Source organism: Podarcis liolepis (assembly GCF_965112155.1).
Source record: "Podarcis liolepis genome assembly, chromosome: 7".
Lineage (NCBI taxonomy): Eukaryota > Metazoa > Chordata > Lepidosauria > Squamata > Lacertidae > Podarcis > Podarcis liolepis.
In genome coordinates, this window is record NC_139561.1 from 72,284,915 (window position 1) to 72,516,681 (window position 231,767).

The 231,767-nt window shown below is 44.9% G+C and overlaps 3 protein-coding genes and 3 long non-coding RNA genes across 10 annotated transcripts; 4 read left to right on the forward strand and 2 right to left on the reverse strand.

Annotated features, from left to right (window-relative positions):
* Positions 1-42,639: 42,639 nt before the first annotated feature.
* On the forward strand, positions 42,640-191,251 carry LOC310710934. The gene is made up of 3 exons (XR_014528314.1): positions 42,640-42,699; positions 188,618-189,929; positions 190,275-191,251. It is a non-coding gene; the product is annotated as an uncharacterized lncRNA (long non-coding RNA).
* On the forward strand, positions 155,963-161,671 carry CITED4 (Cbp/p300 interacting transactivator with Glu/Asp rich carboxy-terminal domain 4). The gene is made up of 2 exons (XM_083512273.1): positions 155,963-156,335; positions 159,568-161,671. The coding sequence occupies exon 2, from the start codon at positions 159,581-159,583 to the stop codon at positions 160,259-160,261; it is 681 nt and encodes a 226-aa protein (XP_083368399.1). The 5' UTR covers positions 155,963-156,335; positions 159,568-159,580; the 3' UTR covers positions 160,262-161,671.
* LOC310710933 lies at positions 180,557-198,351 on the reverse strand. Of its 2 annotated transcripts, none has more exons than XR_014528312.1 (3): positions 198,262-198,351; positions 181,934-182,020; positions 180,557-180,752 (listed from the first exon to the last, which is right to left on the reverse strand). It is a non-coding gene; the product is annotated as an uncharacterized lncRNA (long non-coding RNA). The 2 variants fall into 2 exon arrangements; XR_014528313.1 differs by lacking the exon at positions 198,262-198,351 and adding an exon at positions 197,366-197,890.
* On the reverse strand, positions 193,744-196,520 carry LOC310711731. Its single transcript, XR_014528621.1, has 2 exons — positions 195,923-196,520; positions 193,744-194,083 (listed from the first exon to the last, which is right to left on the reverse strand). It is a non-coding gene; the product is annotated as an uncharacterized lncRNA (long non-coding RNA).
* A 71-nt stretch (positions 198,352-198,422) lies between the features above and the next one.
* Positions 198,423-213,954, forward strand: STX12 (syntaxin 12). The gene is made up of 9 exons (XM_083512270.1): positions 198,423-198,787; positions 203,019-203,088; positions 203,799-203,898; positions 205,663-205,800; positions 206,948-206,991; positions 208,006-208,111; positions 209,623-209,695; positions 210,846-210,928; positions 212,479-213,954. Exons 1-9 carry the CDS (start codon positions 198,679-198,681, stop codon positions 212,569-212,571), a joined length of 816 nt encoding a protein of 271 aa, XP_083368396.1. The 5' UTR covers positions 198,423-198,678; the 3' UTR covers positions 212,572-213,954.
* A 903-nt stretch (positions 213,955-214,857) lies between these two features.
* Positions 214,858-227,456, forward strand: PPP1R8 (protein phosphatase 1 regulatory subunit 8). 4 transcript variants are annotated; one of them, XR_014528310.1, is made up of 8 exons: positions 214,858-214,996; positions 219,241-219,301; positions 220,546-220,699; positions 222,635-222,855; positions 223,339-223,483; positions 223,683-223,747; positions 224,951-225,585; positions 225,631-227,456. XR_014528310.1 is itself a non-coding variant. In XM_083512268.1 (7 exons), exons 1-7 carry the CDS (start codon positions 214,908-214,910, stop codon positions 225,302-225,304), a joined length of 1,089 nt encoding a protein of 362 aa, XP_083368394.1. In that variant the 5' UTR covers positions 214,858-214,907; the 3' UTR covers positions 225,305-227,456. The 4 variants fall into 4 exon arrangements, 2 of the variants coding, with proteins under 2 accessions (XP_083368394.1, XP_083368395.1); XR_014528311.1 differs by having other exon boundaries at positions 214,879-217,087; XM_083512268.1 differs by having other exon boundaries at positions 224,951-227,456.
* The last annotated feature ends 4,311 nt before the right edge of the window (positions 227,457-231,767 follow it).

A 231,767-nucleotide genomic window follows, 5' to 3' on the forward strand; every position in this document is an offset into this window, starting at 1 on the left:
CGGCGGCGAGGATCCGGCGGGGGTGGGGGGAGCGGGGGCCGTCGCGCGCAACCGAACTCACTTGGCGCGCTGCCGGCTTGTCCTCCTTCAACCCGGGTCGGGCCAGGCCTGCTCACGTCCCCGGATCCCCTAGCAGCAGCCACACGCTCTCCAAAAGCGCAACGCTGCGCGCAACCGCTCGGCCAGCTGGTGCTCTGCGACTCCGCCCTTTCCCCTCCCAGCGCCGGAGAGTTCGCGCGACCGCAGCTGTTCCCTTTCGCAGCGCGCGGGAAACAATTCCAGGCCGATTGCCTTGTGCCGAAAAGCACCGCCTCTCCTTCCAGCTCAGGCCCGGGCCGCCGGCTCCCCGAATGACGTCACGGGGGCGGGGCTTTAATGGTGGTGTGCCGCGAGATTTTTTTCCAGTAAACAGGTGTGCCGTTGCCCAAAAACGTTTGGGAAACACTGATCTAGATCAAGGGAAGTAATAGTGCCACTGTATTCTGCTCTGGTCAGACCTCACCTGGAGTACTGTGTCCAGTTCTGGGCACCACAATTCAAGAAGGACACTGACAAACTGGAACGTGTCCAGAGGAGGGCAACCAAAATGGTCAAAGGCCTGGAAACGATGCCTTATGAGGAACGGCTAAGGGAGCTGGGCATGTTTAGCCTGGAGAAGAGGAGGTTAAGGGGTGATATGATAGCCATGTTCAAATATATAAAAGGATGTCACATAGAGGAGGGAGAAAGGTTGTTTTCTGCTGCTCCAGAGAAGCGGACACAGAGCAATGGATCCAAACTACAAGAAAGAAGATTCCACCTAAACATTAGGAAGAACTTCCTGACAGTAAGAGCTGTTCGACAGTGGAATTTGCTGCCAAGGAGTGTGGTGGAGTCTCCTCCTTTGGAGGTCTTTAAGCAGAGGCTTGACAACCATATGTCAGGAGTGCTCTGATGGTGTTTCCTGCTTGGCAGGGGGTTGGACTCGATGGCCCTTGTGGTCTATTCTAACTCTATGATTCTATGATTCTACATAAAGCTGGTGCTTGGCAAGGGCCAAAGACATGCAATTGGAACATAACATTGGAGAGGACATTATCAGGGCATCAATCCATGCATAGTGTGAATGGAGATGAAGCAGAGGAAGCACCAATTGCCTCTAGAATGATAGTGACGGAATACCTTCCTTCTGGAGGCACAGTCTGTGTGCGTGCTGCTTCTTAGCTTTTTTGACCCTTGAGTCCATAGGCACCAAGTTCCAACCAACATGGGGGGTGGGCATCACACGCACATGACATCACATACAAGAGGCACACATTTGACATCACGCACATCGCAACACGCATCACAAGGCCCTGTGAGGCCCGCCACCACCACAGCAAGGCCTGATGAGGCCCACCGCCGTGAGGCCCAGCCCCTCAAGACTGGAGGGACTCAGCCCCATCCCAAGAGACGTCGGGGGGGGGGCTGAAGCCCTATAGAATTAGCACCTATGCTTGAGTCTGTTTTTGTTATTTTATGCTGACATTACTTGTATTTTACTGATATTGCAACTACATTCTACCGTTTGAAATGATGTGATTTGCTAACTTGTATTTATTAATTCCTTTGTATTTGTTGCAGTTATATCTCAGCTTTTCCTCCATGCATCTCAAGGTTTAGCTGAGATTCCTGCATTGCAGGGGGTTGGACTAGATGACCCTTGGTTACATTTCAACTTTACGATTCTATGATTGTATGTACATGGCAACTTGTCCTGAATCTTGCCCTGAATCTCAGGCAGGACAGAATAGTGGGTCAACACCCAGAAGGTTTCCAGGGACATGTGCCAGTAACACGTCAGGTCCAGTCTGCCACAAGGTGAATATGAACGCCCCAAGAATTCATTAGCAATAAACATTTGCACATGCTGTGCTATTGTGTTCGCTTTGTGGCTCAAAAAACAGTGTTGCCGCCTGGATACGGTATGCTGGGACATTGGATTGGCAGGTAGAGGGGTACCTGGAGCTTCATTAGCAGAGTTTACAGAGAATGGCTTTTTAATAATAATAAAAAGAATCTGACGACTCAGCTGCAGGCTGTAAGATCTCACCTGCAGCAGCCCTGAGGCAAAGCAGTTCCTTGTAAGTCACTGACAGGGATTACCTTGCAGTAGCAACAGGACAAAATAGAGTAATTGGCTCCCTTCTGCCTTTAATCAGGAGCCTATGGCTAGTGGATATCTCTACACCACTGATGGGCCCAGTAAGAGGACTGATGGGGTTATAAACTAGAAAGGAAGGAAGGAACCTATTGCATGCATCCACAAAGTTCTCCACCCAAGCATGAGAGCAAAAGGGTAATTTAAGGGGCACAAGACACACTGTGTGACACTCACAACTCTGTCTTTCCACACCTCAGTGTCATTGTCTGCCCCCAGCAGCCACCGCCTGAGGCAGCCACCTCACAATGCCTAACAATAGCGCTGGTCCTGCATGAATTTGTGACTGTTTACCTTTTTCTCGCTGTAGCTTAGACTTTATTGAGTTTTGTGGATATGATTAGGAACATAGGGCAGGGGTGGGCAGAAAGTTAATGAGTGTCGTCTGGTAGATCTCTGGATTTTTCAGGTATATCATCAAGAATTTGTGATTGCTAATTACTTAACAGTTTCAACGATAAAATGATTTCCCCCCTCCCAACACACACATACACACACAATGTTGAAAAGATGTGGTGGTGATAGTCAACTCAATGTGGGTTTTAGTGTGGGAAGGCTGTGAAATCAGTTTGGTTCTGGTACACAAAATAAATTCCTGGGCTTAGAAATTTTTTATTCTAATACAGCTCATTCCCAATTGTAGGTTTTTATTCCCGTAAGACGCTCTGTGAACCCACATGGGGTTGAAAAGTGGGGTAGAAATATCACAAATAAAGCATACAAATAATCTAGGGCTTGCTGATCAGAAGGTCGGCGGTTCGAATCCCCCTGACGGGGTGAGCTCCCGTTGCTCAGTCCCTGCTCCTGCCAACCTAGCAGTTCAAAAGCACGTCAAAGTGCAAGTAGATGAATAGGTACCGCTCCGGCAGGAAGGTAAACGGCATTTCCATGCGCTGCTCTGGTTCACCAGAAGCGGCTGAGTCATGCTGGCCACATGATCCGGAAGCTGTACGCTGGCTCCCTTGGCCTATAGAGCGAGATGAGCGCTGCAACCCCAGAGTCGTCCACGACTGGACCTAATGGTCAGGGGTCCCTTTACTTTTAATTTAAAACAACAGGGCCAATTCAAAGCAAAAAGCCTCGGGAAGAGCAGATTACCCTGCAATTCTCCATTGGTAGACCAGAAGAACGCTGGGTGGCTGATGAGAAAATCAAATAAGCTACACTTCTTCCCTGCCCACTCAATGGATTTAAGAAGACCAAGACCTTTTTTAAAATCTCTGTCGAGAAGAGCTAAATCAGGGCAAAGCATCTGCTTGGCAAAAGTTCACCTCTCAGCAGAGTGAGCTGTCCTTTCAAGCCAATGATTCTTGGCTCGACTCACTTAATACCTGCTTCATGCACCAGTCACCTTTTGAAAGAATTTAACTCAGAATTTATTCAGTCCAGACACTGAGGTCCAGCTCCGAGGGCCTTCTGACAGTTCCCTCACTGCGAGAAGCGAAATTACAGGGAACCAGGCAGAGGGCCTGTTCGGCAGTGGTGCCCGCCCTGTGGAATGCCTTCCCATCAGATGTCAAGGAGATAAAGAACTACACAACTTTTAGAAGACAACTGAAGGCAGCCCTGTATTGGGAAGTTTTTAATGTTTGGCATTTTATTAAGTTTTTATGTGTGTTGGAAGCGGCTCAGAGTGGCTGCGGCAACCCAGTGTTGTTGTTGTTGTTGTTGTTGCTGTTGTTGTTGTTGTTGTTGTTGTTGCTGCTGCTGCTGTTGTTGTTGTTGTTGTTGTTGTTGTTGTTGTTACAGGCATCTCCTGCTCACTGGGGCTGGCCCTCCCCATTTAGACGGTGAAGAATGACAAAGCACCCTGTCTTCTACCTTTTGTTATCATTCTTTGAAACAGCAAAGGCCCAGGCAGGTTACCGCAACTAACTGTGAGGTGAGGGCGGACTAGATGGGATTAAAGGACCGTATCCGATTCCATAGTGGTGCGGGAGGATCTGAGAACCAAACTGCAAAAGATACTGTTGTGGTGTTTATATAATTGGCCTTGCTTATCGATGCTTTTCTGGGCGAGGACTTGCTAGGTGTTAATAATTAACCAGGATCTCGGGATGGCTAAAATAGCTGCGCCGCACGGTAGGAACACCACCTCAGTATTCAGCTTGTGCCTTTCTCGCTATTCACCTCGGTTACTGTGGCAACAGTACATCTGCTTCCACAATATCCTCCATTAATCATTTACATGCAAGGAGGAAAGGAACTTGGAGGAACCAGCCATTCCGCACCAAGTTATTTTTACTTACCCACCCCACCCCCCAACGAGCAGCATGAATGCACATCTTCCTTTGGAAAGCTCCCTTTGCAAGACAGCGGTCACAGACTCTCCCATCTGAGGCAGACCCAAGGTGCTCCAGTCCTGGCCTCATGGTTCCAAAGTCAGCCTGGGAATCCAGGGTTGGGGCATAGAATATGTGCATTGGGAACCACTGGATTTGTGTGGCGCTGTTGCCCCTAGTGGCAGGTCATCAGAGTTACAAGTCAGAGTGACCCCTGATGAGGGACAGGGGAGAAATTACATTCAATTTGCATTTGAAAGGTAAAGGTACCCAATTCGCATTTGCCATGCCTTCAAAATTCACGCTTCTCTGAATTTTGTAATGTGGTTCTCCAGCAGGTGCAAAAATGCATACAATATGTTAAAGTCTGCATATGAATGCATACGTTTGTGAAAATAACATACAATAACGCATTATATTGCGGGAAATTGCTTTGCCAAAATCTGTATATTAGACAATGCTGCATAAAAAAAACACGTAGGAGGAATTAAAGCAAAATGCTGATTTTGGGTTTTTTAAAAAAGATATTTATTGAAAGTTTTTAAGATATAACAAAAAAAATAAAAATAAACATACAAAATACAAAACAGTTAAAAACACACATTAATTTTCAATAACATAACTTCCGTACACTTATTTCCTCGGACCTCCTCATACCTCCCTTCTTTGTATTCCAATTCAGTTTGTTAATTCAGCAAATCCTTACCATTAAACTTTTACCCATTTGTAAAACCTTTTTTTTTTCATATCTCTTAAAGCATTACAGCTGGAAACCGCTTAGTTTCTATCCAACATCCTTCTAACATTCATTAATTTTACAATGTTTCTGTAAATAATCTTTAAATTTCTTCCAGTCTTCCTTCACCGACTCTTCTCCCTGGTCTCGGATTCTGCCAGTCATTTCTGCCAATCAAAAAATGCTGGTTTTTAATGAGGAAATTTTAATTAGAAATCACAAACTGATGTAGAAATGCGGGAAACTGAACTTAGGACTGGAAAAATGAGAAACTCAGAGAAACCAAAATTGACAGACTCGCTCATCCCTACCCCTGGGCAATAAAGTGTTCATATAATCATAGGAACATAGGAAGCTGTCTTATACGGAGTCAGACCAGTGGCCAATGTAGTATTGTCTACACTCTCCAGTATTTTAGGCAGGGACATTCTCAGCCCACCCAGGAGATTCTGGGGCTCAAACTTGGGACCTTCTGCATGCAAAGCAGGTGTTCTCCCACTGAGCTATAGCTCTTCCCCAAGACCAAAGGGCAAACGAGAAGGCACTCATCCTGATTTGTTTGCACAAAGTTTGCAATAAAAAATTACTGCTGCCAGAATCACTGCTGAGATAAGAAACTCTGCATGCTATATGTACCACAGTGTGCACTATCTTTTCAGATACCTGTTTGAAAAGTAGGTGAACCCATCCTTTAGTATGATGCCCTCCAAGCCACAACTTATCTAAAGCCCTGCCCTCCAAACACACGTGTGCTTGGATAGAGCTGTGGTGGCTTTTAAACAATAATAAACGGCAGCTTCAAGTTGCGTGATCAGCCCCTGTGCCTTCTCGCTCTGCAAACCTTCCAGCCAGTGGCTTTCAAGGATTCCCATTTATGGCAAAATTATAAAATAATTAAATGTAGTTTCCCTTCCCTGCAGCGTCATTCAACCTTTATATCAAACAGAGTCTGATGAAATACATCTGTGTTCTCCTGGTTGACTTTTTCTTTTTCTTTTTTACATGAAATACTCCTTTTGAAAGCATTCCCATCTCTCTTTAATTTTTTTTAATGATGATGCACAAAGGCTAACAAGAAAGCTTTTGTATGAAAATATAATGCATAATGAATGTGAACTCATATCTTCGTGAAAGATTGTCAACTTAGATATGGTTTTCCATATGACCTGTTTCTCCACTAACCCCCCCTCCCCCACCCTTGATTATTGTATTTTCCTGGCTCCGGTTTCATAAACAGTGCCACCTCTTTCTTTCTTTCGGTTGCTTAAAATGAGATTTGCTTAATCTGTGACATTTCCTTTACAGACTTTATTCGCAAGCACCAGACAATCTTGCTTTTGTCAGTTTCAGATTAACCAAGCGATTGTTTTAATTACTGGAAGCATCGGCACTTCAGGAAAAAGACCTGATTCAAATTGTTCTTGTTTTACTTGAGAGAGACACAAGAGAGGGGCGAAATAAAACAAAAACACTATCGGGACACAATCAGAAAGTTGGTGCAATCAGAGATTAATTTGCATCTTTTCACGTTCCATTGTTCTGTTGCTGGTGAACTTTGACATCCCATTCCGCTACCACCCTCCTTCCCTGAAAAGGTACAGTTTTTGCCCAATGCATGCCTTCCACATACAATATGATAGCCAAAAGGTTAAGGAGGTTCCCTCCATACTATGGCCCTTCAGTGCCACTCAGACACTGCTATGCTACAGTCAGCTGAAGGCAACATTCCAACAAGGAAGAGTCATAGCTCAGCGGTAGCACATCTGCCTTGCATGCACAAGATTCCAGGTTCAATCCCCAGCATCTCCAGGTAGGGCTAGGAAAGAACCCGACCTGTAATCCTGCAGAGACAATACTGAGCTAGATGGACCAATAAAGCAGCTTCATAACGGCTATGGGACTTTTCTTATGTTTATATCCTGAACAGTGCGAACCATGAGCCAGAAAGCCCCAGTTAATTCCCAGGTAAGCAATGAATCAGCTCTCCCACAGGGCGTTGGGATGTTCCCATGAGATCTCGTGGCGCTGTCCAAGTTCCTGCATGATTTCGTGATCACTAAGAAAGGTGGAGAGCTTAAAAGCTCTTTCCATGCCAGGAAAACCCTGGCAGTTCCCTCACTGCAGGAAGTGAGGTTACAGGGAAGCAGACAGAGGGCCTTCTCGGTAGTGGCACCCGCCCTGTGCAATGCCCTCCCATCAGATGTCAAGGAAATACAGTGGTACCTCAGGTTACATTCGCTTCAGGTTACATATGCTTCAGGTTAAAGACTCCGCTATCCCAGAAATAGTGCTTCAAGTTAAGAACTTTGCTTCAGGATGAGAACAGAAATCATGCTCCGGTGGCACGGCAGCAGCAGGAGGCCCCATTAGCTAAAGTGGTGCTTCAGGTTAAGAACAGTTTCAGGTTAAGAACAGACCTCCGGAACGAATTAAGTACTTAACCCGAGGTACCACTGTAAACAACTATCTGACTTTTAGAAGATATCTGAAGGCAGCCCTGTTTAGGGAAGTTTTTAATGTTTGGTGTTTTATTGTTTTGTTTTGTTTTTTAAAAAAAATATGTTGGAAGCCACCCAGAGTGGCTGCGGAGGCCTGACCAGATGGGTGGAGTATAAGTAATAAAAAATTATTATTATTATTATCATCATCATCATCATCATCATTATTAAGGTTTTAAGCTCTCCGCCTTCTGTGCTTTTAATTTGTGTGATTTCAACTGGCCAGTCTTCAATTGCATGAAGTTCAAATCGCACATGTTAAGCATGCCTAAGTTGTGATCATACTGCGGCTAATTTCATTAGATGCACTTAAGCTTATTTATTTTGTGGAGTGTAAGCGCTACCAACTCTGGGTCATTTTCTACATTGACTTAAGCCACCCAGTGTTCTCTAAGCCTCAGGGTTGTAGCCACCTACATTCTACTCAGAGTAAACCCAGATGCAGTAAGGCTCACTGGCTATTCAAGTGAAGACATTGATCCAACAATGGCATGCCCATACAATTCTGTTATAAGGAAATGGGGCAGGCACAACTTAGTGTGGCAAGCGGTTCTGTCCCTTCGCAAGCAATCTGGCACTCCTCCTGGAGGGTGGAAGCTGCCCCATCTGTCCACAGCTCCATTGTGAAAGACCTACACTGGCTCCCAGTATGTTTCCGAGCACAATTCAAAGTGTTGGTGCTGACCTTTAAAGCCCTAAATGGCCTTGGCCCAGTATACCTGAAGGAGCGTCTCCACCTCCATCGTTCTGCCCGGACACTGAGGTCCAGCGCTGAGGGCCTTCTGGCGGTTCCCTTGCTGCGAGAAGCCAAGTTACAGGGAACCAGGCAGAGGGCCTTCTCGGTAGTGGTGGAACACCCTCCCACCAAAAATAACTACCAAACTTTTAGAAGACATCTAAAGGCAGCCCTGTTTAGGGAAGCTTTTAATGTTTAATAGGTTATTGTATTTTAGTGTTTTGTTGGAAGCCGCCCAGAGTGGCTGGGGAAACCCAGCCAGGTGGGCGGGGTATAAATAATAAATTATTATTATTATTATTATTATTATGGGACCCAGGTGATGGGGCAGGTGTCACTGCCTCTTGAGACGAGGACAGGACACCCCTCTCTGGAGATGTAGAGCTGCATTGTCTGACAACTCTGAAGATGGAGTAGGTTGTGTGATGGGCACAATGGAAGAAGAAGAAGAGTAGAAAAGTTTGGATTTGATATCCCACTTTATCACTACCCTAAGGAGTCTCAAAGCGGTTAGCATTCTCCTTTCCCTTCCTCCCTCACAACAAACACTCAGTGAGGTGAGTGGAACTGAACGACTTCAAAGAAGTGTGACTGGCCCAAGGTCACCCAGCAGCTGCATGTGGAGGAGCGGAGATGCGAACCCAGTTCACCAGATTACGAGTCTACCGCTCTTAACCACTACACCACACTGGCTCTCCAGTTTGACTGTTAAAACACATGCTGTCCCCAAGAAATCCTGGAAACTAGTTTGTTAAGGGTGCAGGGAATTGTAGTTTTGTAAACTACAGAATTTCCAGGATTCTTTCGGGGAAGGCACATGGTTTGAAGGTGTGGTGTGCATGCAACCATCATCACCACCTGCAAAAAGCAGCAAAGCTGAGGCTGAGAGACTTCAGAGAAGTGTGACTAGCCCAAGGTCACCCAGCAGCTGCATGTGGAAGAGCGGGGAAGCGAACCCGGTTCACCAGATTACGAGACTACTGCTTTTAACCACTACACCACACTTGCTCTCTTCCACACTGGAAGCATCAGAGATGGCCTCTGACAACTATGGAGAGGAAGGTGGGGCTCTCAGCTCTCGCCATGGTGACCAGAGAGGTGTGAGAGCAGGTGGATAGAAACCTCCTGACACACACACACACACTTGGACTGTCCCCAGGACCCACAGCATTAAGCGCCCCTGAATAATGTAGTGACCTCCCAAGACCCTCACATGCACAATACAGCCAAGTTCACACCAAATTCCTGCTTGGCATTCCAACATCAGCGAAGGCTGCCACCCCCCACCTCAGGAACCCTCATGGCAAGGATATCTTGAGAGGCATCCGAACCTATAGAGCACAAACAGACAGACAGAGAGACAGATGGACGGGCGGATGGACGAACAAACCACTTCCCAAAATATATACGTAGAAGATAATTTTCAAAAGATTGAAATGCATCGCCGGGGGCTCTCTCAGTTCATTCTTTTCTCCCTACAATGCAAGTCAGTTGAGAGAGAGGCGCTTGGTGTCATGGCTTCCAGCAGCTGCTGCTTAGTAAACGCAGAACAAGAGAAAACTCTGGCTGCAAAGAAGGGAACATCTCCCAGGGGTCATGATCTGGCTGCAGCTTTTTCAAACACAAGGACAGTTGCTCTGTTGGAGGCTTTCACTTTGTATCATTTGCAGCCCTTATCTGTTCTCTCATTGTTACCAGGCAGGAATTCAGCTGAATGCAAAAGCCACCGCTTGCACGGGCTGTGAAAGGGTCTTCCCAGGAAGAAAAGATTGCCCTTTCCTCAGCCTCTCTTTATTGAATAGCTCACAGCCTGGAGTCTGGGGCTGCTCAGGAATTTTAAAAAACCCAAAAGTTAGTGATTAAAATCAGTGTAGTTTTGATAGGTTTGGTCCACCATCTTGATTCAATATTATTATTATTATTATTATTATTATTATTATTATTATTATTCTTACATCCCACCTTTTCCCCAGACTGGAACCCCCAAATGGTGCATCCAATTCAATTGTATCCAAACATAGATGAAAACCTGCTCCTCAATCTCAGGAATTACTGTGAAAAATTTGTTTCCGAATGTCTAGCAAACAGACGAACAACTTTCCAAAATATTTAATAGATCTTCACAGCTCCCCCAGACAAATCTGACTCCTGTTGTTAAGATTTTCTAAACCAGACATCACACACACACACACACACACACACACACAGGATTTTGTGAATTTCTATGCTTAAATCAGTTGGCAATGTAAATGTGAAACCTACGTTCTCTACAATGTGTACACGCTCGTTCAGAATCGCTCTCCTCCTGTTCTCAGTTGCCCTTCACGCTTTTCCCTGAAGTGTTTGCGTTTTACAATTGAGAAACCAAAATCCAACGGAGGGAGAGCACATATGGAGGGAGGGAAGCTTAACAGCGAGAGAAAATTATATGGAGAGATCGGGCTATGAAAGGAAGCCAAACACAGGAGGAAGGAATGCAACGTGGTGTCAATTCCACGTTAACAATGTTGATGCATGGCACAAGTCATGTGAGAGAAACGCCTGTGTGTTTTTGAGCATCATGCACAAAAATGGTCTAAGAAGCAGGTGTACTGCAAGTTCAAAAGCTAACCTTTTTGTGGGAGATGGGTTTTCCAAGGAACCCAAAACATTCCTCCATTTCCCCATGGTCACTTTTTAAGCACATATTTACCCTCCCTGGTTTCTGTTTCACTGCCATCTACACCTCCTGCAAACGTCTTGCTGAGGGTGTGATTAGGGATCCTGCTGCAAATGTGGCGATGTCACTGTGCCACATCATTGCTTGAATTATCAGAAGGCCACAGAAGGTCCACACGCCCCCTCCCCCATGCTTTTCTTCCTAGTTATTATTTTGAGAAGGCTATGGTGGCCATAATTTAGCTAGAACTTTTAGAAGAATCAGGGGTGGGGATTGTACATTTTGATCTGAAGCTTCCCTTCCTTCCCACATACACACCATGATTTGAGCATTGACATGATCTTTTTTAAAAAAATAAATAAATTTTATTAGTATTTTCCACACAACAACAACACGGAAGATATCAAAAAATAACAATACACAACACACAAAAATCAGCATTCGAAAACTAAAGAAAGCAACAACAACAACAACAAAATCCATATCTTACAAGTTAATATTATAAACACTAAAACAACAAGACCTTGACTTCCACCAATCCCACAGCACCTCCTTTATCTCTCATTGTGTCTTCCTGTTTTCCTGTTTTCTTTATCATCTCTATCCTAACATCTAGATATAAATCCTTCTTTCATATCCTTTCACTTCACAAGGTCATTCCAGACTCAGCCAGATTTCTGCCCTCGAACCTTGACTTTTGAGGTATTCATTTAGGCACTCCCATTCTTTTCTTACTTCACTTTTTGGTTTTTGTCTTATTATGTCTGTTTATTTAGCTAATTCTAAGTATTCTGAGATCATTGACATGATCATATGACATGATCATGCTCTGGTTCATCAGAAGCGGCTTGGTCATGCTGGCCACATGACCCGGAAGCTGACTGTGGACAAATGCCAGCTCCCTCGGCCTATAGAGCGAGATGAGCGCCACAACCCCAGAGCCATCCGCAACTGGACCTAACGGTCAGGGTTACCTTTACCTTTATGATCATATTACATAGCCTGTTCAGAGCTATGGCAGGAAATATTGCTCTCGCTCAGGATGGGCAAACCTTTTCACATATGCTTACAGATCCTCAGTCCCCATGGAAGAAGAAGAAGAAGAAGAAGAAGAAGAAGAAGAAGAAGAAGGGGAGGAGGAGGAGGAGGAGGAGGAGGAGGAGTTTGGATTTGATATCCCGCCTTTCACTCCCCTTCAGGAGTCTCAAAGCGGCTAACATTTCTTTTCCCTTCCTCCCCCACAACAAACACTCTGTGAGGAGAGTGAGGCTGAGAGACTTCAGAGAAGTGTGACTAGCCCAAGGTCACCCAGCAGCTGCATGTGGAGGAGCGGGGAAGCGAACCCGGTTCACCAGATTACGAGTCCACTGCTCTTAACCACTACACCACACTAGAAAGGGGAAGGGTTAAAGAACACTTATCCATCTCATGATTTGAGCTTCTATATACTGTGTGTATGTCCTCTAGATGATTAGCTGTTTTGTTTTCTCTCCTATGAACAGAATTAGAGTGGGGTTAACTCTTCATTGGCTGAAATGGAGCACCTCAGCCTGAAGCGAGACCTGCTGAGATCCCTGTTTGCAGTCCATAGAGAAAATGAATGGAACATGATTTCTATTCACACACATACCAGCTCTCTCTTGTCTGCATTGTTTTAGCAAGAACAAGACACGCAATTAATTGGGCTTTGTCCTCGCCACATACTTCAAAAGCAAATTAAAGTGGTGGTGCAGCACTCATTCAAATAGTGCTAAAGCTGGGATTTGCCTTGGTCCCTAGGAAAAGCTGCTCTCTCCCTTCTATTTTTGATCTGCAAAGAACTTTGCACGAGCGGCATTTCCAGATGCTGTACATAGGAAGCCTTTTGTGGCCACAGCTTTGCCTATGCAGCCATCCTTGTAGGTTTTAGCACACTGCAATTAAAAACGGGGAGGGGGGAGAGGGGGGAAATAGCTTGAATGAAAGGAAGTTGATGGCATGCAAATATATGCAACAAATTGCTTCCACACAGATAAATGAACTCTCATTCTGGAATGCTCAATCCAGCATCCCTATTCTGTGTTAAAGCTGCTAATGGGATGAGGGCCATCGTAGCTATCTGAAAGCACATCTTTGCAGCTTAAATTGTCACCAGCACCTCCAGTTACACAAACATGATCTGTATAAGTGCTGGTTTCAACCTATAAAGCCTTAAACGCCTCAGGACCGCAATACAGCCTCTCTCCATATGAACTTGACTCCCCATATGAACTTGACTCCATTGACTACTGCAACGCGCTCTACATGGGGCTACCTTTGAAGGTGACCCGGAAACGGCAATTAATCCAGAATGCAGCAGCTAGATTGGTGACTGGGAACGGCCACCAAGAGCATATAACACCGGTCACAAGAGATCTACATTGGCTCCCAGTACGTTTCCGAGCACAATTCAAAGTGTTGGTGCTGACCTTTAAAGCCCTAAACGGCCTCGGCCCAGTATACCTGAAGGAGTGTCTCCACTCCCTTAGTTCAGCCCGGACACTGAGGTCCAGCTCCGAGGGCCTTCTGATGGTTCCTTCCCTGCAAGAAGTGAAGTTACAGGGAACCAGGCAGAGGGCTGTCTCAGCGGTGGCGCCCTCCCTGTGGAACGCCCTCCTATCCGATGTTAAGGAAATAAACAACTATCTGACTTTTAGAAGACATCTGAAGGCAGTCCTGTTTAGGGAAGTTTTTAATATTTGATGAATTATTGTATTTTAATGTTTTGCTAGAAGCTGCCCAGAGTGGCTGGGGTATAAATTATTATTATTATTATTATTATTATTATTATTATTATTATTATTATTATTATTATTACCTACCCGAACCCTGAAATCACCCTCTGAGGCTCTTCTTCATTGTCTCCTCCACAAGAGGTCTGGAGGGTGGCAACACGAGAAGGGGCCTTTTCTGCAGTGGCTCCCCGTCTGTGGAATGCTCTCCCCAGGGAAGTTCGCCTGGCACCTTCCTTATACACCTTTAGGCACCAGGCAAAAAGGTTCCTCTTTAACCAGGCCTTTGGCTGACTGGCATCCAATGCCCTTTTAAAATGTGTTGGGGAGGGCAGGTTTATTGAATTGTTTTGTTTTTCTTTTTATTGTGCATTTAGTGTTATTTACTGTGATTTTATGTTGTGACCACCCCAAGACCTGTGGGTATAGGGCAGTATACAAATTTAATAAATGAAATAATAACAGTAATAATATAACTCTTGCCAGAAAAGGGGGAGTGACTTGTCATTTGAAGAGGAAGATGGCTTACTTAAAAAGTAGACTCAATATGGTGTATTTCTTCCAACAGCCATTAGTGAAGAAGACCTAGTGTGTGATAAGGGATCGTTCCACCTCATTTCTAGGCACTCTTCAGAGAAAGAAGCAAATATCTGGCAAATACAGGAAGGTTAGGAATAAAAATCCAGAAGCTGTCTCATAATAGATAGTAATGTAAGGTTCTGGTCAAAGAGCAATGCAACTGTTAGGTTGTGGGCGAACATATCAGACAACACAGCAATTCTTCCAAAGCAGCTCTTTATTTGTAAGCTGGAACAGAACTGAACTGAGGAGCTCAGACAGCCTGCTTATTTAGAGCTCCAGAACAATGTAACTGTTGCCATTTTCTAAAACTATCCAATCACTGAACGTCACTTTCGATCCTTCATTTGCATACAAACTATCCAATCACTGAACGTCACTTTCGATCCTTCATTTGCATAACTATCTACAGTATCCCAGTGCTGGCCCAGAGTGAGAACTTCAGTACATAACAGCAACATTGCACAATTATTTCTCTAAAGAAAAGTGAATGTATATGAAAGCAAGTATTTAAATAAAGTTCCCTGCCTCTTTTTACAAATGGGTAAAAAGGGGCCCTGGTTTTAGAGGCAAGTTTTTACAAAGGTGCTATAAGCATGTGCCCCACTGGACTAAATGGGACTTGCTTTTAAGAAAATGTGCATAGGTCCAGGGAACTGTTTTGCACCAGCTGGAGCCTCCAGACAAGGCCAAAGGGCAGCTCCACATAGAGTGCATTGCATTAATCAAGTATTGTGGTTATCAATGCATGAATTACCATGGTCAGACTGTCCCTGGACTCAGCTACATTAGTCAAAAAACAGTTTTTCGAATGCACAACAGATGGCGCTGGAGAGCAAAAAAAATCTGTGTGATTTTCCATAGTGTTTTCCTTCCTTTTGTTATAACGATTTGAGTTCTGACTTATTTGTAGCGTTTGTTTTCCTGTGTGTAGATCCACCCCCTGTCTAAACACAGCCGCAGTTAGCACACCAGCCTTAGCCGGTTAAACAGCACTCATAGCCACAGCAACAAAGATGGATCCAGGAGCACCCCCAAATTTCAGAGAGAGAGAGAATGCAACCCCATCCATAACAGAAATTTTTGATGCCAGGTGAAAATCCCTTTTTCTTTCCCCAGGCTTTTGAACCATGAAGTTTTCAATTTTAAGATCTGCTGAATAGTTTTCGTGGCACCCTCAGTTACTGTGTTCTTTTCCTCTCTGTGGCTGCTGACATTATTTAACGCTGGGATTTTATTGTTTTTGATTCTGCAGTCATCTTGGCTGCACTGAGAACCCTCTTCTTGGGTGACACACAGAAAGGCTGTTAATAAATTATAATGCGTAAATGTGAGTCTAGTTGGCTCCTGTGAGAAACAGGATACTGGACTGGCTCCAGCATCCTGTTTGTTCTGACCCAGCAAGGTGGTTCTTATATTCTTAAGTCACATGTAATTTGACCTCAGCAGACACACCCGTGACTTACGGAACCAGCCACCACTGGCCAAAAAAACCTCTCCCACTTGCTATAATAAGAGATCCCTGCAAAATAAAACTGTAAAAAGGGGGAAAATATTTGTAATCTCTATGACTTGTGGAGGACCAAGACACTATAGGATCAATAGGAGTATAGCATCTAGGGAAGTAATAGTGCCACTGTATTCTGCTCTGGTCAGACCTCACCTGGAGTACTGTGTCCAGTTCTGGGCACCACAGTTCAAGAAGGACACTGACAAACTGGAACGTGTCCAGAGGAGGGCAACCAAAATGGTCAAAGGCCTGGAAACGATGCCTTATGAGGAACGGCTAAGGGAGCTGGGCATGTTTAGCCTGGAGAAGAGGAGGTTAAGGGGTGATATGATAGCCATGTTCAAATATATAAAAGGATGTCATATAGAGGAGGGAGAAAGGTTGTTTTCTGCTGCTCCAGAGAAGCGGACACGGAGCAATGGATCCAAACTACAAGAAAGAAGATTCCACCTAAACATTAGGAAGAACTTCCTGACAGTAAGAGCTGTTCGACAGTGGAATTTGCTGCCAAGGAGTGTGGTGGAGTCTCCTACTTTGGAGGTCTTTAAGCAGAGGCTTGACAACCATATGTCAGGAGTGCTCTGATGGTGTTTCCTGCTTGGCAGGGGGTTGGACTCGATGGCCCTTGTGGTCTATTCCAACTCTATGATTCTATGACTATTATGACTGCAGGACTTAATGTAAACAGTTGCAGCCATTTAACCATACATGTGGTGGAAACAGGTTTCAAGTTACAAGAAAGGGGTTTCCGACGAAACATTCAGAAAAACAGTGAGAGCTGTTTGACAGTGAAACAGTCTCCCTCAGGAGATTGTGACCTCTCCTTCCTTGGAGATTTTAAAGCAGAAGTTGGATGGCTATTGGTCATGGATGCTTTAGCTGAGATTCCTGTAGTGCAGGAATGATTCTGAAACATACTCGGTGTCGAGTGTGGATTTCATGCTCTTTATTCAGCTCATAGTAGTGAGGAGGAATGGAAGTCCCCTCGAAATGTCTGCTTTATATACAGTATTTACACAATGGGCCCCACATGATTGGCTAATTCTGGGGTTCTCCTGTAGGCCAATCAGGTTGCGGATTCACTTCCACCTGGAGTTGGATTGGGTGGCTCCTGCGGACCAATCAGACTGCTGCATTCTGGATCCTATTGTTCTAGGACCAATCAGACTGCTGCAATTTGGATTCTATTCAACTCGGTACATAACAGATTCTATGATTTTATAATTCTATGTCTTGTGTGGAAGCATCATAGCTCAGTAGTAGAGCATCTGCCTGGCACATAACCGCCAAATCACATGAGTTACAAAAATGAAATAGCTCATTTATTATTGTGAACCGCCCCAGGATCTTCAGATGAAGGGTTATAAACAAATTTAATGAATAATAATAATGCAGGAAGTTCCTAGTTCAACCCCCGCATCTCCTGGTAGGGCTGGGAATTCCCTTGCCTGAAACTTTGGAGAGTTGCAGCCAGTCAGAGTAGAAAATGCTGAGCTAGAGAGATGGACACACTTTCTGTACGCCGGCTCCCTCGGCCAATAAAGCGAGATGAGTGCCGCAACCCCAGAGTCGGTCACGACTGGACCTAATGGTCAGGGGTCCCTTTACCTTTACCTTTAAGGAGTCTCAAAGCGGCTAACAATCTCCTTTCCCTTCCTCCCCCACAAGAAACACTCTGTGAGGTGAGTGGGGCTGAGAGACTTCAGAGAAGTGTGACTGGCCCAAGGTCACCCAGCAGCTGCATGTGGAGGAGCGGGGAAGTGAACCCGGTTCACCAGATTACGAGTCCACCGCTCTTAACCACTACACCACACTGGCTCTCCAGTGTGACTGTTAAAGCACGTGGCTGTCACCAAGGAATTCTGGAAACTAGTTTGTTAAGGGTGCAGGGAATTGTAAACTGCAGAATTGCCAGGATTCTTTCGGGGAAGCCACGTGGTTTGAATGTGTGGTGTGCATGCAACCATCATCACCACTGCAAAAAAAAGCAGCAAAGTTGAGTATTTATTGCATCCCAAAGCCAGGAAAGAATACACTGCCCCAACGATGCCACATCACACACACACTTACTCTGCAGTGATGCCCAAAGTCACAGGTACCATTGTCCATTTGTGCACCTTGTCCCTTCCAGAAAAGGCAGACTCTGGATTTTCGAGGTCCAACAGGCTTTTCTCGTTGTGGCAAAGCGAACCTTTCAGAACAACTAATTTCAAAATAGTGGCGTGATTGGGTGGATGATGTGTCTGTAAGCTCATACACACTTTCGCTTCACACATATTTCGATCGTATTTTGTTCTGATTAATTCCCCCAGGTCCGAGAGCTTTTCTCAGTGTTCCGCAGCTGTGCCTTGTGAAAATCAGATCTTATCAGATGTGTGGAAGATCCAAAGAGAGATTTTGCTGAACTGAGGTTCAGTTCAGCAGGTAAGATTGGAATTTCACAAGGCACAGCAGCGGAGCAACAAGGAAGTATCTTGGACCAGAGGGAATTAATCCATACACAATATGATTAAAATATGTGTCAAGCAGAAGTATGGATGAGCCTACAGACACATTGTTCACCCAATTACTCCAGTATTTTGAAATCAGTCGTTAAAATCAATGTAGTTTTGAAAAGTTCGGTTTACCATCTTGATTCAAAGTGGTGTCTAATTGTGTCCAAACAGACAAAAACCTGTTCTTTGATCTCAAGAAGAATCATGCAAAATTTGGTTACAATATTTGGTTACAATTTGGTGTCCAAATTCATAGGGAAGAAAATATACAGCAGATTATACAATTCATTTTAATAATTTTATGTCAATATCAAAGTCCCTTATGAAATTGTTAACCCTGCAATATTGCAAGATGAATAACATTAATCTCCCCATCACTGCTTATTTCCCAATCATCAACAAAGAAGACTACAAATTTGGGGTTCTTACTGCTTCATTTGTTAAGACTTGTGCTAAGCATCAAGCCTTATTTATCCACATGTAATAACCTTGGCATTTCCCAGTTCTTTGCGATGATCAGACTTTGCTGTTCGTAGGTTAGAGAGATCATTGGCTGATTTATCATTATCGTTTTACACACAAGAATGAAATGCTTCCAACCACATTGTTTTAGGGTCAAAAGTTAAATCGCACCTACTTATTCTCTGAATATCTCTTCTGACCTGTTTCGAGGACACTTAAATATTTGGCCACAACCACTGTGATAGGTCTAAAAATTGCTGGTTGTAAGCCACATTTCCAACACATGCCATTATGCATGTTATAGGTTTTTTCTTTTAAAATGTTTAAGCTGTCAGATACCATGACGCTTGTAGGGTTTGCAGGTGTCGATGGACTCAACATCACAGAGTGTAAGAGGGGTGCCGATGACCGACAAAACAATCCGTCTAGGATTGCCCCGTTCTGACATACAGTGGTACCTCAGGTTACATACGCTTCAGGTTACAGACTCCGCTAACCCAGAAATAGTGCTTTAGGTTAAGAACTTTGCTTCAGGATGACAGTAAGAGCTGTTCGACAGTGGAATTTGCTGCCAAGGAGTGCGGTGGAGTCTCCTTCTTTGGAGGTCTTTAAGCAGAGGCTTGACAACCATATGTCAGGAGTGCTCTGATGGTGTTTCCTGCTTGGCAGGGGGTTGGACTAGATGGCCCTTGTGGTCTATTCCAACTCTATGATTCTATGATTCTAGGATGAGAACAGAAATCGTGCTCCGGCGGCATGGCAGCAGCAGGAGGCCCCATTAGCTAAAGTGGTGCTTCAGGTTAAGAACAGTTTCAGGTTAAGTACGGACCTCCAGAATGAATTAAGTACTTAACCCGAGGTACCACTGTATTACGAAAACAAGCGGTTTCCAGTGTATTGGCCTTTCCCTGGCATTCACGAAGTGCATGAGTTTGTGTGTTTGCTTCTGCCTCATTAGTGATGTCAGTGCAGGCAACCAAAGGAGTTTCGTTTCCCATTCATTAGCCTTACTTAGTAAACTGGTATATAATTTCTGCTGTCAGGATGAGCAGTCATGCCTGCTCTTGCTCTCCTTCCAGGGAAGGGTGAGACGACTGAGAGAGGCAAGGCAGCAGAAGACTCCCTGCCAACACTCAGCTGGTGAAGGTGGGGTGGAGGGAGGTATTTATTTATTCTTGCCCATCTTCGGCAAAAGCTGAACAGCAGGCTCCCGGGCGTAATGCGATTTAGCTGACAGGGATAAGTTATGTCTCCTCCCCTCCAGGAAAAGGGAAGCAGAGGTGGAGCCCAACACAGCTAAACATGTTTGTGCACACACAGGATTTGGCAATACAAGAATCTATGCAAACTTTGTGGGGGAATGGCTATGTTGTGTCTCCACTGTTGGAGGAAGCAAGCATTTGAATAGCCATTGCAAGGAATCACAGCTGTAGCGCACAGGTCTGGAGCTTCCCACAGGTATCTTGGTTGGCCACCGTGAGAACAGGACGCTGGACTCGATAGGCCACTGGTCTGATCTGGCAGGACTCGTTTTCGGTTCCTGTGAAGAGGATTTGACCTAGACAGGGCCAGTCCTGGACATTTTGCTGCCTGAAGCAAAGGGCAAGATGGCACCTCCTCCGTTTCCACCTGTGCAGAATATTCCTAGACTGGCAGTCAGGGATCAGGAGAAATTTGAGTCGGTTTTGCATTTAAAGGCGAACCGATCTGATTTGCACTTTCCAGAACAATACACAAACAGAAAGACAGGCACGCTTTGACATTTGCCCTTGTCCAAATGTTCTGCAGCCAAGCGACGTGCACGAAAATGCATATACTGGGGTGATGTGTGCATGTTAGTGGAAATAGTATGCATTAGGGAAAACAACTTTGCATAAATGCATAGATTGGGCAATAATTGCATACGCAAATAATAATAATAATAATTTATTATTTATGTGATACAAGGAGGAATTTGCCCTAAAATGCTGGTGAATTTTCATGAGGACATGAAAGAAAAATAATAATTCTGAAACTGATGTGGTAACGTGGAAGAGTGAACTTAAAACTGGAGAAAGGAAATACTAAAAGAAACTGAAATGGACAGGTGTGCCTATTCCTACAGCACAGCTAAATCTTAGGGCTTATCCATGCTCTTTAGCACTCAGTCAAAGGAAATGGCAATTCGGGAGAAAATGGCAATTTGAGTTTTCTCCAGATTGATGTTTGCTCCGATTTAGCACTAAGGATCAGGACAAGTGGAAAACCACTGAGACTCATGCTTCCGAGTCACAGGGCCAGTGGAAGTGTAGACGAGCCCTTGCTCACAAAATGGTGGTCTAGGTGGGCCATTGGCTTGATCCAGCAGAGCTCTTTATATGTCCTGATGGAATATGCAATGCACTTGACTCAGGAAGCCAAGGCATTTGGCCTTCAGGGCACCTGGAGCTCAGGAGCTTCACCTGCATAACAAAAGACAGAGAGGATTCTAAACCCCTCCAATGACCTTGTTAGTAGCTGGCAGGCAGCCAATCCCTGCTGAGATAGGGCCAGTGTTGTGATTCGCTAATTGGAGCATTAAGCCGACCTATCACAGGAGGTGTGTGTGTTTTGCCTGGGCCGGCTTTAGGTGTATATATACTGGGCCATGCGCCCCTGTTTGTCATGCTTGTTCTTCTTGTTCCTGATGTTCCAATAAATCCCTTTTGAACTGAATCTCGGTCTTTGGGTCATGCCTGAACCCACCTGAACACTTCAGTGGGAATCAGGCCCTTTCATTCTCCGAGGCTTAATCTCCAAGAGTGCTGATTCTTGCTGGAAACATTTCTCATTAGCTGCTCATTCAGGGAGCCTGGCTATTTCTGCCAGCTCAGCAGAACACATCGCACATTTTTGGCTCGGCAGCAAAAAGGCAGCCAGCTTTATTCCCTCGTATGTATCATCATGCCCTTTAGTTTCGCAATGACTAGGGGGGCTTGGTTTTACCAGGGGAGGAGGGGGTTAAGAATTTTTGTTGCTTCCTGGAAGGGAGTGTGTGGAGGGGGTCTTAATTCCTGCAAATTCTCCGCAAGCGGAATAAAATGTGGCAGTAAAAGAACCTGTGGAAATGAATTTTATTCGATGAGAAGTTGGACCTGCAAAAACATAATACAGTGGTACCTCGGGTTACAGACGCTTCAGGTTACAGACTCCGCTAATCCAGAAATAGTACCTTGGGTTAAGAACTTTGCTTCAGGATGAGAACAGAAATCGTGCTCCGGCGGCACGGCAGCAGCAGGAGGCCCCATTAGCTAAAGTGGTGCTTCAGGTTAAGAACAGTTTCAGGTTAAGAACGGACCTCCGGAATGAATTAAGTACTTAACCCGAGGTACCACTGTAATGTTGCAGCATTAGAGTGCTTTTGGTCTGGTTTTCAGTTACTCCAATTTCATTCCAGGAGAAGGTTCAAATTCGTACTCTGCCATGAAGCTCACGCGGTGACCTTGGGCTAGTCACCATCTCCCAGTCTACCCTACTTCACAGGTTTGTTGTGAAGAGGAAGTCTGTCAATTTAGTCAAAATAAAAAAATTCCTTCCAGTAGCACCTTAAAGACCAACTAAGTTAGTTCTTGGTATGAGCTTTCGTGTGCATGCACACTTCTTCAGATACACTGAAACAGAAGTTGCCAGATCCTTCTATATAGTGAGAAGGTGGGGAGGGGTATTACTCAGAAGGGTGGTGGGAATGGGAGATTGGCAGATAGCTGAGATGAGCCTGTTGACGACTCTTAACGACTGCAATAGGTCTTACAGGAAAAGGCAAGGGGTGAGAAGGTGAAAAATGGCTTAGTTATGTATAATGAGATAAGAATCCAATGTCTTTGTTCAGACCAGGTCTCTCCATGGTTTTGAGTTTGGTAATGAGTTGCAATTCAGCAGCTTCTCTTTCCAGTCTATTTCTGAAATTCCTTTGTAGTAAAACAGCTACTTTGAGATCTTATATAGAATGTCCTAGGAGATTGAAGTGTTCTCCTACTGGTTTCTCTGTTTTGTGATTCTTGATGTCAGATTTATGTCCGTTTATTCTTTGGCGTAAGGTTTGGCCTGTTTGTCCAATATAGAGAGCTGAAGGACACTGTTGGCATTGGATGGCATACACAATGTTAGACGATGAGCAATTAAATAGTCCCGAGATGGTATGTGTGATGTTGTTGGGGCCAGTAATGGTGTTGTCCGGGTGTATGTGGCAGCAAAGTTGGCATCTGGGTTTATTGCAGGCTCTGGTGCCAGTGTCCGTGTTAAGTCTGGTTGCAGTATTATTGTGGGTTAGGAGTTGTTTAAGATTGGGTGGCTGTCTGTAGGCAATGAAAGGTCTTCCTCCCTGAGCTTGAGAAAGAGAACTGTCATTGTCCAGGAGAGGTTGTAGATCTCTGTCAATTTAGGTTTCTCTCAGTTTCTCATTTTTCCGGCCTACCGTTCTCCACATTTCCACATCAGTTTCTGATTATAAAAAAACAAAATCCCCATGAAAATTAACCACCATTTTAGTCACAAAATTTTTCATATGGAATTGTTCCAAATATGCACTACTTTGCAAACCAATTTCTCCAAAATCATTTTAAATGTTATTTTTCATCACTGCTATAAGCATTTTTATGCACACTTGACTCTAATTAATGTGCATTTTTGTCCAAGAAGTGCCCTGGAGAATTCATAGACGAGCGAATTTCAAAGAGTGGTTACATTGCAATTTGCGTATTGCTTTGGGAAAGTGTGGGTGAAGTAGGTTCACCTTTAAAGTGAACTGAATCAAATTTCTCTTCCCCCCCCCCCCCATCCCCAGTTGTGAAGATAAAATGTGGGAAGGGGAGGAAGCATGTTTGCCACCTTGACGTCCTGGGAGACAAGGTGGGATGTAAATGAAAATAAATTAATGTATCTTAATTCATTCATACAAGCAGAAGGGGACGACAGGGGACAAGATGGTTGGACAGTGTTCTCGAAGCTACCAGCATGAGTTTGACCAAACTGCGGGAGGCAGTGGAAGACAGGAGTGCCTGGTGTGCTCTGGTCCATGGGGTCACGAAGAGTCGGACACGACTAAACGACTAAACAACAACAACAATTCATCCAGACACATTCTCTATATTGGTGCAATTTTGAGTCATGGACCTGTGCCTCTGCTCGGTCTTCACTGGAATCTTTTGGGGGCTTTTCCTCCTGTAGAAAGAAATCTGTAAATTTCTTTTAAAAAAGAAAAGAAAAGAAAGAAATCTGCAAATTTCCCCTACTGTACTGACACTTGACACTTGCCCATGGATGGTGCTGTTTGGGCTACATAAACAAAAACACTCAGAGAACGGAGTGTGCTATTAGTATTTTTTATTTAATCTAATAAAGCAATCAAAAGCTATATATATTTGAACCAACATGTACTTTGTGGAGCAAACGTCTTGTCCTAATGGAACAACAATGCACTGATTGAATAATAACATGTGATCATGATCAATATGGTAAGGCAGGTTAAATTGGCAGGTGAAAATCTCTGCCCTGGACAGATTAGGGGAGCAAAGGTAAGGGCAATACCAGATGGCTCAAACTATATGCCCCCTTCAAAGAGCCTCAGCCTCATTAATATGCCTAAGGAATCCTAAATGCATTCACAAGGACGAGTAAAAATACAAGCATGCTTCCCCAAATTATGAAACCTACATGATAGTGGAACTTGGACTACACACCTGGAATACTATGTCCAGTTCTGGGCACCACAATTTAAGAAGGATGTTGACAAGCTGAAACGTGTGCAGAGGAGGGTGACCAAGATGATCAAAGGTCTGGAAATCAAGCCTTAGGAGGAGCAGGTTAGGGAGTTGGGTATGTTGAGCCTGGATAAGAAGAGATATGATAGCCATCTTCAAATATCTAAAGGGCTGTCCCATGGAAGATGGAGCAAGTTTATTTTCTCCTGCTCTGTAGGACCAGAACCAATGGCTTCAAGTTACAAGAAAGGAGACTCTGACTAAAACATCAGGAAGAACTTCTGATGGTAAGAGCTGTCTGACAGTGGAAAAGTCTCCCACGGGAAGTGGTGGACTCTCCTTCATTGGTGGAGGTGTTTAAGCAGAAGTTGGATGGCTATTGGCCATGGATGAGATTCCTGCACTGCAGGGGGTTGGACTAGATGACCCTTGGGGTCCCTTACAACTCTGCAATTCTATGATTCTATTATTATCTGCTGGAGGGAGCTGGAGGGGGGGTCAGGTGAGCAGATGGGACAGTGGGGCTGCACCAGCTGCAGTTCTGTGAGTCACCACACGAGGCAGCTGCACACCTATCACCACATCTCCTGTAGTAGATAGGTAGCCGTCTTGGTCTGCCATAGTCAAAATAAAAAAATTTTCTTCCAGTAGCACCTTAAAGACCAACTAAGTTAGTTCTTGGTATGAGCTTTCGTGTGCATGCACACTTCTTCAGATACACATCTTCTGAAGAAGTGTGCATGCACACGAAAGCTCATACCAAGAACTAACTTAGTTGGTCTTTAAGGTGCTACTGGAAGAAAAATTTTTTATTTTGACCACATCTCCTGACAGTGAAGTGAGGCTGTGTGGTCCACATGGTGCCGAGATCATGCTATGATCTGGTATCCAGTGGGCGGAGTTGCGCATATTTGGCTTCTACTAGACCATGAAAGGAACTGGAGCTCAAGGAGGATGGGTTCCATTTTCCTGCAGGTCGGGCTTGGCCTGGAAATGAGTATCCCGAACAGTTCAATAATAATTCTTTTAATCAAAGAATTGTGTTATTGTTCACAACAACAGCTTCAGTTTCAGGCCTTGCCCATACGGCTGAATTTAAACTGAAACCACAAATTAATGTCAGCATGTGTTTTAACAATTGCACACCACTTGGACTATGTGTAATTAGATCCTCTTAGTACAGTTTTCAGTGGAAATGGATTGCTATGAACAAAACAAATGCTTGATTTATGACTGGTTTTTCCATCAACAGAAGGAGGGCCTGCAGAAACTGCTGGCAGACCAGCTTCCCTTTAGAGGCTGGGCAGCAAACACCTTCCTGTTAAGAACTAGTCAGAGGCAGATGGCACTGTGCAGGCATAGCTAACATGGTGCCTTCTAGATGGTGTTGGACTACATTTCCCATAATCCCCAAGCATGGGCCATGCTGGCTGGGGCTGATGGGAGCCCAACAGCATCTTGAGGGCACTGTGCTGGCTATCCCTGCCCTAGCTTGATCTACAGTACTATTTTAGGCAGTTTGACTCAGACGGAAGTCCGAGTTCAATGGGGCTTTCACCACCACCCTCCTGACAGAAATGTCACCACCACTTATCAGGGCTATAAGCATTTAGGATTTGTTTATAAGCCTTACTTCTTGAGGCTTCAAGTTAGATTTCAGGCCTAAATAGTACCATATTTAAGAAGGATATTGACAAGATGCAGCATGTGCAGAGGAAGGCAACCAAGGTGATAAAGGGGCTGGAAACTATGAGGAACAGTTGAGGGGATTGAGTATGTTTAGCTTGGAGAAGACTCTGAGGTGATCAGGTGGCCATCGTCATATATTTGAAGGACTGTCACATGGAAGATGGAGCAAGCTTGTTTTCTCCTGCTCCAGATGGTAGGACCTGATCCAATGAATTCAAATTACCAGAAAGTAAAATCCAACTAAATATTAGGAGGACGTTTCTGAGCTATTTGACAGTGGAACAGATGCCCCTTCATTGGGGATCTCCTTCATCAGAGGTTTGTAAACAGAGGTTGGGGGTGTCCATCTGTCGGGGATTCTTTAGGTGTGATTCCTGCATTGAAGGAGTTTGAACAAGATGACTGTTAGTGTCCCTTCCATCTCTATAATTCTGTTCCCTTACTTTTAGGGAAGAAGAGAAGAAGAAGAGTTTGATTTTGATATCCCGCTTTATCACTACCCGAAGGAGTCTCAAAGCGGCTAAAATTCTCCTTTCCCTTCCTCCCCCACAACAAACACTGTGTGAGGTGAGTGGGGCTGAGAGACTTCAAAGAAGTGTGACTGGCCCAAGGTCACCCAGCAGCTGCATGTGGAGGAGCGGAGGCGCGAACCCGGTTCCCCAGATTACGAGACTACCGCTCTTAACCACTACACCACACTGGCTCTCCAGTGTTTTCCCTTTTCAGCTGACAGGAACCACCATCCCAGCAATGTATATAATGCTTTATTTCAGCAACATGCTCCAGGTTGCTGTCCGGGGGGGAGAAAGGCATCAATTATGATCTTTTTCCTAAGCCACCCAACCCCTGTGTCACAATGAAAGAACAAAGTGTCCCAGCATATCAGAGCAGAAGGAAACAGACTCTCACCATGTTCCCAGGTGTATTTGGGAGGTTGGCATCGCTTTCCGGTGCCTTGGACAATTGCCCACCTTTTTTCAGCAGAACGCTAGCTAAACCGTTCATTGTGATCATGAAAGCAGCCTTGAAAAGAGGGAAAGACAGACACCCCTGTCTGGGGCAGTAACTCCAGCATCTATTTAGTTCATGCTCTTCTGCATTAGAGCCATTACAGGTCTGATGAGCCGGTTTTCACGACACAGTGTTATTTGTTATGATATGTGTCAGGATGCCATGCACCTCTCTGCCACCCTTCAGAAAGTTGTGGGTGTTCAGCAAATCCAGAGATCTGATATCTAGGAAAGACTTATGGATGTTGTTGTTTAGTCGTTTAGTCGTGTCCGACTCTTCGTGACCCCATGGACCACAGCACGCCAGGCACTCCTGTCTTCCACTGCCTCCTGCAGTTTGGTCAAACTCATGCTGGTAGCTTCAAGAACACTGTCCAACCATCTCGTCCTCTGTTGTCCCCTTCTCCTTGTGCCCTCCATCTTTCCCAACATCAGGGTCTTTTCCAGGGAGTCTTCTCTTCTCATGAGGTGGCCAAAGTATTGGAGTCTCAGCTTCAGGATCTGTCCTTCCAGTGAGCATTCAGGGCTGATTTCCTTAAGAATGGATACGTTTGATCTTGCAGTCCATGGGACTCTCAAGAGCCTCCTCCAGCACCATAACTCAAAAGCATCAATTCTTCGCCGATCAGCTTTCTTTATGCTCCAGCTTTCACTTCCATACATCACTACTGGGAAAACCATAGCTTTTACTATACGGACTTATGAATAGTTATCCAAAATGAACAAGCAGGGATGAGGAATCTGTGGCTTTCCAGATCCTGATTCCCACCAGCCGACCACTTTTTGCACCCTAGTGGAAGGACTGAGAGAACTGCAAGGCAATGTCTCTGCACCAAGGTCATGGGTTTGAGTCCCTCGTTGGGCAAAAGACTCCTGCATTTTGGGGGGTTGGACCAGATGACTCTTGAGGTCCCTTCCAACTCTACAATTATATGATTCTTTGATTCTGGGGGTGGACAATTTCCATTTCTTTCCATTTCTCATGTTTCCAGCCTTCAGTTCTCCATAGTTCCACAGCTGTGTGCTTTTTATTTTTATTATTGTTTTAAAAAATCTCATGAAAATCCTTCAGCATTTGATTGTCTTTGTATGCATTTTTACCAAAAATACATTTTGCAAAGCAGTCTTCCTAAATTGCACGTTTGTATGTTATTTTCACTGATATATGCATTTTATGCAAGCTTTATCCCTGTTTGTGTGTTTTAGCTACTTGGCCGGAGAATGGCGTTTCAAAATTCAGAGAACAGAAATTTCAAAGGATTGCTGTGTTCCAGTTCTTGTTTTGCAAAGTGCAAGTTAGAAAGATTTACCTTTATATGTGATCTAAAACAAAAAACCTTCCCCATCTCTGCTCCATATTCCAAACTAGCAAGGTGACCCAGAAAGAGACCATGGTCAATGGTTTCCCACGAACAGTGTTCCAAGTGACAGGTGCCCAAATTAAACATTTTCTGAGTGGTATATCTCTAGATAGGGCTGGGAAATGCCCTGTATGAAGTCCTGGAGACCTGCAATTAGCATCTACTAGGCTAGATGTGACAGGGACACAGGTGGCGCTGTGGGTTAAACCACAGAGCCTAGGTCTTGCCAATCAGAAGGTTGGCAGTTCGAATCCCCACGACAGGGTGAGCTCCCGTTGCTCAGTCCCAGCTCCTGCCAACCTAGCAGTTTGAAAGCATGTCAAAGTGCAAGTAGATAAATAGGTACCGCTCCGGCAGGAAGATAAACGGCATTTCCATGCACTGCTCTGGTTCATCAGAAGCGGCTTAGTCATGCTGGCCACATGACCCAGAAGCTGTACGCTGGCTCCCTTGGCTAATAAAGTGAGATGAGTGCCGCAACCCCAGAGTCGGCCCAGACTGGACCTAATGGTCAGGGGGTCCCTTTACCTTTAGGCTAGATGCACCAATGGTTTGACTCGAAAGAAGTCATCTTCAAAAGGCGTATGTGTGAATACACCTTTTTAAAAAGGACAGCAGAAGCAGAAGTCCACAGTGCAGCCCTGACTTTTTTGCAATTGCTTCAAGAAGGGGTTTAATGTTGCAAACAGGTCATTCAGTATCACAAATACCTCTTTGTCAACGGTGTTTTTGTTTTTTAAAAAACTACAGTGGTGCCCCGCAAGACAAATGCCTCGCAAGACAGAAAACTCGCTAGACGAAAGGGTTTTCCATTTTGGAGGTGCTTCGCAAAACGAATTTCCTATGGGCTTGCTTCGCAAGACAAAAATGTCTTGCGAGTTCCTGCAGGTTTTTTTTTCCTTCCCCCCCTTTTTCTAAGCCGCTAAGCCGCTTATCAGCTGATCCGATAAGCTGATAAGCCGCTAAAAGCCGCTAATAGCCGCTAATAGCGCTAATCCGCTAATCCGTCAATGGGCTTGCTTCGCAAGACGAAAAAACCACTAGACGAAGAGAATCACAGAACGGATTCTTTTCGTCTTGCGAGGCACCACTGTAATCAGATTTTCTGCAGAAAAGACAGATCCAAATTAAATTGGGGGGGGGACGACTTGCTGGCATTTGGACGCTGCACAGAACTTGCATGCATGAGGAGCACCTATCCCTTTGAGTGCATAACCTCTATCCCTTTGAAACACATAAGCTATACCTTCACAGGGCGCAGATCCCATAACTATGTGTGTTCAAATGCAGGCATCGTTCAGGAGTTCTGGTGCATGCGCAGAGATCAGGAGCGGGCCCAGTGGTTCAATCCTGTTCCCCCTCTCCCCCCCCCCCCGGCCACTCTCTGTACATTCATTGTACACTCCCTGTTGTCCTTTCGAAATCTTCCTGGGCAGGATGCAAAATAAGAGAGGGAGGGAGGATAATGCTGGCATTAAATGAAAAGGGCAAAGTCAAAGTGCACGTTCTTAATAAAAGCTGACAGCAGAATGGCCTCCCCCTTCCCCAGCTGCTTGGGAAGCTGCAACAGCACCCCAGGCTCCCTGGGATTCACAGAATTCTGCCTGCCTGCTGCGCGGAATGCTGCTCTGTTTGTTCTTAGGTAACACGAAAGGGACATCGGTGTTAAGCACTGCCCCCAAGCCAAACACAACCTTTCCCAAGTGAAAGCGAGAGAACAGGAGGGCAGGGATTTATTGAGCCGCTGCTCTTGAGAGAGCAGGTTCTCGCTATTTGCAGATTGGGCATGCTTGTGCTGACACAGATTTCTCCATGCAGTCACGGCGCCATTCCCTAGGGATGGGCGAATCTATCTGTTTGCATTTCTCTCCTTTTCTCCTTTTCTTTTCAGTCTTAAATCTGGTTCTCTGCATTTCCACATCAGCTTGCAATTTTGTTTGTTTGTTTGTTTGTAGTCCTCACATAAATTCATCAGCCTTGAGTGTGAATTTTTCCCTAATATCAATATGTTTGCATGCAATTTCCCCTAACATACACCTTTTTGCAAAACATTGTCCTGTAATGCAATGCCATTTTCACTAGCATATGCATTTTTATGCCACTAGTATATGCATTTTTGCAAACATTACTAGACGGAAGAACTGTATTGCAAAATTCAGAGAAAGGCACATTTCAAAAGATGGCTATGTTCTGGTCCGCGTAATGATTTGGAAAGTGTGAGCTGGGTAGACCTGCTTTTAAATGAGAAAAGAATTGAGTTTTTCCTCCATCTCTACCATTTCCTAATCTGATGTCATCCAGAAGTTTTGGATTACAGATTACCTGTAGGAGGGATCTGATTGCATGCAGGGAAATTATGTTGGCACAATTAAAGTGGATTAAAGTGCTCTGGGACTCTGGTGCAACAGATTTTTAAAAGGGCTTTTTGCAGTTAGGAAAGTGATGGGGAAACTGCACTCAAATGTGTGGATAATTACAGATTGATTGGAAGATGTGTAACCTACATGCAAGCAAATTGGAACAAATGCCAAACAAAGGCTGGACATTGTATAACCTCACTGCCAGCTCTGTGCAAGCAAATCAGGATGACTGCTCCATAAACAGGTTGTCTGCAGGAGTAGTGCAACTCTCATCAACCACAACCAGCATGTCCAATGGTCAGAGCGTTGCAGTCAGAAACATCTGGAAAACATTAGGTGGGGGAAAGGTGTGTTGTGTTCAATGATCTTGGGAGACCAATGCTTCCATACAATCATGTTGTGCAGGTTCAACAACCTGCAAAACCAGACTTTTCCCAGAAAGGGAAGTAACAGGAAAATGTGCTGTAAAGTGTGGGATAACAACTGCTTGATGGGAAAACAAATCAGAATCCATGCTCAACAAATCGCCGACATCACCCTGCAAACTTTGTGCAAATTGATCAGGATGGGTGCTCAATTGACAGGTCACCTGGAAGCGACCTCTGATTCATATCCCAGCAAGATGTGTCTTATGTGTAAATGAGTGGCAGAAAATACATGCCAGGTCATTCTAAGCAAGATGCCGTGCCCAGACCCAGAGAGAAGGAGGGGAGAGGAGTCATATCATGCTGAGACTTGTGAACAAAACAAAAATCTTTCTAACTTTTAGCTCCTGGGTTCTCTTTCCTATAACTATTTATCTTATGTAGAATTCAGCTACTCTCCAACAACATCCCCTGCTTGCTCTCACTGTGGTGGTTTAGTTTTGTTTTTAAAGGCTGCTGCTTGTTTGGTTTCAGGCTGTTGTTTGATCAGTTCTGAAGGTGCTTCCTCCAGACAGGTGTTTACTGCAGGAACTATGCTCCTTATGCATGCACAGTTTTTTTGTAGCATCTGCTAGGGATGGGCTCACCTGTCAATTCTGGTTTCTCAGTCTTCCACTCTAAAGTTCAGTTCTCTGTGTTTCATGCATCAGCATGCAATTTTTTCCAAAAAAAAGAAGTCCACCTGAAAACTCATTTTTTGCAAGCATTTTCCTCTATCACAGTGCATTTTAAATGTTATCACTAATAAGTGCATTTCTATGCACACTTTTCTCTAATGTAAGCCTTTGTATATGTTATGTGTTTGCAGTACTGCATTATGAAATTCAGGAAAGGCTTGCTATGTTTCAGTTTGCATATTGTTTCATAATCCAATGCCAACACCCCCCTTTCAATCAAGATTTGTCATTTCGGGGGGAAATTCGATACCTTTTGAAAGCTGTTGCCAACTACCTGTTTGAGCTACATGAATGACCCATTTGCAACATTCAGCCCCCTTCTGGAAGAATTTGCAAAACATGAGGGGTGCAGTTTGGTGTGATTCTGTTGCCCTTTTTAAAATCCCTGTACCCCAACTGCTCCCATAAGTACCCCACTATGATGCCAAAAGTTTGTTTATGGCTCCCTGGTCACCATGCCCATGAGATGTTTTTAAATCATGGTATTTATTTCTAAGATTGCCTCTTTTGATACAAATCATCATATGCAAAGTTTAGGCAAATCTGCATCCTCTTTTGCCCCATTTTTGGCAATGCACAAGGGCGAACCCTATCACCATTTTAGGATTAGCATGGCAAGCCAGTCCTGTCAGGGAACCTGACTCAAGCAGAAAGTCAGCAAAGTGAATCGTGCCCACATTTCTTTGGTAGGAATTAACATTTTCTCCGAATTGAAACCCCTTTCCTTTACCCACTCACCCGCAAAAAAAAATCCATTTCAGCAGCAATGACTCTCTCTCTCTCTCTCTCTCTCTCTCTCTCTCTCTTCCTCTCCCCCATGGGCTTTCTTTAGTCCCTACAACGAAAGCTGTAGCTAGCATGTGGCAGTTTGGTGAAGCTCCAGGATGTTGTTTCAGCCGACCGACTGCACCGCCATTTCCTGTTTAGATGCACTAATTCTATTTGCACAGTTGCGAGGAAGCTGTTTCGGTGTGGCTCGTTACTGTCAACTGTGCGAGGAAGATCTGAAGAGAGGCAGCTCGGCTTCCGCATCTGAATTCTATACAATGGAAAAACAGCAGTTAAAACCTCTTCTCTTTGGCAAGCCACAGGTGTATCCATGGCATGGGGGTGGTCCACGTCAAACACAGCAACCCCAGCAGTGTGTGTTCTGGTTTGCAAACTTTCTTTGGAACCAGAATGTCCAACAGGGCTTCCGCAGCTTCTGATTGGCTGCAGGAGCTTCCTGCAGCCAATCAGAAGCTGCACCTTGGTTTCCGAACATTTTGGAAGTAGAACCGACTTCCGGAACGGATTCCATTCGACTCCTTGGACAAACCATTACCCTTACACCTTTAGATGATGCCCCACTGATCTTCTGAGGACACGTAAGGGAACGAATCTAGTGTAAAGAGTTTTTGTGGGTTTTAATATTCTGTGGCCATTTCGTGTTAGTGGCACAAAAAGGATAGGTTACCACCACGACAGCTAAGTAAAATTTGGAAGGTAGGCGAGAAGCATTATCTTACACGTTTTGTCCAATCAAGATAGGGTAGGCTTTTAAAAGAGGCAAATGGCTTCATTAATTTAATTTGTGAAAAACAATTACAATGTAAATATTGAGGAGTGCAATTTTCCCCCATGTGATTTATCAAAATAGTTAACACTTGTTAACATTGATAATGAGAGACTTGTCATACCTTTTTTTTTAAAAAAAAGGTCATATACTATTACTAGGAGCTGTTACCCCTGCTCACATCACTTGTCAACCCTGCCTACCTGCCAAATCCCCACTTCACCCCCTTGCCAACCCCCTTCCATTTACACCCCATCCCCTTCAAACTCCCTGCCAACAGTTCCTTCAACCTCCCCATCTGAACCTACCCACACCTTTTCCAAATTCCACCTCATGCCCCAAACTCCCCTCTCCCTCCCTTACAGTTTGTCCCAATCCCAGGATCCCAGTTGCTGCCTCCATCCTCAGGGGAGAGAGAAGGGGGATATTGGGATAGGGGCAAACTGTGAAGGAGGGTGGAGTTGGGGCGAGCTGTGGGAGACGGAGATGGGCCACTTCTGCTCATGGGGGAGAGGGGAAAGAAGAGGAGGTTGCTCTCCAGCAGCTGTCCTGCTTTCCTGCCATTTTCTTCCACCTTGGTCTCTGATGCTGCTGAGGCCAAAATGGCAACATCAGTGTCAAGTGCACAGTGGCAGTAGTGTAAGACAATTGCTTGCCTGTCCTGACTGCTCCTCTGTGGCTCATCTGGGTCACCTGCCATCCAAGTTGCTCTCTCTCCTGCCCGCCTGCCTGCAAAGCCCTGCCTTCTGTTCTATCTTCATGCTGCAGTTGGCTTGGCCACCTATTGGCAGCCAGGAGAACTGCAGCATGATGACTTACAAAAAATATTATATAGTAAGATATGTATGTGTATTCATATATTTGTGTATATGTCTACATTTAAATTATTGAATTCTTTAAAGGAAGAAAAACTCTGACTGACTGACTGCCGTCTTCAGAGTCTGCAGAACAGTGGAGGACTAAAGTTTAGTTGATAACTACTGGTGTTTTTTAGTAAGTCAGTCAAGGGTTTCACTGCTATTAACAATAGTAATTCTTTTTTATTAAAAAAATATTCATGCTAAGTGCACCATCATTAAACTTCACTGTGTTCTTCAGGTGTTAAATATAAGCAATTTTTCTGGAAGGCTTACAGGACACACCAATCAGGAAACAAGACAAAAACTTTCTTGTCTCTTTCCAAGAAAAACAGAACAGGAAACGACTGACCTAGAACTAGGTCCACTGCCACCTGGTGACGAAACTGTATAGTGACACTGTCCACCCAACTGGTTGCCTTTTCCCAGGTCTTTGGGCATCTTTGCTGACTAGTGTGAGGGTTTGTGTTGGAATCCCTGCTGTGCAGTGGTGGAGGTGGAGATTTGTACTTGTATACGCAGACTATCCCAGTATATAGGCCACCAGGTGAAGTAAGGGATTGGCTCAGGCCCCAAACCACCATTTTGAACTTGGCTTTGGTTGATGGATGGCAGAGTTGTAGTAAAGTCATCATAATACATCCCACAAGACGGGAGTTTGCCCATGCTTGCTTTATAAAAAACATCTTGGATCAGTCATCCTCAGAAGGCAAACTTCAGCAGTGTGTGGTAATAGTGAGAGGGGATGTGCTGGCAGTGGCTGCTGGTCTGAGCATTGAGATGTTACAAGCATCTCCAAATTTTTGAGACTGTTAGAGGATACGTTAGAATAAAAGCTTGGGTTGCCAAATTCTTTTTGTCCCTGCTCCTGGGCTTTTAGCAACTGCAGTCAGAGAAGTTTGGCAGATCCACGCCTTGCTCCTTACTTCATCTCCATGCCAAGAGAAGCTTCTAACTTGCTAACCTATCTGCGTGTCAGACTGCAGTTAAAAGGAAGGGAGCTGGGCCAGTGAGAACCATTGGCAACCCAAAGGAGGACTCAAATGCTGGGTGCCAGGCAGGCCTTGCAATCTGCTGTGTTAGGTGCTAGCTGGGCCTCAGTCCCATCCTGCTTATTAATCTGCATGTGCTTCCTTTGTGTTTAGCCTGTCTCCGTAGCTAAAAATAACACAACCAGCAGTCATAAACAGCAGCTGGTTATGAATGAAAGAGAATTATAGAGGAGATGGAAATTAGTAGAGGGTGGGGAGGAGGTTCCAACAAGAGTGGGAGAGATGCTAGCAGAGAGAAACTAGTAGCAATGTTGCAACACACTCTTCCCTATTTCTTTATTTTATTTTTCACATTCAGATCTTTCAAGACAAATCAGGAAGTATTATTGAACCTGAAAACCTTCACTTTTAAGGTTGCTAGCTTTTATATGGCCGGGCTCTACAACTGCATGGCAGGTAGAAATTCAACATGTAAAGCCTGGAGAGGTAGTGAAGTAGAAAACTTTAATCTAGGCATTCTTTCTACTAATATTATTGGTTATTATTACATTCCTTTATGCCTGTCATTAGCTGTAATCAACAGAGAGGACCTACCAGAAAAGAGGGACGAGAGCAACTTCACCAGGATGAACAAAACTGGTGGAGGGGGCGTTAAAAATGAAAAACAGATTTTTGATTTTACATTAGATTTTAAAAAGAAATCGTATTTATCATTTCTCACTCTAACAAGTTATTTGGATGGTTGAAAAGGGAACTGGTTAAAAAAAAATAAGGCTGCAAAGTTTAACTGATGAATCAGATTAATCAACTTAAAACCTCTTGATCAATCAACTTCAAGCATTTGATGGATTAAGAAGGTGCTTCTGATAAATCAGGCAGGAGATGTCTAAAAGAAAAATGTTCCATTAAAAAAAGCGCACTTGCAAAAACCGAGTTGGCAGGCATTAAGAAGAACATTTCATCTAAAATAATGTTTGCTGTGAAGCACCTAACATCAAAAACCAAAGTACATTTTCCCTTCAGAATTAACATTCATTTGCAAAATTATTCATGATGAATTGATTAAAACTCATACAACTAATCAGCAAAGATTTCTTTAACCAGGTGATGGTCCTTGATTTAAAATGCCATTTATTTAAACAACCATATGAAAGTCAACACTCCTAATCCCTTAAAAACTAAATCCATCATTCTCTGCCAAATACAGTAAGTTGTTTTGTTTTTGTTTTTTAAAAAAGAAGTGGTTCCTTTGTCTTGCTGATGGTCACATTCCCTTGCAGGTCATCCCATGGAGGGATGCATGCCATCAATAGCCAGCAGCAAAAGTGGATGGGGCTAAAATCAAAACCAGGTGGAGATTAAGGTATTGTAGTGTTGCAGAGCTTTCCCCTGCTGAGTGCACCATGCGGTAGTTGCGTCTGCTGCCCCTGTGCTTTTCTCTCATACAAACATGACATGGCACGGAAGACAAAGCGATCCTCAGAGGAGTGGTCAGAATATCAGGAGTGGGACAGCATCAAATTAACACAGGAAGCTGCCTTAGACCGAATCGCACCATTGGTCCAACTTGCTCAATATTGTCCACTCTGACTGACAGTGGCTTTCATCAGGGTTCTCTCCCAGACCTAACCAAGCCAAGGACTGAACCTGTGGCCATTAAGTTACATTTAGAACGAACTAGAAGCACTAAAAGGTGCAACTTGAGGTCAGGCATTAGAAATACAGTAGAACCTCTACTTACAACCTCCTCTACTTGGTCACAAACGCGGCAAACCCAGAAGTAAATACCAGGTTTGCCGCTATTCGCGCATGCACAGAAGCAGCTGCCACCATCTGCACATGCGCACAACAGCGTTTCTACCAGCAAACCGTTTCGCCTAAAGGACGGACCACCGGAACAGATTATGGTGGCAAGTAGAGGTTCCACTGACCATTAGGTCCAGTTGTGGATGCCTCTGGAGTTGCGCGCTCATCTCGCTTTCAGGCCGAGGGAGCCGGTGTTTGTCCGCAGACAGCTTCCAGGTCATGTGGCCAGCATGACTAAGCCGCTTCTGGCGAACCAGAGCAGCGCACAGAAATGCCATTTACTCTCCCACTGGAGCAGTACCTATTTATCTACTTGCACTTGACGTGCTTTCGAACTGCTAGGTGGGCAGGAGCAGGGACCGAGCAACGGGAGCTCACACCATCACGGGGATTCGAACTGCCAGCCTTCCGATTGGCAAGCCCTAGGCTCTGTGGTTTAGACCACAGTGCCTCCCGCGTCCCTTAGGTTCCACTGTATGTCTGTATAAATCTGGGGTCCCCAATGTGATGTCTGTAATGCCCTTAGACACCCGCAAAGGTCCTTCGCCCATCTGAATACTTATTTTTATTTCTTAAAATAATTGAGAGGGTTGGGGAAGCCCAGCCAAATTATTATTATTATTATTATTATTATTATTATTATTATTATTATTATTATTATTATTCAGGGTTTTGTTTTGTTTTTTGCTACCTGCTCTTTTTTGTGGGGGTTGCCTGCTTTTTTGTCTGTGTTTTGTTAGTGGGGATATAGATGTTTTGCCTGTTGTTTCTCTGTGGTAGAATTCTGAGCGTTGCCACGGTGGGAGATTCTGTGAAATGGGTGTTTGGTGGTGTCCCTGACTATTTCTTGGTTGCTTAGATTTCCTAATGGGTCCCAGAGCAAAAAAAAGGTTGGGAACCCCTAATAAAGGTCATTTAATTGGAACCTGGAATGAAAATTTTGCAGTGTGTTTTCACTTCCCAAAAGGCCTGAAAGGAGCCAGCCATGCCCTCCTCCAGCAAGCCATTCCGCTCACATATACACACCATGTTTTGTTTTGTTTTTCCCAGACACTCACGGCAACTGCGCAAACTCGGTCTACATAAGGTAGGGTTTTTGTGTGAGCAGCGACGAGAGTAAGGCAAAAGAGCAGAGAGGCGCCTCATCTGGTTGCTGGTAAGCAGATGGAGAGTGGTGAAGGGGGGCCACTCAGAGAAGGCCCTGCAAAATCTGGCAAAAACTACTTACCTCCCCTTCCAAAAAAAAAAAGATATGTGTGTGGAATTAGGCGGGTGAAAGAGGCCAGCTATGAGAATTTCCTGCCCTAAAAAGAAAAGCAACAATGAGTGACGTTGGGAGCGACCTTTTCTTCTGAAGGCTATGTGATAGCGTCTTGGGAATGGTGCTGCGAGTCTAGTTCTGCTTTCTCCGTGCAACGGAAAATGTGAGAGAGAATGTCTGCAAAGCAGAAGTGCGATGGGGCTTTCTGTTCATTCCTAGAATTCAGTTTTAGCACGAACAGAGGAAGAGGTGGCTGTTGCCACAGAGACACAGACACCAAGCAGTTGACGGTCCCCAGGTAAATTGCAGTGGGGGGAGGCCCTAAGCCAGACCTTCCTTCCCCATTGTGGGACCCGAGCAAACACCACAAGCAGAGTATGGTGCCGAAGCTTTATGTGAATCCACCAAGCCTTTCATATGACTGAATATGGAAAGATCTGAAGCAGGTCTGACCCTACCTCAGGTGGCAGATGGGGCAGGTGATGATGAACAGAGCTGTGTGTGCCGCACCATCTGCTTTGTGCCTCCCTAAGCTAGCCTTCAGGTGCAATTGAGGATCCACCCATCCAGTTGGCTTTTGCAGAAAGAGCAGGAGCAGCCGGAAGGAAGGGCAAGGCTACACATCTGGCCTTCTGTCTGTGACACCACTGCTGCTTCCCAGCCTGGAATCAGGGTCAAAGCAGTGAAGAAGTAGCCATTCTATGGGCTTACTAGCAGAAGCCCAGATTGACTCTGCTGGTGACCCACACTATGCCGACTGACCTCCTGCCTTGACTCTCCCTCCCAGTAAGCAGCAACAATGCGACAGCCAGGAGGTCAGGTGCATATTGCCGTCCCTCCCCTCCAGATAATCCTGGAATGGAGGAGAAGAAGAAGAGGAAGAAGAGTTTGGATTTGATATCCTGCTTTATCACTGCCCTAAGGAGTCTCAAAGCGGCTAACATTCTCCTTTCCCTTCCTCGCCCACAACAAACACTCTGTGAGGTGAGTGAGGCTGAGAGACTTCAGAGAAGTGTGACTGGCCCAAGGTCACCCAGCAGCTGCATGTGGAGGAGCGGAGACGCGAACCCGGTTCCCCAGATTACGAGACTACCGCTCTTAACCACTACACCACACTGGCACATTGGAGGGAGAAGCCACCTCATCCTTCACTTTCTGATTCAGGGCGGAAACAATCCCTAATTTTCATGATAAGAAAAACATAATCAGTTACGTATCTTTTGCAGACCAAAAGCAGCAACAGCAAACACTTTTTTGCCAGAATTCTCCAACCATTCTCCCGAGTCACATGACAGGCCCTCTGGCTTCTTGGCATTAGCATTTCGGAAGAAGGTTGAGATCCTGTGCCCCTAATTCCCCTAGTAATGCTTTGGCTGAGTCAAAACTCTCACCTCTGTTTAAACTATTGGAGGAGGATGTGGAAAAGCTCTGTGTGCTTACTGCGTTCTTACTATGCTAAGAATAGCAGGAACATAGGCTGGGCTGAGAATAGAAGCTTGAACAGCTATGGCAGTGCTCTGAAGCATGAAAACTAGACTGTACTGCACATGTGGCCTTGAAACCTCTCGCACTGGTCGGCTGAGCCACAGAATGTTCATGAACATTCCAAGTTCTCAGCGAACACACATGTCAGAATGTCTGCAGTCTGGATTCTCTGATACAAGGAAAGTTGTTCTGTTTGGCTGGGGTTAAAACTTCATACAGGCCCAAACTTTCGAATTTAGAGTGAACCTGCAATGTGACAGCACCTTAAGGCTCATCAAACATAGCAGGACTAAAACATGCCTAGGACTGCATTCGAAATGCCACAAATTGTTTTTTTCCCCAACACATTCTTAGATCGGGCATGTCAGCGCTCTAGAAAATCAGTGCATTTACTACTTATCCTCAGCCTAGTTACAGCCCCAAGTTCATCCTCAAATGCATAATCTGGTGCTCCAGAAAGGTACTTGTGTGCCATTTCGCCCTAACAAACTGTCTCCATTAACAACATGCAGCTAAGCAGGTACAGCAGTGTGAACATTGTTGTTGTTGTTGTTGTTGTTGTTGTTGTTGTTTAGTCGTGTCCAGCTCTTTGTGACCCCCTGGACCAGAGCATGCCAGGCACTCCTGTCTTCCACTGCCTCCCGCAGTTTGGTCAAACTCATGCTGGTAGCTTCGAGAACACCGTCCAACCATCTCGTCCTCTGTCATCCCCTTCTCCTTGTGCCCTCCATCTTTCCCAACATCAGGGTCTTTTCCAGGGAGTCTTCTCTTCTCATGAAGTGGCCAAAGTATTGGTGTCTCAGCTTCAGGATCTGTCCTTCCACTGAGCACTCAGGGCTGATTTCCTTCAGAATGGATAGGTTTGTACCTCGTGGTATAATGGGCTGAGCTCCAACTCTACCCTTGAACTTTCCCTTCTCATATTCTTTCAGTTTCTGTTCATTGTACTTTCCAGCAATAAACCAGTGTACTTATTGCCCTTCAATAAAAATAAGTTTGTTCTATATGAGTAACGTGGCCCTGGACAACAGCACGTACAACTCATTGGTACCTTGCTTTTGGCCTGCACATTTACAGTGGTGCCCCGCAAGATGAATGCCTCGCAAGACGGAAAACCCACTAGACGAAAGGGTTTTCCGTTTTTGAGCTGCTTCGCAAGACGATTTTCCCTACTGGCTTGCTTTGCAAGACGAAAACGTCTTGCAAGTGTTCCGATTTTTTCCCGCTTCTCCCCCCTTTTTCTAAGCCGCTAAGCCGCTAATAGCCTTTTAGCCGCTAATCCGCTAAGCCTTTAATAGCCGCTAAACCGCTAATAGCGCTAAGCCGCTAATAGGGTTGCTTCGCAAGACGAAAAAACCGCTAGACGAAGAGGCTCGCGGAACGGATTAATTTCGTCTTGCGAGGCGCCACTGTATTTATACTATAAGCCATGGGCAAGGAACCTGTAGCCCACCAGATGCTGAGGGACTCCCAACTCCCATCATCTCTGACCATTGGCCATTACAGCTGAGACTGTCGTGTCTGTCAATATCTAGAGCACCACAGTTCCCCAGCCCTACAAACAGCAGTTGGAGCTTGTCAATCTGGGAAGTAGCCCATCTAGGAGAAGGAAAACTCTGATCCTAAACCTCTGCTGCCTTGTGTGACATGGCGGGAAAAGAAAAGGCTAAGGAGGACAGCCTACACAAATCCAGAGTGGAGTCCTGAAGATGGTTGGATGGCATCTTGCATGCCTGCTTCTGGCAAATCTTGCAGTCCAGCTGGTGTCAAACATCTTGCTCTGCTTTCCTTTGGGCCACATCTGAGTCTGAGAGGGGGTCTTGTCATGTGGGCAGCCCAGGGCCTCCACAGGCACTGCCCAGGCTTGTGTCCCAGGGAGGTCACTTCAGTGCTGCTAACACAGCGGTTTGACTTCACCCACGGAGGCACACTCCATTGTATCTCAAGGAAGACGGATGCCAACAACTAATAGCAAACTCATTCTGAGTTCAATTTTGAGTGCCAATCCTTACATAAACAAAGTGTCCTGTAGCATTTCAGAATTCAGCGTGTGGGTATTTATACATACAGTCATACCTCGGGATAAATACGCTACAGGTTGAGCGTGTTCGGGTTGTGCTCCGCAGCGACCCGGAAGTAATGGAGCGCGTTACTTCCGGGTTTCGGCGCTCGCGCATCCGCAGGCAGTCAAATTGACATCACACGCATGTGTGGAAGCGGCGAAACGCGACCCACACACGTGCAGACGCGCTGTCGCGTCTTACGTTATGTTCAGGATGTGAACGGGGCTCTGGAACAGATCCCATTCGCATCCCGAGGTACCACTGTATATAAAGTTGTTAGACTTCATAGTGGCAATGAAAAAAACTTGCTAACACAATTTCTCTTATGACTTGCCCAGATATGTTTGTATTTGGTGGAGTGGGTGGGAAGTATATTCCTTTCTAGAGTTCGATGATTTCTATGGTGGGCTGATTGCCCCCTCCTTTTCTGAGGGGAAGAAGAAGACAAGGAGGAGGAGTTTGGACTTGATATCCCACCTTTCACTCCCTTTAAGAAGTCTCAAAGCGGCTAACATTCTCCTTTCCCTTCCTCCCCCACAACAAACACTCTGTGAGGTGAGTGGGGCTGAGAGACTTCAGAGAAGTATGACTAGCCCAAGGTCACCCAGCAGCTGCATGTGGAGGAGCGGGGAAGCGAACCCGGTTCACCAGATTACGAGTCCACCGCTCTTAACCACTACACCACGCTGGCTCTCGCAGATAGCACAAATGTATCTGTGAAAAACAGGTACAGTTGCTGGGCAGTGCTCTCATACTGTTCTTTACAGAGGTATAGATTTTTCGCCACAGAAGCAGCATACAAAATGCATGTGCCGCTATCATCTTTGGCTTCTCCCAGCAGTCCCTTCTCCTATTCTCTGCCTCCTGCTTAAACAGCAGCTCGCAAAAGTGAAACACCGGCTCCTCCCACTGGGAAGCCTTCCTTGATTTAACGCATAAATTACCCTGTACCGAAACATTTGAGTAATGACAGGCAGCACTTCAACACAAAAGGTGCAATTTTGTTATATTTACTGCATTTTTAATGAACCGAGCTTTTTTCTTCTTTTGTGTGCTTTCCCAAGCAGCTTTGAACATCTCTGTTCACAGAGGGGAATGTGGGCGATAAATTTTGTTGAAAATAAAACAAGTCAAACCTGCAAAGGAAAGCGTTGCTCGGGGTTCCAATCAGCCATGACCTTCTCTGGGATATTCTGTTGTCCTGCTCAAGGTTCCGTCCAGCTTTACCCTTTTCCAGGATATTCCATTCCATTCCCCCCACCCTCAACAGTCATTCAGCATGCTCAGTCCTCACTGGGCTGGTGACCAAGGCAGAACAGAGTGGCAATATTACTTTCCTTGATCTGGACACTAATGTAAGGAAAATCAGATCCTGTCATGTGTCGCAATAAATCTATGTTATGTTTTGTTTTAAAATTTTCATTTTATGGTTTACTATTGTTTTTACTTTGGGTTACATATTGGGAGAGGCACCATAATAATAACCATCATGAACCTTCTGCTCATTTCTTTCACATAGAGAAGCTTCCAGAACCCTCATGAATTAATTAGAATAGGAAATATCTCTACACATCAGATCAATGCTTTCTGTACTAAGAAATGCAAACTGACAACCTCTTGTTCGCCTTTTCTCTAAATCCAAAAGTCCCCAGCACTGAAATATTTCTTCACAGGTGACTTGCCCCCATCCCCTTGATCATTTTGGTTGTTGTTTGCCCCGGCCGACTCAAGACCTTTGGCAGCCTGAGGCAAAAGACAAAATGAACCTCTCTCCCCTTGTGTGTACAAAAGCCAACCAGACTTTCAGCTGAATCTCACTTTGACACTGACAATGAGCAACGTCTTCCACTGCCCTTGAGGGCTAACTTGGGGAGTGCTAAGTTAGGCAGTTTGTGTGACTGAGGCGGGGTAATGTGTTGGTTTTGGTTTCGCTCAGTGAGCAGATCAGTGTACGGTACTTCCTTCCCAGGGATATCCAATGGCCAGCCTGGGTGGACCACGTAGTCCCATTTCATGAAAAACTGCAGTTCAGTGGTTCACCACACAGGGCAGCCACACACCGCTCGTGTGTGTTTTGCACAGGATGCTGCTGACTCAGACCATTGATCCATCTAGCTCAGCACTGTCAACACTGACAGGCAGCTGCTCTCTGGATTTTCAGAAAGGAGATATTCCCAGCCCTACCTGGAGATGCCAGGGATTAAACCTTTTGCATGCAAAGCAGATTCTCTGATACAGAGTCACAACCCCAAGTGCTGGGGTATCTCATCCTCAAAGGTTTGGTAAAGGTAAAGGTACCCCTGACCATTAGGTCCAGTCGCGGACAACTCTGGGGTTGCGGCGCTCATCTCGCTCTATAGGCCGAGGGAGCTGGCGTTTGTCCGCAGACAGCTTCCGTGTCATGTGGCCAGCATGACTAAACTGCTTCTGGTGAACCAGAGCAGCGCACGGAAACGCCGTTTACCTTCCCGCCAGAGCGGTACCTATTTATCTACTTGCACTGGTGTGCTTTCGAACTGGTGGTTGGCAGGAGCTGGGACCGAACAAAAGGAGCTCACCCCATCGCGGGGATTCGAACTGCTGACCTTCCGATCGGCAAGCCCTAGGCTCTGTGGTTTGGAGAGGTACACAAATTCTTATTTCGAAAGGACACATGTAACATTCAGAAGTCCCATTAGGGTCACTGATGCATTTTGAGTCACTTGTGATTTAAGGATGGCCTCATATATCATTTTTGGTGGGCCTCTATTTTCTACCCATCGCTACTGACCTCTTAGGACTAAAAACTGAAAGTGGAGGCAGTAAGACAGGAGCCTTCGAGTGCTGAAACACATCCCCTCCACACATTAAAGTCCTCCGCCCACCAGCGTCCCAATGGGGATTTCTCCCGAACAGCAGCTGAGGAAAAGGAGTGCTGATGTAATAATCACGTCAGCTAATGATGGTTGTGGGGAGTGGGAGGGGGGTTGGTTCAAACTCTGCAGTCACTAGGCTAACTTTGCATTACATTTTCTTGAAAACGGTATCAGTTCTTGTTTACCTCCGGAGAATGCAACTGAATGCAATTATGAAGCCGATACTGAAATCAGAGAGCCGGGAGAAATCCCCATTGGAGGAACAGCAAATTGTAATAAGCATTCCAATTAGACAAGGAAATATGCCCTAGCATAGCCAAAGCTGCCTCTTTCCTCTTGTCAGCTCTCGAATTTCCTCATCGCACCGAAGGATCAGTCCAAAGCCCATGAGTCATTCATCGTGACATCCTGAAAACAAGCAAGCTTCTTCCATTCGAAAATTCTGAGGAAAAGTTCTCTTTTTGAAGAAAAGGAGGGTGCGGATTTCCCAGCTGACAGACGTGAAAAAACAAACCGTTCCGTCAAAACAGCATGGGTGTGTGTGAGAAAAAACAATTGGTGGTTAACTGCAAGAGAATTTCACGATGAACTGGCTGCAAAATTTCTTCCCTGTGCTTGGAAATCCACTAATTCAATCTACTACACGACAGTGCCACAAAAATACTTTTGTGGAAAGTTTCAAGGGTTTAAGGAGGAGTGCTATATATTTACTTCAGGGGTGGGGTCGGGGGGTGGGGAGTGTCTTATTTAAGAAAATTAAAGAAAACAACACCTATATTTTAAAACCAATGCCAGTGTTCAAAATAAATGAATAGAGGCAGATTTCTTTTCAGCCAAAATACTGGATTTGTTTAAAATAGGGCTGCATCATCTTCAAAGAAGTGTGATTGTTGGTTTGCTCTCACACACGAGTCAACAGCTAATACTAGTTGAAATGCTTCAGAGAATTCATCCAGAATGAGCATTCATTCTGATTTGGAGGTTAGATGACATATCAAAGCATGTGTTGTCCCACAGCTTCCAGTGCAATTTCTCGCCACTTTCCTTACTGCAAAAAAATCAATATTTTGTGGGGTGAAGCAGGTTTGTTCCACAAGACTGCCCAATCGGCTATAATGGCACAACCTGGATTTGCCTGTCTGTGGTTGAATCCCACCTGAAGATAGTCTGGAAACGGCAAACACCTCTTCTGAGATCATTTCTGTTGCGAAACACAGATGCGTCATCTAAAAACAAAGAATAGCTTTTTGTTTTTTTCAGAATTCTTTCTGCTCACACACAAGTTTATGCTAACGTCATTGATTCATTAACAAATGCACACATGGTAAACTGATTTATGTCACATTGACACCATACATGAGGGAATGTGCCTATTGGACTGAAAAATGCCCTCTATTCCTGCGCTACAACTATGTAGCCATCAGTGTTTTCCCCAGGAACTGAAATGAGTGGGGATGGTGGTTCAAATTGGGAGGTGGGGGAACGAAAACTATTTCAAAATCCTGGAGATTTCCTTAGGAGTACTTCAGGCTATTGCTATTCGCAGGTAGGATACAATCACATACAGGTAAATTCAGGGTGTGCAATTAATTATAGTGTATTGGGAGCTCTTGCACAAGAATCCCACTTCTGCAAAAAAAAAACAGCTTTTTGCAATAAGTGGCATGAAAGTGCACTGGTAAGTATGGGATAACACTTGCATGATGCAACATCATCTAACCTCCCTGCAGACAAACCAGAGCGAATGCTAGTTCAATAGCCAACATCATCTGGTCTCCCCGCAAATAAATCAGGATGAATGCTCAGTAAACAGGTCACCTGAGAGCACCCTAGGATTTAAGTTCCCATTAAAGTTAGCTACTTGTACAACCTTCTCATGTTTACTTGCATGCAAGGGCAAATCTACTATGAAACTAAGGAAGCTTAAGCTGCAGGGCTCCTAATCCCGGAGAGGCCCTATAAGTCATGTGTATATACAGCAATTCCCTAATTCTCATCCTTCACTCATAACTTGAAAACTATAAGGCATAGGATTTTTTTTATTCAGATCAGTGACTTTGACATGTGAGATAACTCAGTACAGTGGTACCTCGGGTTGCATACGCTTCAGGTTACATACACTTCAGGTTACGCACTCCGCTAACCTAGAAATAGTGCTTCAGGTTAAGAACTTTGCTTCAGGATGAGAACAGAAATCGGGCTCCGGCGGCGCGGTGGCAGCAGGAGGCCCCATTAGCTAAAGTGATGCTTCAGGTTAAGAACAGTTTCAGGTTAAGTACGGACCTCCGGAAGGAATTAAGTACTTAACCGGAGGTACCACTGTACAGCAAATTTAATCAAAATCTGAGATGTGGTAGTTGATTTTTTTTTTAAAAAAAGTGGTGACTTGTTGTGGAACAACCCTATTGAAGACCTCATTGCTGGTTGTGAAGGGGCCTCCATCACAGTTCAAGCTTCGGGGGCCCCAAAAGCTAGGTCTGCCACTGCTTGCACAACTCTGTGAGAGAACTTCTGCAATCTGATGTGGTTGTTTTATTTGTTTGTTTAAAATATTTGAACTCGTCAGTCACCCCAACAAACCCAGCAGGTACCCCATTGAAGAGGGTTTAGAGGGAGGAAGCTGCCATAGCTGGTTTGCCACTCCTCTGGTGATGTGCTTGCAGACAGCTGTCACCACCGGAAATGGCACCAATGGCATCTTCCTTGTGGGTGTCCAGCACGTCAACATGCGAGGTTAGTCACACAAGCATTCCAGTCACCGGAGAAAGCCAACACCTAGAAGCATCCTTTAGAAGATTTCTTTCGACAGCAGCCACCAAATCCCTTGCCATGCTTACATAATCCTGGTTGAGAAAAGAAGAAATGTGACGGTTGTGGAGCACGGTGTATTATGCAATGGATACAACCCTCCCTTGCTTTCAGAAAAATATCTGCTGCACGTGGAACTTGTTGGTTAGGTTCTGATGACAAATCAAGGTGGCCAGACTGATACAACTGCCTAGTACAGTGGTACCTCAGGTTACATATGCTTCAGATTACATATGCTTCAGGTTAAAGACCTGACCCAGAAATATTACCTCGGGTTAAGAACTTTGCTTCAGGATGAAAACAGAAATCGTGCTCCGGCGGCACGGCAGCAGCAGGAGGTCCCATTAGCTAAAGTGGTGCTTCAGGTTAAGAACAGTTTCAGGTTAAGAACGGAACTCCGGAACGAATTAAGTACTTAACCCAAGGTACCACTGTATAAGGGAAAGTCCCAAATTAGTCTTTCTTCCTCCCAGGTACAAAGTACTGGTGGCAACTTCAGGGTCCCTGTCCTTCCCTCTTAGGGTTAGAGCTAGATTATAATGGTGCAACTGGAGCAACTGCACTAGGAACCCTACTAGCAGGGGCCTAGACTAGTGAGTTTTAATTTTATAGGGAGAGTGGAGGAAGGAGATAGGGGTCTCTAGCCATCCTGTGCAGAAAGTTATGAAGCAAAATGTGCAGGCAACCTTCTAAGTGTGACACAGGCCATCCTTGCTGCTCATGTCTTTCAGTGGTTTTAGCTAATGAGTGAAGTCAGAGCTGTGATTGATGAGTAAGGTGCTTAGGCTCCAGACATTAGGAATCCCTGGGATCATAAACAGCTTCTGTTTTCTCCTTCCCCTTGAATGCCTTCCTGCTTCTCACTGATTTTCTAGCCCTTGGAATTTCTATAGTTTCCTCTTCCTATCTTTCTAGCATCTTTCCTGTTGTGGGCTTATCAGAGATCGGGTACTCCCTACAAGCTATTTTCTGCCACTACACAACAAGGACAAAGAGATGTTACAGATTCCACCCACTCCACCCAAAATGGCAAGTGAAAAATCTGAAAACTTGTAGAGGCAGCTTAGGCATGTCTCCCTTGTTGCAGGAGCTGAAGTTCAGGCAGTCATTAAGATTTCATATATATATGAAATATATATATATATATATATATATATATATGGCCACACGGGAAAGAAAAACTAGATAGCTTCCTCACACATCTCAACAGCCTACACCCCAAAATACAATTCACTATGGAAATAGAAGCCAACAACCAGCTTCCCTTCCTTGACGTCCTAATCTACAAAAAACCTGATGGCTCCCTAGGACACACTATCTACCGGAAAAAAACACACACCAACCGCTACTTACATGCTCAATCACACCACCACCCTGCACAAATAAACTCCGTAGCCAAGACCCTCATCTCCAGAACCAAACGCCTGGCTGACAAAGACCACTTGACAACTGAGTTACAGAATCTCTCAAATGTGTTAATCGCCAATGGATACCAGCAAAACAGGGTTAAGAAGCTAATCCAAAAAGAAACACCCCCCAAAAACCAAGACACGGAAGAAAACAATGGCATGGCCCTCCTTCCTTATATCAAGGGCACTACAGATAAAATTAGCAAAATCCTCCATAAACACAATATCAAAACAGCCTTTTGCACCAACCAAAAAATAGCCAATATCCTCAGAAACCCCAAAGATAAAATCCAGTTGGAAAACCAAGGGGTCTATGAAATACCCTGCAAAGTCTGCCCAGCCACGTACATTGGACAAACAAACAGACGAATAAATGCACGTATCGCAGAACACAAGAATGCCGTCAAAAAAGAAGAAAAATCTTCCTCTCTTTTCCAACACATGAAAGAAACAGGACACGAAATTAATTTTGCAGATTCCAAATTGCTCTTTAACATGGAACATCACCACAAGAGAATAATCATGGAAGCCATCGAGATAGAGAAACACCCTCACAACATGAACAAGCGTGACGACACGTCCCGCCTGCCAGACATCTGGAAATTAGCCCTCCCCACAAAAACCGACACCAGATCCAGAGGCACACAGAACGCCACCACCAATCAACCACACCAGACCCAAACCCAGACCCTCTCCACAGATAAATTACAGACACCATCCAGTAACCAAACCATAGTGGCACCTCCGGATGCTGCACCCCCCTGCAATCCCTACACAGATCTGGCTGGCACAGGGCACAAAACCACAGCTCGCCCCTATACACGAAGCCAAGCCAAAGCACAACTAAGTGCAGTACAGCCATCTTCCCAGAAAAACTCTTCACAAATTCAAGAGGTCAAGACACGAAGGCTTTAGCAACTAATCCACACCTAATGACCCACCTAAGTGGTACTCAGAATATCACTCAAGAAATCACTCAAGATATCCCTCAAGTAATTAAGGAACAAAAGAAGAAAAGAACACTAGCCTGGGAACTTCCCCTCTGCCCAGAACTTTTGAGGCAATACACCACACCCCTCTACAGTATTTATAGGAACTCAAACACTGAGATCCCGCTCTGTTCCAGTAACAAGAAGCCGAAAGCACCAGCCTGAAGATGACGAGTGAGACCTCGTCGAAACGTCGCCTAGACACCCCAACTTTTACACGGGAAGACACCCGAGGACACCAAAACCTGCATATATATATATATATATATATATATATATATAACTTTTTCAACATTTTCAACACAACACTACAAACAAAAAAGAAAAGAGAAAAAACAATACAAATACAATACAAAAACGCTACATGGACTAACAAAACAAAGCAAAAACAAACAAAAACAATTTAAAAACACCTCAAACATTTTCAATATCTTAAATTTCATTCACTTATTTCCAGCGACCTCCTCACCCCCCTTTTTGTATTCCACTTCTATTAATTGTTTCAGCAATTCCTTTCCATCTTACTCTGTTTTCTATCCTATAATTATCTTAACACATTCTTGCCTTATTTTTCCTTTAATTTTCTATTAATCTATTTATACTTAATTCCTTATGACATTTCTACTAAAGCCATATAACTTCATTCCAACATTTTTCTAACATTCCTTAATTTTACAATATTTCTATAAATAGTCTTTAAACTTTTTCCAATCTTCTTCCACCGACTCTTCTCCCTGGTCTCGGATCTTGCCAGTCATTTCCGCCAATTCCATATAGTCCATCAACTTTGTCTGCCATTGTCCAACACTTCAGTGCTTTCAAGAAGCAGCCATTCTCTCAACCAGCAAAAAGCAGATGGTTCACAACGAAATTTAAGGGTCTGGCAGGGCAGGTCCACCTCCTTCTTTGGCATCCATCAATATCTTAAGTTTTACTCGAGGCTTCCTGCCCTGCCAAACAACTCTAGAAACATCCCTCTGCCACCTCCTGAAACAATCCATCCCATCCAAAGCTTGCAATGTTTGAAACAAAAGCAACATCCCCAGCAACACAGCAGCCTTCATCCCCACAACAGTAACAACTTCTGATTTGTCCATATTTCCAAATCCCCCTTCTCTTCAATCCAACATCCTTCACAGTTATCCTTAAACAGATTCACATTTTTGGCAGTCATACTAACCCCCAAATACCTCTCTTTCTCAACCGATGTTAGTCCTGTTGCCTCCTGAAACTCTGTCAAGCCATTAAGATTTCACTGTATAACTGACAGTACAAAAGTATACACGTCTACTCAGACAAAAGGGTCTGCAATGAAGGGGGCTTGCTCCCAGATAAGTGGGTACAGGAATGCAAAGTCAAATAATAAATTTAACACAATTAAATCATGTTAGCTATCAGAGTAGTTTGTTCTTGTTTATCAAGGTTGGGGGGAAAGGGGGGGAGTTTGTGCTTTGCTGAGAGTTATGAAACCCCACAGACTCCACAGTATTTTTGTAAATATATCAGTCTTTAATATACCAAAATATTTATTTTCTGGTCCTTTCTGGAGGAGAAGGGGAGCAATTCTAAGAACTGCACCAGAGTCCTTAACCATCTTGATTTGACTTCGCTTATGCTTTGTTATATCTAGGCTGGAATAGGACCAGGCGGCCACTCAAACAGAGAACTGTCCCCTGCAAAACAGGACACCTTGTCACGCTGAGACAGATGGCTCCTGGGTCACAAGGTTTCTGTTATGTTTTTCTGTTCGTAGATCTGTTTTGAGTGCATGCCAGTACAGTCTTAAGTTCCTTTGCACTACCTAGAAATGTTTCTGTGAAAATCCCAGCTGTGTGAGTCAATTTGCGTCTCTCTCTCTCTTTCTGGTACATCTTAAACTGCAAAACAACACTCAAACCAGGAAGAGAGCTATTTATATCTCCCCTGGTGCGATATAGTCCATCAGAAACCCAGATACCGGTTTCCTGGAAATTTTGCCCCATGAAACAAGAAGCCAATAGCAGTCTTATCAACATCATTGACACAAACAACCTCAAAGATCAAGGCCCTGCCAGGCCTGCAAATCGACTCCTGCAGCTAAACTTGACCCGGGATGTAGCTGGAAGGCACATGAAACAGTGGAGCTCAGTGGCAGAGCAGCAGTTTTACATACGGCCACCATATGCCCGGACTTCCCCAATTATTGCTGGGATTTCAAAGGCAGAATTGATGTCCAGGGGAAATTTCCAAAAGGTGACACTTTGTCCTGGATCTTAGGCAAGTCAATTGGAAAATTGTGGGGGGGGGGGTTGGAGTTTCAGCGTGTCCGGGTTTTTGCCTTTGGAAATATGGCAACCCTAGTTTTACATGCATAAGGTCCCAGGTGAAATCCACAGCATCTCCGTTTCTTTCAACCATTAAAAACCATCAGAGCTGCAACAGCAATGCAAAACACCTACCCAAATATTTGTTTTGAACATGAAGGGAGGTATCCAAAATATCCCTTAGAGTTTCCTCACCAGAGGAGTACAGGTGTTGCAGATGGTGTCTGTAATGGGTATGAGTTACTCGTGCATAAACTGATGCCTTTCTCGGCTAATTTGCCTTGTTAAAACTTTCTGACTGCACAGCCCCTTCTCATGGTGGCTGCCTCAGTCACTGGCAGAATCCGTCAGTGGGCGTTTCTTGAACTTCTTCCAACATAAAAGTTGTTTGACACCCAGTCTCCTCCTCCTCTCACTGTGCGGGAGTCTTCTGCGCAGGGAAGGCATGGGTAGCGGTGGACCTGGGCTCTCCTCAATGATGTCCAGTGAAGAGTCCTGGAGCCCTCTCTCCACTTCCCCCCGTCTGCCTCCCTTTATTCCCGGTGTTGCGCTGATTGGCTTCCCCCTCTACTGAGCTGTTTCTCCCCCTGCTGCTGGGTCCTTCGCCAGCATAATCTGGGAGCCGCCCCTTCGCCTCTCGCTCCGATGTCAGTTCCCTGACAGTGTCATTTATAGCTTATCCTTCTTCATTCCTTGGGAGGTTTTTAAGCAGAGGTTGGATGGCTATCTGCCATGGATGCTTTAGCTGAGATTGCAGGTTCCAGCTCTATGATTCCATGATCCCTATAAAAAGCACCTGTGAGGTTTGTGTGACGTGGAAAAGGCCTGGTTCCAAACTCTACAAGGAGTCTTGCAGCACTTGATGCAAACCCTCCAACTGTCCCTATTTTCCACAGGCATCCCTAATTCAGAGAAGCTGTCCCGGTTTCTGCTTTGATCCCAGAATGTCCCATTTTTCCTTGTTCTTGTTTAGTCGTTTAGTCGTGTCCGACTCTTCATGACCCCATGGACCAGACCACGCCAGGCTCTCCTGTCTTCCACTGCCTCCTGCAGTTTGGTCAAACTCATGTTGGTAGCTTCGAGAACACCGTCCAACCATCTCATCCTCTGTCGTCCCTTCTCCTTGTGCCCTCCATCCTTCCCAACATCAGGGTCTTTTCCAGGGAGTCTTCTCTTCTCATGAGGTGGCCAAAGTATTGGAGCCTCAGCTTCAGGATCTGTCCTTCCATTTTTCCTTAGGATGTCCCTGTTTTCATTGAAGAAATGCTGGAGGCTATGGATCCAATGCCCAAGCCGTCCAAAGGCAATTCCGTACAGGGGAGGTGTGGTGTTTTTTTAATGTTTAATGTTTTGTTATGTTTTTACATATGATGGAAGCTGCTCAGAGTGCTGGCGCAACCCAATAAGATGTGTGGGGTATAAAGAGTAAAATTATCATTATGGAATGGGACGTCCCTATTTTCATTGGGGAAATGTCGGAGGGTATGTTGAATGACGTGGGCTCTCGTACATGAAAGCTTGTGCTGTATTGAATTCGTTAAGTCTTTTAAGGTGCCACCTTGCTAGTTCTGCTGCAAAATAGACCAATTCAGTGACCCCTCTGGAAGTGTGTGGTATCAGATACACTGAAGTGCCCAGCCTTGCAAACAAAGGAAGCCAAGTTTCCTAGCCTGCAGCTATTTTCTGCTCCTACTAAGAACCCTATTATCTATCAGATTAGCAGCATTCTTGCCCCCAGAAATCAGGCATTCTTGGAGGGCCTACTGACTCTTAGCATAGGCAACTGAATACTTAAAAAGAGAGGGAGGAGTAGATTAGTCACTTTGTGACCAAACAACAACAACAAAAAAGCCTTCTTGACTTTCCTGGGTGAGAAGGGTTAATTGGTCTCTAGTTGCAGCCATCTAGCCAGGCTGCAGTGGGGTAGCCTGTTCTCAGTAGTGTTGAAATTAAAACAGGGCTGTATTTCATGAGCATAAGTTCTTTCGCTTTCAAAGACAAAATGTGGTTGTGTGCAGATATCCAAAGATGCAACTCTATGCATTTACTATTACTATTATTATTATTATTATTATTATTATTATGATTGGTTGGTTGGTTGGTTGGTTGATTGATTTTGATTAATAGCATCTCTATGCCACCCAATGGCAGTGTCCTCTGGGTGGCTTCCAAAATGGCAAAGCATTAAAATTAAATAAAAATTGGAGTGCAAGAAAAACCAGCAAACAAATTCAAGCATTAGAATTCAGCGTTTAAAAAAAAAATGTTGACGTAAATGACACATTCTACTCATGTAAAAACACACTGATTCCCGGACCGTCTGTGGGCCGGATTGAGAAGGTGATTGGGCCGCATCCGGCCCACGGGCCTTAGGTTGCCTACCCCTGGTCTATGCAATTCCCCAGTGCAGCTCATTTAGAAACTGAACATGTGCAGAGTAAGAAAGAAAGAAAAGCCAGCCCTCCTTCCCTCAGCCAGGAGCCTTGTATTGACACAAAAGAACAAGAGAAGGAAGAGCCATTGATGCGCACACACACACACCCCGTCAACTCTACCTCTCTCCATAACAGGCCCTTCTAGGAATGTCTGGAGTTCCCCCCACAAAAAAAGGAAATCATCAAAGAGCGGCAAGCAGCCATCTGCTCAAAGGGCAGCCATCCTCCTCCTTCCTCCCCTCCCAGACAAAGGAATGAAGGACAAAAAGAAGCACAGACTGCCTGCCAGGGACTGCGCCAGACAAAGGGAGCACTTTGCAGCTATTGTTTCTCAACCTCCCTCCTCTCCCGCCTCCTCCAAGTCATCCAGGGCAGGGCAGAGAACCCCAGATGCAGGCAGAGATGTTGCTTAGCCTTTGCGCGAGGCGGAGTGAGGCATCTACCCCTCAGCAGGCAAATCCCAGGGTAGCGAGTGGCTGATATGTATTTCAGAGTTCCTTAGGATACCTCCACCTGGCTTTACAGCCCTACTCAGCAAGTGAGCAGACTTTGCCCCACCCACTTTTCCTTCTGGCCCCGCCTACCACTTGCATGTGGCCCCCAGAAGGAAGGAATTTGGCCCTCAGTCTGAAAAGGGGGTAGAGAGAAAGCTTCTGCTATCCCTGACCATTAGCCACAGGTTCCCCACTTGCGCTCCAGTGACTACAACGCAATGCTGTGCTCTAGTTGTTGCACCGCAATATAAGGAGCCTCACAATCAAATCTCCTTCAAGTCCGAACAGGGACAGAAAGGACATGGTATTCATGTGGTGCCAGAATCATGGTTTCCAGAAATTCTTCTTGCTCTTCCTTGGTGCTAATCCTCAGCCGCTGCCCACTAGGCCACAGCTCCCAGAGATGGCCAAATGACACATTAGGTCATGGGTAGGCAACCTAAGGCCTGGGGGCCAGATAGGGCCCTATCGCCTTCTCAATCCGGCCCACGGACGGTCCGGGAATCAGCATGTTTTTACATGAGTAGAATGTGTGCTTTTATTTAAAATGCACCTCTGAGTTATTTGTGGGGCATAGGAATTCCTTCTTCGTTTTTCAAAATATAGTCCGGCCCACCACAAGGTCTGAGGGACAGTGAACCGGCCCCCTGCTGAAAAAGTTTTCTGACCCCTGCATTAGGTTATTCAGACAATGCTGGCCCTACTGTTAGGCACAGGGAAGAAATCACCTCAGTCAGCTGGTCTGGAGTGTCATGAAAGGACAGCAGCAAATTGTTAGTGATTTAATTTATTGTTGTTGTTTTAGTGCCAGGGACAGGGAGAGGTGCTGCCCACAATTGCACTGAGTGTCTCCAGATCACTGAACAATTGTGGGGACTATCTGCTTCTCCCCCACCCGCCCCCTTGTTTTCAGATACATGGTTGGGAGAAAGCTTGAGGAATGGGGGTATCCATCACACTCACCAGAGGGCAGCAGGACACTTGTCATACTGAGCATGGCGAGTCATATTAACTCCATTGGCGCTATATATTTAAAGCAGTATTATACCATTTTCAACAACCATGGCCTCCCCCATAGGCGCCGACTCCATGGGGCCTGAGGGGGCCCGAGCCCCCTCAAAAATTCGTTTGGGGGGCTCTGCCCCCCCCCATAATTTAAGAAAATTATTAGGCGCCTTGCCAAAAACCGCGCAGGGGACTCCGGCGCGCGCCTCCCAAAGTGACCGGGAGCTCCTGAGAAGGGGCAGGCAGGTCGGTCACTCAGAGGAAGACCCCCAGCGGCGGGACTTTAGAAAGGAATGGAGCCGCGGGGCCGAGGAACGGCGTATTCGTCGCCGGCGAGGGACCGGGGTGAGGGGAGAATGGAGGGGACGCGAGGTCCCGCCGCCGGAGCGGGGCTTTTTTTCTGGGTTCGGCTAAGGTGACGTTGGTAGGAGGGGGTGGCCGCCTCCCGGCGCGAAGCCTGGGGAGGGCAGGCCGGTTCTTGCATGCAAAAGCACCACTGCCATCCTGCCGCCAGTATGGACCCCGGTATGGGCCCCCCCAATATTTTTTATAAGTCGGCGCCCCTGGCCTCCCCCCCAGAGAATCCTGGGAAGTGTAGTTTGTCAAGGGTGCTGTGAGAAGATACTTTCTCCCCTCGTGGAGCTGCAGTTCCCAGAGTTTCCTAAGAAGAAGACCTGATTGCTAAACCACTCAAGGAATTGTAACTCTGGGGAGGCAAAAGGGGTCTCTTAATAACTCTCAGCCCGCTTAACAAACTACATCTCCCAGGATTCTTTGGGGGAAGCCATGACTGTTTAAAGTGGTATGATACTGGTTTAAATGTATAGTGCAGACGGAGCCCTGTGTGGGGGGTGTCCCCTTTGCTTTTGTTTCTTATGCATAACACTAATTCTGTTGGCGGACATTTATCTTTTTAAAAAAATAATCTACTGTGGCACTTTCTTCTTCTCTACGTCTGTTGTCAAAACAAGCATTCTGCGAGGCACCTGTTTGACCCAGAATTAAGGAAACAAAATAAAACAAAACTGAATATACCTACAAACAATTTTTAAAAACAGCTTTAAAATATTTGCACTGTTAAACCAGTTCCACGATAAGGAGATATATTTAGGTAACTGTAATCAGTTAAGTGTTGTTATCAGTAGCTACATGTTTCTGTGCAGGCAAACCGTCCTGGATCATGACCTCAAGCCCAGCTGGCTTCGCTTTCTGACTAGGGCAGCTTGTTTGCTCACTTTCCAAACAGAATCAGCTTTGTTGTTCCTGTTTGCTGCGCCTCTAAATAAGTTACGGTCTCCCACTCTTACTAATCCTTTTTTGCTACTTTCCCTGCTCCACTAAGAACAAAAGGACTACACACACACACACACACACACACACACACACACCTTTCTTACTTTTAATCATGCAGATGCAAAGAAATGGGGAAAAGAACCAGCTTCCTTTCTCAGTGCCAACCTAGCTCCTCCTAAAAGCAAACGCCAAGTATTTGGGTGCCAACAATACCAAGCTACAGTACTGAAAACCATACCCCTGAAATTTGCAGATGTACCCCCCCCAAAAAAATAAAAATGAATCTAATGTGGCAAAAAAGCCCAGTCCGATGAGGACTGAGAATTCCCAGTAGCCCTAGTCAGAGAGAAAGAGACAATAGAAAAACAGGGTGGGGTTGAATGAAAACGAAAGTATTTGTGACATTTTTAGCAAAGTCCCTTAAATCCACAAAGTCCAGAGAGAAAAGTCTTGACAACACTCTACTAAACAAAACTGAAGGGAAACGGTATAGTCCGAGGAGGAATGGACAGCAACATTTTGTCTTTCTTGTCAATCCTTGTTCTCATCATATTACAACCAAACATACAGGAGAAAAACTCCCTCAGAACTACGCAGCTTATCAAGGCATCTGCTACCTCAGCAAACAGCAGGTCACTCTGCCTGGTTGCTAAGCAGCACCTCCACCCACCCCCCTTTTGTCTATCTGATGTTAATGAAATTAACCCTTCAGTTGCAAACTGAATGATCCCTGCTGTTGCACTTCCCACACATTGTTGTACCTGCACAGATAGATAAGAGATAGATTAAAAATCCACTTTTTCAGACGTTCCCAGTGCATCTCACGTCAGTCAAAAAATGAAACGTAGGCCCTCAGGCCCTATGACTTACTATGTCAAAAGACAAGAGACAAAATAGGAGGGGAGGGGAGAGTAGAAGGGGAAGGTCTAGTCTGACAATGCTGATCTTCTCTTGTTGCTGGTCTTGCTTGGACAAAGGAGCTGAAACTGACTGAGTAGCCCTTGTTGCTCTGGTCAGTGTGTCCTATTTTAGACAATTGGACAATTGTCAGCTTTGGGCTCATTCTCCCCCTGAAAGAGCAGATTTGTAGTCTGGAGGTCCACCTGGATCCATCTTTGTCAGTAGAGGTCCTGGTGACCTCAGCGGCTAGCTCCTACCAGCTTCAGCTGGTAACACAGCTACAGCCATTTCTGGACCAGGATAGGCTGACCACTGTCATCCATGCATTAGTAACCCCCAAGCTGGATGGCTGCAATGCACTCTATGTGGGGCTGCCCTTGAGGTTGGTCCAGAAGCTGCAGCTGATGCAAAATGTGACGGCTCAACGGCTCATTGGGGCAGGATAGCGCCAATATGTTGTCCCACTGCTGAAAGAATGGCACTGGCTTCCAAGTAGCTCCCAGGCTAAATTCAAGGTGCTGGTTGTGGCGTGGAAACTCTTAAACAGCTTGGGACCAGAATATCTTTTTAAAAATTGTCTTACCTCTTATATACCCAGTTGATGACAGATGAGAGCCTCATGCAGACACTATCAGCTGAACTGCCCTGAGATCTTTTGATGAAGCACAATATATAAAACTAAATAATAATAGTAATAGTTACTATAATAATAATTCCATTCTGCACAATAGTGGACTTGGGCCTCTAGTGTTGTGGTACTACTCTTTGGAATTCCCTCCTCTTGAATATTATTATTAATAATTTTATAATTTATACTCCACTCTCTCTGTTGCCTTTTTGGCACTTACTGAAGACCTTCCTCTTTCAGCAACCCAAGAGATCTTACCCAGTCTGCATCCGTACTGGAATTGTTTTAAAAGTATTTTTAAAATTGTTTTGTCCTTTTTTTTTTGTTTGTTTGCTGGGCTCCTTTTGGGAGGAAGGGTGGGATATGAATTTAATTAATTAATAATTGACTCCACCTACAAGCTGCCATTTTGTTTCACTGACAAAATTTTGCATCTTGCTCCAGTTGGTGGACCTTGGAATGCATGTAACAAAAAGGAAGGAGGTGATTCTTCTGTAAGCTCTGCAACCTATCACCTCCAGCTGTAAAGTAAAGGTAAAGGGACCCTTGACCATTAGGTCCAGTCATGACTGACTCTGGGGTTGCGGCACTCATCTCGCTTTATTGGCCGAGGGAGCCGGCGTACAGCTTCCGGGTCATGTGGCCAGCATGACTAAGCCGCTTCTGACGAACCAGAGCAGCACACGGAAACGCCGTTTACCTTCCCGCCACCTATTTATCTACTTGCACTTTGACGTGCTTTCGAACTGCTAGGTGGGCAGGAGCTGGGACCAAGCAGCGGGAGCTCACCCTGTCGCGGGGATTCGAACCGCCAACCTTCTGATCGGCAAGCCCTAGGCTCTGTGGTTTAACCCACAGCGCCACCGCGTCCCTGTACAGGCAGGCTAATAGCTCTGGGGAAAATAAACCTGCCAGTACTGTTTATAAGAGAAGTGGGCAGAAAGCCCGCAAACGGAAGCCACGCCGGATTTTGCCAAGCAAAACTCAGAAGTCACAAACGTATCAGAGCTTGCAAATGTACCCTCCTGTCCCTTTTTCTGCCTGCTTTCTACAAACACTGAAGTGATTGAGTTTTATTGGCACTGGCGTTGATGGAAAGTGAATTTCAAAGCGGCATGAATGAGTAGCCATGGAAACAGAATTTTAAGCGCACACGCGCAGGTATTTGTAACAGAAGCGCTCACCTGCCCATCCAATCATCCAACGGCGACAACGGGCATGTCACAGCTAGCCAATCACGGCCCGGGAACCCAACTTGAATGACAAGCAGCCCATAAACACATAGTATAGTAAACAGCACTCTATACAAGTGGAGGAAAGAACAGCCCCCTCAAAAAAAAAAAAAACCACGTTAATGTGAAATTGGCATCTGTTGTTGAAGGCTCTCAAACAGCAAAAGAAACATGTCAGATTCATTGTGAATGATTACATTATTCATTGGGAATTATTCACTCGGTTCTAAGGTAGAATTTTAAACCAGGGATTTCAGATTATTCTCATTGCCCAAACACATATTTCTTTTTGGGGGGTGGGGAGGGAAGGCAGGAAAAGGGATGGGGAGGTCTACCAAGAAGAGGGGAGATTGTGCCTCTTTAATCCTCTGCATCATATCTACACCAGCAAAATGCCAGTTCTTAGGACAGTCGGAATGTGTGTGTTGGACAAAAGATTTTTTTGTGTGCAGGCACCCAATGGGGAACCTGTTGATTATTATTACTTACATTTTTGGACAAGGTGGTGACTTCCACCTTGCCCAAAAGGGGAAATGCATCACACAAAAATGAGGGCAAATGAGGACACGGATTGGCCGAAAATCCGCAAACCTTGGAAATAATGACTAAAATCTAAACAAAAATGCAGTGCATCACACCTGAATGGGGAAGATGGTGCAATGGGGAATGGGGAAGATGTGCTAAATTCAAGGCCCCCTTCTTCTCCCTTCCTATGATGATCATTAAACCAGATAGCCCTTCAAATAAAGGACCAGCCTCTGCAGTGTAGGGCACATGGCCAATTTGCCCACTTCTCCAAGCAATGAGATGTTCCAAGAGCTCTAGGCTTATCCCAGGGGGGTTTTTTTGCCCTTTGACAGCCCTCTTCATATAGTGGACTGGCTTCTGTAATATAGGACATATTAACATCTTATTATTATTAGCATTATCCTTAGCATAATTGGAAGGCAGTCAACTGCTTAACCCTGGCTGACTGGGATCAGGAATTGTGGCAAGGAGCAATTGCAAGGGGAATTGACATCCAAGATTCGCCCAGTCAAGGGAGTGGCAGGCAATTGAGATTCCCACACTATATGGCATGACTTCATAACCTGCACAAATGAAAAGGAGGACTAACGACACCTTTCTGACCCCTCTCTTCGGCTGTGGAAGAAAGGCTAAATTATGAATAGCTGTGGTCATCAATCTTGAAGAGTAGCTGCCTATCTGTGCACCGCAGACCTGAATGGTACAGAGGTGATGCTCAGCATAGGAAGAGAAACAAATAATGAATACAGAAACTATTGCTAGGCATTACCTTGTAAACCTCTAAGCACTGACTGGTACATCTCTGTTGTTGTATCAGTGCTGGCTTTTTGGTAGCATCCATTACTTAATAATGAAAATGATTAATAACAGCAGCAACATACAACAATTTGTACAGCGCAAAAGCTATTACAGCAGCAACAGCTACAGGTTATCACTAGGGATGGAATAGAAATTGGATCCAGACTTCATTTGCAGCTGAATAAATCAAATTTGCAATTTCCAGAACCGAAGCACTGTGCAAACCATTCACAGCTATCCTTCAGAATACACACTTATCCCAATTTTGCTGGGCAGTACAGCAACCAATGTATATATTAGGGGGGAAATGAGCATAAAAATTAATAAATTAATGGAAGTAAGACATACAAAGTGATAGGATGACACTAGAAAGTGGGGGATAACACTTCCTTGATGCAACATTGTCTAATCTCCCTGCAAACAAATCAGGATGAATTCTCAATAAACGGGTAATCTGGAAGTGACCCAGAAGCTGCTGAGTGGATGAGGAAACTCAGGGCTCCTTCACGTACTTTTTTATGATTCCTTATCTTTGAATCAGACTTGGACAGTACTCAAATAGGACTCTCCTCTGACAGCTCTTTGAAACAGAGGGCTGTTCTCTGTAAAGTAGGGTACGTGGCCTTGCTACTGCATTTAGGATTGTGGCCTCTGTTTTGAAAGGCTAACGTGGCAATTCTGCTAGACAAAATTTCATCATGAGGCACGTCAGCGAGGTGACTGATGGGTTCAGTGTGTGGGGGTTTTTTTACTGGGTTGGGGGGACAAGGAATAGAGAGAGAAATTAATCATGTTGATGATGAATAGGAAACACCAGGCTAAAAACAAAGCTTCGGTTTGAGCAACGCGGAGTTGTGCAATTGTTTTGGGGTTGAATTCCTTATCTAGCTGCATGCATCACCCTTCTGCGCAAGCACGCACGGCCGCCCACCACTCAGCAAGGTTGTGCAAACTTCTGAGCTGCTCTTTCCAAAGCTTTCACAACTGAAGGCAAAGGCCCCGCATGCATGTTGCACATCTTAATCAGGCGATCAGGGAATTAACCAGAGAATCCTATGGATCCTTATTGGTTACACGCCCCTAGTCTCTTTGCTTCCATTAGGCTGGTGCAGAGGGTACCTTCTGCTCCTGCATTTTTTTATTTGATGAGCCAGCATCAAATTATTATTATTATTATTAAAATCAAATACACTGTCCTTCATTCAAAGATCTCAGGGCAGTTCACAACAGAAAAATACAAAATGAGAATATAAAATGCATAATGAAATAAGTTTAATCCCCAGTTTCTCCAGGTAGGACTGGGAGAAAGCCATCTGAAACCCTGGCAAGCCACTGCCAATCACTGTATACAGTACTGAGCAAGACAGAACAGTAGTCTGAGTTCACGACAGGCAGCTGCCTAAGTTCGCAAGTGTTAAATTGTGGGTGAACATATCAGATGACACAGCAATTCTTCAAACAGCTCTTGTTTATTCAGAGGCCAGAACAGAACTGAACTGAAGGGCTCAGTCAGCCTGCTTATATAGAGCTTCAGTACAACGTTACTGTAGCAACTTTCTAAAACTATCCAATCACTGAACGTCACTTTCGATCCTTCATTTGCATAACTATCTACAGTATCCCCCTGCTGGCCCAGGATGAGAACTTCAGTACATAACAGCAAGCCCCAGTGAAGTGAATGGGACCTGCATTAATGGGCATTACTGTGCCATTAATAAATCCCAGGCTAGAATTCCTATGAGTGTGGGTTTGGAAGGAACAACCTAGGAATCTCAGTGGTTTCAAGAAGGATCAGTATTTGGGGGTGGGCTGTGAAGGCTTCCTCCCCTCATGTGCATTCCAGGGCCAAAAGTTCAGCTTTTGTTTAAAAAAGAAGAGAAAAAAGAATCTTTGGCAACCATGGAGAAATAAGGGCAAGTATGCAGGAAGCCTTCTACCCAATTGCTCATCAAGAAATGATTTAATCGTACAATTGCAATAGGCTCAATATATACACACACAATTTGGCCTGGCAAGATGTAAAGGATCTCTCCTTGTGTATCACTAGAGGCAGTCAAGAGAATATTTTAGGGAAGAACACCAGCTGAAGGGAGCCATAGCTTCATTCATCTGGGTTGATTTACTTTCACATGGCATGGAGAAAGTATATCCTTTAAATTATATAGTGCAATTATATAGGTTTCGTCACTAGGTGGCATTGACCTTAATTGCATCTGGGTGGAGTCTAGCATTTCCTGTGTCTGTTGTGTTCTTGTAGAAGAAGGTAAATAAAGTTCTTGTCTTATTTCCTGAGTGGTCTAAGCCTTTTAGGACACATAAAACACTTTTGGAAGATGAGATTATTCGTGGAGCTGATAACTTTTGTCCAAACACATTCTATGTGAATGGGCATCAGTCAGAACAGACTACAAATCAAATTTACCTATGCGAGTCAGTGTGGTGTAATGGTTAAATGTTGGACTATGACCTGGGAGACCAGGGTTCGAATCCCCACGCAGCCATGAAGCTCACTAGGTGACCTTTGGCCAGTCATTATCTCTCAGCCTAACCTATATCATGGGACTGTTGTGAGGATAAAATAGGGAGGGGAGAATCATATACACCACTGTGAGCTCCTTGGAGGGGAAAGTGGAATATGAATGTAATAAATCAACAAATTATGGGTTTGTCATGCACCGCATTCAAGCATGCACACCACTTATCTCCTTCAAGTAACATGTAAGACCTTTTTTTTAGAGGGGGAGGGTGCATGAGGGCTAATTGGCCTGGAACCCAAGCTCAAGAGGAACCTCAGATTTAGACACTTGTTCATTTTTTGACATAAGTTTCACACCTTGTTTTCATATGCATCGGATCAAAGTGCGACACACTCTCTCAGCTTAAAGCTGTAAATCTAAGCAAACAAGAGATGTGATTTGGTAAAATACATACCTTCACCCTCGATAATTAGTGAATTTGCACAGAAAAAGGCTAGAAAATCATTTGTTAAATGCAAAAATATTCAAATTATATATTCCTCTTTCTTTTTCGGTGCTTTATTTTGTTTTTGTGGGTTTGTTTCTTATGTGTTTTAAGTGTAACTCTTTTTCTTTTCGGTGCCTTATTTTATTTTGGGGCATTGTTGTTGCTCTTACTATTACTACTGTTATTCCTGAGGTCAGAAGCATCCCAGACCCTGAGATTTCAGAGCCCTGGCATTGTCACACTGGCAGACCCTGGAGATTGAGGTTAATTGGTAGAGGGTAGTGGAAAATATAGCATACAGTCTATGCTATATTTTGCAGCCAGCTCTTGCTGAGCTGAAACTTGCAAGCTACATGCACGGATGATGATGATGATGATGATGATGATGATGATGGACAATTGACACTCTCACCCACCTGGAGATTCAAGCCCTCTGCCTGCCGACTGTAGAGGACCAGGCAAACCTGGAAACTTCAGGTCAAACCTGGAGATCTGGCATCCCAGATTATTATGGGTAGGGTCCTCAAAAGCTCTGAGAAGGACATGCAAATGCAAAAGAAGCTGCTTTATACTGAATCTGGCCATTAGTCCATCTAGCTCATGTTTATCTACACTGGCTAACAGTGTCTGTCAACACAGGGAGCTTTCCCTGCAAGGATCCTTGGAGATCCCAGGGACTGAATTTAGGACCTTCCGCATGCAAATGTGTGCTCTCCCCACTCTGGCTACATTGAATGTAAATGAGTTCCCAGGAACAAAACAGCAGGAAATGCCTCAGGCTGGCAGCGAAGGGAACTAGCGAAGCTGCACAAAGAGGAACTACGAGTCCAGCTTTTCTAACCTAGCCCATGTTTGCTCCAGATTCCTACCGGTTTCAGTGGGACGGACTTCCAAGTAAACAGTGTGCAGGATGAAGCAGATAGTGTGTAGCGTCCCGAACTCGTGATGTGGCAACGTGACCCACAGCCAACTCTAGGGAAGCAAAGACTGGAGCTGTTTATATCGGAAGTGCCAGGCGATCTTGGGCAGAGGCCTGCGCATTTCTCGTTGTTGTTGTTGCTCCTTCTGCTGCTGTTATTTAAAGCATTGATACCGCACCTTTCCTCGGCTGAGGCAACTGTCAACACTAAAGGAAGGCTATTTTAACCATAATAAAATAACAGTGAAACTATACGAAAACTGAAGACATTTTTTTGAAAACAACAACAAATACAGACCAGCATTAAAAATAATTTAACCCGACAGCTTCCAGAAGGTTAGAACAATTTAAAGACAGAGCAAGCAGCTTGTGAGGTGGTCATATGCCTTACTTTGCAGGGCTTTCTCAGTCATTGCCCATCTATTATTATTATTATTATTATTATTATTATTATTATTATTATGATGCCGCCTCATTCCCAGCCCCTGGACAGCAGACTTTGCAGAGCCAAATATTGGCATCCACAGGGCGTGGGGGACAAAGGGACATTTTCCCTCACCCATGAGCCATAACATAGACATGGGCAGGAAAGGAAGAAATTGAGCAAGCATACTCTACTTACAGGGACGCGGGTGGCGCTGTGGTTTAAACCACAGAGCCTAGGACTTGCTGATCAGAAGGCTGGCGGTTCGAATCCCCGCAACGGGGTGAACTCCCGTTGCTCTGTCCCTGCTCCTGCCAACCTAGCAGTTCAAAAGCACGTCAAAGTGCAAGTAGATAAATAGGTACCACTCCAGCGGGAAGGTAAACTGCATTTCCGTGTGCTGCTCTGGTTCGCCAGAAGCGGCTTAGTCATGCTGGCCACATGACCCGGACGCTGTACCCCGGCTCCCTCGGCCAATAAAGCGAGATGAGCGCCGCAACCCCAGAGTCAGCCACGACTGGACCTAATGGTCAGGGTTCCCCTTTACCTTTATGGGACCCAGTAAGTTACCACTTTGGCCCTTTTATCAGCTCATGTGGGACCAACATGGATAGCTGGCCCTGATGAATACTTGAGGTTCCCGACCCCTATGGTTGTAATTCATGGGCAGTATTTTATTTTATCCTGAATCTTATTTTTAAGCTGTATTTTAATCAATTGTTTGATTGTGTATTTGATATTTGATATTAGCTGCCCTGAGCCTGGTCTTGGCCGGGGAGGGGAGGGTATAAATAAAAATTTACTTAGCTACTTACATTGTCCTCAAAACAATCCTGTGAGGTAGGTTAGGCAGAGGAGGAGGAGGAGGAGGAGGAGGAGGAGGAGGAGGAGGAGGAGGAGGAGGAGAAGAAGAAGAAGAAGAAGAAGAAGAAGAAGAAGAAGAAGAAGAAGGAGGAGGAGGAGGAGGAGAAGTAGTCCAAAGACACCCAGTTAGTTTCAAGGTTGAATGCGGATGCAAACAGTGGCTCCTCATTCCTTGGCCACCAAAGTGCTTTCATTCCTTCTATTCCTGATGTTCAAGTGTGAGTGTCAGTGCTTGTGTAGCCAAAAGGGCAACAACCGTACACAGGAAGAAGGTATCAGCATGTTCTGGGAAACCCCAACACTTGCAGAAGTACAAAAAAAAAATATTTAGGGGAAAACCCCTAAGAGAGTTTGGAAGGAGATTTTATAACAGTGAAGCTGATTTGTTCTAGAATCAAATAAAATTATATTAATATTTGAACTCAAGGGGGAGGGCCCCCAAAACATCCCAGTGAACTTGCTCAGCAGTCATGACATGCTGCGTGACTCTTGGAGTGGAGTAGACAGAAAAACAGGGTGAGGGGATGGAAATGAGTGGTAAGGAGAACGTCTGGGTAAAGATTGGTAGGTTTTTAAATTCCTCCTGAAAGCCAATAAAGAGGGGGACATGCACACTTCACCCGGGAGGGTATTCCACAAATGGGGGGCTCCTACCAAGAAATCCCTCCCATGGGTCAGTGCCAGCCCGACAAACCCTCATGGCAGCTCAAGCAACAGCGTCTACTGATTGCCAGTTCTGGAATTGTTGATAAATGGTTGGCCTTGCCTCTGAACCCTGTTGGGTTGCAGAAGGCCCAGCTGAGGTCCACTCAGAGTAAACAGATTGAAATCAATGGAACCAAGTTAGTCCTTTCAATGGATCTACTCTATGTTTGACTAAATGTGGGAGACAACTCCCCTGGGTGTCGCTCATTGTCAAAAGTCGTGCCTCCCCATCCACCACCACTACATGTAAGTGGAGTAAAGGTAAAGGGACCCCTGACCGTTAGGTCCAGTTGTGAACAACTCTGGGGTTGCGGCGCTCATCTTGCTTTACTGGCTGAGGGAGCCGGCGTACAGCTTCCGGGTCATGTGGCCAGCATGACTAAGCCGCTTCTGGCGAAACCAGGGCAATGCACAGAAACGCCGTTTACCTTCCCGCCGGAGCGGTACCTATTTATCTACTTGCACTTGGACGTGCTTTCAAACTGCTAGGTTGGCAGGAGCAGGGACCGAGCAACGGGAGCTCACCCCGTTGTGGGGATTCGAACCGCCAACCTTCTGATCGGCAAGTCCTAGGCTCTGTAGTTTAGACCACAGCGCCACCCGCGTCCCTGTAAGTAGAGTATGCTTGCTCAATTTCTTCCTTTCCTGCCCATGTCTACTCCACCTGTGATTTGAATTGCCCATTTCAGATGGTGACCTCCTCAAGGACATAACTCTCCAAGTCATTCCTGCATTGCAGGGCTGGACTAGATGACCCTGGGTGTCCCTACAATTCTAGGGTTCTGTGGGTGCTCTGTGCATGGATGGTGCTGCACAAACCACCATCCTCTTGGGAGCAAACCCTGGAATTCACAGATTAGGACATCAAATCTCTGTGCCAAGAGCAAGTCCAGGCATCAGGGCCGCCGGCTGGCTGTCGTTTTTTTGTTTCTGAATGCGGAGAAGCCAGGAAGTCAGAGCCCGCTGCTGTCAGAGCAGGCACCTGCTACTCTGTCCCTGATTAATGAGTGCAAAGGAAGGCCCTCCTTACCCCCTGCCCAGCCGGCCCTCTCTCACACATGCACACACACACACACCATGCGCAGGGCACATTATCGGTTTTAAGCACATTTTTATGCAAACGACACTGGCATTCTTTTCAAGAGGCACAAAGCAAGCCCAGACTAAGAGCCTGAATAGGGACAACACATGGATCCTGCCTCAGCTGCTCAGGCAGACAGACAGAAGTGTGGCTCCAAACAAAGAGATATGGTAATTGTGAACCGAAGAGATTTGGGAGAGGCAGAAAGCAGGGCTGAAGGAAGGGGCTGGCTGTTGTTGTTTTTCAACAACAGAGGCAAATCAGATTCCCTGTCCTCAAAGGCTGCCCATGATATCCAGGCCCCCCGAGAGGCTGAGCATCAGAGTCAATAGAAGAGCCATATGAAATAATCCCTTACAAAGGAGCTGGAGTAATTAGGCTATAATGAAAGGTTGTAATGTTTGGGGATTTTTAAGTTTAGGGGAGGAGGATGAGAGTTGGAGACACGACAGAAGTGTCTAAAGCTATACCTTCACATCTCTGAAGGGCTCTCGTGCGAAAGATGGAGGCTTCCTGATTACTGCCTCTTTCTCTCTTGGAATTGGATTCCCCTGTTGGATTGCTGCCTGCCACACAGCTGTTTGAAAAACACAGCTGTGGTGCACAGCCTCCTGGGACGTGCTTTCAAGGGCCATCCCAAAGGATCTAAGCCATGAGCATGGACAAGAAGAACAGCATTATTTGTTTAACTTCTACCATTATTGTTCTTTTTTAAGCAGCCAGAAAGAGCAAAGTCCGGAGTCAGTATGTTTTTGTGGCTCTGCTCAGATTCCAATACACCTTTGCTCTGAAATCAGCCCATGAAGGGGCGTTTCCTACAGTATGTGCCAATGGATGGAGCTTCTAAATCTGCTTCCTGCATTAGGGTCAGTTCAGCTGCATAGTGGTTAGGTTGGGATAAGCAGTTCCAGAAGGGCAGCCCTCCTATCTGGAGCACCCTCTGGTTTTTATTTGTATTGTATTGTATTGTATTGTATTGTATTGTATTGTATTGTATTGTATTGTATTGTATTATTGTTTAACAACTCTGTGTAGTGGTCCTATAAATATTCCCATTGTACATATATGAAATTGCCAGGAACAGCTAGTGCAGAAGGTCCTGGCTTTCTGGCAGGGGTAATCACTGCTGCTTACTAGGAGGGGTGAGGTGTCAGGGAAGTTGATGTCGTGTGCAAAGTAGACTGAAAGTGGCTCAATAGTGATTTCCTTGCCCCTTGGAACTGCTAGAACCCTGCATCAGGTCATTCTTACTCATGACTTTCCTAGAATTCCCAGCCCCCTTAATGAACTACAGCTCCCATGAGCCTCTGGGGGAAGTCATGTGCTTTAAATGTATGGTGCATATGCAGCCTAAGAATGCACAAGCTGAGATTCCTGTGTTGCAGGGGGTTGGACTAGATGACCCTCGGGAACCCTTCCACCTCTACAATTCTGTGATTCTATAATTCTGTGGTGACCATAGCTTTGACTCTGGCAGCCATCTGCGGCAAGATGAAGTGAGATATAGGCAGGGTAGGAGCTCACATCTGAACTCAGAATGAGCCCCTATGGAAGAACATCTGGCGAGAGTTTATGCGTCTGAAAATGTTGATAACTCAGATTAAAGGAATCAAGTGCCACTCAGACTAGCCCCAAATCAAGACTGGGTTGTAGTAGCCACAGTAAAAGCAGGGTGTGGGTGGGTGGGTGGGTGGGTGTAGATAGTGTGTTTCACTCTCATCAGTATTCTGGTAAGCCGCACACACCATGAACAAACCTAGAGTCAGCAGATTTAGAATCAATATTGACAGTGCTATTTTCCTACTCATGTTGAAATACTGCCCCCCAATGAGGCCAAACTTAGGTTCACAAAATGTTTAGAGGTATGCGTACCCCTGCATCCCCCCAGAAAAAAGCACTGAATATTGGATTAATTGTTCAGAAGAGAGTAGCTGCTGGATAGATTGTTGAAGGAGCTAAGAGCTGGGATAGCCGAGTTGAAATTCTTGCTCGACTGTCAACCTGATGAAAGTTGCAGAATCATAGAGTTGGGGCTGGGAAGAACCCGGCAGGTCATCTTCTTCGCCAGAGCATAATTAACTTAACGGGATTTCCTGCTGCAAAATGCAGCAATGGCCACTGGCTTTAGACGGCTTTAAAATACAAATTCATGGGAGGATAAGGCTGTCCATGATGAGTACGCACAATGCCCAAACAGATGTTCCATGTTCAGTGACAGAAAGCCTCTGAATATCAGTTGCTGAGGTTGTATTATTATTATTATTATTATTATTAATCTTGCCTTTTTCCCAGACGAGGACTCAAGGTGGCTTACAAATAAAATACAAAAAAACCCAGATAAAACAGAAAAAGCTATAAACAGAGAAATGATCATAATTTAAAAGTAATTAAATGCTGATAGATCAATTTTAAAAAGAGTAGGGGAGGGAGGGAAACAGACCCAGAAACAGACATTATCGTACGGATACACTTAATGGCTAAACCATCGTTTTTCATACCTGTGCAGCAATAGCTATAATTTCTATCGAAATGACATATCACTCATTTACCGTTTATAACTAAGCTGTCAAACAGCACTAGTGGCGGGCGAGTTGACTCTTCCGTTTAGTAAGTGCTAAATTGTGCAACTTCCCCTGTTTCGCTGTACACAAACAGTTTTCATATATGCTAAGTAAGAAATCATAAGGTGTTTTCATTTAAAGGCATTTCCTAGGCAAATAGACTTATTCCAAGATACACGTTTTGGTTAGATTGTTGGATTGCTTTAGTTGCATCCTTGCCTACGTACCGGGATATATGCAAATATAAAAGTTTGTTATTTCTGTTTTCATTGGCCTTTCTGTTAAAATGATATGCATTTCCCCACCCCCAGAATATTATGGTGTCTCTGAGACGTGGTTTATGGCCTCTTAGGGCTCACCTTCTACTTTTCAGAGTATCCCGGATGTGAGGAAAATCAAGATTTGGGTGGGGGAAGACAGTGATTTGGAGAACATCATATGGACAACAGAGAATTAATGGAGATGCAGGAGATCTGTATTAAATGACAATATGGGTGAGCCCTTAATCCGGCCAGAGTTGTGGAGGGTTTTTGGCCAGCCAAAAAGGTTAGCAGTATCTGAAACAGATGGTTAACCACCATGGAAACAGCACACTGGATTTCTGTCCTGACTTGGCAGGGTGCTTCTTATGTACCCCTTATCCCCATATTACAGTTAGATGGACTGAGGCTGAAAGCTTGCAGTTTGCCAAAGGTCACCTACTCAGTTAAATTGGCAGAGGCAAGATTCAGTGACTTCCTGGATTGCGGTTCACTCAGGTACTTAGCTATATTAGTTCTCTGTACAGAACTTGGTTCTCTTCTTCCCTGAAAGAAAAGGAACGAAACAGAAAAGAAATCTGACTTCCAGCCAGGCAGTAAAATGCCATCTGTCTCCCTGCTGGGGGTCCCATGTCTCACAGACAGACCTCTCTTTAACATTAGAGATGGAGCAAGCACATGGCAAGCAGACAGTTCAGCAATTGAATTCTGTCTGCTCCTCTGCAGCCCTTTCAAGGGAAACATGGGGGGGGGGAGAGAAAATGGGGGGGGAGTTCTTCTTCCAAAACATTTTTCCCAGACCAGAGGATTTTTTTAAAAATTAGTTTTTGGTTGAAACATGTCACAATCAGAAAAAAAGTTAGCAAAACAGTTAAGAGGGTCCAGAAAACAAACAGGCAAAGATCACTTTGTACACAAAGATATATCTTCAGTATATCTTCTGTGTCAACTTTTAAGCACTCGCTGAAAGCTGTTCTGTTTTGGCAATTACGAATGCATCTTTCCACTGACATCTGCTTTCTTTTTTCTTTTGTGACATATGAATATTTTTTTTATAAATAAATAATAAAATAATAATAACAATAGCAAAGAAAACAAGGCATAAAAGGACCACCACTGACTCACGGCAACTTCTTGATAACCACAGATGCTATATTTTACAGCTAGCAGTAACGACACAAAAAACAATTGGAAAAATTGTACATTGGAATATAGACATGCTAATGTTTGAAGTTATTCAATACATGCCTATGAAAAGAAAGGATTAAAAATAGGATTTTTTAAAATAAAAAAATGTTTGGGATAGAGATGCAGTTCATATCTGAAGCGTCCCCCTCTGCTACCCACCCCCCTCCCTCTTGCGCAGAGTTACACCCCCAGGGCTCTAGCAGACGGGAGATGCTAAACTGCTGAGGCCAACAATACTGGACTTTGTACAGGAGGCTGATTGTGCAATAATGTGACTTTTCATTAGCGGGGAATCCCCGCCAACCCACCTGTTTCCTCCTTAGCTTTTATTTCTCTATTTACGTATTTGCTTGCAGAATCTCTCCAGGCCGCCCGACGACATGGTTAGTCTCTTGAGTGGCTCACAGCTTCAAGAAATAAAAATATGATACCGTTTTGTTTAAAACAAACAAACAAAACCAAATTGCACGACAAAAATAAATGTCAGCATGGGAGGCGGTAGAGCGAAAATCACCGGTGAGAAAAAATAAAGCCAATTTTACCACATTACTAAAAGTACACAGGCTATTTTCTTGTTTTGCTGCTATTTAGTAACTGAGTTCTGAGTTGGATAATTTTGTTGTGGGTTTTACATTGTATTTTACTGCACTTTTTGTATACTACCATGAGAACTGCGACTGAAATATTACTGCTATATTATCGTCATCTGTGTCTCAAAACACTAAGGCCACAGAATTGTTAAAGGCCCGGAAGCTGGCATTACAATCAGCGAGTCTGTCTGGGAAGGGCCTCTCATAGCCATGGTGCCACTTCCAACTGATCTCCACCCATCTCATTTTGATTGGCAGGGGTGCCCAGAGCAGGGCCTCTGAAGAGGGTCTCCGGGTACGTATATGTGAAAGAAGGTGATCTTTCCAGTATCCTGACACCAAATTATTACTGGCATTAAGGCTCAAAGCCAGCACTTTGGACTGAAAAGCCATCCTAGAAATCAAAGGGGAAATCGGCCAACAAGGTTCCCATTGTCTCCTTCTTTTATTCCCACTCTTTAAAAGGCTTCTTGAAAGGGATGTCTTTGTTGGTTAGCCGTCTGTCTCTCAAGAGACATTGGAGTGAGCTTCTGGAGGGCAAAGTCAAACTGCTGGAGAATCACAGCGCCCGCTGTGGCTGCAGAGACCAGTAACTCATAACTGCTGCCTTGTGCATTGCTTTTCCTGCGTTAATAGCAACAAAGTGACCGCTATGGGGTGCAAGCCTAGGCAGTGCGTCTGGAGGTCCCGGGCTGCCAAGATGACAAGACCCGCCCCTAGGCCTCACTGATGTGGTCCAAAGGAAAGCAGAGCAATACACCAGCTTGGCTGTAGGAGTTGTTGGAAGGAGGTATACAAGACACCACCCAACCATCTTGAGGACTTCACTCAAGATTTGTGCAGCCTTTTCTTTTCCAAGGCAGGAGATGGAAAGGGGTATCTCAGAGGCCGTTTTCACAACTAGTGCTTAAATATGGGGGGGGGGCATTTCACAGGCCTATATATTGAATGTAAACCTCCTGCCTTTGGGCTCGTATCCTATTTTATGCAGGACAGTCCTCTATCTGAAGGGCTGCCCAGTCAAGTCAGGCTGAAGAACCCTAAGAAGGGAGAGTCCTCTTGTCACAGTCTTCCTCACTGTGGTGAGATGCCCTGGGGTTGGAGAATAATTCTCTCCAAATGCGTACCTATCCGTATAAATAAGCATATGCAAAATTTTTGCAAATCAATGTCCTCTTTTTGGGGAGAGATGTGTATGTGGGAGCCCAGACCAGCACGAAAGGGTCCCAGTGTATAAACAACTGATTTAGGCATAAACAACTATAAGCATCAGTTTCATAAACACACTTCCCTGATGCTGTGAAGACACCAGAAGATCTCTTTTGCCTTGTTCCACATTTTGCTTCCTATTGCCTTGTTTCTTTTCCCAGGGAGCAGTGGGCTTTGTGAACTTTATTCTGTTTACAGAACGTAGCAGGCTTTCCCGTCCTATGAGAACTTGGTCGGTAATAACTTGGTTTAGCCTCACTTCACTTCCAGACTGCCACTACGCTGGGGTGTGATGCAATCGCATACCGGCAAATTCAGGTTGCGCAATTATAGTTGACCGGAAGATCTGGGGCAACAAACTTGCTTCTTCCCAAAAGATTGGACTGGGGAAATGCCCTGGAAAGTACTGGATGAAACTTGCTTTGACATCGTCTAACCTCCCCAGCTTACACCAAAGACTAGAATTGGAGAGACCTGGGTTCAAATCTCTACTGGGTGACCTTGCATCAGTCACCACCTCTCAGAACAAGAAATCTCACAGGGTTGGTGTATATTTCCTGAGTAACCTTTTCAAATCAGCTGCATTAAGTGAAGAGATGGGGGTCTCCTTTTCAGAAAATAGACACGAACCTCTGTCAATGTGCTGCAATTTGTAAGAATTGCATTATGTGGAGAAACATGGAGAAATGGCTTGAAATCGGGTCCAGTTACTGAACAAAATGTATAATCACGCTAAGTGGTTTCATATCATGAAATGGAAAATATGCGCACATAATGGGAAATTTAGCCTAAAGAATAGGACATACATCTCCCCCTCATACACAATAATCTAAGAAGAGTCTTGCTGGATAGAACAATACCTAGTCCCCCAACCCATCTCCCACTGCCATATTGCATTGTATTGTATTGTATTGTATTGTATTGTATTGTATTGTATTGTATTGTATTGTATTGTATTGTATTGCATTGCATTGTAATTCTATGCTGCTTTTCATCCACATAAATCACAAAGCGGTTTACATACAATAAATAACAAGAACATAACAGAACATCACAAATATAGCATCATATGGAATAATTAACAAATAAACAGTAAAAAAAAAAATTACGATCTATACAACACTTAACAAAACAACTAAGAAAAATCTAAACTGCACAATAACAACAAAAGTCATATAAGATTCACAAAGTAGGTATGGTTACTTGAGATGCATTTGAAAACCCTTCCATTGATTAGAGATGGAGAATCCTTTTTTATCAGTAGGAATTATAATGCTGCTTAGTGGTTCAAATCCCAGAGGGTGGATGCACTGTATTATCCACATATCTTCACCCCTGCACATGCCCCAGTTGAGGGAAGAAGGAAGTGGTGAATGTGATAATGGTATACGATCACCCACAACACTGTTGGACAGGTATGGATACACACATACAAACACACTGCTGGGACTACCTACAACTGTTTTCATCCATTTTCAAGTGGACACACTGCAGCGTAACGCAAAAATCAATTTGCAATGAGCTTTTGTTTTCAGGATGAAACCCATTTCCCAGTAAGTGTTTTTCAGGGGCAAAAAAGAGGCAACATATTGTGTGCAGAACATGTAGAAAAAAACAAGTGTGTGGTTGCCATTTATTCTGGAACAGAGGTGTAGCATGGAGGGCTGCCAGGGCAAGTGCCCGGGTGCATGGTGGGGGGGGGCAGTGCTGCTCACGCCACACTGCGAGCCCTGCACCACTTTGCAAGGCTAGGATGATCCCAGCCCTTGCAGAGTGGCTTGGGGCTGGTGTCACTCCATCAATGGCAAGGGCTGAGCTGGCATGGGGGGGGGGAGGCTCCATTCATCCTCTGCGTCCTGTCCCCCGGAGCTTGCACACACCCCGGGCACTGGCAAACCATGCTACGCCACTGTTCTGGAATACAATGCTGCAAGTACGCAGCCTGAGTCCTATAGCACAGAGCAAAGATCTTGCAGTGGGCCCGACTGTTGGACAAAATCTGTGGTACCCAGGAGACAGGGTGCCCAAGAAAAAAATGTAGGTTTCTCTCTTACCCCTCTGGTGTCCCTGAGTACATCCGTTTCCTTTCTCTTGTATAAAAGTCAGTGAACAGCTGCCATTCAGCCCATGGGGAAAATTGAAGCACAACACTTTGGGGAGGGGCATAGGGTTGGATTTAGCAAGAGGACACCTGCCTATACTTAACTCCCCCCCCCCCTTGAAATCAAAAGGATTTAAAAGTGCCAGATTGCCTCCCACCCCCTCCCTGCTTTAATCAGTCTGATCATGTTATATTAAAAAGTTGGCTTTGCAACCTTTTGCTCAATATCTCCCTTTCTCCAGAGGCTTTTCTTCTTCTTCCAGAAATATGATTAGCTTATAGCAGGTAAGGCAAAACTGTAATTAACAAAGAAGGCATTGGGACCTTGCTTGAAGGGATGGGATGACTAAGTACACCTGCAAAATTCAGCCACTACAGTTTGCAGGAGGAATAGCCTGTTGTCTGGCATAGGGCCTTGAACCTGAGTCTTGCCAAGGCACCACATAATCCCTGGCACTGCCCTCTGGATGGCCTCCCTGCTGAACTCAATGTGCCATTGTTGATTATAACTACAGCTAGGCCTGCTAATAATCTCAGGACTGTGCTGCTGAGTAGTGAGTTAATATCGCCAGGGGTCACTTACACGCCAGCATCAGGCCATTTTGCTTAAAATACCGACAAGACGCACCCGTTTATTATATCTGGCATCAAAGCTCAAGTCTTGCAGTACGAAACCATCAAAAGGAGAGTTGGGATAAAAAGATCGGGAAAGAAACAACATACCACCCAGGGGCGCCAACTATATTGGGCGCTGGGTGCCTGAGCACCCACAAAATCTTTGTGGTGGGTGCTTAGCACCCACACCGCAGGAGCCCCGAATGCAACTTCCGGTGCCTCACAAAGCACTGGAAGTCATGTCTGAGGCCTCACAATAATTATTATTATTATTATTATTATTATTATTATTATTATTATTAATATCCCGCCCTCCCCAGCCGAAGCCGGGCTCAGGGCGGCTAACAACAATAAAACAGTACAAAAGTACAGCATAAACAACACTCTAAAATCATTCATTATAATTAACAATGCCTTGGAGATGCTGTCTGAGGCCTTTCGAGATCTCGGAACCTGACTTCTGTTGGCACCTGAAGTCAGGTTCCAAGGCTGGAGGGGCACGTGTGACGTCATGATGACATGTTGCAATGTGATGTCATGACGTCACGTGCATTGGGCACCCATAAACTGGAGCCCAAGTGGTTTGTTTGGTTTTTTATGAAGGCCTCAGCTAACATTTTATAGCATCTTTATTCATACTATCTTCTTGAATTCTGTAGAGAGCTGAGTCATGCCTTTCCAGAAGATGGGGTAGGTGTTAACACAATGACATCTGAACCTCCATCCTATTTGCTGGCACAGAAACCATATCTATCTGGAGGAGCAGATTGGGTGGTGTCTACCCACAGAATAAGGCCAAGGAAAATGGAGAGAGACCAAGTATCATTAGACTTTGACATGCCATGGACCAGCTGAATGAAGCTCACATATACTCAAACATCTGCATGAGCCAAATCAGGACGCTTGTTTGTTTTTGTGTTTGTTTGTTTATTTGTTTGTTTTGACCCACACTCTCTTGGTGGCCAGCTAACTCGCCCCACAGTTCTGGACCAAAAAATGGGGCATTCTGGGATCTTTTCAGAAGCCAGGTGGCTTCTGTAATTCTGGAATGTCCCACTTAAATCAACAACTTAGGTTTATATGCAACACATTTCACCATGGTGGGAAAGATTGTGAACAGGTTTCCTGGGTGGTTGCTCAATCTGCTGTTCAAGTACCAGCTGCAGTATATTGGCAGCTTCAAGGCCCCTGCTGTTCTTCCTTTCCTAGGGTTCTTTATCTTTAAAGCAGACCCTTGGACTGGACAGCTCTTCGGCTGGGGGAGTGCCCTAAAGTCAGGCACCTGGCCTGTGCAATAGTAGTCAGCTTCCAATACGTTTCACCAGGGTAATGATTAGCCCGTGCAAAACTTGTTGTTCAAGGACTCGTCGTCAAAACAACCTTCCCTGCATTGCTTACACAGGTGCGGTTTGCACCTCAAGGACCTTTCTGGAAACCAACCTACTGTTTGTGTGATCTCATGGTCCGGGCCAGCCTAAGACATTTTGCTGCCTGAGGCGATGAGGCAAATGGCACCTCCCCTCACCCACACTCTAGTCAACGCTGGGATCCTTTGGGGGAGAGTCATGTGCTTTAAATATGTGTTGTATGTGCTTTAAATGTATGTTGCGGATCTGCCTTGTGTCACTCTGCCTAATGTTAGGGCCGGCTCTGCACCTTATGAGTGTAGATTTGCCACTAGTAGCATTCGTTTCTCTTGCTACGTCAATGGTGAGCTAGCCTTGCTGTGTTCCAGTTCATTCTTTCAGACAAAATCTGTGCATGTTTTTGAAATAGAGGTGGGTAGCCTTCAAAGCACTGTCCTAAAATAATAAAAGGTCTACAAAATTGAACATCTTGTTGGTATTCACCACTTGACAGCCTAATTTGGCTCGCAGGCAGGAGGTTTCCCCACCCCTGCTCTAGACCAAGAAGCTGGATTCCACATGTAACACAATTCACGGTGTGTTGTGTTGTGTTGTGTTTTATTGTGGAGGGGAAAGGACAAACCTCTCACAGCGCCTTCACACTGCAGGCAGTTTGAAATGAGATTTAACCCTGTTGCATAATCTGCAGGGAAGGAAATGCCCAGCTGAGTTTTAACACCTTATGGAAGAGCTTTGTAATGCATTCACCCAGGATGACACAAGCATGTTTTGTGTGTTTTGCACTGAGCTGCTCAAATGCTTTTCAGATTAAAGGCTTTGTTGCAGCCAGGTTGGTCCCAGCAGGCAAGAAGCACTGAGTAAGTGAAAAGGGGAGCCTCTTTTTCCCCCCATTTTCCTTTTTATAGAATCATAGAATCATAGAGTTGGAAGAGATCAGAAGAGCCATCGAGTCCAACCCCCTGCCATGCAGGAAACACCATCAGAGCACTCCTGACATATGGTTGTCAAGCCTCTGCTTAAAGACCTCCAAAGTAGGAGACTCCACCACACTCCTGGGCAGCAAATTCCAATGTCGAACAGCTCTTACTGTCAGGAAGTTCTTCCTAATGTTTAGGTGGAATCTTCTTTCTTGTAGTTTGGATCCATTGCTCCGTGTCCGCTTCTCTGGAGCAGCAGAAAACAACCTTTCTCCCTCCTCTATGTGACATCCTTTTATATATTTGAACATGGCTATCATATCACGCCTTAACCTCTTCTTCTCCAGGCTAAACATGCCCAGCTCCCTTAACCGTTCCTCATAAGGCATTGTTTCCAGGCCTTTGACCATTTTGGTTGCCCTCCTCTGGACACGTTCCAGTTTGTCAGTGTCCTTCTTGAACTGTGGTGCCCAGAACTGGACACAGTACTCCAGGTGAGGTCTGACCAGAGCAGAATACAGTGGCACTATTATACTCTTGCACGAAATTAAAAGACACCTGCTTCTTGGGAGAAAAGCAATGACAAACCTAGACAGCATCTTAAAAAGCAGAAACATCACCTTGCCGACAAAGGTCCATATAGTTCAAGCTATGGTTTTCCCAGTAGTGATGTATGGAAGTGAGAGCTGGACCATAAAGAAGGCTGATCGCCGAAGAATTGATGCTTTTGAATTACGGTGCTGGAGGAGACTCTTGAGAGTCCCATGGACTGCAAGAAGATCACACCTATCCATTCTTAAGGAAATCAGGACTGAGTGCTCACTGGAAGGACGGATCGTGAATCTGAGGCTCCAGTACTTTGGCCACCTCATGAGAAGAGAAGACTCCCTGGAAAAGATCTTGATGTTGGGGAAAATTGAGGGCACAAGGAGAAGGGGACAACAGAGGACAAGATGGTTGGACAGTGTTCTCAAAGCTATAAACATGAGTTTGACCAAGCTGCGGGAGGCAGTGGAAGACAGGAGTGCCTGGTGTGCTCTGGTCCATGGGGTCACGAAGAGTCGGAAACGACTAAACGACTAAACAGCAACAAAATGCATGCAGTGTGTGTCGGCTGTCAAGTCGCACAGAGTTCTTCAAACTAGATAAAACCCTAAGAGGGAGGAAGTAGAGTTCCCTAAGTTTAAAAGCTTTGCATATACTGCAGTTTGAATACCATTTGGCCAAAATGAAAGAAACACTGGTTCACTTGTTCTAAACCTAGGGGTGGGGGGAAATCACATGTGATAACAGCAGAACTGTGTTCAGATCTTCTGTCATGTTTTGGGTATTAAAATAGGAACAGGAGGCTCTGACACTGATGGGTGCAGTGATGCCAAGAGATGATAAACTTAACCTTTCCCGTGCCTTTCCAGGTCAAAACCACCCCATGAAAACTATTGGTCTCACGGTTGGAAAAACTACCAACACATGTCCCCACCCCCACCCCTGAAATTGATAATAGCAGCTTCAAATGATTGTTTAAATCCAGAAAACCCACCCGTCTCCTGGTCCAGTCAAAATTCACAGGCAGTTTGAAGTTAAAAAGCGAAAACTATAGTGAGAGCTGTATGTGTATCTTCCAATCATCTGAGCAAGATGGAGGTGCACCATTCGTAAGACGGCTTCCTTTACTTCCTTCGTTCATCCAACTTCATCATCACATTTTCCCAAAAAATATTTGTCTTCTGTTTTAAATCTTTATTACCAGTGAGTGCCAAATGCCTTCATTTCCCAAACTGGTATGTCTGGGGTTTATTTTTACCCTCCATGTCACCAGCAGTCTAATCTCACCTTCTTAGGATAACAACTCACGGGTCTGGGAACTGAGAAAATACTGCTTTTTTTAACTTCTCAAGAGCAGCACTCCTGACAACATACAGAGCATTCCAGTTCAACTGGAAGTCAGAATATTATGGGATGGCACCAACTTCTGCTGATTCAAAGCGATCTTAAACCAAACTAACCTATGAAAAGACCATATCACAGCATCTAGTCTCTACTCTTTGTTGTGTTTGTTTGTTTGTTTGTTTGTTTGTTTGTTTGTTTGTTTGTTTGTTACTAGTATTCATCTACCTCTCTTCATATCACCAGGCAGGTTTACATAAATAATGAAATCATTAAATATTATTATTATTATTATTATTATTATTATTAGAATGATAGAGCTAAAAGCCACAACGTTGTAAAAGCAGCATAAAACCGCATCTTAAAAGCTCATGAAAATTAAAGGCCTTTGCTGAAAGGACAATAAAGTAGGCACCAATGGACTATATTTGGGGTAGGGAGAGTGTTATAAAATTTATATATAATATGTAAGAATTAATTAATTAATGGGGTGTCACAATGAAGAAAGCCTCGCCGTGATTCCAATCTGGTCACAGACAGACACAGCTACTATTTAAAGTTTTGAGAATCACTCGATGCCAAACACATTTAACATAACATGGATTTAGCTTGATCTCTGCGCCTTCCACGAAGGTTGCAAACAGCTTCTATTTTTTCAGCCACTTGGTCATTTTGATTTTGCATGACGATTTCACCTATGGCAGCCGTGTACACATCACAGAAGAAGAAGAAGAAGAAGAAGAAGAAGAAGAAGAAGAAGAAGAAGAAGAAGAAGAAGAAGAAGGAGGAGGAGGAGGAGGAGGAGGAGGAGGAGGAGGAGGAGGAGGAGGAGGGGAGGAGGGGGAGGAGGAGGAGGAGGAGGAAGAAGAATAAATGTATCAGTAAAGAGGACACAGATTTGCATCAAATTCACATATGGTGATTTGCAGGTATAAATGCACATTGAGAAATAATTACTGTACAATAAAAAAGAAATATGACCTATCTAACTACGGCAGGGGAGACTGTAAACAAGTGACCTGTTGTGTCTGCTCTGCCTCCTGTCCAGGTGTAGCTCACTGTTGATGGGCAACTCCACAGCCACCATCCTCCTGCCCTCCCTAATTATCGCACTTTAGCTTTAAAAAGAAATTTGGACCAGACAGCCCTTCAGAACCAGGACTCTTTCAAACAGGGCACTGTCTCCTGACAGCTCTACAAATGACCTACACATGACCACCCTAGTTTTACTATTTTGACTTGTTACCTGCCTCTCGGGACAGGCCACAATATTTAGAAAAAACAAGCAAATATTTAAAACCATTTTAAAACAAATTACAGTCTCAAGAACAGGGTGGATCCTAAAATATGTACGCCCCCCCCGTGTCAAAAGCCAGGATCAAAAGATGTGTCTTCAACATATGATGGTGCCAGATGCTCCTCTACAGAGAGGGAATTCTACGACTTAGGGGCTGCCACAAAGAAGGCCCTCTCCTGGGCTGCCCTGAGTTTCTGAGGGCAGTGGAACTACCAATAAAGACCTTTCTGCTGATCTCAACACTGGAGAGGGGGCTATATTGAAGGAGGCAGTGGTGATGACGAGAAGGCTCTACAATTCATTAAATGGGCTGCAACTGTTCTTTCCAGGACAATCCTATCACTGCTCTGGCAAGCTGCAAGGAGGGGAATGATAAGGTCTTTTTGGCGAAGATTAGCTTGATCCTTGGGAAATAAATCTGAAAGGATTGAATGGCTCCATTAATAAGGTCAATTGCCCCACCCCCCAAACGTTATGCACTGCGGTAAACATGTTGTCAAATCCTGATCACTTAATGAGCTATTGTTACGCTGCTCAGCATGCGCTATGGTGGAGGCAGAGTATATTTTAAGTCGCCAAGGGTAGCCAAAAACCCTGGGGCTAATCTTCCATAGCAGTAGTTTGCAAACTTCCTTTTTTCGCAGACCCCTTTCGGCGTTCTTTGCAGATCATTTAATAAACTTAATTTTTGTTCTGCAAATCAAAGCACATACATATCTCATATTTTAATATGCTTCCCACCCAGCGTAATCAAGACACCCTGTATTGTGAAAATCACAGCCTTTGGACCAGCTGCTGAGACGGGGATCTTTGACTGGTACTTTTAAAAGGGGGAAATAGCAGCCTGCACCAAACTGCATTAGGCCCCATACCAGAGCTTGGTTGTTTTGTTGATAAAAAGCAGCCCTGGTCAAAACAGCCTTGATATCCATCTTTTGAAGGGGGGGGGGGGGGACTCAGATGGAGGTCCAAAAGCCAATATGCTCAACTGTTCTGCAACCTTTCCACAGACTACTTGCATACAGCTGGAGCATCACAACATCACAAATGACAATCACAAGAATAGGGTGGGTCTTAAAAATATATGTCTCGAGTGTCAAAGGTCCGGGTAAAAAGGTGTGTCTTCCGCATATGTAGAAAACTGAACAAGGAGGGTGCTAGACACACAGACCACCTGCCCAGACTTTATGGACCACCAGAGGCCACAGACTGAGAAAGTTTGCTGTAGGATGGACAGCTCTGTCAAAATGTGTACCAAAGGAAGCTGAATTCTATGTCCCATATAAATAATGCCAATCAAATACCGTATTTTTCCATCTATAAGATGCACCCATGTATAAAGTAAAGGTAAAGGGACCCCTGACCATTAGGTCCAGTCATGGCCGACTCTGGGGTTGCGGCGCACATCTCGCTTTATTGGCCGAGGGAGCCGGCGTACAGCTTCCGGGTCATGTGGCCAGAATGACTAAGCTGCTTCTGGCAAACCAGAGCAATGCACAGAAACGCCATTTCCCTTCCTGCCGCAGCAGTACCTATTTATCTACTTGTGCTTTGACATGCTTTCGAACTGCTAGGTTGGCAGGAGCAGGGACTGAGCAACAGGTCTCACCCCCGTCGCGGGGATTCGAACCGCCGACCTTCTGATTGGCAAGTCCTAGGCTCTGTGGTTTAACCCACCGTGCCACCCGCATCCCCGCACCCATGTATTAGATAACCTCTATTTTTTGAGCCCAAAATTAAGAAATAAATATTTTAAACCTTCCGTGTACGACCCCCAATTTTAAACATAAAAAATGGGGGGAAACATAGTCTTATACATGGAAAAATACGGTATTTCTTCATACCTGCCCTTATTTTCTATAATTTATTCATTTTTGCTGCTTTTTGCAGGGCACAGAGTTATGCAAGCCACAAAACCCAGCCCACTAAACATTGCCCGTATCTTCTCAGAACTAGAAACAGAGGATTGCTCTCTGACTGACATTCCAATAAAGGATATCCGTCTGTAGATCAGGGCACATGAGTCGCATCTGTGCCATACATTAAAAGCACTCTGATTCCACTTTAAACAGTCATAGCTTCCCCCAAAGAATTCTGGGAGCTGTCATCAGTGGCGTAGCGTGGGGGGTGCAGGGGGGGCCGGCCGCACCGGGCGCAACATCTGGGGGTTAGGGTTAGGGGGCGCAAAGCCACGGGTTAGGGGGAGCAAATCCACGGGTTAGGGGGCGCAAATTACTTGCCTTGCCCCGGGTGCTGACAACCCACGCTACGCCACTGGCTGTCATTAGTTAAGGGTGCTGAGAGTTGTTAAGAGAACTCTTATTCCCCTTACGGAGCTGCAGTTTCCATAGTTCCCTGGGACTGACTGAAAATCGTAGCTTGGTGTGGGGAATAGAGCCCTCCTGACAACTCTCAGCACCCATAACAAAGCAGTTCCCTGGCTTGTTGGGAGGGAAGCTGTGACTGTTAACGTGGAACGAGAGTGCTTTAAAAGTAGGGTGTGGATGTGGCCGTGGTCACCTGACCAGCATGTGACAAGCCAGCTGTGCTGCGTCTGGGGGTTCCTCCTACCCTTTCTGGTGCTTGAACCTCTGGCTGCTACTCCAAAGTCCTGCCCTGACAGCCCCAACTGGCTTCCCTCTTGTTTTTCTTGCCTACATCGATGCCCGTCTGTAACTGGTAATTGTATCTTACAGGTCAAATAAGGATGATGGCAGTTCAGTAACAGAAGTCTCCTCCCTTTCCCAAGCACCAGGAACTGTGCAACGTGAACTGTTTTCATGCTCTTTCAAATGCCAATTGTGCTCAAATTGCGCAATGCATCCATGTCTCATGCTATCGAGATGTGCTCCATCAGGATGCATTCTTTGCTATCTCGCCTTGTAAACTTATTCCCTCCCTTCCCCTGTACTTCAAGTCAGCATGTTTATATTATAATCTGCCAACTCTTGGGTATGCTTTCTGTACCAGAGGCTGTTGCCTACAAAATTTCTAGTAATGGACCCTAATTTGATGGTTTCCCCTTATTTTTATTTTTTAAAAAAACCTCTCCCTGCAGCTAAAGAAATTGGCCTGGCAGGGAGAAAATTTCTAGCCCAGATCTCTTCCTTCTCTGCTGCATTTCCCTCTTGCACAGAAGGAGGGATTGATTATTAAAGTAAAAGGTAAAGGGACGCCTGACCATTAGGTCCAGTCGTGGCCGACTCTGCGGTTGCGGCGCTCATCTCACTTTATTGGCCAAGGGAGCCGGCGTACAGCTTCCGGGTCATGTGGCCAGCATGACTAAGCAGCTTCTGGCGAACCAGAGCAGCACACAGAAACACCGTTTACCTTCCTGCCGGAGCGGTACCTCTTTATCTACTTGCACTTTGACATGCTAGGTTGGCAGGAGCAGGGACCAAGCAACGGGAGCTCACCCCGTCGCAGGGATTCGAACCGCCGACCTTCTGATAGGCAAGCCCTAGGCTCTGTGGTTTAACCCACAGTGCCACCCACGTCCCGGGCTTGATTGTTAAACCGCTCTGCAAATTGTAGCTCTGGGAGGGGAAGGGGGGCTTCAGCACCCTGAACAAACTACCACACCCAGGATTCTTTGGGGGGCATTTGACTATGGAAAGGGGCATCATAATGCTTTAAATGTGTGGTGTGAACATAGCCTCCTGGCTGGCCAGTGTAAGCTGAGTCAGGACTCAGCCTCCTCTCAGGGTTTTCAATGACTGACAAGGTCTGCTCCACAGAGAATATGTTTCTTCGCAGCCTATTGCTCAGTCACCACTAGCAGAAAATGCAAATGGTGGAGGTGCTGCTCAGTGACCTCTCTCTGGTGCCATGGCACCAAGACCTTTAAGGAAAGAGATGTAGCTCAGCCATTGAGACTCCAGGTTCAATATCCAGCATCTGCAGCTAAGGGCTAGATGAGAAACCTATAAGAAATCTCGGAGAGCCACTGCCAGTTCAGTGTGTACTAGACAATACGTGAGCTAGACAATGTCAGCGGGTGCAATGCACTGTCCTATAGTTTTATCACCACCCCTCTACACTTGATGTTCAGGTTCTGAGTGCTGTTGCTTATGTAGCCAAAACAGCATCACCGCAAGAGAAGCAGGTATCTGCAAGCTGGGGGGAAACCTGAAGTTTGTAAAAGCATTGGGGCAGGGTGGAAATGTGGGGTGGGCTCCTTCAAATAGCCCAGAGAGGAGTGAACATGCTCAGAACGCAAGGAATGGCAGACCATCCAAGTATCCCTATTTTTTCTGATTTACAGAAGCCGTCCCTGTTTCTGATTTGATCCCGGAATATCCTGCTTTTCCTTAGGTAAAGGTAAAGGGACCCCTGACCATTAGGTCCAGTCGTGACCGACTCTGGGGTTGTGGCGCTCATCTCGCTTTATTGCCCGAGGGAGCCGGCGAACAGCTTCTGGGTCATGTGGCCAGCATGACTAAGCCGCTTCTGGCGAACCAGAGCAGCGCACAGAAAGGCCGTTTACCTTCCCGCTGGAGCTGTACCTATTTATCTACTTGCACTTTGACGTGCTTTCGAACTGCTAGGTTGGCAGGAGCAGGGACTGCGCAACGGGAGCTCACCCCATCGCGGGGATTCGAACCGCCGACCTTCTGATCAGCAAGCCCTAGGTTCTGTGGTTTAACCCACAGCGCCACCTGTGTCCCTCCTGCTTTTCCTTAGGATGCCCCTATTTTCATTGGAGAAATGTTGGAGGGCATGGAGTTATCCGATCCCCCCCCCCCCAGTTGTGTGAAGGCAATCCTGTATAGGGAAGTTTCTTTTTTAAAAAAATTAATGTTTTATTATGTTTTTATATATGTTGGAAGCTGCCCAGATGTGTAGGGTATAAATAGTAAAATGATCGTTATGGAAAGGAACGTGCCTATTTTCATCGGAGAAATGTTGGAGGGGATGGAATGCTGAATGCTGGGCTTTTTTGTTGTTGGGGGGCAATAGAGCAGAATGGCTGGAATCCTGAACAGGGGTCACTCCATACTGCAACATTTTGTTATAACCTTGTTTCCTAGATTTCTTCGGCAGCAGTGTGCAAAACCTTCACCGTTCCCTTGCAACGGGAGCGGCTCAGATCATCAGGGGCATCATCTCGCTCGGCCATGTGCTGTAAGCTGCACCCCAGACAAAGAGATCTTGTTCCGTCTCCTTTCTCCCTTTTCTTTCTCCCTCTTTCCTTTCTTTTGCCTTCATCTGAATGACAAAGGCTTCCAATTACAGCCCTCCCGGGGAATCAAACGGCAAGGCCTGCCGCTCACTTAGGCGGCTGGCAGATTAAGACAGATAAAAAGAGGGGTGAGGAGAGAGAGAGAGGGAAAGGGAAAGGGTTGGGGGCACCAGGGGGAGATTTGTGCAAGAGTCCCCTTGGCTCTGCGCTGGGGTAAATTCATGCCCAGGACCAGCCCAGGCTAGTGATGTGGACCTGGCAACATAAAGAACCACCAGCAACATTTAGAAATGAAATCCAGGCGAAAATCCTCAGCTGTCTCCCCTGGGTGTCTTCACAGCCGCCACCCCTGCCCAATTCACCCCCATTGCCGCTGCCACCTCCATTGTATCACTGAAGGGTCATAAATAATTCAGCCTTGCTCAAATATTTATGGAAATCAATTTCGTCCCCGGTCTTTCATTCCTCCTCTCTGAAACAACACCATGTCTCTCCCCCCCCCCCTCACCCGCCCTCCTTCTGCATCTTGAGCCCATCAGAGACACCTAACACCCTTCTCTGCCAACCCGCCTTGGAACAGAACAGACGAGTGCTTGTCTCACTTGGCCTGCAAGCTTAGCCCAGCATCCTCAGAGATAACAGGGCCTTCGCAATAACAGGGCCTCTTGTCTCCTGGCAGACGTTTGTTCGGACATCTGCGGGCGCCAGTTATCCCAAGAGATCACCCTCTTCCCACAGATAAGAGATATCGATACAGATATCACTGGGGACGCATGCCCCCTCACCGCAACACACCTTTCGGCTGTTTTGTGACTCGCCCCACGTTTTGTGTGTTTTTCTCCCTAGTTTATACTGCACTTTGCCTTCCCCTGTGCGAAGCTTAAAAGTGGACAGCTACATTTAGCTTGACCCAAAAGTGTTGTTCTTGTTTTTCTCACAGCCTAAAGTTCTCAGAGTAAAGACATTGAAAGTAATGGTTAGCCCATTAATTTCAATGGATGAGTTTGGCTGATGTTGTCGGATGCCACCCCTGATCAATAAAACAAGCAGAGCATAAATCACAACAAAAGTCCTCAAGATGCCTAAGTCATCATTATTATTATTATTATTATTATTATTATTATTATTATTATTATTATTATTATTTGGCACCCATCTGACTGGGTTGCCCCAGCCACTCTTGGGAGTTCCCAATAAAAGATTTAAAATGCAATAAAACACCAAACATTATAAACTTCCCTATATGTGACTACATATTTTATTGCTATTGCAATTCATGTAACATCTGTTATTTCCTCGCTTGTGCACATGTCCCATTGACTTGGTCTGTGGTTTTAGATACATGCATGGACTTAGGACAGAAAAGCTCTCCCCCCCCCCCTTCCTCCCTGTGGAGAGTGTAACATGCACAACCGCCCTTTCATCCAATGGGAAATAAATCTTTCCCTCTATCAAGACTTCACTGTTTACAGTGTAGCCTTGCTCATGTTGACACAGATGTTAAGCCCTGCTGATGCTAAGAGGACTTGCTTCTTAATGAGTTGTGTGTAAGACTGCAGCTCTTTACCATCACATGATATTAACAGGGATCACATAGGAGGATCACATGCTGTGGAACACACACACACACACACACACCCGCCTTAATGAAACATCCTTTGTTGTCAAATATCATCCTGGGTGTTGCATTGCTAGTTTGTACAGGCTGTTGCACTCCCTCAACAGAACTAAATTGGCTTCAGTTCAACAACCTTAATTCAACTGGACTCTGAGTCCGAGGCTGTATATACACCATATATTCTCCCAAGCAATCCTTGGAACCAGGACCGGCCCACCCATGAGGCATGGTGAGATGGCTGCCTCAGGCAGCAGGATCCACAGGTGCAACAGATCTGGCCTCCAAGTTGTCAGGAAAGGTGCTAGCAGAAATTGTGACACACTCCTTGGGAGTCTGGCTCTGCCACCTCCTTGGCAGCTCCCCCTATAGCGAATGGGGGGTGCTGCTGGTCTCCTTCCACCATTGTTCCCCACGTAGATCTTTATCCCCACCCTACTGCGTTCCTGATGTAGATCTTCACTCACTCCTTCTTCCCTGGTGGAAGGGAGGGGGTGACATTTTGTTTGCCTCAAGCACCAAAATGTCTTGGGATAGCCCTGGGAACTGTAGATTGTAACAAGTACGGTACTAGGAACTGTAACTGTGTGAAGTATAAATTACAGTTCCCAGTATTCTTTGGGGGAACCCGTGTGTTTAAATGTATAGTGTGTACACAATCTGATTTTACTAGAACCTTGTTTCATGCATGTCATTTTTTTCTTAATTTGAAAAGGGGAAAGGCAATTGCTTTGCCTGCAGAAGGTTCCAGGTCCCGCCAGTCAGTATTTGTATTTGGATTATTAATTAAATTTCTATACCACCCTTCAGCTGAGGATCACCAGGCAGTTTGTTTTCATATTGTAAAACAAATGTAAAATATGTATGTGATATAAAAAAAATTATATTACATACCATAGTAACAAACAAAAACAATTCCCCCTACCCCCAGTTTAAAAGGCCATCGATTGTTTAATTAGCCAAAGGCCTGGGAGAAAAAAAATGTTTTTGCCAGGTGCCTGAAGATATGTAACGAAGGTGCCAGGCAAGCCTCCCCAGGGAGCGCATTCCACAAATGGGGAGCCACTGCAGAAAAGGCCCTGTTCTCATGTTGCTGCCCTCTAGACCTCTTGTGGAGGAGACACACTAAGAAGCGCTCAGATATTGATTGCAGGGTCCAGGTCAGTTCATTAGGGGAAAGGTGGTCCTTGGGGTATTGCTGTCCTGGGCCGTTTTAAGACTTTATAGATTAAAACCAGCACTTTGAATTGGGCCTGGAAACTCATTAGTAGCCAGTGCAGTTGGGCCAGGATTGGTGTTATGTGCTCACACTCTTTGGCCCCAGTGAGCAACGGTCTTCACAAGCAGTCGTGTTGCAGTAATGGACAAGAAGGGCACCACCAGGAGTGGAGCCTGCAGCTTAATTTGACAATACGTTGACAATCCTGAGGTAAATGGACCAATGGTCTCACTCAGTTTAAGACCACCTCCTATGTTCCTGCCTTCTAGAAGGGTCGTTTTGGGCACTGAGGGGACGATCTGCTCACCCTCCGCACCCATGCTCAATTATGATATAAAATCTCACCCCAACTGATTGGTCTTCATCTTCTTTACCCAGCTTGCCTTTCTTGACTCTTCATAAATGATTCAGCTTCACTAAATACGCATAGGGGTCTCATTAACAACTAAGTTTGCTTATTTAAAACAACAGCATAATCAGACCTATGCTGTGTCTTTGTACTGAGAACCATGAAATATTCATGTGCTGGGAATCTGCATACACACTTATTGATTCTTTAAAGAACGTGTGTTTCACAGCTTGGGGAATGCATCTGGGTGTGTGCGTATGTTTTAGGCCTTCAAGATGTTGCTTGTAAGCCTGGATTTTGTTTTTAGACATCCAAGATTTCGCTCAGTAATCCCTGTAGGAAGGAAAGTCTGAATGCATTGTACAGAGATGTGGGCATGTATGAGTATGGAAAGAGAATATTGAGTAAAATAGAGCCCGCAGTTTCCACTGGCCCTGATTTGTAACACAAACCAAAAAAGGTGTATTGCAGTGTCTTAAAGACCAATGGATCTGCAGAAGAATTCTGTGCAGTTCTAGCTAAAAAGGGGGGGGTAGAAGAAGAGTAGTTTGGACTTGATATCTCGCCTTTCACTCCCCTTAAGGAGTCTCAAAGCAAAGGACCCCTGGATAGTTAAGTCCAGTCAAAGGCAGCTATGGGGTTGTGGCGCTCATCTCGCTTTCAGGCCAAGGAAGCCAGCGTTTGTCCACAGACAGCTTTCCGGGTTGTGTGGCCAGCAGGACTAAACCGCTTCTGGAGCAACGGAACACCATGACGGAAGCCAGAGCACACAGAAATGCCATTTACCTTCCCACCATGGTGGTACCTATTTATCTACTTGCACTGGTATGCCTTCAAACTGCTAGGTTAACAGAAGCTAGAACAAAGCAACGGGAGCTCACCCCGTTGCACAGATTCGAACTGCCAACCTTCTGACTGGCAAGCCCAAGAGGCTCAGTGGTTCTATAATGTGGGGTGTAGTGGTTGGTTAGAATGTCAGACTAGGACCTGGGAGACCCGGGTTCAAAATACCACTCAGCCATGAAACTCATTGGGTCACCTTGGGCCAGTCACCAACTCTCAGCCTACAGAAAAGATACAAATTTAATAATAATTAGGTCCCGGGCCTAATTTCATGTGATTGGCAAAGAGGGGGAACCAGACGGAAGGCGTGGCTGAAAAGGAGAGAGAGAGAGAGAAGAAAAAGGGGTGGCAGAAAGAGTGAAGAGGGGTTGGCCCCACCCACCTTCGGTTCTGTCTCCACCCACTTTAATAGTGGGTGCCACTGTATTCTGCTCTGTAATAGTGCCACTGTATTCTGCTCTGGTCAGACCTCACCTGGAGTACTGTGTCCAGTTCTGGGCACCACAATTCAAGAAGGACACTGACAAACTGGAATGTGTCCAGAGGAGGGCAACCAAAATGGTCAAAGGCCTGGAAACGATGCCTTATGAGGAATGGCTAAGGGAGCTGGGCATGTTTAGCCTGGAGAAGAGGAGGTTAAGGGGTGATATGATAGCCATGTTCAAATATATAAAAGGATGTCACATAGAGGAGGGAGAAAGGTTGTTTTCTGCTGCTCCAGAGAAGCGGACACGGAGCAATGGATCCAAACTACAAGAAAGAAGATTCCACCTAAACATTAGGAAGAACTTCCTGACAGTAAGAGCTGTTCGACAGTGGAATTTGCTGCCAAGGAGTGTGGTGGAGTCTCCTACTTTGGAGGTCTTTAAGCAGAGGCTTGACAATCATATCTCAGGAGTGCTCTGATGGTGTTTCCTGCTTGGCAGGGGGTTGGACTCGATGGCCCTTGTGGTCTCTTCCAACTCTATGATTCTATGATTCTATGATTCACTTTTGACTTTGGCCCTGCCCACCGCCAATATGTGGGATCCCAAAAGATTAGCTTCAATGGAATACCTCCCTCAACTGAAAAACAGTTTTCCCACCCCTGAAGTGTTTGTAGTGTACATAGTACATTCAGCTGTGTGCCTTCTTGCCTGAGAATGAAGAGAAATGAAGCAGGGAAGCTATTATTCTAAAGGTTTTCCATAACCTCCTGTGTTCTAAGTGCCTGGCAGCTACTCTAAAGCAATGCCTATTTCAGCTCAAGGAGGCAGCCACAAAGCACTTCACTCCTTTCCCCCCATCCTGGTGCTGCCAGCGAGGCGCTCTGTGCTTCTGGATAAATGAATACATTCATTTCGGCGCCTTTCTTGCAAGCCCTTTGGGAGGCCTTGGAAAGGATAGGCAAATATTGTTTTAAACTTTGCATAAGTAGAAGTGGATTTCCTAGCCGGGCAAACATCAAATGACCCAGCTTCATGTTAATATATATTGGTTGGGACTTGCTGGAGTGTTTCCTTTCCTAGCTTTTAAGAGGGCTCGCTTGTCATGCTTTCATCTAGTCCTTTTTGCTCCATCGCTAAAGAGACGACATAGAGTAAAATTAGTTGCGCTTCAAGGTAAGGAGACCGCTTATACATTGTCAAAAAGGAGGAGAGCGATCTGCATAAAAGTTGTATACAGTATGCCAATCTGTATGCATAGATATAAATTTAGAAATAATTACTGTGATTTAAATAGAAATCCAATGCATCTCACTATACTAGGGGAAATTGTGACCCATATACCTGCGTAATCTGCTGTCCATGTGCTCACCACTGACAGGCACATTCAAGGCCCCCACTTTGCCTTCTTGGGGTTTTTAAAGTTTCAGCTGGCCTTAAATAAACGACGCCTTCAAAAAGACACACAGCCTCCCTGCTGTAATATGCTATGAATGGTTGTTCTTAACCATGAGAGTCTTCATTATTATCAAGAGTCCTGTCCTCAACAGTTCATTGGCTCCCTCTGTGTATAGGCAGCATGTGGCTTCATTGGCCAAATACGTGATTGGCTTGGCTTGGTGGTCTTTTCAGGGATGCTGTGGACATGTATGCCACTTTTATATTTTCTTTTTGGGATTTTCCTTCTCCCCTTTCCAGGTTAATCACACATTGGATGCAACCGCCATTCCATCTGCTTATCTCCCCCACCCATGCCCAACCGATGTAATTATATTATTTTTTTATTTATTAACATTCATATTTATTATTATCAGTAAAAACTATTTAAAACAGTTATTTAAAAAAATCAAAAAAATAACACCATTGCTAAGCTAAAAATATATTTAAACATTCTACATATCTGGAGAGGCTTGTCTAAACAGAAACGTTTTTAGCTGGCTCCAAAAAGTACACAGTGAAGACACCAGTCTGAAGGGAATTCCAAAATGTGGGTGCTGCCAGGGCCGGATTTAGGTTTGAAGAGGCTCTAAGCTACTGAAGGTAATGGGGCCCCTTATATGTACAGCTGTCCTTTGTCAACAAATTGTCACTGTTTTTTGTGCTATATGGTAATTTATGGACCTAATAGGTATCTAAAGCCATTTGCCAGTGTTGCTGTATGTAGGTTTTATTTTATTTGTGTGTTTTGTATCTTATATTTTGGAAATGTACATCCAAAATGTACATCCAGTTTTCTTTTGTTTTTCCAAAAAAAATTGGGTCCCCAAGAGAGTGGGGCCCTAAGTTGTAGCTTGTTTAGCTTATATGTAAATCCGGCACTGGGTGCTGCCACATTTGATTTCTTACAAATGTGGCGTATTGGATTCAGTGCAGAGGAGCCTAGGCCAACCTAATACACACCAGACAATTTGGACTCCAGGTGGCCATCCAATTGTCATCTGAGGCTCTTGTCCGTGTGCCCCTTCCATGGAAGTTCTAGAAAGTTGCAACGCAAGAACAGAGTTTTCCAACGGTGGCTCTCCTCTCATGGAATGCTTTCTCCAGGGAAGCAAACTAGGCACCATCTTTATATATTTTAAAATGTGCAGCAAAACCTTCCCTTTCCCCTTGGGCTTTTGGCCCTCAATTTGGAGGGTTTCAGGTATTTGTAGCCTCTTTTAATGTGGCATGATCTGTAAAAAGCTGCTTTTTAACTGTATTGCTGTTGTTGTTGTTCAGTCGTTTAGTCGAGTCCGACTCTTCGTGACCCCATGGACCAGAGCACGCCAGGCACTTCTGTCTTCCACTGCCTCCCACAGTTTGGTCAAACTCATGTTGGTAGCTTCAAGAACACTGTCCAACCATCTCGTCCTCTGTCGTCCCCTTCTCCTTGTGCCCTCCATCTTTCCCAACATCAGGGTCTATTCCAGGGTGTCTTCTCTTCTCATGAGGTGGCCAAAGTATTGCAGCCTCAGCTTCAGGATCGGTCCTTCCAGTGAGCACTCAGGGCTGATTTCCTTAAGAATGGATAGGTTTGATCTTCTTGCAGTCCATGGGACTCTCAAGAGTCCCCTCCAGCACCATAATTCAAAAGCATCAATTCTTTGGCGATCCAGCTCTCACTTCCATACACCTTCCACTACTGCTCTCACTGCCATACACTTTCCACTACTGGGAAAACCATAGCTTTTACTATACGGACCCTTGTTGGCAAGGTGATGTCTCTACTTTTAACTGCATAACTGTTTTTAAATTGCGATTGGTTGCTTTATACTTGGTTTTAGTGTTTCACTGTTTTTGTAAGTGGCTTTTGGTCACTTTCGTGAAGAAAGAAACATACCGGTAATTATGATAATAATGTTGGCAGTGGCTGATGGGAGTTGTAGTCCGAAACACTTGGAGGGCACGAGGTTGGGAAAAGCTAGCGTGTAAGATTTTCTGCTCATCTTATTTTTATCTTCTCCCATCCTAAAGGCCAAAAACAAAGACCAGTACAATGCAAACAAACAAACAAAAAACCCCACACCAAATAAATCCTAACGACAATATTAGAAGAACATTGAATACAGGAAAGAGTGAAAGAGCTGGAACAATAGATCACCCAATCTACTGAGGACAAGGCAAGAAGCTTTAATCTAATTTTAGTTTCATAATAACGGGAGGCTGATTCAGGCAGGGCTAGTCAAAGACATTTTGGTGCCTGAGAATGAATAAGATGAATTGGAGCGGTGAAAGGGGAAGCTGCTGCTTCCTGGAGGTGATTCACTGCTTTGGAGAAGTTCATCTGTCCATAGATCGTGCTGCTTCCAGTCATATCACAGCTTCCAGGATGAACTGCAATTAGCTCTCAGCTGTGAGTCAAATCAGCCTCCACGAAACGTCATCAAAGGGAGCAGACAGTTCAATGAAGCTTATGGACTTATTACATTTCTCTCCTGCCTTTCCTCTGAGGACCTCAAGGTTCTCCCCTTCGTTTTATCCTCACCACAACCCTGTGAGGTAGATCAGAGACAGTGACTGGCCCAAGGTCACTCTCTGAGTTTCAAAGCCAAGTGGAGATTTGAACACTGGCCTCCCAAATCCTACTCCCACATTCTAACTGCTATAGCACACCAGCTGGAACCTCTGGCTTATCATGATTTTGGGATGAACCTGGTCTGGGGTTCACCAGGATTTCTGAGGTGTGGCCAAACTTGACATCACTGACTTCCTTTTTTTTTTTTTTTTTTTTTTAAAGGGCAAGACCACTTTTGGGTGGGCAGCAATGCAGTCAATCTTATGTGGATACCATTATCTGTGACCCAATCAACAACTGGGTGAAACCACACAGTCCTGCTACTGGGAAGAGAACAGGGGTCTCCAAGCCAATGTCGGCACCCTTAACAAACAACATTCCTCAGGATTCTTTGGGAGAAGCCATGACTTTTTAAAGTGGCATGATATTTCTATAAATATATGGTGCAGACGGGGCATTAATAAAATAGGCAGCAGAGAACATTCCGCAGTCTGCAGGATGGGTCCAGACCCTCCAAGTGCCCCTAATTTCCAGAGACAGCCCTGGATTTACAGAAGCCGTCCTGGAGTCTGATTTAATCCTGTAATGTCCTGCTTTTCCTTGGGACGTCCCTATTTTCACCAGAGAAATGTTGGGAGGGCATGGAGTGATGCAAGCCCTGAGCCAAGGAGATAAGTAACTATACATCTTTTGGAAGACATCTGAAGGCACCCCTGTATAGGGAAGTTTTCAGTGTTTTATTATATTTTCATATATGTTGGAAGCCACCCACAGTGGCTGGGGCAACCCAGTCAGATGTACAGGGTATAATTATTATTATTATTATTGTTGTTGTTGTTGTTGAATAGGAAGTCCCTATTTTTGGAGGGTATGGGGGTCTCTCTTCTATACATTATTTACGTAAGAGAAAACCTGCCACTAAACACACAGAATAATTGACCAAGCCCTACGCTGATCTTGTTCAGATGACTCAGTACAACAGTGGGACAGGAATTGACAAACAGACTCTTTTGAGTCGTCCATACTTACACACACCAGTTTGCTTTTGTCCAGGCTGGTTATGTGTTGCTGATTTCCACAGGCTACAATAAACCACCTTTGAATCTGGCTATCTGCTCTGCTGAACGAACCCTCTGTTTGCACAGCAGAGAGGAAAGCTATTCAGTGTCAACAAAACTTTGAATGCAATTCCCCACCCCCACCCCACCCTACCTTCCTAGCTCATACAGTCATACCTCAGGTTGCGAACACTGTGGGTTGCACGTTTTTGGGTTATGGGCCACGCCAAACCTGGAAGTACTGGAACAGGTTATTTTTGGTGCTCGCACATGCGCAGAAGTACAAAATGATGTCGCACGCATGCACAGAAGCACCAAATCGCGTCACGCGCGTGCACAGACATGGCACTGCGGGTTGCAAACGTGCCTCCCGCACGGATCATGTTTGCAACCCGAGGTATGACTGTACTTTAAAAAAAGAAAATCTCACAGAGAAAAGTGTTGCAGAATTCATTTTGCAGCTGACAAATGTTGTAAACAAAATCTGCCCTTTTCCCCTTATCCAAGAGCCCGTATAGAGTCCTTACGTGGGCTCCCTATTGGTAGGAGAAAATAACAGAGGCCAACCAGAGAATATTGAGACACAAAGCAGCTAGTAAGCCTGATCTTTATTAAAGCAGTTGCAACAGGGTGCTCCCCTCACACGCAGGAGGATGGAGGAGGACCCAGAACAAAGGTGGGCCTGCCCTTATATAGATATTTTAAATTCCCTGCCCTGGAGCTCAAGACCACCCCTCCATACATACATCACAGAAGGGGTGTAACCCAAGACCACCCCCCACAAACATCATACTTACTTCACAGAAAAGTTGGTCTACAACAGAAATTTGAATGTTGTTGTTTTTCCTGTCTGCCAGGTTTTCTGATAATGCCTTATCTGGTTGCCTTTCCTGGTAGTCTGCCCATTCATTTGAAATGGTGATTACTAAATGCCAGTAACAAGGAAGGTTTTTTTCACCTCCTCCCTCCTTGCAGAGAAATATTTGGTCAGCTTGGGAGTCAAAATGGTTTCAGGACTGTCTTCCTGTGCTGCTTCAGACAAGTGGATTATATATTTATGTACATGTTTGCTTGGTACATTTATGAACATTTATTATATACCCAAGACCTTAAAATTCTTATTACACAAACACCCAACCTAGAGCTCCACTTCTGCTCCAGCAATGCTCTCGTGCTTTAAGACAGGCAAAGGTTCACAACTGTGGCATTCCCACCTGTGCTGTTCTTAACTGTACACTCTGCCCACCAAAACCACCCTCAAATTTTGTTAATAGGGATGTCCGCTTCCATAATGATAAGTTTACTATTTATACTCCACACTTCTTACTGGGTTGCCCCAGCCACTCTGGGCTGCTTCCAACATATATAAATACATAATAAAACATTAAACATTTTTTTTAAAAAAACCCTTCCCTATAAAGTGGTACCTCCGGTTACGAACTTAATCCGTTCCAGAGGTCCATTTGTAAGCCAAAACTGCTAGTAACACGAGGTTCCACTGTACAGGATTGCCTTCAGACAGCTCGGTGGTCAGATAACTCCCTACCATCCAACATCTCTCCAATGAAAATAGGGACATCCTAAGGAAAAGTGGGACATTCCGGGATCAAATCAGAAACCGGGATGGCTTCTCTAAATCAGGGACGTCCCTGGAGCATAGGGACACTTGGAGGGTCTGGTAGAGGCAGGGCCGGCCTGTGCATGAGGCAGACTGAGACAGCTGTTTCCAGTGGTGAAATCCAAGGGATGCTCCTGCGGTTGGCCTACAGAGAAGCAGCAGTGGCAGGTTCAGGCGATATCTTGTGAGAGCCCCGAAATTACACAGAGGCCTTGCATGACCTTCCCAAGACGTCAGTAACCATGTATAGGACAGCACCTTCCCATTTCGCCTCAGGCAGTGAAATAGGACAGGCCACCCCTGTCTACACTGCTAGAGCCCAAAGTACCAGAGAGTTCTTCTTAAGAATCCCTTCCGCTGATCCACACCGAGGCAACTGGCCTGACAGGCTGCCATTGGGTGACGATACAGAGTCTGAAAGAAGTTTCCTTTGAATGAAATCAGAAGTGGATACTTTCTGGAATAGCCATCTGTCAGGGGTTCAGGAGCAGAGGCAAGGGCAAGGGAGGAAACAGAGAGCGAGGGGGAGGAGGCAGAAGAAAAGATGAGTGATGACGACGACCCGAGATCTCCGAGTCTTTCCAGTGAATCAGAAGATTCACAGAAAGGAGCACCAGTGGCCAGGGCAAGGGGGGAGCCTAGGGGGACACCCCAGGAAGATAGAGCCAGAGGGGACTCAGAGGGGAGCAGTTGGAAATCGGGACCAGCGTCACCGCCAGAGAGCAGGGAAGAGGAAGGGCGCCAGGGATCAAGCGCTGGCAGCTCACAACAGGGGGGAGGGCACGAGTCAGGAGTGGCCACACCTCCATCGGGGAGCGAAGAAACGGTCAGACGGAAAGTGGAAGGTTGGGCGCGCGCGCCAAGTTCAAATGCACAGGAAAGTGACGCAGTAGGCAGCCCGGAAAGGGAGCCAGGTCCTAAAGCCCGGCGCAAGGAGACAGGAGGGTCCGGGGGGTCGGCGTCAGAAGAATCCCGGAAGGAAGAGACCCCGGGGGGCAGAGGGACCCAGAGGAGAACAGTCAGGCGGAAAAGGTGGAGCAGGGCTAGGATATTAAGTTGGTGTACAAGGGGCGGAGACTCAGACGGAGCTTCGCCGATCTAACCATAAGACGTAGAGTTGCACGCAGCAGCTTGAGAATGGAAACTGTAATTCAATAAAGACTTTTACTTAATGATCACTGGCTAGCGTGATCCTCTGTGAGCTAGGATCGGGGAGCAGCTCTGACACCATCAAACTCATCCCACTCGTAACGAAAACACGTGTGGTCAAACCACTTTCTGACACTCACGTTTATCATGAGAGAGAACGTGTGCAATCGCTGAACGTGGGCCTTCCCTTCCCGTTTTTCTTCAAGGTGATTTGTGGAGAGACAGGATTGGGAAGAATATTTCTCACAGGATGGGCGCGTTTGACTGTAATTGCAGGGTCCGTATGACTTTCTGTCAGGGATCCAAACCGCCGCCTTTGCTCAACGCCATCCCAGTAATGATGCCTGCCTGTCTCCCTGAGGCCTGAAATATTTGTGGCATGACAGAGCCGAATTCAACCTTTGGACCTAAACAAGAAGGTGAGGATCGGCAGCTTTCTTGGGAAAGCTGTTCAGACAGGCCCTTTTACACCATGGTCTTCTTCAAATACCCAGAGGTGTTGTTAGGTAATGTTTGACTCTCTAGATTTAAGGATAGGAACGAGGAGTGATGGGCAAGGCACAGGGTTAGACAATGAAGTGTATTACTTCACCTGAAGAGGTGCTAAGCCAGCCCTGTTTTATTAGGGGGGGCTTCCTGCTCATTCTGCTGAGTGGGCCCCCCAGGTGCCTCTGGTCACTCTGTTGTCCTAGGCATGGAGAATCTTCAATGGTCACCCCTCCACTATTTTAATCTTTGATTACCTTTTTAAATGTTGCAATCGTAATCCATTTCACAACTTGGATACATGATTGGCATGTACAGTTTGTTTATGTCAGAGAAGATGATACATTTGAGGACATGGATCCGATAGCAATCACACACACAGGCAGGTTTTTGTGGAATGGGCACTATTTATATCATTGTCTAGAGATGGATAAACCAGTTTATTTCCACAATAATTAAACCCACAATCCTGTTCCATTTCTGCATGAATCATTTTTTTTATGCATATCTTATCTCAAATTACATATTGAAACGAGTGTTCTTTTCCTTTGATGCATTCAAACCACCAGGAACTGTGCCACAACTTTGAGAGAAGTGATGCTCCTCCAGGCAGTGATACAGGGAATGTGAAAACTAGGAGATAAGCAAGTCCTTCTCCACACTGTAAAATGCAGGAGTGGGTGGCTCTAAACCACTGAGCCTCTTGGGCTTGCCAATCGGAAGGTTGGCGGTTCAAATCCACCTGACGGAGTGAGCTCCCATTACTCGGTCCCTGCTCCTGCCAACCTAGCAGTTTGAAAGCATACCAATGCAAGTAGATAAATAGGTACTGCTGTGGCGGGAAGGTTAATAATAATAATAATAATAATAATAATAATAATAATAATAATTTATACCCCGCCCATCTGGCTGGGCTTCCCCAGCCACTCCGGGCGGCTTCCAAAAAAATATTAAAATACTGTAATACATCAGACATTAAAAGCTTCCCTAAATGGTGTTTCTGTGCGCTTTGGCATTCATCACAATGTCCTGTTGAGCCAGAAGCGGTTTAGTCATGCTGGCTACATGACCCAGAAAGCTGTCTGTGGACAAACGCCACCTTCCTCAGCCTGAAGCGAGATGAGCACCACAACCCCATAGTCACCTTTGACTGGACTTAACCATCCAGGAGTCCTTTACATTTAAATGACATTTATACCCTTTAAGTGTCATGATTTCCTGGGGAATGCAGTTTACCTCTCACAGAGCTACAGTTCCTAGCATCCTTAGCAAGCCACAGTTCCCAAGATATTTTGGTGGGAAGCCACGTCTGTTCAAGTGGAACTAGGTTGTTTTAAATCTATGGTGCGCATGTAACCTAAATTTCAATCCTCACCCTGGCTCCAAATGTGTGGAGTGGGACATTTCACATCGGAATTTGCAAAGACCCCATTCCTGAGGTATCCCTAAAAAAATTCCCACGAATTGGTGGGAAACCCCCACCAATAGAAACAGAATGTTGGCTGGGCACCTCAGGTCAGTGTGCATCTCACGCCATGCCCCACAAAAGCTAAATGTGACCTTCATTTTCAGAGGCAGAACTTCATTCTAGGCCAGTTGTTGGGGAACAGGAGCAAGTGCAGTCTGTTGCCTTTGTGCCCCACCTATGGGCTTCCCAGAGGCATCTGATTAGCTGCTGTGGGAAAGAAGATCTTGGATTACATGGATCTTTGATCTGATCCAGCTGAGCTCTTCTTACTTTCTTATGCCTCAGCCACCACTTTTCTCACAGAAAGCCTCAGTGTAGTGAACTGAATTCACACTCAATTTTTAATCATATCAGGGACAGTTCTTACTTTCCAATATAGCACTTTTAGGTACCTGAAACAGTACTACTGTGTGTGTTTTATTTGCGACTAATTCAACCTCTTCCATCCCAGTTAGCCATGCATCTGCTGTTGATGGGATGCTCAGAAGGCCAATTAGTAATGTACCCCAATTATTTGCTCAAATCTCTCCCTACATTATATGTGCAAAGATTGTAAATTTATACTTCTTTGCTTTGGTCACATTGGCGGATGTTAGGTACTAACCTTGGATCCTAGAACAATAAGCAAGTAGGATCCTAGAATGCAACAACTGATTGGCTTGCGGGAGAAGACCAATCAGGCTCCAGGAAGAAGTTAATCAGCCTATTAGGCTGGTAGGATTGTAGAATGCAACAACTGATTGGCCTGTAAGAAAAGACCAATCAGGCTCCAGGAGGGAAGCAGAATCAGCCAATCAGATGGGACTCATTGTGTAAATAATGTATATAAAAGCCTGAGGTTTGGGGGGGAATTCAATCACTATTTTACAAGCTGCAATAAAGAGCACAAACTCACTACAGGACTCTGAGTATATTTCAGCAGAGTTTCTCTGTTGTTTGGACAGGCTTCACCTGTTCAGTAGCTACTTTAAAATGCAAAGAAATTGTGGGAGGTTCAATCACAGATCTCCCACATTCCATATGTTTGTGGTCTGACATGCTAAGGCAGGCACCCCCAAACTTGGCCCTCCAGATGTTTTGGGACTACAACTCCCACCATCCCTAGCTAACAAGACCAGTGGTCAGGGATGATGGGAGTTGTAGTCCCAAAACATCTGGAGGGCCGAGTTTGGGGATGCCTGTGCTAAGGACTCTAGCAAGATCTCACTCGGACTGTTAGGTTATAATCTGGAAACTGATAGGTTTCTGGAAAGGTATGAGTCTACAATTGACACCAAGCTTCCCTTACCTGGTGCCCTCCTAATGTTGTCAGACTACAACTCCCAGCAGCCCTAACCATTAGGCAAGCTGGGCGGGGCTGATGGGATTTCAACATAAAACATCTGGAGGACACCACTTGAGGGAAGGCTGATTTGGGGTCCCTCCAGACTGCCGTTTTATTGCATGTGTGCTCTGCCTGTCCTGACACAATGCTAGTACAGTGGTACCTCAGGTTACATACGCTTCAGGTTACAGACTCCGCTAACCCAGAAATCGTGCTTCAGGTTAAGAACTTTGCTTCAGGATGAGAACAGAAATTGGGCTCCGGTGGCACAGCAGCAGCAGGAGGCCCCATTAGCTAAAGTGGTGCTTCAGGTTAAGAACAGTTTCAGGTTAAGTACGGACCTCCGGAACGAATTAAGTACTTAACCTGAGGTACCACTGTACATTAGTGGCAGTTTATTCTGCTTTAGTTTGCTCTGTGACGCTCCCCCAATGCTACCGCATAATTGCTGTCTGGAGGGGATAGAGAACAATGAAAGCAGGACAAAAATAAACCAGAATGTTTGCGGTATTAAAAGTTACAGGATTTCAGCAAGGAGTTACAGGTTACGCACTGATTGAAAGTAGTGTGACCAGCCCAAAACCTTTGCAGCACCAACAGTATTGAAAGCAGGACCGTGCAGGACCACCCCAATAGCATCATGAGCATAAATCATCATGAATGCACAAAGAAAAGGATGTCAGGGGGAAAAACAAGTGGGCTGCAGTACATTAGACAACAGGTAGGCAACTTCTATGATCAATTGCCCCTCCGTGGCTGCTTCATCTTCAGCTGCAACACAGAATTTAAAATGTAGAACAAATCTTTCTACTGCAACCTGGCATCTGAGCGCCATGGGCCATGTATTGTATGTAGTTCAACAACATTTGGTTACCCACACCTGGTCTAAAGGCACCTTGTTAAAGCTCACCTGGAATGGATCTGGTCAGGGATGGAATGAATAGCTATGTGGAAATCACACATATGCTGCCTTGGGTTCCACAATGGAAGAAAAGGTTGGATATATAAATGCAACAATTGCTTGAAGAAGCTATGCTTGTGAAACAAGCCTTAATTCTGAAACCTTAATCTGATGTTCCTAGTGATGGAAGAGACCTGTCTGAATGTTTCATCTGCTTTTTTGGGCTTTTTTATCCTACCCTTCCTCCAAGGAGCTCATGGCAGGACATATGCTCTTCTCCCTTTTATGTTCACAACAACCCTGTGAGGGCCAAGAGATGGTGACTGATCCATGGCCTCCCAGTAAGCTTCACGGCTGAGCCAGGGATCTTAACCCTGGAGTGTTTATTATAGCCATGTTAGGCCTTGCAAAATGAGAGCTGGTGGTGGAGCAAAGGTACAGTATGTCAGGGTCAAAAGTATGACTTAAATAGTGTAAAGAAGAAGAGGCGATGGTGTCACCTTCACTGGCTTGCGTTGCTTAATCTCTAACTTGTTTCTAGCGTGAGATAAGAGCATTTTCCTGGTAGGGCAGAGGCTTTTTGAAGGAAAGGAGGGGAATTTGGACAGGAAACCCAGTCAATGGAATCCTGATTCATTCTTGCAACTTGCCAATAGTTCACCTGAAGAACGTGCCAGAGGTCACCGTCCCTTTATCAGCCCTTCAACAAAAAAACAGGCTACAGTCATACCTCATGTTACGTCCGCTTCATGTTACGTTCTTTCAGGTTACGTCCCACGGCGACCCAGAAGTACTGGAAAGGGTTACTTCCGGGTTTCACTGCTTGCACATGCACAGAAGCGCAAAATGATGTCATGCGCAGAAGCGGCAAATTGCAACCTGCGCGTGCACAGGCACGCCGCTGCTGGTTGCACTCTTTTCATGTTACAAACGGGCCTCCGGAATGGATCCTGTTCGCAACCAGAGGTACCACTGTATTTTGTTGTCCTCGCTAACAACTAGGCACGACAAACCAGGGTAGGACCTGTACCACTGGATCCTAGTTACAAGAAAGGAGATTTTGACTAAACCTCAGGAAGAACTTTCTGACAGCGAGAGCTGTTCAAGAGTCGAATAGTCTCTCTTGGGCGGTTGTGGACTCTCCTTCATTGGAAGTTTTTAAGCAGAGGTTGGATGGCCATCAGTCATGGATGCTTTAGCCGAGATTCCTGCATTGCAAGGGCTTGGACCAGATGTCCCTTCCAACTCTACAATTCTATAGTTCCACGTATCAAAGCAGCGTACAGCCATTTCAAACAATTAGATTTCATCGACAGAGTAAGACAAGAATAAATAACCAAAAGTTCAGTCTGCTAGGTCAGCTCCATCTCTGGAGAAAATACCCGGCAGCATAAAATATGTCACTAACAGAGAGCTATGGTGGTCAAGCTCTCTAACTACCACTAGTAAAATGTTGGGAGACGGTTGCAGTGTTCACTGGCGTAAGCATTCACTGTGCTTCAGAGAAGCCAACATAGGTAGAAGTAGAATTATGTTTGCCTTCACATACAAAAACAACAGCAGGGTTTGCATTGCTTTAATAACAAATAATAGGTTAATTGTAGCATATGCTTTCCTTGACTGCAGCCCAGTTCACTAGATAGATGCATGAAGTTTTAATCCTTAATTGGCAGGATATATTATAGGGGTTTGGGGGTTAGGATGTAATCTAGTGGCAATGAAATGCAAGTACAGTGGTACAGTCAATAACAGCTCTGTGTATGTTAAGATAATCCAACTATTCACAACAGCAGTGATTGATTATTGATGTATTTATTTATTTTAATTCTGCATTGAGGCTTCAATCCTATATACACTCACCTGAGAAGCCCCACCGAACACAATGGGACTTAGTTCTGTGTAGACATGTTTAGGGTTGTGCTGCAAAACCATTTGTAAACCACCCTTCCTCCACAAAGGTACCAGGGCGGTGAACAAAAACTGAAACGAAAACAATCAAAGCACAATACAATTAGCAATAAAAACAACAACATTATCATAGTGAAGAACAAAAGGAGACAGGTCAAACCAGCAGAACAGTCTAAATACTAATCAACTTTAAAATGCCATTGTGGATAAATGGCTTTTGACCTGGCAGGCAGCCATAACACAGTCATCTCAGTTTTACTATAGTCATTAACACTTGTTTTGGAACAGGAGACTGTTGTTGTCATTTGAGCCCAACCTAGCTGAACCAAACTTCTTAATTTGTTTTCATATACAAATTTCTGGATGTATGCATGTCTCAGGGAGATGCATGGAGAGTGGCAAAGCGCCCGAGTGCATGCTTGTCCTGGCTCCCACTAGACCAGGCATGTCCAACAGGTAGATTGCAATCTACTGGTAGATCGCGGGATGTTCCTGGTAGATCCTGGTAGATCTCTGGCCCCTCAGCGTTCCCCTTACAATAAATGAATTAATGAATGAATTAATGAATGAATTAATGAATGAATTAATGAATGAATTAATGAATGAATGAATGAATGAATCCACTGCCAGTCTTTTTATGACAGTGGGTAGATCACTGCCAGTTTTTTTATACTGTGAGTAGATCACAGTCTATTGGGAGTTGGATGTCCCTGCACTAGACAAAGAACTTGGGTTGCAGTTTCTTCCCAAATATTTAATGCTCAGATCAGTATGGCTACGCAAGCAAAGACGTTGATATAACAACAACAACAACAACCCTACAAACCCATTATAAAAAAGGGAAAGGAGCTGGCACAGCTTAAGATGGCAAGTGGTTCTCATCTTGAGCCTGGGAAACCAACCTAGCACTTCTCTGAGAAGGCTGGACCAGCCTTGTTTGTTCATGCCTGCATTGGCATCTGCATGACCTGGGCGATGGCGGAAGGCAGGGTAACAACACACACCCTGGAGGGGCAGGACTGGACATGGTTTCTGACCCCTCTAGAGGTGGCAGCCCACTGGATCGCTCCCCAGAGTCATCTACGTGGTGCTACCTTTGAAGGTGACTTGGAAACTACCGCCTTGGCCCAATATACCTGAAGGAGCGTCTCCATCCCTATCGTTCAGCCCAGACACTGAGGTCCAGCTCCGAGGGCCTTCTGGCTGTTCCATCACTGCGAAAAGTGAGGTTACAGGGAACCAGGCAGAGGGCCTTCTCGGTAGTGGCACCTGCCCTGTGGAACGCCCTCCCACCAGATGTCAAGGAAATAAACAACTATCTGACATTTAGAAGACATCTGAAGGCAGCCCTGTTTTTGTTGGAAGCCATCCAGAGTGGTTAGGGAAACCCAACTAGCTGGACAGGGTAGTAGTAGTAGTAGTAGTAGTAGTAGTAGTAGTAGTAATAATAATAATAATAATAATAATAATAATAATAATAATTTATTATACTAATCCAGAATGCGGCAGCTAGACTGGTGACTGGGAGTGGCCGCCAAGACCATATAACACCGATCCTGAAAGACCCAGTATTGACTCCCAGTATGTTTCTGAGCACAATTCAAAGTGTTGCTGACCTTTAAAGCCCTGAACGGCCTCAGCTCAGTATACCTGAAGGAGCATCTCCACCCTCATCGTTCAGCTCAGACACTGAGGTCCTTCTGAGGGCCTTCTGGCATTGAGGGCCTTCTGGCAGTTACTTCACTGCGAGAAGCGAAGTTACAGAGAACCAGGCAGAGGGCCTTCTCGGTAGTGGCACCCGCCCTGTGGAACACCCTCCCATCAGAAGTCAAGGAAATATACAACTGTCTGACTTTTAGAAGACATCTGAAGGCAGCCCAGTTTAGGGAAGTTTTTAATGTTTGCTGTTTTACCATGTTTTTAATATTCTGTTGGGAGCCGCCCAGAGTGGTTGGGGAAACTCAGCCAGATGGGCAGGGTATAAACAATAAAGTAGTAGTAGTAGTAGTAGTTGTTGTTGTTGTTATCTGTCAGGCACTCCTCTGTCCTACCCTGGCCAGCTTCTCATGCCTCAGGACCCATGACAGCACTTTGCAGAAATTCGCAGATTCAAACCACACATCTCTAGTTAAATTATTTCTGGCAGCACCATAGGGATGGAGCCATGCCTAAAACTTTGGAGAGTACCTGGCTGTCAGAGCAGACAATAGTAACCCAGGTGGAGAAATTGTCTGTGTCCCTATTGTTGAATGGTTACTTTAAATGTAAAGGTTCATCATTGTTCCACTCCATGTGTATGTCTTTAAGGGGCCAGAGCAAGGGCCAGAGCAAGATAACGAGACCCAGCTTTACAGCTGTGAAACATAGCAGGTGCTGCTGAGTTGTATTTGATTAAGGTGTGTCAGCATCTGCGTGTAGTATATAAGGAGCAGCATCTAGCTCTCCCATTACCCTGGGGGATGGGTTGGTGGTTGGGTCATGTTTGTTTGTTAATATATTTAGTGTAAATGGAGTTTTTGTTTTTCTTATTAAAACCTTCTTTAAGTACTTTTTGAGTCCTTTCTTTTTAATGCATGATCTCCCCAGCAAGCTCTCTGCAGCGTCACTATACTGCAAAAAGCCAACATCTTTGGTTATGGGCCCAGCTGCTGAGTGGATGACTGCATATTTTTGGACTCTGAGAAAGGTTTGAAAACTCCTTCTCCTGTTAGCGTAGTTTTTGTGGGTCTGGAAGAGTTCCAGAATGGTTGACCGGGTTCCTGAAGCTGAGAAGGCTCTGGTCTTCCCACAGCTGACAGATGAGAACTATAGTTTATGGTCTTTTTGGGTGGAGGCGCTTTTGACCTCTAGAGAAGTATGGACCTATGTAACTGATGACCCCCCTTACCCTGTAACTAATGCTTGGTCAAAAGGAGATGCAAAAGCCAGGGCGATAATTAATTTGGCAGTCAGCGACCAGCAAGTAGTCTATATAAGAAATAAGAAAACTGCCAAAGAAATGTGGGACAGTCTTGCAGCAGTGCACGTTAGAAAAGAGTCAGCGTCTGCATTGACGTTTTTCAAGCAGTTGTACCAGACGAAGTTGCAGCCTGGTGGTGATTTGGCAGCACACTTGAGACGTCTGGAGGCAATACGCGGCGAATTAATTCGAAGGGACATGGAGATACCTGATATTCAGTATATTTTTATCATCCTTTGTTCCCTTAATGAGGACTTTGATGGTATAGCTAGCCAGATATCTGCCGTTCCACCAGCACAATTAACTGTGGAAGGGGTAACGGCAAGATTAATGGGCGAGTTGGACAGAAGGGAGGCTTGTGCCATAACCACTCCTGTTTCCAGAAGTAATGAGGAACGCCATAGGGAAACCTGTGGTGATACAACTGCATTTAAAGCTGCAAAGCGTTGTTGGTTCTGCAATAAGCAAGGACATTTTGCAAGGGATTGCAGATCCAAAGGAAAGCAAAGTACTCCCAAGTCTGTTTCTGTTCGTCAATCACGGTCGTCAGCCCAGCAGCCGACATCGTACCGTAAAGACAGAAACGAGCCGCGAGCTTTTCACGCTCGGACTAAAGATCGTAAAAGACCTAAAGGTGCCAAGTGGAAGTCTTTTGTTATCGACTCAGGTGCATCCCAACACGTCTGCAACGATCAAAGCTTGTTTATTTCTTTCGAAGAGGAAATTGGTAATGTACATTTAGCCAATTCACAAGTCCTGCAGTCGCTTGGCAGGGGTACCGTTAAACTTGACTCTTTAAACATTACAATAGCGAACTGCATTTACTGCCCGTCAGTGGACAATTTATTGTCAGTAAGGTGCTTTGCCCGTCAAGGCATAACTGTGCGTTTCTTAAAGTCTATGTGTGAGTTTTTCGAGGGGAACAAACGTCTATTGTATGCCCGAGAATCTGATGGTTTATATAGACTGTATTTTCGCACCTACTCCCAATCGCCTATAAATTGCAGAGTAGCAAAGTCAAGCCAGGGGTTGAGGAATGTAAGACCACATTCTGGGTGTATCCACGTGGCGCACAGAATTCTGGGACACCTGAATTTTGCTGATGTAATTAAGACAAAGAATATTGTCAATGGCCTCAACTTAAAACCATGCAAATTCTTTATGCAGTGTCTATCCTGTTGCAAGAATAAGATTAAGGTTGCACGCAAGGGTAGGTGCTCAGATAGGAAAGTAACTGAGCCATTTGAGCGTGTACATTGTGATTTAGTTGGGCCACTCCCACCATCATTAGGAGGTTCTAAGTACTGGCTTACTCTCATAGACCAGTATAGTAGATATTGTTGGACTTATGCAATAGCTGAGAAGTCCCAAGCATTTGAGAAGTACAAGGTTTTTTGCAACTGGGTAAAAACGCACTTTAACAAACCAATTAAGAACCTGTTTTCTGACCGGGGCGGGGAATTTGTTTCTGAGGATTTTGAGAAATTCCTGGAAGCGCAGGGGACTACTCATGAGTTATCTTGCCCCCGAAGTCCCTGGCAAAATGGGCTTGTTGAAGTTGTGCAGCGTGACCTGCAGGCAGGGGTTAAAACTTATCTGCACGATGCAAATCTGCCCAAAGACTTTTGGGCTGAAGCGCTCCATGCTTTTTGTTATGTTAGAAATCGCAGTTATCATTCTGGTTTAGATGTCACCCCCTATGAGAAGTTGTTTAAAAAACGCCCTAATCTGAAATACCTACGTATTTGGGGTTCAGATGTAATTATGCATTATCCTGCTAAGCAGAAATTGGGTGAACGTAGTGTTCAGGGAAAATTAATGGGCTACCAGCAGGGGGCGTACAGAATTTACATACCAGCAACTGGCAAATTTCATATTACCAGAAGCATGATACAAACTGTAAATTGGAATGGGGTTGCTGTTTTCCAAGATACTGATGGTATAAATGATACTGAGGAAGAAGAGGGAGAAGCAGCAGCAGCAGGAAATGCTGCTTCTGAATTAATGGGAAAAGACAAAAAGCCTGTTGAATCTGATAATTTGTTTGAGGATTTAAAGTCACAGGCACCTGAGGGGAGGTTAGATTCTCTTGAGTTTTCTGACCGTGAGCTTAGCCTACAGGCACCTCTTCAGTCTGACAGTGATGATTTACAACCTAAAACTAGTAGTTCATTGAGTCCCATTAAGTCTGAGGAGTCTGACTCTCCTTCCGGACTGAGACGTTCAGATAGAAAGAGGCAGAAACCACAACGATTTGCAGATGAACATTTCAATACTGTGTATGCCAATAAGGTGGTTTTTGAGCCAAAAAGCTACACTGATGTTCAGAATTTACCTAAGCACCAAGCTGTAAATTGGTATAAAGCTATGAACTCTGAGATAGCTTCTTTAAAAGAGCATAACACTTGGTCTCTTGTACCACAAACCCCAGATATGAGACTTATTGATTCAAAATGGGTTTATAGAGTTAAAATGAATGACAAAAATGAAGTTGTAAGGTACAAGGCAAGACTAGTTGCTAGAGGTTTTCAACAAATTCCAGGAGATTATGATTTGTGCTATTCACCAAGTGTAAAATATGAAACAGTTAAGCTTTTGTTAAAAGATGCATCACAATGTGGAAAAGCCCACTATGCAATGTTTCTCTGCTCTTAAGAGAGTGGTAATGTACCTTAAACATACCAAACATTATAGGTTGCAGTTTACAAGAAGCACTTCCAAAGGTTACACATGAAAAACATGTACAAAGTATGTTTTATGTTTTTGTTCCACAATGATGAACCGCAGGGGAAATGTTGAATGGTTACTTTAAATGTAAAGGTTCATCATTGTTCCACTCCATGTGTATGTCTTTAAGGGGCCAGAGCAAGGGCCAGAGCAAGATAACGAGACCCAGCTTTACAGCTGTGAAACATAGCAGGTGCTGCTGAGTTGTATTTGATTAAGGTGTGTCAGCATCTGCGTGTAGTATATAAGGAGCAGCATCTAGCTCTCCCATTACCCTGGGGGATGGGTTGGTGGTTGGGTCATGTTTGTTTGTTAATATATTTAGTGTAAATGGAGTTTTTGTTTTTCTTATTAAAACCTTCTTTAAGTACTTTTTGAGTCCTTTCTTTTTAATGCATGATCTCCCCAGCAAGCTCTCTGCAGCGTCACTATACTGCAAAAAGCCAACACCTATGTCCAACTCAAGCAGCAGGATTGCTGATTTACTTTCTACAGATCTGTATCGCAAGGCACAGGAGATGCCACCAGTGGTCTGACTCAGAACGAAGGCAGCTTTATAACAAATTGCTGTGTGTGTACACATCCCAATGGCAGCTTCCTGTGATCTCAGCTGGGCACTGCATCACACAACCAAGTGCTCATTACAAGAAAGCGACCTTTTGCCTTGATATACCAGCGAACACGCCACAGGAAAGTCAGTGTGGAGTTTGCAGACTTTAGCATGGACTAGCAAGCTTTGGGATCAGAATCTCTGGCACGTATCCACAAAAATGTTAGAGCTATCAGGGCGTGCCTAGAATAGTGAAGTTATTGGGGAATACATTGTTTTGAAATCTCAATGCAGAAGACAAGGCAGCCTTTCAAACACTTAACATTCTCAGCTATGTTGGGGCCCTGGGTGATTGCATTTCCTAGTGATTTGCAAAATAACAGAGGGCTGTGTCTGCCGAAGGCAACAGGAATGCGCTCGGATGCTCAGCTAAGATCTCCAGCTGTGTGTTTTTCGAAGCACATTCCTTCCACCAAGATCACCTTCCCATTACAGCCTCCCAATGTGGCACCCTCTTCAGATGATGGCACCCTCTGTGAAAAGCAGTACATCACACCATCTTTTTCTTAGCCAGTGTCCATAAATCTATTTGCCTATTTAACCATCCATCCAGTCACCATTGGCATAGGATACATGACAGAGTTCCATGGGTAAGACAGATAGGTCCCTGCCACAAGGATCATACAAATCTTAAGATCATCACATTTTAGAGATGGGGCCTTGGCGGTCTTCTAATCTGACTCCCAGTAAAATGCAGGGAGCTTCCAACTACAGCAAGGCTGGGGAACCTCTGGATGTTGTTGGACTACAATTCCCATCAGCTGCAGGCCGAACGATGAATGGCATGGGATGATGTAGTTCAGCAGCATCTGGAGGGCCAAAGATTCCTCAGCCCTGTCCTAACGTTTAGCCAAAAACTGCTTCCCTGCAGTTGATTTCTTATTGACTAGTTTCTTACATTTATACACCACCTTTTCCTCTAAGGCGCTCCAGGCGATGTGAATGGCTCTTCCTGCTCCGCATTATCCTCAGCTTAGGCTGAGAGGCAATCAGCTGCCCAAGATCACCCTGTGAGCCTCTTCAGGGCTGCTATATGTCCGGAATTTCCTGAAAATGTCCTTGATTTGTCAGTCGAATTTGGGCGTATGTTTTCTGACCATATTTTCACTTTATGAAATTTTCTGGCCACATTTTCACTTTATGAAATATGGCGACCCTAGCTTCTTGGCCAACTGGGCATTTGAAGGTCTCCCAAGTCCTAATCTCACACCTTAACCACTACACCACACTAGCTTTCAGTTTCCACCCGCAACAAAAAGGGAATGGGAGTGGGAGGGAGTAAAAGAAGGAGGGAGAGGTGGCGAGGGAGAACGGATGTGGGGGAAATATATGTCAGGGATGGCCAACAGGTAGATCGCGATCTACTGGTAGATCGTGGGGTGCCTGTGGTAGATTGTGGTAGGTTGCGGGACCTCTTCCACCACCCCCAGAAAACAACTTTGAGCTCCCAAAAAAAGTTCAACAACTTTGACTTCTCCGAAAAAGCTCAACAAATTTGACTTTCCTCCCAAAGCTCAACAACTTTGATTTCCCAAAATAAAAGCTCAGCAACTTTAACTTTCTTTAAAAAGCCCAACAACTTTGGTCAATCTAGTGGGTAGATCACTGCCAGTTTTTTTATAGCGGGAGTAGATCGCAATCTCTTGGAAGTTGCACTAGCCTGATACATGTCTTTAAAGCTTGATCACATTTGGAAAAGTGGGTTATAAGAATGTTTCAGTAAATAATAAAGTTGACGTTGAAGGTTTTGAATTCCACCCTTATTGGCTTTTAATGCTTTGTGTTCTGTTACAGGTTAAAACCAGCCTTCCCTAACCCAGCACCCTCTAGATGTTCTGAACCATTGTCCCTGGTCATTGGGCATGCCGGCTAAGACTGATGGGTGTTGTAGTCCAAAGTATCTGGGCAGCACCAGCTTGAAGAAGTCTGGTTTAAATAGATTTTTTGTGCTTTCTTTTTCTTTCCTGTTTTGTAAACTACCTTGGAGTTCCTTGTTAGGGCAGGAGGGAGGTAGGAAATTGGTTCTTACAAAGGGCAATGGACACAAGCAGTGTTATGGCGCAGTCCTACACGTGCATGTAGCGAAACTACTCTTGCCTAGCTCTCCTCCCCAGAATGTCTTCTGTCCTGTTAGTCCAGTATAAAGCCTGGGATGGGCTGGCCTGCAATTAAACTGGAATACTTCTAGCAAGGATGGAGGAATGTGTCTACTCAAAGCTTGCATCTACCCAAGTGATGTGGAAATGAGAAGGCAGAATGGATTGTGCCAATTCAGATTGCAGATGGAGGATTGTTTTCTTGTATTTTAAATGCTTGCCTGTGGGAAAACTCACTGCAAGGAGAAAAAATGCACAAGGTGAAAGCTGGGACTGTTTGTTCTGATGTGCTTGCTTAGTGTGCTTTTTTACCTGTAGGGTTTTTTTGTTTTTGTTGTTTTTTAATGGGAGTATATTGAAAAAATATGGGAGCATCCACACCATAGATTTAAAGCACTCTTCAACAACTAACAGTATGACTTCTCACAAAGAATCCTGGGAACCTTAGTTTGTCATGTGTGCTGACCTCACAGACCTCACTTCCCAGCACCCTTTGCAAAGTATATTTCCATGTATACTGTTTCCAAGTAGTGTAACAATGCAGTAGTGTACATTGTGGTGTAGCTGCGACCTGTATCACCCACCTGCAGTCTGAAGTGACACAGTCCACATGTGTAGGCTAGGACAAAGATACCTCAAAGAAGGGATTATGCAAGATCTGGTGTTCTGCACCTGGTTAGAACAGGTGTGGAGACCCTTTGGCCCTTGAGAAATTGCTGGACTACAACTCCCATCAGCCCCAGCTAGCATGGCCAATAGCCAGGGGTGAGGGGATTTGTAGTTCGTTCAGCAAATGTCTGGCAGTCCAAAGGTTTCCCTTACCTGGGTTGGAGTGCCAGACAGTTCAAATCCTCATTCAGCCTTGATGGTCTCTTTGGACAACTTTGGGCCCGTCTGCCAAACCTCAGGATTGTTTGAGGTTAAAATCTGGGGAGGGGGGGAGGGAAAACCATACACCCCACCTTGAGATTTTTTGGAGGAAAGGCAGAATTATTATTATTATTATTATTATTATTATTATTATTATTATTATTATTTATACCCACTCTGGGCAGCTTCCAACAGAATATTAAAATACAATAACCTATTAAACATTAAAAGCTTCCCTAAACAGGGCTGCCTTCAGATGTCTTCTAAAAGTCAGGTAGTTGTTTTTCTCTTTGACATCTGGTGGGAGGGCGTTCCACAGGGCGGGTGCCACTACAGAGAAGGCCCTCTGCCCGGTTCCCTGTAACTTGGCTTCTCGCAGTGAGGGAACTGCCAGAAGACCCTTGGCACTGGACCTCAGTGTCCAAGCAGAACGATGGGGGTGGAGACGCTCCTTCAGGTATACTGGGCTGAGGCCGTTTAGGGCTTTAAAGGTCAGCACCAACACTTTGAATTGTGTTCGGAAACATACTGGGAGCCAGTGTAGGTCTTTCAAGACCGGTGTTATATGGTCTCGGCAGCCACTCCCAGTCACCAGTCTAGCTGCCGCATTCTGGATTAGTTGTAGCTTCCGGGTCACCTTCAAAGGTAGCCCCACGTAGAGCGCATTGCAGTAGTCCAAGCGAGAGATAAGTAGAGCATGCACCACTCTGGCGAGATAGTCCGCAGGCAGATAGGGTCTCAGCCTGCATCCCAGATGGAGCTGGTAAACAGCTGCCCTGGACAGAGAATTGACCTGCACCTCCATGGACATCTGTGAGCCCAGAATGACTCCCAGGCTGCGCACCTTGTCCTTCAGGGGCACAGTTACCCCATTCAGGACCAGGGAGTCCTCCACACCCGCCCACCTCCTGTCCCCCCAAAACAGTACTTCAGTCTTGTCAGGATTCAATCTCAATCTGTTGGCCGCCATCCATCCTCCAACCACCTTTAAACATTCATATTTATTTCATTTGCAAGTTGACTGTGACAGAGCCACTTCTTAAAACTTCTTAAAACACAAGATTTATGAGCCCGAGCATAAAGCCGGCAGCGTCATGCCTGGTGCTTTAGTTCATGCAGACTGGCATGCGGATTCTTTCCACTTCCATGCCACTTCCTGGCTGACTGGTTGACTTTATTTATGACTTGAAGAAGTACCGCAGCTCATCGTTAAAGCTATGGCATTCGATCCCACAGGAGGCAGTGATGGCCACCAACTTGGGTGGCCTTAGAAGGGGATGAGGCAAATTCATGGAAGTCAAGGCCATCAATGGCCAGGCGGCTAAGGTAGTCACAGGAGCAGGGACACGGAAAGCTCCCTTTGGCCCATCTGTCTCAATATTGTCTACGCTGACCAGCAGTGGTTCTGCTGTGGTGCCTTTCAAAGCAGCAGCAAGAACATTGATGTGTCCCAAGCTGTGAATATTCCTTATGCCTGCAAGTATAGCAATGGACTGCTCTACGAAGGAATCAGAATGAGCTGGCAAAGCCCTGAAGTGGTAGAATGGACTGTGCCACTTCCGACTGCAGGTTTGGAATAATAATAATAATAATAATAATAATAATAATAATAATAATACAGTGGTACCTCTAGATACGAATGGGATCCGTTCCGGAGCCCCGTTCGCATCTAGAGGTAAATGTAACTAGCGACGGCACATCTGCGCACGCACGCATCACTTTTCGCCGCTTCTGCGCATGCGCATGACGTCATTTTGAGCATCTGCGCATGCGCAAGCGGCGAAACACGGAAGTAACACGCTCCATTACTTCCAGGTTGCCGAGGAGCGTAACTCGAATGCGCTCAACTCGAAGCATATTTAACCCAAGGTATGACTGTAATAATAATAATAATAATAATTTATTTATACTCCGCCCATCTGGCTGGGTTTCCCCAGCCACTCTTTTAGAAATGTTTCCCTTAAAAATATATATATTTTTAATCCTTGCAGGTCGAAAATCAGCACAACAGGCATAAGGCTGCTGTTTTTTTTCCTTCCTGATGTGCTAGCTTAAAAAAAAAAAATCCAGGGAATTTTTTTCAATTAAAGAAAAAGATGGGACATTAAAAAACATTATCACCCAAGTCCAAAAGAGTATAGTTCATTCTACCACCTCAAGATCTTGCCAGCTCCCTCTGATGCAGATGTACAAAAAGAAATGAGAATGGATGGGATTCATAAAGGCCGTTTGCATTGCAAACCTAATGTCTCCATCAACCCCATTTTCACACTGACTTTCCTTTGCATGATCTTTCATATCTGCCTTGCACAGCTGGCAGCAGGAAAATCATTGCTCAGATCGATACAGCTGGGTGAGAGCGCTGGTAAGCCAAGTTCGACTTAACCATTTCCACCTCTTCCTTCTACTGTAAAAACTCATGCATATATTTTTTTGAAGGGTGGGGAAGTTTACAACTACTTTTGTTATGTTGTAGTTATGTATCTTTCTCATATTGCAAGCCACCTTGAGCATGCTTTGAAGCGTAGAAAGGTGGCATGCAAGTAAAATTATGCATGTGCAGAGAGTTCTGCCTCCACTATTGGAGACAGAATGGCATCTAGTATACTGGCAACTAGGAATCACAAGTTCTTACCAAGGGAAGTGGTGGGAACAAAGCACAACTCTTTGGGCTTCAGCCAAGTTGTTACTCACGCTGCACTGTTTCAACATGTGTATATGGGGGTTTTTTAATAAAAAGATAATTTAGCAGGGAATTTGTTGAGTCAGCAGCTGCTCCTCCCTGTACATGACTTTGCTGTGTGCTTCCCTTCCTCCCAACTGATACGGGAGGATTTAGAGCTGTCAGGACTTGACATAGCAAAGGGTTGGTCTACAGCTTTTTTTTGGATCATTCTCATTGATAGAAACAGTGCTAGACCTGCTTTTGCTGGGGAGTGGAGGAAATGTTTCTCAAACCAGGGCTCTCATCAACAGAGGCCCTGGCCCCTCCAGAGGTATTCCAACCACCTATTATTGTCACTCAAAAGAAACTGAACCATTTCTGCTAGGGTGTACCTACAGTGGTACCTTAGGTTAAGTACTTAATTCGTTCCGGAGGTCCGTTCTTAACCTGAAACTGTTCTTAACCTGAAGCACCACTTTAGCTAATGGGGCCTCCCGCTGCCGCCACACCACCGGAGCACAATTTCTGTTCTCATCCTGAAGCAAAGTTCTTAACCTGAAGCACTATTTCTCGATTAGCAGAGTCTGTAACCTGAAGCGTATGTAACCTGAAGCGTATGTAACCCGAGGTACCACTGTACTTGCTTGTGTGAACAAAGGTTTCAGAAAGCAATCTCTTGGGTCTCTATAATGGGCGGGCTAATAGATAATGAGTGATGACTTCTACCTGAGCTTGACCACAAATACAAAGTCTCTTGTTGCAGCCGTCCGAGACTGCAGTAGGCATCGCTTGGAAACACAGCTCAGTAAAGGCATTTCTTAAGGCAGCTGGTGAGAGTTTGGTCAGATAACAAGCTCTAAAATGCTCTGTTCTCAAAAGTGGGTACCAAGGGGGGAATTTGTTGTTTCTAATCAGTTGCAAGTCCCTTCTGAATTCTATCCAGAAGAGTCCATCCCTTAGTTGACATTTATTCAAGGTCAAAGCAGAGCTTGGTTCTGGAAAATAATAATAGTCTACAATATCTTGACAAGCTGCTTTCCAGAGTTGGGTATCATCCAATTCCATAAAGCACAGAGCAGGAAAAGGCTCAGTAGGCATAGTAGCATTTTTAAAAAAAAACCCAATTGAGCGCAGTCCGCTCTTGCCTTAATTGTTGGCCACCTGGATTAGGTGCAATAGAACTGGAGCCAAAATAAAAACATTTTTTAATAGTTCTTCCAATTACTAAATTGAGCAGGTGGCAGTCTGCAGTGCCGATCTTCCTTTCTGCTGTGCTTAGGGAAGGAGGAAATCCCAGAGCCAGAGGAGCTTGGGGGGAAAGACTTCACCAAAGGATGAGGAAAGGAGAGGAAATGTCCCATTTGACCAGGGGTGGGAGAGTCTTTGCAGGCCAAGAACCAGCTGCTGGAAGTCTATGACCATGAGGCGCATTTACACAGGCACTTTCTTGATTCTGTGACCTAAGTCCCTTGCTTTTAAGTGCTGTATTGTTTTAACGGTACTTTTTTATTTGTATTTTAATTGGGGGTGTTTGTTTATGTTAAAACATGTATCTACTACTTAATATTTTAAAAATCTCTCAATGGTATACAGTCTCCAAGTGGTGATTTTAACTGTTTATATTTTAATGATGAGTGTAACTTGGTTTTTATACTTTGTAAACTTATAGAACACAGACCCTCCAAGTGTTTCTATTTTCCAGGGACAGTCCTGGACTTACAGAAGCCATCTTACTTTCCGATTTGATCTCAGAATGTCCCTCTTTTCCTTAGGACGTCTCAATTTTCTTCAGAGAAATGTTGGAGGGTATGGTAGGGTGTCCCTATTTTCATGGGGGAAGTGTTGGAGGATATGGAGTTATCCAAACCCACCCACCCCGAGCCATCTGAAGGCAGCCCTATGTAGGGAAGCTTTTTGGATGTTTAATATTTTGTTGCGTTTTTATATATGTTTGAAGCTGCCCAGAGTGGCAACCAGTCAGATGGGTGAGGTACGAGAACAGCATTGGAGGGCATGAGAACACCATTTTGGCATTAAGAGATAGCAGCAAGAGCAACAACAATATTAATTTTAATATTAATATTAATAATGATGATGAAGAAATTCATCAAAGAAAATGCAAATGGATCTTGGCCAGGTTAAGCTCCTGAAAATGCAGGAAAGAAAATCACCCTTTGTACTTGCAGATGACTATTCAAAAGCTATGAAGTTGGTGGTGGTGATGGTTATATTTCCACGAATAACAAAGGTGCATATAATGTCTTTGTTTTCAATTAATGGGACGCGGGTGGCGCTGTCAGTTAAACCACAGAGCCTAGGGCTTGCCGATCAGAAGGTCGGCGGTTCGAATCCCTGCGACAGGGTGAGCTCCCGTTGCTTGGTCCCTGCTCCTGCCAACCTAGCAATTCGAAAGCACGTCAAAGTGCAAATAGATAAATAGCTATCGCTCTGGCAGGAAGGTAAACGGCGTTTCCGTGCGCTGCTCTGGTTAGCCAGAAGCAGCTTAGTCATGCTGGCCACATGACCCAGAAGCTGTACGCCGGCTCCCTCGGCCAGTAAAGCGAGATGAGCACCGCAACCCCAGAGTCGTCCGCGACTGGACCTAACCGTCAGGGGTCCCTTTACCTTAACCTTTCAATTGACAGAGTCTGTTCTACATGTCAGTTACATTCAGCATGAGACATCGTTGTCATAGGCATCATAGCTATGTAGCTGGTTGATCTATTCTGAGCACATCGTTATACCATTAAAAAGAATTAGGAACCTGAGCTTGAAGTATCCCACTGGCTGCCTCCACAACTAGCCTTTTCCTCTGTTATTGACACCATTTGTTCTCACGCACCCCCAGCTGTTTCACTGAAGTGTTTTCCCAGTTGTCCGTCCCCCTCCCCACTTGCCCCCTCCTTTCCCTCTCTTTCATGTGGAGGTTTTCACTGATGCCTTTGGCTTCCAGCAAAAACCCGCAGCCCAAGCCCTGCATGCATAGACTAGCAAAGAGCAATTGTGTCACCCGGTAAAGAGTGATCTGCGATGTAGTTGGTGACGTGCTCAGCAATGCCGTGATGCCCTGCCTGTCTGAATTACCTGCCTGTACACTGCCATGACCTGTTCTGCAAGGTGTCCTCTTATGCTGTTGCTTACTCAACCCCTCAAAAAAAAATGCTATATGCACTACTAATACACCAATCCCTAGCAGAAAGTAGATAATTTAAATTTCCTTTTTTGGTGCACTTAAGTCATGGATAGGCAACCTAAGGCCCGGGGGCCAGATCCGGCCCAATCGCCTTCTAAATCTGGCCCGTGGATGGTCCCGGAATCAGTGTTTTTATATGAGTAGAATGTGTCCTTGTATTTAAAATGCATCTCTGTGTTATTTGTGGGGCCTGCCTTGTGTTTTTACATGAGTAGAATGTGTGCTTTTATTTAAAATGTGTCTCTGGGTTATTTGTGGGGCATAGGAATTTGTTCATCCCCCCCCCCCATATAGTCTGGCCCCCCACAATGTCTGAGGGACAGTGGACTGGCCCCTGCTGAAAAAGCTTGCTGACCCCTGACTTAAGTGCATGAGCAGAAAAAGGGAAATAATGCTCCAGTTTTTTTGCAAACACTATACTGTAGCTTGGAACAAGAGCTGCAGTTGTAATGGTTCTAGAGCACCCAGAAGGCACCAGGAGATTGTGGGTCTTTTGAGAAATCCCCAAAGCTGGGGAATCCATACCATGGAAGGTTAGAGTATCTCTTTTGTTGCCGGCATTCTGGTGTTGTTTGTAACTGTCCAGCTTTTGATTTCTTGACTGCTTAGCTTTTATTGTTTTAATCTGTCCATCATATTTTATTGATTCTTCTGTGTATTTCTGTTTTTTTGATAATCTCATTCTTAATTCTGTTTTTTAAAATATTTGATGATTATGGATGATATCCAACTATATTGGGTGGAAACTCTATTTTAATGGGTCTATTCTGATTGACATCGGATAGCACTTTATATTTTATTCTTTTATAATGGGGATAAGGAACTTGTGACCCTCCAGATGTTCCTGGACTGCAACTCCCATCAGCCCCAGCCAGCATAGAAACTAATTGGGTTTTTTTATATAAAAAAAGCATAGCAGGGAACAAATCATTAGGATATCATACAATACAGAACAAATGACCAACACTGGATAAAATTAATTCCCTACTTGGCAAAACAAGAAAAAATAATAATCAGGCGATGCAGAATTGTAGGTGTCTATCTGATTTGGAACAGCGTCGCACAGAAACTATGCCAAAGCCTTAGTTCATGTAGAAACTAAGCAAATATGAAAATATGAGAACATATTTGATGTTAGTTGCTTTGGACATCTGTTCTGGAGGGGGGAAGTGAGGTGTACAATCTCTTTTAAGTAAATAAATTAACAAATAAATAAAGCAGAGTGGCAGAATTCATGTTTGGTGGGGGAGATGTTTGTGTGCAGAGATGTTTGTTTTTAAAAAAAGAAAATAAATTGCACAGGGATTTAATGCTCAGATTCGCTTGTGCCTGTGACCTACCTGCACAGGGAGCAGGGGAAGAGGTCTGAAGGCTCATGAAGCCAACATCTTGCTGCAGCTAAGCAGGTCTGGACAGACTGGTCAGTTCCTAGGCGCCCCACATATGCCACTATGGGTTCTACAACAGGATATCAATGCAAGACAATAAATACAGTGGTACCTCAGAAATCGAACGGAATCTGTTCTAGAAAACCGTTCAACTTCCAAAACGTTTGGAAACCAAGGCACAGCTTCCAATTGGAAGCCGCGGAAGTCATGATGGACAGTCAGGTTCCAAAGAATGTTCGCAAACCGGGACACTCACTTTGCGGGCTTTGGGAGCCAAAACGTTCAACTCACAAGGCCTTTGGGATCCAAGGTACAATGGTAAAGTCTACTGGCTGCTGTTGCAGCACCTACCGTATTTTTCGCTCTATAAGACGCACCAGACCACAAGACGCACCTAGTTTTTGGAGGAGGAAAACAAGAAAAAATATATTCTGAATCTCAGAAGCCAGAACAGCAAGAGGGATCGCCACGCAGTGAAAGCAGCAATCCCTCTTGCTGTTCTGGCTTCTGTGATAGCTGCACAGCATGCATTTGCTCCATAAGACGCACAAACATTTCCCCTTACTTTTTAAGGTGGAAAAAGTGAGTCTTATAGAGCAAAAAAATACAGTAATTTTACTGCAGCCGCAGGATGGGCAATGTGGAATATTAACATGGGAAATGGTGAAAAGGTGTGGTTCTGGCTTACCCACCCAGTCTATTTATTTATTTATTTATTTAAAAAAACTACAGTTCACTCAACATCCATTTCCTAGAAGTGGATAGCCCACATAACACTCTGGCAAGGTCCCCAATACACAACTGGTTGTCTGGCAGGGAGACTGGGCAATTATAGCAGTAATTATCCATATGGCAGCCCCTGCTCCCAAGTTCTGTTGGAGGTTTGTCTGCCAACTGCTCCTGCCTTGTGTTTTTGTAGCTTGGTGAGAGTCTGGGGTGGAGATGTCCAGGAACAAACCACAGTTAAGGAAGGCTGCTGGGTTCATACATAACACCATGCTATACTTAAAACAAAGCAGGATTTATAAGTCAACAACAAACCATGGCTTCAGGTGATTATGGTTTATTGGGAGTAAGCAAACCAAAGTTAAGACACCGAGCAGGGTTCACACATAGCAGTAAGCTATTGTTCAGTAAACAATAGTCCGATAAACCATGGTTTAGTGTTACATGCAAATTCCTAGCAACCGTTGTCTTTGTTTTTCTGCTGATAGACCATGAACCATTATTATTATTATTTAACATCTTTGAATTTGACATCTTTGAGAATTTGACATCTTTGGGGCTGCTGCCACCTGAGCCTCTGGGGGGCAGGTACTAGAAAGAGGGCTTCCTCTGCCAATCTTAGCAACAAAGTGGGCGTATAGATGGTATTTTGGATATTTGGGACCCAAGTTATTTAGGATTTTAAACACTAATGTAAGCACCTTGAATTGGGCCCAGAAATGAATGGCAACCAATTGAACTCTTTTTAAAGCAGTGGTTATATGAGGTCTAAAGGGAACCCTAAAGGGAACCCTACCCCAAAATCTGGCTGCCACATTTTGGACCAATTGCAGTTTCTGAGTCATCTTCAAGGGCAACTCCACATCAAGCTTTAAGATCTGACGCAACTGAGTTCCAATTGCAAAATGGGAGCAAAGAACTAAGGAGGAAGAGTAGCACATGGCAGAGCTACTCAGAAAGAATAACAACTTTGCAAGGGGAAAAAATCAATAAGATTCAGAAGGTGCTGGTGTTAGTTGTTTTGTGATACAAATAGAGAAGTTGAGAAACCCATCGTGGTTTCTGTTTTCAGGATGGAGCACAGACACAGAGGGGGAAATGGAGACATCAGAAACTACGAAATCTGCCCAGAGAATCTAGCAGCCTCCCAGCAGACCCGAACATGAAGCACTGGCCAGACTAGAAGCTTAGTTATAATGGCAGACCTTGCTGTGATCCTACACTCTCTTAGCTGGGAAGGAATTTCAGAAATAGACTGGAAAGAGAATTTCAGAATTTTCAAAGGAATTTCAGAAATAGACTGGAAAGATAAGTTGCTGAATTGCAACTCATTAGCAAACTTAAAACCACGGAGAGACCTGGTTTGAACAAAGACATTGGATTCTTATCTCATTATACATGACTTAGCCATTTTTCACCTTCTCACCCCTTGCCTTTTCCTGTAAGACCTATTGCAGTCGTTAAGAGTCGTCAACAGGCTCATCTCAGCTATCTGCCAATCTCCCATTCCCACCACCCTTCTGAGTAATACCCCTCCCCACCTTCTCACTATATAGAAGGATCTGGCAGCTTCTGTTTCAGTGTATCTGAAGAAGTGTGCATGCACACGAAAGCTCATACCAAGAACTAACTTAGTTGGTCTTTAAGGTGCTACTGGAAGGAATTTTTTTATTTTAGCTGGGAGTAAGCCCCATTAAACTCAAATGGGGCTTCTCAGGTGAACATGTGTAAAACTCTCAGGTGAACATGCGTAAGACTACACTGAAAATGGTCAAGGAGTCTTAAAATGTAGGGACAATGTACCATCCTTCTCCTTGTCCCAGGCTCGCTTAAAATATAACTTTTGTCAGAGGAAAATTGGTTCCCTGAATTAAATCAGGGTTGGGGACCAGGGATAGAACTACATAATACAAACTACAGTGGTACCTCGGGTTACATACGCTTTTGGTTACAGACTCCGCTAACCCAGAAATAGTACCTCGGGTTAGGAACTTTGCTTCAGGATGAGAGCAGAAATTGTGCTCCGGCAGCAGTGGGAGGCCCCATTAGCTAAAGTGGTGCTTCGGGTTAAGAACAGTTTCAGGTTAAGAACGGACCTCCAGAACGAATTAAGTACTTAACCTGAAGGTACCACTGTACACCCAACACACATCACTCCCCAGCCCCAGCCCAATAATCCTGGAAACTGTGGTTTGATAAGGATTTGAGGGATCATAGCTCTGTGAGGGCTCTCTGATTCAGGTCTGGTTTAAAGATATGTACGCATAAAAATGGAGAGCAGGAGGAGGAGCCCCTTAAGAGTCAGGATCATCTGGTCAGCAGCTGGAGAGGGCATGCAAGTCATTTCGCACCAGCCTCTATTATGGTTGAGATTGTTTTGTATTTCTCTTTACATGATAGCCATAGTTTCCAAATCTGCATATGTGCACATACATTTCCATATGGAAATTGGTGGGATCTTTCACCCTCTTTAAAAAGTGATTTATTTATTTTTGCAATGCGTAACTAGTCACTCAGCTAGTAGCTGGCTGGCTCAAGGTCGCCCACTGAGATTCACAGCTGAGTGGAGATTTGAACACAGATCTCCCAAGGTCCCAGTCTGGCACTGTAACCCCTACCAAAGGAACAAGCTACTCCAATGAAGCCATACCACATCTTTGCTGAAATGTCAAATCATTATGACAGAGAAGTTACGTTTTCACATGTAGAGCGCTGACTGCATTTTCCTTGCCACACAGTGCCTCGCTCGCTCCTAAAATGTGACAACTTCATGATTTATTTATTTTTAAACTGTGCTGGAGCCTAGCAGAGTTGCAAAAGTTAGCATGGCGTTAGACCAGGCTCTATATATGGGATGGGGAAGCTGTGGCCCTTCAGATGTTGCTAAACTACAACGCCCATCATCCCTCAGCCTTGACCATGCTGGTTGTGGCTGGTGGAAGTTGTAGCACAGCAACATCTGGAGGGCCCCAGGTTTCCCATCCCTCCTCCGCAGTCGCCAACAACCACATGTTCCCCTTGTTCCTTCCAAAATGACCCAGCTATATCTAATGCAGCGTTGTTGCTTTTCTAGTTTTGTTGCAGCCTGCTTTTGAATTCTGGTGCTGGAGGAGACTCTTGAGAGTCCCATGGACTGCAAGAAGATCAAACCTATCCATTCTTAAGGAAATCAGCCCTGAGTGCTCACTGGAAGGACAGATCCTGAAGCTGAGACTCCAATGCTTAGGCCACCTCATGAGAAGAGAAGACTCCCTGGAAAAGACCCTGATGTTGGGAAAGATGGAGGGCACAAGGAGAAGGGGACGACAGAGGACGAGATGGTTGGGCAGTGTTCTCGAAGCTACCAGCATGAGTTTGACCAAACTGCGGGAGGCAGTGGAAGACAGGAGTGCCTGGCGTGCTCTGGTCCATGGGGTCACGAAGAGTCAGACACAACTAAACGACTAAACAACAACAACATATCTAATGCAGCATTGTTGCTTTTCTAGTTTTGTTGCAGCCGTTTGAGGTTTCAGGCTGCGGGCCACGTGCCTCTGTGTCTCATTCTGCAGCACTTTCTAGAGCAATCAGCAGCCTAAAGAGAAGAGAGCAAGGAGCTAGAAACTTGGCTGTTGGTTTCACTTAACTTCCTTGCGGGGGGTATTTTCAGTTTTAAGATAAGTATGTTTCTTTTTCAGCATAACATGTAATCGGAAGCAAAAACGTGCCTTTCCTAATGACACAGGGCTCTGGTGGTGCAAAACCGAAACAAAGTTCAAGATTTGTATTAGGTAGAATACAAAAGTAAAGGAGTCACTGGGACGGGAATCCCCCAGGTCATTTCAGCGAAAATGAATATCCAGAAGCAATCTGGAAGCCAAGAAAGGTGGCCTAAAACCTGCATAATTTAGGCCACATCTGCACCTTATGTTTAAAGCACTCTTATACCACTTGAAGGGACATGGGTGTCGCTGTGGGTTAAACCACAGAGCCTAGGACTTGCCGATCAGAAGGTCAGCAGTTCGAATCCCCATGACGGGGTGAGCTCCCATTGCTCGGTCTCTGCTCCTGCCAACCTAGCAGTTTGAAAGCACTTCAAAGTGCAAGTAGATAAATAGGTACCACTCCAGCGGGAAGGTAAACGGCGTTTCCGTGTGCTGCTCTGGTTCGCCAGAAACGGCTTAGTCATGCTGGCCACATGACACGGAAGCTGTACACCGGCTCCCTCGGCCAATAAAGCGAGATGAGCACCGCAACCCCAGAGTCGGTCACAACTAGACCTAATGGTCAGGGGTCCCTTTACCTTTTATACCACTTTAAACAGTCATGGCTTCCCTCAAAGAATCCTGGGAGCTGTAGTTTTGTTCTGGGAGTTGTTAGGAGGCCCCCAGTTCCCTCACAGAGCTACAATTTACAGAGTCGTTTTGTGGGAGGGAAGTATATAGCTCACCGATGTGTGGAGTAATTGATAAAAGAGTTGGCTGGATCCCTAGACTCAAAGCATGGAGCTAAGACAGGCCCCAGCAGAGTTTAAAAGTCACAAAAGCAAGCAGCAGTATAGCGTAGGGCTGTAGCTCTTCCAGGGCAACAGGGCAACTCCTAACAACTCTCGGCACCCTTAACTACAGCTCCCAGAATTCTTTAGGGGAAGCCATGGCTGTTTAAAGGGGTATCATAATGCTTTAAAAGCATGGTATGAATGTGGCTATGATCCCTCCTGCCAGCCCCAGACGACAATCTGAGGAAGGGTTATTGCTCAGTTGTGGATCATCTGCAGAAGTTCCCAGGTTTGATCCCTGGGATCACCAGATAGGGTTGAGAAAGACCACTGTCTGAAACCCTGGAGAACCACTGCCAGTCTGCAAGGACAGTACTGAGTTAGGTGGACCAATGACCAGACTTGGCCTAAGGCATCTTCCAATGGTCCTATAATCTGGGCTTGGCATTCTTGGCCAATTTCATTTCCCAAACTGTCCCCGTGGGCAGCCGCTGCATAGAGAGTGTAGGAGTGCATCGTTGCTGCAATGTTGGCTCCTATCAGGACTGCAGCCCAGCCCCCTGTCCCCAGCCTCTTCAGTGAATGGGCACGCCACCCCCACCCCCCGGATCTCAGCCAGGATTGTTTCCATGAGAGTCACCCTCTGCTTCCTTCCCCTTCTGTCTAGCTCCATCGCATCGCAGCCTCTGCTGTCGTGATGGCACGAACCACATTAAACGAGTCCTCTGGTTTCTTTGTGGTGACAAGTGTAATATCTATTAGCAGCAGTAGCTGTGGCTCGTTTTATCATATTTCCCAGCCCTGAGTCACTGTGACTGTTGAGTGGCTTAACCCTGTACATACCAAGTCCTGGAGGTGTCTACAAGAAAGGAAAGGAGCAAGAAGGAGGAAGACCAGGGGCAACATCATGGAGAAGCATCTGTGAGTGGGTTCCATGCCTTGCCAGTTCAAATTAGGCTCACAACTACTTTGAGGCACATGTAAGATGCATTTGATCAATTTCATCTGTTTCTGTGCCATAAACCAGAGCTCTTCTTCTTCTTTGGCGATGACTCAAAGCCAAATAAGATTGTCTTCCATAAACACAGTTTTAACAATGAGTCCGGAAGTGACTGTGGAGGCCAATTACGGATCCACACGTCCTTCCACAGTGGGGACATACCGTATTTTCCCCTCTATAAGACGCACCAGACCATAAGATGCACCTAGTTTTTGGAAGAGGAAAACAAGAAAAAAAATATTCTGAATCCCAGAAGCCAAGACAGCAAACAGGACCACTGCGCAGCGATCCCGCTAGCTGTCCTGGCTTATGGGATAGCCATGCAGAGCCTCTTCCGGGCAGCAGGATGAAGTCTCCCCTTGCCCGGGAGTGCTGCGCTCCCTTTAAAGAGTGCACAGAGTGTGTATGTGGCTCTTTAAAGGGAGCGCTGAGCAGAGCCTCCCGCCTGCATTCGCTCCATAAGATGCACACACATTTCCCCTTACTTTTTAGGAGGGGGAAAGTGTGTCTTATAGAGCGAAAAATACGGTAGGTTTCTGCAGCCCTACAAATGTTGTCAGGCTCCAACTCTCATCAGTTTCAGGCAGCATGGCCAAAGGTCAGGGATGATGGGAGTTATAATCCTGAACCTCTGGAGGTCTGCAGGTTATCCATCCCTGCTATAAATCTCAAGACAAAGTGATTGGCGCCAACTTGGATATATTCAAAATAAGTTTAGGCCAACTCATGGAGGATCAAGCTATCAATGGCTTCTAGCCATGATAGCCTCGTCCTTCCTCCATGGCCAAGATGCAATGTGTATTCCTTCTCTACCTCAATAAAGATGGATTCCTTACTCTCAGATAAGAGCCTCTGTTCTCATGGTCTAGGCAGAAGCCAGGGCAAGTGGGATGGTGGCAGAGGCTCTCTCAAGAGGACAAGGGTCCCACTGAGAGCAACTTGCCCAAAGGACCTGCAAAACCGGCAGCTAGCTCTGTGTGCAAGGGTTTCGTTCTGCATTTTTCAACAGTCCACGTGGCATTTGTTTTCAATAGCTTGTCCTTGAGGCTCTGCTTATATCGCAGGGATGAGCAACTTGGTGCCCTCCAATTCCCATCAGCCTCAGCCAGCATGGCCAATGGTCAGGGATGATAGAAACTGTAGTCTGCCACATTAGCTAGCACTGTTGTGAGGATGTCACAGTTCCCCAGTACTCAAACCATAATATTTTGCTCTTGGAATACGCGGCTCTTCTCTCAAGGTTCCACACTTGTTGTTGTTGTGATTGCGCACGTGAAACGTGGTTCCCCTGGTGTCACAAACACCCTGTCTCATTAGCAAATCAGCCCACCTGCCGCTCACATTTTGATGATGTGAGCTCCACCTTTCCTGTGAAGGAACACACTATCTTACAGAGATATTGTCTGAACAGAACTTTTTGTTCTATTTTTTTAAATGCCGTCTGCTCTGTCCTCCTCAGTCTAAAGACAGGACCCTCCTCCTCCCTGATAAAACTCACACAGCCTACACCACAAACGTGCCACAAGCACCGTGATATCACTGCTGTGTAGGCAAGTGTCAGTGTCTAGATAATAAGGTTGTTGTACTGAAAGGCAAATTTCCACTTCCCACATTTCAAAAACGAATGTGGCCAGAAGTTCTGCGAATGGTGACGTTGTCAGCTGTGAGGCAGAGCTAGCCTAGGTCCCAGCTTCATCTCAAAGGCTTCCCTGTCTTCATTTAATTCCTTTTATTTTAAAGTGGTAGACTGGCAGAAGAAGGAGAACAATTTTGTTTTTAGGACGACCATTAGGATGACCAGAAACAAAAGAGGACAGGGCTCCTACACTTTTGACTGGTATGTAAAATAAATAATTCAGCAAACATTCCCACTTGTATACAACTACTAAAGGGCAGGAGCTCTGCCCACCCCAGAGATCATGTAAGTTTCCAAAGGGAGTCTCAGGCGTCCCTATAGTATGATGCAACAATAACTAGTTCATCCTCATATTTCACATTTCATATTTTGATATGTTGATTTACACACATGTACACACACAAAGTTTAAGAGCTTAGGAATCTGCCTTGGAGCAATTCAGACCATTGGTCCATCCAGCTGTTTTAATCTCTTTTGAGTTTGCTGCTAATTTAAATTGTCTTTAAATGTTTAAACTATTTGCTTTTGCCCGTTTTATTGCTCATTTTAATTCATTGCAATCCACTTAAGGTTTTATTGCAATCAAGCCTTATATAAATTTTCATAAATGGATTAATAGCTCCATATTGTCAACACTGACTGGCAGCAACTCTCTGGGGTTTCATGAAGAAGTCTTTGTCCCGCCCAACTTGGAGATGCCTGGGACTGAATCTGGAACTTTGCTGTAAGTCAGTAACAGGACTCTTAGGTAGCACACAGCTTAATAAAAAGCACAAAAATGAAAACAAAACTACCCTTGGAAACCGCAGCCAAAAAAACCCCAATGATACTAAAATAATCCAGCAAAGCTATGAAACAAAACAAAAAACGTTATCTGCCCACATCCTCAAGCCATTGCAGGGTTTCAGTAATGAGGGTCCCCCCCCCAAAAAAAATAAATACTGAAACCGATGCTCAAATCTTCCCCTCCAAATGGAGGTGGAAAATTGGGGCAGCCATTTTGGAAAACCCCATCATAAAAGATGCTGGAATGAAAAGTTTTCACAAAGTGACAAAATGACATTGTTTTTGGTAGCAGGTGCACTTCTCTGGGGAGTGCATTCCAAATTCAACATGCCACAACTGCAAAAGGACTTTTTTTCCTATTGGCCCACCTGCCAGACCTGAACTTTTAAGGCCCCATCTACATTATATATTTACATATCTGTCAACTGTCCTGGAAAAAAAGTGGCATTCTATTTATTGTTATGAGAAGATGGAAGCCAAAATGGCCACCACGATTTAGTGCAATTTCAGGCCATACTCTTGCCCGGGGGGGGGGGGGGGGAGGCACTTTTTCAGGGAAGTGACCTTGCATGGCACCCCAAAACGGGCATTTTTTGGCGCCACGTCTGAAAAAAGTGTGTTGTCACATGACTCACACAGGCCCCAGAAGATGGCACCCCGGTTTGGGGCTGCTTTATACTAGACTAGAGGGTATGTATTTAAAAAGTATCATACTATTTTAAACAGTCATGGCTTCCCCTAAAGAATCCTGGACGTGGTCGTTTTTTAAGGGGGCTGAGAGACCCCTATTTCCCTCACAGAGCTACAATTCCCTGTGGTTTAACAATCAATCCCTCTTCTCAGGGAAGACTGGAACTGCGGCTTGTTAAGGGTTGCCAGAAATTCTGTCTTGTGAAGGATAAACTACAGCGCCCATAATTCTTTTGTATATTTTGTATGTACAATATATACAGGTATATATATAGTTTTAATGTGAGCCCATTGAGATCCCAATATGAAATTTTGCATGTAGCTCTTAGAAATATTAAATAACCAATGCATTTTTTTAAAAAAATGTTTTATCACATTAATTTTTTAAATAACTTTTTAAAATTTTTAATTTTGTAACTTAAATTTAAAATTCAAAGTAACTCTATCATGTGACATATCATATTGAAGCCCATGAAGTTCTAAAGAGACTGGTCTTTTTAGTTTTGATGTATCTCAATTCCGGGCTGAGCTTTTAAGGTTTTTATGTAGTCCGGCAAGGCCAAAATTGTCTGGTTTTTTTAATTCCAAACCCTCATAACCCAAAAAGGGGTGAGATTTTAAAAATTTAGATTTCAACTTAGTTTTGATCATTCAACAAGTGTACAAAATGTTAAGAAAATTGGATGACATGAAGTAAAAAAAGCTGGATCACTTGATATGGAATGACCCCATTGTGCTTTAAATATGTCATGTGTACACAGCCTTCAAACAAAGACCTTTCTTTGTTGTTCCCAGAGGCTTTGTACATTTTTATCTCCAGGCTTTGACCTTGTTATATAACTGCGTCTTTTGAAACAAGCAAATAAATAAATAAATAAATAAATAAAGGATTATGTATTCTATTTCATTGCACTGATCTGATTGCTTCTATATTTTCTCTGCAAAGCACTCTGGGAATCATGTTGGCTGAAGAACAATAAGGAATTGTTCACAACAACAACAACAAAATGAGTGTGAGTGTATGGTTGAGAGATTGTTATTGTTGGCATCCATCTGTCTCTGGAGACAATGGAGGAGTATGCCTTTGCAAGTGAAGTCCAAGTGTTGGACAGTCGCAACGCCAGCTGGGGCAGTAGAGATTGATGAGGGAACGACATGTTTTGTTGCAGCTGGGGCAGATGAAGGCATCTGGTTGAACCACGGCGTTTCTCCTCTCTGCGCTCCGCCCAGCGGTCATTTCTCCTCTGGCCACTGCTATGGATACACAACCTGATTGTCTGTCTCCAGGCCCTGCAGTTGTCTGTGAGGGATTCCCACACGGCAGGTTTAATGTCGCCAGCCTTCATGTCACATTCACAGACATCTTTGTAACACAGAGCTCATATCAACTATCCCAGGGGGGAAATGGAACAGTCCTGTCTTTTCTTGTGAGAGAACAGCAGTCCAAATGGCCGCTGCAATCTCTTGTCGCACTCTCGCCCCCAAAAGGCTCTTTTTTCAAGGCAGTGATATTGTGCAGTGCCCCCCAAAAAGCGTTTTTGGGAGTCCGCAATCTCATGCAGGTCATGTGACTCACACATGTGACTCACCCAGAAGATGGTGCTCCAGTTTGGGGCCGCTTCATATTGCAGGGTATGAGAGTTGGCCTGCCAACAGGCCTGGTCCCCAAAGCCAGTTATCACAGAACCAGAGCAGCACACTCGGTGCTGTTGAGCTCCCTCCGTCCCTGACCATTGGCCATGCTGGCTGCAGCTGCGCTTAGAATAGAGGTGGCACATGTAAAAGTGCAGGAAGAAAAATCTGGCAAGGCTTTTTAGTTATTATCACTGAGTCCTTGGTGCTTCAAATGCCCTGAGGGAAGAGGGGCTGCCCCCACTGATTTCAGTGAGGAGGACAGCTGGTTGAATTAAGTGTGCCGAGGCAGAGGAGCCCAGGGAACAGCAGTGAATTTAAGAAATAGCCTTAGAAAGTCTGTGCAGACCCTTTCTGGTTTCTAGTTTAGCAGAAGCTGGGCATATATTTTCAGATTCTGTTATTTGTGCGAGGGGAGAAGACAGCTGCCTGCTTCTGGGCAACCACATCCACGCAGATTTCGTGATTATACAGTAGAACGCATAAGACCAAAGAGGGTGACTAATTTCCCAGCTTGCATACTTAGGGAAACTTCCCATAGTACTGCATGATTTGAACCCCGCACTGCAAGTTAATGTGAACTGCAATCAGTGGAACTTGAACCAGGACTCGTTCCTTTTTAAAATGAACTTTCTAAACTCTGGCATTCATATCTACATAAGCAACCGTTCTTGCTAATAAACTGTGGGTGAGGCAAAAGAGGGTCCGATCCACATACAGTGGTACCTCTGGTTACGTACTTAAGTCGTTCCACAGGTCCGTTCTTAACCTGAAACTGTTCTTAACCTGAAGCACCACTTTAGCTAATGGGGCCTCCTGCTGCTGCTGCTGCTGCGCCGCCGCCGCACGATTTCTGTTCTCATCCTGAAGCAAAGTTCTTAACCTGAGGTATTATTTCTGGGTTAGCGGAGTCTGTAACCTGAAGTGTATGTAACCCGAGGTACCACTGTACTGTACACTGGGCCCAGGAAACCATGTTAGCACCCCATAGCTCAAAATAAGCTGGCAGCTAGAGTTTGTTTCCCTCTTTTCCCCAACCCGAAAATTCAGCCTAATCATGCATCTATAGATGTCTATTAGCATATACAAATTTTATGCAAATTTGCACCATCGGCCTGTGCAGGACAGGAAGGGGACAAAAGTATCTTATTCATCTGGTTTGACAAGGGAAAGCGTGGTTGGCCTTTTAAAAGCAGGAAAAACACACACTTGGGAAGACCTGGGCTAAACACGTCATCTCCATGTGTTCTTGCGTAGGAAATGGTTAAACAAGAACGGTGGACTCTGCTCTCCTGTCCTTGTGCTCAGTGCAATAGGTTTCTAGCAACAAGGTGTGTGTGCACGTGGCAGACGGGTGAAGCCAGGTATGCTTGTCACATGCCACAAAGCAGGGATGGAACATGGAGGCAGCTGCTGCCCATTCAAGGCCAAAATGTAAAGGTGGCAGGTGAAGGAATCACCTTGCTTAGGGCACAAGGACTTTTATCAACTCAGCGGGCTTGTTGCTGCTTTTTCCTTCAATGACAGCAGATTTCATACACCTCAGTCGTTTCTCGGGTGCTTAGGAATAACCAAAAAAGAGAGAGAGGAACCTGTAAAACAGGTCTCTGTGACCTCTTCGTGGAACAGCTCCAGCTGGCCGTGAGTCACATAGACAACTAACTACCCACTCCAGGTCTAGCAGAAGAAGCAAGCGCTACCAGGCGGACTTAAAAACCTGCCCCAAGGAGAGGAGGACCGCCAGGCTCACAAATGGCAAAGAAAGGAATCCATCCCTGTTTGGGGTGGGGTGGTAATTGAAGAATCAGACGTCTGGTTTTCTTCTCTTCTTGATTTGGCCTTGTACTTTGATGCCCATGTAGCAGCCAGGTGAATCTTTTACCCAGTTTAGATGGGTGAACCAGCTGCTTCTGCTCCTGAGGTCAGGTGGGGCAACGGCAACCCATGCCTTAGTGACGTCTAGACTGGATTACTGCATTGCACCCTGCATGGGGGAGGGCTGCCTTTGGAACTTTCAGCTGGTCCAGAAGGCAGTAGCAAGGAATGTGATGTGCGCTGGCCTCGTGAGACAATATCATGCCTATCCTGCAGTACCTCCACCGGCTGGCAGGCGGTTTTCCAGTGCAATTCAAAGACTTGGTAATCACCTTGAAGCTCCTAAGTGGCCTGGGTTGGGGGTAACCTTCCAGACATTGCTGGACTCCAGCTCCCATCAGACACTGCCAGCATGGCCAATGGTCAGGAGTGTTCGGAGGTGTAGTTGGCATCTGACTGTGTCGAGAGACAATGCAGTGCGCATGGAAGTCCTTGGCTGCCCAGACAACAAAACCCTCCTCTTGGCCGTGCTGTTGTGGTCCAAAGGAGAGCAGAGCCACACATTTGGCACCAGCTTGGCTGCAGGAGTTGCCAGGAGGACTGTAGGCATACATGGTGCCATCCAACCGTCTTAGGGAGTCCACTGCAGATTTGTGTAGGGTTTACTCCTAGTGGTTAAGAGCGGTGGACTCGTAATCTGGTGAACCAGGTCTGCGTCTCCGCTCCTCCACATGCAGCTGCTGGGTGACCTTGGGCTAGTCACGCTTCTCTGAAGTCTCTCAGCCTCACTCACCTCACAGAGTGTTTGTTGTGGAGGAGGAAGGGAAAGGAGTTTGTTAGTCGCTTTGAGACTCCTTAGGGTAGTGATAAAGTGGGATATCAAATCCAAACTCTTCTTCTTATGCTGAGAGGCAGAGGGTGCTTCCAAAAGGGGGCATAATTGGCAAATGGGCCACTGAGATATTTTGTTTTTACTCTTATTGGGTTTCTCCTGGACAGGGTAAATCATTAAACTGAGAAAAAGCATGGGCTGGCATGTCTTCCCCCGCCCCCAAGAACATTGTGTGGACTTCAGGGCCAGAGTTAGACCTTTGAAGACGCCTCCTTTGAAAAATCAAATGTCAAATGCTTTTAACAACAACAAGAACCTCTTTTTTCGGTCCCTACTATGTTAGTGCCCTAAGCACGTGCTTATTCTTATTATTGGTTAATCCAGCACTGGTGGATGCTGCAAAAATGTTTGAGCATGAGGAACACCAATCCAACCATAAACACAGATGTGGGAGCCCCTCCAGTCCAGAACATGGTGAAATGCTGATCTAGAGAGACTAGCCTTAAGCAGAGCACAGTGGGGAATGGGAACTCTGCCAAATCCCTCAAGCACATGCACACATGTTTGCATCCATGCAAGTAGAAGATGTGCCTACTGGTGCTGTTTGTGTTCTTTGGAAGTTCCTGCAATGAGCTTTGATTTCCAGTGTTGCCAATTATGGAGAACAATTACACTGCTGCTTAGTTCACAGCCAATTGTGAAAGAAGCTAAAGGCGAGGTCTTGTGAAACAGGGGAGGTTCTGCAGTGCAAACAAAAGCCGATTCACACACTGTGTTTAGGCTCTGCCCCACCCCCTTGCAGAATAGTTAGCCCTTCCCATAAGCTACGCTGAGTTGTAAATCTGTAAAGAGAGCAGGGGTGGTGGGTGACCACTGGGGCTGGTGGGGTGGAGGGCAGCGAGCCCCGCAGTGGGTGGAGTCACAGACCATAACCGGCAGAGCCAACTCAGTCTAGATTTGTCCTTATCCCTGCTCCCTGCTGAGTTCTGCAAGGCCAGCGCTGAGACCAAGAAGGAAGAAGCTGACAGGCAATGCAAGCCCTTGGGCTCCTTGTTGTAAACAAATAAGCAGCCTGGCATAATCTGCAACATATTAACTCCCAAAACCAGGCCACACATCTTCCCAGCCGTGCTCCTGTGTGAGCCATGTGACCCATGCAAGATCAGAGAGTGGTGGTGGTAAAGTGTAGTAGAAGCTAGTCATGGCGGTCCTCAAAGCCACACCCACAAGTGCAGTCCAGAAACGCAGGCCCCTGTGTTGATGTATTGTACACATGCATATCTCCCAAAGAGCATTATAGTTCATAGCATAATAGCCAAATTTATTGGGATCAGCTGACAGTTGTAGAATAGCAAAGTGGCAAGGGTCCCTCTAGCAGAATACGATCTGTGCTGACAAGCAGAAACCCTCCCTGGTTTCAAGCTGTTGATGTTCACAGCCCTAATCTGGAGATGAAGATTGGACTGGGAAATGGAGATCTTCTACATGCAAAAGCAGAAAGGGCTGCAGCCCTTCACTCCATCATATTGGACTTTGATTGGTAAGCCTGGGATCCACATCCCTGACCAGCCACAAAGTTCACTGGGCCACTTGCTGTTACGACCTGTGCCCACCTTATTATGAGATGATTATGAGTCTAAATCAGGGCGCCTCACACTCAGAGATGCCACCTTGAGTTGAGGTGCTCCAGCAGATAATGTCATTTGCTTCTGCTGCGGCCGGGGGGGAGTCCTGACACTGTCCTCTTCCACGTTCCCCTCCTGCCACACCAAAGCCAAACCAGATGAACCAAGGGAGCAACCCAGCCCAAGACAAGCCCAAATGACTTGTGCCCAGCATCCATGAGCTCACACTGGCTCACATGTTATATGTCTCACCCAAAGCGGACATCTCCACCCAATGAGGGGTGGCATAAATCAAGTCTGTATAATAAACAATAATAATGGCCTGCTAGAACATAGGTGGTTGGCCACCCGCCTGTTCCCAAGGGGTGAATGGGAGAAGGAAAAAGGATTCTGCCCATGACACAACAGTGAATGTGTAGTAGTGAGTGTGACTAATTATGCCAGGGTCGTAATAGAAGCAGAACTCCTTTTGACAACAGCTGCCAAAATGCAGAACTCTAAGAGTCCATTGACGCCAGCAAAATCTCTTCCACAATGTTGTTTTGTCTAAAAATTAGGAACAGATGAATAGATAGACACATGTACATTACCTGGCATTTCAGAGACGCAAGTCCTTTTGTTCTTAAGGGTATTGAGCTTTTGCTCAATAAAATCTAAACTATCATGCATGGCACTGCACAGAAGATCGCATGACCCACAAGGACCCTCCAACACAATGATTCTAAGTGTTTTTCCTTAGCTTCGTTCCTGTGCTCCACAGTGTGTTTGACAAAAATACAGTAACAAATCATACAGTATCTAGCACAGCACATTAAAATTGCTAGGGCAGGCAAAAAACCCCAAAACCCTTAAGTGGTCTGCCAAGCACTTTTCAAGTGGTCTGTGAGGGGGGAAAGTTTGGGAACCACTGGTGTCGATTTTTATTTATTTATAAGATTTCTCACTCGCCTTTCGCCATAAGGCCCAAGGGCAAGCTACAACATAATATATCGTTATAAAAACAAATAAAACAGTTGCAATCATTAAAACAAGTAAAACCAGATTAGAAGAATATCGATTCAGCAAAAGAGATGGGTCCCAGCAAAAAGAACTTTCACTGCCGGTAGGTCAGGATAAAGAGGTGTGCCGTCAGCATATGGCAGAAATTGAATAATGGTGGCGCTAGATCTGTGAGGAGGGAGCAACACAATTTAGGGGCTTCCATAAAAACAGTTCCCATTCCTCACATTATCGAAAGTGGTGGAACTATCCAGAGAGACTCCTCTGCCAGTCTTAAAACCAGTCTGTCAAGATGGAGGTGGTTTTTCAGATATTGCCGCACCCACATAAATTCTGAATAGGTAAAAGGTAAAGGACCCCTGGAGGGTTAAGTCCAGTCAAAGGCGACTATGGGGTTGCGGCACTCATCTCGCTTTCAGGCCGAGGGAGCTGGTGTTTGTCCACAGACAGCTTTCCAAGTCATATGGCCAGCATGACTAAACCACTTCTGGTGCAACGGGACACCATGACAAGTGCCAAAGCACATGGAAACACCACTTACCTTCCCGCCACAGTGGTACCTATTTATCTACTTGCACTGGTGTGCTTTTGAACTGCTAGGTTGGCAGCAGCTGGGACAGAGCAACGGGCGCTCACTCCATTGTGGGGATTCGAACCGCCGACCTTTCCAAGTCCAAGAGGCTCAGTGGTTTAGACCACAGTGCCACCCGCATCTGAATACATGATCAGGAACACTGCAAAAAGCAGGGTCCCCAGATGAACAGAGCGAGTGCGTGAAACAAGTTGGGAGGTTTCTGTTCACAGATTCAGCTGAAGCATGCAGAAGAATCTCAGTCCACATACGGACTGAAGGCAGACAGTTCACCGGGTGGGGCTGCAGAGCTTTCTCTTCCAGAGTAAGGTTAACCATGTAAAGTTAATCTCAGCTTAACTTGACAAATGCTCCTTCCCACAGTGGTACTTCCTGGCAGGCCTGTAGCTGTAAATTTTGTTGTCTGGGGCCTAAAGGGGATGAGGAACCTCCTTAGCAGTAATATTTCAAACATTCCTATGCCGCCTCTTCACTGAAGCCGCTATAATAAAGACACAACAATGTACAAAAAGGAAAAAGCGGGAACAATATTCAGAATAAAACGCAGCTGCAGCGGCGAAGAAGCAGAATCGGAATGGCACAGCTGCAAAGGCCTTCTTAAATAAGCGTGTTTTAAGGAAGCGCCAAAATATAATCAAAGATGACGCCAGCCTGAGTTCACAAAGCTCAGTGCTTCGAATCTTCACCAAAAATCCAGAACGCAGAAATAGGCAGAGTCATATACAGTGGTACCTCGGTTCCCAAATGCCTCCGTTGTCGAACATTTTGGTTCTCAAACTCAGAAAACCTGGAAGTAAATTTTTCCATTTTCGAACACTTCTGCTGACTGCAAGAAGCTCTTGCAACCAATGGGAAGCCGCACCTCGGTTTTCGAACGTTTTGGAAGCCGAACGGTCTTCTGGAACAGATTAGGTTTGACAACCGAGGTGGCACTGTATTTAAAAAATGATTTAACTGCATCACAGAGGCAGGTGTGGAGAACCTTTGGTTTTGTCTCCAGGTGTCGCAGAACTAGAACTCGTATCAGCCCAACAAGCATGACCAGGGATGGTGGGAGTTGTCATAGAATCATAGAGTTGGAAGAGACCACAAGGGCCATCAAATCCAACCCCCTGCCAAGCAGGAAACACCATCAGAGCACTCCTGACATATGGTTGTCAAGCCTCTGCTTAAAGACCTCCAAAGTAGGAGACTCCACCACACTCCTTGGCAGCAAATTCCACTGTCGAACAGCTCTTGCTGTCAGGAAGTTCTTCCTAATGTTTAGGTGGAATCTTCTTTCTTGTAGTTTGGATCCATTGCTCCGTGTCCGCTTCTCTGGAGCAGCAGAAAACAACCTTTCTCCCTCCTCTATGTGACATCCTTTAATATATTTGAACATGGCTATCATATCACCCCTTAACCTCCTGTTGTGTGTGGATGCAACCGAGAAGCAGCCCTGAGGTGGTCAAGTTTGGTTCTTAGTGAATGGTGCTCAGTAACCTATGTCCATGCTTGCCCTGCACCATTAAAACGGTTAGAGATTTTCACTTTTCATTTTTTAAAAAACAATTACCATACTTTTCCGTCTATAAGACGCCCCCATGTATAGGACGCCCCCTATTTGGGGGCACTCAAATTTAAGAAAATGGGGGGAGATGGCACAGAGTTGTTGAGCAACCAATCAAACGTCTACCCTATGCACTACCCATGTACAGTATAAGACGACCCCCACTTTTTAGCATGATTTTAAAAGAAAAAAACACAGTGGTACCTCGGGTTAAGTACTTAATTCGTTCTGGAGGTCCGTTCTTAACCTGAAACTGTTCTTAACCTGAAGCACCACTTTAGCTAATGGGGCCTTCCACTGTTGCTGCGCCACCAGAACACGATTTCTGTTCTCATCCTGAAGCAAAGTTCTTAACCCGAGGTACTATTTCTGGGTTAGCGGAGTCTGTAACCTGAAGCGTAAGTAACCCGGTACCTCGGGTTTCAGGTTAAGAACGGACCTCCGGAACGAATTAAGTACTTAACCCGAGGTACCACTTTAGTCTTATACATGGAAAAGTATGGTAACTGCTGAAGCCCCTGGGTGCTTACAGTTCCACTTCCTGGAGAGGATGGGCACTCTTCACATGCCCACAAACCCTCTCTCTCTCTCCTATTGGCACAGTGCACCACATGCTCCCAGGCCAGATTCCTGGCACTTAAAACAGGCTTCAGATGCCAAGCCCTGTGAAGAGCTGGTTCTGAAGCCCTTTGCTGAGGGCAGGAGAGGTGAAACGAGCCCATCTTCTGGCTCGGCTCCTGTTGAAACTACCGACAGGAGTAGACCTCAGCTGCACCCTGTCCGTGCTCTCTTATTCCAGCAGGTATTACAAGCCTTTCACATCCTCCTCGTGGGGGAGAGGTGTTTAATTAGACCATGTAGGAACTTGCTGTGCATGTTTATGTCAAAGCAAAGACCAAGGATGATGAGCAAAGACCAGCTAATTACGAATAGCGCTGCGAGTTCTGAGCGATGTTGGGGGAAGTGGAGCAAGCCTCCAAAATGGCTGCTCTCCAATAAACGGAGCTAAATTGACTCGGGTCTCCCCTCAGCTGCCTCTTTTGCTTTTAATTAAAAGCAAACACCAAGGCAAGAGAGTGGGAAGCGTAGCAGGAAAGCCAGTCAGCAAAGCCAGCCTCCAAAGGCCAAGAGGAAAAGTAAATACAAGAGAACAATTCAGGAAGTTTGCACTTTTATTTTGCTACTTTTAAGTCTGGAACAAGCCGGCAAGGTGGGATGGGGCCACAGAGTGCTTTTCCTACGCCCTCGGCAACAACCCAAACATAAATGTTGCATAAATGTATAGAGGGGAATTTGCACGGTGTGTGGCTGGCATCACTTTTCGTTCATTTTTACGAATGGATTCATATTTGCTTCATATATGCCTACTGAAGTGCTTCAGTCTGCAGAACTTGCACTTTTAAAAATGAAGCATGGTGCTTTTTACATATTTGTAATGATCTTTTAGTGTGGCAGCTTCTACACTGCGGAACTCCCTGCCTCTTGACATTAGGAAGGTACCTTCACTGTACTCTTTTTCAACACCTGCTAAAAACTTTCTTGTTTAGGCAAACCTACCCAGACATGTAAAGCTGACATGTGTTTTAATCTGTAATTTTAGCTTATAATGCATTTTGACAATTTTCTTTATATTCTGTTTAAAAACAAAAAAAATACCCTTGCTTTTAATTTCGACTTCTATTGATAATCTCAGAGCGGTTTAACAGTCATTACCTCCTCCCAGGAAACTCTGGGAATTGTAGCTCTCTGAAGGAAATAGGGGTCTTCTAACAACTGTTAGCACTCCCAAGAATTCTTGGGGGAAGCCACGACTGTTTAAAGTAGTATGATACTGCTTTAAATGTATTGTAAACTGCTTCAGTTTTTGGGGGTTTTTTACAGTGAAGCGGCGTATAAATTTTATTAAATAAATGAAATGAAATAACATAAAAATGTATAATGCAAGTGGGGGCCTCAAGTGATGCCAAGCAATTGTTGTACGTTTTCCTACCATTTTCTTGCTCACAAAAAAGCTCCATTTGGAAGTGGGCTTGTTGTGCAAAGAATGCCAAAGTGACTTCTACTGCGTACTTTGAATTTGACGGTCAAGACAGTCTAGAAGCTGCCTTACATTTATGTGTTAATATGTTGGTCTTTCAGGATTCTTTGTTTTGTTTGTTTGCTTGGTTGGTTTTTTGTTGCAACAGACTAACACCACAACCCCTCTCAGAATAGGTAACCTTAGGTCAGTCATTATATATCAACTACCTCACCGGATTTTTGTGGAGATAAAACTGGTGGTGGGATATGAACAACACCACCCTGAGCTATTTTGAAAGAAGGGTGGGATTAAAATGTAAGCAATAAATAAAAGTAAGATATCTCGATTCTTTCTTAACCATTCATTCATCCACTGATTAGATTTCAACATTCCTCAGCTGGGAGGGTAGAAAGATTCTCCAGCCTTTCCCAACCATCAGTAATAATCATCCAATCTCTCTGAAACAAAAATACAAGGCACTTGGCAACTTTGCCAGAACTATTAATAAATCTAAATCTCTGGCCAAGTGTGCCTCAGGTAACCTACATTGATGGGGGGGGGCCATTCACAGAAATCTGATCGAAAACTCATAACATTATTTTAGGAACAGCTTCTAGCAAAGGCCATTTGCTGAGCAGCAACAGCAAGGAAGCTGGTCCTCCCTACCAACTTTCTCACATGTGACTTCTTGGGGCAAGTCGCATCAATTCATTGTGACTCAGTGCAGACAAGGTAACTTTGGTTCAGCTGCCAGGGCAAGTCAAGGACATCCTACCCGCCCATGAAAGTGTGGAGCTTGTTCCTGTCATGATTATATGGCTCTCTCAGAACTGCCTAGATAGATCATTTGTTTGTGCTATGACTAGGGCTATGTGTGCTCCGTGATTCGGCTCGAGCAGGCCCACACCTCAGCAAGGGAGCCCACAGCCAACCTCCAGACAGGGAAACGGAGCATGCTCCTTCATCTCCTCGCACTAGTCACTGCTTGTGTGCTCAAAGAGGACAGGCGAGCACACAGCAGCAGCAAGAAAGAGGAGGAGGCCTCTTGGTTCACAAACTTTTTACTGGCTAGGTGCTCCTTAGGCCTGCAAGTTTTTCGCCGCATCCTCACAACACTGTTAGCATCAAAATGTGGTCTCTATGGCTACAAGTGCCTTTTACCAACTTGGCCTGGTATGTCAGCTATGGGCATATCAGTACAGTGGTACCTCAGGATGTGAACAGGATCTGTTCCAGAGCCCCGTTCGCATCCTGAATAGAACGTAAGACGTGACAGCGCATGTGCGCGGGTCGCGTTTTGCCGCTTCCGCGCATGCGCGCGACATCATTTTCAGCGTCTGCGCATGCGCGAGCGGTGAAACCCAGACGCAATGCGCTCCGTTACTTCTGGGTTGCCGCGGAGTGCAACCCGAAAGCGCTCAACCTGAAGCACATTCAACCCGAGGTATGACTGTATAATATTACTTGCCCACCATAGTCCAGCTACTGGTCACCTCAGGATTGGATTATTATGTGAGGCTGCCCTTGGGCCTAGTCTGGAAGCTCTAGCATGTGCAGAAAGTAGCAGCTAGACTGCTGTTGGGTACAAACAGTTGATAGCATATGACACCTCTGCTCAGGGCTGTAGGGTACAGGTGATGGGGGAGGAGCAATATCGGCAAAAAATATGTCAATAAATATAAATATTGCCTCATAGGAAATGGTTTTAAATAGAGGGTGAATTGAATGGGTGGAGTGGCGGTTGGAGGGGAGGCGGAAAGAAGAGCTAATTTGTCCGTGGTAGGGGGTGAAATCTGGACAGTTCCGCCAGGGGCGCAAGATCACCTAGCTACGGCTCTGCCTCTGCTAGAGCATCTGAACTGGCCAGGTTCACAGCTCTTGTTTTAGTTCCCAATTCCCTGAATCAATTTGGGTCCAGGATACCTTCCAGCTCAGTCTGAGATCATCTGGAGGAACTGCCACCAGTTACAGAGGCCCAGCTGGCCTCAACTACAAGTCAGGCATCTAATGCCATGCCAGTCCCATGCCGTGGGATACTCTTCCAGCACAGATGCAACAGGACACCCTCACTTTTGACTTTTAAGCATCTCTTGCAAGAGTAATAAGTGTCTTCTTAAGACCCCATCTACGCTACACATTTAAAATGGCACCATACCACTTGGCTTTCCCCCAAAGAATCCTGGGCACTGTATCTTGAGAGTTATTGAGAGAACTCTATCCTTCTCATAGAGCTGCAATTCCCAGAGTTCCCTGGGAAGAAAGATTGGCTGTTAAACCGTTCCTTGAGAGGAACAGGGTTCTCCCAACAACTCTCAGCACCCTTAACAAACAGCAGTTTCCAGGATTCTTTGAGAGATGCTATAGTATAGTTCATGGGTAAGCAAACTAAGGCCCAGGGGCTGGATCCGGCCCAACTGCCTTCTAAATCCGGCCCACGAACGGTCCGGGAATCAGCGTGTTTTTACTTGAGTAGAATGTGTGCTTTTATTTAAAATGCATCTCTGGGTTATTTGTGGAGCATAGGAATTCGTTCATTATTATTATTATTTTTCAAAACATAGTCTGGCCGTCCACAAGGTCTGAGGGAAAGTGGACCAGTCCCCTGCTGAAAAAGTTTGCCGACTCCTGCTATAGTTGTTTAAAGTAGTATGGTACTGTTTAAATACATAGTGCAGATGGGGCCAAAGACACAGCTTTGGAGGGCCGATTCAAAGTGCAGAAGTAAGCTCAGCTGCGCAATCTCTATCACTTCCATGGTCAGGGCCGTGCATGGATTTGCATCCATGGGTGTGTGCGCACATCTACTCCCTCCACAGGTATACATAACAGAGCTGCACACGCTGGATTTGGCAAGTGCACGCTGACAGTTCCAAAGTTACAAACAATCATTACATAATTAAACAATTAATTGACTTAGTCATCGCCTGTTTGAAAAGCCAAAACCCCTCCTTCTGAGCACAGCCCCTGAGCACCCAACCCAACCTCCTGCTGGGACAGGCCCTGTGTAAACAGAAGGAATCCTCCCAAATGTGTTGAAGGTCAGCAGTCTCAAGCTCCTGAGAGTTGCGCAGGATCTCATCCAAGTGGAAAGACATCCCCACTTTCTAGTGGCGGATAATTCATGGGCTGCTACTATGGAGTCCGTTCCCCCAAACTGACTCTTGACTTAGGCCTACAGTCAAAAACACTAGGACAGTGTTTCCCAACCGGTGTTCCGCGGCACACTAGTGTGCCGTGAGACACCGGCTGGTGTGCCGTGGGAGGGAGGCGGGCGAGTCGGGCGGCGAGAGGCGGCGGCGGCGAGGATCTGCGTCGAGCCGGGGGCGGCTCCGCGGTGCTGGTGCCGAGCGGCGGGGCAGCGCGCGCAAAAGGGAGGAGCGCGAGACAGCGGAGGAGGAGGAGGCCGGCATGTCCGGGCAGCAGCAGCAACAGCAGCAGCAGCAACTCCCGGCGACGGCTCCTCCTCCGCCCGCTATCGCCGCCACCACCACAACAGCCGCCGCCGCCTCAGCTGCCGCCGTCCCTCAGTCCCTCGCTCTGCTGCCTCCTCCCACCCCGGCAAGGGGAAGGGAAAAAACTTTCACTTTTGTGCGTCCCTCCCGGCGTGACGCTGCGCGCTGACGTCACGGGGTGGGGCTTTAATGGTGGTGTGCCGCGAGATTTTTTCCCGGTAAACAGGTGTGCCGTTGCCCAAAAACGTTTGGGAAACACTGCACTAGGATGACGGAGCCTACAATTCAAAGCATACTTACCAGGGAGTAAGCCCCAGTAAACACAGCGTTGTCTTACCTCTGAGTAAACACGCAAAAATACACTGCAGGGCAATCATGAAGTCAATGCACAAAACAGTAAAAACCGAAGTATAAATCACCTGACATGTTTACATTCTAAGCGGAATGGTTTTAAACAAGTTAATTGTTAATGGACTATGGGGAAATGGCAGCTGCCTGCTTGGAAGCATACTCTGGATGACACCTAGTCCAAACTCCTGCTCGGGACTGGATCCCCAATCTTTATTTTATTTTGTTACTTATTGCATTTGGGGGGAAAGATCTGAAAACTCTCCTGTTTCCATTAGCTTTTTCCTAAAAGCATTTCTTTATTTGGATTCTGCTGCTATTGGTCACATTCTCAGGGACTTTTGGCCAGGCATTCCTGGGGCAGCTGTCTTATTAGATCCTAGTTTGTTATCATTTTATTTGTGAATATAGTGTACATCAGTGATTTTTATTGGAAGCCATCTTGAAAGGGTATACTCCTAAACATAGCCTACAAATATTTCAAATAAATATATGGTAACATAGCTGTGTTCATCAGTTGCCTCAAAATTGGGTGGTGTTTTGGTATTTTTTACCAAAGTTGTTGAGCTTTTCTTATAGTTTTTGAGCTATTTTTAAGGAAATTCGCCAAAGTCTAGCATGTCATAGCACATAAAATTGGATCCAGGCCAAGAGTAGAGCAGAGCAGGGGTAAGGAACCCCATGGCCACCTTCCCCACACCTGATATTAGGTGTAGGGGCAGACAGAGATGTGAGTTGCACATCCAATCAATGAGAAAACAGGAATAAACTCTGTGTCCATCAGCATTTGGCTGAAGAGTTCAATCCTGTTTGGTTCAGCAGTGCCTTTGTTCCCTGTGGGGAAGTCACTGGTGCAGCCAGACCCTGCAAAATGGAGGATTGAACCTGCCACCCATCAGCTGATGGGCAGGGAGTTCAATCCTGCCAATGAATTCTTCAGGGGAACTTTCTGGCACAGCAAAATCCTACAGAAAACAGTAAAGGTAAAGGGACCCCTGACCATTAGGTCCAGTCGTGGCCGACTCTGGGGTTGCGGCACCCATCTCGCTTTACTGGCCGAGGGAGCCGGCATACAGCTTCCAGCATGACTAAGCCGCTTCTGGTGAACCAGAGCAGCGCATGGAAATGCAGTTTACCTTCCCGCCGGAGTGGTACCTATTTATCAACTTGCACTTTGACGTGCTTTCGAACTGCTAGGTTGGCAGGAGCAGGGACCGAGCAACGGGAGCTCACCCCGTCGCGGGGATTTGAACCGCCGACCTTCGGATCGGCAAGCCCTAGGCTCTGTGGTTTAACCCACAGCTCCACCCGCGTCCCTTATCCACAGAAAACAGTAGATCTGGCGAAATCATTTGACTGAGTTAATCATGGTAATTTCCCATGGATTTCAGTGAGCTTTTTTTCTAAGTGTGACTTACTACACCTTGATTTTTGAGCAACAGTTATGGGCCGTTTTGACTGTACCATAAATCCTTATTTGTCCCCTGTAAATATTTCCATCTTCTTAACAATTGGCACCCGACAGCTAACAATAAATACAGAATCAATACTTTATCCAATCCATCTTCATTTGTCCCACCCCGTATCCCCAGCAATGCTAGCGAAGGGGGAGGTATCAACTCTTGTTTTGTTATTAAATCAGTTTCTACAAAGACAGGGCTGAATGGACCCATGCGTGATGTTCACAAGTAAGAAGGGTGCATGAGTGTGGCTTTTCCCCCCTTGTACTCGTTCAGGGAAAAGATCCTGTGTTAAACAGTACTAGGTATGTAGAGAAGTGAGAGAGTTTGCCTTGGCGGTGAAGAAGAGAGGCTGAAGCAAGAACCTGCTGATTTTGGAGCTGGGGGGGGAGAGGGGGGGAGGAAACCACATGGCCCAGAAACTAATCTATAAATATATATCCCCTGGGGGTGGAATGTGACCTCATACTCTACTCATGCAACCACGTTCCCTGTGGGTGAAACATGGGGAAAGTAGCATTGTAACTGGTCCACAGGGAGTGTTGAAATATATCACACACTGTAAACACAAGGAAATGAGGGGTAAATAAGAGGGTAGAAGAACGATGGAGGGCTGAGGCCATGAAGGGATGCCTTGTAAAAAAAAATCCCTGGCCATGAGAGCAGCAACACTGTTTTAGAAAAATGGCAAGGGCTGAAATATTGTGAAGTCAGGGCAGGGGCTGTAGCTGCCCATCCCCGCTGCCTGTAGGAAAATACTGGGCCACTTTTGTGGAATGTTCACCTTTTGGAATAGTAAATCTCTTGCCCTTTGGGGTACCGAGATTAAAGGGCAGGATGCATGCATTTTATTCAATCACAATAAGGAAATATTTGGGCTAGATAGCAGGTTTTATTGCATTACAATTTATGTTCCCTAAAATTCAGTTGTAGTGTTATATGTGCAACAGAAGAAACAATAAAAATACAGTGGTGCCTCGCAAGACGAAAAGAATCCGTTCTGTGATTTTCTTCGTCTAGCGGTTTTTTCGTCTTGCGAAGCAAGCCCATTGACGGATTAGCGGATTAGCGCTATTAGCGCTATTAGCGGCTTTTAGCGGCTTATCTGCTGATCAGATCAGCTGATAAGCAGCTTAGCGGCTTAGAAAAAGGGGGGAGGGGGGAAACCCGCAGGAACTCGCAAGGCATTGTCGTCTTGCAAAGCAAGCTCATAGGAAATTCGTTTTGTGAAGCACCTCCAAAACGGAAAACTCTTTCGTCTAGCGAGTTTTCCGTCTTGCGAGGCATTCGTCTTGCGGGGCACCACTGTATTCTTAGAAACCGTGTAGCATCTAACACAGCACAGAACAATTGTGACAAGAGGCAAGAAAACCATTCGGTGGTCCCTCCAAGACTTGTCAGCAATTTTCAAGGGATCCGTGATGGGGAGTGGAGCAGATGGGGCTTTCCAGGGTTTCAGGCAGGTGAATTCCTGACCCAACCTGGAGATACCAGGATTGAAACTGAGACCTTCCGTTTGCAAGGCAGCTGCTCTGCCACTAAGCTACCGTATGTTCCTTCCCCCATGCATGCCTGCTACACACAGAAGGCTGATGAAGGAGATTTGTTCCCTGTTTTTCCAGAAGGCAAAGTACTGATGGGAGGAAATTCCAGGGAAGCAGGTTTCTGCTAAACATTAGGCAAAACATCCTAACAGTAAGAGCTATTTGACAATGGAACAGACACTGCCTGATTAATGAATTGATTATTACATTTATATTCCACGTACATTCCCCCCCCCCACACACACACCTTTTAATGCTCATAACAACCCTGGGAGGTAGGTTAGGCTGAGAGTAAGCAACTGGCCCAAGATCTGGCAGTTCCCTCACTGCGAGAAGCCAAGTTACAGGGCAGAGGGCCTTCTCGGTAGTGGCACCCTCCCACCAGATGTCAAAGAGAACAACAACCACCAGACTTTTAGAAGACATCTGAAGGCAGTCCTGTTTAGGGAAGCTTTTAATGTTTGATGTATTACAGTATTTTAATATTTTTTTGGAAGCCGCCCAGAGTGGCTGGGGCAGCCCAGCCAGATGGCGGGGTATAAATAAATTATTATTATTATTATTATTATTATTATTATTACCCAGTGGGCTACATGGCTGTGGCATATTGTGATCAGGCAGACCCCCATCTGGAACTCAGCTCCTCTGAGTTAGTTAGTTAGTTAGTTAGTTAGTTAGTTAGTTAGTTAGTGAAAGAATCTTCCAGCCCTGCGCTTCAACTTATTTATCTGCACATGAATGAGCAATCAGGTGTGATTACATATTATTAGTAGGATACGCTGAACGATACTGACAGATCCAAGTTTATCTAGGGCACTTCTAGGCTAAGTGGGGACTTGAACCCATGTCTCCCTACTCTAAGTCCAACATTCAAGGTAATGCAATAAACTGGCTAAAGCAGGGATGGGGGATCTGTGGCAACGAAGGTGTTGCTGGACTACAACTCCCATCATCCTGGACTGTTGACCATACTGGCTGGGGCTAATGGGAGATGGAGTTGGAGAATATCTGGAGAGCTACAGAATTCCCATCTCTGGGCTGAAGGCTTCCAGATATGAGAAGCATTGCGTCTGAAAGGGCCCTCATTCACTGAAATCATCAGACAACAGCATCCTGAACTATGAATCATTCCTAACCTTCTGTTTACGTTGCACTGCTGTTTGTTTTCCACTGAGTGAATCCACAATGACTCCAGAATCTATTCCCTGAGTGGTAGCAGCCATTAAGACTCCAGCAATCTCTGCATCCACAGGGGAAGTTGGGATTATTTTTCCCAACCTTCATCACTTCTGCACATTGCCTCATCACAACAGAGCCTGCGTCTCATTTCTAATTGCATTGCGCAAATCCCCTTTCCTTTGCCAGCCGCCCTGGTGCCAAAATCTGAGATGAAGTCAAACTTGTTCTGCCCCACAAATAAATCCACAATGCAAAGAAGAGGTGTAAATAAAATGAAACCTTTTGTATTTTGGATATAAACCACCGACTTTTGGCTGAGTTGGATAAGACCCCTCATTGCTCGCAGGGTTATTTGTATGCAACATGAACAGGGATCAAATCAGGACTTCTCATTTTCACCAGCCCCTATGAAATTCTCCCATGATCCCCTATCAATTTTGTTTTAACCATTTTTGTTTTGAAGGGCGGGTCCAATCCCTCTGTTCTGTCAACTAAAGGTGGAGATGTGTGGTTTGTTTTTCCAGGGACATACCACTTTTATCCATCAGTTATTGGCTGCATTCACATCATACACTGAAAGAAAGCACATGGCTTCTCTCAAAAAGCCCTGGGAACTGCGATTTGCCACCCACAAAGCTACAATTCCCTGCACCCTTAACAAACGACAGTTCCCAGGATTCTTTGGGGGAATTCAAGCACCATCTATGGTTACATCCATACAATACATTTAAAGCACATTTAAATCAAGTGGCTCCCCCCCCCCCAAGAACCCCCCAGAACTCCAATTTGTTAAGGCTCCTGGGAACTGTAGCTCTGTGAGGGGTAAACTTCAAATCCCAGGATTTGGAGGCTTAAGCCATGTGTTTTAAATGTATGGTGTATTTATTGACGTATTTTTCACTGAGCCTATGGTTCCCCTTCCATTTTATCCTCACAACAGCCTTGTGAGCTAGGTAAGAGACCCAATGAGAAGTATTGTCCAGGCTGGCTCCAAGTTTAAAGTAGACCTTTGGAAAAGTGGGTCCTCTTCTACATCAGTGGGTTCACCTGGCAGTGACAGCACTCTCATCAGTGGCAGACCGCAAGGGGCTATCTAAATTTCCCATAATGCCCTGAAGCCATGCCACATCAGGGGCATTATGGGAAACATAAATGATAACTGCCAACCCCACAATGGGTGGTGGGCGGCCATTTTAATTTCCCACAATGCCCCCAGAGCAGTGGTGCATTGTGGGAAGTAGAGCCGGCCACCCAGCCAGCACCAATCAGACATCAGCAGCGGGCCGTGCCACAGCGCTGGAGCTACGGTAGGTGCTCAAGGATGCTGTGCTGTGTAGCACCAGGCCTCAAAACAGCAGAAGGAAGAGCCCAACTGCTAGAACAAAGTTCCTGGGCCAAACAGAGCAGAATTGAAGTCAATATTTGGTGTGTGCTTTCCCAAGCCACTTAACTCCAAGGAAGTGGCAGCAGGTCCACATCACATGCTATTTTTGTATACCTGAGAAAGAGGAACAGAAGATTCTCATCTGCTCCATTTCGCTGCTACCCAAAAGCGGAGGCCTCACGTCTAAAAGTGGAGGTCTTTTGCACAAGGATGGGAAAGGCATGCTTCTCAGTGCTTCCCAATCATACCATCATCATTGCGTTTATTTGTATGCAGCCTTTCTACAAGAAAGTATCATTATTATTGTGTTTATTTATAACCAGCCTTTTTCTCACACCAGGACTCAAGGCAGCTTACAGAAATTAAAACAACACAGATAACATACAGAAAGCTGAAAATCATATACAGTGGTGCCTCACAAGACGAAATTAATTCGTTCTGCGAGTTTTTTCGTCTAGCGAATTTTTCGTCTTGCAAAGCACGGTATCGGAAAAGTTTTGGAAAAGCTTCAAAAATCGCCAAAAACCTCAAAAAATGCTACCACACCGCGTTCTATGAGTTGCTCCTCAAAGTCAAGTCGCAACTGTATTAACGGTGTTAAGAAAAAGGAAACAAAACTTGCAAAAAACGCAAGACGTTTTCGTCTTGCGAAGCAAGCCCATAGGGAAATTCGTCTTGCGAAGCAGCTCAAAAACCGCAAAACCCTTTCGTCTAGCGAGTTTTTCGTCTTGCGAGGCATTCGTCTTGCGGGGCACCACTGTACAGGATCATAGAATCTTAGAACTGTAGAGTTGGGAGGGGGACACTGAGGGTCACCAATGCAGGGATTTCAGCTTAAGCAGGCATGTCCAAAGTCTGTTTCGGGGGCCTAATCCGGCCCGCCGGTCGATTTAATCCAGCCCCTGTGGCAGTTTATTTCCTGTGGTAAAATCCTTTAAAAACCCTCAATAACTTCAATCCTAAAAGAAGCTCAACAACTGCAACTCCTAAAAAGGTCAACAACTTTGGTCGGCCCCCACAGCCCTTCACGTCATCAAATCTGGCCCTCTTTGAAAAAAGTTTGAACACCACTGAGCTAAAGCATCCATGACTGATGGCTACCCAACCGCTGCTTATAATCCCCCAATAAAGGAGAGTCCCCACCTTCGGAGAGAGTCCATCCCACTATCAAACAGCTCTTACAGTCAGAAAGTTATTTCTTGTGTTTAGTCAGAATCTCCTTTCTTGTAAGGTAACAGTAATTAAACTATATAAAGATTATAAAACCAAATCTATTAAAATACATACAGTAAAAACAGCAAAGCAGTATTCAAAGCACTTTCCTTTTAAAAAAAGAAAAAAAGTTCCCAAAAGCTTTTCAGAATAAAATAGTCTTCACCTGCCAGCAGAAGGACAGCAAGGAAGGAGCCGGTCCAGCCTCTCTAGGAAGGTAATTCCAAAGTCTGGGAGCAGTTTAAAGAGCCTTACAACAATGCAATGGTTCAGTTACACTATATTTCTCAATAGAAATATTTTGTAAAGCACAATTTCATAACAGTAGCAGTAGCAAAATAGTAGTAGCAGCAAAAAAGCAACAAAGAACACAGTGTAGAAAACAACATTTCAATATTGTAAATGTACCCTTCAATATTGTTAATGTAAACATTGCACTTCTGGCAGTAGCAGCAGCAAAAATAATAATTTTGAACAGTTTTACTCTGGTCCTAGATGTTCTAGTAATGCAATTCGTAGGATTAGCTTTGTCTTAGCAATATGAAAAGGTCACATGAATACAAACTCCAACCAAACAAATGTACAGTAATACCAAAAGAATCCTTGGTTTTAGCCTAGTTTTTGAAAGGTGAATTTTGTCCTGGATTTTGCCCCAAAGGGAAACCCCCTCCAGATATTCCAACCCTAGGGAAGAGAGAAAAATCCTACTCTTCGAGATCTAGCAAATTGATACTGCAACCATTCTGAAATTAGGCTGTTTTTGTCACACTAACATGTGGGCCAAAGTCTCATTTGCTGCTTCAGTAAGTAGTCAATTAAGTGTGTCAGGTACATATGCCCTGAGCAAAGAGACACAAAACTGGAGGCGGGCTTTGGAAAGTGAAGCCAAAAGGTCAAGCAATGGAACAGATAAGGAGTAGGTGTGTCTTTCCACTATGTCCAATCGAACGAACCAGTAGGGGCGTGACCCACTTCTAACAAGCAGGCCCTGGTGATAGGCATAACAAGAGCAATATAAGGAGGAAATGGTAGAAGTTATATGGCAATTGGAATGGGGGGGGGGGGCAAGCTGGAACAATTCAATTAGAGTTTGTATGCAAAATATGCAATGGCCCTTTACACCTTCAGAAATGCTGAGTCAATCAGCATCTAAGGTGGGAAACCATTGTCTGTATTCAGGCCCAAACGAAAGGAATTGAATTTCTTGACAAGTTCTCACGCAGCAGCTTCTCACTGCAGCCTCCCTTTGAAGTTCCTTTGTTATCCTTTCAGGTGTTAACAGAGTTGAAGTGTAAGAATGAAAAGCAAAGTGAGGTGCGCAAAAAAAAAACAAAAAACCCAAACAGCAATTCAGGGAACGAGTCACTCAGATGCCCTTAAAAACAAAAAAGTTCCCTCGCTTTTCTTGGAAAACGCTTGGGAAATTAAGCAGCAGGAGGAGGAGGAGGAAGGCATCGCGCGCGCGACCAGCGGGAACGCGCAGTATTGCGCCACCCGCTCCTCCCCGTCCAGCGCCCTGTGGTTAATTGAGCCATTCGCAAGGGCCACCTCTTTCCAGCCGCGTGGCAGCAGATTAACATCCCCTCTGTATTTGCATAACAAAAGGCAGGTCAGGGCGAGGAATGCGCTCCCCACCGGGGCCCGGGAGTTAATAATAAACAATGCGCCTCGCAATATCTTGGCCGGCAGCCGGCAACCATCCTCTCCGCCCTCTCACGCTTCCCAGGGGAGAGCAAAGGCTGCAAGGATCCCCCGCTTTCCACTCTCTCCCTCTGTCCTCGTGTTTGTTTGCATGCATACACACGTTACGTGCGCGCACGCCATCGTGTGCAAGATGAGCACCGGCAAAGAGGGTTGTTAGGCGAGCCGGTTTGGAGAGGGAAGGAGGAGAGATGGACAGATGGAAGAAAGCAGGCAGGCAGGCAGGCAGGCAGGCAGCGCTTCCCCCCACCCGTCCTTTCCTCCTCCTCCTGCCTTTGCATATGCTGCAAACTCCCGCCATTGTGTTGCAATCCCTCCTTCTTCGGAGATGAAACAAAAACAGGTAGGCGGGACCCTGCGATTCTTCACCTCGGCCCCCTCTTCGCCGCTTTGGAAAAAGCATCCAGGCTGGGGAGGGGGGAGAAGAGCTATTTGGGAGAGCTGGACCAATCAGAGGTGCAGGGGCGGGGACTTTGGCTCCGCCCCCCCTCCGGCTTCTCCCTCTCTCTGTGTGTGTATGTATATATATTAAAAAACGCTGAAGTTTAACCTACTTGCAAATACACACAGCGGCGCCTGCGAGGGTTCGGCTGGGAGCCGGAGAAAGAGGAGGCGGAGGAGCAGCAGCAGCAGCAGCCGCCGGAGGGGGGACCCGCCGCTTGGAATTGATGCGGCCGGGCTGGGGGTGCCTTTGCAAGCGCGGCGGGCAGGCTGGCCAGCTCGCTCGTGGGAATAGCAGCCGCGTGTAAGGAAGGGAAGAAAGAGGAGCCGCCGCCGCTTTCCTCCTTCTGCCGAGGTGACTTTCTCAGCCGGGCCATTTGCGAGTTTACAGCCTTCCCTTCGGATCGCCGCCTTTGGGGTATGTAGCCGAGGAGGGAGTCGAGGAAACCACGGCGGGGAAAGGAGGGTGACATTGGGCGTCGAGAGGCTCCGCAGAGACGGCCACGATCTGAAAACTATTATTTTTATTTATTTTGCATTGCCTGCCGTTCGTCGGGGTGGCCAGGAAAACGGGCTTTTTCCTTCTCCTTTCCAGCCCAGCACCAGCCCGAGCCCTCATTTGCGCGGAGCGCTCCTTCGGCGGCATTGTCTTTTGCTCGGGAGCAGGCAGGCAAGGGTTAAACTTCTGTGTTCAAAGTGCTGATCTTTGTGCTGGCGGAATGTGCCGGGGCGGGAGCTGCCTGGAGCCGGCAAAGGGGAGGAGGAGGAGGAGAGAGAGAAAAAGAGAGGGAAGCGGGGAGGGGGGTTGGCCATGGGAAGCGGGTTAGGGAACGGGCGCGCTGCTTGCTTGCATTCTGCGAGGCGCATTACCAGCGCCGCGGCCGGATTCTGCGATCCGACGGCGTCGGGGACGTTGCAACAGACTGCGTTTATCCGGAATGTAAAACTCATTGCATAAATGCTCTGTTCGCTGCCAGCGGCCTGCTTTCGTATTTGCAAGCTGCTTAAGGTGTCCCGGGGTTGGGCAGGAATGACAAATCGGTGACTTGGGGAGGGTGGCGAGGTAACCAACCTTGATTTCATTGCCTACTGAGCCTCCTGCGTCCTTAGGCGGATCTTCATCCTCCCGTGCGCTAGGGGGCAGCATTGTCGTTACCCTGCCGCTCCTCTAGGGGGCGCCATGGAGCCTCGGCTTGGGTTAGGAGGGCCACCAGCTTAGATCTGTTTTTAAAAAGGGATTAGATGAGTGCATGCCTGGCCAGTCTGTTAGGATAGGGCAGTGCATCCTGATAATCAGATCCTGTTGGCTGAGTGCATGTCAGATGGGAAGTAAGGGGGGGGCATCGGATGGAGAGAGATAAAGGTACTTGTTTCTCCATGCTTGGAGAACAGAATTTTAAAAACCCAGCCTAAGAGTTATGGATTGAAAGGAGAAGGGATGTATGCTGTGACCTTAAGCACCCATTATTGCACTTTCAAGAACCATGATACATACAAAAGGATTTAGGGTGACAGCCCAAACCTTGTCCCTCAAGCACTAGATAGCCTTGCGGGGAAAAGCCATGGGAAGAAGAGGGCCCCCCCTTTCTTTTCCTTTTCCTCCCCCGGGAGGCCTAGGCAGAACTACATAACCTTTGCTCCAGGGTGACTGTGGTGCCCAGGACGGGACTATTTGTTGGGTGGCGACCGTACGCTACAACAACATGTTGCAGTTCCCCACTCCGGCCCATATGGAACCTCCCATGTTCAGAGGCAATGTATCTCGGAATTGCCAGTTCCTTGGGAGCAGCAGCAACAAGGAGAGGGTTATGTTAAACAGCCTTTTGGAGGCATTTGGTTGGCTGTTGTGACAAATGGGCTGTTGCATTTGTCCTGGCCCAGGAAGGGCTTTGTGGTCTCTTGTGTCCTTGGATGTGTGGTGTGTCCCCTTCTCCGCTGACCGTGGCTGTTGGACAGTGCTGCCTTAGTGGATACTCTAGTTGCCTCCCACTACAAACTTTTCCTCCACCCCCAAAGCCTCTCTACCACATGATCTGTTAGGGAAGGGGGAGTCCCTGCCATCTGCCACTGTAGATAAGAGAGAGGTTGTAATTCTATATGTGCAGGCGCGCGCACACAAAGCACAGTTTCCTTCAGTGCATTGGCTCTAGGCCATTGCCCTAGCCATGATGGGCACAACCTGGGTCCAGCCGGATGTTGCCACACTTAATGCTCCCATCGCCCCAGCCATTGGGCCATTCTGACGGAGGCTGATGAGAATTTGGGGGCAGGAATACAGGGAGGGCCACACATTTTCCACCCTGGCTTTAGAACAGTGTTTCCCAAACTTGAGTCTCCATCTGTTTTTGGACTACAACTCCCATCATCCCGAGATAGTAAGACCAGTGATCATGGATAATGGGAATTGTAGTTCGGGGGGAAACGGCTAGCGACCCAAGTTTAGGAAACACTGTTTTAGAGAAACAATGTGCACCTGTTAACTCGCAGACCAGGTTTGCTTCTCCGCTGAGTTCTTGGCCTAACCTACCTTGCAGGGTGGTTGAGAGGATGAATGGTGCAGAAGCCGTGTGTGTGTGTGTGTGTCACTATGAAATGCCTTGTTGAAAAGATGTATGCAAAATATAACTTCTGGAGTAGGGGAAGGGGGCACTTGGGAGCCCTGTACCCTCTAGAATGGGGCAGCCCAACTTTTCACTCCAAGTGGCTGCAAGAGTACTTCGCTCAGGCAGGGGAAGCGAGGCAAAAAATTGACGACAACCCCCTCCCCATGCTGCCTTCCCAAAGCCAAGTAAGTGAGGTGCCGGGCTTTGGGAAGAAGGTGCGAGGCTCTGGCAGGGTCCCACCTCCTTCCCAAATGTGGAGACGGGAATACTCTGGGACTCAGAGCCTCACACTGTCTTCCCCAAGCCCACTTCCTTGCTTACCAGCTTTGGGAAGGAGGCACCAAGGCTGGGGGCTGCCAAAAAAGGCCTTGACCACCCCGCTCTAGACTATCCCTGTGTTGCTATCCCAGGAGCAGGCTTGCATATGTCGTGGCAGCAGTGTTAGAAACTCGGGTATATAAACTAGGTGCCAAATGGCCCCTTAAACCACAGTTACAGTCACCAAAACAGAATGTCTAGTCGCCATTTTGGGGGAGGCGGCTCTAAAGTCTTAATTTTCAAATGATGGACTGGCTGCGATTGATTCTCAGTTGAACATCTGGCTAGTTCAGAGGACAACCTTGAGCTAGTTAATAATTTGGAGAACTTGAAGAAGAAAAGTCACTTGATCCAGGGACAGTCCACGTATATATCAGCCTATTCCAACCTCTTTTTCTTAATGGCGACTGCTGCTGCTGCTCAGGCTGCACAGAAAAAGCGTTTGGGGTTCCTGAAATTCATTCTGGTTGGGCAGGTTTAAAAGATAACAACTGAGAGAATCCTACAGGATGTGGTGTTAGCATGTGGTCCAATGATCCCCAGGCATGCACCTTTCCAGGTGTCGGAGATATCAGGCGCTGTCCTGGCTCCAAGCATCTTCACTTGGTCGCAAGCGGTTGATCGCCAGGGTGCAAAATGCGCCTGGCTAATTTCAAACACTGCATGGTTTTTTGGGGGGACGGGACCCTGTGCTGCCTTGTACGTGACCCTCCTCCTTTTGTCTTCCAGTGCCCAGCTTGCGATGGCTGACCACATGATGATGTCGATGAGCCACGGGGTGAACGGGATGCAGGGCTACCGGATAGGCATGAACGGGATGCAAGGCCCTCCGCAGCAGCAGCAGCAGCACGTGCTAAGGACGCTCCCCGCCAACCACCAGATGATGCAGTACGGAGGCCCTGCCTTGGACGGAGGCATGAGGCAGAGGCCCAGCATCAATGGACAGATGGGGCACCACCAGGTCCCAGGCGCCATGATGTTCAGCAATCCGAGCCAGCAGCAGCAGCAACAACAACAACACCAGCAGCAGCAGCAGCAGCAACAGCAGCAGCAGCAACAGCAACAATACTTGGGACCGGTGGGCACTCAGCAGCTCATGGCTAGCATGCACTTGCAGAAACTGAACACGCAATACCAGGGCCACCCCCTCATGGGCATGAGCAACGGGCCCATTGGGGCAGGGGTGCCGCAATACAGGATGGGACCCGGGCAGCACCTGGGGATGCAGCACCTGCCCTCTCCGGCCCTGACCTTGAACGTTATGGACACGGATCCCATTGACGAAGAGGTCTTGACGTCTCTGGTCATGGAGCTCGGCTTGGACCGGGTTCAGGAGCTGCCCGAACTCTTTCTGGGACAGAACGAGTTTGACTTCATCTCGGACTTTGTCAGCAAACAGCAGACCAGCGCCATCAGCTGTTGAGGTGGCTCTGCTGTGGGAGCTGGCGCTTCTCTTTGTGGCTTGATCTCCACCACCACACACCCCTACTTCCTGATCTTCCCTCCTGCACAGATCTACAGGCTTTCCCAGGTCGCCCTTGCCCCCACCTCCTGGAAATAACAATGGACAATCATTTGGAGGCTCTCCCCCCCGCCCTCTTTTTTGCTTTGCACTGTCGTGCTCCTCTTGTGTAGGGGAGGGGGGAGGAATCGGAAAGGTGTCTGTGTTGTTGTTTTTTGCAGACGAGACGGTGCAGAGATGGAGTCGTGTCCTCGGGTTGTGCCTATGGCAGCTACAGAATTTCAAGAAAAACAAAATGGCCTTTTTTTCACCTGCATGGCCTTCTCTCTCCCCCACCCTGCAAAAAACAACTACTGTCTTGAGTTTAGACTACAAGGGGGGGGGGGCAAGTTGCTGAGAATCCACTCCGCTGTTGGCTTTGTCAAGAAAGTCTAGCAAGCCCCTCTACATTCAGTGTCTGGTTTTTATTTTTAAGCCATTCTTTCACTGAAAGAGTGGGCAGGAGATAAAAATAAATAAATGGCTTGCTCTTCTTTGTAAGCCTCAATCTCTTTATTGCTCCTCAGTACTGTGGAATTAGCAACCAGTCTCTCTCCTTGACTTGAAGAGATCAGTGCCCTCAGGTTGTGTATTGTTCTGTGTTCTTTTTTACTTCCATCGGGTTTTTGTTTTGTTTTTAAAGCGAAACTTCAGCGGATGACATTTTGGGGTTCGGTGCAGGGGAGAGTGGGATTAACCAATCGGTTATAAGATCCTTTGACTTCCTTTTCCGGCTACTACAAACACGGGCTTTTAAGATGCCATCGGAGCTCTTCTTTCTCTGCCTCTGAAACCAAATAAAATCCTTGTAATTGTGTATATTACTGATTCTTTTTTTAAAAAAAAAAATCTTATTTATCACTTGTGTGTTTCTAGTCCGTATTTATTTGGAAGGGCTCGGATTTATTTGCCTTCTGAGATTATTGGGAAGGGCTAACGGTAAAGGCTGGGGAATGCATGCCCCTCCAACACTTCCATGGGGTTTTTGTTCTGCTATCAGTAACTGAGAGCAAGGCTGAAAAAAAGAAAAACCAGCACCCTATCTATCTATCTCTCTCCCTCCCTGCTGGGGCTCAAATGTAAATTCTTAGTTCTTAATTGTGTTTCTCGGAAAAGAGTAAAATAAGTTTGCGGCTGAGTGGCTTGTTTCCTTTCTCGGTCTCGTTTCCAAAGGCTTTTGGAAAGTTTGCTGCTCAGGTTGGCAGGCCTCTGGAGCTTCTGCTGTCCCCTCTTGTCGCAAGCACACGGTAGCACATCATTGTTGATCGATGAAGTGAGAATGTACAGGTGATTTTTTTTTTCCAAAATAAAAGCTAAAACCTCAACATTGAACCTGTTTTGTTTGGGTCGTGCCTCTTGCTTTTTAAATCTCCCTGTTTAGAAAATGCAGCGTGGGTCCTGGAAGTGGTTGAAAGTCTCTGGGTTTCCTGTCTTTTTTTCTAAAAAGTGACTTGGGTGAGTTTATGTCTCTCTTAGACACATAAGTAGTCCCGTTTTCTCTACGAAACCGACAACCAGCACATGTGCAAAGCTAAGCGAGAGTTTCTCGCTTGTCTGGAAACAAGAGGAGGGACTGTGTGCTCAGCACCTCACTTGCACGCAGAAAATCCTAGGTTCAGTTACGGCAGATCCCATTAAAGAAGGATCTCCAAGGAGCAGGTGCTGGGAAGAACCTCTGCCTGCTGGCCTGGAGAGCTGCTGCCAGTCCGTGTACACAATGCTGGGCTCAGCGGACTAGTGCCCTGGCTTTGTATAAGGCAGTTTCCAGTACATTCAATGACTTCACATGAGTTGCAGGGGGGGGGGGGAGGGTTATATTAAAGATGCCTTTTGAAATTACCTTTATACCTCCCGCTGTCAGCTTCAAATGTGTGTCTTCTATATAGAACTGGCAGGGTAGTCTCTCTGATCTAAATAAGATGAGTCAACAACATTTTGGCGTTTGCGGCCAGACTAAATTTAGGTTTTGTTGGTGTGCCTCGAGTAAAAGGGAAACGGAGATAAACTAGCAGTTAACTGCTTTCCTGCCTGGTTTGCAAATGTACACAATTCGTAACTCAATCCAGCGCTGGTTCTTGATTCCTACTGTTGTACCACCTGCCCCCCCCCCAAAAAAACCCATTTATGGTAATTGTTGATTAAATTTAGCATTTTAGTTTCTTCCTGTGATAATGGTTTAGTGAGTTGACTAGCTTACCTTGGCAGTTTTGCTGATTCCTGTGTATCTGTATGCCTGGATTACAAAGCCCTTGTTAACTGGCTGCCTTAATACTTTGCGGTGAAGAGCTTCCAGAGAAGCAGATGGGGCAGAGATGTAGAATTCAGGGCAGAGCGAAACAGGGTAGATTTTTAGGTCCTTCACATTAAACAGCAAATTAAAAATTTCTCCTGACCTGTCTGTACCCCTGTCTGTGCTGCCATTTTGCCATGCTTGTAAAATTCGATCTTATTGCAACTTCTCAAAAACTGGACACCCCATGTGTCTCTTGTGCATGTCTCTAGTGGTGACCTCTGATGAAGTATTTTCCTAGGAGCATAGTTTTAATTCCATTTATATCCCTCCTTCCCTCTGAGGTGCTTAAGGTGGCTTTCTGCCCCTCTCCACATTAACCTCACAAAAACTCAAGATTTTGGATCCACCTCCCTCTCCTGTGGGCCAGCACAGCTATATGTGTGAAATGTATTTATTGATGAAAACCTCCAAGTGGTTGCATAAAATAACCAATGAAAGCAGATGTTAAAACGCCTAGCATTTATTAAAATAAAAACAGCTGTGTTAAAAAGATGAAGCAACATATGAAAATGAACACAGCTTCTAATGTATAGTTCAAAACTGCTGATTTTACGCAGTGTGCCTGTGATTAAACAATACAAGTTTGTGTTCCTTTAAAAGTGGATAGGTCTGCAGTCAAGCAGGAGATAAAACAGTTTTCCTGGAAGTTCCAGTACAAAAAGCTATTGGCTCCTGATATTGGCCAGTGTTATGTAGCGTTCCCGTGCGCTGCTCTGGTTCGCCAGAAGCGGCTTAGTCATGGTGGCCACACGACCCGGAAGCTGTATGCCGGCTCCCTCGGCCAATAAAGCGAAATGAGCGCCACAACCCCAGAGTCGTCCGTGATTGGACCTAGCGGTCAGGGGTACCTTTACCTTTACCTTTACCTTTACGTAGCGGTTAGAGTGTCAGGTTAGGACCTGGGAGACCAGTGTTCAAATTTCCGCTTCGGGTCAGTCATCGCCTCCCAGCCTAACCTACCTCATAAGGTTATTGTGGGGATTAAATGAGGGGGTGTGTGAAAAGGATGTACGCCACCTTGAGCTCCTTAGAGGAAAAAGTGTGGTAATAATAAAATTATTTCTATTATTATTATTTGTAACCAGCCCATCTCCTGGGTTGTCCTGGCCACTCTGGGCGGCTTCCAACACACATAAAAGCTTAATAAAATGTCAAATATTAAAAACTTCACGATACAAGGCTGCTTTCAGATGTGTTCTAAAAGTTGTGTGGTTCTTTATCTCCTTGGCATCTCATGGGAGGGCGTTCCACAGGGAGGGTGCCACTACCAAGAAGGCATTCTGCCTGATCGCATATAAATGCAATCAATAATTATTGTTCTGGTACAGTTACCCTATTACATGCTTGCACTAGAGCTGTAAATCAACAGCTTGGTCTCAGGCTATGACTGAAGCAACTTTCTCCAACCTGATGGTGCCCCAAACTTCTGGAGGGCACCTAATAGGGGAAGGATGGTCTGCAGGAATGTGATGCAAAATTCTTGAAAGTAAGCAGCTCTGGGACGACTCGGGGTTTGGATAGGAGGCAACAAAGAAATAATTCTTGGTTCCTAGATGTAAAGTATTACGTGACCCTGTGTACAGGGCACAGCGAAAAGTGCAAAATGGGCTATCAAGAAGAAGTAGCAAGGGTCTCTTTGGTAATGAGCAGTTGGACCTCTTAATACCTACAGATAAACAACACCTGAAAGAGGAATTGGAAAACAAACACCACAAGGGATATATTCACATTTTCAGGAAATGTACAGTTGTTGCAGAGGAGACACTGTTTTTGTTTGTGTGTGAGAGAGAGGGGGGGAGGAAATACAGTGGTACCTCGGGTTACATACGCTTCAGGTTACAGACTCCGCTAACCCAGAAATAGTACCTCAGGTTAAGAACTTTGCTTCAGGATGAGAACAGAAATCGTGGCGCGGTGGCAGCAGGAGGTCCCATTAGCTAAAGTGGTGCTTCAGGTTAAGAACAGTTTCATGTTAAGAACGGACCTCTGGAACGAATTAAGTACTTAACCCGAGGTACCACTGTAACTTCCAACTTTTGTCATATTTTACTTTGATCTATGGCATCTTCCCTCTGTCAGATGAGACCGTTTCTCTATCTAGCCCACCTCAGGATTTCAGGGAGAGAGAGAGGTGTTTCACATGGCTTGCAAAACTGCTTCTTTAAACAAAAAAATAAAACCCAGTTCTGGCACCTCTCAGGTGGGCGCCATTCCAAGAGAACGAGGGAGGCGTTCATGGTGAGCACCTCTTTGTAACTTTAGAACTCGTGGATTTCCGATGAAGCTGAACGTGGAAACGTTCAGGGCAGATTTTACAAACAGCACATAGTTATAGACTATGGAATTGGCTTCCACGGGAGGCAGCAATGGCCGCCAAGTGGGTTGCCTTTAAAAGAGGATTCGACAAATTTGGGGGTGGGATAGGGCTATCCATGGCTACTAGCTATGATGGCTGTGCTCTGCCTCCATGGTTGGAGTCTGTATGCTTCCAAATGCTAGGAACAGGAAGGGAGGGTGCTTTTGCTCATGGGTCCTGCTTGGGGGGCTTCTCATAAGCACCTGGAGACCCATTGGGAGACTAGATGGGCCATTGGCCTGATTCCGCAAGGCTCTTCTGTACTCAGATGATGATGATGACCTGACTTGCTAGAAGGCAGTTTCCAGTGTTGTGTCTTGGCATGTTTTAAGAAGCCATAGCATCACAGAACAGATGCCAGCGCTGAATCCTGGCTTATTAACACCCCTGGCAGATCTGTGAACAAATGTTATGACTCCCGAGCTGCCTCCTGCTTTTCAATTGCATCATGGATCGTTCTGAGCCCGGTCACCTTCTCTCAGCGGCTGACTAGCGGTCAACATACACAAACCCCAGCCTGCTGCGCAACAACAGGAAACGCTCATGACAAAGGGCCACTTCATGCGCTTCTTGGCCTGGAACAATTGTTCATTGATGGGATTATTCTCTGCTCCTCTCACATGAAGAGACTACTTCTCCAAACAGCGTTTGGCTTGCTCTAGTTATTGCCAGGTATGTGAACTGGAGCTTCTCTCCAGCTCTTAACAGCTTGCTCTCAGCTTGTTGCCATGATCTCTGCGACTGGGCGCACAGCACACATTTAAAGCACATGACTTCCCCAAAGAATCTGGGCAACTATAGTTACTTACTGGTGCTGGGAACTATAGCTTTGTGAAGGGGAAAGTACAGTTCTCAGGATTATTGGGGAGAAGCCTTATGCTATAACTTGTTTTAATTTTTATTATGTATTTTGTGGTTTTATATCTTGATTTTATTATGTGAACCGCCCTGAGACCCCTGGGTATAGGGCGGTATATTATTATTATTATTATTATTATTATTATTATTATTATTATTATTAACAACAACAATCAGTGCTTTTTCTGGGGGGGACGCAGGGGGACACATACCCCTAAAAATTTTGTGAATCTAAGTTTGGCCTCATTGAGGGGCAGTATTTCAATATGAGTAGGAAAAGAGAGTACCCCTGAACATTTTTTTAGAAAAAAGCACTAATAATAATAATAACAATAATAAAAAATGATATCAATGCATGGTGTATACGCAACCTGTATCCCACTTCTTCCACTGACATCCCTCCCAAATGTCTGCAGAGATGAAACGCATCCCCTGCCCCCCAGTTTAACATAGTTTAACAGCAACAGCAGTAACAGCTTAACCGCAACAGCTCATCATATGCTGAGGAAATAGGTGGCTTAATTCCTCCTCTTGTCTGGATCTCTGCTATGCTGGTAATATCCAGCTATGCTGGTACTATCTAGGCTAGCCCTGCGACAGACTATCAGGGTCCAAGAAGAGGCTTCTACGAAGGTGTGAAACCATAGCTGTCAACTTACAGATTTGAAAATAAGGGACCAGCAGCCTCGAAAATAAGGGATCAGCAGCCAAAATAAGGGATTTTGCTTACCCAATTCCTCACGATGCGCCCCTGAGGGGGGAAAGGGAGAGACGGAGACGCGGCAGCTCGTGGGCGTGCTCTCTCTCGTGGCAGAGGACCCCGAGCCGCTGCTTCCCTCCCAAGCTGGGCAAGCATGAAACCCGGGGAAATTAAGGGACATCATCAATAAGGTAAGGCACCGCAGCAAGACACGGCGCTGGGATAAGGGAGTTTCCCGCCAAATAAGGGACGGTTAACAGCTATGTGTGAAACCCACGTTCTTTGCCAATGGGGAGATTCGAGAACTGAAGCAAATCAGAATAGGGCAGGATTTCAGCAGTCCAGCTTGTGCATTTGAGTGGCGGATCACAATACGGCACATGCAAAAGGTCCCAGGTTCAGTCCCTGCCTAGCATCTCCAGTTCAAAGGACCAGGCGGCAAATGATGGGGGCAGTCAGAGCAGACAATGTTGGCCAAGACTGACAGCAGGGGCGAAATTAGGCTTTATTTCACCTTGGTCAAAGACTCAGTTTGGCACACCCCATACACATTTGTGTGCACACACAGGCTGGGAGCCTCAATGGCGCCCCTCTGGAGGCTTCACCCCAGGCAAAAAATGTGGCTATGGCTCTGGATATGACATAGGGGGAGACAGGTATGACCCAGTGTATTTATTCTGAGAACAACAGGAGAGGGCTATATATTGCTTCCTGGAAGCCTCTCGCTGGTACTTGAGCGAAACATGAAACTGAGCAACATGGACCTTTTGCCTCTTACAGGGTTCTTAAGTCATGCTATCCCAATTTCTTCCCTGATCTCCAAGAGCCAGCAAAACTGAACATCTCCAGAGAACTCTTAATGCCAATCCACAGGGACAGAAAAAAGAGCTTCTACCCTATTGAAAAATAAATCCAGAGGGCTGGGGTTCTGTCCACTCTGCAAGATTGCACAATTTTATATTATTTTTACACTGCATACAGCCTGTGTGCACTGCCAGCCTGTTTTTGTGCCCTGTTTTCTTTTGCTTTCTTCCTTTTGCTCCAAGGCTCATGTGTGGCACATGCGTGCACATGCATGCACACACCTAGATGCATGTGCATATTGACACACAGTGCCTGGAGTAAACAGAATAATTGGGCTGCCAGGAATTAACTTGCTTGTCATACCACTAAACTTTTTTTTTTTAAGTCTCGTGAGTTGCATAATTAGCATTAGACATTGGGTGTTGTTGTTTTAAGGCTATGCTGCCATCTTGGGGCATTCTTCCTTTTGTTTTGTTGTTAGAGCTTCAATATGCTGCCTCAGCACACAAAGCCCTTCAAGTCCTTAAGATGCTACAAGGCTTTTTCTTAATTTTGCTGCAACAGACCATCATAGCTACACTTTAGGAAATAGGAAATTGTCATTCAACTCAGATCCGTACATAATCTTCTGACAGGACAGGGATGCAGAGAAAGGAGACTGAGAGCATGGCCGTAATATTCATAATAATGATAAATTAAACTATTTATTCACATTTATATCCCGTGTTTTCTCCAAGGAGCTGAAAGTGGCACCCATAGTTTTCCCCGCCCTATTTTCACTTCACAAGAACCCTGCAAGGGAGGTGTCTGGCCCAAAGTTACTAACAAGCTTCCTGGCTGAGTGGGGATTTGAACAAGGGTCTCCCACATCCTAGTCCAGCACTCTGGCAGCGTGGTGTAGTGGTTAAGAGCAGTGGACTCGTAATCTGGTGAACTGGGTTCGCTTCCCTGCTCCTCCACATGCAGCTGCTGGGTGACCTTGGGCTAGTCACACTTCTCTGAAGTCTCTCAGCCCCACTCACCTCACAGAGTGTTTGTTGTGGTGAAGGAAGGGAAAGGAGAATGTTAGCCGCTTTGGGGAGTGAAAGGCAGGATATCAAGTCCAAACTCTTCCTCCTCCTCCTCCTCCTCCTCCTCTTCTTCTTCTTTCCCACTCAGTAACTCTCAAAGCGGTTTACAGACAATACAGCACATAAATAAAACAGAAAGTGCAAATCAACACGTCAATGAAAGTGCTTAACATCCGTAATAAAACAAGAACCGATTACTATATAAATTAAACGGGGAATCAGCAGGGATACAGCTGGTTCCTGAATAGGGTGGCAAGGTTCTGAATTAACAATGGAGCTGGGCAATTTGTTCAGATAGTCACTAAAAGAGCTACACTGATTGTCAGCTATGTTTCAGGCTAGAGCCATCAAAGTGCATTAGGTTCTCTCAAACTGGGGTTTAACAAGCTGCAAAGTGGCAAGCCCTGAAATCATCCCTAAACTAGGAAACACAGGGTGATAATAGGAACTGCATGGCCAAAAAGAACTGTCTGTAGGTTAAGCGGCCCTCATCTCCATTATTCTATATTTGATACCTTAGAATTCTTATGACAAAAGCCACGGCTGCACAACCCTAGGCAGCACTCAAATACACAACGAAGCTATTGTTATTGTTGCTTTGTAGTTTTTGTGTAAGCACAGGCTTCAGCAACGGGCACGAAACTTAGCATGCCGAGAACGCTGTTTTTAATTTGTTTGCTTTTAAAAAGCAAGCTCCTAGCCCCTTCTGCTTGGAAATGTGTGAGTAACACCTGGTGAGGTTTCAGAACCAGAAAGAGGACTTCCAGAGACCAGGGGGTACTCCTCCTGAGCTCCTTACCCCTCCCTATGATGAAAGTATTAGGCAAAGTAATAAGATATATGCACTTTGGAGTCATTTGCATTTTTAATAGGTGACCCAGATTTCAGATTTCCTTGGTCCTTTGGAACAGAATCCTGACAGCTTTAGCTGGAAAGTAGATCTGCGGTTTTCACAGTACATTTGAGCAATTGAAGTTGTTCCGTAGGGCCAAGGGGCCATTGTCCCAAAAGCCACGGCCTGCCTTCAGTCAGCTTTTACCCACCTGCCTGCCCCATGGGGTTTGTCCTGGCTGCCACCTTCCCCCTCCATAGACTCAGCCTTGCCTTTGTAGAACGCAGCAGGGAGGAGGATGGGGTCGAAATTAAAATTTGTTGCCTCTGCCTGCAATTGGCTCTGGCTTCCCCTGCAATTGGACTCCTTGGTTTCTGCCCTTCCAGTTCCAATGGGCACCATCTACCACTGCAGTCGAGTAATGTGTCAGAGTAAGAATGTGGCAGCAGAGTGCAAGCAGTGTTTTTCAGAGGCAATTGGTTCAAGCGCCATATTAAAGCTCAGCTCCTTCCCATGCAGCTATGCTATGTTGTTGTTCAGGATGACATGAAAGGGGAGGGAGATGACTCTAGTTAAAGGTACTCACTGCTAGGCACCGTGCCCTCAGATGCTTGTCGGTCAAACCACATCCTCTGCTGCCACTGCCAAGTGAAGAGAGACAGGGGCCTCCCAAGGAGAGAGCCTTTTTGGTAGTGGCACCCCAGCTGCATAAAAGACTCCTCAGAGAGGTTCATCTGATGACTCTGCAGTGGTTTCAATTTGAGGCAAAGACCCAGGCTTTTAAACTTTGTAGGAAACTCTGTTGTTTGTAGGAAACTTCGTTTGTTGTTCCCCTAACCCAAGTTGTAAACTGTGTATAGCACTGCCCTTGCTGCAGCAAAGGTTCACACACTCTCATACAGTTGTGTTTTATTGTTTATTGTTAATTTTAATTATTGTATCTTGTATTGTCAATATTTTCTTTCCCCTCCTTCCCTTCCTTTTTATGGAAGCCATCCAGGGAATATTTACTGATGGGTGACTATACAAATTTAATTAACGTATAACAAAATCAACGAACATATGTCGATACAGCTGCGTGCTGAGCGGCTTACAGAATGGAAGTGGTATGGTCGCCTACTTGAATGTCCTGCAATCTCTGTAAGGGGAACAGGCAGCATTCTTGGGTGGTTGCTTTAAAAAGTGCTGGGAGCCACCATCTTTATTCCCCACAATGCCCTAGGGCAGGGACGGGGACCTATTTCATTCCCTTTTCATCAGATATTAAGCTTCTTCTGGAGAACCTTCTGAGAGCAGCATCCCGGTGGCAGGTAGGGCCGCAGGCAAAAATAGGAGGAACAATGCATGAGTGTTATACCTTTGTTATGGTAGGCTACTTTCTCTGCCATAGGTGTAGCCAGGATTTATGTTGTGGGGGGCAGGACACCCACCTGTCATCTGTCTAGCAGATTCGGAATGAAATGTCTCAAAAACAGTTGCTTTAAATCACTTTCTTTTGACCCCAAATGCTGGAGCCCACAACAGGTCAGGAAAGGCTACACATAGGACATTTGCCCCATAAAGTACCTATAGAAGAGGATGGGATAGCTGTGCATAATTGGACTACTCGAACCCCACACACCATCTTCTTCATCCCACAAAGTTGGCTTGGTTTTGTTTTGATGCCACTACTGCAAAACGGAGGAAGATGGGTTTCAAAACACAGAAATGTTGTGAATGGTTCTCCGTTGGGTTGCCTCACAGGCAAGGCAGCAAGAAAAAACAGACAGCTCTTCATTTCCTGTCTCTGTTGCAAAATCCAAGCGGAGTTGCAAGCCGTTAAATCGAGGCCAAAACAGAGTGTCTGTATCCATAAGAGCATAGGAAGAGCTTGCTAGATCAGTGTCCTGCTTTCACGGTGGCCCAGCAGATCACTGTGGGAAACTTGTGATCAGGTTTCGTGCAGAAGAGCACTCTCCCCTCTTGCAGTTTCCTGCAAGTGACATTCAGAAGCACTGCTACCTCCAACTGTGGAGGGCAGAGCGTAGCCACTGCAGCTAGCAGCCTTCAAGAGACCTCACTTCCATCTATTTTGAAGCATCCAAGATGGTGGCCATCACTGCCTCCTATGGGAGCAAGGTCCATCGTTTTAACTATGCCATACCCTCCGATGAAAATAGGGACGTCCCATTCCATAATGATAATTTTACTATTTGTACCCCACACATCTTACTGGGTTGCCGCAGCCACTCTGGGCAGCTTATAAAAACATAATAAAACATTGGACATTTTTATTTTTTTAAAAAAACCTTCCCTATACAGGTTTGCCTTCACATGGTTCAGGGGTTGGATAACTTCATACCCTCCAACATTTCTCCAATGAAAACTGGGACATCCTAAGGAAAAGTGGGAACAAATCCAGAAACTGCAACGGTGTCTCTAAATCAGGGACATCCCTGGAAAAGTCTGCTATGCTCTGTGCTACAACAGCAGCAAGAATACTCATCGCTAAGTATTGGAAGACACAAGATCTACCCACTCTGGAAGAATGGCAGATGAAGGTGATTGACTTTATGGAATTGGCTGAGATGACTGGCAGAATCCGAGACCAGGGAGAAGAGTTGGTGAAAGAAGACTGGAAGAAATTTAAAGACTACTTAAAGAAATATTGTAAAATTAATGAATGTTAGAAAGATGTTGGATAGAAACTAAGCGGTTTCCAGCTATAATGCTTTAGGAGATATGAAAAAAGGATTATAAATGGGTAAAAGTCTAATGGTAAGGATTTGCTGAACTAACAAACTGAAATGGAATACAAAGAAGGGAAGTATGAGGAGGTCGGAGGAAATAAGGCTATGGAAGTTATGTTATTGAAAATTAATGTGTGTTTTTAACTGCTTATTATTTTGTATGTTTATTTTTATTTTTTCTTATATTCAAAAAAATTTCTCAATAAATATCTTTTTTTAAAAAAGAAAGAAAGTCTGCTATGCTCTGTATTAAAAAGTACTTTCTTTTATTTTCTGTCCTGAATCTCCCAACATTCACCTTCATCAGATATCCAGTGTTAGGGGAGAGGGAGAAAACTTTTCCTCTGTCTAATTTCTCCATGCCATGCTTCATCATCCAAAGGGAGAGACCTTGGGTGGGAAGGGACTCTGAGGGCACATGCTACTCAGAAGCCAGTGGGGAGTGAGAGGGGTTAAACCTGGAGGTGGGTGGACAGCAGAGTTTCCACAGCACAAGGGTCAATTGTGCAGCCTGAAAGGGCATTGGGCTGCTGAGCTCTGTGAGTGGCTGGGGGCAGGAGGGCTTGCTGATCCTACCAGGAGTCTTTACGTACTCAGTGGAAGGGATCCTTGTCAGTCAGGGGTGGGGGAACTTTTCCAGCCTGAGGGCCATATTCTCTTCTGGGCAATGTTCTGAGAGCAATATGTGATTGGTGGCAGGGAAAGAGGCAATGGTGGACAGGACAATACATGTGCATTCAGGGCCATCTTAACCATTGACGCTAGGGGTGCATGGCGCGCGGGCGCCAGGCTCTCAGGGGCGCCAGGCCAAGAGACCGGGGCCGAGCTGGGGGGGGGAGGCAGCGGGCGGCTGTGCCCCCCCCAGCATGGAACCCACCTTCATAAGCCCCTGTGTGTGGGGCGCTGGCACCCCTGTTGGTTGACACTGTGAGTCCCTAAAGGTAAATAACTATTCTAAAGGTAAATAACTATTTACTTTTAAAAAAGGTCAACAACTTTGAGGGTTCTATCCCTAAAAAAGGTAAAAAGGTCAACAACTTTGGGATGTCCCCCCCCCCTAAAAAATGGTCAACAAGTCTGGGCAACCTAGGGATGCTGGGCGGATCTTTGCACCCCAGCGCCACATATGCTTAAGACGGCCCTGTGTGCCTTTTACCCTTGTACAGCAGGTTAGTTTCTTCATACACTGACACACACCTCTCGGTCCTCCACCCAGGCAAGGACACATTTCTAGCCAGGCAAAAGCACTAAGGAGGGTGCAAAGTAGAGCCTGGAAGTGACCCAGGAAGGAGAGGATTAGTGTAAGCAGCTGAAATCAGTAGCGCTTTTGCACTTCACTCAAGGTGCAGCAAAAAAATTAAATTTGACCTTGGCCCTGGTCCTCAAAGGGCCAGGATGGGCTTCTTCACAGAGTTGCGCTTTGGTACTCCAGCGTTTTTTACTGTATGAATGCGGCAACTCAACTCTGCATTGAGTACCCTTTGTGTAAAAGGCATTGGTCTGTTTTCTGTTCCGAAAGATGAATGCAGCTTTGTGGATCTGCTACATGGGTGGGTGGGTGTGTTTGTTTGACTTGACTGTTTGGCTTGGATGACAAAATCCAAAGGTCTTTTGTCATCTTCCCTGTGGTAGCACATTGCGCAGCCAAGATTTGCAATATAGTCAAGAATATCTGTTCGTTCAGGCCAGGGACCCATCTAGCCTTGCATTCTCATGCAGGCTAACCAGGGCATGAGCAAAACAGCACTCCTATTAATGAGCCCCAGCTTCTTGCACCTGCCTCTGTCATACTGCCTCTGATACTAGACTCTGATAAATAAACCTCATGACTTGTAGCCACTGATAGGCTCATCCTCCAGGAAATCCAAAGCATTCCTGCATTGCAGGGTTTTGGACTACAGTAGATGACTCTCAGGGTCCCTTCCAACTCTATGAGTCTATGAATTTCTCTATTCTTTAAAAGCTGTTCAACATAGGAAAATAGGAAGCTGCTCTTATACTAAGCCAGACCATTGCCACATCTAATTTAGTACCAGGCAACTCCCCATTTCTGCAGGGGTTGCGTTCTGGGTTAAAGCACACATTAGTAGAGCATGCTTAAGCCTGCCCTGCCCCATTCCGCCCCCATTCCTCCCTCTTCCAGGTCCAAAACAACCTGTGCAATTAGAATGAGTTTATACAGAATATAGTATGTTATTGATAATCATATATGTACATTGGCTCCCAGTACGTTTCCGAGCACAATTCAAAGTGTTGGTGCTGACCTTTAAAGCCCTAAACGGCCTTGGTCCAGTATACCTGAAGGAGCGTCTCCACCCCCATTGTTCTCCCCGGACACTGAGGTCCAGCGCTGAGGGCCTTCTGGCGGTTCCCTCACTGAGAGAAGCCAAGTTACAGGGAACCAGGCAGAGGGCCTTCTCAGTAGTGGCGCCCGCCCTGTGGAACGCCCTCCCACCAGATGTCAAAGAGACTACCAGACTTTTAGAAGACATTTGAAGGCAGCTCTGTTTAAGCAAGCTTTTAATGTTTGATGCATTACTGTATTTTAATATTTTGTTGGAAGCCGCCCAGAGTGGCTGGGGAAGCCCAGCCAGATGGGCGGGTATAAATAAATTATTATTATTATTATTATTATTATTATTATTATTATTATTATTATTATTATGTTATGGCTTGGTCTCTCCCACAAACGCGAGACTCTGGCTGTTAATTATTTCAGATTTCTCGCTAAAACAACAAACTAAGACGGAGCTCCTCTACTCATCATCCTCCCCAGAAGATGGAGTTGCCCGGGCTGAGCTCCTCCCCCTTCCCCAGAACAGAAGCCCCCACCTTCTCTTCCGGTATCTTTCACACATCTCTGCCACTTTTGAAATCCTACGAGATTTGGCAGAGGGCATTTCCTGCATTCCAACATCTTGCCCACTATCGTAGTTCTCACACATCTGTCTGTCCGTTTGGTCAGAGCTAAGATTACAGCTGTTCTCCCCCTCCTCTCTGCTTTCTGCTGCTAACTGTTCTCTCCCTATGCCTACTCCTTCTTCTCCTGTCAGCATCTGAGCTTCGCTGACAATGTATTAAGACAATACAGTGGTGTCTCGCAAGACGAAAAGAATCCATTCTGTTATTCTCTTCGTCTAGCGGTTTTTTTGTCTTGCAAAGCAAGCCCATTGACGGATTAGCGGATTAGCGCTATTAGCGGCTTTTAGCGGCTTTTAGAGGCTTATCAGCTTAGCGGATCAGCTGATAAGCGGCTTAGCGGCTTAGGAAAAAGGGGAGGGGGGAAAGGGGGGAAAAACCGCAGGAACTCGCAAGACATTTTCGTCTTGCAAAGCAAGCCCATAGGAGATTCGTTTTGCGAAGCACCTCCAAAACGGAAAACTCTTTCGTCTAGCGAGTTTTCCGTCTTGCGAGGCATTTGTCTTGCGGGGCACCACTGTACTTTAAAAGTTCTCTTTCCAAAGTTTCCCAATTCCCAGAGCATAGAAAAAAAATCACACTTTCGGTAAGTTGAAATTGGTTCACTTACAAACTCTTCAAAGGTCTGGTTCATGCGTTTTTCCATACATCAGTAAAAAAAAAGTTGTGTTGGCAGTAAAACTTAGATGTTACAAAGTGATCAAAGTTCCTAAATTATTGGTGGCTGGTGATAGCCATGCAGTCTGAGCAGGAGCAAACAACTCAAACCTGTTGACAGGGAGCTTCTCAGGGTAGACTGGAGGAGAACAAATGCTTGGTTATCTAGTTCCTCCCAAGGTGCAGGGGGACATAGCTAAGCCTGGTAGGACAGCTTACTCTATGGTATTAACCACTTCATGCATTACTTAGACTTAAGCACATTAGTTATATGAAGCTGGTTATCTCACAGGGACCACAGTATGAACTGGAAACAGCGAATACAAGTGGGGAGCAGCAGTGCCTTTTCCCACCCAGATTCATGGGTGCCAATCTCAAATACCGGTTCCTGTGCCTTGGCATAGTAGCAATCATACATGCTTCTCTTTCGTTCTTCATCAAAGGAGACCACTAATGCTGAACTGGTGCAACTGTGAAAAGGCCAGGATAATGAATTACCGTATTTTTCGCCCTATAGGACGCACCGGCCCATAGGACGCACCTAGTTTTTTTTGGGGGGGGGGAATAAAGAAAAAAAATTATTCCCCCCCAGCCGCGGCTTCAGCGCGCCCCGCGCTCCGGGCAGCAGGCTGCTATCCGCAGCCTAGGGAGCCCTGCAGGAACTCCCGTGGGCTCCCCAGGCTTGCTGATAGCTTCCTGAAGCCTGGAGAGCGAGAGGGGTCAGTGCGCACCGACCCCTCTCACTCTCCAAGCTTCAGCGAAAGCCTGCATTTGCCCCATAGGACGCACACAGATTTCCCCTTCATTTTTGGAGGGGGAAAAGTGCGTCCTATAGGGCGAAAAATACGGTATATCGTCATCATTGTCGGACATTTCTTGTACCAGACAAGATGGATAAAGGAAGAGAAGCTGACGTTTATTTATTTACTTACTTACTTACTTACTTACTTACTTACTTACTTACTTACTTATTATCTTTATAGGTCACTCCTGGCGATAAACCTCTAGGCAATGCACAGTATGCAAAAACAATTAAAACACTTCAAAGTACAGCAAACTACAGAAGATCTTGATTCACAAGATCCTTGTCACCTTGGTTTTTGCAGTGTGGCAAGGTGACCTCTTCAAGGTAGCAGTTTTCAGCACAGCCACACATCACTGTATTGCAGGCATGCCAGCTCCCATATCTTCTCAGAGCAGACAACAGAGATAAGATGCAAATCAGATGCGCATTACAAATGCGTCAAATCCACACTGGTGGCAGCTGCAAAGGTTCGCTCCATCTAAATGTGGGGGATAGGCAGAGAATATGCATCTGGTGTGTGTGTGTGTTGAGGGAAGAGCCCTATAATCTGTGAAAAAGAGTCAGGCAGTGTATTTTAATGAGAATTAATTTACAACCTTAGCATCTCCATTCCGGAGTTTGCGATCAGTTTTGCAAAGGTGTTTGAAGAAGCCCTCAGGCACTCATCTATAAGCTCAGATGGAACACCAGACCATTTCAAGGCACGATATATTGTTGTGAATGCACTTTGCAGCCCTCCAGTGATACAGATCTTGCACCCAAGACTGTGCTAACCTTTGTTGACTTGTGGGCCAAAATAAATTGGATTTTTGAGCAGATGCTGTGGGGGCACCACACCCTCAGGTTGTGCCCAAGAGTGCTACCTTGGTGTTCACCTGTTCTGCTATATTCCTTTGGTGCTAACAACTTGCTTGAGAGCCAGTGTGGTGTAGTGGTTAAGAGCGGTGGACTCGTAATCTGGTGAACCAGGTTCGATTCCCTGCTCCTCCACATGCAGCTGCTGGGTGACCTTGGGCTAGTCACACTTCTCTGAAGTCTCTCAGCCTCACTCACCTCACATAGTGTTTGTTGTGGGGGAGGAAGGGAAAAGGAGATTGTTAGCCGCTTTGAGACTCCTTATGGTAGTGATAAAGCAGGATATCAAATCCAAACTCCTCTTCTTCTTCTTGCTAGGCATTGTGCAGGAGAGTGTGACAAAGTGCCACAACACCTTCCCAGAAGGCTTGCAGTCAACAATGGGCATAACAGACAGGGAAAGTAGGAGAGAGATCACAGATCTGCAACACACAGGGGAGTGAGGTGGAAATAAAAGCTCACTGTTGTGTCACAGTCAATAGACTCTCTCCACCACCACCCTGACCTCCACCCCCCCACCTTATTGCACATATTAGTTGCAAAATCAAATGCAGCTGAAGACTAATGCCGCAGACCGTTAAACAGACGGCTTCAAATGTCACAATGCAATAACAGATGGTAACCACCAACCCCTGCCTCTTCCAACCAAATTGTCGGATTCCAAGGAATGAGCTTCATTCTGAGCCTGGGCAAAACAGGGCTCAACCCTAGACCCTGTTTTCAGTGCTGGGGTTTAGCCTGAAAACACAGGCATAAAGGGAAAACGCAGAGAACTTTCCCCTTCTCACCAAACAATGACATCCCTTCCAACATTTCACAGCTAAAGATAGAAACAAGCTTTTAACACCCTCAACACCCACACCAAGGGCTACTTGCCCAAGCCTCTCCAGGGCCATTTACACATCTGCTTTTGTGCTGTGATCATTTACTCTGCAACAGCAGGTCCTGTGCTATTTTAAAAGCCAATAAAGTGTGCAGTCCTTTGGTTAAATATGTGCTGGAGAGGGGGCAGGTTTGTCCATGGGTAGGCAAACTAAGGCCCGGGGGACAGATCCAACCCATTCGCCTTCTCAATCCGGCCCGTGGACGGTCTGGGAATCAGCGTGTTTTTACATGAGTAGAACGTGTCCTTTTATTTAAAATGCATCTCTGGGTTCTTTGTGGGGCATAGGAATTTGTTCTTTTTCCCCCTTCAAAATATAGTCCAGCCTCCCACAAGGTCTGAGGGACAGTGGACCGGCCCCCTGCTGAAAAAGTCTGCTGACCCCTGGGTTTGTCCTACAGCAAGGATAGGGAACTCTGACCATTGGCTATGCTGACTAGAGCTGATGGGATTTGGAGTCCAAGACTATCTGGAGCACAACAGGTTACTCAAGCCCTGTCTGACAATCTGCTATCAACAGTTCAAAAGGCTGTCTTGGAATCGGGCAGAATGGCAAGCTGTGTGCAAGTGTTCACCTATGTGCATTTACATGCATGTGAGGGAGAGAGAAGATAAAGTGAAAGGGAGGGGGGAGATTAAACAGACTGAGATGCCAGGGTGAGAGCTGGACGCAGGAGAATGGCATTTCTAGGAACTCACACCAACAACATTTTTACCAGCCTGCTGTCACTGGAGGTAGGTTGTCCTTCCCTGGCAGCATTTACTAAGCAGAGACTGGATAGACATCTGTCAGTGCACTAGGTTGCAGGCTAGATTACATGACCATCACAAAAACAGGGGCAGTAATGTCCGCAAAATGGGGACCAGCCCTAGTAAATAGGGCCGAATGGAACATATGTAATTGCCAGCACTCAGGGTGCGAGTCCCTTGGGAGATAGTGACTTATCGGAACTGTTCCTTGCAAAGTGCCATGAGCATGTTTTGTGAACAATCAAAGTAATCAGAAATAGTGTAAATGGTTATATATGAAGACAGGGGAGATACAGGTATAACTTCTCACCCAGCCAAGGAGCTGGGTGACCTTGGGCCAGTCGCTACATCTCGGTCGCACCTACCTCACAGGGTTGTCGTGAGGTTAAAAGTACAGTGGTACCTCGGGTTACAGACGCTTCAGGTTACAGACTCTGCTAACCCAGAAATAGTACCTCGGGTTAAGAACTTTGCTTCAGGATGAGAACAGAAATCGTGCAGCTGGGGCAGGAGGCCCCATTAGCTAAAGTGGTACCTCAGGTTAAGAACAGTTTCAGGTTAAGAACGGACCTCCAGAACGAATTAAATTTACAAATTAAAGAATTAAAAGGTACGACTGTAGTGAATCTCCAGTGGAATTTGCTGCCAAGGAGTGTGGTGGAGTCTCCTTCTTTGGAGGTCTTTAAGCAGAGGCTTGACAGCCATATGTCAGGAGTGCTCTGATGGTGTTTCCTGCTTGGCAGGGGGTTGGACTCGATGGCCCTTGTGGTCTCTTCCAACTCTATGATTCTATGATTCTATGATTCCACAGCTGCCAACTTGAGCTCTGTGAAGGAAAGGAGGGATATAAATGTGATGAAAAAGCAAATGATCAAAGTACTCAAAGAGGAGGGCAACCAAAATGGTCAAAGGCCTGGAAACGATGCCTTATGAGGAACGGCTAAGGGAGCTGGGCATGTTTAGCCTGGAGAAGAGGAGGTTAAGGGGTGATATGATAGCCATGTTCAAATATATAAAAGGATGTCACATAGAGGAGGGAGAAAGGTTGTTTTCTGCTGCTCCAGAGAAGCGGACACGGAGCAATGGATCCAAATTACAAGAAAGAAGATTCCACCTAAATATTAGGAAGAACTTCCTGACAGTAAGAGCTGTTCGACAGTGGAATTTGCTGCCAAGGAGTGTGGTGGAGTCTCCTCCTTTGGAGGTCTTTAAGCAGAGGCTTGACAACCATATGTCAGGAGTGCTCTGATGGTGTTTCCTGCTTGGCAGGGGGTTGGACTCGATGGCCATTGTGGTCTATTCCAACTCTATGATTCTATGATTCTATGATTCTATGATTCTATACTCGCATAGGTGGGGGTCAGAGGGTGTGGCTGCTGTGGACTCCCTGCAAGAAGAGGGATAGGGAAGCAGTGACATAATAACATAAGAAGAGCCTGCTGGATCAGGCCAGTGGCTCACCTAGTCCAGAATCCTGTGGCCAACCCATTGCAGGAAACCTGCAAGCAGGACCTGAGCGAAGGTCCTCCAATCAGCCCCAGGCAGCCAGTGCAGCCAACAGGCAGAGAACACAACATCCAATTGGTCCCAGCTTTCCCATCCCCATTTTTCTGAAATTCAGCACTGATACGTTTCAGTACCCTTTTAAGGGGGGGAATAGCTAAGAGGCAATCAGTCATCACAACAGAGAGAGGAAAAAACATGCACACACACAAATCCTGCACAAATGTTTGTGTTTTTGGAAACCATGCTGACTGCAAGGCAGAGATATTTGAAACTTAATTAGATATTCATTGGACTTTATTAAACTCCCAAACAAGGACATGAATGCCTTTCTTCTGTTGAATGCCTGCAGTAGATCATAATCAAGCTCCATTTTCTTCCGCCCAGATCTGAAACATCCTTGAGTGAATAGAAAGCGGGGAGAGAGAATAACTTTGCAAGCAAGCCCGCTGGCCCCTAGCATGAGCACCAGCAAGTTCTTGTATATAAATAACCAGGTTCAGGAAAAGGCACTTTCCGCTTGGCTGTCAGAAGAACACAGTGTGAATCAACAGCTTTTTGAGCTGAAAATGGGCCGCCTTATCCTTTCGGTTTGAAAGCCTTGCATCTGGTGCACTTTGACAATGACTGGACTTCATTCATACCCACCTGGCTTCACCCATTTCAGATGCCAGTCTGTCCTTTACACACACACACACACACTGCTGAAGGGGACGTCTTGTTTCTTGCAGGGAAGCAGTGCTCGAATTATGGAAGGAAAGGTAGAAGAGCCCTTACTGAATTTCACAACTTCTGACTCCCCCAATTTCTTAAGAGCATTTCTAATACCCTAGTCAGGACAAATGGCTCCCTGAACAGCTTACACCGATCAGTTAAAGCAGAGGTGGGAAACATCTGACCCGTGGGTCAAATTTGGCCCACCAGCCCTCTGCATTTGTCACACCAGGCTGTTCCCCCCCAAAACCACGCCCTCCAGCCCCATACCTGATGTCATATATGGGATGTCAGGTAGAAATGCTAGTGCAGCTGGTCTCTGCAAAAAGCAGTGTTGAATTCCCCACCTATCAGCTGATGGATGGGGAGTTCAATCCTGCTTTTTTCACTATCTCTTTCGCCCCGCCTTGCAGGCCAACTTTGACAGATGGGGAAGGCCATCCACCTCTCAACCACCTGATGGCATGTGATTTGCAGGTGGGTTAAGGTTGGTCTCTGGGGACTCTGGTGGTGCTGTGGTCTAAACCACAGAGCCTAGGGCTTGCCGATCAGAAGGTCGGGGTTCGAATCCCCACGACGGGGTGAGCTCCCATTGCTCAGTCCCAGTTCCTGCCCAACTAGCAGTTTGAAAGCAGGTCAAAGTGCAAGTAGATAAATAGGTACCACTCCGGTGGGAAGGTAAACGGCATTTCCGTGAGTTGCTCTGGTTTTGCCAGAAGCAGCTTAGTCATGCTGGCCACATGACCCGGAAGCTGTCTGCGGACAAACGCCAGCTCCCTTGGCCTATAGAGCGAGATGAGCGTGCAACCCCAGAGTTATCCACGACTGGACCTAATGGTCAAGGGTACCTTTACCTTTACCTTTACCTAAGTTTGGTCTCAGGGTGGAGAGGAGATGAAGCTCTGATCGCAGAAGTCTTTCCCACCCCCAGCCTCTGCTCAGGGGCTGACAATCTAAAAAGACAGGACATAAAAGGAAAAAGGATTGGAGATGGAAGCCAGGGGAGGCAAACTTGGACAGCAATTCTTAAACAGTAGTTCTAATAATGACCAATTGTTATAGAAATTGTTCAAAGATAGGTAGATTTTAGTCACACCATGCCTCCCTCTCTCAAAAGCCTTCTGACAGCACAGGGGCCATCACAAAAGCAGACCCCCTTCCTACTTTAATTCAAGTACTGAAGGGAAGCAATGATTCTTAGTTCAACCCAGAGATGCTTGAGGAAATTGACCTCTGCAAATTGTGGTGCTGACTGATCTGATCTGCACCTTCTTGATGAGTCTACCTAAGGGAATTTTCTAATCCACCACCTTTCATGCTTCCCAAATGTTGCAAACCGGTTCTTGCTTCAAAAAGGTATCAACGTTTGTTTAGACATTTGAGAATCCAAGCTTCACTCAGAGTGGTTCAGTTGGAATTAACGGACCAAACTTAGTCATGTTCATTTATTTCAATGGGTCTGATGCCGTGAGGAGGACTAGCATTGGACACAATCCTTGGAAAATACAACTATGGTGCAATCCTAAGTGTGATCATCCACCACTTTCAATGTTCTGCTACCTTGCACTTTCCAGAATGGGAGATGGGGGGGTGAACTTATCTCCCTACTCCCCTGTTTGTAATTTTCTTCCATTATTTCCATTCCCATTCTGGACTGGTTTTATAAGCTACCCTTGTAGGTAAGGCCATGAAAGTCCCTATGCTACTCCATCCTCTCCCAAGGGAAAAAAAGTATTGGCTTGTCTGATGCATGTACGCTTATCTTAGTCATTTGCAGCCTAAAAGATGGAAAATAGCTTTCTTTGAGTAGCTGGTTATAAACCCCAACACTGTGTCTGCAATTCTGTGATCACTTATGTGGGAGAAAGCTCCACTGAACTCAACAGGACTTACATCTGAGTAGAGCCACAGGGGACTGAGATGTGCAAATCAGACGCAATCTTCCCCAGAGGTTAAATACTCACACATGTCGTGCTCTCAGCAGTTCTTCAAACATTTGTTTTGGCACTAGCACTTGTCAAAGTTCATAGTCACAGATGTGTGGATCACAACAGTTGAATATAAACCAGGTATGAGGAACAAGTGGTGCCATTTATTCAGCAATAGCAAAAATAGCTTACAAATGCCAGGATGTTATCGTTAGCACAGCTTCTGAATGGTCACTGATTTTTTTATTTTTTACATTGAAGCTTCAATGCAATTATCACAATCTGCATATTCTGCGTTTGGTTTCTTTCTGACCTTACTGCCACCCTATGGCCAGCTGATAATAACATTCCATGCATCTGATGAAGTGGACTCTGGTGCCCAGAAACTCATATTAAGAGCCCCTCCAGCCTGGTTTTGTTTTTACAGATGCATTCTGCAACATTTATCTCTATTTTATTTGATAGAATTTATATACTGCTTGATCATAAAAACCCCCTCAGTTGTTTACAAAAAGAAGCAACCTAAAAGCAATTTACAAAAATATGTCATTGACTCAAAGATAGTGAATTAGTGGTAGATTTATACTATACAGTACTGGACTATCTATACATCATTCTGCTTTATTAGTTGTTCTGCAATGTTTCCCTGAGTGGCTGGGGAACATAGCTGTCAACTTTCAGATTTGAAAATAAGGGATCAGCAGCCTCGAAAATAAGGGACCAGCAGCCTCACCTGTCCTGGGGACAGTCTACAGGATATCTAACAATCCGGGATAGCAGCGGGAAGCAGCGGGAAATAGTGCTGGAATAAGGGAATTTCCCGCAAAAAAAGGGAAGGTTGACAGCTATGCTGGGGAAACCCAGCCAGATGGGCCAAGTATAAATAAATTATATAATAATAATAATAATAATAATAATAATAATAATAATAATAATACCAATGTTATGGCATCACTGTAGTCTAGAGGGGCACTCCTGAGCTATAACGCAACAAGTGGAACAAAAAACAAACAAACTCCAGAACATTTGCAGTATGAAAAGTTACAGGGTTTCATCAGGAAGCCACAGGACAAGCACTGTTTGAAAACAAAGCAGTATTCCTGCCCCCCCAAATGTTGCAGCCACAAGCAGCTTTGAAAGCATGTATTACCACCCCGACGCCATCAAGAGCACAGATTTGTATGAATGAAATAAAGAAACATCTGGAGGGGGCCTAAATGTGTCTTTAAGGTATCACATGATTCTTTGCTCTTGCAGCAACAGAGTAACACAGCTACTCCTCTGGAAATAGTTTTTTTAATTTATTATATTTATGTCCCACTTTTCCTCAATGGTTGTCGTGTGTGCCTGCCCCCCACCATTTACCCTGTATTTTAGTCTTGCAGCAGCCCTGTGAGGTAAGTTAGGCTGAAAGATAGTGACTGGCCCAAGGCCATCCTGTGAGCTTCAAAGCTGAGTGGGAATTTGAACATGGGTCTCCCAGGTCCTGGTCATTGTAAGGACTAGGCTCTCAGAAAAGAGCAACGGGGGAGAGGGGAAGGAAGGAAGGAAGGAAGGAAGGAAGGAAGGAAGGAAGGAAGGAAGGAAGGAAGGAAGGAGTTTCAGAAGTGGGTGAGTGCCACTTCTCAATATTATTAAGGTATGCTTAGTTTCTGGGCTTAATACAAAGTACTGGTTTTGAGCTATAAATCTTCTGCAGCTCAGGACCCCCTGTATTTTGAGGACTGCCGCTTCCACATGAACTAATCTGGACACTACATTTGTCATCTGAGGCCCTTCTTCATGTTCCCTCTCTGTGGGAAGAATGGAAGGTGGCGCCACAAGAATGGACCTTTTTAATGACTGCCACTTCTGGAATGCTCTCCACACGGAAGCCTGCCTGGCACTATTGTTGTTTGTCTTTAGGTGCCAGAGAAAAATGTACTTATTTACCTACGCTTTGGGTTTTTAATTGGGAGGGTAGTTAAGATAGGTCAGTGGTCTTAGTTCTGCTCATCTTTCAAGTGGGGCAGATAGGACTTGTTCCTTTTAAGTATATTTTCAGATGAGTATTTTAGCTTTCGTTTACTGTTGTTTTTATATCTGATTTTAATGTCTTTGCTAATTCTATTTTTAATGTGTCACTTTGAGACACCTGAATGCCAAAATAATGCCAACAAATAAATAGAAATATGCTGCTTCTCTAACATTGCTGGTGTTACATACTAATTTTAGCGCAGCAACATTTAAAGCAAGCAATCAGAGATCTTTTTTTTTAAGGCTTCAAAGGTATCCCTAATTTGATGGCAATTTTTTTTAAAAAAAAACATGCCTATCATTTTTAATACTCATAAAAAATGCAGGTGGCAGGCACCCTCTTGCCACACACTGGAGATGTAAAATGCTACAGCACACATGTGTAGCACTTAAAAGACAAATGAAGTATTGCAGAATTTTTTTAATTTGCAAATTTAATTAGCTGAGGGTGGCAGCATATCCCCTCACACAGATGTTACTAGACTATAGGATTTCTTGATTCAATTCACAGGATGAATTGACTAAGATGTCTTTATTCAGGAGGCAGCCCTGATCTCGTTACCTTTCTAACCCACCCTGAGAGCCCAGATAAATAAGATGTGGTTAAAATACTAGTGCACAACTTAAGCTGATGTTCATCCTCATTTTTCCAAAGCCAGCCCACTCAGAGAGCTCAACAGCAATTGCAGACTTTAGTAAGCATCTAGCTAGGAGAAGCAAGTTCTACAGGTGAGACAGCTATCAAGAGGCCACATCTCTCTAGGGTTGTCACATTGTTTTATGGACAGAAACCATGTATTTTTAACAGCTAAAGGGTAGGCTGAAATCAACAGGTGAAGCTTTTTCCAGTCCCTGCTGGGAAAAGCTTCATATAGCAAGTTATAACTGTGTAACTGTTAAAGGTTACACAGTCTATTTATATATTTAAAAAGTGTCTATTTATATATTTAAAAAGTGTCTTCCCTATATGGAGTCTGCACACAGACAAGATGGATCCTAAGCACGAGATATTTCAGGCTGAGACTGAACACCTCAATGGGGCATAAAGGAGGCAGTGGTCTCTGGCATCTGAGTTATTAAAAGCTTTGTAGGATAACAACAAGCCCTGCTTGCTTTGAAGGTCTCTCTTGTGGTGGGGAGGGTAGTGGCTTTCAAGAGCAAATGTGTCACTGACACATGCCCTGAGAACCAGCTCCTACTATTCTGAAACTTAGCCAGCAAAAGCAAATAAACAAAGGAAGGAAGCTTGCCATTTCATCATAACACTTAACAGTTCTGAGCTCCGCTTATCAAGTCAGATGTGCCCCACTGAAAAGCTTTCACGGGATGCTGCTGCCCCCTGCTGCCTGTTTTCTTCCAAAATGCAATTCTCTGGCAGCAATTCCAGATCATGGGTCACCAGCATGCTCCTACAGGGAGGAGTCTTCCCTGGCACTCGCAGAATGTGCCCATCCCCCTGCTGAAATTAGGCTTGTAAGAAGCATTCCTCTGTAGCCAATAAAACAGGTTGTGGTATGTGTGCAGCCATCACTGCAGTTTCTCTGGCTTGCAAATGTGTCCACAGGCACTGAAAGAGCAGAGACCCCTTCTCCAGAGGGTTTGTGCAAACTAGACTTCCTGCATATGATCTGAGAACAGCTCTCCCAAAACTTTCTTTCTAGGTATCCATATTTTACTTATCATAAAAGCCAAGTCAGCCAAAGAATATTTCAAAGGTTTTTCCGTACACCCCACCCCAACTTTTAGTGTATTGACTATATTGTGTCCAAAGGTTAATACTTATCCTGTGTGACCTGTTTCGATTGTTGTCCTCTCTGTTATCAAGACTAACAATTATTTTCCTTCTGGGATCTGACAAAGAGTTGAAGGGAATTGCCCTAAAGCCATTGTGCTTTGTTAACATGGTGATCCTCAGCAAATGCACCCATGGACCCAAACAAACACAACTGGAACCTCCCACCTTCCCAAGTTTATTTGTTAAAAAATTAAATTTAAATCAGCTGCAGCAGGCACAGGAGTGTCACCAGGTGCTCAAAGCACTCAGGCCTGCCACAAATTTGCACAAATATACAGAGTGCCTGTGGGGTCAATAAAATAAGCTGTGCACACAGCATATGTTTTAAGCATAGCTGTCAACCTTTCCCTTTTTTAAAGGGAAATTCCCTTATTCCGAATAGGATTCCTCGCAAGAAAAGGGAAAAGTTGACAGCTATGGTTTTAAGTACTGTACATGACAAAGAATCCTTGCAACTGTAGTTGCTAAGTGAGGTATAAACTACAGTTGCTAGAATTCTTTGGAGGAAGTCATGTGCTTTAAATGTATGCTGTGTATAGAGCTGGGGTAGGAGTCTGGGGTCTCAGCACAGCATTTTGCAGTGTGCTCAGTGTTTCAAAAGGGAAAGAAGGGGGCAGGATAGCTAAGCCCATAGGACCTGGGTGACCACCTAAAAATACCCCTATCCAGGCAGCCTTATTGATGCATAGCAAATTGCTCAAAACAGTTTCTTCTGCAAAATTTGTTCTAGGTAACCTGGGAGTCTGCCTTGTTAAACTTAACAGAGACTGAATTCTGAGTAGAAACGTATAGGTGCATCTGTCTCACTCATTATTAGGTATATAGCAAGCTGCCTTATACTGAGCCAGACCATTGGTTCATCTAGCTAAATATTGTCTACAATGAACTGGCTTCAGATCTCTTCTAGCATTTCAGACTGGGGTCTAAATGGATATGCTGAGGCAGTGGCGTAGCGTGGGTTGTCAGCACCCGGGGCAAGGCAAGTAATTTGCGCCCCCTAACCTGTGGATTTGTGCTCCCTAACCCGTGGATTTGCGCCCCCTAACCCCCAGATGTTGCGCCCGGTGCGGCCCGCCCCCCCTGCACCCCCACGCTACGCCACTGTGCTGAGGATTGAACCTGAGAATTTTAAAATGCAAAGCAGGTGCTCCCCTACCCCAAGGAAATTTCAGGATAAATTTTAAAATGTTCTAAAATGTCTACTGAGGCATTTGATGGCTAAAAGATACCTTAACATTAGTAACAGTGGGGCACGTGATCACTTTCAAATGTTTGTAATGTTCTTTAAATTGCATTATTTTAACATTTTGATGTTTGCCACCCTGGACTCCTTTGGAAGGAAGGGTAGAATAGAAATTTTAATAATAATAATAATAATAATAATAATAATAATAATAATAGGGTTGCACTTTTAGTCCTGGTTAAAAGGGATGTTACTATGGAAAGACCTATTGGCGAAGATTATCTGCAATCTGACAAGTGTGGCCCATTAATTAGAACAGCTAACAATAGCAGATAATGCTATTTTGAATTAACATATGCAGAACGTATGTGAGTTATGTTTCTGAGTGTCAAACTAGATGTTCCATGATGAGAGGAAAGAAATCTAATACTTTCTCCCATGCCGTGACCCAGATCCAAAGCACACACACATATATCAAAGCTGCTGTTATCTGTGGAGAGAAAATATATATACAGGCACCTGTACTGTGCCTGTCCTCTTGGCTGGGAAGGATATGAATTCAATCAATCCCCTCTCCCCACTATGCTGTGGCCCTGATCTAAACTGAGCTCCTTGTATCTACTTTTAGAAGATGAAATTTGCCTCAGGAGATGCAGTCACAGCACAGCATCCCTCACTGTGAACTCACAAGGACTACAGAGGCATCCAGAGACAAGGCTCCTTCTTCCAAGTCAGACAACAATGCAGAAAATTATCAAGGCTGGAAAATTTGCACAATAAAGCAGGCTAGTCTCACAGGGGGCTTTCTGATTGTCACCTCATCAAATCCCTCAGTATGCAAAGCAGAAGGCAACAAAAAGGTCCCTTTTTTGTCAAGTCATTAGGCTTCAGGAAAAGGAAAGGAAGTTGAATTTCATCAATAATATACAATGCTGAAATGAAGCCCTTTCAGAAGACTGGATGTGTCCTTCAATCAAACAGCTTCAATGTCATTTTCATATCTTGCTGTGATTTCGAGTGATGTGTGCAAACCCATGCTGCCTGGCCCTCAAAAACATTCAGGCTCTTAAAGCTGGACCCAGTTTATTAATTTAAGCTGTTTATATAATGCTTAGTCACCAGTGTTTATAAGCGGTACACATAAAAATTACAAAAAAGCATAGAGTGGATAAAATTAATTAAAAGGAATCATACAAACAGTTCAAAATAAGGCTTGCACAGTTAGGATGCAATCCTACCCAACTGTTATGTACTGAGTTGAATATGATCCAAATTGCTGCTGTCTGATTGGTCCTAGAACAATAGGATTCAGAATGCAGCAGTCTGATTGGTCCTAGAATAATAGGATCCAGAATGCAGTAGTATGATTGGTCCACAGGAGCCACCCAATCCAACTCCAGGTGGAAGTGAAGTCGCAACCTGATTGGCCTACAGGAGAATCCCGGAATTAGCCAATCATGTGGCGCCCACTGTGTAAATAATATATATAAAGCAGACATTTTGGGGGAACTTCCATTCCTCACTACTATGAGCTGAATAAAGAGCATGAAATGTTCTCGACTCTGAGTATATTTCAGCAACCCACCCCGCACACTGGAGAGTGACACAGACATGGCTGCATCTTTGCAGGGGCGGGGGGTAGCAGAATGACTAAGCCCAATTTGGACCAAATGGGCTGCTGATGCCACCACATGACAGCACTGAGACCAGCTCAGAATCAAGCAGATCCTCTTGGCTAATTAAGCTGAGATGTGATTGTTTGAAAACAACTTCATTGTGTGTTTATAAATCGGGTCTGCCAGTGCTTGAGAATCCCAGTCTGATGAAAGAAAAGTACTCTATTGAATTATTACTTTACTATGTATTAAATTTCTATACCGCCCTTCATCCAAGGATCACAGAGCAGTTATAACATAAAAAACACAAAAATACATAACATAGTAACAAACATAAAGGTAAAGGTAAAGGGACCCCTGACCATGAGGTCCAGTCGTGACCGACTGGGGTTGCGGCGCTCATCTCGCTCTGTTGGCCGAAGGAGCCGGCATACAGCTTCCGGGTCATGTGGCCAGGATGACTAAGCTGCTTCTGGCGAACCAGAGCAGCACACGAAAACGCCATTTACCTTCCCGCCAGAGCGGTACCTATTTATCTACTTGACTTTGACGTGCTTTCAAACTGTTAGGTTGGCAGGAGCAGGGACCAAGCGGGGATTCGAACCGCCAACCTTCTGATCGGCAAGCCCTAGGCTCAGTGGTTTAACACACAGCGCCACCCGCGTCCAGTAACAAACATACACCCATTTAAAAGGCCAGATTGCTTAATTGGCCAAAGGCCTGGGAGAAAAAGAGTATTTTTGCTTGATGCCGAAAGATATGTAACAAAGCTGCTAGGGAAAGGATTCCACAAAGGGGCAGCCACTGAAGAAAAGGATGTTCTCATGTTGCCACCCTCTGGACCTCTCATGGAGGAGGCACAGATGAGGCTTGCAGGGTCCGGGTTGGTTCATATGCGGAGAGGCGGTCCTTGACGTATTACGGTCCTGAGCTATTTAAGGCTTTATAGGTCAAAACCAGCACTTTAAATTGGGCCCGGAAACTAACTGGCAGCCAGTGCTGTCGAGCCAGTGAAGTTACTGTGGCAATCCAGATGCTGCTGGAGTACAATTCTCATTTTCCCTGACGGTTGCCCATGCTGGCTGTGGCTGATGGGATTTGGAATCCAACAGGTTTCCCATCTCTATACGCTCATTTTTTTATTATTATATCACGTATCACAGAGCTGATCCCTAAGAAGAGATTCTAGGGCTAAGTGCTGCTATAAATTAAGCCTTGCAATACAACACATACAACCAGTTAACAGTGAATTTGGGGGCATCTTAAAGACTCAACAGATTTATTGTGGCATAAGCTTTCATGGACCAGAGTCCACCACATCAGATGCATTCAGTTGGCAGATATATAAATACATAAATTATGAACAGGTGGAGCCAAATGGAAACGACGACTTCTGTGCCTTCCAATTTGCATGAGTAATGACTGCACCTCTCACATTTTATTACCTTTTTGGCTCTGTTTTACAACTCCCCATGCAAGCATATACTGTATCTGTCACTTCATGAATATGATTTGACACTAGCTCACAAAAACTTCTGATGCCACAGTCAAACTATTAAAGGTACTATGGACTATTGTTTCTGCAGCAACAACTAATAGTGCAATATTACACCCAAGGCAGCAATCCAATGCGCACCATCCTGAATATAGTGTAGCACCCTGCTTGTGGTTAACGCTTAGCTGGAATGAAATATTCAACGCAGCAACAGAGAAATTAAATAAATAATTTATTTGTCAGACAAATAAATAAGAGGCACAGTGGTATATGGTTACCAAGCTCTGGCCTGGCCTCCTGCCATTATGGCCAGCACTTATATTTCCTTAATCCAGCCCCCTTTGCTCCTCCTATGGCTGCCTCTGTCCCATCAGCCTGGTTGAAATTCCTATTGGCTGATTGGTATAACCAATCACAAAAATACACTCATATCCTACTGTCCTTATATGGAACACAAAGAGCTATATATTGTTACATCTATAAATGACAAATAAGTATTAATATATCTTACATGCGTCTCAACAAGGAATCTTAATTACCAGCTCACCTCTTGCCCTCCTTGCCCTATTTGCCTTCTAAAACAAATGGTAAACAAATATCTGACAACTTATATATCAGAATTGCTCGGATGGCGTCTTCTTGTCTGACAGGGGGGCTGGGCTGGCTGACTTAATTTCAGGATAAATACAACTCTTCTAGCATTTGTTAAATCCTTTGCATAATTACATTTAAGCCAGGATATTTCATACATTATCATAGATAGCTTTTTAGAAGGATAAACTTCCTAAAAGTAACAAGGAAGGAACAGTTTACAGCCTCAAAATAAAATAGGAAAAAAGCCTCTTCCCCTCTTCACACTTCCCCCCCTTCTCCAGCCGGTTTGTTTTCCATGTGCTCTTGACCTTTTGACCTTAGGCTCAAGTTTAAGGCACACAGTTTTATTTTACTGTTTACCAAACTCTTAATTATGTAGGGTCTGTGTAACCTTGGTCTTCAGCCTGTAATTCCAGCTTTTACAACTTTGAGAAACTTGTCTCCTGCTACTGCTATAAATCAGGGAGGCCCTTGTTCAGGAGAGCAGGAAGATAAACAACTGCCAAAGTACTTAGCCAGCTGGTTTCTGCATGGCATGAAACTTTTGAAAGTCTAAGCCCATTTACCTGATCAAGATATAAGCCAATATATGCCTTGATTAAAATGCAGTCTATATTCAGATGCCACAATCCCCCCTTTCAAGCTCAAGGACCTTGCTACCAAGCGTCCTTGATAGCTTGATCTTCATCATATTCCTGAGTTAAAGCTCTGTATAGGGCCATGATATGAGGTAGAGTTTCATTCGAAATCATCTTGCTAATTGTACTTCTAAAACATGAGATGATACATGGCATCATACATAAAACCATCACTACTACCGTCAAGAAAAACAAGCAAGACATGTGGCCAACACACGGATTGCCTCACCATTATCTGAAATGTTAAAGCAACAGGCATTCCCTGTCAAGTTCAAGACTCCACATAGGCCTCCCTGCTTGGCAAGTACATAATCCATTCCCATTTTCAGCTGCAAAATGACGGCTCTACTTTCATCCAACTGTTGTGCAATAAGTCTCAAACTCTGGGCCGTTGCATTGGTTACAAGTTCCACTACTGCTTGCAATCGAATTATTCTGTTTAGATTATAAATAGGATCCCGTGCCCCTTGTATGAGCTCACCAGGATTCCAGGAGGCAAGATCATAATAGGCTATAATGCGCTCTGGTGGCCAATCATCAGTACCGCTCCAACTTTGGGTACTTCCTCCTGCTATATGAGAAATATCCTAGTGGGCAAAATCCACATTGGTGGTAATACCCATCCCAGGAAACAAGTCCCACTCCATTTGGAAGGGAGTTTCTTGTATGCCCATTCTTCACATATCCACCACAACCATCGGGTCTGAGGTTTTTGGTATGTGGAGTGCATAAGGCGAAATATCACAAGAGGTATAGAGTTCACAGTGCAGTATGTTAGATTGCCTTTCTTCTGTCACAGTTATGTTCCATACCACTTTCCATGCATGAATAAAAGGAAGTGCACAGGGCAAGGTATTCCGAGTTCGATAGGTAGTACCGTGTGCCCAGGTATTCTTAATATAATCCCAAGTATAGTGACAATGAGAAGAGCCTACCATGGTAGAATCAGCTGCATCTGATGATTTATGTACACAGAATTCCCCTTGTACAGGTATAACTCGTAATGTTTAGTTGAGTTCCATCCGGGGAAATTCTGTACTTCTGCTTGGTGTGGCATTTCGCTTACCATACCAATGGCATTTAATGGTATTGGTAATAAGGGCATACCTCCCTCTGAATCATCTGGCCCAAGAGAGCAAACAAGGCAATTAGTCCTATTTGCACATTGGCTACCATCTCAGCTAAACCTACCCACATATTGTGGTCATAGCGGAATCCATATTTAGCAAATTTGGTCAGATTCAAAGACCTTTCCCTTCCCAAGGGATCAGGATTAATAATAAAATCATGTTGATGTCTAGCATATGCATTCCTTCCACAAAAGATTACCTTATTGTGATAGCATAAATATTAGTCCCAATATAATTCCCCCAGTGACAGGAATGGGGAACCACCAAGACCAAAACATATATCCCAAGGATCCCCAATGTGTAATATCTCTGATAATTGTTCCACAAGGGGGCAGTCAATCAATTGTATAAGAGAATCTTCCCTTTCACAGTCGCTGGTTCAGACGCTCCTCAAGCTTCAGGCGTGCGCAGGTCAGCCAGCTTCCAGGTTTGTGGCTGCAGCAGGCCGGTCGTCTAATGTTGCCCGTGACCTAGCCCGTTCCCCGTAGGGCTAGATACAGGGGTTTTTGGAGAGAGTCAGTTTTAAAGGATTAGAGGGGTCACCTTTGCACGTCCAACTGCCTTCGGACTTCTTCAAACGGGAGTGATGAATCCAGGGGGTCACCTCAGCTACCTTCACCGCTGTTGGAATAGAGAGCAGGACGGTGTAAGGTCCACGCCACTTAGGTGCAAGTGGATCACGTTTCCACTCTTTCACCCATATGCTATGCCAGCCTGGAGCTGATAAATCGGCTTGGCAATGCTGCACGGCGTGCGCTCGAGGGCCCACCTGTTAAGATAAAAAACAAAACAAAACAAACAAACACGGGAGAGAGACAAAAACACGGGAGAGAGATTGCACTTGTCCCTGTGTCACATGTTCTCCTATTTGTTTGAGGTCAGTTGGAATATCCTGAACAAAGGAGGGCGGCCTCCCATACAGGAGCTCAAAAGGTGACAACTTAAGTCTTTTTGTGGGTGTGCACCGAACACGAAACAGTGTTATGGGTAACACGTCTACCCTCCTGAGACTTTAGACATATTAGTGGGCTTCTGGCATGCCCTGCAGATACCTTGCACAAGCGTCTGGCGATAGGTGGTAAGCCTGGCCAGGTGAATTGCATTGTTTGGATCCCAATTAGGATCTTCCAAGGGAAAGTTTTCCTGGAGATGACGGTCAATATTATAAATATTTCCCACTCTGGCCTACTCACGCAAATATATCTGTGCCTTTTCAATTATGTCTCTCCTTTCCTCAGTGGTGAAGAGAGTATTCAGGAGCTGGCGACAACCTGTCCAAGTAGGACTATTAGTATTTACTATTGAAGTCACCAAGTCCATCATAGCCTGAGGTTTTTCTGCGAAAGATGGGGTGTTTTCCAATTCATCAGATCCGTAGTTGTGAATGGAATATACTGGAGGATCCTCAAGTGCATCAAATACTCTTCTAAGAGGGGCTACTACGTGACCTTTTTCTTCGCTTTGCTCTAGGGACCTCAAATCATAGGGGATGGTATCTGTCCCAAGGCGTGCTTTTAGCAGCTTTATACGCCTGGCTGTATTGCTTGCTGACCGATTAAGGTCTCCCTGTAACTTCTGTAATAATTCTCTAGGACTTGGATGTACAGGGGTTTGGGGTGGGCAATTAGTTGTTCCACTAAAGGAGACTGTAGATGGAGTTCTACTGGGACTCACAGGTGGAATAACCACTTCTGCTTGGGCTTCATTATAGGACTCCAATGCCTCCTGAAGATATTTATCATAATCTATCAAGGAATCAAGTTCTGTGACTCCAGCCCCATTATTCATTCCACTTTCTTGCCTTGGGGTTACAACTGGTGGAGGGTTTGAATTTATTTGGCAAGATTCCTTTCCTAGCTTTGGCCTTTACAGCCAATAATTTGCATCGTTGGACTTTGCATTCCCTTATCCATGGAGGATTTTTATTTAATGTGCTCAGCCAAGAATCTATGTATGAAAATTGTTCTGGGCACGCTTACTAAATTTATATCAAAGGTTCCTTGAGATGGCCATCCAATATTTTGTTTTGGCCATTCTAGTTCACATAACGTTCTCAAGCGTTCTGGCGTCATTTTGACTCCATATGCCCCTGAGAAGGCTTTCTTAAAATTATTTAACATACATTCAAAAGGTGTATTTCCCCCCTTTGAACCCCCAACTCCCATTGTATGGCCCTGTGAAGTATCCACTCAGTCACTCACACACACACCTTACTGGTAAACGAAGTAGTACTCACTCCACACTTAGGTCAGCTACACATTGTACTTTCTCACACATGCAATGCGCCAGATACTTCACCACACACTACCTCCCATTCTTCCCTTTTCCCTACACCAGATCACCATCTGATATACCCAGCCACCTAGCGTACTCAGTTCCCCTTTACTGAGACGCAGAAGTTTGATCAGGACTTCTCTTCCTCCCAATTAATTGGAGGGCCAAACCCCTTAGTGCACTTACCCTTAGCTGGATCCCTGTTTATTTCTCTGGTCCCCCCCGGTCCGTCGCCGTCGGTGGGCAGGGTATCAGACAGACGAGACTGCTGCGTTCCCCTGGAAAAAATTTTTCCATTGCGCGCTGGGTAGGCACAGTTGTCCTCTCTCTTGTACCCTGCTCAGTAGGCGAAGGAGCTGCGTTCCAGCAGACCACTGATCCGAGTCGCAGGCACCATAAAATGTAGCACCCTGCTTGTGGTTAACGCTTAGCTGGAATGAAATATTCAACGCAGCAACAGAGAAATTAAATAAATAATTTATTTGTCAGACAAATAAATAAGAGGCACAGTGGTATATGGTTACCAAGCTCTGGCCTGGCCTCCTGCCATTATGGCCAGCACTTATATTTCCTTAATCCAGCCCCCTTTGCTCCTCCTATGGCTGCCTCTGTCCCATCAGCCTGGTTGAAATTCCTATTGGCTGATTGGTATAACCAATCACAAAAATACACTCATATCCTACTGTCCTTATATGGAACACAAAGAGCTATATATTGTTACATCTATAAATGACAAATAAGTATTAATATATCTTACATGCGTCTCAACAAGGAATCTTAATTACCAGCTCACCTCTTGCCCTCCTTGCCCTATTTGCCTTCTAAAACAAATGGTAAACAAATATCTGACAACTTATATATCAGAATTGCTCGGATGGCGTCTTCTTGTCTGACAGGGGGGCTGGGCTGGCTGACTTAATTTCAGGATAAATACAACTCTTCTAGCATTTGTTAAATCCTTTGCATAATTACATTTAAGCCAGGATATTTCATACATTATCATAGATAGCTTTTTAGAAGGATAAACTTCCTAAAAGTAACAAGGAAGGAACAGTTTACAGCCTCAAAATAAAATAGGAAAAAAGCCTCTTCCCCTCTTCACACTTCCCCCCCTTCTCCAGCCGGTTTGTTTTCCATGTGCTCTTGACCTTTTGACCTTAGGCTCAAGTTTAAGGCACACAGTTTTATTTTACTGTTTACCAAACTCTTAATTATGTAGGGTCTGTGTAACCTTGGTCTTCAGCCTGTAATTCCAGCTTTTACAACTTTGAGAAACTTGTCTCCTGCTACTGCTATAAATCAGGGAGGCCCTTGTTCAGGAGAGCAGGAAGATAAACAACTGCCAAAGTACTTAGCCAGCTGGTTTCTGCATGGCATGAAACTTTTGAAAGTCTAAGCCCATTTACCTGATCAAGATATAAGCCAATATATGCCTTGATTAAAATGCAGTCTATATTCAGATGCCACAATAGTGGGATTTCCAATTAATTAAACTTATAATGAAATGTGCTGGATAGGCTGCTATCCTGCCCAAGCCTACTTCCGAGGAAGCCTTGCTGAATAAACAATCTTGTTTCTCAGTAAATTTGCAGAGGATTCTTGAGCCGATGCAATCCTATGTACATTCACCTGGGAGCAAATTCCTCTGAGCACAGTGGAACTTGCCTCTCAAGGAGCATGCACAGAATTTCGTGCCAGAGATGCAATCCGGTGCACGTTGATCTGGAAGCAGGGCTCACTGCATACACCGACAGTTACCCCCAGGAAAATATGTTGTTGTTTGTTGTTGTTTAGTTGTTTAGTCATGTCCGACTCTTCGTGACCCCATGGACCAGAGCATGCCAGGCACTCCTGTCTTTCACTGCCTCCCACAGTTTGGTCAGACTCATGTTTGTATCTTCGAGAACACTATCCAACCATCTCGTCCTCTGTCGTCCCCTCCTCCTTGTGCCCTCAATCTTTCCCAACATCAGGGTCTTTTCCAGGGAGTCTTCTCTTCTCATGAGGTGGCCAAAGTATTGGAGCCTCAGCTTCACGATCTGTCCTTCCAGTGAGCACTCAGGGCTGATTTCCTTAAGAATGGATGTGTTTGATCTTCTTGCAGTCCATGGGACTCTCAAGAGTCTCCTCCAGCACCATAATTCAAAAGTATCAATTCTTTATGGTCCAGCTCTCACTTCCATACATCACTAGAGGGGAAACCGTGGCTCTAACTATACGGACCTTTGTTGGCAAGGTGATGTCTCTGCTTTTTAAGATGCTGTCTAGGTTTTGTCATCGCCTTTCTCCCAAGAAGCAGGCATCTTTTATATCATACGGATAATCGTGCTTTTGACCTGGAGAGGAGCCTTATCACAAAATGCCTGGCAAGGCGCAGCTGAAGCCAAGGGCCGCCCGCATAATCTGTGGGGGCACCAGAAAAAATAATGCACGAGCGGGGCGCAAAAGGGGCAATGTGTATTTCTGCATATTAACGGGTGCGGAACCAGCTCCATGGGGCCCCCTATATCCGCCCTTGGACGTACAGTACATTCACTACAAAGGCCTCGTCCGCGTTTGCGGCCTGCCCCAAAGCAGCGACATCTCCGAGCCGCATCCCGTTGCCATGACGCCCAGCCTCCATTTTTTTTTCAGGCCGCGCGCGTCTTGCTGGGCGGGGCGAGGAGGGGAACGCGACGCACGCGCAGAACCCGCCTAGGAAAGGGGAAGCCGAGGGCAGGTCGCGTCGCAGGCTGTCACTTGCGGGGCGGGTGCGCGCATTTCTTTCCCGCGCCTGCGCGGAGCAGGGGAAAAGAAGGCAGGGCCTGGTCCTTTGCGCGTGCGTCTTCGTGAAGGCGGCGGAAGCGGCGCTAGTCAGATTCGGCTGACCCTGACACAGATCCCGTGTTGTTTATCGTGTGTTTTTCCTTCTTTCGTTTTCTGTCCGGGTTTCAGGCTCGGCCATGTCGTACGGCCCGTTAGAGACGTACCGGCCCGGGGGGCTTCCGCCCCGGGACTTCAGCGCCATTATCCAGACCTGCAGCACCAATGTACAGCGCCTGGCACAATGCAGTGAGTGAAAACCGCTTCCTCCCCTTCCCCACACGACCCGCTGTGTCTTAAGTCTTGTCCCCTCAGGCCTCCTGAATTCTGTCCCCCGACCGCCTAAACAATCTCTGTTACCGCCCCCCTGTCATGGGTTCCACCTCCCAACGCCACCTTATCCTCCTCAGATTCGTCTTTTTTTTTCTTTTAAGATCCCGCCTTTCCGTTTACAATACGTTCAAGGCGGCTCACAGCTCCCTAAGGCAATTTTTCGACCTTCTGTAAACTTGATTCCTTTAGCTGCAGTGGCAGGCAGTTCCAAGGGCCCCCTTTTAGCGAACTTTAATCCGCAGGGACTGCCCGCTCTCTACCCCGATGGTCTATTAAAGACAATATTTAAAACCGATAGAAAGCCATTATAATCACTCACCCCCATGGCTTTCTCTCTTTTTTTTAAAGGCCCACTTTTCCCCCAATAGGTCCGTCCCCCCCTTATCTACACCCCACACACCCCTTTCCTTCGTGTTTCTGTCCTAAGGGTTCTTTTATTTATTTGGTTTGGTCTGCATCATAAAGTATTGCTTTCAAAAAATACAGTAAAATAGACCAACATAAACAAGAGGAAGCAAGATCTGTATTTATAAAAAAAGAAGAAGTTAAAGCCACAGGCAGTCTCATTATTCATATTCATATGAGTGGGAGAATTATTGCAAAGGGATGAGTCAATCTCTGCTCATTGCTACCTTGCCCATGCTTCACCTAATAGCTTCCTAACAATTATAAATATCACTGAGGCCGCTTCACATGTTCTTTGTTGACTAAAAGGCAATCACTTCATTGTAGTCAAGAGGTGTGACCTGCATATAGAATATAATGGCCCTGTGGTTATGTATTTCATTGTGTGTCTTAATTCTGCCAAACCATTGACATCTCTTCTGGTTTCCCTATGTGTACATGTAGCAAAATACACTTGCATGTGATCACTGTGTAACAGTCTCTATATATTGTTTCCAGCTACACAAAAGTGCTTTTGAGGAAGGCAAGAACAGTCTCTGAAATTGTCTTGAGTCTAGTTAGTAAGGGCCCATCCAACCTCATCTTAATATGGAATATGTACCATTTAATTCCCCCTCATCTATACAATCATCACCAGAGAGAGCTGCTGTCCCAAACTTCCTACTTCCTAAATCTGAAGTTTCCCTATCCTTCAAAAATCCAAAAGGGACATATGCTTCCTTTTAAAAGTGCCCCTGTCAGCTTGGGGCATCTTTGGTTCTCTTTTTTTTTTTAGTGTGAAGCAACTTCTTCAGAGGTGGGGTTGCTTGAACCAGCATATAGTGGAAAACAGGGAGAATGAATGCCAAAACTCTGGGTTAAAATCACATCAGAATATAAACTGTTCAAGTATAGATTGTAAGAGGATGGGCCCTAAGAGATCTATTTGTCATGTCGTTTCTTTGACTTTTATTTATGCCTAGAGCTCACCCAGTCTTAAATCTGACAACAGTGCCTAGAAAATATACATAGTTACCTGTCTGATCCCATTCTCCTGCTCCCATTTACAAATGCTACAGAAGGAAGAAAGGACAGACTTCTTGAGCTTTGAAAGACTTTCAAATTTTTATGTATAAATTAATATCTGAAGTGGAAATGTAGAGAGGAACACAAGCTACAGTCATACCTTGGGTTACAGCCACTTCAGGTTGCGTTTTTTCGGGTTGCGGACTGCCGAAACCTGGAAGTACTGGAACGGATTACTTCTGGGTTTCGGCAGTCGCGCATGCGCAGAAGCACAAATCACAACCTGCGTGTGCGCAGACACAGGTTGCAAACGCTGCGGGTTGCGAATGTGCATCCCGCACGGATCACATTCTCAACCCGAGCGTCCACTGTACAACTTTTGTGGCTGGGAAAAAATAATCTTGCAGCTCCTACTCTACTGCACTGCAGCTTTTCCACTAGTCCTAATCTCAGATGCTGTGGAGCTAAATAAGGGCTGGGGGGAGTAGACAATTTGCATAAGCAGTTAGTTTCAAGAATTAGCTACCTTTAGTAACATTTGTGTCTGCTTTGATATTGGTAGGTATATATATATATATAAAACAACCTCCAGAGGTTACATTTTGCCTCTGTAGTTCATGACTGGGAGCATGAGAAGTATGCTAGAAAAAAGACAAGTGCCCTTTCCCCAGAGGCATCCCATTTTATTTTTTTCAATATTGTAAACCACTCTGATTTTTTAATATAAATAATGGTGTATAAATATTTTAGTAAATAATTTGTTACATATGTTTCTCATCTTTCTATCAAAAAATGCCCAAAGCAGCTATTACCAAGGCACACAAAAACCAAGCAATATATCACAACAAAACTATATAAGATCAGGTTAAGGTGTTCAGCGTGAGGCAGAAAAAGGTCCTCCTTTCCTTCCACTCTGCATTTTTAATCTGAAATCTTAGGCGCAGTATTGCGCCCAGAGCTAAGAAACTACTCGCGCTAATGAAATTCCCTGGTGCAAAATGTGCCTGGAACAATGGGAGTTTCGAACACTGGGTGGCTCCATTTGGGGTCAAACAGCAAGGGGGACAAAACTGAACCCTGTAGGAAACCACAGGTCAACTTCAACGGCATTGAGCAACAATTGCCTGGTGCTGTTCCCAGGAAACAGTCCTAGTACTAGGAGCAGACCCACCGTAACATGGTGTTCGTCTACGTCCCACTCACCGAATCACTCAAGGAGTTTACTGTAGTTGATGGTATCAAAAGCTGCTGAGAGTAAGAGAACCAGCGGGGTTGTCGTCCACCTGCCCTTCTGCTACCTAGGTGTCCAGTGCACTTTAGGTGTTATACCTGGACTTGAAGCTGGACTGAAATTGGCCTAGATAATCCACATCTTCTGAGCAGACTTGTAGCTGAACTGCAGCCACACTCTGAAGCTAATTGATTAGGAAGCTGTGGCCCAGTTTGCACATAATGCTAAACTGTGGTTTGATGAACCTCTGTGAGCACAAAGTGTTTGGGCTTGCATGCTTCCCATCCCATGTAGCCACAAGATGGGGAGCAGCAGCATGCGAGTATGACACTTTCTTGGGTTCATAGAGATTTGTCCACCTAACACTAAACCAGGATTTAGTGTTATGCTGAAACAGTCAAATGTGCATGCTCTGCCAGACTAATATTCAAGACAACTGTTCTGTGATTCTGCACAAGTAATTCACAATTGCAAGATTTTTTATATTTTCGGGCTTTATTTAAGCATTGTTACAGACTAGCTTGATCTCATCATGTTCGCAACCTAGCACAAGCAAGCCATGAGTGTTAGGACTATATATACTGTATTTGCTTATAACTCTCAGAAGGTGTTTATTATGTCTGATTTAATTATCTGTTCTGTGGTTTACTGACATAAGGCCAAAATAAGCATCAACCTGGGACTGAACAGTTTTGAAATGTGAATGCAGAATAGTTCTCTTCCTGTCTGTCTTTGGACCTGTCTCTACCTCATCTCAATTCATCTTTCAAAAAGTTGCTAATTTGTACAAGAAAAAAGGAAGGAAGTCACTGAAATATATATTAATATTAAGTTCCAAAGAAAGACTTCCTGCCCATTCCTATGGAAATTTACAAGAAGTCAGTCCCATTGAATTCAGTGGGGTATGGTTTATTAATCTGATGCTCTCTAGTTATTTGGGTCTACAACCCCGATTGGCCATGTTGGCTGAACATGGTTGTTGGCTGTGCTGGTTGGGGCTGATATGAGTTGTACCCCAAGGTATCTAGAGAGCACTAGGTCAGTGAAGGCTACAATAGGGCTCCCAAGTCTGTCGTCTTCTCCCCAACCTCCCTCCCTTTTTATTTTAGATTTAACCTTTGCACTGTCACTTACTTGTTTTATTGCTGCTTTGTACTTTGTCACTTATTGCCGACAGATGTAGTGATTTCAGAAGTAGTTTTTTAATCGATTGAAGTTTTCTTCCAGTACTCTCTACAGTCATAACAATATTTTTTTAATTAATTCATTGAAAGACAACTTTGTGTTGCCCCAAAGAATGTCTCCTTCTGAAAATAGTGAAATCCCCTTTAAATTCCTTTTGAAGCTTTAGGCTAAACGCACCACTGAAATGGATGCAACCTATCCTCAAGTAATTATAGTTAGGATCAGGCTATGATTTGAGCAATGTTTTTTCCCCTGGCAATACGTCCTTAGAGGAGAACTTTTATGCACAATGATAACGCACAATCAACTTTGCTTCCACAGCTTCTCAGATAAAGAACTTGATGAGTCAGCTGGGAACTAAGCAGGACTCCAGCAAACTGCAGGAAAACCTGTACGTATGACCAGAGCAGTTCTTAAAGTGCATATTACAATGGCAAACCCAAATACTTGGATATATTTGGAATATCCTGCATGGGCAGTAGAATGTGGTTGGTTGAAGAGATGACGCCACTTCAGTCTGCAAGGGGAGGCATAGCATTTTTTAATACTCTCCTGTTTGTGTATCCCACAAAATAAAATAGATATAGTATTTTAAGGAGAGGGGTTTTAGCCCAGACTGCTGCCTGTTGTGCTAGTACACTACTTTGGGTAAGTTCATATAGGGCAGGGATGGGGAATCTACAGATTCTGTTGGACTTTTAGTCCCATCAGCTTCTGCCAGCATGGCTAATGTAGCAGAACATTCATGAATGTGATTCTCCACCTGCAGTCTAAAAAACTGCCCATTCTACATCAAGACTTCCCCATCTCATGCGGCTGCATCTGTAGGCCATTGGACACAGTAACAAACTGCTGTACAACTTGTTAATTCCAAAGAGACTAGAAATGCTTATACGGAAGGAATGTCTATTCACTTCTGGGGGAAATGAAATTTAGTATTGGGAGGCACCCAACAAGAATCATGTGGCTGTCCTAAATTGCTGCATAACCGAATGAATGAAAAATTAGATTTGTGGGTAGCATAGTTCCTGTTTATGTGCTCAAGCTTCCATTTTGAAGAGTCTAGAAATCAAAGCTGAAAAATGCATTCTTTTTTCATAGACAGCAGTTGCAGAACACAGCAAACCGGCTTGCCAAAGAGACCAATGAATACCTGAAGGAGCTGGGCTCCCTGCCACTCCCCTTATCTGCATCGGAACAGGTATCTGAGTCTTCTGTGCTGCGATAGGTTGGAAGGAAAGCTTATTTCTGAAAATGGCGATATTAGTGATGTTTTTAATGGAATACCAACATCATTGTTTTGATGGGATGTGTAGGATACTGTGAAAAGGTGAGTGAGGTCCATTTAGAGCAGGGATGGTTAACCTGTGGACCACAGCCACCAGCATAGGCAACAGTCAGGAATGATGGAGATTGTAATGCACCAACATGGGGAGCCCACAGGTTTCCCATCCCTAATTTAAAGGCTGAACTCTTTATATCTGAAATTTACTGGCACATGGTGGTTTTTCCATTGGAATGTAATTAGTATTCTGGGGAAGAGGGTTAATCCCTCATTTCCATCTGCTGTAGTGAGTGAGGAAACAACAGATGGTTGAAGGCAAGGGAATCTTTCAGTATCTGCTAGTGCATGAAATGGATGTAAACACTCAGTTTTAGGACTCTAAATGCTAGTCTAAAGCTGAATGTTATTTAGGCCAGTTCTTTTCCCTTCCCAGGCTGCTAATGTTCATATATCGAGCCATAAATGCAGACTGGTATTTGCCTACAGCAGATATGAGATGCTGTGGGTGTCTAATAACAAGCAAGATCTGCTGCTCTCCTCAACACCTGACAAGCAGATGAGGTGACTAGCTTTGGGCAAGACACAGTGCAGAGAAGTGTTTGAAATGATAATAGGAAGATTCAGCACATGGGCTAATACTAATACTAAAGTTAAGAGGCCAGCTTTTAAGACTGCCTGTGTATTGCCTGTGTACCTCTGCTTGTCTGTAACAAGGCTTTATCCACTTCTGTATTATTTTGCTTTGCAAACCACGGAGGAAGGGAGGAAGAGGTTAAATGGGGGGGGGAATCACTTCTCCTTAACTGTGACCTATTGATGAACTTCCCCATGTCATATCAAATGGTAGCACAGCTGAAAGTGAGGGGCTTTTATTTCAGTATGTAATGCCAATAAACAATAAGAGAGATTATTGCCCAAGTAGCACTGCGATGATAGTCAGCTGAAACTCCGCTTTCACTTCCCTGCCCCATTCCTGCCTACAGCTTCTGTAGAACCTTCTTAAGTAGTTTGCCTTTTTGCTCACTGCTGCACCAGCAAACAAAAGACAAGTTGTCTATGGAGCTGCAAAAAAAGTTAAATAAATATGTATCCCACTAACTTCAAAAGAAGATGGAATGGAGGCTGGGCAAAGGAATCCAAGCCCTTGATGTGCTGTGCTGGAGGGGGTTTGGATGGAGCAGAGGTCTCCTTCCGCCCAGCCCTGCTGGGCTTCACCAGCTTTGTCTAGGGGAGAAGCTCCAACATCAGCAAGGGAGTTCTACTGGTGAGGAGCACCTCAGTGCACCCATCTGCCCAAATGTTAGGCCAGAGCTATTGAACTGGTATGAGCAATCGGGCTGATCAAGCATAGCCAGAGGTTAGGATTGCAGCCTTAGTCCACTTTGCTCAGTTGCATTTCTGTTGTCAGATGCCTATAAACTACAGTATAGACCCAGAAACATGTACTGGAAATGCTGTGGTTTGTGTGTCTCCTCCCTCACAGTTTGTGAAGCTGTACTTTGATCTGTGGAACAAGGTGTTATTTCCACCTTGGAAATAACCCTTGGAAATCCTGTTGGATTACTGTTACAAACAGAATCCATAAAAGGTAGAAATAAGGCATGTACATTCTCCTTGTTATTGGATGCTCCTTTTTGCTGTTCTACACAATAAGCCATGGACATAATTTGTGTTTTCTAGCGCCAGCAGAAACTTCAGAAGGAACGTTTAATGAATGACTTTTCTGCAGCCTTAAATAACTTTCAAGCAGTGCAAAGAAGAGTGTCTGAAAAAGAAAAGGAGACTGTTGCCCGGGCAAGAGCTGGTTCTCGTCTTTCTGTAAGTTTGTCAGCCACGCCTCTCCTAAAGAAAAAGGCTGTTACAGGCTCCGTTCAAATGTTTCTTTTTAAGCATTTAAATGTTTTGCATTGTATCCTGTAAACATGACAGTTCTTGACCCTGGTTTTAGCTAGGGTTCATAACATATCCTATACTCTGCCTATTCTGTGAGGTTGAGATTACTCTTTCAGCAAACAGTACCAAAATATAGTTGAAGTGTGTTCAGAATACACCATGATTCCCACTTGGAGGCAATACATATAACAACAACAACACCCCCTGCCACAAACAAATTTTAAAGGTCAGAGATTGTTTAATCAGCCAAGGGCATCATACCTTGGTAGGTCATCCTACCAAGAACAGACTTCTGATGCGTTGTATTGATCTGGGAAGCCTACCAGGGTAAGTGCTTTGCTGAGAGACAGTTACTTCCTGGGACTATGAGTCAAAGCCACCCCTTGGACCACAGTAATTAGGCGAATTCTCCTATCTGTATTTTTTTAATGTTGAGTAAGGTTCCTGCTCCCACTAAAACTCTTCCAAAACACTGCATTAAAATGGTTTCTCCCCTGCATTGGGGAGTTTCTCCCTCCTTCAGCATTGAAGTCAGCATTGGCCAAGTTGGTTGAGTAGATAGGAGTCTGACTAATTCCCATATTTAAGGACAGGAAGCAATACTCCTAGTCATATGAGTAGTGACCCTGGATTGCATATGTTTCCCTTGCACACACTTGTGGCACACACTGGATTAAGAGGATTAATTCTAGTGAGTGATCATGCCATGCAACAGAGGGCTTGACTGATGAGATCACTATCCCTTCCTATTTAGTTTTGCTCTGTTCAAGTTATTGGTGTTTTTTAGAAACAAAAAACACCCAACTTCCTGTACTGGTTATTAGCCACCTTGAAAGCTTAGTTTGAAAGGCAACCTTAAAATCTTTTAGTTAAAAATAAGTTATCTTCTCTTGACTATCACAAAGCCTTTTAATCTATCGTTCTTTGTCCTGCCCATTGAAATCAGCAGGACATGAAGACAATACTGATAGTGATCAGGCATTATAATGCTTCAGTGTTTCATCACATCCTCCAGTCTACTTAGTAGAAACCTTACCTTGTTGACTGATGAGAACTAAATTGTTTTTTCCAGGGAGATGACAGGTCCAGGGAAGAACAGTTGGTCTCATTTGACAGGTAATGTTTCCTTCTTTAAGGTGACAAATCATTTTTATCTCTTCAAATGCAATCATATCTCTTAATCATATCTCTTGACTTTGGGGGAAATGGGTGGGGAACAGGAAAAAAACAAACAGGCATTGGTGAATTAACAATGTGTTCCAATAGTACATAAGCTTCTTACTCTTGAATCAGAACAAAAATGGCCCATTTCAGATGTCAGACCAGTGTGCTCCCTTGATATGCTCTCTGATTCCCTCACTTACTTCCCAGTTTGCATCAATGACGGCCAAGACCTGAACCATGGTCTGTATCCAGACTTTGGAAATTGAGTTTGAACCATGGCTTGAATTCTGGCTTAGAAGCAAACTGGTTTGTGGGCACTTGTTCACGGCATCTGGTTTGAGCAAGTAATTGTTAACGCAAACCAGGAAGAGAGAGAGGTAATTTGGGAGGGTTAGGAGGGAGCATGCCAGTCTTGGACAAAGCTCTGATTGTCAAACTATGACTGAGCTGTAACATCTCAGTCAGACCTGTTGCACTTAAGTATAAATACAGATCCTGACTTTTACCAACATTATTTTTACATTTGACTGTTGGGGGCAGAGTTGCAAAAAAACTCTGACTATGTCATAGGACATTTCAGATTATTTTCTTGGTACTTTCAGTCCCAATGAACTATTAGCATGCATACGGTTGCCAGTTTATGTGTTTTAATTCACTTTAGGATGATGTCTGCAAGCTTTTGAAACCTAGGTGACAAAAATACATCAATACCTATAAAATACCTATTAAAACAGCTTCAGATTTTTCTGGAGTAGTAGACTCATGATCTGAGCATAGGAATTTTCATTGGAGAAACAGGATAAAACAGACAAATATTTTTGCAATAAATTGTGAAATAGGTAAGTGATTCATTATTTGGAGAGCACTCTCCCTCCTTTAATACAAATCAGGCATTTAGGTGAAAAACCAAGTGAGTATTCAGTAATAGTTGGAATAGCAGACTGTAATGTAGCATTCTCCCTGCAGCAATGAAGAGTGGAATCAGATGCAGTCTCAAGAGGAAGACGTAGCAATAACAGAACAAGATCTTGAACTAATTAAGGAGAGAGAAACTGCCATTAGGCAGTTGGAGGTGAGTGGATTAGGACTTGAACCAGATGCAAAGTTTTAAAAATTGCTTTATTTTATTTAAATAGGTCTAAATGAGAAGACTTTGAGGTTCTTCTGAACCACACTGGTCCCCTCTGTATTTTCTTTAATTGCATACTGGGATACGCTGTAACTCAGCAATGGGGAACCTCTGACCCACAGGAATCTTGACCTGCCAGGGGGTAAAATTTGGCTCATGAGGCCATTTTTTTTGAAACCATGCCCACATGCCAATCATCGGATATGCGGGGTGGTGGTGTTTGATTCTGCATTAACTGTATGCTCCAGTACCCCTGCTGGTAATGGGTGAATACAACCAAAGAAGAAGAATTCCATGCTGCTTTTTGAACCTCTGAAAGCTACAGGTTTAAAGAGCAATTGAGTGGGGTTTGAAAGCCCCTTTGCAAGCAGTCCCACACTGCTTTTCAAACAACCCTGTACTGCACTTTGAAGTCCTGACAGTTGGGGCAAAGTATCTGTAAAGTATCGGTTCAGCTGTATACCAGTGAAAAAAAGGTTGAGACTTGACAGCTTCCCAGTATTGCCTTGTTGAAATACTTATCACAAATTTATCACACAGCCCTAACATATACACAGTCAAAGATTGGGGTAAGTGTTCAGAAAACATAGGCTGTGACTCTCTTGAAGTTGCTGAAAGGGAGGAGTGAAGGATGTGGCTATCCCAGGCTGGAAACAAATGTAGGAGCTACTAGGAAAAGGAAGGAGATCTGCTTGAAGGAGGTATAAGCAGGTCAGGTGGGCAAGAAGCCGCACTTTGGAATATAGGAACCAGGCAGATGGAACCAATGATGTTTCTTTGGTGTTGAACGGGGGATAAGTTGTAGAAACTCATCCAAGTTTTGAAGACAGAGACTTCTTCATAAATTCTGGAAAATGTGGTTGTAAATGTTTCATTCATGAGAGCCAGTGTGGTGTAGTGGTTAAGAGCAGTAGACTCGTAATCTGGGGAACCGGGTTCGCGTCTCCGCTCCTCCACATGCAGCTGCTGGGTGACCTTGGGCCAGTCACACTTCTCTCTGAAGTCTCTCAGCCCCACTCACCTCACAGAGTGTTTGTTGTGGGGGAGGAAGGGAAAGGAGAATGTTAGCCGCTTTGAGACTCCTACGGGTAGTGATAAAGCGGAATATCAAATCCAAACTCTTCTTCTTCTTCTTCTTCTTCATTTCAAAGGGATGTGAGGACTTGGATCCAAAAATAAAAATGTAATTTTTATTTTTGGCATTTTTATACCACCCTATTAACTATGTCATCTCAAAGGCTTGTAAATAATACTAAGACAGTTTCCCAGGAGTCACTTTTCAGGGGATCAAACTATTATAGCAGAAAAGTGGGCAGGAAAGCCTCATCATGTGGGTGTTGTTATTTAGATCTAAACCATAGTAGAGTGGATGTCCATTTGTGTTACTTTTTCAAATGGGTTCTGTAAACATGCAGTTTGGAGAGAGTAACTCTTCATGACCTTCTTCCCTTCAGGCAGATATCCTGGATGTGAACCAGATATTTAAAGATTTGGCTATGATGATCCATGATCAGGGAGACATGATTGGTAAGATGATACCTGTGTTTGCTATGACAGTTTCGCTCCAAATTGCTGATTGTGCAACTTTTTATGGATGCTTATGGTTATATGTTCAGCCTATGGTGTGTTACTAGCTGAGAATTCATATTGGAGATCTTTGAAACAAATTGAGTGTTCTTTGTGCCAGGCAGTGTGCTCTAAATATATCATTTGACTTGAACTATTGTATATAAGCTGTAGCTGAGAGGACCAGTAGCAGAAACTGATTTGGCTTCTTTTGAGTTGATTTGATAATGCTGTAAGTATAAGAAAATGTGTGGACACATTAGATACTTGCACAGGAGCATTCTCATTTTAAACTTTTTTTTTTTTAATTGGGCAAAATAGAGGCATTTTTACCACTTCAGAAGGTGGGGCCTTAAGTACTTGTTCACGCTATACCTTTTGAAAATGAGCTGGTAGTAGTTTGTCAGTGGATTATGAGACACAGTATATCAGGGCTCACAGCACCTGTGACTTTTATGATAAAACAATTTTATATACTGACTAAACAGGCTTTATTACAAAAAGTGAAAACCTGGACACAAAAGTTGTTGGGGTTGCCATGCATCCATATTTTCCCGAAATTTCCCCAATTTCCACCTGGACACTGCTTCTGACTGCGGTATGTCCGGGAAATTCTGGACATATGGAAACCCTAATTATAGCAATGTTATGGGGTGGGAAAGCTGTGTTCCTTGGTCTTGTTTCATGTGGGTGGAGGGAGAGTAGAAAGGCGGGGAAGTTCAAAATGGTGCAAAAAAAAATGAAAACAGATGGAGCAAATGGAAGGGTCGGGTGAGGAGTTCTCTGCCAGCATTGCCTCGGACCTCTGGCAAAGGTGACCATTCCCTGCCCTGCAAGCCCACCAGGCAAGCAGGAAGGGTGATGGGAAGAGAAGCAAGTGACCCCATCCAAGTTAGTTAGCTAGTTAGTTAGTTAGTTAATTGTATTTCATAAAATTCAGAGTTTAACTCTGGCCCCACCCACCACCACTCCATAGGTTACTCCTGCAGGAATGGAGCCCTCGACAGAACAAGATTCCCAATCATTGATATACAGGCTGTTGTTGTTGTTATTATATATACAGGCTGTTGTAAGAGAATTGTACATCTGTGTGTGCTCTTCTTCCCTATAGATAGTATAGAAGCAAATGTAGAAAATGCAGAAGTCCACGTGGAAAGTGCCAATGACCAGTTACAAAGAGCCGCTTATTATCAGGTAACATTGTCTTGCTTTAAAATGAAGGGAGGTGGGAGCGGAATCAGTCTTGCTAAGTTTCTTCAGAAAAGAGAAAGCAAAGCTTCTTGAAACCGACGGATTGGATTCCAGCTAAGTTCTGTTCAGAGGGAGACCCTTTGAAATTAATGGATCTAAGTTAGTCTTGCCCATTAATTTCAGTGAGCTGGCTTTAATATTGGATACCACCCATGGTTCTTCTAAAACAAAAATAAAATGGTATCTACATACTTCTCTTTTTCAATTCCTTGTGACACCTTGAAATTCGAACTGATGGAAAAATGTAAAGCTTTTAATGTAGAGATTCTTCCCAGTGAATTTACCCTTTGCACAATCTAGAGGCAGTAAGCACAACTCAAGTCTATATATGAGGACCTGTAACAGAGTGGTGGAAATCTAGAATAGGCCATTGTTGAACCCAGGACCTTACGTACAACAACATCCTACCCACTTGACTGTGTCCTTTCTTCTTTTGAATTTCTAACACATTCTATTTCTATCTCCTGGACTGTGTGGCACCATCTTAAAATATTAATGTTAAAGCTACATGAAAAGTGCATATGATACATGGGCCAATGACATTTATTACAGGTATTTATGTACCGCCCTTTAATAAAATTCTGCGTGTGGTTTACAATACTATTCAGTAATTAAAATGGCAGAAATAACTATAAAAACAACTAAACTGTAAATATCAAGTAGAATAAAACAAGGGGGGAAGCCCGCTATGAGACACTGAGTTTAAAAGGCTTAAGAAAATGATATCTTTGCTTGGCACTGGAGTTATGAAAGAGTGATGTCTAGCAAGCACTTCATAACTGAAGCACCAACACTGAAAAGACTCTGGTAGCCACTTACCTCATTTCAGAAAATTTCCCTATGTTAAAAATACAGAAGCAAAATAAGCCAATATCCCCACACCTATCAATAAAGCATTTTTTATCTAAAACAAAAAAATTCCTTCCAGTAGCACCTTAAAGACCAACTAAGTTAGTTCTTGGTATGAGCTTTCGTGTGCAAGCACACTTCTTCAGATACAGTCATGATTATTATATTGCTAGCAATTCAGAAATGTGCACAGAGCAACATATGCATGAACAGGCATTTTCATCATTTTTCTGAACAGCAGCATTTTATTTATCATATGCTGAAACCCGCTGGTGTTTTTTAAACTGGGGAATTACAAAGGAGCTTTCAATGCAGTATGGAGCCTTAATGAAAAGGAGAAGGGGGAAAGTCCCACTTTGTGCACAAATCTACCTGGTTGCTTCTCTCAGTCAACACCACTGGCAATAAATTTGTACCTTCTATTGCTTCCTTTTAAATACATGTTAAATATTCAGCCTTGATTGTTTAAGCACTCTTTTGACAATTTCTGTTGTTGTCCTCTTGTTGATATCTTGTTCCTTTTCTCTTTGGTTAAGTATTGCGTCCAAACACATCCCACCTTCCTATTGTAATGAGCTGAATGTTGTTTTCTTATCATCTTCCCAGTGTAAATGGATTTTTCCCTATTTGTTTTCGTTTAACAGAAGAAATCGCGTAAGAAGATCTGTATCCTGATTCTTGGTCTGTCTGTGGCTGTTCTAATCCTGGGACTCATTATTTGGCAGGCATCAAAATGAAGTCCTTACGTGGAACTGAATGAATTGCAGAGTTGTTGTTTTCCTCCCCAAAGGGAAAACAAGTAGACAAACCCTGTGGAATGAATTGATTGAGAGGAGATGCAACACAAACTGGTTTTCCTCTAGTAATTATAATATATAGAAACTAACATGAAGATAACTAGTTATTGGATTTAGTGAACCATGAAGACAGTATTTATCAGTTAATGTAAAATTATTTTATGTAATCAAACTTGTGGGTTTTTTTTTTGTTTACTATACTATTGCTGTCCTGAATATAAAGTGTTGGAGAGTGTGATCGGTAACCTGTTAATTGACAACATACACTACAAATTTAACTTTTTAAAAATACATACTGCTTTTATAAGTGACTTGCATAGGAATAACTTCTGAGAACGCCAGAATCTCACTAACTAAGCAACTCTCCAATGAATTTGTTGCTGTGATCCAGAGATTTGCTTTAAGAGTGTGCGGTGAGCTGCAACTCTTTTTCAGTTCCTCTGCTGCCTTGTATACCACTTCTGAAACTTCCAGAAGTTGCTCTTCATTGCAGCATGGTAGTCTTGTGATTAAAAGTTCAGGCTACACAGTAGCCTTTGTTTTAAACTTCTCAAGAGAACTTTAAACATCTCCCATCTTTTTTAATGGTATACCATGAAAAATGTTTTGGTCACTTGCATTTGGAACCGAGAATGTACTCTGTGATTACTTTTCTGAGCTAGAGGTATTTGTACCTAGTATTCAGTAACAGGTTTTCTCCTTGATCCATTTTTGTGGTGACAGTGAATCATTTAGCAGTGTGTCCAAATGTATTGTTGCCTAATGAAGCTGTATTTGATGGTGGGCTGCTTTACTCTTGTCTTCCCAACTTGTACCTCTAAGCCCATATATTACACATTTGCAGCACGTAAAAAATACAGCACAGAGCCTGTAATGGGTAAAAAATGGAGGTGGCATAGAAAAATAGTTATACATTTTGTGAGCAACTATGGCAAATCTGTCTTTGCAAGAGAAGATTTTCACCTTTGCAGGCTAGGAGCGTTACTTATCTCCTTTGGCTGAGAGATCTGACCTAGACCTTTTGTCTGCTCTGAATTGCTGGGTAGAGCTCTTAGGTCTATTCCACTCCTGCAGGATAACTGATGTAAAAAAAGGCTGAAAAGTTGACTTGTTTATAGACTTGTAGCAATTTCTTGGGTAGAATTGTAAATCTTTTTACTGACACACTCACTATTTATTCTTTTTCACATTTTACTTATTGAAATTACTAAACTGTGAAAGTTGGCGCTGGAGAAGATTGATGCCCTCAGTTGCACATCTTTCTTTGCACTATTGCTCCATCATTCCATCCATTTAACTGTCAATAAACATTTTTTAAAAGTGTTTTGACATTGTGTATTTTCTTCAGCTCAGACCTAAATGCAAGGATCAAATCACTTTCAATGCCTGGAGAAAACAACTGTCTTTGGGTAAAGTCTTTGACATTCTGATAATTTATTATGTTGCTAGTTTTTGCTATATTTAACTCCTTTGGGAGGAAGCTCATAATATAATTTAATAAATTTTATAGTTAATGCTTCTGACATGAATTTGTGTCTGGAAGTTTGCATCATAATAAATTGGTTTTTAAAACAAGTGACAGGAACTTCTGAAATGCTGTTCCTGATAAATATAGTGTATGCCCCATTCTGTGAGGGGTTTTTTTTAAAAAAAGAAAAAAGTGAAAGTGGATAATATGCACAGGGTCATCAGCAATTGGTAACCAATGGATTAGAGCTAATAGTTTTATCAAAATCTTGCTCAGGAGATGCCAGTGTTACAAAAAGTTAGATAATTTAATACAATGACTGATAACGTGCATCACGACGTTTCTTCCCCTTTTATGTGTAATGTGCTTATACCATTTGTAATACAGTAAGAAATGAATTACACATCAAAAATAAGTGAAGGGGAGGAAAATGAGAGTGAAGCCTGCAGATTGCAGTTAAGGAGCGGGCCGAGTGGGGAAATGAGACGAAGCCCAGCGCTCCGCATTGGGCCGTTTGGACTTCTGCCGTCAACATGGCCGCTGCCGCCGCGGCATCCCACGCGACTGACAGACATCGGAACTTAAGCCTAAGCGCACCGCCACGTTCCCGCGCTTTTCGTACCGTCGCCTTGACGTCGCTACGCGACGCCGCGCTCGAGCTTCTCTACACCAGACCAGACAGGACCCGCGCAGCTCCCTCCTCCACACACCCACCTCGCCGCGGTGCATCCCGGGATCGCCTCCCGCCCGCCGGGTCTTCCAGCTTCCCGGCGTGCCCCGCGCCCAGCTGAATGGGGGCAGTCACAAGATGGCGGCGAACGCGAACTCTGCCGGTGGTGGCGGCGGCGGCGGCAGTGGCGGTGGCGGGATCCTCCCACTTTTTGACTGCCCGACCTGGTGAGGGCGGGGGCCTGTGGCGCTGGAGAGCGGGAAAGGGTCCCGCCGTGCAGAAGGGCCTATATTTCCCCCGGGGAGACGGGAGCAGCATCATGAAGCGGGGAGTGGGCCTGGGTGCAGCAGCCCCTGCAAGCGGGGGAAGGACCGGGAAAGTGCTACGCGCCCTGGAATGTTATGCACCTATATATATTTAATATATATTTAAAAAATCATTTTTTAAAAACCCACGGAGGGTGCTTCTGAGCATGGACAGAGAACGTATTTCTTACACTGCTGTGTGGAGTTAAAGGGCGTCTCTGAACATGAGCAGAGTGCCTGTGTCTTAGTGAAGGGGGGGTATTTCTGCGCCTGGAAGGCAAGGGGGGAAACGACCCGTTTTATCACCGAGCGTGCCTGTCTAGTAAAACAATTTCATTCAGTACTGCTAAACTCGGAAATATGGGAGTGAGTGCTTCTAGTCATGTTTGATCTGCACCTTAAGCATTTGTGGCTGGGTGCCCCTGCGCAGAGGCACATTTTGATCCCGTAGCTGCGATGCTTTGGAGGAGAGACAACCTTATTGCAAAGAGGAAGGACGGTTTGTTAAGGTCTGAGTAGCAGGTCATGTTTATGGCTGGGGCGATTAAGCAAAACATGAAACGTGGGGCTCTCTGGAGTTGTGTTGAAAGATGCAGTGACCTGCATCTAAGGGATATATTCTCAGTATTGCCTATGTGTGTTTTTCGCTGTCAGGTACTGGCCAGCACTGTGAATTCTGTCTTTGTTGAGGTGTTTACATGCTAATTGCACCTAGGTGTCTAGGAAAATTCTTTGTTTTATTTGAGAACTGGGTCATGCAAGTATGTCTAAAATTCAGAAAACTTTTTTTAAAAAGTGTTAGTATTGTGGGTTGGAGAAGCAAAAGAAAATGTGTCTTTGGGGGATTACTCCCTGCTGGAAATGGATTGTTCATTTTGCTTGTTCGGTATTCTGCTTCAGTGGGTGTTGAGCCTACTAAGCGTGTGTGTTGTGCAGTTTCTTCTTCTATGCCAATTCTAGGAGTTACGTAGGTAACTGCACCTGTGTTTTCTGGGAATTTGAGTAAGAAATTTTATGACAAAAAGCAGTGGTCACTCTGGTCATAGTGCTTGCCCCAGCTGTCTGAAATTATGCTGAAGGACTGAAAGGAAAGGATGAGTTTTTGTAGTATAACACATTGGAATGCATTTGAGTTATAGAATATGCCCTTTTCATCCTAATACATACATACATACATGCATACATAGTGACTTAGAGATTAAGTTTTTTCCTTCCTCCAAAGCAGAAGGTGTAGTGTAATGTGGTCTGCAACCTACTTTGCCAAAACTGGTCTTGGAAGGACAGGTTTTGATGACAGGACTGGAAGTATGTCATATATGTTCACAGTGAAAGGATTTTGGTAACTGCCCACAAAGGTTTATCTTTTGGTACAGATGTAATGTTTCAGTTTTTGGTTAAACAATGAATTATATAATTAATATCCTTTGAGAGTCTAATGAACACATCTTCCTTTATGATGACGGGGCTGCTAAATCATCAGAAGAGCTCTCTGGGTTGTGACTTAGCAAAGTTTTACCTTCTGTGCTAATTATAGCTGGAGCTATCCACTGTGTCACTCTTTTTTTAATGACAGAAGGAAGAATTATAGTGAGTGGAAGATAGATGACATATTTTTCATATAATCAAGTTCCAATTTATCTTTTTCTGTGGAAGGACATTGTAATATTTTCCCACCCTTGTTGTTAGATGCTTTTTCTTCAGTCTTTAAAAACTATTTTTCCAAAGCAGCTCACAAAGCAGGAAATATAAATAAATAAAAATTACAGTTTCACACAGCAAAAACAGCAGTATAAAAATCTAATCAACAAAAAACCAACCAGTCCTAAAAAGCCTGACAATAAAAACAAATTATAAAAGGCCGTCTAAAAATGGGAAGGGAGTGGGCTTGTAGGATTTCCCTAGGAAGAGAGCTGCACAGTCATGTCACCACCACCAAGAAGGACCTTTCTCTACCCACCAATCTGAATTTTAACTAATGACAGGAAGGCCTCTGATGCTAACCTTGGGGCTCAGGTAAGTTCATATGGTTGCTTCTATCTGCCACACAGAGGAACAATGCCCCTGGGTATTGTTCTCCAGCAATTAACTATTTAGCAGTGAGTTCTAGTACATATTTGGCACAGATTGGGCAAGAAATGCTTTGCATGCAGAATGTCCCAGGTGCAATCTCCGGCATCTCCAAATACACTGGGAGAACCCCCTGCCTGAAGATGGAGAACCTCTGCCAGCCAGTGTTAACAATACTGAGCTAAATGGACCAATAGTTTGACTCAGTATAAGACAACCCCTGGTGTTCCTAAGACATTGTGACATGCACTGAGTGAGCTTCATCTTTCTAATGGAGAAAACCTAAGTAATGAACTCTGAAAAAATTAAATTAATAAGACCTTGTATCGCTTTTGAGTGTTCAAAACACTTCATATACATTATCTTGTTATCCTTACAAATACCCTATAAAGCAAGGGGCAAGGAACCTCCAGCTCATGGAACTAATTAGGCCTAACAAAGCCGTTTCCCCCAAACTACATCCACCAGCCCCAATGTGTGTGATGTCAAGTGTGAGACAGGTAAAGATGTGGCTGCAAACAAACAGTTGAGAACTTGATGTGAGCTCCCAGTTGTTGCTTTACAAATGGAGCTCCTTGATCCGTGAGCCCCACTTTGTCTAAGTGCAGGTGCCATTTGAATTCATATGATGCCCACAAATGGACTTCAAAGGGGCTCCACTGTAAAGATGGTCAAAGTGAGCTCCTTTGAACTTTGGCAGGTGAGCAGCTGCGCCCACCTGCCAAAGTTTGCTGGCAAGGTTTGGAAGAAATAAGAATTCGGCCCACTGGCCAAACCCAATTCCTCACTTCTGTTGTAAAGTGAATATTATTATCCCCATGTTATAGATGGTTTGAGACACCTAGCAACTTCGTAGCAGATTTGAATGGGGAACTCCCAATTTGTAGCTCACTCTCTTAGCCACTATTACAGGCATAGGCAAACTCAACCCTCCAGATGTTTTGGAACTACATCTCCCATCATCCCTAGCTAACAGGACCAGTGGTCAGGGATGATGGGAATTGTAGTCTCAAAACATCTGGAGGGCTGAGTTTGCCTATGCCTGCACTATTACAAACAAGCTCCATGTTGTAGATGGTGTGAGACACCTAGTGACTTCGTAGCAGATTTGAATGGGGAACTCACAATTTGTAGCTCACTCTCTTAGCCACTATTACAAATAAGCCCCTCTAAATGAGGTATAATGACTTCTGAATAACACAGAAAACCTTAAGTGTTTGCAAACACAGTTTTTGTTTTCCTCCATACTAAATTGCTTAAGTGAGATATCCATTACTGTAGAGGAGTTCTTATCAAAAGGGGTGTGCCAGTAGGTCTTACTCCACTGAAGGTATTCGCAAAGCCCGACTGGATCAGGCAAAAGGCCATCTAGTATGCAATATCAAAGCAAGCTGCCTTACACTGAGACCAGTGCTCCACCCACCTCAGGGATAGAGAACCACCAGATATGGATGGATACCCATCAGCCCCACCTGCCATGGCCAGTGATCCAGAATTATGAGAATTTAGGTTCAACAATGCCTAGAGGGCACTGGTTCCCCATCCCTGGTTGACTTCCACTGGCAGTAGCTCTCCATGCTTTCAGATAGGAGTTTTTCCAGCCCTACCTGGAGATGCTGGGAATTGAGCCTGGGCCCTTTTGCATGCAATGCGTGTGCTCTGCCACTGAGCTATGGCTCTTCTCTTACTGCAGATTCTGCTCACTATTGTTGCCAGTAGTCATGAGTAGGCCTGGCCCAATCTATTCCACTTTATCTATTCCACTAGCCATGTAAGCTAGTGACCAGCATCTCGTCTTATGGTAGTGCCATACTATACATTGTCTGAAGACCCATGTACATGGCAGTGTCCTAAAGGTGCTGACTATTAATTTCACTTAAGCTCATACTTTTTGCACCAATTTCCTGTGTTAAAGTCCAGGTTTTCCATCTAACTAATTTCAATGTGTTGCAGCATTTATGGTTAACATATTGCTTAAGAAAAAAAAGCATGAGAGTTGGATTTTGTTTTTATGGCGACTTCAGATCAATGGGTAACTGTAGGGGTTCTAAATGTGACTTTATTCCAAAACAAAATATATTTCTGTTTTTGTTTCCTAGGGCAGGAAAGCCTCCACCCGGGTTGCACCTGGATGTAGTCAAAGGAGACAAACTTATTGAGGTATGAAAATAGATGCAGAACAAATTATCTTGGACTAGGAATACACTTCTAGTACTGGGGTAGCTATAGAAACAATCACAAGCATCAATCACAACAATAAAATCTCCTGCATCCTTTTCCCTTTTTCTCCTGCAATGTCTGATGAGCACTTTCAGCAGGCTCCCCGAGTTGCTTCCCATTTTGCTTGAATACCCACTATGCATCCAAGTATCCCAAAGTACCTTAGAAGCAGGTGTTGGTACCCAGTGCTTCCTTCTGGCATCACCTTTTAACAGGTGACAGTTCAGAACTAGAAGGGCAAACCTATTTTTTGCTGTTCTGGGGGGGTTGTGTTAGTTTTCACAGTAACTGAATCCCAGATATTTCCATTTTACAGACAAGTATGACAAAATGATATGCTGAAGGGCTCCCAGGTCCAAGTTCAATTGTAGCATGCCAAGGAGGGAATGGACTGTGTTGACACAAGAATTGCCCATATCTCTGCTTATTAACATGAGATATTTACCTCCAAACTAAGTGCCTGTCTGTTTGAACTGTAAGCATCCCCTAGGATGGAATACCTTTCAAGCCCCACAAAGCTGAAAACTGTCAGTTGCAGCGTACACATGTTGTTCAATTCACACAGGTTTCTTAAGCACTTGATACTAACCAAGCCATCTTTACCTTTGTTCTCGTTTCGAGTTCAAAGGTATAACTAGTGATCGGCTAGGTCTAAAAAGTGCAACATCAAAACAAGCCATGAAGTAATCAAGCTCAATGTGTGGAGGATCACACTGGGTTATAACTCAGAGGCACAAATGAGTTTTTATCCATCTTGTGGCTTCAACAGCAGTGAAGCTGATCCTTTGTTCCCATTTCAACTTGTAAAAGCTGTTTCTATCTTTACCAATAGCAATACCAAGAAACATAATTGCTGCATGGAACATCATTTTTAATTTGTAACTGAATATGACAACTCCCCTGGCACAGGCATCCCCAAACCCGGCCTTCCAGCTGTTTTGGGACTACAACTCCCATCATCCCTAGCTAACAGGACCAGTGGTCAGGGATGATAGGAATTGTAGTCCCAAAACAGCTGGAGGGCCGAGTTTGGGGATGCCTGGTCTAGCAGCACTGATAAAAAAATGGATAAGCCCTTCCCTCTGTTGCTGATAGCTCATAGTCTTCTGTAGCAGCAGCAGTCATGATGGAAATGTCTTCTTCTAGTGACCTTATGTTGCTGTCTGTCTGATGTCTTATCATAGAAACTGATCATTGATGAAAAGAAATACTATCTCTTTGGGAGAAACCCTGACCTGTGCGACTTCACCATTGATCACCAGTCATGCTCTCGGGTCCATGCTGCCTTAGTCTACCACAAACATCTGAAGAGGGTTTTTCTTATAGACCTCAACAGCAGTAAGTTGATTGATAATTAACCAGGTAATATACAGGGGTGGGTGGTGCAAAAGGAATGCTTAGGGTGAATTTTCAAGAGATCTGGATTTGTTTATCCTTACATTTAGCTGAAGTAGAAAAAGGCTCCATTATAGGAACCATGGTGGCCAGTGTTAGAAACTGGGATAGAAAAGCTAGGAGCCAAATGGGTTCTGGGACCTGGGTTGTGGGCACCAAAACAGAATGCCTGGTCCCCACTGGGGGCGGGGGGGGGGGTTGGCAACACTTTTTATTTATTATTTTGAAAAGCATAAACTAATGCGCAATTCACATAAGTGACACATTGTTAATATCACATTTTTAGCAGAAGTTGTTAATAAATGTCTATTTCTAAATATTTATAAATTATTTATTTATAAATAAATGTTTATTTATTAACATTATTATAACATTATAACATTATTATAACATTATTAACATTATTATTTATTAACATAAACATTGGTGTTTACAATAAAAATATTGGTACCATACTTCAGTTTTCAAAACACTCTACTCTTTATTGTTAAACTCCTTAACGTATTGTCTATCCTTAATATATACTTCGAGGCTTCAAAGCACTTACATTTCAGTAATCCTTGAGTGCCAGCCAGGTGCACCTGGGCTTTTTGAGGTGCTCGCAAATGGAGTACCTTTAGGTGCAAAATGCACGTGGTGCCCTGCTAATTTCGAACCCTGATAGTGTCGTTTCCAAAAAGGATGCCCTGGTGGTTTCCACTATAGCTTTAAGACTCCCATGGCAGTGGGTGGTGGAAATTGGAGAAGGTGCTCTTGAAACAGTATTTCTCTGAGCAACATTCTGAAGTCATCTTTCTTCCCCCTAGCTATATTATTATTATTACTATTATTACAGGGCCTTCACTGCGATTGCTCCAAGGCTTTACAATGGCCACCCTAGTGAGCTTCATCCCTGATCTGCTCTTGTGGCTTTTTCAGATAAGTTGCTGCACTCGGCTCACACTCAGAAAGGGACACCGTGGTCTTTTGTCGCCACTGTCAATTTGTATTGTATTTTATTGACTTGTGTTCATTGCTGTTCTAAGGGTTCACAGATTTTGGCTGGCCTTCGTCCCAAAGCCAAAATTTGAGGGTGCCGGAATCCTCCCCCAATTACGAGCTTACATGTTTGTCAAGGACATTCACTTCCCCTCCCCCCCCCCCAGCTCTTAAGTTTGGACCTGGAGCGGTTGGGGCCAACCCCATAGTTGTGGAAACCAAGAACAACTTCAGGGACAATCTTCAGCCCCTTCCCAAACTCTGAATTTGGAGAGCACTGGGCAGGCAGGAAAGTGCTGCTGCTGCCACGACATGTGCCAACACAGCCAGCCCTAGAACTGCAGTTCTTCCTGGAAGCATAGCTCAGCTGTGGTCTGAAGGCACATGAGCCTGCCACTTTACTGAACTAAGCAGATTTAGTCTGATCAGTGTCTGGATGGGTGACCACCAGGGATCACCTATGTACTTTATTTCATATGTATATACCTCTTGATTGTAAGGGGGGAAACGCAAAGCCAATACACCACATTGAGTTCTGTAACAGAAGAAAAGTAGAACAGAAATGTATGAAAACAAACAAACAAACAAACAAAACTAACCTCTTCAATCTGAAGAATTACTCTAACTACCCAAGTTCCTTCTGACTCATACCAGAGGCCAATGGATCGTTCTGCAAAATTGCAGAACACTGGCTGTTTAATGCTGCTTGTCTCTTGGAAGCTGTTTCAAAAGCCTTGGAGAATTGGGTTGCAAATCTTTCATTTAATCAACTAATTCAGATTTTCCTGGAAGAACACAGTGAAATAATTTCATACACTTTCAGGTGGGCCCCACATCTAGCTTTGAATAAACTGACAGCTAATGGACAGTTTCTTCTTTTTTTTATTCCAATATTCCCAGCACATGGCACGTTTTTGGGTCATATTCGTTTGGAGCCTCATAAGCCACAGCAGATTCCCATTGACTCTACGGTTTCCTTTGGTGCCTCCACAAGGGCCTATACTCTAAGGGAAAAACCTCAGACATTGCCCTCTGCAGTAAAAGGAGACGAGAAGATGACCAATGAGGACGACGAGCTCAAGGGTTTGCTTGGACTTCCAGAAGAGGAGACAGAATTAGATGTGAGTTCACCCACAGCATGACACCCATTTTCCCTTGTGGAGGGAGACGGGGTTCCTTGGCTGGAAGCATGGCATAAGCAACAGCACCAGAACAAAAGTCTTCTGACCTTGCAAATGTTAGTCTGTGCTTGTGTGTGACATACCTACTTTTGCAGCCCCCCATGGTCTGGCAAGTATGGCCAAACCTTTTCATAGAATTGTAGAGTTGGAGGGTCTGTGAATGTCATCTAGTCCAACCCCTTGCAAGGCAGGAACATTTTGCACAAAGTGGGGCTCCAACCCACAACCGTGAGTCTTGTGCTATTTCAGACCACTAGACCAAATTCCCATTCTCCCCCGGCTAAAGCAGGTGACTTGCTGTTGGCTTGCTCCTATATTATTGTGGGCACCTTGAAGCCTGTCCAATCCTAAATGTTCATGGGGGCAGGAGATGGGAAGTTTAATCTTTATTCTTCGTTGACAGTCTCATCTTTGGTTTTTTAGAACCTGACAGAATTCAACACAGCCCATAACAAGAGGATCTCCACGTTAACTATAGAAGAAGGAAATTTGGATATCCAGAGACCAAAAAGAAAACGAAAGAATTCCAGAGTAACATTCAGTGATGACGACGAAATCATCAATCCAGGTGAGCACTGTGGATGTGTTCTATGTAGGCCTCGCTGCATATTGCTATCTGTTCCGTGAGCATTAATGAATAGAGGTTTTGCTGGTAATAACCTTTCACTTTGAGAAAGCTGGCATTAAACCCCCTTCGGTACTGAATACACTCTTCAAAATCCATTTTAAAACTAACCACGGTATTTCAATCTGATTTACCCATACAGAGGATGTGGACCCTTCTGTTGGACGCTTCAGAAACATGGTACAGACTGCAGTTGTCCCAGTGAAGGTATGCTTCTAAATCAGAAAACAGCCTGTTAACATAGCCTGTGAAAACTGCTATCTTAGATAGGGATAGTTGTAGCCAGGATAATATTAGATCCAGATGTTTGGTTCTTTTTATTGCTAGACCAATAGAAATACGCCGCTGCACATTTTCTGTTCTTATCCTGAAGCAAAGTTCTTAACCTGAGGTACTATTTCTGGGTTAGCAGAGTCTGTAACCTGACCCGTATGTAACCCGAGGTACCACTGTACTTAAAAAGAAAACACCAAAGGCAGCCACCTCAAGGCAGCCACAGTTGCAAGTGACAGCCTTACTTAGGCCTGTGCCTTGGAATTCTTGAACTCAGGAAAGATATGGATTGTCAAAAAAATAATATGTTGTTAATACCACTTCCTGCTGCTCTATAATGCAGTTGTATTCTGTGCAGCTTCCTAGGTGGCTATAATATGTTTCCCACTGTTCTCTGCTTTTTGTCCAAGCCAAGTGACATTATGTTCTGTTAGGAAAGAGAGTTGTTAGGTTAAACCAGATAAAACAGATAACATCCTTGGAACCTCTTACTGTGTTGTGACTAAGCAACTACAGTGGTGCCTCGCAAGACGAAAAGAATCCGTTCTGTGATTCTCTTCGTCTAGCGGTTTTTTCGTCTTGCGAAGCAAGCCCATTGACAGATTAGCGCTATTAGCGGCTTTTAGCGGCTTATCGGATCAGCTGATAAGCGGCTTAGTGGCTTAGAAAAGGGGGGGGGGAAACCCGCAGGAACTCGCAAGACATTTTCGTCTTGCGAAGCAAGCCCATAGGAGATTCGTTTTGCGAAGCACCTCCAAAACGGAAAACTCTTTCGTCTAGCGAGTTTTCCGTCTTGCGAGGCATTCGTCTTGCGGGGCACCACTGTAATTCCCTGAGGGTATTACTCCTTGCCAGGTTCATTCCAGCAAGTATTTAATGAATGTGATGATGGAACTGACAGGAAAGGGCTTGATGCTACAAAGTAGTTGCATTAAGCAACTCATTGCATCCGCCCGAGGGCCACATCGAACATGAAAACCAAGCCGTTTCAAACACTAATTCTTCATACACCATATAAATTATGAAGATTTAATATATACCAATGGATATTTGGAAAGAGGGAAGCACAGATTCCTCTGCAGTGGTTTGTATTGGGAGGTTGTTTCAAAAAGTAAATAGTTGTCCTTTCTACTGCAGAAAAAGCGGGTGGACAACTCCGGTTCCCTGAGCGCGGATGAGTCTGCCACGCGGCGCATGCAGAACTTTCCCTATAGCGGAGGATTGTACGGCGGCTTGCCTCCCACTCACAACGAGACAGGCGCCCAGGCCCATAGCATTCACGGCACTGCGCTCATTGGAGGCCTGCCAATGCCCTATCCTAATCTTGCCCCGGATGTGGACTTGACTCCGGTTGCACCCTCAACGGTCACCATGAACCCAGCTCCAAACCCTGCTGTCTTTAATCCCGAAGTTGTGAATGAGCCCAAGAAGAAGAAGTATGCAAAAGAAGCTTGGCCGGGCAAGAAGCCTACCCCTTCTCTCTTGATCTGAGGAGCAGAGCTTGATCTGTCCTGGGAGACAGGAGCACAACCAGCCAGAGTGGACAAAAAACTGTTCCAAGTGCAGCACCCACAGCTTTCAGAATCGGGGTCCTAACTGTGTGTCATAGCCAGGTTACAGGGGTAAGCTCCCCTACAAAACCAACCTCTGGAAGAACTCTACAGGCATCTAGAAAAGAGAAGCGTTCTCTCCTCCCCACCCACTGTCTGCGAAACCACACTGCCTAACAGCCTTTTCTTCTTTTCTTCAACCATGGTTATTTTTATCCTAAGGTTATTCATGAATTTAAGGGGCACCGTGGTTATTTTTATCCTAAGGTTATTCATGAATTTAAGGGGCACTGTCAGGTAACACAGAGTCAAAATTAACAACTCTGTCTTACAGAGTTAAGCTTAACCAGCTGGTCTCAAGTAAACATTCATCCTCAGAAGTGTATGTGGACCTGATCAGTTTTCTAAAGAAGCACCTGGTTCGGGTATAAGTAGTACTCATGTAAGTCAGATAACCATAGCTTGCTTTTAAACATGCGGATCATGAAGTGCTTTTAGTCTAGGTACAGCCCGTTGTGCTTGCCTTGTAAGTGAGTATCATCTTGAAGGCTGGAAGCACAGGGAAATGGTAAGAAATGAAAATCAAGCAGATTATTTGCTGCTTAGCATTCTAGATTGAATGTACCAAGAAGGAAAGGAATATCAAATGAGAGCTCTTAAGGTACTTTTAACAGTGGCCCTTCCAGAGAAAAAGCAGTGTACTTGCATAACACTCCGTGTGGGTTGGTTTCCTATACACAAGCAGAATTTGTCACACAGTTCTCTCCCCCCCCCCCCGAACTAATCCCAAAGCCCATGAAAGGTTAGCCAGTTTCTTAAGTGCATAATGACTGCAGTTCTGTCAAATGGGGATATTGCGTGAGCTAAAATAGTTTCCGGATCTCAGCTCCACCATTGTGCAGTTTGACCTATTGACTTTAGTTTTTCGTTGAACCAAAAGTAGCTCTAAGGCTCTAGTTCCAGATGTTTGGAATCAAAAGACTTGATTGAGATGTGTATATTGTACACACTAAAGTAACTATGGAAGCAGAGTTGTATTGTCTTTGAGAGTCTTATTATCCAGGCTCTTGGCACTGGGCAGGCTCTTAATCACACTGCTTGATGGGTCTCTTCTTGGTTCTGTGTACTTAGATGGTTAGTATCTCCAGTGATTTACTGCTCCCTGTAGTACAACATGGCAGAACAGTGGTCAAAGCTCAGCCAAAATCAGGCACATTCTGGTTGGTTTGGTTTTTCCCCAGGGGGGTGGGGAGTTAACCACATTCTTAAGTCCTCCAAGTGAACCAATTGGGATTTTAAAAAGTGAGTATTACAGCTAGGTTGTGTCTGTTATTGCAGAAACATTACAACTAACCAAGGTTCCATTTACCACCTAGAGTATTGAGCGGGACAGAGAATTTGGGGCCAAATAATTCAGGATATCTGCTGTTGCTTTAAAAATTGAGACAACGTATTCTGTCCATGGGGGGAGTCTGAATGGAATGTCTTGAAGTCACTTCACTTCTACACAATCTGCTTTTGTCTGTTTCATCTGACGGTGTACATAGGACCCTTTTGTGAAGATGAAGTTGTGTCTATATTGTGTAGTTATATAACATCATAATCTAGGTTGTGATGAAATGGCTCTTGAGCTGTAGGACTCCATACTCCAAATCTTCTGTAGCTTCACTTGCAACCTCTCATCTTTGGGATATTTTTAGTTAACTTTTACCAGGCTATTAAGCAGTCTTCTGGTATGGAAGGCAGCTCTTCAGGATATGTGACCAGTTTAAAGCAGTTAAGGTTTCCCTTGCTGGATTTTAAATGATTTTTTTTTTTTAAAGTGACTTGTTTTGCAAGATGTGTCCCTTGGGATTTTACTGATTGCTGGTCTTGGCCCCTCACCTCCGTGGGATGGTGCAGACTTTTAATTTCAAAATTGTAATTTCTTGGAAGCCAGTTCTGGCCAACATTGAGCATGGGGGAGGATGAGTGAAAGGTGTGGGGCTCTGTACAGAAGTTTGTACATTTGTGTAATAGGCCTTTTCACACTCTGTTGAGCTTTTTACCTGTAACCTTTACTACACTGTAAATTAAATGACTGTTTTGCCAAATTGAGAGTTCAATGTGTGTCCCAAATCTTAACAGCGCAGTCTGCCCAGGAAATGATCCTTTGCCATTTCTGGTCTATTTGTTTTAAATATTTCTTTTCCCAAACCATCTTACAGTATTTTCTAAAGCAGCTTATCATGTTTTTAAAAAACCAGGAAGAACATCAATCCATGAACAAGCTAAAAGAAAATAATAAAAACAGCAATAAGCAAGAGTCCAAACAAGACATTTTTAAAAAGCCTAGGAATATAAAATGGCACCTAAATGACAGAAGCATTGGCCCAAAGCATAGTGTTCCAAACATGTGCTTGCAGAAGAAGTCCTTTCTCATGTTGCCATCCATCTGACCTTGGAGGGAGAGGGGTACCCAGATCAGGTCCACCAGCCAGGATCAAAATTGGAAGCAAGCAACCTGTGGCCACCCAGATTTTGGGTTCCCATCAGGTCCAGCCAGCATAACCAGTGGTCAAGGATGATGGGAGTAGGGAGTCCAGACGCATCTGGAGGACAGCAGTTTCCCTTCCCCTGATCTAAGTAAACAGGCAGGTTCATAGAATACAATCTAAGAATACAGTGGACGCAGGCTGTTTAAACACTTCATGGATCAAACCCAGCACTTTGAAGTGCAACCAGAAACATACTGAAAACCTGTATAGCTCTTTCCGCACAAGCAGAGCATGTTCATTCTGGCAAATTCCAATTAGCATGGTGAACTTCCATATTGTTGGGCTTGCGTGGCTGATGTATCAGATGGCCCAGGTTCCTGCTGGGGGCGTGTAGCTTCAATGGAAAGGAGAACCAGGAAACCCTGTTTTTTCTTTTACGAGAGTGGTCCTCTAGGCTAGTGTTTTTCAACCACTGTTCCGCGGCACACTAGTGTGCCGCGAGATGTTTCCTGGTGTGCCGTGGGGAAAATTGAAAAATTCGAAAGATTTTTTTAAAAGTCAAATTTTCACTCACTAGGCGGGCACCGGACTGTGTCCACCCTATTTTCCATCCATCCTGGGTGGGGATCAGATCGGATGGGATCGGATGAGAGCGGACAGGCGGTCCGCTCTCATCCGATTCCCCATAGAGAGCAGCGGGGCTCTGACATCTCCCTCTCCGCACACAGTGGTGGTGTGCCTCGTGATTTTTTTTCATGAAACAAGTGTGCCTTTGCCCAAAAAAGGTTGAAAAACACTGCTCTAGGCTGCTTTAATTCCCACTCATTCCTTAAAGAAACTTGACTCTTCTGGTTTGCTGCGTTTTTGGCCACCATGGTTGCACCAAGGCCACTCTACATACCTTGGAGGACGATATGACCACCAAAGTGCAGGAAACTGCAGGATGTTGGTGCATTCAAAGCCGGGTGGCAGGGTGAAATTAAACAGGTATGTGCAGCCTTCCCCACTATGGAGGTGCAATGGTGGGAACTCTTCATCTGTAGAATTTCAGCCTGTCATAATTCTGTTGATGGTGCAGGGGGCAAATCTAGTACATTTTGTTTCCCAAGTAAAGAAGTGGGGCTCAGGTGTTGCAGCTCCATCGCACCCTGCTGAAGGAGAGAGCCAGAGCTTCAGCCCCTATGGATAAAGGTAGGAAAACCACCCATCTTTTGACTTTTTCCAGCCCCTGGTCCTTCTTGCATCCCCTCAGAAGCCTTACTCAAATGTAGAGTTTTCCCTCTCTGAAAATAAAGGTGCATAGTCAGGTTGCATATTTTATTATAAAGCCAAATGGGCTTGCAATCTTATCCTGTTGACCTGGGAGTAAGCACCACTGAACTTGATGCACAGGGTGATGCTGAAAACAAATTGGGGTGGGTTTTTTGGGGAGGGGGGGTTGTGATTGTGGCTAAACCTGATTTAAAGGGTGGCTGAGGGCTATTTATTTTTGTACTACATTTTGTTGTGCAAGTTTTTAATAGATTTCTACCCCCTACCCCTGCAAAAGAAATGATTCCTGATCTTTTCTCAGGAACTGAAAGGTACTACCTCCAGTTTGGTAAATTGAGAATCTTGCAGGAAATTAAAGGAAAAAACCAACACACACTTTGTATACAAACTATAGCATTTCAGAAAGAAACCCTAATCTTACATCCTACACTGTATATGCATGCTCCTGTATTAATTGGGACTTCCAAGATAATAATAATAATAATAATAATAATAATAATAATAATAATAATATATTTTTTTACCACATCTTCTCCAAAGAGCTCAAGATGATGAACATGGTTCTTCTCCCCATTTTATCCTCACACCCAGTGAGCTTCATAGCCGAGTTGGGGGGCATGTCCAACACTCTAGCCACTATAGTACACTGGCTCTTAATATATAGTGAAAGAAAACTGCTAGCACATTTGGACAGTGGTACCTCGCAAGACGAATGCCTCGCAAGACGAAAAACGCACAAGACGAAAGAGTTTTCCGTTTTTTGAGTCGTTCCGCAACACGAATTTCCCTATGGGCTTGCTTCACAAGATGAAACTTCTTGCGAGTTTGTTTCCTTTTTCTTAAAGCCGCTAAGCCGTTAATAGCTGCTAAGCCGCTAATAGCCGTGCTTCGCAAGACAAAAAAACCGCAAGACGAAGAGACTCACGGAACGGATTAATTTCGTCTTGCGAGGCACCACTGTAAAGCCAAGCAGGCTCCGGTATGTTAAGAATTCCCTGAATTGCAGAGGATTGAACTAAGACTATATTGGGCTCCCTTCCAACTCCACAATTCTATTACAGTGGTACCTCAGGTTAAGAATTTTATTCGTTCTGGAGGGTCCGTACTTAACCTGAAACTGTTCTTAACCTGAGGTACCAGTTTAGCTAATGGGGCCTCCCGCTGCTGCTGCCGCAACGCCGCCGCACAATTTCTGTTCTCACCCTGAGGTAAAGTTCTTAACCCGAGGTACTATTTCTGGCTTAGCGGAGTCTGTAACCTGAAGCGTCTGTAACCCGAGGTACCACTGTATTCTAAGTTTTGCGGGGTCTTTAGAACTCTGGCCGTTGCATAAAGCACATTGGGCTAGTGTTGTGAATAAGTGCATTAAGCTTCCTAATTAACCCCTTTGGTGGTTGCAAATAAATGTGTTAGGCCACTGCTCTGTTCACTCTCCATGTGGGCTGCCCAGTCCACTAGCCCCCACCCTGTGGACGCCAGCAACCTACCCTATATCACTGCTTTAGGTAAAGGGACCCCTGACCATTAGGTCCAGTCGCGGAATACTCTGGGGTTGCGGTGCTCATCTCGCTTTACTGGCCAAGGGAGCTGGTGTTTTTCTGCAGACAGCTTCCTGGTCATGTGGCAAACCAGAGCAGCGCACAGAAACGCCGTTTACCTTCCCGCCGGAGTGGTACCTATTTATCTACTTGCACTTTGACGTGCTTTCGAACTGCTAGGTTGGCAGGAGCAGGGACCGAGCAACGGGAGCTCACCCCTTTGCAGGGATTCGAACCACCAACCTTCTGATCGGCAAGCCCTAGGCCACAGCAAAATGATAGCCCCAAGTACCATGGATCATACCACTGAAACTCTATCTTGTAACAAGGGTGACCAAAACAGACTCACTTTTTTTTATTTTAAAGCCATTATTGAGTTTACAAAGGTTGGTCATGAATGTGTGTGATTCTGCCTTGTGATGCATGAAAATAGGTGTGTTGAGGGGAGGGGAAAACAAGCGTTTCAAAAAGAAGATCTGAAAGGCGTACATGTGTAAAGTGAGACTTCCAGGAAATAGATGTCAATAGTCATCAGTGACCGGACTCTGGAGAAGAACAGGCTTCCCGTATGTAATGTATTCATCTAGTTACTTAGAAATTTAGAAACTGACTCACAGCCAGAAGCCATCAAAGCTGTGTCCAGCAAGATAAAAACGAGATAATATACCCCTGGAAAAGTTCCAAAAAACAATTGAAACCATTCATACAAACTCTAAAAACAATAAAACCATTTCTATAGATGTACAATTAATAAAATAATAAACGACCAGGCCGCACTTCAGGGAATGCCTTCTTAAACAAACATTTCCTCAGTAGGTTCCCTAAATGTTGTGTTGCTAGGATCCTGAAGGATTTTCAGCAGATAATTGATGTTGGGGGCCAAGGTATTGTCGGAATAGCATTTTCCACAAAGTTCTCTTTAAAAAATTAATGAATAAAAGAATGAAAGCGGAAGCTTCATCACTTCTTAAGAGGCTCATAGAGAAATTCTAACAAACTATGCATTTGCTTCAAATTTAGCTTTCATTTTCAACCAGGCTATTCTTTGAAAGAGAAACTGAAGCTGAAACTTTAAAAATTGCACATCAGTGCGGTTTTTAAAATCCACTCATCATTT

Bases quoted from the DNA above. Each gene is read 5' to 3' on its own strand.
- CITED4 (XM_083512273.1), top strand. From the start codon at position 159,581: ATGGCTGACCACATGATGATGTCGATGAGCCACGGGGTGAACGGGATG.
- STX12 (XM_083512270.1), top strand. From the start codon at position 198,679: ATGTCGTACGGCCCGTTAGAGACGTACCGGCCCGGGGGGCTTCCGCCC. The intron at 208,112-209,622 runs GTGAGTGGATTA...TCTTCCCTTCAG, and splicing joins CTGCCATTAGGCAGTTGGAG to GCAGATATCCTGGATGTGAA. The intron at 209,696-210,845 runs GTAAGATGATAC...TCTTCCCTATAG, and splicing joins TGATCAGGGAGACATGATTG to ATAGTATAGAAGCAAATGTA.
- PPP1R8 (XM_083512268.1), top strand. From the start codon at position 214,908: ATGGCGGCGAACGCGAACTCTGCCGGTGGTGGCGGCGGCGGCGGCAGT. The intron at 214,997-219,240 runs GTGAGGGCGGGG...TTTGTTTCCTAG, and splicing joins CTTTTTGACTGCCCGACCTG to GGCAGGAAAGCCTCCACCCG. The intron at 219,302-220,545 runs GTATGAAAATAG...GTCTTATCATAG, and splicing joins AAGGAGACAAACTTATTGAG to AAACTGATCATTGATGAAAA.